The following is a 280,168-nucleotide window of genomic DNA, read 5'->3' as shown; positions in this document are numbered from 1 at the left end:
TCCTGAACTCTATTGCTGTGCAAATTCAGGAGTAAACCAAACCATAAAGACTTGTGTTGAAGAATTACTGATTAACTATGCAAACAGGTAGAAGTAAGTGGAATGGAGACATCCAGGTTGCAATAAGCAAACTTAGAGCCCAGATCTAGGTTTCTAATACTATTCTCAAATAAAAGGAACCAGGACCCCTTGGAGAAATGGCTAATTCTAGGACTGGGTCAGGAAATAAATTCAACACAAGCGTGAAGTAAGGAAGTTCTCAAAAAACCCACAATGATTAGGTATGTCAAAGGGCTAAAGAAGCCAACTGAGAGAGTCCCCAGTAGCCAAAGCAGGAACAATTTGAGCAACAAAGTAAATAAAGTAGTATTGGACTATAACTGAAAAAATAAGATAAATACCCATGAGTCCATACTAATATAAATCAATGATTAAATAAAGGAGAATAGACACATCTTTTGATTAGAAGAATTCCCAACAGTTTATATAAATACTCCACCCTCAAAGAAGGATAACTCCCTACTCCTTAAGTGTGGACTGCACACACTGAGTGTCTGCCTTTGGCTCAGGGCTTGATCTTGGTCTAGGGATTGAGCCTCACATCAGGCTCCCTGCTTCTCCCTCTGCCTATATCTATGCCTCTCTCTGTGTCTCTCATGAATAAATAAATAAAATCTTTTTTTAAAAAATGTAATAAGGTATCCTGGATGGAATCCTGGAGCAGCGAAAGAATATTATGGGAAAACTAAGAAAATCTGAACAAAGTACAGACTTCAGTCATTAATACTATTTCAATATCTGTTTATTAACTGTGACAAATGTACCATATTAATGTAAGATGCTAATAACGGGAAGCTGGGTATGGGGTACATGGGAACTCTGTACTATCTTTGCAATTCTTTATAAATCTAAATTATTCTCAAATTAAAAGCTTTATTTAAAAGAACACGGCAGGGGTAGTGAGAAGTTTGGAGGGGTGAGCAGGCAGAGCGATGGACAAGAAATAGGGAATGAAAATATGGAGCCATCAGGAAGGAGCCCGAATCTAGCTGGAAGTCAGAGGGTTCTCGGCTCTGGAGTAAACTAGGTTCACCTGGGATCCTTCTATTTGTGATTCTTGAACTCCTCCCTGTACCACCCCCACCCTCAGCCTACTAACCTCTCAGTCTTAGTCCTGAAAGGATATGACTCACAAAGAGGCCACCCCCATGGTTTTAAGTAGAGACAGAGCAAGGGGGAATAAGGGGAAAGGGTTAAAAAGAAATTCAGGGGATCCCTGGGTGGCTCAGTGGTTTAGCACCTGCCTTCGGCCCAGGGAGTAATCCTGGAGTCCTGGGATTGAGTCCTGGGATCGAGTCCCATGTCGGGCCCCCTGTATGGGGCCTGCTTCTCCCTCTGCCTGTGTCTCAGCCTCTTTCTCCCTGTGTCTTTCATGAATAAATAAATAAAATCTTAAAAAAAAAAAAAAAAAAGAAATGCACCCTGAAGGCCTTTGCCCCTTCCTTCCCTTCCTTCCCTTCTCCTTCCTTCCTTTCCACATCATGTCTCCTGCCTTATCTCTTCTTGGGAAAGGATACGGCATAATGATTATTCTTAACATTACAGGTATGTGAATTAGAGTCTAATCGGGTCAACAAGCTACTATGAGTATCTGAAACAGAGGAAATTGGGAACACAAGAGATAGAAGAGCTAAAACGCAAACGAGAGAACAGTGAGGCATCCTGAGAGAGGCAGAAGCAGGAGGCCACTGCATCATCACCCCTGACCTAGAAGGCTAAGGGAGGGAGGAGGCGGTTACCTGAGCCTGGGAATGGGGTCACCTCACAGCAGCTAGAACCATGCTGAAGAGAGAAACATGAGGCTTCTTCCTTCCTCTTGCCCTTTAGTCTCCCACTTCTGTTCAGAAGCCAGGGAAATGCAGCCTGCAGACGACTACCCTCCTGTAACACCGGCCAAGCAGGGCAAGGGTGGGGATGAACCTGGGGCAATTGGGTCTACGCAGTAAGCCATCTCTTTAGAACTATTTCTAGTCTGATGCACAATTACATCTGGGTGAAACCAGCGGATTGTTGAGGATTTTTTTACTTGGAGTTTTTAAAACCATTTTATATAAGCACCTTCTGCGATAAACATGAATAATCATTCCCAGTTTCTAACTGGCAGGTTGAAATAGAGAGAGCTGTTTGTATGAGATCTCAAAGAAGGTCGGTCATGGGGCCAGGGGAAAACGGATGGTCTGTTTTGGTTGCAGCACTACTTTCTGTTATTCAACCTTCTCTCCATTTTAATTATGCACAGGGCTCCTGACAGAGTGGGAGCTAAAACTGGGAGCCTCGTGCCTTGTTAAAAAAAAAAAAAAATTATTATTCTGCCAAACTTAGCTTTGGAAAAGAGTGGTTTGCTTTTTTCCTTAAAAGCCAGGATTTGTTCTGAACAAAGCTATAGGTCCACCCATTTTAAGAAAACAAACAAAAATTACAAGCAGAGGAGCCAACATTATGTAGCTCCTGTTAGTGTTCAGACACTGGAGGCAGGCAGCCAAGACTCAAGTGGGAAAATGCCACAAATATATAGGTAGAAAAACAGACACATTTAACAGCTTTTTAGACGATGTCTTGTCTTTCTAAGAGTCTTGTAGCCTCTTGAAGGTATCTTTACCGCAAAGGTCCTCTAGAAGTTCAGCGAACTCCAGGGAACACCACAGCCTCTCATTCTAGGTCTTTCTTGTGTTACTGGGTCACTGGATTCTGGCTGTCTTAGCAACACTCTAAGAATTGGGAAAAGTTTGGAAGCTCCTTCAGTTTGGGTTGAAATAGCAGGTCTTAGATTATTGGTCTTGTCTGCAGCCTCCCTGGAGATTTCATATTGGACCTTTCTCTGCTCAACTTGGGATCTTGGGGAGCTGAACAAAGGTGGATTTGACTGTTCCAAAGACACTGTGTCATGTAAATTCATCATTTAGGCTTGAAGGGCTCTTAGATTCCTGGGGTGTGAAACCAGAGAATGAGAAGTTATGCTGGTGGTTTTACAGTTCCCAATGTCTCTTCCTGAGGTGATAAATACCTATGTCTGAAAGAATTTAAAATGAAATTAACACTGCTGTGGAAAACCCAAACCATGAATGAGTTGATCTAGTATTACCAAAGTTTTACTACCCTAAATTCAGTCTTCTCAATACACTGTACTTAGGACATAAAGTTGGGGAGAGAATGATGATGAAAACTTTTTTTTAAATATTTTATTTATTTATTCATGAGAGACACAGAGAGATAGAGAGGCAGAGACACAGGCAGAGGGAGAAGCAGGCTCCATGCAGGGAGCCCGATGTGGGAGTCGATCCTGGGTCTCCGGGATCATGCCCTGGGCTAAAGGCGGCGCCAAACCGCTGAGCCACCAGGGCTGCTCCTGATGATGAAAATTTAATAAGGAGGTGTGAATGAGCTTTATGCCTCTGAAAATATTTTTCAGTTTATTTTCTTTTAAGGTTTTATTTATTAATGAGAAGCACAGATTGAGAGAGAGAGAGAGAGAGAGAGAGAGGCAGAGACACAGGCAGAGGGAGAAGCAAGCTCTATGCAAGGAGATCACACCCTGAGCCAAAGGCAGACGCTCAACCGCTGAGCCACCAGGCATCCTAATATTTTTCAGTTTAACTTCATAATCACTAAACACCAGTGCAAGTTGTATAGGACCCGAGATCCATAGATACAAACAGCAATCCTGCTGACTACAAGCATTCATTCAAATTACACTGGAGTAGAGCATACAAATTTTCCCTTTTATTATGTACAGATATGTATTAATTTTATTTCATCAAGGCAAGGGAAATTTATTACATTTATCAGTGTTATTATTATTGTTTTTATAAAATTCATGCAACTGCACATCAGCCACTTTAACAAGCAGTTTCTTTTGTAAACTTAAACCAAAAGTAAAGCTGCCTTTGAACTTAAAATAGAAGCTTTATTAATAAAAGACCTTTGAAGTGATATAAAAATCACCAGTACTTCATTATCTTTTTGTCCTGGGAACTTTCTAAAATGAGTAACAGCCTCATTTGCAAACAGGAAACTCTGCAAGCTATACTGAGAGCAAAGCTTAGGTATTAGGTCAGTTGCTTACAAATATTTTAGAACAAGCATGACTTCAGCATTTCAATATTGGCTAAAACAGCTTTAATATGCAAGACAGGATGTAAGATGCTTAGCTGATCCAAATGCCAGTCTATGGATTTGAAAGACTAAAGATCACATCACTAGAAGGTTGACAGAAGTGACACTTTGCAAAGTGCCAATGATTTATGCCAATGTCGTGCTTGATGATCCTGTTATAGACAGCACTGTCATTAAAAAGTCCCTGCTGACTGCCTTCTACATTTATGGTGCACAAATTATAGGTGAGCCCAAAGATCGAAACCTCCCTGCCTTTTAGATTTCAATGACCATGTATTTCTCAGGTTAGTTACTGCATGTACCCTCCTTTCTACCTGCTTCTTTATTTCATCTATAAACACAACAATGAGAGGGCAGGAGATGAAATTTATTCTGCTAAGAAATGTGAAAGTTATAAATGCATTTTCTTCAAGCTCCTACAACCATAAACTGGAAAGGGATATTTTTCAAGTGCCAAAAGTCTTCCACAATCTGCTCTCATTATGGAAAAAGACGCCAAACACAGAGCTTTAGAGTAAGCTGTCAGGATTACTACGGCTTGACCTTTAGCAATGTTTATGATATTCTAGCACTGTATGGTGACTTGGGCATTCCCCAAATAACTCTTAAAACAGCAAGGAGCAGCTGAGATTATCCTCTTAAATATTTCATTTAAAAATTTTTCAAAAAAAAAAAAAAATTTTTCTGCTAAACTTCTGTCTCAAATATATAAATAGTTATTGTGTAAATAGAATTGAGTATTTAGAAATATGCTGAAGGCAATTTTTTATTTTTATCTTTCATTTTTTAAAGTTTTTTTTTTAATTCCAGTTAGTTAACAGACAGTGTAATATTAGTTTCAGGTGTACAATACAGTGATTCAGTACTTCCACACATCACCCAATGCTTATCACCATCTACAAGTCAATGTTTTAATGGCATTGTTCTAAAATCCCATTTATAGACACCAATCATTTTATATTGTACTTGAAAAAATACTCCAGATTTTATTAATTTTTTTAAAAAATATTTTTTTAAAAAAATTTTAATTTATTTATTAGAGACAGAGAAAGAGAGAGAGAGAGGAAGAGAGAGAAGCAGGCTCCATGCAGGGAGCCCAACGTGAGACACGATCCCAGGTCTCCAGGATCACGCCTTGGGTTGAAGGCGGCACTAAACCACTAAGCCACCGGGGCTGCCATTATGGCCTAATCTTAATTTACTAAAGTGAAGTCAAGATGAAAGGAACTGACTTGTTTCTTTTTAACAAAGATTACAACAGACTTACAGTTGTTTATTTTTCTGAAAAATCTCAGACAAACTGGGAAACATTTATATGTGCTTAATGTGCTTTATATGTGTTTGAGTGACCACTTTCAGTTTCTTTGTATTTTTACCTCACAAGAAAATAGATGACTTTGAAAATACAACATGAAAAGAAACCAGCCCAGAAAATTTAATTGCAATTCTAATATTTAGAATTTATAGTGTTGGTAGTGTTCTTTCCTTACTATGCTATTAAATATAAGCTCATACTAAATAGAGTTCATAGACTACTTTATTTTTTTAAAAGGTTTTATTTTTAAGAAATCACTACAAACAACACGGGGCTCAAACTTACAATCCCAAGATCAAGAGTCACCTGTTCCACTGATGAGTCAGCCAGGTGCGCACAGAATAAAGACTAAATTTTTCAAAATGAAAACCATCAAAGAAAAAATTTATGTTGAAAACTAAAAAAATTATAAAACAAGAACTACCTTTTAGTTTAGTTGTTTTTTTGTTTTTTGTTTTTTGTTTTTAATGGAGATGAAATAGAAAGCTCGATCTAAAGTAGCCATATGACATGGGCACCTGGGTGGCTCAGTCGGTTGAGTATGGGACTCTTAATTTCGGCTCAGGTTGTGATCTCAGGGTGGTGAGATGAAGCCCCACTTTGGGCACCAGGCTCAGCGGGCAGCCTGCTAGAGATTTTTTCTCTCCCTCTCCCTAATCCCCTCCCCACCCATCATACGTGCTCTCTTTCTTGCTCTCTCAAATAAATAAATAAACCTTTAAAAAATAAAATAATCTATGACAGTTTTAATCGAGATTTACTTCTCAGAAAACCAACCATGCTAAGAATTAGAATACAGGGCTTCCGGGGTGGCTCAGTGGTTTAACGCCGCCTTCAGCCCAGGGCCTGATCCTGGAGACCTGGGATCGAGTCCCATGTCAGGCTCCCTGCATGGAGCTTGCTTCTCCCTCTGCCTGTGTCTCTGGCTCTCTCTCTCTCTCTCTCTTTCTCTCTCTCTCTGTCTCTCATGAATAAATAAATAAAATCTTCAAAAAAAAAAAAAATGAGAATACATACCACCTTCTGTTAGCTGGAGGCAGCAGAGGCTGACAGCAAGGAGACATGGGAATCAAAGCTTCAGCCAAAGGGACTAGAATTTAGGGACAGCTTCAACTCCAAAGGATACCAGTGCCCAGTGGAAAGTTGAGACACCCCTCCAAGCAGACTGATTGGCTTTACATATCAGAGGCAGGGCAGGTAGATCAGGATGTCATAGGAATGATGAGTGTGGGGGCAAATACTTAAATGGTTGCCCCAAAATAAGTGTCATTAAAACTTTAAAATTTTAGGGGTGCCTCGGTGGGCAGGCAGTTAAGCTTCCAACTCTTGGTTTCAGCTCAGGTCATGATCTCAGGGTCCTGGGCTCGAGCATCTCAACTAGCTCCTCACTCAGTGGGAATATTCTCTCTCTCCCTCTGCCTTTGCCCCTCCCCACACTGGTTCACACTGTCTGTCTGTCTGTCTCTCTCAACAAATAAAAATAAATAATTAAAAAAATATATTTTTTAAAGACTTTAAAATTTTAACTACAAGTAGTACATTATAATATCCTCCTTATTTAAAAAAATTAAACATGGGGTGCCTGGGTGGCTCAGTTGGTTAAGCATCTGCCTCCAACTCCCTGCTGAGTGGGGAGTCTGCTTCTCCCTCTCCCCCTGCTTGTGCTCTCGCTCTCTCTCTTACTTGCTCAGTTTCTCAAATAAATAAATAATCTTTTAAAATAAATTAAAAATTAAACATAACAGATAAAGCTAAAATTTATTTCCACCCACTAGATGCTCCAGACCTATTAAAGTTCATTTACATATTAGAAACGACCTAAATGCTAACCAACATGGGAGGATAGCTAAACAGACTACGATATACACATACCCAGAAGTACTACGCAACTTTGGATTAACAAAATTTTTTATGCATTAACATGGAGAGATCTCTAAGACATACTGCTGAGTCAAAAAACAAATTACCGAATGACATATACCTTTTATAGCATTTATGTAAAATATGTCACTTACATAAATAATATTAACACTCATATTCGGGAATCATTTTGCGGATCCTACCACCTATGTCTGGCCCCATCTTTGACACATAATCATGGATCATCTCATGACTTGTTTTCTAGTGTTTACACTATTAGTTAATTTTTTATTTAAGTAGTTTGAGAACACTCTACAGCACCAAGTGTGCCCAGAATAAGCACTCAGTAATACCATTAGACAAATACTTTTATGCCTCATAAGACTGGTGATAAAAGGTGACAGCTACAATTCTTCTAAGTTTATTTGAATATGCTTAAGGAAGACTCTTACCTATAGAGAACAAACCGAGGGCTTATAGAGGGAGGTGGGCAGGCAAGGGACTAAATGGGTGATGGGGATTAAAGAGTGCACTTGTTGGGATGAGCACTGGGTGTTATATGTAAGTGATAAATCACTAAATTCTACTCTCAAAACCAGTATTACCCTATATGTTAACTAACTAGAATTTAAATTTTAAAAATTGAAACAAAAAAAATGAATTGGCTTAAGGAAAATATGAGGTTCAGTGTAAATGTTTATTTTCTTTTAATAAGAGAAAAGTAATGACATTTTTGTTTTACAACTTTCAGAATTTTCATGAATACAGAAAGGCTACTGGTCTATTTTCCACTTACTGATAATTAGTAACCACTTACCATACTTAGTAAAAACTATTTTATTGTCTTTTACTCATTTTACTGTGTTGCATATTCACTATGCAGCTTGGGAGAAAATAGGACCAGTTTAAGAATTCTCAGACTAGTAATTTGTCCCTCTATATAAGTATTTGTCTGATTAAAAACCAACAACAACAACAAAAAAACCACTTTTACTTTAAGCTAAAGTACAATTCACTGGCTCCATGAATAAATGGCATCTAATCTAATAGAGAACTTGAATTAAGTCATTGAATGAGGTTTTTTTGCCTTAAAAAAGTCTCATTGCCTTTTCAACACCTCCCCCCTCCAGCTTGCTCCCATTACTGTAGTAATCATACTTATAATGACTCTTCTCACCTAAAGGAAAACATGAGAAAGTTATGTTTTATATCTTGGCTCTATAAAGGATACAGTCAATATGTTTCACATTGTAATAACTACAGATAATCTCAAAGCATGCAATGAAATTATCTGTTTTAATCCAGAAGCATCATGCAAAGGTTACATTGTTTAAGTGACCAAATCTTAGTTCTGTGGATCATTCTGTGGATCAGAACTTAATGGATCATCTGCAAACAAATGTTTAAAAATAATCCTCAAGTTTATATTTTCTCTGCTTTTCACATTGTATTATTTCACACAACAAAATCAAATCTTCTTAGTTACAGTCAACACTAAGCTAACTTCCCAGTTGTATCTCCAACTATTCCCCTAAATACACTACATGCTACTGTTGTACAACATTTCTCACTTCCTGGGGCATTTTTCCAAAAAAGGGTTTTTAACACATGTTCTTCCTCCTACCTAGAATCTCTTGCCCAGAATGCCTTACCTATTGTTTTTATAAACTCCCAAGGATCCTTTCAGACCCAGCATCAATGAAACTTCCATATTGCCAACCAGGCAAGGAAAGTTATTGCATGCTTTGCACTTTTCTTCTCAGTTGGATTTCTCTTATAAAACTGGGTTTACCTATTTATAAAATTCTAAGTTTCTTGATGGCAGAGACTGTCTTCCTCATATTTGCATTTTCAGAAACTAATTACAGGATCTACACCAAATAAGTGTTCACTCAATATTTACAGAATTAGTGAATTCCTTTTCATTTCTTTTCTATGTAACTGTCCCAGATGACTTAGCATAAGACATTTGATGGCTACAGATAGAAGAGCCCTGCAAGCCAAAGGGGCCTAAATGGGGCACTGGTGAGAAGCCTGCCTTGGTCAGTGAGCAGGAAGTTCACAAAAATAATTTGTTTCTTCAAAATGCAACATTTCTTCATAACACAAAGGGTCTCAGTTAGTTGACAGCCTTTAAGACAGAAGTTCTTTATTCCCTATGACATAATTGGCATTGAAAGAAAAGTGACCTTAGAATCTTAACCTAGAAAATGTAACTTTTCCTTTGTTTAAAAAGAAAATAATGAAGAAAGCTTAACTGAGGAAGGGAGCCAAGAAAAAGTAGTTATCTGGGAATTAAACAAGCCATTTCAACTTTTCAGACTAAAAGCAAACAAAATGCAACAAAAACAGCAGAAACAGCCTCCCCTTTTCTTTCATACGTAGCATATTCTTTTTTATTAAGATTTTATTTATTTATTCATGAGAGACAGAGAGAGTCAGAGACATAGGCAGAGGGATAAGCAGGCTCCATGCAGGAAGCCCAATGTGGGACTCGATCCCAGGACTCCAGGATCACACCCTCAGTCAAAGGCAGATGCACAACCACTGAGCCACCCAGGCATCCCTCATACGTAGCATATTCTTAATAAGAACATAAATAGTCTTCTATACTGGTTCAGATTGAACCTTTTAGTAGCTTGAGTGCAAACACAAAGCTGAGAATTCACTGCCTGCTTTATTCTTGCATATCACCTTGAGGCTCAGATGCTTTTGTTTACAAGTGTGCTCTAAGATCTTCAGAAACATTTGGGAAATCTCTAATCTATTAGCAGGTGTTTAAAGAGCACTCACCTCATGAATTCATAGAAAGGGAATTAACATTAGGGACACGAACAAATTAATTTATTATAACATTAACGAAGTTTAAGCTTCTAGCAATGTGTTTATACGGTCATAGATTTTGTAAAACTTGCAAAAATAAGATATATTTATATTTAATAAGAGGAGACCACTGTCTCTTTGATTCTGACTTTGCTTCCATCACACTTTCTCATCCAGGCATCTTAAAGAAGCCACAAACATTTTGAGATCCAAGGGGAAGATAAATCGGTATACATTTAGGTTGGGCTTAGTGAGATAGTTATGTGGTCTGCAATTACTTCCATGAATAAGTAAGTTATGACCAGCCATTCCCAACACAAGAATGACTTTCAAGAATACATCTACCACCCACTGTACAAACTAACTCAATGTCAGGATCTGAAACTATAGGGACAGATCTTGTTTTGTCATATATTTGGAAAGTGTGATGGAGGGACTACTCACTGTAGTCCCTATGTCCTCTGTGCCTTTGCTCTCCTTTCTTCTACCCAACCCTGCCTCCCTACTTCCTCCAGTGAAAATCCAACACAAGATCAGATCAAATGCCATTTCCTCAGTGAAGCCTTCCCCAGTATAGAATAAACCTCTCCATTTTCTGTTCTGTTGCTTTTGTGTGTGTCTCTATTTAAAAAACAAATGTGGGATCCCTGGGTGGCGCAGCGGTTTGGCGCCTGCCTTTGGCCCAGGGCGCAATCCTGGAGACCCGGGATCGAATCCCACATCGGGCTCCCGGTGCATGGAGCCTGCTTCTCCCTCTGCCTGTGTCTCTGCGCCTCTCTCTCTCTCTGTGACTATCATAAATAAATAAAAATTAAAAAAAAAATGCTAGTTGTATTTTAATTATTTGTGAACATGACTATTTCTTCCACTAAACTGTAAACTCTTTAAGGACCAGAAAATGTCTTATTTGACTTTGTACTTCCCACCGTGTCAACCATAGTGTCAAACAATGGTGCCTAGAAAATGTTGATGTGAACTTCATTTTCTAAATTGGCCTGTTCTTTTGTTAACATGAAACTGAACATATTTATTTGCCTCATGCACTGTTTCTTCTATTAAAACAGGGCTCCCACACAAAGATATAAAGATTGAGACACAGATATACATATGTATCATTGATATGTAAACAATTAAAAATCTAGTAATCTAAGTCTGAGTGGCTTCATAAAATGAAGTTCTAGGTAGTAAATTAATCTTTGCAAGACTAAGGGCTTAAAAGAAGACAGAAAAGACCATTGAAGGTCACAATTTGCATATTGATCTAACTGTATGCTTATTCTCTTACAAACACATAATTAACTTTGCTTTTATTGAATTTTGGTTCTAAACCAATTTTATTAGTCATAGTTTCACTAGTAATTTCAGTGAAGAATGAGAGACAGATGTTAGTTAAGAAGGTAGCATGTATACTAATGTATCTGGATATTAGATTTAATACATACCAAATGTACTGCTTTGTAGGTATTGGATTTGATCAGTAGCTGTGTTCCATTCTTACAATATTTTTTAGGGCAGAAAATATTTCACAGTAAGGACTAAACTGAGTCTTAAAAGTATAATATAAAGAAGATATACAAGTAAGTCGTAATTAGAAACCCAAATTATCTGGTATGAAAGCAGGAGAATTAATTGCAGTAACATGATCTCTCCCTAAGTAGTGAAGTTTTTTTAAATGTCTTTCCTACGATCAGAGATAGTAGTGAAAGTGCACTGATTTGGAAATCAGAAGGTTGAAGCTGAGTCCTGGCTGTGCCTTTTATTAGTTGTAGGATTCTGAATGAGATGGTTTAACTCAATAGCTCTCAGTTTCCTGAGAAATGGGAATAATTATATTTACTATGACTATTTGTTCTGCATACCTTATAGGTCTGAGAAGTCGATGAAATTCATCTGTTGATTCATCAGCAGGAATTTAGTACCTATGCCAGATAATGGATATTTAAAAGATTTGTAGATTTCAAAGGTCTACAGAAATAAGGGGGATTATTTAATAGAGAAAATATTTTATTTGGGTACTGAAATATTAGGGTAAGAAACATAAATGTGGAACTTTTGAACAGAAAAATGACATTTTAATTGGAGCAAAGCCCTGCCTTCATGGCTTAGGCAAAAGACAAACATTTCAGCATTTTATCCCTAACCTAACACCAATGCTAAACTCATCCTGTATATGTGTATATATATATATATATATGAATTTCTATATATAGAAATTATATATAATTTATATATGTTTGTATAATATATATATTTCTATATATACATGAAATTCTAAATGTGTATATATATACACACACGCATACATACAACACATATATGTGTATACACTCATATACTATATGGAGAGGCTACATGATGAAATAGAAAGTAGAAAATCAGAAAACCAGATTAGGGTGCCTGGGTGGCTTAGTTAGTTAAGCATCAGACTTCGGCTCGGGTCGTGGTCCTGGTGTCCTGGGATCGAGCCCCACATCAGGCTCCCTGCTTGGCAAGGAGTCTGCTTCTCCCTCTCCCTCTTCCTGCCCCCTGTTTGTGCTCTCTCACAAATAAAATAAATAAAATCTTTAAAAAAAAAACCAACCCTGGATTATAGTCCTGACTGCAGTACATACATAAAACACATACTATGTGTCTATATGTGTATATATACATGCATATATATGAATACAAATGCACATATATAATACACAAATATCTGCCATCCTCCAAAGCCTTGGAATTTACACATGGTTGAATTCTAAGGCAGCTGCTGCCATAGATTAAATCTGTACCAGGATGGCTCCAGTGAGACAGCAAAGGTGAGAGTCATATCCAAGATGCCCTGGGAAGTCCAGGATATCAACTAATCAAAAATATTTAGATGGCTCACTCCTTTGTATAGTCAGTGCTAACTGCTCCAGAGAGGAAAAAAACAAAACAAAACATTCTTACAGCAAAGTAAGTCAGGCTGCCTCCCTAAAAAGTATGAGATTATATGCACATTATAAAGTAAAGACACCAGTACCGCAAGTCAACTATACCATTACTTGGAATGATGGAATGTTCTGTCCCTCACATTAGACCAGATGGAATGTTCATTTCTACTTATTTTGAAGTGCTGATCTAGGAAAAAACCTTTACACATTTGAGACCCTAGAGGGTACTCATTTACCTTAAGACTGAACCTCTGAATATGAAACCATATGGAGAAGCTACATGATGAAGTGGAAAGTAGAAAATCAGAAAACCTGGATTATAGTTCTAACTCTGCAGGCTTGCAAGTCACTGAAACTTGGGCCTCAGTATTCTTTCTCTAAAACAAGGGAGTCGGTTAGACCAGATGTTTTCGCGGGTCCTTTTCTTCTTGATAATATATTATATGATTCTATTATAAAATGAGGGACTAGAGGGGCACCTGGCTGGCTCAGTTGGTGGAGCATGCAACTCTTTTTTTTTTTTTTTTTTAAGATTTTATTTATTTATTCATGAAGAGGGAGAAGCAGGGAGCCCGATGTAGGACTCAGGCCAGGACCCCGGGCTCATGACCTGAGCCAAAGGCAGATGCTCAACCACTGAGCCACCCAGGTGCCCGTGGAGCTTGCAACTCTAGATTTCAGGGTTGTGAGTTCAGGCCCCATGTTGGGTATAAAGATCACTTAAATATAAAAGCTTAAAAAAATGAGGGAAATTTCAAGAAGCAATACAAACTCAGAAATAAGTTTTGCATGTAAGTAGGACAGTGCAGTAAACCCACCCATGGGCCTGTCCCAGGAAATGATGGAAGCATATCAAAGGATGAGCACAGGACCCTCTTCAACCTTTACTCTTAAAAGTCACCTTATTGAGTTGAACCTTGCCTGAGTCTCTGCTTCATTGTGTTCTCCTGATTGCCTCTAATCAAACCATACCTGATTTTATTTCAGGGTCATAAGTTCATCATAAAGTAATAAATTATATAGGAATTCTGCATCATTATTATTCCTAGGCTTTATAGAGAACATAATGTGATTGAAGGACCTATAGACCATTTCCCCATTGCTTATATGTGTGTATGTCTTAAATTTAATGCTGTTCCCTTCTCATACATACACACACAAATATCCTCATAAAAATCATAATCTTCTACTACTATTTAAAATAACATATTGATGAATACTTTGTAATCCAAAGTCTATGAAAATGCTTATTATTTAACATTTCATATTTTATATCTCAGGGAAACATATAATACTTTTCCAAACTATTCAACTTTGTCATGGACCAACTACCTTTATTAAAGATTTCATTTACTTATTTATTTGAGACAGAGACGGAGAGAGAGAGTGTGTGTGTACACTAGTGGGGAGATAGGCAGAGAAAGAGAGAATCTCAAGTAGACTCCCTACTGAGTGCAGAGCCCAAAGCCAGGCTCAACCCCATGACCCACACTGAAATCAAGAATTGAATGCCCAACTGACTGAGCCATTCAGGCACTCCTGGACCAACTACCTTTATTAAATAAATATAGGCTAATGATTAAGTACTAAATGTAGGGTTTGGATCTTTTATTTTTTAAAGATTTTATTTTATTTTTAAATATTTTATTTATTTATTCATAAGAGACACACAGAGAGAAAGAGAAGCAGAGACACAGGCAGAGAGAGAAGCAGGCTCCATGCAGGAAGCCTGATGTGGGAAAAAAAAAAAAAAGGAAGACTGATGTGGGACTCGATCCTGGGACTCCAGGATCATGCCCTGGGCCAAAGGCAGGTGCTAAACCACTGAACCACCCAGGGATCCCCAAAAGATTTTATTTTTAAGTAATCTCTACACCAAACGTGAGGCTTGAATTTACAACCCTGAAATTAAGAGTCACATTCTCTACTGAGTCAGCCAGGCACCCCAGGTTTGAATCTTTTAAAGTTACTAATCTATCTCTAGTCAAAATGTTCCAGAAATCCAAATTTCATAGCCTTCATAAAACTTCAGAGTCTAACACACAGTCTAAGTGACAGAAGTATTTATATATGAAGGTCATGATATCTGGGATTTGCTCTAAAATACTTCATTACCACCCCTCCCAAATAGTGGAAAGGACAGGTGAATCCAGATTGGCCAAATAATATGATGTAGTGAAGCTGAATAACAGGTACACAGGGATCCATTATACTATTCTCTCTATTTTTATGTATGTTTGAATTTTTCCATATGAAAGGTTTTTTCTTTAATGTAATGTCTCTACATAGGGCCCAGCACATCAAAAATTCTTGACAAACATATGCTAAATAAAGTATATTAATAAATGCAAATGTTTTTGAATTCCAATGTGAATTACTGTAACCATTGAAAAATTATATTACCTTCCTGGGTCTTTTTAGTGTATGTTTCCTTTGTACATTATCTAATTCTTTAATCCTATTGCCTTGTTTTGTGATCTAGAAATTACATCAAAGGTGAAGGGAGGCTTGTATATCATCAACAATTAACATTTATAGAATGCTCACTATGTAAACACACAGCACTCTGCTGGACTCTTTTTAATATATAAGACAATAGCATAGAGTGTTATTTACTGAGAAACATCTTTATGAAACCACAGGAAGACCACAGATGAAAAACTAAGGTCATTCCCATATACAGAGAATGCATTTCATCACATTTGTGTTAATTACTACATGCTCTAATTCTAATATACTTGCCATCACTTGCTTACTATGTTAATCCAAATGAGCATGCTGCCACTACATGCAAAACCAAACCACACTGACCAACCTCAAGTGCTGGGATGCCTGCCTCAGTCCATGGACCAATCTTGGGGTTGTGAATTTCAGCCCCAAAGTGGGTGTAGAGATTACTTTTAAAAAATTAAATAAACCCATTATGTATCAACTTAAAAAAAAAGATTTTATATATTTATCTGAGAGAAGAAGCAGGGAGAGTGGCAGGAGAGGGAGATACAGACTCCCCACTTAGCAGGCAGCCCAACAGAACTCGATCCCAGGACCCCGAGATAATGACCTGAGCTGAAGGTAGATGCTCTACTGACTTAGCCACCCAGGTGCCCCATGTATCAACTTTAGTACTAAATACCATTTTAAAAATTATCTGTCACTCACAACTATGACTTTTTACCATATTCATGTTTTCATTGCACCAGTGTGGTTATTCAATTTTTCCTGATACTTGAGATTTACTCTTAGCAAAAATTTTTTTTGAAGATTTTTATTTATTTATCCACGAGAGACACAGAGGGAGAGAGAGGCAGAGACACAAGCAGAGGGAGAAGCAGGCTCCATGCAGGGAGCCCGATGTGGGACTCGATCCCAGGACCCCAGGGTCACATCTTGAGCCGAAGGCAGGCGCCCAACCACTGAGCCACCCAGGAGTCCCCATTTTTAGCAAATTTCAAGTATACAGTATGTGATTATTAACTATAGTCATCATGCCATATACATTAGGTCTCCAGATATTATTCATCTTATAACTGATACAGGTGTTGTATACTTGAGAGGTATACATCATGTTGTATACTTTATATAAAATTTTTATTTATCAAATATAGATTTTTAAAAACCTACTGAAAGTCAGACTTTTAAGAGTAACTTCTTTTCACCATGCACAGATTGAAAAAGAAGATAGAAATAGAATAGAAAAATCATTCTCTCCTGAAAGAGTAGTCACAGAACTTTACTCTAACATTTAAACTTGTTAAGAATTTCACCAGCTAGAATCTAAATTGCTTTAGACTTTAGGGGGTAGAATGTGTGTGAACAAAACACTTTAATTATCTATTTCTACCTATAATAGAACCTGACACCAGTACTTCTCTCTTCACTTTTGCCATGCTTCTTGAACATTAAAAGGGAATTCTTTTGACTTAAGAAACAGATGTAATACATTAACCATGAGTGGATCCTAGTTTGAAAAAAACATTATAGGCATTTGGGGGACAAATGGAGTAATTTGAATAAGGATAGGCTATTAGATGATACTTGGGAATTATTGTTAATTTTCTTAGGTTTAATACTAGTATTAGGGATAGGGGAAAATTTCCTTACTTTTAGGAAGTGTTTGCTTAAGTATTTAGGGTTGAACTGTCATGATATCTGAAACTTTATTTTTAAGTAATCTCTACACCCAACATGAGCCTTAAACTTACAACCCTGAGATCAAGAATCGCATGCTCCACTTGACTGAGCCAGCCAGGCGCCCCACTGAAACTTTATTTTAAATGATTCAGACAGATAAGTAGATAAAGGCAATAAGGCAAATTATTAAAATTTTGTGACTCTGGGACGGTATAAATTCCTGTATGCTTTAAATTTTTTCAAAATAGGGAAACCTGGTGGCTCAGTACTGAGTGTCTGTTTTTGGCTCAGGGCCTGATCCCAGGCTCCGGGATCGAGTCCCACGTCAAGCTCCTGCATGGAACCTGCTTCTCCCTCTGCTTGTGTCTTTGTCCCTCCCTGTGTGTGTCTCCCATGAATAAATGAATAAGGGGATCCCTGGGTGGCTCAGAGGTTTAGCACCTGCCTTCAGCCCAGGGCGTGATCCTGAAGTCCCGGGATTGAGTCCCACGTCAGGCTCCTTGCATGGAGCCTGCTTCTCCCTCTGCCTGTGTCTCTGTCTCTCTCTCGCTCTCTCTCTCTCTTTCTCTCTCTCTGTCTTTCAAGAATAAATGGATGAAATCTTTAAAAAAAAAAAATGAATAGGGATCCCTGGGTGGCGCAGCGGTTTAGCACCTGCCTTTGGCCCAGGGCACGATCCTGGAGACCTGGGATTGAATCCCACGTCGGGCTCCCAGTGCATGGAGCCTGCTTCTCCCTCTGCCTATGTCTCTGCCCCTCTCTCTCTCTCTCTCTCTCTCTGACTATCATAAATAAATAAAAATTTTTAAAAATGAATAAAATATTTTTTAAAATAAATAAAAATATAATACTACATTTTTTCAAAATAGAAAAAAATTCAAAATAAAAACATAAAAAGAAGCTCTTTTTTGTACTTTACTACAACATGCTAAAGGGTGACCTAATGAGAACTGATGTACCCTTTTGACCTAGAAGAGTACTTTTAAAACCAGGTTACTTACTGCCCAAGGGTTCCATAGCTGGGGAACACACAATGAGAAATCAAACCCATCACAAAGGTATCAGTGATGGTTATCATCACCTCAGCAAACTGCCATACACTCAGTACACAGTGCCCTCAGCTACCATCTCCAGATCAATATGGCTCTCAATGACAGATGGCCAAAGCATCCCTATCCACTCAGGTCATTCTTAGTTCACATGGTCCGACAGGATTTGGAGTCTTGTGTCATTAGACTGTCTTTAGAAAACAACTTAGCCATTAAAGGCGGAAGCAAAGCAACAGTGTATGTCAGACAGCACACTGTTGACAGTTTAAATATACTCAGAAAGCTTAAAATGTGTTGATTTTCTGTGTGTTACAATTACATTTTTACTGGAGAAGAATGTATCATTAAAACTTAAATGCATGTTGAAAGCAAAGCTATAAAAAGACTTGCTGTCACAAACTATTTCTAGATACACCATTGCTAGGAAGAAAAAGTAGTATTTCCAACATTGATTTGATCAAAATTGTAATTTCTGTGCAAAGGAAGAGGGGCTTTTGGTCCAAATATAATTTTTAATGTGGTTTAAACTTCACAGAATCTGATTTGAGATCCATTTATTTTGGAGATGGCACATAAACAGGTCACCTATCTCAAAAGAACTTTTGTAGCAACATTTCATGAGGACGCCAACCATTTTCTAGTCAACGCAATATTACCATTTCTTTACCACATAACCCAATATTTTCACTATTAATCACTCAGCCTGTCCCTTGAGTTACCTAAGGGAAGGTATCATCACTTCTGTCCCATAACACATAAACACTTAAATGACACAAGGAAATACTGATGAGGCCCTACATTTACAACAAATGACTATATCTTCCCTATTTTAGTACTTAAATAAAGCATACTCTCTAGTAATTAGGATTTATGTAAAAAAATAGTTCTATAAATAGTCACAAAATTAGTTATGGATGCATCAGAAAGTCCATTTTACTAACTCCAAGCAAGACCTTGGAATACATTTAGGCTATGTTTGTGACATACAAATAACAGATTTATTACTATCAGGAGGCAAATTACTTCTTGCACAAGTACTACTACTGATTTCATTATCTGAGGCTTGGACTCGGCCCAAAATGTATTGACTCACAATATTTTCCTTCATGGCAGGATTTCCATGAACAGTTGCTTTAAATTGAAAAACAGACCCAGATTGTTGAGAGAGGCAGAGGAAGAGGACGGTTCAGCATTGGTGAGCGATGTGGTCACTGAATACAATGACCTAGTTCTGGTCACGGAAAAGTCATAAATACTCCTTTTAGAAAGAGAACTCAAAGATTTTTGAGGAAGAAAAAAAATAATTTCTTTAGGGAGAAACTTCCTTCAGGCAAATCTCAAAAATAAATGGTAACATTTATATAGCAGTTGCTATAATGCTTCCTCACTGACAAGAGAGAATTCAAAAAGAAAAGAATCTTGGCCCCTAGAAAAGCAGTGGGAAACCTCTGGCCCTTAGTTTAATTTCTTCTAGCTAGACCATGAAAAGTTTTCTAAAACCAAGTGTCTTTTGAGCCTCCCTCCTCTACCATTAAGAGCAACAAATACAGCTGTGCAAACAGCAGGAATGTGTGTTCCTGTGGCAAGATGCATGCCCTGGCTCTTCCTGGGGGAATTCTCTTTCAGACATGTGCACGATCCTGAGTCAGCAGCCTCAAAGCGGAATGAGATGTCGGCGAAGGTGAATTCCAGCCTAACCCAGTAAGAGAAGAGACAAGACAGATGGGTGGCGATTCTTGGACAGCAAACAGGGAAGATTCTGACAGCTGACACGAAGGAAGGGAAAGATTGAAAGCTCTGCAACTGGAGCTGCAGGGAGCACAAGCGGAGAAGGCGAGAAATACTGCTTTTTCTTTCTTACTCATTTTTAGATCTTTCTTTTTAGTCCTCTTGCTACCTTCTTTGTTTGCTTGGTGAGAACATGGGCTTTGGAGCTGTTTATCAGGGTTTGAATCTCAGCCCATCCTATATCAGCTGTGTGATTCTGGTCATGTCACTAACATCCCTCCATTCCACCTTCCTCATCTGTAAAATGGATAGAAGGACGCTCACCTCATGGAGGTGCTGTTAAGGGGGGAATAAGACTATATAAAATACATAGCAGGTGTTTGGCTCATTGTGGGTGCTTAAAAACATGTTAGCAGCTTTCTTCTTTTATCTTTGAGTCTACATTTCTTTTTTTTTTTTTTTCTCTTTTTTAATCTTTTTCTTTTTTTTAACTTTTTTTCACATCTGCTAGAACTCTGGGCCCTTTGTTTCATTTTTCATTTTCTGTGGATCGGTGATTGTGGATGGAAAGATTTCCCAACCCCTGGAGTAAATGGGATGTTCAGCCGCAAGGGCTGATAAACTTCATGGTTGTCTGAATCCCAAAAGACTGAGTTTCCTGCTGATCCAGACAAAAAGCAATTTTCAATACAGGAAGTTTGGAGGAATCTGGGAATTAGAATGGAAGAATGCCTGGCTCTTCTTAATCAGAGAATGTTATACTTGGATTCCCTGTCAAATATTGATCCAGCAGTCAGGCAGAGACCCCCAGGCACTGAACAGCCTGAGCCCTGGTCCATTCCTGTGTCCCCTCCTATGCAACAGTTGAGACCTGGGCTCTGGGAGACTGCTTTATTAAAAGCAAATTTCAAGAGCAGAATGGTAAACCTGAATTGCATTCATAGAGAAGAATAAATTCTGCTTTTAGTGAGTCATAACTCAAATTCCAGCATTTCTTGGTCCTGAACTAGCAATGCAAATACTATGAATTATTTTGCAGGGTGAGGGGGGAAGGAACCCCAAGTTCATTTCAGGAAGCAACCATGGTTTTTTTTTTTTTTTAAAGGAGGAGTGGGCACCTGGGTATCTTAGTCAGTTAAGGTCTGCCCTCAGCTCAGGTCATGATCCTCTGGTCCTGGGATGGAGCCCTGCGTAAGGCTCCCTGCTCAGCAGGGAACCTACTTCTCCCTCAGACTCTGCCCCTCCCCATTTTCCCTCACTCATTCTCTCTCTCTTTTTCTCATTCTCTCTCTCTCTCTCAAATAAATAAATAAAATCTTTAAAAAAGGGGCGGGGGGTGGGGGGAATGGGATGCCTGGGTGGCTCAGTGGTTGAGCAGCTGCCTTCGGCTCGTGTCATGATCCTGGGGTCCTGGGATTGAGTCCCACATCAGACTCTTTGCAGGGAGCCTGCTTCTCCCTCTGCCTGTGCCTCTGCCTCTCTCTTTCTATATGTCTCTCATTAATAAATAAATAAAATCTTAAAAAAAAAAGAAGGAGTGAAGGGGTAGGAGAGAGCAAATAAGTAAAAGGAAGGAGGAGACAGAAGGAAACACCTCAAAGAGTAGTTGCTCTTTCTTTCTAGCTTCTAAGAGAATGCCTGGGCAGCCTGGAGGAAAGTACTTCTGGGTGATTTGCCTACACTGGGCAGCACTGTGGACTGCTTCCTCCTTCTTGGAGCTCCTCAGCCCCCTAGGTTTTTGGACACATCTCTATTCTATCCCTCATGTGTCCCCCACCCCACCCCAATGCCCTCCCTGATTAGTCCCCAGAGTTCACTCCTTGGAGCTTTCACTCCATAAGTTCTATCTGAACAATTTTATTTATTTCTGTGGCTTTTCCTACCCCTTAAATAATGACAACTGCCAAACACACACCTTTCAACCCATTCTCTCTTCTAAAACCCACAAGCCAAACTGGCCATAGTCAGCAGGCTGGCAATCATGTCTAAAATAAAGTTGTTTACCTCCACGTTTCCTAAACCTCTTGCCACCGTCCACATGGTATCCACCAGTTCTCAAAGTAAAAGCAGCTCTAAAGTCATTCTTGATGTTTCTTCTACTTCAACTCCCAAATTTAATCTATCACCAAGTGCTCTTGATTCTACTTCCTGAATCTCTCCACACTATGCTATTCTTCCAATCCCATAGCCCACCGTCTTAAATAAAACTCCCATCATCTCCCACCTGGACTCCTAACTAACTTCTCTGTTTCTAACTTCTTCTGTATCAAAGTGATCTTTCTAAAACACAAATGTAATGCTCCTTTGATAATCTCAATAATACCTCTGATGGCTCTTTTCTGCTTCCTGAAATAAATAAACAAATCCAAACAAGTTTCTTTATAACCTTGCTTAGTCTTCTTTAACATACTCATGTCTTGCAATTCCCCTCACTGCATCCCACAACTCTTACTTCAAGCCCTACATTTCAGCCACACCAAACTGCTTATCATTCCCCAAGCACATGATCCTTGATGTTTTGCCTTTGCATGTTCTGTTCCCTCTATATGCAATGTTTTTCCTTTCTGGGTGAGCTCCTCCACATTCTTTAAGATTAAGCTCAAATGTCATTACTCTATAAAGTTTCGATCACTGCCTAATAAATTACTCACATCTACCTATGGGATACTTGGTTCTTTATTGGGATACTCTTCTTTCTCTTTTAAATTAAGTTTATTATTTGAGTTATTTTAATTTCAGTGTGATATTAGTTTCAGGTATACAATATAGTGACTCAACAATTCTATACATTACTCAGTGCTAATCATGATGAGTGTCCTCTTTAATCATCATCCCCTATTTTACCCATCCTCCCACCCACCTCCCCTCTGGTAACCATCAGTTGTTCTCTATAGTTAAGAGTCTATTCTTGGGCAGCCCAGGTGGCTCAGCGGTTTAGTGCTGCCTTCAGTCTAGGGCCTGATCCTACAGACCCGGGATCGAGTCTCACATCAGGCTCCTTGCATGGAGCCTGCTTCTCCCTCTGCCTGTGTCTCTGCCTCTCTCTCTCTCTCTCTCTGTCTCTTTCTCTCTCATGAATAAATAAATAAAATCTTTAAAAAAAAAAAGAGTCTATTTCTTGGTTGTCTCTCCCTTTTTTTTTTTTATTTTTTTTTTCATTTATTTATGATAGTCACACAGAGAGAGAGAGAGAGGCAGAGACACAGGCAGAGGGAGAAGCAGGCTCCATGCACCGGGAGCCCGACGTGGGATTCGATCCCGGGTCTCCAGGATCGCGCCCTGAGCCAAAGGCAGGCGCCAAACCGCTGCGCCACCCAGGGATCCCTGTCTCTCCCTTTTTTTCCTTTGCTCATTTGTTTCTTAAATTCCACACAGGAGTGAAATCATATGATATTTGCTTTTCTCTGATTGACTTATTTCGCTTACATAATACTCTCTAGCTCCATCCATGTTGTTGCAAATAGCAAGATTTCATTCTTTTTTATGGCTGAGTAATATTTCATTGCATATATATACAACTTCTTCTTTACCCATTCATCTACTGATGGACACTTAGGCTGCTTCCACACTTTGGCTATTGCAAATAATGATGCTATAAACATAGGGATGCATGTATCCCTCTGAATTACTGTTTTTGTATTTTGGGGGTAAATACCCTGTAGTGCAACTCCTGAATCATAGGATAGCTCATTTTTACCTTTTTGAGGAAACTCCATACTGTTTTCCACAGTGGCTGCACCAGTTTACATTCCCACCAACAGTGTGAGGAGGGTTCCTTTTTCTCCACATCTTCACCAACACTTGCTGTTTCTTGTGTTTTTTATTTTAGCCATTCTGACAGGTATGAGGTGATATCTCATTGTTTTGATTTGCATTTCCCTGATGATGTGTGAGGTTAAGCAACTTGTCATGTGTCTATTGGCCATCTGTCTGCCTTCTTTAGAGAAATATCTATTCATGTCTTCTGCCCATTTTTAAACTGGATTATTTATTTTAGGGGTGTTATTATACAAGTTCTTTATTTTGGATACTAACCCTTTATCAGATATGTCATTTGCAAATATCTTTTCTATCAGGGTACTTTTCAAGATGCACTGCCAAGTACTGGTTTACATATTTATGTCCCTGGACAAGTGAGACCAAGATTGTAAGCTTCTGAAAGACAGACATCAGCTCTTATTTTTTGGTGTTCTCAGTTGTTCACCAAACACTCAATAAATGCTAATGGTTATGAAGACAATCAGCTTTCCACACAAGAAAGGAACCCTAGGGCTCCCCAGGAAGTGCTCCTCTTTCCCAGACAGAGCTCTTCAGGCCCATGGAATCTTACTCTATGTATCAGCCCATAGGAGAATATTTTCCTTCAGCTTAAAGAGGAACAGAGAAGGGGTAGGAAAGATAGAGAAGGAGGAAAAGAGGAATAGATGACCACTCCTTTAATGATTCAGTGTACTTGTCCTATGTAGAGAGAACTTACTCCTTGTTTACAAAGTTGAGGACTCAACAGAACCTTCCCACAGTGCTCTGTATTTAGTAGAAAAAGCACTTGAATAAATTAATCCACAGGCGAATACTATCTAGTTCATGGGAAATTTCCATTAGAAATTAAAAATTCATCTTCTCACTTTAGCTTTTCTTTCTCCAATCTCTCTCTCTCTCTCTCTCTCTCTCTCTCTCTCTCTCTCTCTCCCCCTCTCCCTCTCCCTCTCTTTCTCTGTCTTCCTTACTCTCTTTTACTTTATTTAGCTGAGTTCATTCCTGACAAGCAAAGAAAAGTTAAAGTGCCCACCAGGAAATTTTTCTAGCCTCTATACTCGAATACCCTCTGGAAAAATACACTTGATTTACAACCACAACACATACAACAGGGTATCTTAACTGTAAATCTAATGTAATGATTGTTCCTTTAGATATTTCCTTAATTTTATGAGAGTAATAAATACACCCTTTAATGACTATATGTTCGAATCATTTCCAAATGACTGATTTTCGCTGCATTGCTACCGTATGTTTCCCTTATGTAAATAACTGAATATTTCTAAATTGCTCCATTAACATATAGAAAAACATTTGCTATTTATTTTTAAATGGCTGAGGGGCAGGTTATAAGCATATTGCCAAAAAATGAGTTTTATAACAATTCTCTAAGCATATTATGTTTGAAAATGCAATATTTATACAGTAGAAACTATAATATGAAAACCCAACAAGCTTCTATAAATTTGTCCTTTTAAAATATAAACTATTAAAACATTTTAAGAAATATGAAGAGAAATCTTTTACCACCAATTCCATATCAAAGTTCTCAGGATTTTGCATTTATACAGAGCAGAGTTCATGAACTCCTGCTAACCATGTTAACAATCCACCAGGTTTCTAAAGACTCAGCAGGGGTTAGAATTAGAAGACTCTGCCATCAACATCAATAACAGGAGCACTGACACTCAGAGGAGTTTTCCACTGTGCTCTCTGAGGAGGGGTCAGCATATTCAGGGATCGTAGCCCATAAAGGAAAGAAGTCCATAGTTACTAATTCCAAATAAAATCTAGAGGGACACATTACTTCAGATTTTGTTTTTAAACAGTGAGAGTCTTTTTAAAATTCCATATATACGTCTGTGTGTGTGTGTGTGTTAGTGTGTATATATATATATATATACACACATATATATACACATACACACTGCCACAACAGCGCTATTGCTTATTTTAAGAACCTTACTACTTAAGAGGAATTTTGAGCTCAAATTTTTGTTTTGATTCACAGGGAAAAAGATGTGAACAAAATCACAAAGAATCCTCTGCAAGGCTAGAAAATGGCTTGACCCTAATTTAAGATGGAAGCCTATTGAACAGATGATGACCCAAGCAATTTGGTATATCCTACAGCCACGCAGGTGGCAGATCAATTCAGAAACATGTAAAAACAAAGGAAATATATCTGAGTTTTCAAATATACATTAGAAACCAATTTCAAAGCATTTTTTGAAGTAAATAAAACTCTGTACAATATAAATTCATTACCTATGAATTTTCACTGGCAAGAAAACATATTTCCCTTCACCCTTCTTTAAAATAGTTCTCACCCATTCCCCTTTCTTCAATCCCTTCTCCATAAAAGCCTGATTTTTTTGAATTGGGTGACTGGGGTTTGGTAAAAAAGAAAATAGCTCAGCAAAGGGGCAATATTCAAATTTTAAGGCTGGGTTAACCATTAATCTTTTGGTATTTTCTCTTCTTTTTTGGAAGCCCAAGCAGTATAAACTATCTGTATTTCCTTCTGCTTGCCTGTGGCAGGAAGACGGTGTATCATATTCTATCAATTTGTTTTGAAGCTCAAGGAAACATGACAATGATCTCTAAGGCAGTGTTTATTCTGTGGAGCAGTCAACACAAAGTATATCTCTACAGTAATTTGCATTCCGGTCTTCTAGATCTTTAGTTTTTAGAATGTTCAAACATTATAAATCCATATCTTTATAATGCTTAAATTTGTTTTCCATTCAGCTCATCATTACTGTAGCAGTTAGTGCACACTAAACAGACTTTTGTGAGATTTTATTGGGTTCTTCTTAACTGTCCTCCAATTAAGCTAAGTAATAAACTCAATTGTGGATCCTTTTAGATAAAGCTAATTCAATAAGGCCAAATCTAGTGATTTCATAATAATCTCAACCTTATCTATCCCTAATACCAGGAAGCTTATCCATGGTAGTCATGGCAATTTACACAAGGGAGCTAAATTATCTCTTTTTTGTCTCTTTAAATTACCATATGCACAAATTCTGCCTTTGGGGAAAGTGTTATGTTATTTGCTTCCATGGACAAGCTATTTATATCTGAACACATTTGAACTGACAAAAAAGAAAGACAGACAAAAGAAAGGGATAAGTTAATGGGAATATATAGGAAAAATTTACCAGTCAGTAACTTTTCCCCATTACTTTCTTTCTATATTCATCTCACCATAGCAAATGGTTATAGATGAAACTAAACTGCCATCTGACTCAGTCATTTGACAATTCCATTTCTGATGCAATGTCTTCCTTGAGAAGAAGCAATGTATTTTTCTCTTTTAATTTCCTTTAAATATTGAGTCTTTCCATTTCGTTTATTATTTTTTTAAGTAATTTCTACACCCAACGTAGGGCTCAAACTCACATAACCCCAAGATCAAGAGTCACATGCTCCACTAACTAAGCCAGCCAGGTGCCCCACCCCTTCTTTTATTATCTTAACAAACAAATTTGCTTTACTCATTATGAATATTTGCTCAACATTTCTAAAACAGCACTTTTATTGTGGTAAAAATATTTAACATAGCACCATTTTAAAGATTTCATTTATGTATTTGAGAGAGAGAGCCTGAGCAAGGAGAGGGGCAGAGGAAGAGGGAAAAGCAGACTTCCCACTGGGCATGGAGTCCTGACATGGGGCTAGATCCCAGGATCCTGAGGTCATGACCTGAGCAGAAAGCAGGTAGATGCTCAACCAACTAAGCCACCCAGGTGCCCAAAACTTACCATTTTAACCATTGTTAAGTGCACAGTTCAGTGTCATTAAGTATATTCACATTGCTGTGCAACCTGCACCATCATTCATCTCTAGAACTCTTTTCATCTCCTAAACTAAAATTATCCAGTAAATAGCAACTCTTCAGTCCTTCCTACCCACCCAACCCCTGGAACCACCATTCTAGTTCCTGTCTCTATGAATTAACAACTATATGTACCTCATATAAATGGAATCATATGGTATTTGTCCTTTTGTGATGTGACTGGCTTATGTCCAGTCAGTATAATCTTTTCAAAGTTCATCCATGTTGTGTAGCACGTCAGAAGTCCTTCCTTCCTCTTTAAGGCTGAATAATATTCCATTGTATGTAAACACCACCCTTTGTTTATCCACTCATCTTTCGATGGACACTTGAGTAGCTGCCACCTTTTGGCTATTGTGAAGAACTGCTATGAACATGGGTATACAATAGCTATTTTAATCTCAGCTTTCAGTTCTTTTGGGTAAAAACCCAGAGGTAGAATTGCTGAGTCAAATGGAAATTCTATGTTTAATTTAAATGTTGAAAAGTGTTCCAATTTTTTCATAACCTCATCAAGATTTGTTATTTGGGGTTTTTTTATCTTTTGTTTTTATAATAACCATCTGAATAAGTGTGAAGTAGGATCTCATTGTGATTTTGATTTGCATTTCCCTAATGATTAATGATGTTGAGCATCATCTCTTCATGTGCTTATTGGTCATTTGCATAACTTCTTCAGAGAAACAACCAAGTCCTTGGTCCATTTCTTAATTGTTTTATTGTTGTCAGGTTGTGGGAATTCTTCATATTCTATATGAAGATATATGATTTGCAAATATTTTCTTCCACTCCATGTGTTGCCTTTTCATTCTGTTGATTATGTCCTTAGTGTTCGTTTCAAGCTTTAATAATTATTTAAGCTTTAATAATCTAATGCTATACATTTTTATCATTTAAAAGTTTAATTATTCAAATGTCTAGACTTTAGTTTTATAAATTTTGACATATAAACTTTCAATTTTAATTTTTCTTTCAGTGCCTCCGAAGATGCAAAACAAAGAAAACAAAATTAAAATATTAAAATTCACAAAATTAAATATAAAGTGAAATAAATGTTTACAAGATATTTTTATAAATTTTTAGCATTTATACCTATGAAATTATTAAAGCTTAAAACTTCACTAGGACTTTTTGAACATCCTGTATGAATTATAGAATCCATGTGGTAGATATATGGGTATACTATAAAATTCTCTTGACTCTTATATGTTTGAAATTTTTCACAGAAAAATTGGGGTCAAGAGATATAATTTAATTATGGTAAACTAATAAGTACATATGCAAAAATCTAATCACAGAAGCAAAGTGATTATAAACATTGTTGTATCCAAGAGAAAAATTCTTGGTGCCATCTTTGTCTCCTTCTGGGGAACTTTTTTTCAAGATACATATTTATGGCCATGGAGTGCTTTCCAGAGAGGTTTTCTTCCTTAAAGGACAACTGTAACACTTCCTAAGACTGTCTTTCATGTTAGAAAATAGCACTGAGGTATTTTTTGACTCATTCAGTTGTTCATCAAATATTTATTCAGTATTTCCCACATTCCAGGCACAGTGCTCAGCAGTATGGATACAATCTTAAACAAAACACAATCCTTAACCAATAGAAATATATAGTCTAGTGGAGGAGAGAGAAGAAGCAGGTAACTAGAGCCTTATAACAAAGTTTGAAGAGCCATGACAGTGTATTCAGCATTATAGCATTATAGCACTATGGCATTATAGCAGACTGTGGAACCGTAAAGGAATGGCACCTAATCCTCTTTATACATACAATAAAAGCTTTCCTGTGTAGGACACAACCTTGGCAATGGGGCGGGGGAAAGGTATAAAAATTAAGAGAGGATTGAGGAATGATTCAATCGAGGATAACCCCATATGGAAAGTCGTAGAGGTGACAGGTAACATGGAATTAGTGGGAAGAGCAAGTAGATGTCTGAAATAGGATGTTAGTGCCCTGGTAAGAGAAGGAATTTAAGACATTCATAAAAATAATCCATTCTCAGCTGAAAAATGAAAGAAAGTTAACCTATTTGCCTGAACTTATTTCAGTTCAAAGCAGATGTATTTTGGTTTTATTTTGTTTCACTTTATAAATTCTTTGAAACTAAATTTTAAAGTGTCAGTTATCCAAATACAGTAATTGCTTTAATATGTGATTTTATTCTATGAACTGAAATGGGCCAGTGTGTAGAAAGCAGGAAATGCATGTGTGGATGGCATAAATACCCTGAATCCGATGCACAAAGTAACCTTGCATCAGCAGTCCTCAAACTTCAGTGAGTACAAGCAGGCTACATAAAATGTCTTATCTATTGTCCCACCCCTGAGACTCAGGATATCTTGAGTGGAATCCAGGAATCTGAATTTTAACAAGACCACAAGAGATTCTTGTTTTAACTGTTTGCAATGGAAATTTTAAATCATACAAAATTAGAGAGAATAGTATGATTACCCACATCTCCATCACCCAGCTCCTATCGACAACCAAACCAGTCTCATTTCATCTATATGCCACTACTTCCCTTTTATCTCTAATTTATTTTGAAGGTAACCCCAGATCTTAATATTTTATCCATTAATACTTCAATTTGGGTCTCTAAAATGACTTTATATTTTTAACATGACTACAATACAATAATCATACTTAAAGACCCTAAGTGATCCCAATATAACTGGTTCACACCTTTAGAAAGAGTGAACTGGTAGACTGTAGAAGATGGTAGTAAGTGTCCAAGTGGACTGCTTAGGAAGATATAACTTGATTTATTTCATCATGGCTTCAAACTTTTTTTGTTTCAAGAATAAGCAACTTATGGCCTCTGGCTGGCTCAGTTGGTAGAACATGTGGTTCTTGATCCCAGAGTTGTGAGTTTGAGCCCCACTTTGAGAATAGAGATTACTTAAATAAGCATTTTTTAAAAAGAATAAGCAATAGGATTCATGCTGGAAAATTCATTGATTCTTACTTCTTTTTTAATATGTCCAGTTCTTATCCAGTTAACATGCAAAAACCACTGTCTATCTAGAAGGAAACTTGTTTGGCAGTACTAGTGAATCACTGAATAGCTTAAAGATGAATATCTAAGTTATAAGTTAATCTTGGTGGATTTGAAATAGTTTTTCTGACCCTTCAAAAAATAATTAGATAAGTGCTTATTTCTGGGTGAGAAATACTACTTTATATACAGTTTTGGTTTCCTATTTGCAGATATGATTGAGGTATTATACCTAAAAAAAGTATTTTTATGTTTATAAAATGTAATTGTTAGGTTTACTTAGAATATATTTTATTTAATAAGTTAAAATTCTTTTGGCATACTATTAAATGCAGAAACTCCTTTTTAAAAGAATTAACTCTCTTATATTAAATGTTTAATGTTCCTGGTCACTGCTTTCATGTCTACACAATACGCAGAGTACAGTGTGCTGTCCAAGAGTGCCCTGTGTAAATAGACATTCACATTCCTTTCAGGAGCAGGGACTGATTCCTGATCACAGATGCCTATTATTAGCTAGGCTTCTGGGCTTGCAATCATAATGAATGTATGGAGAATGAAATAAAATGAAAACCTTATTGTTGTATAGTTTTGAAGTTTGCACTTAGAACCAACTACCTCCCAGGCACATGGAGAGCTGTTCAGTGTATAAATCTGTCTTTACCTTAGATTGGTTGGTACAGTATTTTTGCATCTGTGGGACCTACTTTCGTTCAGTAGTTTGAACTATATATAATAAATGGTACAATATGTAAAGTTTTTGTAAAATAAATATTCAGCTATGAAAACTGGTTAAATACAACTAATATTTCTTAACATACACACAAAAAAAGACTAAGCAAGATAATCGGTTATGTTTCTGAAATTGTCACCTTCAAATCTTCAAAAAAGCATTTTAAAAAAGCATAAAGTTATTAAACTGAATTGAACTTAAAATGAATCTTGTCCAAGATTATTCGTCAAATTTTTAAAAGAAAAAAAAGGTGCTTTGGTTATAGTTTTACCTTCTCAATCTTCACAGATGAGAAAACAAGTTACTCAATTTGCTTTTCTTTCCAGAGTTACTTGTATTTCACAGTTATTTAGAGTTTAAAAATGTTTTTCTCAATGAACTTCAGAATAGATCCCCAAAGTAACAAAGAACACAATATGGGTCCTGATAAATTCCTTATAATTTAATTAACCCCAAATGTTAAAGAACCTTGCTATTTCTAATACAGTAATTATATTTGTAGAATGCACATCTTGAAAAAGTTACTATAGAAAATCAAAGTTAGAAAAATCAGATTTTATGACTTGATACTTAAGCTTCTTTTTTGTATCTGCCTTACTATCATCCTCACTTGGGACAAATATTTATAAAAATAAACCAATTATTTATTTGACATTTCTGTCTCCTTTCATCTATGTCTATCATAAATAAATAAATCTTTAAAAAAATAAAAAAATAAAAAATAAAGTTAAAAAAAGAGAATAAACCAAAGGAAGGAAGGGAAGGAAAGGATGGGAGGGAAGAAAGAAGGAAAGAAATGAAAAGAACGAACAAGTGAACAACCTTTAGGTTTACATCCGAACATCAGTAGTAATACTTTCTTCCTTAACTAAGCAAATGATGATATTCTCTGCAACAATAATCAATTAAAAGTATCTTCCATTTCACTATCAATCCATAAAAGAGTGTGTAACACTGATATGAATTATATATTTCCATACTTCAGGTATATTTCATTTTTTAAGTACAGTGATAGATAATCTGTTATTATTGCAATTATTCTTGCAATTATTCTTTACTCATCAACAAAGAGAAAAACATGAATCTATATCAAAACTATGACATAAAATCCCACATATATAATTATTAACCTTAGAAAAGCTTAAGATTAGGGGCACCTGGGTGGCTCAGTCAGTTAAGTACCTGTCTTCAGCTCAGGTCATGATCACAGGGTCCTGGGATCAAGCCCCATGTTGGACTCCCTGCTCAGTGGGTAGTCTGCTTCTGCCTCTGCCCCTCCCCTCCACTTGTGCTCTCTCTCTCAAATAAATAAAATCTTTTATTTATTTTTTTTTAAGATTTTATTTATTTATTCATGACAGACAGAGAGAGAGAGAGGAAAGACACAGGCAAAGGGAGAAGCAGGCTCCATGCAGGGAGCCCGATGTGGGACTTGATCCCTGGTCTCCAGGATCACACCCTGGGCCAAAGGCAGGTGCTAAACTGCTGAGCCACCCGGGCTGCCCCAATAAAATCTTTTAAAAAAAGGAAAGCTTAAGATTAAACTGCTTCTTGATCTTGTCATTCAAATAAGCCTTTAATAAACTGCTAAATATCATATATTTAAGATATGTCATTTGTATTTTAAATACTGTATTCTTTACTGAGGTTTTTATTTGACATGTGTCAAAGATACAAAGATAAATCTTCTCTCTTGTTCTTTGATAACATGTCGGAGCTCACTTAAAAGTTTAAGAATGGAGCTGTTGAACCATTTTTTTTCTACTGCAAGTTATTTTTTTTTTTTTTTTTTTTTATTTATGATAGTCACAGAGAGAGAGAGAGAGGCAGAGACAAAGGCAGAGGGAGAAGCAGGCTCCATGCACCGGGAGCCCGACGTGGGATTCGATCCCGGGTCTCCAGGATCGCGCCCTGGGCCAAAGGCAGGCGCCAAACCGCTGCGCCACCCAGGGATCCCTCTACTGCAAGTTATATATGAGAATTGGTAGCAGCCTGTTGAAAGAACTTTACCTGTGCATAATAGTCCTTATCTCACTTCTATCTATCATAGTATCAATTTCTTTATTACAGGAGTTTACCTTTGGGCAGCTCATACGCCAGCTGTCAATCTGTCCTCACCTTGAGACTTTGCAGCAAACCAAACTCAGGTGTATTGAAGCTGCACAAAAATTGATTGTTTTCCTTCTTTCTCTAAGTAGGACAGGTGTAGTCAAAATGCAAGCCTCTGGCACTCCAGATGTGCTTCATCACAGTGCAAAGCCAGAACTTTTTAAAATTCTGCCTCCCAGGTCACAACTTCTTATCTGGAGATTTTCTAGATTTTCTTGTCCTAGTTTTACCTTTGCCCCTCACATTCCCTCATCAAGGCATTTAAAATGGCAGCTTTGAAAAGACTAAAACAACTCAAAGTCCATCAAATAAAGAAAAAAAAGCCCATCCAATACATTATGATACTCCATAAAATGAATTACTATGTATTGTTTAAAAGAAAGAAAGAAAAAAGAAAAGAAGGAAGGGAGGAAGAGAAGGTGGGAGAGAGGGAGGGAGAAAATGTGGATGTTCTCTAAGTACTAATAACAGAGAGATTTCCAAGATATATTAACTAGAAAAGGAGGCTAAGGTTAGTATTACCTTTTGCATTAAAAAAGTTGAAAAATGTTCAAAATGCTTCTGCATTCATAAGGAAATTCTGAAAAGATAAACTGAAAATTTAACTGGTTACTGGAATTGAAGTGTGTGAGAAGTAGGCATGATAAAGAACAGGAGAGGGGATCTCTGGGTGGCTGAATGGTTTAGCGCCTGCCTTTGGCCCAGGGTGTGATCCTGGAGTCCCGGGATCGAGTCCCACGTCGGGCTCTCTATGTGGAGCCTGCTTTTCCCTCTGCCTGTGTCTCTGCCTCTCACTCCCTCTCTGTGTCTCTCATGAATAAATGAATAGGATTTTTGGGGAAAAATTAAAAAGGAGAGTAGGAAGGACAATTTTCATGCTATAACTTCTTATATGTTTTTATTTATTTTTTAACTATATGATTATATTGCCTATTCAAAAATTTAAATTTTTAAAAAGAAATAGGTTTATTCAGGGCAAGGAAACAAAAGAAGAAAGAAAGAAAGAAAGAAAGAAAGAAAGAAAGAAAGAAAGAAAGAAAGAAAGAAAGAAAGAAAGAAAGAAAGAAAGAAAAGAAAGAAGAAAGAAAGAAAGAAAGAAAGAAAGAAAGAAAGAAAGAAAGAAGGAAAGAAGAAAAGAAAGAAGAAAGAAAGAAAGAAAGAAAGAAAGAAAGAAAGAAAAGAAAGAAGAAAGAAAGAAAGAAGAAGAAAGAAAGAAAGAAAGAAAGAAAGAAAGAAAGAAAGAAAGAAAGAAAGAAAAAGAGGGAAAGTCTCATTGTTATGCTATCAGCACTCTAGTTCAATGGAGAGAAGAATTTAACAGGAAATAGAGAAAATTTAGAAAAGCAAAAAAAAAAATTTAGAAAAGCATCAGTGAAAGAAACTACTATTGATTTGGGTTGAAGAACAGGCTAAAAGACCTCCAAATATTATTTACTAATCCTATGCCTCCTTTACCAATTTGCATCTGTGTTTAAAAGAGAGCAAAAAAGTATTTTTGAAGAGGAAATATGTCACAGCAGGATGGAATGCTCACTCCTTAAGCACTTGCTTCAATCAGCACTTGCCTCAATCTTCAGAAGATATCCCATGTGCTGCCTCCTTCACATCTCTGATTCCAAAGGCAGAGGCGAGGTGTGGAGGCCTGAGCCTCTGTCGTGACTCCTACTAGCGCCAATGCCCGCTCTACCATGCAGTGGCTGCACGGTCTGTGCACATTACCTGAGTCCTTGTTTCATCATCTGGATAGTGGGTCTAAGAGTAGTATCTTCCTCCCAAGGTCACTGTGAGGATTAAGTAATACCCAAGAAGCATGTAGAACAGTACCTGGCTCACACTAAGAAAGATCTGCATTATGTTTCCTCCTTTACCTGCTCTTCAACTGCCTTGCTGTTTATCTTTCTTTAAAAGTGCTGTCTCCCTGGGCTAATACTTACCCTGAGAAGGTTTTTTTTTTTTTTCTCTCCTGTCCTTCTCCCTTTCTTGTTAAAAGAAGTATGCAGTTGGTCATTAAAATACTTCCACAGAGTTTCTGAGACAAGATCATCCCAAAGAAAGATATTAATAAAGGAAACAGAGAGTATGGAGTCCACCAGAGAAATTCAGATTTTAAAAAGTGGCCTTGGGAAGCCTGGGAGGCTCATAGGTTAAGCATTTGCCTTCAGCTCAGGGTGTGATCCTGGAGTCCCAAGATCAAGTTCCACATCAGGCTCCCTGCATGGAGCCTGCTTTCCCTCTGCCTGTGTCTCGGCCTCTCTCTCTGCATGTCTCTCATGAATAAATAAATAAATAAATAAATAAATAAATAAATAAATAAATAAATAAATAAATAAAATTTTTTAAGTGGCCTAAAGTTAATTCCTTACAATTCTATATCACTCTGTAAAGCTCTACGTTCATCTCATTTGATGCTCACAACAACCCTCTGAGACTATCAGGGTAGACAGAGAATAAAAGGACAAAGGAGGTTAAAAGGGTTGCCTGAGGCCAAACTTCATATTGCAAGTCAGTGACAATGTCTGACTAGCTTAGTGCAACAATTTATTGAACACCTGCTAAGGCCTGGGCACTGCGCTGACCTCCACATTCCAAAATGCGCTCTACTACAAAGACTTTCCATGGGATGAAACATCTCTCAGGGTTTCACTCAACTTGATGATTGTGCTACTTAAAAGTTACTCTGGGGGGAAAAAAAGCTACTGTGACATCATATAGTAGAAAGGACCAGGGACTGATTCCCTGGCTAAAGATCTTGGGCTTCGTGATCTCAGACAAACAATTTCATCTCTCTAAGCCTGTTTTCTCATCCCTCAGTGTGTAAATAATAGTAATAATAGTGACAACCAGGTGGTTGTAAAGGTTAAATGAGAGATTGAAAAAAGAAGTTTGGGGATCCCTGGGTGGCGCAGCGGTTTGGCGCCTGCCTTTGGCCCAGGGCGCGATCCTGGAGACCCGGGATCGAATCCCACATCGGGCTCCCGGTGCATGGAGCCTGCTTCTCCCTCTGCCTGTGTCTCTGCCTCTCTCTCTCTCTGTAACTATCATAAATAAATAAAAATTTAAAAAAAAAAAAAAAAAAAGAAAAAAGAAGTTTGTAAACTGTAAAGTTCCATAGTAGATATTAGTTAGTGTTGTTACCTTATTTAGCAGTAGAATCCAAGATCGAACCTAGGTGGGGGAAAAAAAAGAAGAAGGCCTGATAGAAAAACATCCCTAGGTCCCCAGCCCTTAAAAGATCTCCCAGGGAGAGTAGCAAGATTACAAAAACTCACACCGTCTCCCCTGCCGAGGGTACCCACTGAGCCAACAGGGGTAGGCCGCCTGGGTCAGTCCCATTTTAGCAAATGTGTTCCTTTCCATTTGCTCCAATTGGTGGTAGGAGGTGAAGGGGGGCAAACCAGACAGCTGGTGCAACATGAAACAGAAAGATCTATGTTTTACCTTTGAAAAAAAAAAAAAAAAACTGTGGGAAATAGTGGGAAAACACGAGAAACAGGCAAGTGCTTGGGGCATTTCAGCTGGTGAGAGAGAAAGAAGCTGCCCTAGACAGATGCAATCCACACCCTCCATCTGCAGTCAGAGAGAGGCTCACATGTCAGAAAAAAGTTTGTCCTCCCTCAGGGAAATTGTGAAGGATGTCAATGTTCTAGCCATGAGAAAACAAAAAATCCATATAGAACATTCCAACATGTGGAGGCCTGATAGAGCTCAGAGCAATGTTCTATGGGACTCTGCCTCTTGCAGACTTCTCACTTGGATTGGGAATGTCAGCAGGAGGTATGCTTCCCAGAGGAGGGGAATTGGTGTCTAAACCTGCTCTGAGACAGGCTTACTGCTTGTGATCTAGGAAAGCAGTAGAGTGAGGCAGTTAAAAGTAAGCTGATTGTTGGTCAAACTACTTGGGTTCAAATCCCAACTTCTCTGCGTCTGTACTTAACTTCTGTGACTTTGAGTTGCTCATCTTTTGTAATTTGCTTAACTTGGGCAAATCACAAAATTCCCTTCAGTTTCCTGATCTATAAAATGGAGGCTAATAATTAGTACCGTCCGGAGGATACTGCAATGATAAAATAAGATAATGTTTATACAGTGATTAGAAAGTGCCTGGCAGGGATCCCTGGCTGGCTCAGTGGTTTAGCGCCTGCCTTCAGCCCAGGGCATGATCCTGGAGTCCCAGGATCGAGTCCCACTTCTGCATGGAGCCTGCTTCTCTCTCTGCCTCTTTCTCTCTGTGTCTCTCATGAATAAATAAATAAAATCTTTTTTTAAAAAAAGTGCCTGGCACACAGTAAGCAGCCAGTAAATGTTGGCTGTTACAGCATTGTTTCAAAAGGTGAGTTTATTAGCTTACCTCAGTTCCAAAGACTTAGAGAATAGGAAATCAGGGTGAAAGAAAGTGCAAACTTTCCTGTAGCATCAAATGAAACAACAGAACTTGCATACTCACTGGCAATGGAGAAAAAGTTTTAAGTGTCTCTGTTTCATGAGTTGTTGTAGATAACAGGTTGAAAACTGGTATGGAAAGGCAGCAAATGCAATTATGAAATACCTGGAATCAGAGCTAGATTTGGATCCCAGCTCCATCCATCTCTCCCTAGTTCCGTGACCTTACACAGGTCACATAAACTTTATGCCTCTGTTCCACATTTGTAAATGAGGATGATAATAATAGTGTCTACCTCATAATGTTGGAGAGGGGATAAAATGAGACCGCACATGGTAGTACAGCTATTGGTACAATCCCCCACCCATGAGAAGTTCTTAATAATTAATAGCTGTTATTGTTTTCTTCACCACAAAAAAGAGACACAGAGGGTTATTTGCTATTTACATTAAAGTCCATCTCTTGAGTAGAGAAAGCCAAATATAGATATATTTGGATATTTTGGATATATCCATTGTTTTTGTTTTGTTTTTTAAAGATTTTATTTATTATTTGACACAGAGAGAGAGAGAATGTGCACAAGCAGGGGGAGTGGCAAGCAGGCTCCTTGATGAGTAGTGTACCTGATGTGGGGCTCCATCCCGGGACTCTGGAACCATGACCTACGCTGAAGGCAGACCCTTAACCAACTGAGCCACCCAGGCACCTCTTTTTTTTTTTTTTTTTTTAAGTAGGCTCCATGCCCAGCATGGAGCCCAACACAGCACTCAAACTCATAACCTTGAGATTAAGACCTGAGCTAAGATCAAGAGTTGGACACTTAACCAACTGAGCCTTCCAGGTGCCCCAAAATATACTGTCTATTGGAAATCAGTTCTTGCTATCATTAGAAATAACTTTCCCTTGGGTAGCCAGGGTGGCTCAGAGGTTTAGCGCCACCTTCAGCCCAGGGTTTGATCCTGGAGGCCTGGGATCGAGTCCCACTAAGGCTCCCTGCATGGAGCCTGCTTCTCCCTCTGCCTGTGTCTCTGTCTCTCTCTCTGTGTGTGTCTCTCATGAATAAGTAAATAAAATCTTTAAAAAAAAAAAAAAAGAAAGAACTTTCCCTTTTAGGACAATTTATTAGTCTTTCCTAAGAAGTAAATACTTAGGGGCATCTGAACACTTTTAGATTGGTCTACCATATCATCTGGTTCTAATACTGTGGCTTAACTAAACTAAGCAGAAAATTTATCTGAGGAAATTGAAAAATTTGAGTTGTCTCTGAGAGCTATGATAAATATTCTGCCCATATTCATGTGTATTTTATAATTAAGTCATAGTCATAAAAGCAATAAAGTAAATGTCTCAAAAATTCTAGCAAAAATAAGACCAAACACATTAGCTTTTAGGTGTATCAGCCAAAAAACAACTCATTCTGCATATTTTATTTTAAAAGTTTGATAATTCAGTAAAATTCAGTAGTAGCAAAATTTTAAAAAATACATTAAGCTGTTGTGATGAACAGAGTGATATATGGAAGTGTTGAATTACTCTATTGCACACCTGAAACTAATACAACATTGTATGTTAACTGGAATTTTAAAAAATAAATAAATAAATAAAAATTAAAATGTATATTAAGCACATTAAAAAATATAAATACATCCATTCATTTATTAAGTCACTGCCTACTAGATGGAAGACACTGCCTTATGTTTTAAATCAAATATACTATATTCATTCACTCTTACGAAGTTCTTTCATTTATCTTTATCTACTTCCATTCAAATTTTTACCTTATCTGATAATACTGCAACCTGATTAAATCAGTTAAATATTTAAAACTCTGTCACTTTAAGAATTTGTAACATTTTCCATTAACATTCCTCTCTGGTTTTATGTACTTGATCTGTGCTGTGGGATACAGCATAAATTATCTGCCTTCAGCAAAACGAACAGCTGAAATGCACTGCTGCCTGACAGTGCTTATTAGGCTGTGAGTTGCTGTGAGCACACACTGTACTAGTGATTGTCTGCCTTTCAGTCTCCTCAAGGAAAGTCTTTAAGTGCTTCAAAACATATGAGTTGGCCATGTACAAGTCAAAATAGCCCAAAATTTTAGCACCATGCTCAGATGTCAATTAATAAACGTGATGAAAACAATCCAGGGATGTTTATTTTTTTAAAGAAAAGTATCATCTCCCAGAAATAAGCCCACACCTATATGATCAATTTTTCTATGACAATTTTTCTACGACAGAGGCATAAATGTACAATAGAGAAAAGACAGTCTTTTCAATAAACGGTGCTGGGAAAGCTGGACAGCTACATGCAAAAAAAATGAAACAGGAGCACTTTTTTATAACATATATAACAATAAACTCAAAGTAGATTAAAGATCTACATGTGTCTTTAATCCACAAAACCATAAAACTCCTAAAGGAAAATATACGCAACAATCTCTTGGACACTGACCTTAGCAATGTATTTATAGATATGCCTCCTCAGGCAAGGAAAACAAAAGCAAAAATAAACTATAGTGACTACACCAATATAAAAAGCTTTTGCACTGTAAAGGAAACCATCAACAAAATGAAAAGGCAATCTAGTGAATGGAAGAAGGTATTTGCAAATGATATATCCCTATGATCCAATAATTCTACTACTGGGACTTTACCCAAAGAAAATAAAAGCACTAATTTGAAAAGATATTGCACCGCTCTGCTTACTGCAGCACTATTTATAAGAGCCAAGATAGGGGTAAATAGGGGTACCTGGGTGGCTCAGCTGGTTGGGTGTCTAACTCTTAATTTTGGCTTGGGTCATGATCTCAGGGTCATGGGATTGAGTCCCACATCAGGCCCCATGCTGAGCGTGAAGCCTACTTAAGATTCATTCTCTCCCTCTCCCTCTGCCCTTCTGCCAGAGCGCTGGGCACAAGTCAGGGGGAAGGGTCATAGGGAAAGGGAGAAGCAGGCTCCCCAGCAAGCAAGGGAGCCCAACATGGGGCTCAGTCCCAGGATATGAGATCATGACTTGAGCCAAAGGCAGGCACTCTCAACTAACTAAGCCACCCACGTGTCCTATACTACATCTTCTTTATCTGTCAGTGGACATTTGGGCTCTTTCCATAGTCTGGCTATTGTGGACATTGCTGCTATAAACATTGGGGTGCAGGTGCCTCTTTGGATATTACATTTGTATCCTCTCAGCAAATACCTAGTAGTGCAATCGCTGGGTCATAGGGTAGCTCTATTTTAACTTTTTGAGGAACCTCCATACTGTTTTTCAATGTACCAGTTTGCATTCCCCAGCAGTGTAAGATGGTTCCCCTTTCTCTGCATGCTCACCAACATTTGTTTTTTTCCGGCTTATTAATTTTAGCCATTCTGACTGGTATGAAGTGGTATCTCATTGTGGTTTTGATCTGTAGTTCCCTGATGCTGAATGATGTTGAGCACTTTTTCATGTGTCTGTTGGCCATTTGTATGTCTTCTTTGGAGAAATGTTTGCTTATGTCTTCTGCCCATTTCTTGACTGGAATTTTCTTGGGGAGGTGTTGAGTTTGATAAGTTCTTTTAGATCTTGGATACCAGCCCTTTATCTGATAAGAGATTTGCAAATATATTCTCCCATTCTGTAGTCTATCTTTTGGTTAACTGTTTCCTTTGCTGTGCAAAAGCTTTTTATCCCAATAGTTCATTTTTGCTTTTGTTTCCCTTGCCTTTGGAGACATGTCTAGCAAGAAGTTGCTGTGGCTGAGGTCAAAGAGGATGCTTCTTGTGTTCTCCTCTGGGATTTTGATGGATTCTTGTCTCACATCTAGGTCTTTCATCCATTTTGAGTTTATATGATGTATAAAGTTTATATGGTGTTTATATGGTGTAGTGTAAGAAAGTGGTCCGGTTCCATTCTTGTACATGTGGTTGTTCAATTTTTCCCAACACCATTTGTTGAAGAGACTATCTTTTTTTCCATTGGATATTCTTTCCTGCTTTGTCAAAGATGAGTTGATCATAGAGTTGAGGGTCCATTCTGGGTTCTCTATTCTGTTCCATTGATCTATGCATCAGTTTTTGTGCCAATACCATATTGTCTTAATGATTACAGCTTTGTAATAGAGCTTGAAGTCCAGAATTGTGATGCCACCAGCTTTGGTTTTCTTTTTCAACTTTCCTCTGGCTATTCGGGGTCCATACAAATTTTAGGACTATTTGTTCCAATTCTAAAAAACAGTGATGCATTTTGATAGGGATTACACTGAATATACAGATTGCTCTGGGTAGCATAAACATTTTAATGATATTTGGTCTCCCAACCCATGAACATGGAATGTTTTTCCATTTCTTTGTTTTCCTCAATTTATTTAAGGAGTGTTCTATGGTTTTCAAAATACAGATTCTGGGGATCCCTGGGTGGCGCAGCGGTTTGGCGCCTGCCTTTGGCGATCGAGTCCCACATCAGGCTCCCGGTGCATGGAGCCTGCTTCTCCCTCTGCCTATGTCTCTGCCTCTCTCTCTCTCTCTCTCTCTCTGTGTGACTATCATAAAAAAAAAAAAAAAAAAAAAAAAAAAGTACAGATCCTTTACCTCTTTGGTTAGGTCTATTTCTAGGTATCTTAAGGTAATAAATAATTTTTAAAAATAAAGTATCACATATTAATGCTTTGTGCTTTACTAAAGGCAACAACAGGATAAGATGAAACAATATTTTTAGCAAAAATCCTTCTAATAGAGCCTAAGAAGAGAATAAGTATATATTTAAAACACAAAAGTCATTGTTTATTTTGCTAAAAATTATTCTTTAAATATCACCTCTTGCAATCTCTCATCCATTTGCTTTCCCTGTCTGGAATACCATGCCTCACCTTTCCATCTCCCCCTCTATCTCCACACCATGCTTCATGAAAATTCTTTCCAGGCTTGCATAGCCAATTGCAAGGCCATACCCTGGGCACTCATTTATGGCCCTTCTAACCTCTTCCGCACCTGCTCCCAAGTTACTTTGTTTTACAGTTATTGGTGTCTACATCTATCTCTACAACTCAATTTTGAATTTATTTTGTATTTCTCATAGCACCTAGCTGAAACTCAGTTAATAACCAGGTAAATTAGCTTGGGTGAGACATTCACACTTTATGTACCTCAATTTCTTCATCTACCAAATGAGGATAACAATATCTGTCCTGCCTAACTGTAGTTTGCTATGCAATCAAGCTAGATAATAAATATGAAAGGATTTTTTTAAGTTCTACATATTCTTTGGGAAGCAATTTGACAGTATTTATCAAGAGCCTTTTTTTCATTTTTTCCTATTCAATAATTTTACTTCTAGTTATCTACCTCAAGGAAAAACTGTAAACAGAATGATTTTTAAAACACTGTTTAAACATTATTTATAATGGCAAAAAACATGAAATAATTTTAACACCCAACAAAATAATATGGCTGAGTAAATTACTGCAAGCTAACTCAATAAAACATTATATGCCATTGTTAAGTCATGAAAATTATTTTAAGAGATGATGTAATAGCTAACAACATGAGAAATGTTAAAGATGTAGTATTAAAAGAAAAACAGGAAAACTTGGCTGGCTCAGTCAGCAGAGTACATCACTCTTAATCTTAGGATCGCAAGTTTGAGCTCCATGTTAGGCATAGAGGTTACTTTAAAAAAATAAAATAAAATAGAGAGAGCCTGGGTGGCTCAGTTGGTTGCATGTCCAACTCTTGGTTTCAACTCAAGTCATGATCTCAGGGTCCTGAGATCAAGCCCCAAGTGGGGCTCCAGAACATGACAGAGTCTCCTTGGGATTCTCTCCCTCCTTCTTTCTCTGCCCCTCCCCACACTGGTACATGCATGCTCATTCTCTCTAATAAATAAATAAAATCTTTAAAAAATTAAAACATACCAACTATTTTTTAAAATTGACCACCAAGGGCAGTCCCGGTGGCTCAGCAGTTTAGCGCCACCTTCAGCCCGGGTGTGATCCTGGAGACCCAGGATTGGGTTCCCCGTCAGGCTCCCTGCATGGAGCCTGTTTCTCCCTCTGCCTGTGTCTCTGCCTCTCTCTCTCTGTGTGCCTCCCATGAATAAATAAATAAAAATCTTTTAAAATAAATAAATAAAGGGCAGCCCGGGTGACTCAGCGGTTTAGCACCTCCTTCAGCCCAGGGCCCGATCCTGGAGACCCGGGATTGAGTCCCACATCAGGCTCCCTGAGTGGAGCCTGCTTCTCCCTCTACCTGTGTCTCTGCCTCTCTTTCTCTCTCTCTCTCTCTCTCTGTCTGTCATGAATAAATAAATAAATCTTTAAAATAAATAAGTAGATATATAAATAAATAAATAAATAAATAAATAAATATTGACCACCAAAATTATACATCTAATCTGACAAGTATATAAAAAGGAAACATCTACTCACAAGAAAAATGATTAGAAAGAGTATACCAAAATACTAATTATGGTTATTTGAGAGTAAACATTCAATGAGTATTTTTACTTCTTATTTTGTATTTTTCAAATATTGTTTAATCAGTACATATTACTTTGAAAACAAAAAGAAAAATAAATTTTGAACATTAGTTTAAAAACTATATAAATTGCATAAAATAGCCACTTAAAAGATATGAATATTTTGCCTTTAGATATATTACTTCATTATGGCTATATGATTGGTCATTTTTTAAAATAACAATTAAATTATTTATTTATTATTATGCTGTATTTTACACATAGCTTATTACATAACCAAGAAAAAAAATTAACCAGATTTTTTCTGCCTGTACTCGAAATAACCCCAATAATTATAACCAGTAAATATGAAAAGTCACTCCTTCCCCTTTTGTTATTCAGATATGTTGTCAACCACTATGAGGACCTGTCTTCTTGCTCTATAGGTGAGTCATAAATGCTGATGTTCTCTTCAGCCTATTTTAGAATCCAAAGCTATCTTTTACTTTCACTTCTAAAACATCCTTCTTAGGGCAGCCCGGGTGGCTTAGTGGTTTAGCGCCGCCTTCAGCCCAGGGCCTGGTCCTGGAGACCCGGGATTGAGTCCCAAGTCGGGTTCCCTGCATCTGCCTGTGTCTCTGCCTCTCTGTCTCTCATGAATAAATGAATAAAATCTTTAAAAAAAATAAAATAAAACATCCTTCTTAAATAAAATTGTTCTGTTTGAAAGAATCCTCTTTGCCCATGTATTCAGCAAGTTTAAGCATTTTTCTAGGTCACCACCAGAGGCCAAGGCTAACAAATTTTTCAACTGTAGTTCAGGCTACTGAATGTTTCATAGTAGGAGAAAAAAAAATTTTTTAAGGAAAAAAAAAATATCTCCTTTCTATTGGTCAGAAATCTCATTCCATATAGTCACATTTTGAATGTAAGTAATTTATATATTACCTTAAATATAAAATTCAAAATATTTGTTTCTCATTTTCAGGTATTTTTCATGTACTTTCTAAAGCACATCTCTTGAGGCACCTGGGTGGCTCAGTTGGTTAGGCATCTGCCTTCAGCTCAGGTCATGATCCCAGGGTCCTGGGATGGAACCCCACATCCAGTTCCCTGCTCAGCGGGGATCCTGTTTCTCCCTCTCCTTCCTGCTTGAGCTCTCTGCTATCCCTGTCATTACCTCTCTTGCTACCTCTGTCATTGTCTCTGTCTCTCTCTCTCAGATAAGTAAATAAAATCTTTAACATAAACAAAATAAAAATAATACAATGCATCTCTTCAGGAAGGTTGTAATTCCCATTCTCTTTCTAGTAACATGTATACTGATTTAACTTACATAGAGAGTTGTTTTTACAGATGAAAAAAAGAAGTCAAACCCTTGAATTAATTCCAAGTCTAAATCTTCCACTTAGAGTACTTGAATAAGAACTGTGTTATTCACCACTGTCATTGTTCTTTCCCAAGTTAATCTTACTAATATGCTTCTTCATTAAATTTGTCCACTCACATCTAACTAACCCAAATGTCTTATCAAGTACCCAAATCAGGCCAAGGATAAGAGCTGCTAGTGATGCTATTTTAAGAAGAAACAAAAAGTTATGAAGTTAGACCAGCTCTTATTCTGTCAAAACCCACCACTTCTTTGGTACATACATGTTATAGTACACTAACAGGAGAAACAGTGATGAGCTGACAACGTAGCTCATTCCTAGAGAAGAGTCTGGTTATTTTGTCCATGGATATGCACTGAAACTTTTTACACAAAAATATGGTTAATATGGGATGCCTGGGTGGCTCAGCGGTTGAGCATCTGCCTTCAGCTCAGGGCGTGATCCCAGAATCCTGGGATCGAGTCCCACATCAGGCTTTTCGCAGGGAGCCTGCATCTCCCTCTGCCTCTGTCTCTGCCTCTCTCCCTGTCTTCTCATGAATAAATAAAGTCTTTAAAAATATATATATATAGGGCAGCCCCGGTGGCTCAGCGGTTTAGTGCTGCCTTCAGCCCAGGGCCTGATCCTGGAGACCTGGGATCGAGTCCCATGTCAGGCTCCCTGCATGGAGCCTGCTTCTCCCTCTGCCTGTGTCTCTGCCTCTCTCTCTCTCTCTCTCTCTCTCTCTCTGTGTGTGTCTGTCATGAATAAATAAATAAAATCTTAAAATATATATATATATATATATATATATATATATATATATAGTTAATATATGAAGTCTTATGAATGCCTGGGTGGCTCAATGGTTGAGCGCCTGCCTTTGGCTCAGGTCATGATCCTCGGGTTCTGGGATCGAGTTCTGCATCAGGCTTCCTGCAGGGAGCTTGCTTCTCCCTCTGCCTTTGTCTCTTCCTCTCTCTGTGTCTCTCATGAATAAATAAAATCTTAAAAAAAAAAAATATATATATATATAAAGTCTTATATTTTGATTCACAACTAAGGAATTTTGAAATTATTTGCTAGCTATAGATAATCATCTAGTTCTTTCAAGAAGTATGCTTCTTTTACCTCCAATATTCAGTATATAGCACTTTGCTGGCAGATCATAAATGTTTAATAAATGTTTCTTAAACCAGTGACACAGTAACATAATCAGCTTATTGAGAAGCAATTGCCAAGTTGTACCATACTGCAATAAGCACTGCAGCTAATTAGCTCAGTTTACTTGTATAAGGAGCCAAGGGCTCACTTCTCAAAAAAGCTTCTGGGGCCTTGTTCTAGTCACAATTTTGTATCTTATTCCAATAACCCATCTCTCTCCGAAGCAAGGAGAATCAGACAGAGAGAGACAGAGAGAGAGAAAAATAGTTTAGCACAATTCATCACCACTCCAAAACAGACAATTCAGAAAATATTTGGGTTTCTTAAGATTTATTTATTTGAGAGAGAGAGAGAAAGCATGAGCAGAGGGGAGGGGCAGAGGGAAAGGGAGAAGCAGACTCCCCACTGAGCAGGGAACCCAATATGGGACTCCATCACAGGACCCTGGGATCATGACCTGAGCTGAAGGCAGACATTTAACCAACTCAGGCACCTCAGAAATTTTTACAAATCAAACTGATAGTAAATGAGCTTTGCATCATTTTGATATGTAAAGTTCCAATATTTCAGTATGTTAAACTTAGTTAGAAGTAAAACAGGGGTGCCTATAAGCATCTAACTCTTGATCTCAGGGTCATTAATTCAAGCACTGCATTGGGCTCTGCGTGGAGCCTACTTAAAAAAAAAAGAGTAAAAAAATAGTAACATTAACTACTTCTCCTTAAACTAATGAAAACTAATATTTGAGCCCATCTCATTTTATTATAACTAAAATAGTTTTTCACACAGGTCTACTTAAGACAATAATCTTATGATTGCTATGATAGATCATTTGATTCAAAGCATTTGGCCAATAAAAGAGCTTCTATTTTTTGGATAAGGGAATTTCACTATTATGCTTTGCAAAACAAATACATAATATGAACATACACGAGACACACAGCCTAAAAAATATACCTTTTCCAAGAACTCTCAAATAAACTATCACGAATGGATCCAGTTTCAGAAATTTGAATACAGGAGAGTTTTAATTTGTATTAAGATCTCACTAGCTTTAATAGCTCAGGAAAGTCAACTAGCTTCTGTCTGTACATTTTCTCACTGTGAAAGTAAAGAAAATGCTACTTACTGCTTCATCACAGGGGGCACTGTGCAAATCAATTGGTTAATGTTCTTAAAGCACTGCCTAAGTGCTAAATGAAATCATTAGGGTGCATTGTATATCTCTTTGCAATTATCTGCCACCTTAAAATGCTATGGATAGTAAGGGTGTCTCACTCCTGAAATACTTAAAAGAAGGTTAAGGAAAGTTCAAGAGGTTAAAAAAAAAACACATGGGCTAAGTTAGGGTAGAAGAAAGGGAAATTTGGAATTTGGCACGTTTTATTACATGCTTCTTGTTACACCAAGTTACATGCTTCTTAGAATAAACACCACTAAACTTTATATTTTATTTTTTAGGATTTTATTTATTTATTTATTTATTTATTTATTTATTTATTCATGAGAGACACAGAGAGAGAAGCAGAGACATAGGCAGAGGGAGGAGAAGCAGGCTCCATACAGGAGTCCGATGTGGGACTCAATCCCAGAACTCCGGGATCACATTCTGAGCCAAAAGCAGATGCTCAACCGCTGAGCCTCCCAGGCATCCCAGAACTTTACATTTTAAATGGGTGAATTGCTTGTTCTGTGAATTAAATCTCAATAAACCTATTATAAAAATAATAAATCCAGCTCATCATCACACCAGGAAAAAAAACTTATATACTCCTTGAAAATGTGGATCATTATGCTAGGAAAAAGAATTCTAGCCACAAACATTTTGAGTAACATAGCGAGACCTGGGTGGCTCAGTGGTTGAGCATCTGCCTCCGGCTCAGGTTGTGATCCCAGGGTCCTCGGATGGAGTCCTGCATCGGGATTCCTGCGGGGAGCCTGCTTCTCCCTTTGCCTATGTCTCTGCCTCACTCTTTGTGTCTCTTGTGAATAAATAAATAAAATATTTTTTTAAAATGCTACATTGTTTTAAGAAATCAATACTATACAATAGAATTATACAATTAACTGGTGCATTGAGATAAAATTATAACTTACTTTTAATAATTTAATTATTAATTATAATAATTACATATTTAATCTGACAGATTAAAAGTCTATCTTGAAATCAATGATACCAGATACAGTAATGCCTACCTTTGCTTTTGCTGATTTTCATCTTAGAATATTCTTTGGAAGAGAAATTTTCAGATACACAAAATGAAATTTCAACTGAATTCATAATTGTAGTAGTAGTAGTAATATTAATGACATATTTGGGAGTTTTTGTTTTTAGTAGTGACACGTTTATATAGTTATTTATAAAAGTATTAGAGTATCAGACGGCAATAAATGTGAAAGGTTTGAGACTTACCCTATTTGCAAACAAACAAGTCAGCATGCCACAATTTCATGGATGTTAGCAGAAGACACAAGACTCCTGGATCAGAGACAAAGGATAGTTTATTACACGCAGAACAGCAGTAGTGTGACACAACAGAGTGACACAAGAAGGGCCAAGAGACACCTGTTGTGTGAAAGAAGAGGAACTCTAAGATAGAAAACCTCAATCTGGGATGCCTGGCTCAGCAGTTGAGCAACTGCCTTCGGTTCAGGGTATGATCCCTATCCCGGGATCAAGTCCCACATCGGGCTCCCTGCATGGAGCCTGCTTCTCCCTCCACCTGTGTCTCTGCCTCTCTGTATATGTCTATGTCTCTCATGAATAAATAAATTAAATAAAATCTTTAAAAAAAAAAAACTTAATCTTTTCTTTCTGCTCCAGAGAGAGATACCCTCTTCCAAAGCTGTTTGCTAAACCAACATTCTTGAAAAAATAGTCCTGAACAAAAGGCTGGCAATGGCAATGCTCATAAGACATGCAGAATTTCAGAGAAACAAGGAGAATTATGTTCTCACACTAAGGTGACCATACATCTTGATTTGCTTGGAACAGCCCAGGCTATCATCTATTGTCCAAGTTTAATAATCAATAGCACCCCCTTTCACTCTCACAAATATCCCAAACTGGACGTGAAGTTATACATTTAAAATTCTTAAGAAATTCCTCTGCCTGGACAGAGCAGTAATGATCTCAACAGTTAAAGTTTAGGTCAATGGTTCAAGAATAGAGGTCAACATCACAACAAAAATTACCTCCAAATAGATTAAGCACTTGAATATAAGACCAGAAACCATAAAACTCCTAGAAGATAACATGGGTGGAAAGCTCCCTAACACTGATCTTGGCAACGATTTTTTGGGTATGATGCCAAAAGCCAAAGTAACAAAAGAAAAACATGTGAGACTACATCAAACTAAAAAGCTTCTGCACAGCAAAAGAAACCATCAACAAAATGAAAAGGCAACCTAATGAATGGGAAAAGATATTTACAAACCACATATCTGATAAGGGGTTAATAACCAAAATATATAAGGAACTCATAAAACTCAATAGCAGAAAAACAGACAACCCAATTAAAAATGGACAGAGGATCTGAATAGACATTTTTCTAAACAAGACAGACATGGGATGCATGGGTTGCTCAGTGGTTGAGCACCTGCCTTCGGCCCAAGGTGTGATCCTGGAGTCCCAGGGTCGAGTCTTACATCTGGCTGCCTGCATGGAGCCTGCTTCTCCTCCCTCTGCCTGTGTCTCTGCTCTCTCTCGCGCGCTCTCTCTCTCTCTCTGTCTCTCACAAATAAATAAATAAAATCTTAAAAAAAAAAAGAAGACACACTAATGGTCAATAGATACATGAAGAGTTGCTCAGCATCATTAATCATCAGGGAAATGCAAATCAAAACCACAATAAAATATCACCTCACACTTGTGAGAATGGTTAGTTAATAAAGAAGATAAGAAATAAGAGTGGGGTGACTGCGTGGCTCAGTCAGTTAAGCATTTGCCTTCAACTCAGGTCATGATCCCAGGGTCCTGAGATAGAGGTCCTCATTGAGGGGCTGCTTGGTGGGGAGCCTGCTGCTCCCACATGCTCAGTGGGGAGCCTACTTCTCCCTCTCCCTCTGCCTGCCACTCCCCCTGCTTGTGCTCTCTCTCACTCTCTTTGTCAAATAAATAAAATATAGGAAGGAAGGAAGGAAGGAAGTTAGGAAGGAAGTTAGTTAGGAAGTTAGGAAGTTAGTTAGGAAGTTAGTTAGGGAGGAAGGAAGGAAGGAAGGAAGGAAGGAAGGAAGGAAGGAAGGAAGGAAGGAAGGAAGGAAGGAAAGAAAGAAAAAGAAAGAAAGAAAGAAAGAAAGAAAGAAAGAAAGAAAGAAAGAAAGAAAGAAAGAAAGAAAGAGAAAGAAAGAAAGAGAAAAAGAAAGAAAGAAAAAGAAAGAAAGAAAGAAAGAAAGAGAAAGAAGAAAGAAAGAAAGAAAGAAAGAAAGAAAGAAAGAAAGAAAGAAAGAAAGAAGAAAGAAAGAAAGAAAGAAAGAAAGAAGAAAGAAAGAAAGAAAAAGAAAAGAGAGAGAGAGAAAGAAAGAAAGAAAGAAAGAAAGAAAGAAAGAAAGAAAGAAAGAAAGTAAGTTGGTGAGGATGTGGAGAAAAAGGGAACCCTTGTGCACTATTGGTGGGGATTGCAAATTGATGCCGTCAATATAGAAAAAAGTATGAGGCTTCCTCAAAAAATCAAAAACACCCAGTATCACTCATCATCAGGGAAATGCAGACCAAAACTACAACAAGATAGTACTTCATACCTGTCAGAATGGCTAAAAGCAAAAACACAAGAAACAAGTGTTGGCAAGGATATGGAGAAAAAGGAACCCTCGGGCATCAATGGTCCGAATGCAAATTAGTGCAATCACTATCAAAAACAATATGGAGGGCAGCCCCGGTGGCGCAGCCTGTTTAGCGCTGCCTGCGGCCCAGGGTGTGATCCCGGAGACCCTGGATCGAGTCCCACGTCGGGCTCTCTGCGTGGAGCCTGCTTCTGTCTCTGCCTGTGTCTCTGCCTTTCTCTCTCTGTCTCTATGAATAAATAAATAAAATCTTTAAAAAAAAAACAATATGGAGGTTCCTCCAAAAAATTAAAAATAGAACACCCTACAATCTACTAATTGTGCTACTGGATATTTACCAAAAAAAAAAAAATACAAAAAGACAAATTCAAAAGGATACATGCACGCCTATGTTTATAGTAGCATTATTTACAATAGCCAAATTATGGGAACAGCCCAAGTGTCCATTGATAGACATATGGATAAAGATAGACATATGGATGGATAGACATATGGATGATGTAATACAAAAACAAATGAACATAGGGGAAGGGAGGGACAAATAAAATAAGATGAAATCAGAGAGGGAGACAAACCATAAGAGATTTTCAACTATAGGAAACAACTATAGGAAACAAACTGAGGGTTGCTGAAGGGGAGGTTGGTGGGGGGAATGGGATAATTGGGTGATAGGCAATAAGAAGGGTATCTGATGTATGGCACTGGGTGGTATATGCAACTGATGAATCACTAAACTACCTCTGAAACTAATAATGCGCTATACGTTAATTGATTGATTTTAAATAACATAAAAAATGTCAGTTGAAGAAAAGATGTGATATACACATCTGTATATATCCATATATATCTATATAATGGAATATTGGTCACAAAGAAGAAAATTTTGCCATTTGTGACAATATGGATGGACTTTTTTTTTTAAGATTTATTTATTTATGATAGACATAGAGAGAGAGAGAGGCAGAGGGAGGGAAAAGCAGGCTCCATGCCAGGAGCTTGACGTGGAACTCGATCCCGGGGCTCCAGGATCACGCCCTGGGCCAAAGGCAAATGCCAAAACGCTGAGCCACCCAGGGATCCCCCAATATGGATGGACTTTAAGGGCATTATGCTAAACAAGGCAAATAGAGAAAGATAAATACCACATTATCTCACTTATAGGGGAATCTTTAAAAAAAAAAAAAAAAAAAAAAGCTCATAAATACAGAACACAAATTGGTGGTTGCCAGAGGTAGGGGGATAGGAGATGGCGAAATAGGTGAAAGGGATCAAAAGGTACAAACTTCCAGTTATAACATAAGTCCTGGGAATGTAATGTACAGCGTGGTGACTGTAATTAATACTATCTTGTATATTTGAAAGTTGCTGGGATCCCTGGGTGGCGCAGCGGTTTGGCGCCTGCCTTTGGCCCAGGGCGCGATCCTGGAGACCCAGGATCGAATCCCACATCGGGCTCCCGGTGCATGGAGCCTGCTTCTCCCTCTGCCTGTGTCTCTGCCTCTCTCTCTCTCTCTGTGTGACTATCATAAATAAATAAAAATTAAAAAAAAAAACTGAAATCTTAAAAAAAAAAAAAGAAAGTTGCTAAGAGAGTAAATTTTAAAAGTTCTCATCACAACCAAAAAAAAATTAACTATGTGTGGGATGTAAGTTAACTAGATTTATTGTGGTGATCATTTCACAATACATGTAAATATGGAATCATTATGTTGTACACCTAAGACTAATGTGATGTTATACATCAATTATATCTCAGTCAAAAAAAAAAGGAAGAAAAAAAGAAGAAAGTCAAATCATGGGCATCATTTTAATAATCACTGAATAAAAAGGACTTCAGGTACTTATCTAGAAAGAAAGAGATTATCTCAGAAAAAAATTAGAAGCTGTTTTGATCATTAAGACAAGCCATTAAAAGGGGTGGCTGGCTGGCTCAGTCAGAAGAATGGCTCAGACCAACTCTTGGTCTCAAGGTTTGTGAGTTTGAACCACACATTGGGTGCAGAGACAAGCCATTAAAAATGACAACTGCAGCTTTCATATAGCTGGTTATAATAATTATATTACTTGCCTAAATACTTGTGCATCTTTATGGAAAAAATCTCAGGTAATTTTTACTCCAAATGTCTCCAAAACTAAGAAATCATTTTCTGACTTTCCATTTTGAGTTGTAAAAAATATTAAAGACATCCAGGGTGCTTCAGCTACATCTATGCATTCCACCCCTGACAGGTTCCCCATCCACTCTCACCCTTTCAGACAGCTTAACTTGACTTCACCTGCATTCCACTCTCGTCCTCATCCCCTTCCCCTACTCTCCCATCCTTGTGCTCAATGCTGACCCTTGTCTCTACAATCAATCCTAACCTTAGACAATAATGATTTAATGAGTTTTGACTCAATAGTAAAGAACCAAGTTCAACTTACCCCTTCTGACCACCCTACCTGGCCCACTTTAGTCAAGTGCACTTTGGTCTTATTCCCTTGGTCTGCATCTATCCAGATGTCCATTTGTGGTAAGTGAATCCTTGATGGTCTCATTCTCTGGATCTGAGTTGGTATCAGTTCCTGGGGGTTGTAATCTTGCTAGGCTCTTGTCAGGCCCCTCTCAGGGAAGAGGATCTTGCAACAGATCCTAAATCCTGAGGCAAGGATTGTAATACCAAATTAACCATGCTCCTGGATTCTCTGTACCTATGCTACACATGGCTGTTGAAGAACAATATCATGGGATTTTCAAGATACATATAATTTTATTGACGTGTCTTCAACCCCATTTGCAATAGAGTGCCCACTAGCCTGGACTTCCTCTTTATTTTTTTTTTTTTTAAAGTATTTATTTATTTATTTATTTATTTATTTATTTATTTATTTATTCATTTATTTATGATAGTCACACAGAGAGAGAGAGAGAGAGGCAGAGACACAGGCAGAGGGAGAAGCAGGCTCCATGCACCGGGAGCCCGATGTGGGATTCGATCCTGGGTCTCCAGGATCGCGCCCTGGGCCAAAGGCAGGCGCCAAACCGCTGCGCCACCCAGGGATCCCCTGGACTTCCTCTTTAGACCCACCCAGAGTCTCACAATAATGACCTTCTCAAAAACCTCAGTTTGATTTGTCTTATTTCTTCTCATCCTGCCATTTCTGCTGCAGCTGGCTGGTTCATGCCTAACTCTATTCTGAAACATTGAGGGGCACCTGGGTGACTCAGGTAAGTGTCTGATTTAGAACTCAGGTTATGATCTCAGGGGTATGAGATTCAGCCCCACATCAGGCTCCATCCTGGGATAAGCCTGCTTAAGATTCTCTCTCCCTTGTCCTCTACTCCTTCCCCACTATCTACCTCTCCTAAAAAAAAAAAAAAAAAAGATTGAAACATCGAGAATTTCTGTATTGCTGTTCTCCTTTCACAACTCTTACTAAAGAATTAAGTACATGATTCCAGAAGGTTATCAGTATGAAGTAAAAAATGTTTAACAAGAGATGCCTGGGTGGGGGATCCCTGGGTGGCTCAGCGGTTTAGCCCTTGTCTTCTGCCCAGGGTGTAATCCTGGAGTCCCAGGATTTAGTCCCACATCGGGCCTCTCGCGGGGAGACTGCTTCTCCCTCTACCTATGTCTCTGCCTCTCTCTCCCTCTCTGTGTCTCTCATGAATAAATAAATAAAATCTTTTTAAAAATGCCTTACAAAATACTCTGTATTGCAAAATAGTTTCAGTGTGTAACAGATTATTGGCATGCCTAGATTTGTTTGTGAGTTTATGAATTTTCAATTTATATGGGTCCTTAGGAAATTACCTAAACCTCAATGTAAAATAATATTATAAAAATAGTAAAACTTATATATATATATATATATAATTGTGATTATGTTTTAAAAATCATGGATGTGAGCAATCCATCCATGTGGATTGAAAAACAATCCACAAACAGCAATGCACCTCATATACAAGTGAGAGTAATGTCAGAGTAATGTAAATATGGAGTTGTTTTCTTTTTAAAAATATATGTTCTTGCATTTTGATAAGGAAAAGGAAATTGCAGTATTTATTTATAAGATAATACTTTCCAAGTATGCTAATGAAAACTACTATAGTTAAATGTTTCCTTTTTAATGAGCTCTTCCTTAATCAAATCTTGGTTTAGCTGTGTATTGATTTAGAACATGCCCCCTTTCATATGCACATGTGTGTTTTCCAGAGGCCCCAAAAGGTTAACAACTGTTATACATCATTATATACTAACAGTTTGGTCTAATGGATAAGGACTGAGTCAGCAATCTTAATATCTTCCTCTTAGCGCTATGACCCTGGAAAGCCACTTAACATCTATCACTTTGGATTCTCTTTTAAAACAAGTAATAGTAATTGTTGAATTAGGAAAATAACCATAAAACATATTAAGAGACTTTAGTGAAAAATTAGAAATGAATGTAAACTAATATAAAGACCCAGTTCAGCTAGCCTACTTTTCTAATATAATACATGAAATTTTATTTTGATAGAAATGTGTTCTTGGATTATAACTAAGATTATTGGTCATGGAATATAAATTAGACTATTAGGATATTTAAAACATTTTGCTGACTATCAAACAACATTTTGACATATATTTTAAATGAGAAACATAGTGTGGACATGTAAAGGCATGTAATTCTTTCTGTAGCCACAAGTTAGGATTTTTAATTGTAAAGAAAAAATGGTTAATTTGTAAATGTGACTCTGTCCATTTGTAAATGGTTATCTCTAGTTAAAATTTTTAAAGTTCCTTTAAAATGTATAGTAGTAATTCCACAGGTTCACCAATTGTAATGACACTCTAACAAAAATCCTGCTTTTTCACAAGTCATTGAGAAATATTGCAGCAAAGATTAATTATCATTCTACTGTCTAAAAAGTGTACCTTCAAGCTGTGAAATGAGTGAACAGAGATCTATTATGACTTTAACAAGAACGTTACTCTCCATGGGGATTACTGCTATTAACAGTGGGAAATGTATCATTTAAAGACATTAAAATTAAATGGAAATGTTTCACCCATTTAAATAAAACTCTTGTTCTTTACTTCACAATAAAACTCGCTTTTGCGGGCAGCCCCGGTGGCTCAGCGGTTTAGTGCCTGCTTTCAGCCCAGGGTGTGATTGAGTCCCACGTTGGGCTCCCTGCACGGAGCCTGCTTCTCCCTCTGCCTGTGTCTTTGCCCCCACCCCCACCCCGTGTCTATCATGAATAAATAAATAAAATCTTTAAAAAAAAAACAACAACCTTGCTTTTGCTAGCTTCTTTATTGTAGGAGTTTATGCAAAATTTTCCTGGTAGTGCCATTTCAGATTTCTTTTCTATAGAGATAGTAGTAGAAAGGTATTAATATAGTTTAGCAGTATTTGCAATTGAATACATGAGGACTCCATTCTAGCTACAAACATTACTCCTAATATAGCACTATTAGCTATTTACTTCAAATTTCGACAAATTATTTACAAAAATCTTAGATCCTAAATTTGTTAGCTTTCTTCCTATATGTACTAGATTCTATGTAGGGAATTGGATAAAACATAAATTGTGCCTATATAAAAAGAACAAGTGAGGAGAAGAGAGTAACCTCTATATTTTAAAATATTGGAAATGATGAAATACCATCTCCAAAAACAAATAGGTAAGTGCTGTAATTTATTTTTATTCCCAATATTGGCCAGAGTGCAACAAAATGGACATTTATGTTCACTTCATTTTGGGAAATAAATTGGTCCTTTCTGGAAATCAATTTGGTTATATGAATCAAAAGTCTTATAAATCATATCACCCTTTGGCCCAGTATTAATACTACTAGGAATTCATCCTTAGGAAGTAATGTAAAATGTTGATTATACCCATAGATGTGCCAGCATTGTTTATAGTAGCAAAATTCTGTAAACAATCTAAAAGCTCAACAAAAGCAAATTATGGTGGTAGAAAGAATGGGATATTTTGCAGCTATTAAAAATTATGTACATATGGGCAGCCCGGGTGGCTCAGAGGTTTAGGGCCACCTTTGGCCCAAGGCCTGATCCTGGGGACCGGGGATTGAGTCCCACACCAGGCTCCCTGCATGGAGCCTGCTTCTCCCTCTGCTGTGTCTCTGCCTCTCTCTTTCTCTCTTTCTCTCTCTCTCTCTCTCTCTCTCTGTCTCTCATGAATAAATAAAATCTTTTTTAAAAAATTATGTAAATAAATTATTTTTTAATTTTTATTTATTTACTCATGAGAGACACAGAGAGAGAGGTAGAGACACAGGCAGAGGGAGAAGCAGGCTCCCTGCAGGGAGCCCAATGTGGGACTCAATCTCAGGACCCAAGGATCATGCCCTGGGCAGAAGGCAGATGCTCAACCGCTGAGCTACTCACAAATTTTTTTAAAGATTTAATTAATTTATTTAAGAAAGAGAGAACAAACAGGGGAGGGGCAGAGGGAGAGGGAGAGATACAAGCAGACTCCCTGCTGAGTATAGAGCCCAGAGCAGGACTCAATCCCAGGACCTTGAGATCATGACCTGAGCTAAAGTCAGATGCTTAACCAACTGAGCCATCCATGCACCCAGAGAATGTAGTATTTTTATGATTATAACAAATTAATGGGTTAGGAATTAAAAGCAAATAAATTTTACTTTTTTTAAAAGATTTTATTTATTGATTCATGAGAGACAGAGAGAGGCAGAGACCCAGGCAGAGGGAGAAGCAGGCTCCGTGCAGGGAGCCCAATGTGGGACTTAATCCTGGAACTCCAGGATCACGCCCTGAGCCAAAGGCAGATGCTCAACCGCTGAGCCACCCAGGTGTCCCAAATTTTACTTTTTAAAAAAATGGGGACATGGAAGAAAATTCTTCATACATTGTCAAATTTTAAAAAGCACATTACTTAAAAAGTGGATGTAGATTGATTCTTTTTTTTTAAGCTTATGAAGTAGTCAAATTCATAGAAACAGAAAGTAAGATGGTAGTTACTGGAACAAGGGGGCAGGGACAAATGAGTTGGTTTAATGGATATACAGAGCTTCTGTTTTGCAAGATGAAAGGTCTGAGGAGGTGCTGCAAACCATGTGAATACACTGAATACTACTTAACTATACACTTAAAAGTAGTTAAAATGTAAGTTTTATGTTATGTTTTTTACCAAATTTTAAAAAATATATAATTATGTAAAAATCTCTATGTATGTGAGTGTGTAGCAGAATAAGATATCACATTGTTAACAAGAGTTTTCTTAAAAGTAGGGAAAGAGGGGGACACTTGGGTGGCTCAGTGCTTGAGTGTCTGCCTTTGGCTCAGGGCATGATCCTGGAGTCCCAGGATCGAGTCCCACATTGGGGTTCCTGCATGGAGCCTGCTTCTCCCTCTGCCTATGTATCTGATTCTCTCTGTGTGTCTCTCATAAATAAATAAAATATTTTTTTAAAAAAGTAGGGAAAGGGGATGGTCATGGTCAGGAGGAGACTTCTTTAACTGTAAATACTTCTGTATAATTTTAATATTTGTGTGAGCCAATATCACTTTTATATCTTTTTTCTTTTTAATTTTGTGGCGGAACCTAGATCCATTTGTGGTTTCTTGTTCCTAATTGCTATAACTTTCAATGAAAGAGTAATGAGCTAAGTCACATGTATCCAATTCAGCAGTCAATAAAGCCATGCAGGCTGCCGATCAAAACAGGACTGAAAAACATTTAAATACATGTGTCATTTCCCTAAGAAGTTACCTGACCTTTCACATCAACTTTTCAATGTCAATGTGTTAAGTAGTTAAAGAAAAGATCATTGTACTTAGGGATAGAATGGAATAAATAAAAGATATCAAAACCACTTACAAAATTATTGATCAGTTCGCATTGAAGAATAAAAGTTAGGGATGCCCAGGTGGCTCAGTCAGTTGAGCTCCTAACTCTTGGTTTCATTTCAGGTCATGATTTCATGGATCCTAAGATCAAGACCTAGGTCAGACTCCACAATCAGTGGGGGGGTTGCTTAAAGATTCTCTCCCTCTGGCCCAACCCCAATGTCTCTTTAAAATTAATAAATAAATCTTAAAAAAAAAAGAATAAAAACTAAATTAGAAACATGTTAAGTATTTATTAAAATTACCTACATAAAATGAATTAATCAATAGTATAAATACAATCATTTGTAATTAAAATGTATATTTCCATTAAGTATGGTTGTTTTACTTACAGCAACACACCAACAGATGTAGAGAATAATCTATTCATCAGGCTTGGTGATCATTTCTACCTGCTCAAAATGATGAGAATCACTGTCTGAACTCTGGATACACTAACAAAGCAAAAAAGAATATTCATTCATTTACTCACTCCTTCAACAAATCTTTACTGAGGAGCTACTGCTTTGCCAGATATTGTGTGAGTCTAAAACAATCAGAATGGGGCACCTGGCTCATGTAGAGCATAAGACTCTTGATCTTGAGATTGTCAGCTCAAGCCCCACAGTGGATGTAGAGATTACCTAAAAGTAAAATATTTTTTAGAAATTTAAAAATAGGGGACGCCTGAGTGTCTCAGTGGTTGAGCATCTGCCTTTGGCTCAGGGCATGATCCTGGAGACCAGGGATCGAGTTCCACATCGGGCTCCCCGCATGGAGCCTGCTTCTCCTCCCCCTGCCTGTGTCTCTCACTTTCTTTCTGTGTTTCTCGTGACCAAATAAATAAAATCTTTTTAAAAAAAATTTAAAAATAGGGACGCCTGGGTGGCTCAGTGGTTGAACACCTGCCTTCGGCTCAGGGCATGATCCTGGTTACCCAAATCAAGTTCCCCAACAGGTTTCCTGTGGGAATCCTGTTTCTCCTTCAGCCTGTGTCTGTCCCTCTCTGGGTATCTCATGAGTAAGTAAATAAAATCTTTTTTAAAAAATTTAAAAACAAATAAATAAAACAACTAGAATGTTTTAAAATATTTCATGGTGGTACCTGGCTAGCTTACTTGGTGGAGTGTGTGACTCTTGGTGACTCTTGATCTTGGCGTTGTAAGTTTGAGCCCCACAATGGGTATAGAGATTACTTAAAAATCCAATCTTTCAAAAAATAAAATAAAATATTTCCTGGAAAAAATATGTATTTACTGGACACCACTTATGTATTTAGCACTGTGCTAAGTATGGTGGTGATTGTTATAAAGGAATGTAGAGAGGTAATTATCACTTAAACAATCAGCATTTAAAATAGAACTTCAGAATTAAAAAGAATAGGGACACCTGGGTGGCTCATTGGTTGAGCATCTGCCTTTGGCTTAGGTCATGACCCTGGAGTTCCTGGATCAAGTCCCACATCATGTTCCCTTCAAGGACCCTGTCTATGTCTCTGCCTTTCTCTCTCTCTGTCTCTCATGAATAAATAAGTAAATAAATCTTAAAAAAAAAAAAAAATTAGAGGGGATCCCTGGGTGGCTCAGCGGTTTAGCGCCTGCTTTCGGCCCAGAGCATGATCCTAGAGTCCTGGGATCAAATTCTGCATCGGGCTCCCTACATGGAACCTGCTTCTCCCTCTGCCTCTCTCTCTCTGTCTCTCATGAATAAATAAATAAAATCTTTAAAAAAAAAAAGAATTAGAATATTATGGCAGCCATTTCTTACTTTTTTGGAGTTAACATTTTTTTTTATTTTTTATTTATTTATTTTTTATTGGTGTTCAATTTACTAACATACAGAATAACACCCAGTGCCCGTCACCCATTCACTCCCACCCCCCGCCCTCCTCCCCTTCTACCACCCCTAGTTCGTTTCCCAGAGTTAGCAGTCTTTACGTTCTGTCTCCCTTTCTGATATTTCCCACACATTTCTTCTCCCTTCCCTTATTTTCCCTTTCACTATTATTTATATTCCCCAAATGAATGAGAACATATAATGTTTGTCCTTCTCCGACTGACTTACTTCACTCAGCATAATACCCTCCAGTTCCATCCACGTTGAAGCAAATGGTGGGTATTTGTCATTTCTAATAGCTGAGTAATATTCCAGAGTTAACATTTTTTTAATGAACTGGTAATTCTGTTAGGCAGCTTTACTTTCCTTTATGGCCTTATATTGGGAAAACAAAACATTTGCAACCACATTTGAGTTTCCCTCCTTTATTTTAAAATTTTACAAGTATGTGAGATTCAAAAGTCTAGAAATCACTGTCCTAGGAAAAAAAAAAAGTATATGTTTAATTCCATAACCAACTGAACGGTCTCTAAGTAGCAGAATGGTAGGATTGGTTTAATGGTGACAGATTAGAGGCTCATTAATTGTTGACATCTCCTTGATAGATTAATTTAGTAAAATGTAAAAAATTCAAAATATATAAAAAGGAGAAAGTATTACATAGAATAATTTAATACAGAAACTATTAAATATAAATAGAATAAGCAGGATATAAGTTAAAATGGTGCAAACTATTTCCAAACACACACACACACACACACACACACATCCATACAACCAAGGAAAAATGTGTTTGTGCACTAAACTGAGATATCAGGACCAACAAACAACACATTATGCACATCCTGTTCAACTCTATTTTTCACAAAATTTAAGGAAAAGAGTAAGTTCTAAAGTGTTTTTCCAAACCATTATGATGTATTATCATCTATTTGATGTATTTGTAAACGGAGTTAGTATTCTGAATCCTGACACTGACCCGAATGTAAGTGGTCACTACTTTGACTTTCTCAGGGTATACAGTAAGAGAAAAGGTAAAGACTGATAAACTCTGTTGTATATATTTTGTGTGTGTGTGTGTGTACCAAGAGCAGTTCTACAAATCATGGAATGAATCACTGAATTGCAGAAGACAGCATCTGCCAAGCATTTTTAAGAGCCAGCATTTCTATAGCTCCCTTTGTTCCTCCCTTGCTGTAGGGCAGATGTCTCACATGGTTTAGAACATCAAATAGTGGCTAACCATCAGGACTCAGTAATTTGACTGTCAAATTGATAGCTTCATTTTTATTTCTCTTCTAAAATATGTATGTTACCCCTTATTTTTTCTTTGTATCATTTTTCTACTGAAAAGCTGCTATTTTCATTTTTTTTTTTTTTCTATATACAAGACTCATCAAGCTACCTGCTCTGGGCTTTGTGATTATGGCTTAAACACATTTCTTTACAATATGAACTTCTGGACATGATATAAGCTGTTTGATTCCAGCCTTGATCTTCAGGGAAACTTTCCAGTCCTATACTTATGGTTTCTTGAGTGAACCTGCCTGGAAACTACCAACATCTGTCCTTTGTTCTCATCAGTAATTCAGAACCTTGATGACATTGGAATCACCTTCTTTTTTTATTTTTTTAATTTTTTTTTTTTATGATAGTCACACAGAGAGAGAGAGAGAGAGAGAGAGAGAGGCAGAGACACAGGCAGAGGGAGAAGCAGGCTCCATGCAGGAAGCCCGATGTGGGACTCGATCCCAGGTCTCCAGGATCAGGCCCTGGGCCGAAGGCAGGCACTAAACCGCTGAGCCACCCAGGGATCCCCTAGAATCACCTTCTTAATCAGCTTACGGAGGCCCAATCTCAGCCCAGTTCCATTAAAATCAGAAATTTAGGGGATGGCACTCATGCATATGTAGTTCTTAACTTTCTCCACTTTCTCCACTTTGGTTGAGAAACCACTGATAGGACATGGAAGTCAACTACTTCTTGTTGACCTGTCATTATTTCTTGTTTTGTCTGTCTCCTCTACTAGACTGTGAACTCCTCGAAGACAGCACTTGGCAAACTAGGTTTTGATCATTTCATTTAGAATTAAAATCCAAACTCCTTACCATGGCTTCAGTGGCCTGGTATAATCTTTTCCCTGCCTGTCCACCTCACATCTCCTCTTGCTCCTGAGTTTCTTGCAATCATGCCAAATTTATTACAACCTATAGGCCTTTACATTTACTGTGCTCTCCACTAGATACATTCTTCTCCTAGTCCTTTATTCCTATGGCTCTTTCTCATCATATAAATCTATTCTCTGTTCTTAGAAATTCTTTCCTGACAGGCCTATATAAAATAACCACTCCTTCTGCAATTTCTATCACCTCCCATTGTCTTATTTCCTTCATGGAATTTACTTCTATCAAAAGTTAACTTTTGGGAGCCTGGGTGCTCAGTGGTTGATCATCTGCCTTCTGCTCAGGGTGTGATCCCCTAGTGCCAGGATCAAGTTCCACAAGGGGCTCTCCGCAGGGAGCCTGCTTGTCCCTCTGCCTGTGTCTCTTCCTCTCTCTCTCTCTCTCTCTGTGTGTCTCTCATGAATAAATAAATAAAATCTTTTAAAAATAAAAAATAAATAAAACTCATGCTACCAAAAAATATTTAAAAAAAAAAAAAGAAGCAGGAGGGAGACGGACAAGCAGGCTTCATGCTGAGCACAGAGTCCAACCTGTGCCTTGATCCCATCATCTTGACATCAAGACCTGAGCTGAAATCAAGAATCAGAAGCTCAAACAACTGAGCCACCTAAATGCCCCCAAGGTTAACTTTCTTATTTATTATGTACTTACTTACTGTCTGTTTCCACCCAACCATTCCCTATATCTTCACACCAGATTGAAAATTCTAAGGAAGTCAGAACTTTGGCTCCTTTGCCATCACATTGCCAGGGCCTACTTAGCATGCTTCATATTTTTGAATGAACATTGAATAAGCATTTGAATGAATTAATGAATGAATGAACAAATGAATAAAAAGCATCACCCCAGCAGACTGTTTAAGAGTTCAAGACAAAAAAAAAATAAAAAATAAAAAATAAAAATAAATAAAATAAAAGTTCAAGACACCTTAACCTATGCTTTAGTAACATCTTTTTTTTTTTTAAGATTTATTTATTTATTTATGATAGAGAGAGAGAGAGAGGCAGACACACAGGAGGAGGGAGAAGCAGGCTCCATGCTGGGAGCCTGACGTGGGACTCGATCCCAGGACTCCAGGATCACGCCCTGGGCCAAAGGCAGGCGCCAAACCGCTGAGCCACCCAGGGATCCCCTAGTAACATCTTTTTGATGTTACTTTCTTATCATATGATTTCCCTTTAAGTGTCAGTAAATGCACTGGCCCATTTTTTTTTTTTTTAAAGATTTGTTTATTTTTGAGAAAGAAAGTGGTGGGAAGGGACAGAAGGAGAGGGAGAAAGAATCCCAAGTAGACTCCACTCCAAGTGCAGAGCCTGGTGTGGGGCTCAATCTCATGACCTCGAGATCACAATCTGAGCTGAAACCAAGAGTAAGACACTCAACTAACTGGTCCACCTATGTGCCCATCCACTGTTCCATTTTTAAAGTCATTGTTGATTTTAAATCATTGCCCTGGGGATCCCTGGGGGGCTCAGCAGTTTAGCACCTGCCTTTGGCCCAGGGCGTGATCCTGGGGTCCTGGGATTGAGTCCCACGTCAGGCTTCCCGCATAGAGCCTGCTTCTCCCTCTGCCTGCATCTTTGCTTCTCTCTTTCCATGTCTCTCATGAATAAATAAATAAAATGTTTAAAAAAAAATCATTGCCCTGGCTTTTTTTCTGTAACTTACTCCTTCTTTTGTCCAGATCAACTTGTGTTTCCAAATGTCAGCAATTTTTAAAGGTACCAAGAAACAGAATATGAAAATCACACACCACCTTGCTGTAGGTTATTGAGATTTGGAAACTGATGCATTGCATTATATTCAATCAAGTCATTGGCATCTTTCTAAAATGACCTTTATTTCATTGTCTTAAGATTAGTAAAATGACCTTTATTTCATTGTCCTAAGACTAGTAACCACCTGGTTAGCTCAGTGGTTGAGTGTCTGCCTTTGGCTCAGGTCATGATTCCAGGATCCTGGGATTGAGTTCTGCATCAGGCTCCCCACAGGGAGCCTGCTTCTGCCTCTGCCTATGTCTCTGCCTCTCTCTGTCTCTCATGAATTTAAAAAAAAAAAAAAAAGACTAGTAAAAAGCCTAACTGCTGTAAATTTGTGTATTAAATATATATTGTATATAAGCTATATATTTATAATTATATAACTTATGTGTAACATATATAACATAATTATATAATGTATATTAAATACACATAAATTGCTGAGTGAAGTAAGTCAATCGGAGAAGGACAAACATTATATGTTCTCACTCATTTGGAGAATATAAATAATAGTGAAAGGGAATATAAGGGAAGGGAGAAGAAATGTGTGGGAAATATCAGAAAGGGAGACAGAACGTAAAGACTGCTACCTCTGGGAAACGAACTAGGGGTGGCAGAAGGGGAGGAGGGCGGGGGGTGGAAGTGAATGGGTGACGGGCACTGGGGGTTATTCTGTATGTTGGTAAATTGAACACCAATAAAAAATAAATTTAAAAAATATAAAAAATAAATACACATAAATTTATATATTAAAGATTGACTTAATTTCCTTTAAACATAAGATGTTTGAAAGTTTAATTGCTTTTAAAGGATTTCATTTATTCATTTATGAGAGACATACAGAGAGAGGCAGAGACATAGGCAGAAGGAGAAGCAGGCTCCCCATGGGGAGCCCAATGTGGAACTTGATCCCAGGACTCTGGGATCACTACCTGAGCCAAAGTCAGACACTCAACCACTGAGCCACTGAGGCATCCCAAAAATTTAAATTTTTTTAAATTTTAAGATCAAGAGACATTATGGAAGGATCAAGTTCTAATTCTGTAAAGGAATTTAGTGTGGAAATTTCTTAAAATTTCTTAAAATTCAGAAATTAATTTCATAGAATAAAGAATCTATTCCATAAAGTAAGGTTCAGCTAAATGGCTCATGTAAGAAATAGGATAAGAAAAATACCAAACAAGGGGATCCCTGGGTGGCTCAGCGGTTTGGTGCCTGCCTGCAGTGCAGGGTGTGATCCTGGAGTCCCTGGATTGAATCCCACATCGGGCTCCTTGCATGGAGCCTGCTTCTCCCTCTGCCTGTGTCCCTGCCTCTCTCTCTCTTTCTCTCTCTCTCTCTCTCTGTGTGTATCTCATGAATAAAATCTTTAAAAAAAATACCAAACAAGATATAGTCAAGAGTAAATGTATTATCATGTTATACCAATTATTGTTTTACCCTATAACATAACATTCAACTATATTTATCAATTGCTTACATTGTACTTCAATACTCTTGGATCAAACACCTCAATCCTGATCAAATGATTGTGGAAGACCTTGCTTGATAAACTGGAATTCAAATTTTATACTAGAAGCAATGCAGTGTCATTGAAGGATTCCTAAGCAAGAAGAAATATTGGAGCTGTGGAAATTTCACTCTGCAGGATAGACTGGAATGGAAGAGAACGGAGCTAAAGGCAGGGAATACTAAGTGAGAACTACCAACCTGGAATTGGATGGTGAACATGTGGAAAGACAGACTAAAGAAAGACTTAAGGAGGTAAAACAGAACACAATTATTGCTATTTATTATATTTTATCTCCTTTTATTTATACCTTTGTGCATTTTACATATGGGGGTAGGTTGGAAAGTTTATGAATTAAAGTTATTTCACATTAAAGACTGATGGAAGCAACAGCTTGCTCCCTATTCATCCCCAAATCCTAGAGGGGTTACAGAAGCAAAGCTACAAGAGATTCACAGAACACTGATAAGGTATAGCATTAGAATATTTGACAAGTAAATCTTTAAAAAAAAAGGGGGGGGGGGCAGCCTCAGTGGCGCAGCAGTTTAGTGCCGCCTGCAGCCCAGGTTGTGATCCTGGAGACCCAGGATCAAGTCCCACATCAGGCTCCTTGCATGGAGCCTGCTTCCTGCTTCTCCCTCTGCCTGTGTCTCTGCCTCTCTCTCTCTCTCTCTCTCTCTCATGAATAAATAAATAAAATATTTTTAAAAAATAGAATATTTGACAAGTAATTTCTTTTGTCCCTTTCATAATTAGTAATATATAACTTATACACAATACATAAGTAACACATAAGACATGTACTGAAAAACAGCAATATCACTTGTCTGCACACCTGAGGGCAGCAGCTTCTGAGGCTCTTCTGTAAAAAATACAGTGTTTTGGAACAGTCTGAGGAAACTTTCTTTTCTTTCCTGACCATGTCCAAATTCGAAATATACTCTCCAGCTCATTTCATCTACCATCTCTCCATGCAGCTGTCTCAGATCCCAGAATCTAAAAGGAACAAATTTTTTCCTCTTTAGAATTCCCATATTTATTCTATACTTCATGTTCTACTTTGTTGTTTTTTTTTTTCATGTTCTACTTTGTGTAAAGGTCTTACCTTCAGTAGACTATAAGCATCTTGTAACCAAGGTCCTTGTCATTTCTTCTTTAATTTACCCACAGTACTTAGCACAGTGCCCAGCACATAACAGAAACTCCATGAATATATATCAAATAAATAAATCAATAGCTATTTCCAGCTGCTCTTTCTACCCCTGCCTTGTTTCACCTAGATCAACAGCAATGGCAATGCTGCCAGAGATCAAGGGCTCAGGAGACCTTCTGAATTGTGGGTTCAGAGAACAAGGTTCACTGGAAACTTTGTAGAAACTACACCAGATATTTTATTTAAAGAGAAACTGCAGGATCCCTGGGTGGCGCAGCAGTTTAGCGCCTGCCTTTGGCTCAGGGTGTGATCCTGGAGACCTGGGATCGAGTCCCACGTCGGGCTCCCGGTGCATGGAGCCTGCTTCTCCCTCTGCCTGTGTCTCTGCCTCTCTCTCTGTGTGTGTGACTATCATAAATAAATAAATAAAAAATTAAAGAGAAACTGCTAAACCACATATCTAAACTTTGATTTATAATCTCTCTGACAACAATCCCAATTGAATTTTTTAATGTGAAAATTCTAACCACAAGTTTCTTTTAGAATACAGTTATCCCTGCATATCAAACTGTATGTAAGAAAATATCTCAAGCTAACCAGATTGGGGTGCTTATATTGAAGCCCAAGATAGTATTAGTAACATTAAAATAAACTTTGAGCTTCACACTCATTTTATAAGTAGTTTTCCAGAGATATCAATTTCAATCATGTTGAAATCTCAAAGAAGGGACGCCTGGGTGGCTCAGTGGTTAAGCGTCTGCCTTCAGCCCAGGGCGTGATCCTGGAGATCCAGGATCAAGTCCCACATTGGGCTCCCTGCATGGAGCCTGCTTCTCCCTCTGCCTCTGCCTGTGTCTCTGCCTCTCTCTGTGTCTCTCTCATGAATAAATAAATAAAAATCTAAAAAAGAAAAAAAAGAAATCTCAAAGAAGAAAATCTTAAGTCCTTAATAAAAGGACCACTGTTAAAGATGATCAGATCCACCCACCTGGCAGCTATGGTACCTTTCAAATGTCTGAACTGCTTCAATAGGAAATGAGCCAAATTTCTGTCCATGTAGGCATAGAACACACCTATCTTTTTAATTCCTTTCATATTGCCTGGAATGCTGCAATCTTTTTAGTATTGTGAATACTCAGTAGGCTTCGTACTGAGTCAGAGGTGTATTTGGCATCTATGGTTTTAGGAGAAAGGATTTTAAGCTCCTGATGCCCCAGAATATTTTGATTTTTAGCTGAATCATTCCCAGTTGTAGTAAATAAAGGCTATTTTTTTTTAATTTCATACTGAGAAATGTAGGGATAAAATGGCATGATATCTGAGATATGCTTTAGAATATTTCAGCAAAGGAGGAAAAAGATGATTGATGAAGAAAATGACAAAATCTATATAGCAATTTAATTTGGGTGGTGAATAGATGGGGGTTCATTATACCATCTGTCTACATTTCTGTGTGCTTGAGGGTTTTTTTTCTTTTTAAGTGTTACATTATTGCAAAAACAATTTCAAATTAAAAACAGAAATACAGACAAATAGTATACCCAGAGTCTTGAATCATTCTTGAGAACTGCAGAATGTATTCCATCATAGTTCTCTCCATCTCAGTTCTATTCTAGACCGGGGCGAGGGTGGGGGGGCGGGCAGGGGAGGGGATGCTTACAGATTATCAAATGGATCTGTGGCCTGGAAAACTGAAAACCAGGCAGAAATTTCAGGATGGCTTGCTTAATGTCTGAGCCACCCAGGCGCCCCTAAAAAAAACATATTTCCTTACCTTCCCTTGCAGCAAGAGTTCTGGAATCAGGACCCACCAAGTAGATATAATCACATGAGATCTGGAAGGTGGAAAGGAGATAGAAGCAATCATTGTGCTGTTCTTTCTCCTGGGGCTGGCAAGTAGGGCTAAGGAGGGGAGATACTGGACTTTTCTGCAGTCAAGTTCCAGCACCCAGTCACTAGTCTTGTGAGGTTATTGTGGTGAGCTTTTGAATTCCACAGTTCCATAGCAGCATCCTGATTCTTTAACTTCCTAATCAAACAGCAGTTAAAATTTCAGGCTAGGGACTTCTGGGTAGCTCAGTCAGTTAAGTGCTTGCCTTTGGCTCAGGTCATGATCTCAGGGTCCTGGGATCAAGCCCTGTGTCAGGCTCCCTGCTCAGTGGGGAGCTGGCTTCTCCCTCTTCTCCCTGTTTCATGCTCTCTCTTGCTATCTCCTTCACTATTTCTGTGTCTCTCTCTAAAAAATAAAATAAAATAAAATAAAATAAAAATAAAATAAAAATAAAATAAAATAAAATAAAATAAAATAAAATAAAATAAAATAAAATTTCAGGCTAGTTCAGCGGTACAGCTCTGTGAGTCATTTCTGTAGGCCCAACATTGAGCTCAAAACTTCGACTGTATAAGGACAAAATTCTCCATATTTAAATCTCTTCTTAAAAGAGCTAGAATGGTCTCTGTTTCCTGAAACTGAACCATGAAACATTCTACTTCCTAAAACATTACAGATGTGTGATGATAAACAAGTCAAACGAAAGATGAATCCTATGTAGAGAGAGGTGTCATCTGGGCACAAAAGATAGTATTACAAAATAAAAAGCACTGGGGTATATGCAAATGAGCAGAGTGGCTGAAACATATAAATTTCTGCAGCAGCCAACAGCAAGATTGTATCTTACTATCTCTGTCCTCAGGTAGAAGGGTTTCCATGGGGCAAACTCCCATAATGCAAAGCCATCCATTCAGCGGTATTAGCCAAGTTAATGAGGTCACCAGTACTTACTTGTTGTCATTTTCCCATTGTAGGCACTTAGGCCCAATGTGTAACATTAATAAATTGAATAGGTCACCAAATACAGTGCTCTGGTCAAGATGGAGCTGTTTGTAAAAGGTTATGAATCAGATTAAAATCCTCATTTGTCACAGAACCAGGGAAGTAATACTCTTCCCTGAGCCATAGATCCCTCCACACTTTTCACAAAACTAATACAGAAACCCAGACTACAATATTATTAGAAAGCATTAGCAATTAGAGTATGCATATCACTACCTGTTTCTTTCATTAAAAGCACAGCAAGGAATAATAACAACCATGAAATGCCATCCTGGGAAAAGCATGGGCTTGGGAGTAAATGTAGCAGTTGAATTTGGCATTTTGTGATGATCCTGGAGGGGAGGTGATTCAACTAAAATTTGGTATTGTGAAGACTTGATTCAAAATCTCTACTATTTTTCAGCATTGCAATTAGGGGGCATAGGGCTTCCCTTCCCACCCTACCCTCATGCAGTGGAGTCAGGGTGGGAGCTCCAGCTCTATGCAGTGTTTGGCACTGCCTCGGGGTCATAGAACCCACAAAGACCTGACAGTGCAGCTCCTGTGGTGCTGCCTGTGGAACTTCCAAAGTGACTCTGGGAAATTCCAAAGCTACAGTGGTCTTTGAAAAACTGAAAATCAGGGATCCCTGGGTGGCGCAGCGGTTTGGCGCCTGCCTTTGGCCCAGGGCATGATCCTGGAGACCCGGGATCTAGTCCCACGTTGGGCTCCCGGTGCATGGAGCCTGCTTCTCCCTCTGCCTGTGTCTCTGCCTCTCTCTCTCTCTCTCTGTGACTATCATAAAAAAAAAAAAAAAAAACCTGAAAATCAGCGAAAGTTCAGAGGAATAGCAGATTATTATGATTATTTATTATTTGTGAATAATTTTTAAAATACATTTTACAGTTGGAAGAAATTGTATAGATATCATCCCAGCTGCATTTTCCCTGATGGATAGGTAAACATTTTAGTCATTATGCATACGCTACTAACTTAGCTCCTTAGCTCCTCCAAATGTCTATCCCCTCATTAACAACTCTGCTTTAGGGGGATCCCTGGGTGGCTCAGCGGTTTGGCGCCTGCCTTTGGCCCAGAGCTGGATCCTGGATCCTGGAGTCCCGGGATCGAGTCCCGGGATCGAGTCCCGCGTCGGGCTCCCTGCATGGAGCCTGCTTCTCCCTCTGCCTGTGTTTCTGCCTCTCTCTCTCTATCATGAATAAATAAATAAATAAATCTTTAAAAAAAAAAAAAGCTCTGCTTTATTACCATAGCTCTTCCAAGTAGCATTCCTGTAACAAGGTAGCATGGCATTTGAGCCTAAATCCATACTCTGCAGCTCAGTATGTGTTTCCCCAAACCTATCATTACTGACCAAGTTCTAAAGATGTAAGTGAGAAATTTAAGATGTAAGACTTAGGGATAAAGAGCTACCAAAAACAAAACAAACCGTACATTTTATCATAAAATGCCATGGGTTATTTTAAGCACTGTAGAATATATTGTTCCATTGATATAAAATTAATTCTGGATGAGTGTATGCATAAAATGTGTATACACACAGTACCAATATTTGCAGACACAAATTTGTGGTCAAATTAGAATATTCTAAATAATATAAAAACTTGATAATTGTTCTTTTATGAATCTTAAGTCTACAAAGCAGGAGCAACTGTAGTAAACATTAAATATGCATAATTCTATTTCGGAGAAAGAGCCTAAAGTTGGCATCACTGCTGTCACATATCTGTATATCAGACCTTGCAAGTGATTCTGCAGTTGCCACACAGTGGGGGCCTATAGGCCTGTTAGATATCTGATTCCTGTGCTCTGCAACGTATCTAACTCCTGCACCCAGCGGAGCTCAGGGTCATTCTTAGGTCATGGTGGTTAAAGATGGCTGTCAATTCACTGCTTGGGCTAGGTTTCAGAACTCCTTTATCTCTGTTATATTGATGATTCCTAGTGATAGGCTAGGAAATTAACCACACCATCCATATGCATCTTAATGGTGTGTTTTGCAGCACCAAAGTGACTGTATTAAAAAGCTCAGTATGCTGTATTTGAAACAGTCTGTCACTATTTGAAAGCTAAGAACTGGAACAAATATACTTTTACCTGAATAAACAGTTATGACTCTATGCTGCTTTACAAATTTTAAAAAGGGAGACTGTAATAAAACAAGGTGAAACTAGCTGATCCTGCCTTTTCTCAGTGCAAAAGTAATTATTATTCAGTCAAAAAATATGCAGTGAAAAAGAGTAATTGCATAAGAAGATATTATAATCCTGAGACTATCCACCTGGTGTTTTTATTTTGAGGAATACCCATTTGGATTCCTATGCCTGTGCAACTTAATGTTTGTCACAATTCTCTATGGCTAAGGAGAAAGACAGGCCTTAATTGTAAATTTGCACATGCTTTATTGCCAATGCAATGGCATGAACACATTTAACAGGACTGCCATTCCATTTAATTACTCTGATTTTGACATGGACCTACCACAGATGAAATTGATGGCATGAATTACAAGCTCCATAAAAAATCACTGCTTTCTCTTCAAAGGGTGAGTGTTAAGGTACTCTTCCATATTCTCTATAGCTATCTGCATTAGGTGAAGAAAAAATAAAGCATGGAAATAGGATAGCCATCCTCAAATTGCTTCCTTCCAAGCTGAGTTATGCTTGTGACAGGACAATGATGCATGGTCTTTTTTTTTTTTTTCTTAGCTTACCTGGGTAAGATCTATGACATCGAAAGAAAATTAAACAAATAAATAAGTAGGCAAGTAGACAAAAATAGAGAAAAGCCTTCTGTCAAATGAATCCTGTTTCATCTCTATTGAATTTGCTATTTCTTAGCCTTTTCTCAGTGATATTTGATGGTATTCATTACACTTTTGCTTGAGACAAGTGGGGAAGAAAGCTCAGGAGCAGGACACTAAGCTCAAGATCTGTGCAGATGGACAGGGCTAGGGCAGGGCTATGTAATCCTCATTGCCAGAAATCTAAAACTGGCAGTAAGAGGAAGTCGGCAGTTAGTTCTATTCAAGTGGCCGGGCAAGTGGTGGTGTGGCACCTGGCATCCTGGCATATACAGCCAAGTGGAAAGGTGCCAGTCTTTGGCTGGAGGAGCATAAAGTGCTGGCTTTCTTTTCCACAAGTTGAGGAAAGAACTTTAGCAGTACAACATCAATGTTTTATGTAGTCTCATTAAACTGTCTGCTACTTGAGTTCATTTTCTACGTTCTTGTTTATGACTCACTAAAAAAAGAAGCTAGTATTCTCCTTAAAATGTTTCCAGAAGCCTCTCTCTCTCCTGCCCATGGAAAAAAATCTAAATTTCTAAATATATCTATAAATTGATTACCCACATAGATGATGAATCAAAGCGTCTCTTTTTTTTTTTTTTTTTTTTGTCTTTTTTTGTCTTTTCAACTTGAAACTGTCACTGAAAAGTAAGTTCATATTTATTTGGCTATTTATTGATCAAGTAGAAATCTTCAATAAAAACATTCTGCCATGTGGTCTCATCCAAGCTTCCTTTGTCTTTCAATTAAGAAATGGTTTTATGCTATAAAATTGGGTGAGATATTCAGAGGATTAAATCAATAGACTATAAATTACGAGTAAAAGAAAACATCAGGTCCCTGCCCTGACACAACAGATTTATTATTAAAGTAGGTAAGTCCAAGGCAATTCACTACATTAGTTTTTATAAAGTAAGAGACAGGGAGAGATCAATGATAACTTTGGCTCACTGTTGCTTTTAATGGTTCATTTATAATAGCTACTTATCTCCTATTATTTTAGCTTGCTATAATAATGTCAAGCCAAGAAAAAAAGATAATTACCATTATGGGAATATATATTTAATACAAGTCTGACTGACTATTCTTTAATCTGATTCATGTATTTGTAGAGCGGCCAGAAATACTCTAAAATGCATACTGATTCTTAGGTACACATAAAACTCCATTATACAGTCTACATTAGGTATAGAGTACAAAAAACCCTGACAGTTTGAGCTGTACTTTCACAGGCATGTTATCAGATGAACAACCACATTGCAAGGCCCACCCATAGCCCACCAACTCAAACCTGCCTGGTGCTATCAACATCAAGAATAACAGTGGAATCCTAAACGAACCTCTTGGCCTCACTGTGTTTCCTGGAAACTGCTATCTTTGAAGATATGAAGTATATTTTTGCTCCAGACACGCATACAGACCCACACACCATTCATGGATTTTCTGCAACTACCCTGCTGTTCTTGAACATTTATCACCCTGATTTCAGTGGAGGTTTGATAGTGACTTCCAAAGGCCATCTCAAATGAAGAGGAAAAAACTCATCTATTTCTTTTGATAAGGTCAAAGTACAGGGGTCCTCACCAACCAACACCCTAGATATTACCTTACAGGGGAAACTGGAATTAAATAAATATTAAAGGGGAGGTGGGGTGATTGAATCAGGAAGGAAAGGTTCCCCATCACCACCACCACTATTTCTTAGTGATACAGATACAATAAATTTTTTTTAACTTGAGTCTTTTTGCTAACAAAAGGTGTCTCTGGGATCCCTGGGTGGCTCAACGGTTTAGCACCTGCCTTCAGCCCAGGGCGTGTTCCCGGGATCGAGTCCAACATCAGGGTCCCTGCATGGAGCCTGCTTCTTCTCTGTCTCTGCCCCCCTCTCTCTCATGAATAAATAAATAAAATCTTTAAAAAAAAAAAAAAAAAAAGGTGTCTCTACCACTGCTTAACCCTGTTTGTTGTCTTACTCATTACTCATTACTCATTACTCCACACCTCTGAATTGTACTATTGGGGTTGCACGTGCAATTTCACTCTATTTAAAAGTATTATTTACTAATATCCAGAACAGAGAACTCCTAACATTCAACAAAAAAAAAACAAATACCCCAATTTAAAAATGGACAAAGGACTTGAATAGATATTTCTCCAAAAAAGATTTCAAATGGCCAATAAACACATGAAAAGATGCTCAATATTACTAATCATCAGGGAAATGCAAATCAAAACTACTATGGGATACCATTTTATACCCATTAGGATAGCTACTATTAAAAAAAAAACAGAAAATAACAAATGTTGGCAGGATATGGAGAAATTGGAACCTTTGTGTGCTACTGGTAGGAATATAAAATGGTACAGCCCTCGTGGAAAACGGTATGGTAGTTCCTCAAAAAATTTAAAATACAATGATCTATTATGGTAATAAGAGTGGATCCAGCAAATCCATTTCTGAGCATATATCCAAAAGAGGTGAAAGTAGGGTCTCAAAAAGATAGTTATAAACCCATGTTCATACCAACACTATTCATAATAACTAAAACATGGAAGGAACCCAAGTGTCTGCTATTGAATGAGTGGATAAGCAGGATATAAATATTAATTAGCCTTAAACAATATATAGTGAATATTATTAAGCCTTAAAAAGGAAGGAATTTCTGCAACCATGCTATAGCATGGATGAATCTAAGGACATTATGCCAAGTGAAATAAGCCAGCCACAAAAAGACAGATAATGTATGATTCCACTTATAAGAAGTACTTAGCAGAGCCAACTTCATAGAGACAGAAAGTAGAATGATGGTTGCCAGGGGCTGGAAGAAAGAAGGGAAAAGGGATTTATTGTTGAATGGGTATAGAGTTTCAGTTTTTAGAATGTTTCAAGATGAAACATTCTAGAGATGGATGGTGGTGATGATTGCACAACATTATGAATGTATTAATATGACTGAACTGTACACTGAAAATGGTTATGAAAATAAATTTTATGTATGTGTATTTTACCACAATTAAAAAAATGGGGAAAAATAGTGGTAACTCTACAACTGTCCAGAAAGGTAAAATATGACTGGCAATACCAAGTATTGACAAAGCTGTGGGGTAACTGGAACTCTCATATACTAATGGTGACAGGATAAATTGGTACAACCACTTCAAAAAAACCATTCGACAGCATGTACCTTGCCTATGATCTAGCAATTCCACTCTTAGGAATGTAACCAAGACATATGAATGCATATTCTCAAACAAATATTGTCAGAGAACATCAACAAAAAATGTTCATAACAGAGGCACCTGGGTAGCTCAGTTGGTTAAGTATCTGACTTCAGCTTAGGTTGTGACCTCAGGGTCCTGGGATTGAGCCCTGCATCAGGCTACCTGCTCATCAGGGAGTCTGCTTGTCCCTCTCCCTTTGCCCCTCTCCCTGTTTGAGCTTTCTCTCTCTAAAATAAATAAAATATTTTTAAAAAAGAATATTCATAATAGCTTTACTCAAAATAGCCAAATATTAGAAACAACCCAAATTCTATCAGTAGAATGGATAAATGAAATGTGATATATTCATATAGTGGAATGCCACACAGTGATTTTTTAAAAGAACATACTACCAGCTATTACATGAAGGAATCTTACAGATATTACATTAAGGGGGGGGAGCCATATAGTACCTACTGTATGATTCTATTTTTCTGAGACACAAAATAGATAAGACTAATACAATGGTAGAAATCAGAGGAGTGGGAGAAGGTTATTGACTAAAAAAGGATGTGCAAGAACATTTTGGGTCCCAGAAAAGTACTATATCTTGATCTACATCGCAATTATATGGGTATGTGATGAATCTTAAAAAGATTATGGGAAAAAAGTCAGATGTAAAAGTCTATATACAGTATGATTTCATTTACATGACACTTTGGAAAGTGCAAAATTATAGGGATAGAAAACAGATCAGTGGTTGCCAAGAAGCTTGGGGTAGGAGGGGATTGACTGCAAAGGGCCACAACAGAATTTTTTGGGATGATGGAAATCATCTATATCTTGATTTGGGTGGTGTTACATGATGGAATACAGTTATCAAAACACATCAAACTATACATTTAAAAAGGCTGAATCTTGTTATAACTAAATTATAACTTAATACCTACTTTAAAAATACTCAGCAATAAATAAATAAATACTCAGCAATCTGTACCCTTAAGATTAGTGTACTTTATGCATTTACCATGTGCATGCTATCTTTCAATTTAAAAAGTAAAACAAAACAAAAGTAGAGGTTAAATAGGTTATAAGAAATGTGTTCCAGTCCAAATTCTGCTACAAGTTTGCTATGTCAAACACTCTACTTATTGTAATGGAATATTAACACAGAATGTCTTAGGTCTAAAATGAACCCTGAGGTTCATAGAATCTCACCTCCAGGGCAGCCTGGGTGGCTCAGCGGTTTAGTGCTACCTTCAGCCCAAGGTGTGATTCTGAAGACCAAGGATCGAGTCCCATGTCGGGCTCCCTGCATGGAGCCTGCTTCTCCCTCTGCCTCTCTCTCTAGCTGTATGTGTGTGTGTCTCTCATGAATGAATAAATAAATTTTTAAAAATCTTAAAAAAAAAAAAAAAAAAGAATCTCACCTCCATCCTGAGAGAAGTGATCTATGAGATCTGTGACATGTCACAAAGCTATTCAGGGTGGAGCCAGAAACAAACCTAGGACATCTGACTCTCAAACTAATACTCTAGCACTCTAGCTCAATTCCATTTCATGGAAGCTTTTAAAAAAAATAAAAATAATAAAAAAAAGGTCAAACTGATCATTTGGCATTGCACAAGCAGCAAATTTTAAACCAATTGTGTAGCACTGGACCTCTGTTTGCACATATTTGCTCTCCACTTCCAAACATACTGAGAGAACTAACTGGAAGCTTACAAAGTGCCTGGAGCTATTTAATTAAGCAGCTCTATCTGTAAAATCTGAGGTTTCTGAGATCCTCTGGTAACATGAAACAGATTATGGCAATCCCCGTTCCAGGGACTCCAACTCAAAATCAAATCTTGGCATAACTTCTACCCATTCCTGTCCAGGCCCATCCCCAATATCACCTAGTCAATCATGCAATGTATCTAAACTGTTCTACTACCAGCAGAGGTATTTTTGAGTATTATCTAGGTTATATAACCCTTAATTAACTCTTCTGAAAAACTCTTCTGCAACAAAGTCAACTTTTTTTTAAGTGCACACATGCATAAACACCCAAATCATAACAAATCCTATAAAGCAGTGTGTGTGTGCCTATAGTTCCCAACACCATTCTCACAAAATTGCAAACATGAGCACCCTGTGTCATACTTCTCCCTAAAATGGAGACATTACGGAAGAACTAAATGAGTGGCCCCTAGTTTCCCTTTCTAGCCTCTGTTTCTACCTGGGTGACCCTTTGACCTCCCATCCTCTTCCACCCCCACTAAGGCCGAAGCACCAACTTTTCTCTGACCTCCACCCCTCTGTCAAAACAAAAAAGACTCTAAGTATCAGTTATTTACACTTTTTGATTGACTGCTTGGTTACACTTTAGTTTCATTGAGCTTCAGTCAGTATGATAATTCAAACAACATTTACATTTAAACCATTTTACACCTCATTCCATAACAAAAGGTTAATTCTCTATTAAAGAATTTTGAACTTCCATTTAACATCAGTAAGCAAGTAATATTGAAATTAAAATAAAAACCCACAACATTTTGGAAGAACTTGGAATCATACTTGGTGTTGCTAAACCTTGGGAATTGCAAGCATATTAGTATAGCTAAGAAGCTGCAGAAAGAACCCAAAGAATTATTCCATCCCTCACTCATGCATTCAACAAAAATTTATCAACTGCCTACCATGTCCCAAGTATTGTACAAGGCAGAGAGAATCAATAATTGATAAGATGATGTCTATCCTGGAGAAGTTTACAAAGAGGCACAAAGAAGAATTTCAATTCCAAAAGTGCTAACTGCTCTAAAAAGTAGAAAATTCAAAGGGAGCAGAGCAGGGATTCACTCTCTGTGAAGCAGGTTTCACAGAGGACAGACCCATGAACTCAGCTCAAGGAGTTTGACAAGGCAAAAGGCAGAGAGAGGGGCAAAACGATTTTTTTTTTTTTTAGAATTTATTTATTTATTCATGAGAGACACAGAGAAGAGAGAGGCGAAGACATAGGCAGAGGGAGAAGCAGGCTCCATGCAAGAAGCCCGATGCGGGACTCGATCCCAGGACTCGGGGATCACCCTCTAAGCCAAAGGCAGACACTCAACCGCTGAGCCACCCAGACAGCCCCAAAACAGGTTTTCTAATCTTTTGTCAAAAGGGCAAATGGGAATGGTTAGCTTTTTTTGTGCTGAGGAAATTTAAGGAAAAAGAGGCTAACACTGAGCCCAGTGTCTCCTGCAGCCACAGACATGACGACAGCTCTGGCTGTGGCAGCAGCTGGGCCACTTCCTCTCCTCAGCACTGATGTGGTCAGGCCAGTAGATGATAAGCCTTCCGAGATGCCCTTTGCCCTTCAGAGAGGAGGGCAGGTACAAGCATTGTCATAGGACTCCATACTCAGCCTTCACTCATTAAAATGTTATTTTCGTATCAGGATATATCAGTGGAAAATAAATTTTATCCACATCTTTTGAAATAGTTATTATTTGGTTTGGCTCTGGTTTGGGCCTTAAGCTTCCAAAGCCATTGATAGTGTCAAATTTAGGATGATAAAGAGACAAGGTCAGTAGTCAAGTAATGTCTTTGCCTCAAAACAGCTTCCTCTTGACCGGGGAGCTAGCTAAAGGCTTGTTTCTGGAAGCCTGCTGAAGGGAGAGATTTTATACCCAAATTCTAACAAAACTAGGTGTGTAATCACAAGACCCAGAGCTGCCCTGCACCTGCTTTGCTCAATTTCTTGATCCTTAACTCTCCCTTGCCCCAAATTTGCAGGTGAGCGGTTGTATCGCTGAATATATTTGATGCTATCCTAGTGTCTAATATTCTTTTTATCACATCCTTGTTTTCTGAAGTTCTAAAACATAGCCCCCAAGCTCCTATATTATTCCAACCTCTGATAATATAAGAATGAATATTCATTCTTTCAACAAGCATTTACCCAACAATAGGGCAAATGGTTAGTTAATCCCCAATTCTCATTATCTCCTTCTTCTACTTTTTTTTTAAGATTTTATTTATTTATTTATTTATTTATTTATTTATTTATTTATTTATTCTTGAGAGGCAGAGACATAGACGAGAGAGAGAAGCAGGCTCTCTGCAGGGAGCCTGATGCGGACTCCATCCCTGGACCCCGGGATCACACCTTGAGCCAAAGGCAGACTCAACCACTTGAGCTACCCAGTCATTCCCTTCTTCTATTTTAGATAGCTCGTGGCTACCCACCCAGAGACCACATTTCTTAGTTTTCTCTACTGGTAAGTGTGTCCTTATGACTAAGTTTATCACAACAAAACATGAATGAAAGTGAGGTGTGCTTTCAAGTCATTTGCTTTATAGGAAATTGCTTGCCTTCCACTTTCATTCTATCCCTCTTCCTACGAACAGACAGAATGGGAATGTGGAGGTGGCCAAGATTTAACCATGCAGCCAAGACCTAAGGAATACTGGAGGAGCACAGTAGAAGAAACTCAGATTGTGAATGACCTCATGGTGCTAAGGCACTCCACCGCCTGGGCTCTTACCTTCCTCTGAAATTTTACATGCAAGAGAGTTAAACTTCAGCCATATTTAAGCCATTATTGGTGTTTTGTTTTGTTTCGTTTTGTTTTGTTTTGTTTTGTTTTGTTTTACAGAGAGAGTGAGCAGAAGTGGGGGAGAGGGAGAGAGAGAATATTTTTTTAAGATTTTATTTATTTATTAATGAGAGACACGGGGGGTGGGGGGAGGGCAGAGACACAGGCAGAGGGAGAAGCAGGCTCCATGCAGGGAGCCCGATGTGGGACTCGATCTCGGGTGCCCAGGATCAGGCCTTGGGCTGAAGGCGGTGCTAAACCGCTGAGCCACCTGGGCTGCCCGAGAGAGAGAATCTTAAGCAGGTTCCGTGCCCAGCATGGAGCCCCAGGGTGGGTCTCACTACCCTGAGATCATGACCTGAGCTGAAATCAAGAGTTGAATGCTTAAGTGACTGAACCACCCAGGTGCCCCTAAACCACTATATTTTTAGATTTCTTTGTTACAGCAGCCTAGCCAGACCCTCATTAATATAAACATTCATTCAATGTCTGTTAAGCACTTACTAACAGGAACTCTATGTGGGAGTTGGTGGGTGGACAAAAAGTGTTGAATAGATAGAAAAGTTCTCAGGATATAGGTTGAGAAGGAGAGACAAAAAATATAAAACTACATTTGCAAACTGTGGTAAGCGTGTAAAGGAAACAAACGGGGTACTAAGTTAAGGCCTCTCCGAGGAAACATCATTTAGCTAAGGCTTCAAGGTCTTAGGAAAAAATAGAGACAGGGGACTCATCCCAGGTCACAAATTCCCTGGGGATATAAAAAGGATGGCTCTTTGGAGGGAATTTAAGAAGGCAGGTGAACAATGTGAACAGTGTGGCATCAGGAGGAAAGGTTCTTCCTAAAGCGACCTATGCATATACATATATAATTGCACAGACACATTAAAATTAGGGGTAAGTTATCTTTGCTTTGACAGTAGTTCCTGTTTTCCTTTTTAAAACAAAACCAGAGTCGGGTTTTTTGTTTGTTTTTTAACTTCTTCACCTCTCACATATTCCAGCCCTGGATCTAGAAAGACTGATCACCTTGAAACCATAAGAATTCTGTCTAACTTGGTAGCATCTTTGGACTCCATCTACAGAATTTGCCCAAAATTAGATTCCCATTGTTCTAAACACACAATCTCCCCAGGGTCATTTCTATCTATCTTATCCTCCTCTTTTTCAGCCTTTCTGACTCACAAGTACTTGAAAAGCCCCCACATTTCTATAATTCTTACTCTCTTCTCTTCCATTCCCTTGTCTTTCACAGTCAAACTAGGGGTATGTAGTTTATGTTAACATTTACCAGACACCTTGTCTTCTCCAGCAAATGTCATCATAAAACCTTAGCATTCAACCCAAATCACATGTTGATCACTGCCCCCAACCAGAACTAAAGACTTAATCTCAAGTTACACATTTTGAAGAGAAAAGAATGTCACCTCCAATTGTTCTATGGGACTTTTTAAAAAATTTTTATTTATTTATCATGAGAGAGAGAGAGTATAGGACTTTTTTTTAGTTTTATTTATTTATTTAAAGTGATCTCTACACCCAATGTGGGGCTCAAATTCATGACCCTAAGATCAAGAGTCACACGCTCTTCCAATGGAGCCAGCCAGGTGCCCCCATTCAACAGAACTTTTATAATAAAATAAAAAAGCTTTTAAAAAAATCTAAAACCTTAAATGCCTAACTAAATTCTAATAAAAATATTAATACATAATATAGCATAAATTAGGTAACAGATTATATGCTTCATAATGTTTTATAAACTCCTTGAAAATGAGTGGTATCTTCTCTCTGTAAAATTTTACATCATCCCTTAATAAATGCCTTAATTAACAAAGAAGCAAAGTCATGAGACAGGATTCAAATATAAAGCAGCAAGAAAAACTGGAATAAGGAGATGAGAACAAGAATTCCACGTGAGGGGTGGAGGGGAAAGGGACAGTGGAGGTCAGGAAAAGGTGAAGCTAGAAGGAATTCGTGAGGCCAAAAGAGCAAACCTATAGGTGCTTCTCAAAGGCACCTGCAGCTGATAGATATGGAACCAGTCACCTCACACAGTTACAGATGCTCAATTAGGGACTGGACTGGATGCTTTCAAGTCATTCTCAATTAAGAAAGAAAAAACTAGGGAGAGAGAGAGAATGAGAAAGAGGAAAGGTCAGAAAAAGAAAAGATGGGTCAGTCAAACCACTTCAGGAGAAGGGTATATACAATATCTGGAAGAATGAGTGTTCGAAGTCAGACTGTTAGGTTTAAGAGTGAGCTTTGCTATTTTCTACCCGAGTGGGCTCTCCCCTTAGTTTCCTCTTCTTTAAAATAGAGGTTATAAAAATACCGACCTACACCTCATAGTGCAGAGGATAGAAATGAGCATGTAAAGTGCTTAGCATAGCTCCTAGCACAATGTGAGTTATCAACAAGTGTCAGCCACTATTGTACATAAAGGGCCAGCTTCAGAAGAATAACTACTCAAGATAAGATAGGAAAGCTGTAAAATAAAATAGAATGTAAGCTGTGTTCTACAAGTCAATTAGATAATTTTGCATTTTCTTGGGTATAGGACCATTTTTGGCTTTTTAAATATATTCAGTTTTTTTAAAGATTTATTCTTTTAAAAGATTTTATTTATTTGAGAGAGAGAGAACACAAGTGGGGTAAGAGGCAGAGGGGGAAGCAGACTTCCCAAGAGCAGAGAGCTCAACGTGGGGCTCAATCCTAGGACTTCTGGATCACAACCTGAGCCAAAGGCAGACGCTTAGCCAAGTGAGCCACCTAGGTATCCTTTTTTTAAGGGGGGGAGGGGCAGAAAGAGAATCTCAGGCATCTGCCTGTGGATGCCCTTGTGGAGCACTGAGTCTGGAGCCAGACATGGGGCTCAATCTCATGACCCTGAGATCAGGACCCGAGCCAAAATCAAGAGTTGGGCACTTAACCAACTGAGCCACCCAGACACCCCAATATATTTGCATAAGTTTAACAAAACAAAATGAATGTGCATTAAAAAGAGCCCAGGGGTGGGCAGCCCAGGTGGCTCAGTGGTTTAGCACAGCCTTCAGCCCAGGGCCTGATCCTGGAGTCCTGGGATCAAGTTCCACATTGGGCTCCCTGCATGGAGCCTGCTTCTCCCTCTGCCTGTGTCTCTGCCTCTCTCTGTCTCTGTGTCTCTCATAAATAAATAAAATCTTAAAAAAAAAAAAAAAAAAAAGCCCAGGGTGCCTGACTGGCTTAGTCAGAGGAGTATGCAACTTCTGATCTTGGGGTTGGAATTCAAGCCCCCCCCTTGGGTGTAGAGGTTACTTAAATAAAACTTTAAAAAAAAAAAAAAAAGAGCCCAAAGTTGGGGAAAAAGAGAAAATAGAATTTGAAGAAGCTGTCATCTGGCCCATCCCATTTATATAGATACTTTCCACATTACGAGTCCAACTTCCCTCCCACAGTTCCCAGCCACAGTCCACTGGGCTTAAAAAATTTCAAAGCACCTTGGTGCACCTGGCTACCTCAGTCGGTAGAGTATGTGACTCTTGATCTCAGGGCTGTAAGTTCGAACCCCACACTGGATGTGGAGATTACTTAAAAAACAAAGTCTTTTAATAAAAGAAATTTCAAAACACCATCATTTGGTATATCACATGGTACATGAATCACGATTCTTAGTTGTAAACAACAGAAAGTGACTATTGGTGGTTTTTTTTTTTTAGATTTTATTTATTTATTCATGAGAGGCACACACACACACAGAGAGAGAGAGAGAGAGAGAGAGAGAGAGAGGCAGAGACACAGGCAGAGGGAGAAGCAGGCTCCATGCAGGGAGCCCAACGTGGGACTCGATCCCGAGTCCCCAGGATCAGACCCTGGGCTGAAGGCGGCGCTAAACCACTGAGCCACCTGGGCTGCCCCACTATTGGTAGTTTAATTGGAAAAGGAACATGCAGGTAGCTCAGAAAAATGCTAGGAAGAATGAAAATCAAGCTAGATAAATGGAAAGCTTAGCATCCAGAGCCAGAGCTGAATATTACCAGGGAGCTAGTCTGGTGAGACAACTGCCTCTGCCCTGAACCCTATGCTGCCACCGACCCTGCCAAAGCTCTAGACCTGGTACTGCCATCTCTAGCACCTTCACTATGGCTGTACTAAAACAGATGGGGCTACCAAGAAAGCAATGATAATGGCCTTTTCTGACTCACAGTGGGAAATTCCCTAACACCTAACATAAAGACACTTTCAACTTGAAGTTACATTTAAAGTTAATCTTAATTACATTATTCCCACATTCTTTTATTTCTTTTAGCTTGAGATGGAAAGTATATTTTATCTCTCATTCTTAAAATATGAGGCTCCAACATATGAGGACTAACTGTAGCAGGTTACAAATTTAACTTTACTAACCACTCATTAGGTAATGGTGAGAAACTTATAGAACTTCCCTAAGCCTCAGTTTCTCCCATCCGTAAGTGGGGAAAATAAAACTCACATCATAAGGCGACAGTGAAGAACAACTGAGAAAATGTATAGAAGACTCTTAGGTCAACATCTGACACAAAGAAAGTTTTCAATAAATGTTAACATAAAAAATAAGTTGTCATGGGGATGCCTGGGTGGCTCGGTGGTTGCGCATCTCCCTTTGGCTCAGGGCATGATCCCGGGGTCCCACATCAGGCTCCCCACAGGGAGTCTGCTTTTCCCTCTGCCTATGTCTCTGCCTCTCTCTCTGTGTCTCTCATGGATAAATAAATAAAAGCTTTAAATAAATAAATATAGGGGCGCCTGGGTGGCTCAGTTGGTTGAGCATCTGCCTTTGGCTCGGGTCATGGTCCCGGGGTCCTGGGATCGAGTCCCACATTGGGCTCCCTGCTCAGCGGGGAATCTCCTTCTCCCTCTGCCCCTCTCCTGCTTGTTCTCTCTCTCTCTCTCAAATAAATAAATAAAATCTTTAAAAAAATAAAATAAAATAAATAAATAAAGTTGTCACAACTTGCCAAAGTCTGGATCTCTCTAGTAGAGGTATTATGTTTTATATACATAATGAACTGCAGATTAAGTCTTTATGCCATAGGAAATACATCAGTGTTGTCAGAATGCCCTCAAGTTCCAGGGCGCCTGAACCAAGCTGCAGCTAGCTAACATGCTATCTGAGTGGCTTGGGCAGCACGATTAAGCTTGATTTTCTTCTTGATTTTGTCTCTGTCTCATCTATCAAACCATACAAAGAATTTCCAAAATGGAAGAAATAAAGTGGATTATCCAGTTTCTCTTTACCCATGGGATAAGAGGAATCTGAGCAGCCACCCTGTCTGTAGGATTCATGGAAGTAAGTAGGAAGGAAGAAACCCTCTGGCCATATATCTAGTTATTCAAATCTGCTTATTCTTAATAACATTTAGATCTTCAGTATTTAATTATTAGTATAATTACTGTAATTACTATACTGAATATAATAATTAATTATTGATGTTGTTAATGTATCTATCCTGAGATTAATTTTGCCTGCCATTTTTAATATCCACTTAAGTATATATTAAAGATATAAGCAAATATTTTTTCTTACCACTACTGCTGCTAGCACCTTTCTGGGCCTCAGTTTCTTCACCTATAAAATAGAAAGAACAGATTAGATGATCTGTGATTCTATAACTAAAAAATATCAGTAATATTATAATGTTTGTAATAATGTCAAGTCCCTATCCACTTATGAAAGTTAGGAAAGTAGGAAGAAATAGAGTTTGTTCTTCTACATACAACTCTTCATCTGACTTCCTGCAAACTGAGTACTGGAAAAAATTGGCTTTTAAAAACTGACTCTCTTTGGGGCTTATAATAAAGGAGTACCTTCAAGTTCTCGTTGAACCTGGTTCCTCTTCTCAATCAAGAAGTGATAAGCTGTCGGGTTGTTTTTTTGTTTTGTTTTTTGTTTTAGTTTTATTTATTTAAGTAATCTCTACACCCAATGTGGGGCTTGAACTCACCACCCTAAGATCAAGAGTCATATGCTCCTTCGGATTGAGCCAGCCAAGGCCCCAAGAGGTGCTAAGTTGTAAACTAGGGCTTTTGAGTGAAGATAAATTATTTTTTTCCTTCAAATGGGAATTGTGACTGGATTTGCAGTATATAAAATGACCAAATGAGGGGTCCCTGGGTGGCTCAGTGGTTTAGCGCCTGCCTTCTGCCCAGGGCATGATCCTGGAGTCCTGGGATCAAGTCCCACATTGGGCTCCCTGCATGGAGCCTGCTTCTCCCTCTGTCTGTGTCTCTGCCTCTCTCTCTCCATGTGTCTCTCATGATTAAATAAATAAAATCTTTTTTAAAAAATAAATAAAATGACTAAATGAAAACTGAGAGATGGAATATCGCACATTCAAATGTTTCCAATCCTATGGATGCTAGCTTTCAAAGACAAAAAACACCTGTATTTCATATTGAATATTTCCATCTCTGTCCATGTTAGGCATGTCACAGACATAAATTGTGACTATAAAGGGTATCTTTCTTCTCCCTGCAAATTATTCTCTTAATCAATTAGTGTCAGATATGGAAAAAAAGTCTTATATTGTTAAATTAGTCCTCTCGGGATCCCTGGGTGGCGCAGCGGTTTGGCGCCTGCCTTTGGCCCAGGGCGCGATCCTGGAGACCCAGGATCGAATCCCACATCAGGCTCCCGGTGCATGGAGCCTGCTTCTCCCTCTGCCTGTGTCTCTGCCTCTCTCTCTCTCTCTCTCTGTGACTATCATAAATAAATAAAAATTAAAAAAAAAAAAAAATTAAAAAAAAAAAATTAGTCCTCTCATTGACTTTATTGTTAAATTTGATCTCTCTTTGGCTTTGTTTTCATTCAAGTATCTGTCATTTGCTTATTTTCCCAAGAATGTGTAGCTACAGTTTGCATACATGTCTGATTTTAAAATCAGTTTCTCCAGCTCTCTAATTCTTTGCCAATGAGCAATTACTCCACTATAGTGCCTGTGTCAAACAGAGATAGGCTGGTAACAATTTGTATAGGATTTAAGTGGTTGGCCCTGTAGAGAAGTACTAGAGTTCAGTGGATAAGAGTCTGGGCTCTGGATTCAATGGACAAGTTACTTAAACATCTTGGAGCTTTCCATTCCCTTAGTTTTAAAATCAAAATAATAAAAATATCTCCTTTTGGGGGCTGAGGATTAAATGAGTTAATGTATGTATAGTATTTGACATTGGGTTTCGTGCAGAGTAATCCTAAATATCAGATTTTCAAGAATACTGAAAAACCATATAAATTTTAGAGAATTACTTAAAAGCCAACAAGAACAATCACCTTATTTTATAATTCAAGAATCTGAAAGTATAGAAAGGTTGAGTTCTGCTCAAGCTCATATTGTGAATGAGAAAAGACTGAACACAGATATCCTGAATTCCTGTCCAGAATTCCTTCTAAAGGGACTGTCAATAAATAAATAAATAAATAAATAGGCTGTCTCAGGGAATGTCTGGGCGGCTCAGTGGTTGAGCATCTACCTGCCTTTGCTTAGGTTGTGATCCTAGGGTCCTGGGATCGAGTTCTGCATCTGGCTCCCGGTAAGGAGCCTGCTTCTCCCTCTGCCTGTGTCTCTGCCTCTCTCCCTGTGTCTCTCATGAATATTTATTTATTAATCAAATCTTTAAAACTAAATAAATAAAGGCACTGTCTCTCCTCAGGTCCTTAGAAGTCGAGGGCCCTGGCTGCCCTCAAGAAGCTTGAGATCCATCTGGGGAGCAAAGACTAACACAAATGGATAGTTGAGTTCACCGTCCCAGGTAGGAGCTGTATAACAAAGCTTCATGTGTAAAAGATGGGAGTTGGGGGGGGGGGGGCTCCCCTCAAAGAGTGGGAAGCAGTACAGGAAAATTTGTGAAAAGAAGGGAGACTTGAGGCAAGGCCCCAGCCGGCCGTTTGACTCTGCAACTGAAACGCGGAGAGGACATTGGAGAGGCAAGGAGCTCCCTTGACCAGAGAAGCGCTAGTCTCTCTAGAACATCCAACGTCTAGAAACTTCTCCTCACCCCCACAACCCCGACCTCGACCCTTCAAAACCTCTACGTGGAACTTTCTAGAACCAGTACGTTACTCTATTAAACAGACTCTGGAAATAGCTGGGAGGAGGAAGCAAGCAGGGAGTAAATCCTCCCTCCCCCTTTCACATCTTAAGAGATGAACTAGGGGGCTGGGTGTCTCCTGGGTCGCTCATCCGGAGTTGGGGGGGAAGGAAGGCCCGAGCCCCCCACCCCCACCCCCACCCCACTCCACTCCACCCACCCAGAGGAGTCGGGCGCCCGAGGCGTTGGGGGCCGCACCTCTGGGCTCCAGCCACGTCCCGGAGCACCTGGCAGGAAGGGGAGGCGACGGCGGCGGGGCAAGAATGAGGAAACGGGAGGCCCGCGGTGCCCCGAGCCAGCCCCCGGGGCGGCGCCCCGCCCCCACCCGCCGGGCCGGCCGCGCACCCGCGATGGGCCCGGACGCTGCTTCCGGCCGCTCCGCGTGGGGCCCGCGCGGCCGGAGGGAGGCGGCGGCGTCTGCCGGGGAGTTGGGAGGGCGAGGGCGGGGGCGAGGCCGGGGACGCTCGGGCAGAAGGGAAGCCTCTGAACCCGGTGGCGGGGCTCCCCTCGCCCGCTGCGGGGCGCCGAGGGCCCGGCGGCCTCTCCCCGCGGCGGCGGGCGGGACGCGGAGCCCGCGGAGCCCGAGCTGGCGCTGCAGCCTTGGTCCCCGGGCCTGCGGCAGCTCCCGGCGTCCTCGGTGGGAAGCTTCGCGGAGCCGAATGGCCGATATTTGGCGGCGGGGGGAGGGGGGAGGGGAGGGGTTCCTACTCGTTTAAATCGCGGCTTTCTGCATTCTCGCTCTGGTTCCGTGGCGATTCTCCCTTTTTCCAAGGAAGCACGCTAAAGTGTCCGGTGCAGCTAAGAAATATCCCAGTTTAAAAAGGGGAAAAAAAGAGGGGAAAAAAAGTGCATAATTTTTGGCTTTCTTTTCGGTTGCAAGCCGTCGCGTATTTTCCCCCTGCACGCCCAAGCCTAAAATGAAAACGCAAAAACAGCCTGATTTTATATAGATCAATTTTGTGACTGGGACGTTTTTTCCACCACCTTTTTTTAATAGGAAAAAAAATGTAATTGGGCTTTTTTGTTTTTGTTTTTTGTTTTTTAAAAAGGAGACGCGTGTTTAGTTGTGCCTGGAAATGTTGAGAGAAAAAAAAAACCGTCGGGTCTTTTCATTTGTTTCCAATAAACCCCAAAAGCAGCCCTTCCAGAATATGTTGCATGCAGGACGAGATTGGGGTTTGAGAGTGGGTGGAGGGAGGTTCATAGGCGAGGCTCTCCCAGCAGGATTGCTTGATTGATATTTGCTTTGCCGGCCTGCAATCGAAGTTTAGCTATATTTGATGGCTGGTGTTAGTAAAAATAAGCGTCCAAAACGCTAGGGATTCCACTGGCAGTCATAGGTGACCCTCTGGGCAGCAGGTTCTGCTGAGATCGGTAGGACCCCACCAAGGAAGGAAAATGTGAAAAGTTGTGTTGCAAGGAAATTTTATCCTAATGTATATGTATTTGGCACATGAGTGAATCGTGAAGGAAATTAAGAAACACAGACCAGAACAGTTCCGGAAGCTATGCTATGTCATAAACCAAACAGAAACAAACACGGAGAAAGATTCAAGATTAAGACAACCCCTGGAATGTTCCTTACATCTCTAAGCCCTTCCTAGCTGATACCTCCTGACAATTTAATGGAGGTTGAACTTGGGCACAGGCAACTCCTCTTTCATTTATTCTTCCCCAGTCTAGGTTCAAAAACAACAACAACAACAACAAAAATGTGTTGAATTTTACCTGTTCTATTTTTCTATTTTAAGAACGTTTGCCTTCAACAGCAAGTAGCCCAATATTTTATTCTTCCAACAAGATGGCAGATACATTCAACTGGAAGGTTGTTTCAAAGATTCAAGTAATCTTGGTGGCTTCCAAGTCAAGGACTTAGTGGATGGCTAATAAACCAGAAGGGGGAAAATGTGAACAATATCCAGCCTGAAACAAATCACATAGAATAAATGGGAAGGTGCAAAATCAAATCAGGAATTTAGAATCAAGAAGTGCACTGGCCTCAGATTCTAAACTACTCTGGTTTTTATTTAGGAAATAAGGGTGATGATACTATGTCAAATCAATCACCTCTGGGTGCCTTATCTTTCTGATTCCTAAAATGAGAGATTGGGTAAATGGGTCCTTTTCAGTTTTGATCATCTAGGCACTTGAAGTCCTAAGGCAGAACTTGTGTGTGTGCTCTCAGAAATGTAGGCAATAGTAGGTTTATCTACAGTAGAAAGTCACCAAAGTTAGCCATCTAGAGTAGTTTGATAAGGACGAGCTAGCTTGTGTTCTTGTGTGTATTGAAAAAAATCATAACGTTTCTAAGAACGAGTTATTTTACAGTCCCATCCAAAATAAAGAAAGATGTCCGTGCATTGATTTCAAATTTTTAAAACAGAAGGGTATCCTGTCATTCAAGACAGTAAATTAAAGACTCAGGCTACTAGAGCTTCTACTGATAGAATGATTATTCTTCGAGAAGAAGCACAAACAGCAGTGACCGTTTTTTTTTCACAGACGTGCTCAGCCATCAGAAAAGCTTAATAAATCCCTATTTAGTATGCATTTATGCAGTGATTACATGAACTTTGACCTCTGAAGGGCTGTAGCAATTAGCTTCAGTGGCCAGCATCTTCTCCCACCATTCCCAACTGGCTTCCTTGGGTCTTTCCTTTCTTGTCTCAATAGCCTGCACTAGGCGAGCATAAAATTTTAAAGCTGACTTTCTACCTGAGGTACTTGCTTTTTGCACAAGTGGATTACCCCTTCCTCTTCTCACCTCCTGTCTAAAAAGTCATCTCAGATGGATATTGGGGCTCTGTCGATATTACTCAAACGCAAATGGATTTCAATTCAATCTTGCCCTGTACTCTCGCAAAGAAGATAAGCTCTAACGGCCCAAAGAGCCTCATTTCATAGCTCCTGGCATCTAAAATAAATCTGATGTCTTCTGTCAGGCTAATTTAACATTTTAAAAATCTTCAATGTAATTTATTTTAAGTCAAATGAAACCTAGTGGATTAGCAGAAAGCTAGAAGAGGAGAGAGGCAGAGGGCAGCTGGAAGATCCTCTCCCCACCTACAAGAAAAAAAAAAAGCCAGGAAGAGAGAGGAAAGTGTTTTAAGTTTCTAGTAAACACTGTTTAGCAAAAGAATAATAGGAAAGTTGCCCCTTTCCCAAAGAGGGATGGAACTATAATTGTTGCCTTTAGCTGAGAGCTCAGATAAACCGCTGGGACTCATTCTAAAGTGACCCATCACTGCATTCATCTCTTCTTGAACTTTCAGTGAACCTGAGATTAAACAGGGGTGAGCAGCTAAGCAGTTTGTTGTTAGCAGCCTTTTCAACAACCCTTTCAGACTGAGTAAATATTGATCGGTTTGAATCTGATTGCCCCAGAGGAAAACACCACCGCATCTGAATAGCCTCCAAAAGTAAACTTTCAAAGGTGAAGCCAAGAGCAAGATCTCAACTCAGCCCAGGTTGGGGACACCCTGAATTTCGGGAGTACTTTGAACGAGTGTGAAGGAAGTGAGGAGAAAGCGATTGAAAACTGGAATTTTGTCTTACAATTACCCCCAGTCCCTTACTGAGACTCTTGGCCTTTTTTAATATATATCACTAAAGTGCTATTTTTGTGTTTTCTATCTTTTGTTGTTTCAGTCACCATTGCTGTCATTTTTCAGGGAGCTAACCAACCATGCTCCTGAGAGACCAAAACAAAAAAGAGACCTAGAAATAGGATGTGGTAAGCGCCTCTGATTTAATCGATTGGGACAACTAAAAAGATACAAATGTTTTCCTGTTGAAGGGTATATTAATGTTTCCTAAATGCATTGCTTGTTAACTGATTTATTCCACGACCTAGAGAAGGCTTTGGATGCTTAGCCATAATTTATTGTTCTCCCCTTTCTCGGCTGCATTAAAACCAGCACCTCGAAGACTGGAATCTCCAGGATTCCAGCGGGTCCGGCCCTGCTTTTAGATATTGAAATTACGGCAGTGGCATGCAAATGACACTTTAACACATTAAAGAATTTGGAAACCAGCCATCTGTTTTGCTGTGTGGCCTTACACTAATAAACAAAAGATACTGTATAAGGCCAGGGTGGGAAATGAAAGAAAGAGTTGGCCGACTTTGAAGTTCTCCATCCACTTGAGTCTTTTAGAGGCAACCGCAGAGCCCAGGATCCAAGAGCCAAGGGGAGGGCAGCGGGTGCCCTTGATATGGCCGCACAACTGCGCCTGCAAAGTCCAGGCTTGCCCCCTTTGACAGGGAAGTACAGGAAGTCTCATGGGTGCTCGAGGAGACCTGCAAATTCCAAGTTTTTGTAGGATTTCTCCTCCCACTGCCAGCCCATCCTTTGTGAAACACCCTTTGTAGAGGAAGAAGGTCATATGCCTGTATTTGTGATGCTGTATCTCTGCTCTACCCTTGGAGCTCAATTAAAGCCTCTGAAAATGTGCGAAGGCGAAGGAAAAGTGGTAAGAGATCTGGGAGGAGAGCCATTTTGAACACTTTGATTTGCTGGCTTCCTCTGTTTGAGAGCAGACACTTGCCTCGGTTGGAAACAACTTGAATATTGAAGGACTTCCAGGCATCTCTTCTTTATGAGCTCCTGGACTCTCCTTTCTCTCTATCCTACTTTAAGGGCCAAAGTAGGGGAGAACTGTTAATATACAGATAGGTAAAAGATAGGCCTCCCTCTGACATGTTTCTGCTGGCAAAGGAGACTATATTCCAACTGCTGGAAGCATCTGTCGAGCCCAGAGAAGAAAATAGAAACTTTTTTTCTGGGTTAGGGGATTAGAACTGGGTTATGGATTAGAGCAGACCCATTACAGCCGAGGAGGCTATGAAATCAAAGCTGAATCTGATGGGAATGAGATATGTAACCCAGAGGAGCTGGGCAGGAGGGCCTGTAGAGAGTGGCAGGAAGGGAAGGGTACTGACAGGAGGGACAGGAGGAGAGAGGCAAGGGTTTCCTGAAAACAGACCATACTCGATTTAGAGGATGGAATATACTGGAACACTGCCTGACAAGCAGAAAAAGAAGAGGGTTAAAGTGGAGGCCTTGCCCTCAAACAGCTTTATACTGGAGCTCATTAAATGTGAATCCCTTAGCTCTTGGTTCACTGATGTGAGGAAAGACGGACTGAAGAGTTTGGGCTTTTGAAGGGCGTTCTGTTTATACATACGTCAACATTCAGTTGGAGGTGAAAAGGTTAGCACTTGACCCAGGAAGTATCCATGTTTCTTTCAAAAATAGATCTGCCTTATAAATTTCTTCACCATCCATTTTTTTCCATTATGAACTTGGATTATAATAAAGGAACTATTGTTATTTTAAACAAAGTCAACCTATTAAATAGGCATTCGCTAGGTGCCATGACACTCACAGGGGAAGTTTCAGCTACATAATGGAAAGCCATTTACTTTTTTTTCAAGGAAAGGCCCACCTCTGAAAGTGCACACCACCCTTCCCCAGCAACCATGTGAAATGAGCCAATCTTGTTGGAACCAACAAATTGCAGCCAAGCCAAATACAGGGATGCTTAAGCATATGTGAAACTTGAATATATTTATTACAGACATCTTAAGACCCGTAAACTCTGCTCTGGATCACATTACTCCAGGATCACAGAGCTGTTCATGATTGTACAGGAAAGGGGGAATATCATAGACTCACAAAGAATAACTGATATAACTCAGTGTGGTACTTCAGGGACATGAAAACATTGTGCGACATGCAAAAGACTATTCACGAATCACACAAAATATACATTCATTGTGCCATCCATCACATTAACAAGTGAGCTGAAAATACATCATATCCAGCAAAGATAACTGTGGAAGGAAGAAGCTGGCTTGAATAATACCTTTAGGTTCTGAATAACCCAGCACAAATTTTAAATAGAGTGTGGCCAGAGAAACAATAAATGGGGTGGGGATGGGGAGAGACTTAGCACAGGAAGCAAGGTTTTCGAACCTTGTGTTTTTTAGGTCTTCCTAACTCACCAAAAGAACAAATGCAGGCTACCCTCTGAGGCATCTGACTGAGTTTAAGTAAGCAATTTTATTCTTTAACCTATAATCACATATAAAATTGTACCAGCTTTGAGTTACCCACCCTGTTTTAATCACTTAATCTAAACATTTCTAGAAAATCTGTATAAAGATAAATCTCTCAGGACAAAGTATTTACAACCAGCAAACACACACATGAAATTGAATTAAATTAAGGGATGAATTAATTGTGTAAACACGCTCATAGTGCATCTCTTCTTTATGAGCTCCTGGACTCTCCTTTCTCTCTATCCTACTTTAAGGGCAAAGTAGGGGAGAACTGTTAATATACAGATAGGTAAAAGATAGGCCTCCCTCTGACATGTTTCTGCTGGCAAAGGAGACTATATTCCAAAGGACATCTAAAAGGAACAGATTCTGTGGAAATCTTCCAAAAGTAGGGAGGGGTGTTGGGAGCCGTCAAAAAATTGATTATGGCACCTAATCTGCATCAAGGAGTTAGCACACACACACACCTCAATCAAGCCTCTAATCTAGAATTCTCTGGAAACACACTGTTCTGGCCAGGAGCTCCCCAGATAGGATCAGAAAGGAAGAGAGAGACTGTAAATGGAAGGGAAGATAAGCTAAGAATGTGCTTTGGGTAAGAAGTCCCCAGCCCTCAGAGTAGCCTGGGTTGCGGAGTCTGGGGCTGGGTGGGCCTCAGTGGGAGGTAGTCAGAGTGTCTGAGGTAGAAGACCCCGGAGACGGAATGCAGGGCGAGGAGCTGGATTTCTCTGAAGATTCCTCCGCCTTCTCCTCACTTCCTGGCGGGGTGGCAGGGGAGATGGGCAAAAGGCCCTCTTTCTCTCGTTTCTTCTGCTTCATCCGGCGGTTCTGGAACCAGATCTTCACCTGGGTCTCGTTGAGCTGCAGGGATGCTGCGATCTCCACCCTGCGGGCGCGGGTCAGATACTTATTGAAGTGGAACTCCTTTTCCAGCTCGGTGAGCTGCTTGGTGGTGAAGTTGGTACGCACTGCATTCGGTTGACCCACGTAGCCGTACTCTCCAACTTTCCCTGGGGACATGGTGGGGAGCGATGAGAGAGAAAGATAAAAATTTTTACCGTCCATATGAGATCCCCTATATGCTTCAGAGCAACATTCAGGTAAAGGGGAGATCAAGAATTTCTCAACAGAAACTGGGCTGGGAAAGGAGACTGATGAGGTGTAAAGTGTTAATCTGAAGTCAACCATTTGCATGGTCAGACTGGTGATTAATGGAGCCTGGAGATATTAACAGAACCACCCCCCAACCACCACACAAACACACACCCCTACCCACTTCCTACTCCAGAACCTCTAAAACTCAGCCTCTTGGGAAACACAACACTCCCAGATGCTCCTTTGCCCCGATACACCTGGGCACTCTCTCCACACCCTACAACACCGGTGGGAAGAAGCAAGAACTTTTCTTAAGTATTAATTTTCCTTGGCAACTAAGCAAACTAGCTCCTTCCAGAACCATCAAGGAACATCCAAAGAATGGCAAGACTGACCTGTTTTGGGAGGGTTTCTTTTGACTTTCATCCAGTCAAAGGTCTGTGCTGGAGAAGAGGTCTCTGATGTAGGGGAGCGACAGGCTTCTTGGTGGCTGGCGTGGAGAGGGGACAAGGAGTTATTATACGTGGCCAGGGCCAGGCTCTGGTGCTCTTGTCCATATGAGTGGTGAATGTACTGAGGCGAGCCCACCGCGCCCCCGGCATAACCCTGGTGGTGGTGGTGATGCTGGACCATGGGAGATGAGAGATTTCCAGAGTAAGCTGCGGGAGCGCACGAGGGGTACCCACCACTTACTTCTGCTTCCTGATTTAATGCGTAAGGGCTGTAAGGCGCGCCGAAGTTCTGCGCGCCATAGCTTGGACCACAACTCGAATGGGAGTAGGACACCCCCAGGTTCCCGGGAGTCTGGTAGGTGGCCGCTTGGGGGTGGTGATGGTGGTGGTGGTGGTGGGGCGGGCTGATCTGCACCCCCCTGCCCACTAGGAAGCGGTCGTCGCCGCCACAGCTGTTAGCACTGACCGCGCACGACTGGAAAGTTGTAATTCCATGGTCGGAAGGGTAGGCTCGCGCTGAGCAGGTCCCTGAGTCGCCACCGCTGAGGATGGGGTATTCCAGGAAGGAGCTCATTCTTGCATTGTCCATCTGTCACTGAGGGACCGGGTCCTGCGAAGCCCTGGGTGACCGTGCCAACTTTCTCACTTCCTCCATGGGGCCGGAGAAGAAAAATGATATGAATGTACAGTGCGCAAGAGGGGGGGCGCGAGGGCGGAGGGCGCAGGGGGAGGGGCACGTGACTCCGCCAGCCAATGGCGGAGCCTCCTGCGAAAGTTTGCTGGCTCCCGCGGTGATGGATCACCGTTTCAGTGGCATTTAAATCCCCGGCGCTGCTCAGTCTAGGTGACGCGCAGTCGCCCCCCCAGGCAGCCCAGGCGGCGGCGGCAGCTGCGGCGGCTGCAGGGGCAGATTCGGAGCGCTGGGCCGAAGGGGAGCAGCCGCCACCCTCTGCGCGCGCCGACTGCGCTCTCCCCCCCTCCGGGAGGTGGGGGCTGGGAGGCATCCCCGTCTCCGCCCCCTCCCCACCGAGCACAGAAAGATGAACTGGCGAGAGGTGAGAAGGGAAGAGGGCTCCGTCTCTCCGGGGTCGGGAACCAGCGGGCCAGAGCTCGCCGCCCTGCCACCAGCTCGGGGCCCGAGCTCGCCGTGCGCGGAGCAGGAACGGCAGCTCCCCGGGCGCTTTTCAGTCCACAGTCCCTGCTGCGGTGCCGGGGCAGCGAGAAGCCCAGGGGACAGTGGCGTAGGACGAGGCTGGGCCACCAGCTCTTCAAGCTCGGAAGGGAGAGGGAAGTGGGCAGAGGATTGGCCTGCAGGACCCCAGGTGGGCGTGGAGGGGACAAGAGCAAGGGAGAAAAAAAACAAAAAAACAAAAAAAACCCTCCCTTCTCCAAGGAGGGTCTCCGAACCCTACTCCCTCCACCCTAACATTATTAGCAAGGCAATGAGAAGCTTCTGTAATTCGACGCCCGGGAGCGGGTGATTGGTAGTATTTCAGCTGGCCGGAAAAGGCCGGGGGTGGCCGGGCTCTTCGCCCTCCCTCTCTCCTCGCTCTCCGCCCCTTTCTCCTCCCCACTCGGCTTTGCTCCGGGAGCCCTACGGGATCCGGAGCAGCTCGGCCGCGGGATTTTGAAGGGTTGGAGGCGGGGGAGAAAGATGACGCTAGCGGACGTGGCCAGCGTGGGGGCCGGGCGGTGCGCTGCAGGCCATCTGCCGGCTCCCCCGGACCCAGGAGTCTGCGCGCTCCGGCAGGGGCCTCAAAGGGCGAGCCCGCAGCTCCAACAAAATACGCTGAGCTCCCCCCGCAACGGTGCTCGTTTTCTGCAGGGGGGATGTTGGGAGTGTAGGGCCTCCTTTATCCACTGACCGCCCCCTCCCCTTTCTACTGCACGTCTGAGGTGGGGGGTAGGGGCTGGCAGGTGGGAGGGGCGGGGGACAGATGGCTGATGGTGGACGGGATATTTTCTTCTTCCCCAACACCTCCTCCCCTTTGTAACTGCCTGTGTAGTTCCTTGTGTGAACCTTCAAGTCTTTCCCTAGAGAGACACGTGCAAATCTGAGCGTCATCCCAGGCCAGGGGTCCTGTTTTCCATCACCCTCATCCTACCCTGATGCTGACGGGGTCGTTAATTGCTGTTTACTATTAGGTTTCGTGTCAACCCTTGGCTTGTAGAGAGAAAATGCCAAACTGAGACCGAGGATTGATGCATTCTTAGGTAAAAGAAATCCAGAGATCATCCAAGAAGCTTTGCAGCCAATGCAGCATAGATTTGTCTCTGACCCTGTGTACCACATCGGAATCGAACAGATAAAAGTAATTTGAGGATGGGGTTCCCACTCCCCTCTAGCTTTCCTTCCCCAGTTAGAAGAAGAAAGTTTTGCTCGAGGCAGGCACATTTCAAGTGTGTTAGTCAACCTTTCAGGGTTCTCCATCCTGTTCTCCACTTATAGAAGGCTTCCCCCCTCCCAAGTCGCCCCTTCCCCCAGGGGAAACTCTTGCAGAAGTCAGACTACGGATTCCCTCAGTAGCAAAGAAACATTTCCCCCCCAACATTTCCTTTTGAAATGGTATTTTTCAATGACCTTTGACCTATCCCCAACCCCGGTTAAGAGAGAGCATGGACAGGAAAGGTCACTCCTGCCCCAATTTCAGCACCTGGGGACGTTCATCTTCGAGAAGGGAAAAGGAAAGGCGGCCCTTCTGGAGGCGGCTTCTTTGGGAGCTCCAGGCTTCCAGCGACGGGGAGAGGAGGGGCTCCTGTCGGGAAGGAGGTGGAACGTGAGAGGGTCCGTGCTGGCATTGCGGACGATCTGCCTTCCGAACCAAAGGACGTCCTTTCCCCTGGCCTCACTCCTTTGTTGGCTTCTTCAGCCCGGGTTTGCGCAACCCCCTTGGCCGCAGGGCTCGCTCCACAAAGCGCCCCGGGCCGCAATCGCTTCCCTTCCTCTGCTAGTTCTCGGCCTCTGCGCTCCACTCCTTCCACTTCTCTTCCTCCCTCCGGGCCTCATTCCAGAGCCAGCACGGGTGGGGGTGTTTTTCTTGGGACCACATGCATGCGCTTGCACACGGGCCCGCAAGCGCTCGGGGCCGCGACCGACCCACCTCCGCGCACTGCTCCCGGCTCCCGGCTCCCGGCTCCCGGCTCCCGGCCCGCCGGACTCTCGCAGCCCAGCCGGCTCCGCCCCGGTTGGCCGCCCGGAGCGCTGCTCTCCGGTGTGGCTTACAAAGGCAGGCTCCCCTGGCCTCGGGCCCGTAAGGCTTCCGTAGCTCGGTTCTTTCCCCACCCCCACGAAATCCTGGGGCTCACTCCGCCTTGCAGAAGACCCTGGGCCTCGGGGCGTGTAGGCCAGCGCCCCACGACTCGAGCTGAAGTCCCTTTAAATGCCCCGGGAGAGAGAGTGGGCGAGAGGAGAGCTCGATCGCTATTTAAACGAGGACCTGCGAGCGGCTTGCTGGGCTCAAAGCGCCTCTTCCAGGGCTCTGCTCTTAGCAAGGGAAGGAGCAAGGAGGAGACAAAACGCTGCCGAGGCCCGGAGCTGTTCATGGCATCCGCGGCTCAGCCAAGCTGTTGTTTTAAAAGAGCAATAAAAATGAATTATGACTAAACGCCTTCTAACTTAATGCTTTCGGACGGGGATCCCCGGCAAATACGTAAGAGGATTTTTATTTGTGCATGTGTTCCTGCAATTGATCTCTTTGATGACATTCTCATTCATAGAAAGCGTTTGATTTATGAGCGTAGGACGAATCGCAAACAGCAGCGGCTCAGCCGGGGCTGCGGCCGGGCCGCCCTGCTCAGTTCCGCGCCTGGAGCTGGAGACCCGCCCGGGTCCTCACACGCCTCGGCCGCTGCCAGGATTTAGGGGGCAAAAGGGTGGAGGAAGGTAGGGTGCAAACCCATGGAGAGAGATCGCGATTTCTTTGTAACTTCCGAGCCTTAGCTATTAAGAGCCGGGCTCCTAAATCAACCCGCCCCCCACACATGTTGCTTACACGCTGCGTTTTCTCACGGTAAGTGGCCATCGCGGCAGAGCTCAGTAAGGGAAAGATCAGCATGGGGAGATGTAAGAAGGGGGAAAGAACCAGAACAACCCAGTAACGTGCCCTAGATCACATTTTATTGATATTTTATTTAAAGTGCTTGTTCTCTTTCTTTCTAGAAACTGGGTTAATTTATAACCTAGGGCGCAGAAACTCTCCATTTAAAATCTCAACTTGGTAACCTGACTTCACAGCTTTAATGATCCATTATTTGCCATGTAAACAGATTTAAGAATGAAATATTGATTTTTCTGACCCTGAAAAAAAGAATCCTAGAATGACTGAACCAAAGGATTGGAAAGAACCCTTTCTGAAGTGCATTTTCCAGCTAGTAACCATTGTTTTGTTTTGTTTTTGTTTTTCTCTACCTTTTAGGTCTGTTTGCCTGGACCCATCAACAGCTGGGAGACTAATCAACCACACTGAAAATGTTTCCGGGATTGTGGGGGAGGGGTTGGAATGTAGATGTTTGAAACAAATGTGTATAAATAAATGAATTTTGATAACTTAGTTATTGACCTGAAGACTGGTAGCTTGTTAAAGAAACTCCATGTTCCTCCTTCCTGGAGTTGGGGGTTTCTGTAGGCACTTTATTTCGCCACTTTCAAAAGCTTGGGCTTGGCTCAGCTCTGGGGCTGCCCAATTCTGTTTCTATCACCAATTTAAATCTATGGCTTGAACCTCTACACTGAAAAACCAAATCCATTCCCTTTAAAAAGAAAGAAAGAAAAAAAGGAAAGAAAAAAAAAAACACTTCTCAGAAGTCCTAACCATTTTCTGGTTTTCTTTTTTGTTGTTGTCTGTTGAAGACTTTGAACATGCCCCCTTAATAAATATATTAAAATGGAAAAAGAAGATGGATTGTGACCAGAATTTTATTTACCAAGTTAGACTAAAAGAAGAAAAAGAAACCGTTATGAGCCTTGAGAAAGAGGGGGGAGAAAAAAATAAGAAGCTACTTATAGCAAAGGAGAATTTATTCTACCAAAAATACTCATGACAATGCATCCTAATGTAATACAAAAATAAAAAGAAAGTGAAGATACAATTATATGATCACTTTCTTGCAGGCCTCATATATTGCTTTCAGGAAATCACATAGAGGGTCGTTGGATTAGATTTAGAACAACTAAAACTCCAAAATAATCTGTAAAGATGGCTCTGAGACTGGATCAGGAGAATCACTAAACAGAAAATCTTCCACATTTAGAGGAGAGACAGGGTAGGTCTAGGAGAAAATAAAATAAAAATCAACTCTCTCAGAATAAAAGAAGGCCAAACCACCTGGTCAAAGGGGGTTTTGTTTTGTGATGCTTTGTTTTGCTTTAATGTTTTTAGTAATTCAGATGCTGCAAGTCGATTGTGGTGAGTGTGTCTGTAAAAAAGTCAAAGCTGTCAGCTGAAATATCTACGGGACTGTCGAGGGAACCTGGCAAACTGGGCGAGACTGCATCTGAAAGCTGCAGGCAGGAATCTGTGGAAAAAACGTTAAAGTCCTGCAAAGAGGGGACCTCCAGGGTCTCGGGACTGTCATTGTTTAGACCAGAGCCACAGTTCTGGCCCATTGTTGACAAGCAGTTAGAAACAGTGGGTGACTGGTGCTGAAAATGTTTCAGATTTTTCTCATTGCTGGTTAAAGGCGAAACTGGGAAACTTTGGGAGTCGCCATTGTGTCCATTGGGAGCCTGCTGCTGAGAGAGGGCATTTTGCTGAAAAGTGTAACCTTCTCTCTCCAGAAGGGCCCCGGAGACGCTGAGGGCTTGCTCAAAGAGAGACTTCTCTTCCTCGTCCTCCTCCACTTTCTCAGAGTCTTCGAGGCTTTTAAATTTCCCTTCGCTGTTCTGGTTCTCCTTGCACTGGGTCTGCCTCTTGTGCTTCATCCTCCGGTTCTGAAACCACACTTTCACTTGTCTCTCAGTCAAATCCAGCAGCGCTGCAATTTCCACCCTTCGGGGTCTGCAAAGGTACTTGTTGAAATGAAATTCTTTCTCCAGCTCCAAAAGCTGCGTGTTGGTGTAAGCAGTTCTCAGGCGCCGGGAGCCCCCGCCGCTGCCATCGGCGATTTCCAGGGATTCTGCGGAAAAGGAAACCAACAAGAGACACACGCACAGTTGGAGGTGGAGGGGTCCGAGCGGGGTTATTCCACTGGAGAATAAATATAGCAGAAAAGATCAACTGCAACAAAATGGCCGCCCCTGGATGCAGGAGAGCTATTGTGCTGCCTTTCCTGGGAGCCCAGCCCGGGGAGACCCCATCTCTTCCACCTCCATCAAATTCCTGCCTGTGGCTCCCCCCAACCTCTCCATCCGGGAGCAAACTTTATATTAGCCACACCACAATTTATAATTAATGCATCAGCTGCTTAGCTGAGCAAGAGCGATCTATCACTCTTCATTACTGTCAAAAAGCCAAACTCTAGGACAACTAGACAAGAGGAGGTCAGTTCCAACTCAAATAAATCATCCCACATTACACAAGTTAGGGAAAGTTTTCGCCCCCCTCTTCTTAAAAATATATGTGTGTCTCATTGTGCAGCGCAGGATCCCTTTTCTCTCCATCAAACCCACTCCTGAGCCCACAGGGGAAGGGAAGGCAGCCAAGCATCTCTCCTCTCTCCCCCTGCTCTCCCAGCCCACGCTCCCCTCCCCCAGAGCGGCTCCCCGGGCAGCCCGGGCGGGGAGAAGGGGTCCCGGGACCTGGGGCCAAGTCTTTGGACTGACCTTTGTGGCCGAGGCAGGCAGGGCCGGTGGCGGCGGCGGCGGCGGCGGCGGCGGGCGGCAGCGCGGTTTTCTTGGCCGCCTTCTTCTCCTTCATCCAGGGGTACTCGGGCGGCTGCAGGGCGCCGGCGGGCACCGGACTGCCGCGGCTGCCCGCGGGGCTCGGCTTGGGGCGGCCGCCAGCGCCGTGGCGAGGGTGACTGCCCGGGTTCAGGCTGGGAATGGTCTGCTCAAAAGGAGGAGGAATCAGTGTCGAGTGTGAAAGCGTCGAGGTCTTGATTGATGAACTTTGAAATGTATCAGCGACAGGGGGAAAAGATGTCAGGCACTCAGCGAGCGACGGCTGGCTATTGATAAAACCAATCTCTCGCTCAAATTCGTAATTCATGGCCTTCTCCTTGGAGCCCCCTCGGAGAAAAAGTTCCCTCTTCTGGAGGGGCTTTGGGGGGGCAAGGCCCAAGAAAAAGACGAGAGCAGAGGAAAAAAAAAATCTATCATAGAAGATCGCTGCTGGGGTGTTTTTTTTCTAATTCACTGATTACAGCCGTATGGGGACCGCGCTACTATTAAACTATTGAATTCATGGAGACAAGGTTGAAATTGGACCGAATTGGCTGTCACATGATTGCTTCTGCCCAATGACAATTTGGGCTTTAATCAAAAGAAGCCACTGTCTGTTTGATTGATCCAAAAAAGTCGGGAAGGAACGCCTCATTGGGGGCCAGCGAGGCTTTATTTACACTTTTTTCAGGGCAAAAATACATATAGGTGGGTGTGGGTGGGGATGCCCGGGAGTGCGTGGGGGCCAGGGTGCCTGCCTGCCTCCTGATCTGCACAGATCTGGTGTGCGCGCCTGGGAGTGTGTGGAGTGTGAGTGTGTGCGAGTGTGAGCCCTGCTGCCGGCCCGCCGGCGGCTGCCCTCTGCCTCCCCCGCACACTCCGCGCATTGTTTGGGACTGTCGGGAAGACGCCTCGCACCTCACAAATCATTTAAGCACCTCAGTCTGACGCCTGCAGTCATTAACAAAGTAATCCATTAATCTTCAAAGTTTTGACACCCGAGAGCCCCGCATCCCAGCCACATAAGTTCTGTTAAGGCAGGAGGAAGGAGCAGAGGGAGAGGAGAGATGAGACAGGGAGAAGAAAGAGAGAGGGTGAGGGAGGGAGAGGGGGGGGGGAGAGAGAGAGAGAGAGAGAAGGAGAGAGAAGGAGAGGAAGAGAGGAGACACAGAAGAGAGGATTCATTTTGGGGTCTCCCCTCTTTTATTCCCCTTTTCCTCCTCCGCCTTTTCTAACCAGTTCCTGGATCTCACAAGTGATCCTTGTTTTCCTTCCTCTCTGTCTTTACCTCTTTTCATCTTTTTTTCCCTCTTCTCCCCTCTCCCCTTCCCTCTCACTTCTGTCCACCTCTCCTTCCCCCAAACCCCTCCCGCATGCCCTCGCCCCCCTCCCAAAGCCCAGCTCCGAGTCCTCGCCCCCGGACCCGGACCCGGCCCATTGTTAGCCGGCTTTTCCAGGGCAGCTAGGCATCTGGCTCCAGAGGGAAGCGGAAGACGGGAGGCGGCTCTCAAAGCTTCCCAACCTTCCTGTGCCATCAACTTTTCAGGAGTGGCTCGAGAAAGATAGATGCATGTGCCAAGCAAGACAACAACCCCAGGTCCATGTGTCCAAATCCCTGTAGCCAGGGCGGCGGCCAACCAAAGCAATGCCACCCGGAGCAGGCTCCTGCGGCTCCTGGCATTCTGGGTTTCATACCCGTAGGGCTCGGGTGCGGTGAGTATTTCTGATTTCCAGGAAGTCTGTTGGAAGTTAGCAGCAGGGAGGGAGAAGGCGCTTGTTCCTCTTCTTCCTTCCTTCCTTTCTTTCTTTCTCTTTTTCTTTTTCTTTTCCTCTCCTTCTCCTGGTCCTTTTCGCTCTGATTGGGGGCTTGTGCGTTCAGATGCAATGTGTGTTCCCTGGCAGCCCAAATCGTCTCCCGCACCTTTCTGCTCCTTGGCCACCAGCGATGTTTGCACTCAGGTTCTGCTGTGGGAAACAGCACCGCAGGTGAGAGAGGGCAACCTCAGGAGGAATTATAAAGGTTCTCTTTTCTCTGTTCACTCGCTCTCTTTTCCAATTCGGAGACTTGAGACTGAGGGCATCTTGGACTGTGCTGGAGGGTTCAAAAGATAACACCTTTAGGAATCAAACAGTAACTTTTTACAAATCCACCAAGCCAGAAGGAGGGGAGGAGGCTGAGAGAGAAATCTGAAGGTATCTCTTTTCCCTCAAACCCTGAGGATGATGATTCGCTTTTGCTTCCTTTGAAATGGACCAAGTGATCAGACTCCCCCAGGCCGGCAGGCATCCGTGGCAGGAAAATAAATCATTCTGATGGCCAGGGAGAGAGAGGTTGGTGGGGGAGAAAAATCTACGTAGAAAACAAGAAAGGCCGACCGCAGCACAAGGCTAGGACTCCATTTCTGAGGCCAGCATCAAAGGAGGCTTGGGTTGGAAATTAGATATAAAGCGGCCTCCATCATTGACTAGCCCAGAGCATCGCCTTACAGATAGAGATGCTATTTTGGAAAATGTGAGGTTTTTCAGTTTTCTTGCTTTTATTCCAAACAAAGCTCTGAAGGAAGTCTGGGCGCGATCAATCTTGCTCACCAAAAGCCTTGACAGCTTCTGGCCCTTAAGAACACATTTCAGCTTCGAGCTCTTTCCAAGATCAAATGTGGCCGAGCAAAGAGGAGAGCAGGAAACGCAAGTAAACAAGGAAAACTAGTCTTTTTAAAGATATCTTTTTGGCAGCAGGAAGAGTTATAAGGCTGCTTTTAGGAAAGGTGCTTTGCACATTCTGGGATAGTGGCTTTTGGCATTTGCTTTTACCAGAAATAATATTGAGGGGCTAAGGGGAGGGGGAGCTATGGAGAGGGAGCAGCGCTGCCCCCATATCGCTGAGGCTTTGTCAGGGGCTGCGTGGGTGAGAGCTTTCTGCTCGCCTCAGCGGCCTTAATTCAAATACCATCTGGAAGCAAACCCTTTTCTTTGCCCATTCAACATTGAAATCTTCCCCAAATCTGTTACTTTAACTCAGGAATATTTTAATAAGGACTTATTTTTAATATCTTTGAAGCTGGAGGTGAGATCAATATTTTTTTTCTCTTTGAAACCCAAAATGAATGTTTTGACTGCCAAGATATGGGAAATGATATTGGAATCTCATTTAAAAATCTGTGCCCTGAGGGAAGGAGGATGCCTCCAAACCAGTCCCCTCTCAAATAAACAGCAGATTTTAGAAATGGGTTCAAATAGTGGTATCTATGCAAGATTTTGCTCTGTGAATGGATAGCACTCGCTCACTGGCTCTCTCCCTTTCTCGATCTCTCGCTCTGTCTCGTGTGCTCTCTCCACTGTTCCTTATATTACTAGGTAATTTTATACAGTTCTGTAAAATTTTTACTCATAAGAGGATTCTGTGGTTGCTTAGCCTGCTCAGTTCATATCTGAACAAGCAAAAGACTGGAAGCTCCGGTCCTCACAAAGGTTGGTTTTCCAGCCTCTGCATTTCTGAGGTGCGCCATATTTCGGCAGGGAGGTTGGGGTGGGGTGAGGAGCAAATCTACTCAAACTCTTTTTTTTTTTTTTTTAATGTGTATCAGGAGCCCAAGAACAGATGTGGGAGAAGCATCTCTGGCTGTGAGAGAAACACCCAGATCTCTACAGCTGCCTGGCTTTGCATCTTCTGAGCCTTTCTCTTTTTCTTAAAATGTGAGAAGGTTTCCTAAAAGCAGCTCCTGTGGACCCAAGAGATACCCCCAAAATGGCTCCAGTGCCTATTTCTAAAGATCACCTGAGGGAGCTTCTCAGGGGAAAGATAGAGGCCATGATGATGGATATTTTGGATTGCAAACAAAATGGCGACATTTTTCACCTCCGTCTCTGAAAGATACAATCCAGGGAGAAGGAGGATTTATTTCTCACATCAGATGCTTCTGATCCTGAGACGCAGGTGGTTCCTCATTTCCAATTTAGAAAGGAGATGTTGATGGGGATACAGTTCTGAGGTTTTCACTTTCTGAATTTGGTTCCTTCTCCAAGCAATTCTTTACTCTGAAGGTAAAAATATTTCCCTTTCCTGTGCCTGCTTTTGCCCCTGCCAGCCAGTCAGTAGGCAGCCCTATCCTAAATCCAGGAGTAGAAATGTAATGTTTAGCTCTTGCAGCATCAAATGAAAGAAGTACTTATAAAATTGCATTTTTATTAGAAAGATACCAATCTCCTTTCTCTCTCCTCCTCCCCCTGGGGCCATAAAAGGAGAGCCAGGAGGGATGAAGGAGAGGAAATAAATCCAGAGGATGCCAAATCCTAAATTCCGGGAGGAAGCCGACGCTGGGAGTCTAGCAGTCCAGGGCAGGGCTGGGGAGGCTCCTGGGAGGTCAGCCTTTCTTTTGCTGGAGACCTGGGCGAGGTTCTGTCTCCTTCAGGCCGCCTAGCTCCCAGGGGCGATATTAGGACTGATTCTTTCCTCCTGGAGCGATGAGGGACGGAAAAAGCATCCACAGAGAGTCCGGTTGCTCCAGAAAATGCTCGGCATCCTCCGCGAGGCTGGTGATGCCCAGGGTTGGGGCACTGGCTGGTCCGCTTTGACCTGGAGGAAGATCTTGGAGAAGACCGCCCAGCGTCACTCCCCGGCGGGGCCTCTCGGGCACCTGTGCGGCCCCGCCGCGCTTCGGGCCGGCTGCCTTTTGTTTCCCCCGCACTCGGCGCTCCGCAGCCCCTGCGCCCGCGCAGGCCCCTCGGCGGCAGCTGGGAACCAGGCAGCCCAGCGGGCTGGCGCTCGGCGCGTCCAGAGCCGCCCGCCTCCAGGAGCTCCTGCAGCCTTCCCAGGAATTGCCGTGCTCCCAGGCGCGCCGCCTGGCCAGGCCCCACTCCGGGCTGGAAGGCTTGCCGCGGCCTGCTCAGCCACTTCGCCTCTGCCTGGATTTCACGCAGACCCCCTTCTTCGGCCAAAGAACCCCTTCTGAACACGGATATTATTCAGAATAAAAACTTTATTTATTTATTCTTTTTGTTTACTTTCTCAGAATGTGAGCAGCAAGGAATGTAGAACTCTCAAAACAAATCTAGCATTTTTTTTTCACGTTTACAGATTTTTTTTTTCAGTTTCGCCGGATGTTACAAACCTAAATCACTGTTTTCAAAAGCTGGATCCTCTCTGGTATTATTGCATCATTATCGTTTTTATAAAGGAATTATATTTCCCTTTCAAATAAAAAATTTTTTCTATGTACGCCAATACACTATTGAACAAAAGGCCCAAGAAACCTTCTGAACAATCAGGGTACAGAATTTCTTTAATATAAATACGAACGGATGGGGATAAATAATACTTAAAACTTAGATTATTCAATGCTTGCAAAAAAAATATAAATAAATCTGACTGTTCACCAGCATACACACACGGAAAGACGTACACTTAGTCATCCTTGCACAGGGAGCCCCTGTTTCAAAGCGCCTTTGATTTTTTCTCGCTCTTTACAAGAAGTGCAATTAAAAAAAAACTAAAAATTAAGAAAAAAAAGTAATTGCTTCCCCTCGGGAACCATAATGTACGAACAAATTCACATTGAAGAACTCGGCTAGAAAATTTGTTCATATACCCTGTTTCTGATCAAAGAGTAGAGAAGGTAAAGGATGCAGGGCCAGCGGCCGAGCGAGGGGTGGGAGGAGATAAACATCGCTACTGATACTGACAGCCATTCCAGCAACCAAGATTGCTACGTCACATAAACTATAAAAACGCGTTACCAAAGAAAACAAAACGGGGTGGGGGGAAGGTAGTGGGGGCGGAGGAGAGAGAAAGGAGGACCGGAGGAACCTTAAAACAAAACCAAAAAAAAAAAAAAAAAAAGTAAACGTAGAAGAAAGGTGGGGGCAGGGGGACTCTCCTGGCGCGCAGCCCCGAGCCCACCATCACAGGTGGGTGAGCTTGGGGGCTTCCTGAATTCTTCCCTGAGAAGGATGGTGGGCGGTAAGGTCCGTGTAGGTGGGGTGCGGCTCCCCTGGCCCGGGCCCGTGATGGTGGCCGCTGCCCAGTGGCCCAGCACCCCCGTAGTCCATGGCGGCCTGGGCGGCGTGGGGGAGGTGAGTTAGGCCAAAGAGGGCAGGCCCAGAGTTGCTCATGGGCTCCACATAGCTGCCCCCCACGAAGACGGGGCTTCCCTGTAAGTGTGGGGTCCCATAGCTGCCGTTGCCCTGCAGGCCATGCGCGTGTGGGTCGTAGTCGGGTGTACCCCCCGCCCCCGCCGCGGTGTAGCGCTTCTGTGGGGGCGGTGGGGGAGCGCAGCTTGGCAGGGGGGCGGGGTAGGAGGCGGGGGGCAGCCCATAGGCGCCCTGGGGAGGCTTGGAGAAAGGCGGGGGCGACTGGGGCTCATATGGGACGCTGTTGACCAGCGAATGCATAGAGTTCAGATAGCCGCCCGCGCCAGGGGGCACCGGGCTGCGACTTGGGGACTGGCCCCCTGATGACGTCAGCATGCCCTTGCCCTTCTGATCCTTCTTGTACTTCATGCGGCGATTCTGGAACCAGATCTTGATCTGGCGCTCGGTGAGGTTCAGCAGGTTGGCCATCTCCACCCGGCGTGGCCGGCACAGGTAGCGGTTGAAGTGGAATTCTTTCTCCAGCTCCACCAGCTGCGCGCTCGTGTAGGCGGTGCGCGCCCGTTTGGACGACGCCTGCCCAGGCGGGCTCTTGTCGCCAGCGCAGCTCTCCCCTGTGAGGACAGAGAAGAGTGCCGTCAGGGGCGGCCCCAGGCCCCGCCTAGCCCCTGACCCAGCCAGGCCCCTCCTTGCTCCAGGCCCCAAGATCCCTCCATCTGTCAGGGCCCAAAAAGGAGGAGGAGGAACTAGGTGCTGCCCTCTGTCCTGGTGGGGAAACAGTGCCAGTAGCTGGGTAGCTAGTCCTTCCTTCAGTCAAGTTGCAAGTCAGAAGCTTCCCTAAGGGGGGAGAGGTAAGGACAGAAAAGCAGAACCCCCAGTTTGCTTCTCTGGTCTGTATTTCCCTCTTGGAGCTCATCACTTTCTGAATCATTTGCTGATCCCTTCAGGCCTATCAAGAACTACAAGCTCCCTGTGGGCAGGTCTCCTATCACTCCCTTCACAGCACCTGGAATGTGGAGCACCTAATACACACTCAATAAACCTTTCCCCTCTCACTGTCTGACTGAAGGACTGGACATTTGCCTCAACTGGCCACTCATTTTGTCTACCCAGTGGAGATGCTTTGGAGTGGAAGCCCCAATCTGGAAGGCCTTCTGTGCCCAAAGGAAGAGATCCCATTGAAAGTATCAATTTCTAGTGGGGTGACCCAGGCCTCTGATGCCTATTTATTAGGATTCTTCATGTCATCAAGCAGCCTCCCATTTTTGTACACGAATCCTGTGTCCTATCCCCACCCCACCCCTAAATCTTGACTCTGGAGGGTTCCAGATGCTCAGGTTCAGGACAGAGTACTGGCAACTGGAGAAAGCAGGGGCAACAGTGACCAAGATGCTGGGAAGCCCCAGACCCAAGGCCTGTCCTCCAGTTTAGTTCCAGGAGGCCCATGTGGTTCCTATTAGCATGACAAGGCCAAATCCCCTCCCCCAGGAGATCCCTGGCTGCCTTCATTGTACTAAGTCTGAGTAGGGCCTTCCCAGAGGAAGGGCAGCCACTCCATCTACTGGAGCAAAAAATTAAAAATAGGCTCTGTTTATAAGCAAAGTGTTGATTCTCCCTTGGATGGTTGACTAGGCCTGCTTTTATTCTTCCACATTTCAGTGTGGAGTGGATGTCACTGTTTCATTAGAAATGAGGAGTTGTGCTAAAGAGAGAGAGTGGAGCTCAGGTTTGTTGTGTCCAAAGGTCCTAACTCCAAGAGTGGAGCAAGAAGGGATTCCAAACTCACTAGGCCCCACTTGCTCTTGAAGCACTCAAGAGAGGCTCCCATCAGGTCTCTCTCTGGGGGTTCCTGGGCACGCAGAGTCCTGTCACCCCCCCAACCCCCTAGTTTGAGGGAGAAGGAGCAGTTAATTCTTGAAAATGTTCCAGGGCTCCCAGACTGTCCTGGCCGCAGCTGGAAGTGGCCTGGCCAGGCCAGAGGACCCTCCTCCAGAAGGCACCGCTTTACCTGAGCTGGAGCCGCTGGTTTTCTGCTTTGTGTTTTGCCGAGACTCTTTCATCCAGGGGAAGATTTGTTTGGCCACGGTAGGTGAGTTGAGTAGGGGGCTCTTGGCTGCGCTGGCGGGGGTGGGGTTGCTGCTGGCATTCTGAGGTGGGGAGACCGAAGAGGGGGGAGGGGGCGCGGCCGGAGCAGGTGCTGGGGGCTGCGGCGGTGGGGGTTGAGGCTGCTGTGGAGCAGGGGGCGCGGCCTGGGGCGGTGGCGGGGCCAAGGGTGGCTCGCCCAGGCCTGGGGGCTGGCTGGGCGGGCCACTCAGGGTGCGCAGACACGCCTCGCTCAACTCGTGAGCCTTGGGATGGCCCCCGGCGCTGGCGGGCGACTGCAGTGAGCAGGCAGGCCGGTGGTACTCGCCATCGGCGCCCAGGGCCGCGGACGCCGGGTACGGCTGCTGACTGGCATTATAAGCGAACCCGTTGGCTGCCTGGTAGGGGTAGCCACCGTAGATCGCGGAGCTGTCGTAGTAGGTCGCTTTTTGCATCGCGTTGTTTCACGATCTTGATCGCACACACTGACAGGGGCTTGACACCCGTGAGGGCGCACATTGGCACGCCCCCGCGGTCACGTGACGCTCCGCCGCCAATTGCCGCCCCGCGCAGACCTGGGGGGGCGAGAATCGCAGCGCGGTGAGGGCTCCGCGCAAATCCATCTTACTCTCAATAGCTAAGTGACATGAAAGCCATAAAAGAAAAAGTGGTCAGCAATATTTAGCAGCACGACTTGGCCCCGGGCGCAGAGAGCCGCGCTATAAAAAGCCGCTGGAATTTACTGGCAGCTACAAATATTTGCTTAACTTGCGTCTGGAGTTGGGGGGTTTTCCGGGGAGAGAGGAGGAGAGTCAGCGAGGGCTGGAAGTCGGGTCTCCAGACCTGGAGTCCAGAAGAAGAAAGGCTGATGAGCTAGAAAGAAACTGGGCTGGGATTCTTCTTTTCCAGGGAAGGAGAAACTTGGGGGTGTCCCTTCATCACCGCTCTTTAGCCTTGTCCAGTGAGCCCCGCGACTCCTTCCCTCTCAGGATCTTGGAGGAAGGGGCAAGGGGGCACAGGGGAGGTTAGGCTGACAATCTGTTCTCCAATCCTTGCTTACGACTGATATTTGGCAAAAGAGCCCTGACGCGAGGTGACTTCCCATCCAGCCCCTGCCTGGATCTTCCAGCACCCAACAGAGGTATGCATAAAAAATTTTCAGGCAATTGCCCTACTCTACCCCGCTGGGTTTCAGAAGCTGAGCTTGTTAGGCAGTTAATCTATCCCTGTGCAGGGATATGACCTACCTCCTCCAAATGAGCCCCTTGTGGCCAAGAAGGGGAGAGAGAAAACTTTGGATGGAACATCCTGTGTGGGAAGGGACCAACAACAACACTCGCTCTAGCAAGTCAAACTCAAATCCTGGACAGTTCTTTACTCCTTTCCTCTCCCTATTTCTCAGGCAGGACCCAGCAAGCCACTCCCACCTCTTTTCCCCTGTTGCAGAAGGTTCCCAGACTCTCCTGCCTTGGACTTTCTGAGGTGCTGTTATTCAGGGCAACTATCAAATTCTACCTGTTAAAACATGATGGATTAGAGAAAAAAACAACCCACCAGGAACCTGAAAAACCAGCGTTCATCTCCATGACCACGGCTTGAACTCTCCTTCCAACTTAACGATAATAGGTTCTGTCTTAGAAACTGCTATGTAATTTGATGTATGGGGGTCATTTGGCTCCGGACGAGGGATGGAAGCACAAGCCATAAAATCCTGCCAGAGTTCCCTGATCTTTGTGTGCTGTTGTTGTTGATGTTTGTTACTTGGCCTATTTACCTGCTTCAGAGACACCAAGTAAAGGTCAACCCTGGAAATGTTAAAAGCAACTAAAAAGCCTTCTCAACTCTTTTTAAAAATTTATTATTTAGAAAGCAGTTTGCAAAAGTGAAATCTATGTTTTATTTTGTTTTCAACCTTTTCATGGTCAATCTCTGGTTCTCAGCTGAGAAAAGTTCCATGTGAGTTCATGCACACACATACACACACACAGAATGATAATTTCTCTAAGAAAAAAAATGCAATGACAAATTCATGAAGAAAATGGTTTAGTTCATGCCCCAACTATGTATATGTATATTTGAGTCCTGGAGTCATTCAAGTTCTCTAGGACTAGCCGACACTTTGTTAACTAGAAAACACCATCCACCAGCGTATGATTATAATTTTGTTTTTAATAACGGGTTCCTTTGGATTTCATTATTAAAGCAACAATCTGACCAACATCTGGAAAACAAGCACAATTAATTTTCCAGAACCTCAATTAAAAAATCACAGCTTCCCTTATCCGAAGTTACTGTGTGTAATCTTGAGCCCTGGAGTATTGTTTCTATGTTGGAAATAGATAGGAACCAACAGATACCATGATCGAAAATAAATAAAACTTAAAACTGAATAGCAGTTGTGAATATCTCAGTTTCCTGTTCTTTCACTGAAAACAGCTCCTATTACATTTGGCAGTGTTCATGTCTGCCATTATAAAATTTTAAGATAGTAGGCTTGTGCAAAATAAAATGTCAGGTTAAGAAAATTACTCCAGACACTTGAACAGCAAGATATTAGATAAAACAAAATTAAGGTGATTTTGAACGTGCAGCATTTCAAGTGACTTACTAATCCATTATCACAAGCTATATTGGCCGGCTGCTTACTTAAGTCTTTTCATCAAGTTGTGCATTGTCTTGTAAATAATAAAAATGCCGTGAGAAACCAAAGAACATACAACAGCCCCCATAAACTCAAAATATGAATTCTCCTCGGTGATCCCACCAAGGTCCTTCCTATTGTTTGAGGTTAGCAGACAACCACCGTGGGGCCCACACATTTCCCCCCTCCCGCCCCACCTCAGCCCCCAAAGTTTGCAACCTAGTAAAGAAGTTGGAGATCCGCTGGAAACTTGCTTTGCACCCCCACCCCACCCCCCACCCCCAGCAAGGCCTGGGGATGGGAGGAGATTCCTCCAAAAAGATCTGTTTCTGGACAATAACCCCCAGGTGCAAGAGCTGAAAGAGAGTTGAGGCTAAATTGAGTGCAGAAAGCAAGCCCTATTGTCTTTCTGGAAGATCTGCCCAAATTCAACCTCCTTCCTTCAGACACCGCTCCCCGTTTCCACTCCCGCCCCTTCCTCAGCCTGCCCTCACCCCGAGTTTAAGTGGGAATATCGGGTGAGAGCCCCCGCGTCCCCTTGCCCACCCCTCCCTCCCACCCCAACCCAGAAAAGTTGGGGCTGGGCTAGGGGAGAGGGACGAGGTGGGGGCGGGGATGAGAAAGCCGCCTGAACTCGAAGTGTAAGGGTATCAGTCACTGCCGGGAAGGAAGCTCCGGCTTGTGAACTCTTCTTGAACCGAGATTTAAGTCTGCAGCCATAAATCACCGAGACGTAAACTCCGCCATTCAGCGCCGAGAGCCGCCGGTTGTGGCCCTGCTTACCTTAACTTCTGACGAGCGCCGCGGGCGCAGGCTCGGGCTCGGGCTCGGGCTCGGGCTCGGGCTCGGGCTCCGGCCCCCGGCCCCCGGCCCGGCTCGGCGGCCCGGCCGGTCCCCTAGGCGCGGGCTGGGCACCGACCCTCAGCATCAGCCGAGACCGCGGGCGGGAGGGAGACCCCAAGGCCCGGACGCCGCGGCGCAGAGCGTGGCCGCCTCGCTGCTCCGGCGCGGCTCGCCCAGGGCGGACTGGGGCGGCTTGGACCCCCCCTCCCACCCACCCCACCCACCCACCCCTCCCCCACACCCCCGCCCCCTGCCCTTCCCGAGGGCAGCAGCCGCGGCCCGGAGATAAGCGCTAGCGCGGCGCAGGGCTCTCTGCCTGGGCTAGTGGCACCGACTTGGGTATGTTTCTTATGAATATTACACGCGGAGCAGCGTCTGGTCGGGGGGTGCGGTGGGGGGTGCTGGGGGCGGGCGGGAGGGGAGGCCGAGGCGGCTGGGGAAGCGCGGGGCGGCGTGGGGGATGGGGCTGAGGCGAGGGGAGGGACAGGAGCGAGAGGGGGAACTCGGCGGCGGCGGGAGGAGGGCAGCCTCCCCCCAACCCCCAACGCCCTCCCTCTCCTCGCTTCTAGGCGTCACTAAAGTCCAGGAAAATTATGCTAATGAGGACAAACGGCTCTCACAAAGGGGCTCTCTTGCCGGGCTCTATTTCTTAGGAATCCATTTGAGAAACCACATAACCCTCTGCCCTGGACACTTCCAGTTGGGGTGCAAGGGGAAAGAGAACCAGAAGCAGAGTTCCCCAGACTTTGGGCACTTTACTACATCGGCCACCCCCAATCTGAGAACCTCAAAGCCAATCTTTGGGGGACAGGGGTAGGGCCTCCTTTCTCAAGAGACCTCCCCAAGAGCCAACTGGGCTATCTTTGGTTATATTTTTAGGCAGAAACCCTTAAAATCCTGCAGCCGGGAGGGAGGTAGCCTGGGGGAAATGCACTTAAGTCTAGGCAGTGAAATGGGATGCTCTGGGCTCAGGTACACATGAGAGTGCCTTAGAAACCTGGGTCTCTAGCTCTTCTGTGCCCATTGCCCAGTACAGATAGGCAGCTCACTCACAGGGAAAGAGATAAAACTCTGACCCCAACACCCACCAAATCTATGAGGTTCCCCCCCCTAATTAGTGATATACAGAGACGCTAAGCAGAGGAAAGGCCAGAGTGCGCCGGTAATATTGCCACAACTTTAAGGAGGATGGTCTCCCTCCCTTCTAATGCCTCCCTCACTCTTCCAGATTCAGAAGCGAACTCTGCAAGGGTATGTGTGTGGCAAAAAGAGAAATGGAGCTTTCGTGCAATTCCAAGGTGTCAACGGCCAGTCCTTCTCAAAGGAAGGTGTTAAAAATATAAGTAGTATGTTTAAACTGTCAGGGAGCCAAAGTGTCACCTTAGAGCAAAAACAAAGCCAAGGGAAAAGGGAGAAATCAAAAAGCACTCCTGGCCAGGGTGGCCTCATGCATACCAATGGTTTTTGTCATTTATGGCTGGGCAAGATTTATGACTCGGCGCCCCAAAGCTGTAAACAGAGCACAAAACAGCAAACACTTGCTCCTTATGGCATATTGCGGCAGCGCAACTTGAAAGAGGGAGCCGGGCAGCGTAGGAGGTGAGAGAAGCCGCAAAAATCCGCTCGGCTGCATTTTCTCTTCAAACTGGCCGGGTCGGATGTGGCATTTGAAGAAAGAAGGCGTGGGTCAATAATCAACCCGCACTTTCTCCTCCAAACTGCTGACACGACTCTTACCGCCTTCTCAGCTAAGCCAGCTGCAAGGAAGGCCAGCTTTCCGTGAGAACCTGCCAGGGGAGGGGACCTCCTGGGCCAAGAGGGCCGAGGGCGCCGAGGTGAGGGCTGGGGCATCTGGGGCGCATACCTTTTCACCAGCTCCAGACTGTGCCGGGCAAAATGCTAGGACTGGAGCCGCGGGAGTTGAGGGAAAGCTTGGGGTGGGAGCTCGGGACTGGGTCTTTGCTGGTCCCAAGACTAGGTGGCTTCTGGGTGGCGGGCTACAGCAGGCAGAAATGGAGCTCTGACCTCAAGTCTAGAGTCCTGACACCCTGGCATGTAGACCTCCGGGGTTTGGGCCTCCCTTCTGAAATCCACAGGAATGGCTTTTGGAACATGGCAGGCGAGGTGATTAAAAATAATAATTTATGACTGCTGAAGGTTTTAAATTTGTTATTGTTTTTTAAGAGTAAAATATTGCCTGTCAATTTCCACTACCGGGAATTACCCACCACTGCTGCTGCGGTGCCCCTTCTAGGCAGATCCTGCAGCCATTCACCCTGCTCGGCCAAAACCACTGAGGTTTTCTTTGTGGAGAAGACCCTTTGGTTCCCCCAAACCACCGCCTCCAGCCCCTGTGCTCCCATATGTCTTACCCATTGGGGACTTAGAAGAAAACATTTTCTCAGCACTATAAAAATATCTGGAATAGCGAAGGTGCATTTGTGCCTCTCTACCCTTTACAGGGGCCTCCTTGAGAACATGCCGGGGAGGGCCTGGGGTCGATCCGAGGCTCTCTGTGCAGCCAGGGAGAAAGGTGAGATAAAAAAGAAGAATGGAAATCCAGGAATGGGGAGGAAAATTAATGAGGAAATGCACTTGCCTGTGAGGGTGAGTTTTTGGCATTTTGAGGGTAAAAGGGGACTAGCTTTTATATATATATATATATAGCTATAGCTTAGCTATCTATAATAGAGTACCTTTAGCTCTTTCCATGAAGGAAAAACCAACTGGTGCTCTATAAACTGGACTATTGGTTTCTTCTCACCGTGCATACTTTTATACAGAACCAGTTTGAGAGTCCATCCCTAGATATTTATTCCGCTTGCTGGCACTGAAGTGACAATAAAAAGATGCTTTTAACAAACCTCTATTCCCTCTCTCATTCTTTCTAGCGAAACTATATTATTTATGAGTCTTTAACTGGGTCAAAAATGCGCCAGAACTGGGTCATAAATCATATGAAATGCTGACAAGTAATTGAACAGCAATTAAAGCTTACATTTTATTTCCAAGGGGTGTTTTAGAGCACTTGAAACGGCCTCAGTTAAGCACGGTTAGCGTGGAGGCCGGCAGCGGGGGAGGGTAGAAGCAGCCCTTCCGTTCTGGGGATGTAAATCCCACTCAAGTAGGGGAAGCTTGATTTGATTTTTTTTTTCAAGTACAGAACGAAATAAGATTTTTTTTTTTAAGTCATGGGCAAATCTGATTCCCGACTCCTTGTAGACACCCTTTTCCTGCACTCCAAGATCTCCAAGAGCAGAGGAAAGCGAAGTTTCCTTCACCTTTTCAGGGAGTTTTCATCCTTCCCAGGAGTGCTGGGTTCCCAAAGCGCAATTACTGCGAGCTTTCCCGGTAATTTGGAAGCACAGTTTAACTCTCATCTGCCTCTATCCTGGCTGCAGCACTGTTTCTGGGGTCGGAAGCCCGAGAGACATGTCTGCCTCTGCTTCTTGCAGACTCTGCCTCTGGAATTCTCTCCAGCCCAGGGCGCACTAGCCAGTCCTTAAAACTCTGCAAGCTGGCTGGGTGCATTACAATAGAGTGTCCAGGTCGTGCACAATATGAAGCTCAAACCGAGGTCTGGCTCCCTCCTTCTCTGTCTCCCAAAATTTAGAATAACTGAGCTTCTGGGCATCAGGCAGGCTTACTCCCACCCTAAGCGTCTCCTAGGTCTGAGCTGTCCTTCTTCACCCCTGCCCGGGTAGAGAGGGTGCTAGGGAAACAATGGCGCGTCCTCTGGGTCTGGCACCTTTGGTCCTGCATGTGGGGAAGCGTGTCCCACAACCCAGCACTGAACAAAGTGGCCCGAAGCATCATCAATAAAATGGCAGCGCATCTGCACACTCATTGATTTCTCTCCCCCAGCTGCTCCGGCTGCCCAGGTCAGCCCTACCTCTCTAACCGCAGCCGCCGGCAAACGCCACCAACCCGGGAGCGATCTCCCCTTCCCACCCACCCAGCCTCCACCCCCTCCGGGCAGTCTTGCCGAGCGAGCGCAGCGCGGGCCACCTCGGCCTGAGCCGGCGCTTCGGGACCCTCCCTCCGCCTGGGGCTCAGCTCCTGGGACTCCAGCCCGCTGCAATGGACAAAGCCGCCAGAGCACTGGAGGCCGCTGGGCTTACCTAGCAGCCCCCAAGTGCCTTTTCCTTTATACCCCCCAACACTTTCCAGGGAATTAAACTCAGTCTGAGGCGATACTGGGGATCTTTCAAACGGTTTCGGTTCTACGAGAGAAACAAAGGAAGAGAGGGGCTGAGGGTCCTGTCGGTGAACCAGGGTCTCCTCGCCTGACCTTTGTCTCTCACAGCCATAACTCACTCTAGATATGAACAATCAGCGGAAATACCTTAAAATAAATTCCATCCTCCTGGTGTGGCCTCGAGTCCCATCGGCTAGCTCGCCCAGAACCGCTCCATGAGCGCTGAAAACTGCAACCCGCTAGGAGAGCGCTCTCCGGAGAAGGGGAAGGAGAAGGAGGAGGTGGGTGCGTGGGGGTGGGGGAAAAAAAGCTCTCGCTCTGTAGAGAATCTAGAAAACGTAATCACAGGCGAAGCCCGCCCGGGTCTCCGCTCCAAATGCCACAATAATGCGCTGTATTATGTGCTCACGTGGTCATACGTCAACTTAAATCCTTTTATTTGAAATAGGGAATCACTGAAGGGACTAGGTTTCCAAGCAGAACATTCAGCTTTGGGGGAGGGGAACTGGGGAGCCTTGGCCAGCAGCGGGGAAGAGTTAGGTCTGGGGCAGTAGAACAATGGGGGCAGCCCCCCTCAACATGTGCCATACTAGGCCACTTATCTCCACTTATATTTCTTTACAAATTATCCAAACAGAAGGGAACTGTAATGCTGTCCCCATGCTTAGGGTCCATGTAACTTTCTGCAGTCTTCCACTCACAGACAAGCTGAAGCCTGCACACCCAAGCACTCTAGTTTCCTCTGGCCCACTAGCCAATACATCAAAAGGCAAAGACCAGGACTTTTTCCAGAAGAAAACCCAGCAATAACTGGCTTATTAGTTGGTGGACTCCCTCATGGCCTACCATTGTATGGAGTTTGCTAACACCCACGCCATACACCACGCCACTGGAGAAACCCAAAAGGCCCCAAATTACCTGACAAAGGCTAAAGCACCTCCTCCAAGTCCAGTTGATTTTGTTCAGTGGGAATCCTCTAGAAAAGAGGTACTTAGCTCTAGAGTGATGGGTCAGTGTTTTGCAAAATATGGAGGGACTCAGTGCCCTGGCTAAACCTACATTTATTCATTTCCTCAGTGCATAGCAGGAGTGATACATGAAATTATAGGCTTCTAACAATGGAAAATGTAAGGGGGAATGATCTAATTGACTCTGCAAGAGAAAACTCTCTCTCTCTACATATATATATGTGTATATATATATATATATACACATATATATATACAGTGCATTATATATATTTAATATAAATATAACCAGCTTTTACTGGCATCCCTTGAATTAACCTACGAAATAATCTGGGACTCTCTTTGCACATGGGTTTGTTCACCCTCTCCTAAGAAAAGTCTGCCTGCCAGCAGAAAATGAACTGGACCAACTCTGTTCTGGACAAACCTGGCTGAAACAAATAAGCCACCCCCAACCCCACCCCCATTCTACTACTGACTTCTGCTTGGTGACACTGTCCACTGATTTTAACACTTCACCCTCTCACGAGTTGCCAAAAGAGTTCCTCTTTTCAGGTCTTAGTTTCCAGACTTTGGGAGTGCTCAGAAGTGGTGAAATCCTCATGCCTTATTCTTTTCCTTCTGAGAGTGGATCTTGAGCTGGCTAGGCCTCTCTAAGTGTGAGACTCACTTATAGCAGCTGCAGGAGGCTGTGCATGATTCTGCTCCTCCCCTCCTCCCCTGCAGGGGCCTGGTGAGAATGTAAGGCCCTCAGTAAGGGGGCCTGGTCATGGGGGTGTCCACATCAGAAGGGCAATAAAAGAGGAGGAGACCTAATCCCTTGGAAGTGAGCCCTGGCTTGTGCTGGTGGCAAGATTCCAACAAAGTTCTGTCTGTGGTAGAGCTGGGAGAGAACCTCTCTGTGAACTGTCCCAACTCTGACCTAAGCCACAGGCTGGAAAGTGACAACCCAAAGTGAAAACCTGCTTCTCTTAGGGAGTTTTCATCCTTAGGTATGGGGAGGGGGGCGGCGATGGGACCAAAGGCTGGTTCTCAAAAAGCATTCTCCAGGTCCCCAAGGATTCAGATCACTAATATATTGTCCTCTGCTCCCCATATGCACCCCCCACCCTGAGTGCCAAATATTCCACACTGAACTCTCCTGATAGCCTAGAAAGGACCTGGAAGTATTGTCAAATTGCTAGCAAACTACCCTCTCCCTCAACCAAAGTTTCTGCAGAAACTTCAGCTCAAAAATTAGATGAGGCCCCCTTCAGAACTCTCAGAACAGTCTGGAGCAAATAAAAACTCCAAAGCCATAAATCAATGGGAGAAGTATTCGGTACTGCTTCAGAGAAATGCCTTAACGCCAGCAAGGCCCAACAGCGGCGGCGGCATCTCAGCTCTAGCCAGGAGCCTCCTTGCCGCTATTAACAGCCCAGTTAATGCTCCAACTGCTGTTTAACAATTAACATTAACGACTTGGGTTGGAATGGAGTGATTTGGTGGGACGTGAAGGGAAAAATCTGAGGAAGTCAAAGGAAATTTAGCTTTTGAGGTGAAAACGGCTTCCTTAAGAGAGACCCTGGTCTGGGCAGGCCACCAGGGAACCAGCAGCTGAGAGTCCTCCCTCACCACTCTGAAATCCGCTCTCCTTGGATAAGGCTCTGGGCCTTTTAAAGTTCAGTTCCAGAGAACAAGAATAGAGATGCTCAAGTATGTAGGCCCAGGCTGGGAAACCTAGCTGCCAGTCCCCTTCCATTTATTCCTTCAGACCCCAACCTGGCCAGTGCTGGGGACACATGCCCTGGATCCATTTCAGCAGAGCCAAAATAGGTGGAAAGTTGTTTTGGAAGGAGCAGGTGAGCTTTAGTCAATATTTGCAAGGCTGTTGGCAGATTAGATATATCTGTATTCAAACACTGCAATCTGATTTCTCTGTCAAAAATACACTTAACATTTTACTCCCTTCAGTTAACTGTAGTGGTTTTTCTACTTAACATCAGGTAAGGCTCACTTAGCCTCCTCTCCTTTTTTTTGGTGGAGGTTATAGATCATTATTTAACATGAGATATTTCCTGTGGGTGCAACTGCAATACAAATGGGCTCCATGTTCTCTGGATACAAATGGATGTGTATATCATTTTATACACATGGTCTAAAACTCCTGCAACTATGTATACATCCAATGGTTCTCTTGTGTACAGAGATGCAAATCATATGTACATACTGAGTTGCAAATTCCTGAAATACTCCACCTATACCTGATATAAATGGACATACAGTAGCTGAGAAAGTAACCCAGCTTTACTATTACCCTATTTACTTTCCATCTGATAAAATAATAATCGTATCCAGAATACCATATAAGCCTTAGAGTATTGCTGAATAGCATGCTGCAATTAATTAACAACATGATATCTATTTGGGGAGCAAATTTTAAGGAAGACAAAGGCCTAGGGAATAGAAAACAAAAACTCAGAAAACTTTTTAAAATAAATAACTCCTGAAAGAACAAAGCAAACCCATTCCTTCATACCAAGCTTCTAAAAGCTATTCCAGCAGCCCCTCCCCCAAATAGGCACGAAATTTATGGATCTTTTACAAGGTAATAAACCACAGTAATTACCTCCCTGCATTCCCAAACTAAGAGAACAAATTAAGCCAGAACTTGAAAAGAATTTTAAAGAGTTTTCTCTTGTTTCCAATAGGAAAAGAAAACGCAGAGACCTGGAACACCGGTGCTTTTCCTGTTGAAGATCAGAAGATCAGCCTGGCTAAAGCAATGGAGAAGACCCGCCGCCTGCGACGGTCTACACATTTGAAAGGCAGTAACTTCCCTCTTGCCAAGGAAAGGCGGCCGAAGGATAGGAGAAACTACAGGGGGCGAGACAAGTTTCCTCAACGCAGATCTGTGACTGACGACCATTCCTGAGCTCAGAGTCTCCGCACGCGCCGCAAACAGTCGACAGGGAGAGCGGCCCACGCGGCAGCCGCCGCGCCCATGGCCTCTACTTGCTTTTGCCCTGCTGCTCGGTGCAGCGGTTTGTTTGGAGCTTCCCGAAGAAAGAAACACACCCCGTTGACACCCCCCACCCCCACGCACACTCATCTTTGGTCTCAGCAACCGCCCCTCCTGCACAAGGCCGGCCGGCTTTCAGCTTTCGGGGAAGATTCTTTGTCTTCCCGAAGCCCCGCATCCGCAAGGAGTGCAGCTGAAGGGAACCCAGCTCCAAAATGCCTCCGAAGTTAAATATTGACCAGAACCTCTTTCAGAGGGCTGCAGCTCCCTGGAAGAGTAAACTCCTTCCAAAGGCCCTAGCAAAGCCCAGCGGAGTGAAGAGTTAGCACAGCGCTTACCTCCAAAGATGTTTAAGACTGATCCAGTGATTGTCTCCAACTCCTGGCACTCAGGGAGTCGCCTTTTCCGGTGTCCTGGCGCTCTGCGGACAAATAAACAGCAAAGGGTAAATGGTGGCTGCGAAGGAAGCGAGTTGGAGAACCGGAGTTGGAAGTGCGGCCCGCGCGGGCGCCAGGGTGGCCCCCCGGCTGACGCGGACACGGAGGAGTCGCCAGGGCACTGGTCCATGAGGCGCACTCGTTGCTCGAAAGGGTCCAGTCTAAGGATGGCTCGAAGATGGTGATTTATTTTTGTAAAATAAATACATACTCCCATCTCCGCACCCACATTCTCCACTTTCTTTCTTTTTACAGGGGGTGGGATGAGGAAAGGGGGTGGGGGAAGAAAACAGACGGGCAGAGGAAGATAGGAAGGTGGAAGAAGCTTTGCCGTTGGTGCCCGCTCTGCTCCGAGAGCTCCGCACGCACCTCAACTTGGGGAACGTGAATGCACGCTTTATTTTCTTCCGCTAACAAAGGGAAGCCCTGTCTGAGAGCATTCAATCACGGACTCTCTTGAAACCTCACTAATAGTGTTCATTTCTGTTTGGCGCGAAATTAGACCCTGGCTCAGTTCTTGGGCTGGGGGGCAGTCTTGAGAGGTTTTGTCTTCTGGTTCATTCAAGCCCTGGGTGCGTCACTTCTCAGTCCCAGTGGGCTGGTGGGACTACTGCAGCGCCCAGTCCCTCAGAGCAGGCCAGCTATGGCTGTTGGAAGTAGGGGGAAACTGGGAAGGACACAGACATCTCGCAATACCCGGTCTGGGGGTCCTATCCAGCCTGGCCTTAGGCACGAGTGACAAGCCGCTGCGTGCCCTATTTCTGCTGCCAACTCATCCCTCGGGATATTTGCAACCCTCTCTTGCTCTCTAATTAGCAAATAAATGGTCAGTCAACTTTCTCGGGATGGAGAGTAGATGCTGATGAAGGGAGTAAAAGAATCATCCTCCGTCCGAACCCAGGCTGGGAGAAGTTCTCCACTAGCTGGGACTCACGTTGCTTCCACAACCCTATCCCCCCCTTCACCCAGGCTGGGGTAGCCTCGCACATGCCAGCCGGCCCAAAACCAGCCCTCGATGCCAGTCTCCAGCCCATGCAATCCTGCTGAGAGCCTGAGAGGCTACCAAATAACCATCAAGCCCCTTGACCCTCAGGCTTCAGGACTCCCTAACACATTGAACAAGAGGCCACAAACCAGCAACTAGTTGCCCTCTGCCACCACCTCGACCTGCAGCCCCCACCTTCCATCAGGCACTTGGGACTCAGAATCCATGCTGGGCCCCTTTCTCTGTTTCAAACTCTCCTCTGTATCCCCAAAGGGAGTGACCCTGGCCTTGGGGCTCCTGGAGCGAGTCTGAGCAAGGTGGGGCTTAGCTGCCCTTCTTGTTGCCATTCAACTTTGCTCCAGAAAGATCTGCTTTGCCACCATCCACCACCCCTTCCCTCCAACGACGCTTAGGAGTATTGTAATTATTATGGTTATTATTGTTGTTGCTATTTCCTTATCCCCAAGTCAAATATTCATGGCTGCTGTTCCCCATAAATCGTTCAGACTAATGAGTCACAAAGAGATGTTGCCCAGGTCTCTCCCTCTGCAATGGCCACCGCCTCCGCCGCCACCGCCGCCGCGTGGCCTTTCTCTCGGCGTTTTTGGGCTCGCTTGCTCCCTCGCTCGCCCGGCGCGGGTGATTTATGAACACCGGGAAAATTGAACAAAGCCGCGCGCCGGTCCTGTGGTATCTCCGCAGCCTTCCCCAGTGTGAATCAGAACATTACCAACTGTCTGCGCATCCGTCCCACTTCATCACTAAAGCTAGGATGTGACCGCAGAAAACCCAGCCCCAAACTCACGTTTCCCCGGACACGGCGGGCTCCCCGGACTTGCAGAAACCCTGAAGAAAAAGCCCCAAGACCCAGCGTGGGCCCGCCAGCTCTGGTCCTCCCCGCCGAAGGGCTCTCTTCAGCCCTCCTGAAGGAATTAAATGCCTTTGGAGATAAATCTGAGGGTGTGTGTTTTTAAAAATCAAATAGGAAGTTGGGGTCTCACTTCTGAGAGATTCATTCCTAGTGAGGCCCTGACGACTCCGATCCATTCCTGACGATCCGCATTAATTATTTAATGAGTCACGTGACCTCAAAAGATTACAATTTCAATATCTCCCTCGAACTGGCGCTACACCTTTATCTGCTGCAACCACCGTCCTCGTCCTCCTTTGCTCTTTTAGTTCTCAGGCCTCTGGAAGCAGACACCCTTGCTCCTTGCTGGACTCTGAGGCAAACGACTGTCATGAAAATCCCAGGGCCAGCATAGTAGAATTAGTCATTCTGGAGCTATGAGCATTGTGGACAGTGGGGTGCCCACTACTCTCCCAGACACCCTGGCATCTGTTCCCTCCTGAGCCCAGAGGAGAGTCCACTTGTCCCAGAGCCTTGGCTAAGGCGCTTTGGTTACATGATCTCCCGGGGCTGCTTTGATGGCACATTGGGCAAAAACCCAGCCTTCTCCCCTGGCTCAGTACCTGTGGCCATCCATGTCAAGTGTAAGCCCAGATGCACGATGCACACATCCATTCCAAGCTGAATAGGCTTCCGCGGAGGAAGATAGCTGTGCACTCACCCCTCTCCACGGTGAGACCAAAGGCTCTATCCAACCTACACATTCATTAATATGAACCTGGGGGGACATTCAGCTGCCTTAGTTTCCTCCTGGGTACACTGAGAAGACTGAGCCAAAATGGCTTCCAAATCTCTTTCACCTCTGACATTCTTTCAAACAGGGATCTTTTTAACCCCAGAAATCAGGTTCAGAGATAAGGGAACTGACCTGAGGGGTTGGGGGGAGTTACTCCATGAGTTTGGGGCCTTGAGAAGAAGAGACACCAGAATTCCAAGACAGAAGTTTCAGACTGGAAGGTTTCATAACAGCCCCAAGCAGCCTCCCTGATGCTGTCAAGAAGTTAGAACTCACATCCTTTCCTCCTCCTGTGTTTCCCAGCTCATAGCCTTTTGAGAGAGGAAGCAGAGTTATTCTTGGGCCCATGGTGTACAATATAGAGACAGGGCAACAGGAACAGCCCTTGGGAAGGCTGAGCCTATGTTCTTCAATACAGGACACAGGCTAGGGATGCAGACCAAGGGAATGCAAAGAACAGCACCACAGCCTGCCCAGAACCCACCAATCCAGATGGGAAACTCCAGGTTTCTGTTTGCCATATTGGTTCTTTGGGGTCTTTCTTTCCCTTCATTCTTAAGAGTCCTTGATCAGTTTTTCTGTTGAAACTGCTGGAGGGAAAAAGTGGTGAGAAGAGCAGCACAGTTTGGAAGCTTAGAAGAGCAGGGAGACAGTAGAAATGGTGGTCCCCACCCCTTGGAGAGGAAGCTGAGAGGTAGGGGGGAACATGGGCACCCAGGGATAGCTGGGTATAGAATCAGAGATGCTGTGCAGAGGGCCTACTCCCCATATATCTAGGTAATCTTCCCATGAGCTCCATCCTGGGTATTAAGTACTCTACTATGCCTGTCACAGTTGAATTCCCGCTGTAATAAAACACCGGGTATATCGTAGATTTCAGCAAAACTAGGAAAGAGAGCCTGCAAAGTGCCATTTTTCTTCAGGGGGGAGAGTGTTAAGTACTTAATTCAAACTGTGACCATTAAAGTGTCTCCTATCCGATTTAGGTTGATTTCAGATGTTGACAAAACTTTTATCTCCAGAGTCATGCACAGCTTGGCTCTGTGACTAAAGCAAAGGAGTATGTATTATAGGGAAAGAGGGAGAAAGAGAAAAGGAGAGCATGCATAAGGGTCATTTTGGTAGGAGAATTATAGAGCTTACACAAAATACTGTCTTTAAAGGTCAAGGGTTTGAGGGGCCACTAGGGTTCGCTTTAAAAAAAAAACAATTAATGAGATAGAAAATTTGTCCTCTGGGTGAACTCTTATGGTTGCCCTAGCAAAGGGAAGACAATGCATGATTTTAAAGCCCAAAGTGGGATTTTCTAAGCTGTTATAACAAGGTCCCTTAAAGTCCAAATCGAAAACAGGCAAAACATTATAAAGAAATGACTATTGTTTGGGTCATTTTGGATAATTTCAGCTTTGCAAAAACTTAACAATACCTTAATAATCAAGACAGTTTGGACCAAAATGCCATTTTGTTCTGGTATATTACAAAAACAATTTTTCCATCCTTTCTCTTCCTTTCCTGGATAGATTATAAGAGTATGTGAAATAAAGTTATCCGTTTCATCCCCATACAACTGCCTCTGGGATGAAGCTAACGAATGCCCCTATACCCCTGCTTCCCTACAAAGGAGAAATATAAGAATTTACCTTAAATGATGATAATCTGCCATTTGAGGTTTTGCAGCTCGACACTCAATTTCCACCAAGAGTCTAGGCATTTTTTGAGCAGACAGCCAAGATGCTGCGTCTTTGCCCGAGACCATATTATTTGCAAGAAGATCCCTCGCTTCTCCACAGACTTTTCCCAGAGAATGCCTTTCAGAATTGCTGTTGAATTACAAAGAAGTATTTATTGTATGAGGTGATTAATGATTCCTGGGAAAATTGCTATTTTCAGCGTGATTTAATTTCGTTTTACAAGTGCGTGTTGTAGGGGGAGGGTTAATAAGTTTCAGCAGCAGTTGCAGTGCCTCCAGAAATCCCTGGCACCCGTTCATACCGTTTAAAATGCACTTTATGCCAGTTTTGGCCTGACTTGGGAAGGCGTGTATTTGTTTGCCCCTGAATTTTCTTGGGGAGAAGTGGAGGCCCCTCTGAGACTGGTGTCCACCACTCTCCTCTCAGATATGGTTTGTTCATAGGTAGGGAACTGCTCAGCCTTGCCTGTATCACACACAAGGCGACAGCGATAAAAGGAACAGCACTGACCACTGGCTAAGGGTTTGCCACTGATGGGAAAATGTGTTTAAAATTCCTCTGGTATAGCAAAGGTAGGTGAGCGCCCCCTCCCATCTCTACTAAAATTATAACATGAATTAAACGCTGCACACATTCACGGCCAGGTGACAGTTATATTCTGGGGCTGGTGTGTGTTGGTTTTCTGCATCTTGTTGCAGAATCCACCGTTCAAGTGACACCCAAGTCTAAATTCTCTTTACTGATACCAGGAAATACATACAAGAGTTACAGAGATTGCAATGTGGGTTTTGATTTTCAACCTTTGACTCTAGATCTTTAGGTTGGATAGAAAGATCCAGGAGCACTGGAGAAAAGTGACCCTCGCTCAGAGATTGGCTTTTTTCCAGCACTGAATACTCCCAGGTCTACCTTGCTTAGGATACATTTTGAGAGTGTCATTATGCTTTTTCTTTCCTCAGAGAAACCTTGGAGGATTTACTGGGAAATTTTACTGTTTATTTTGAAAGCTCCTGCTTCTGAGAGAGAGAGAGAGAGAGAGAGAGAGAGAGAGAAAGAAAAACAAAAATCCCCAAGCTGTAGGTAGTGAAGAAAACCTTAAAAATAACCAAGAAACCAAAAGCAATCTCAACTCTGCACAAACTATTTTTTATCTCCAGGGAAACAGGCAGATTAAGTGTGAAGGTGCAATAAATACCAAAGGGACCACTTCTTTCCAAGTGTGCTCAGAGTTCAGCGTGTAGAACAGCTGCAGAAACCCCTGGGCCCTCAGCATTGCGCGGTTTCACCTTTCATTGCAGGGAAGGACACGTTTCTATGCCTTACAGAGACTTGAAGCCTGAAAGCCTGGCCAAGTTTGGGAAGAAGAGGAGCCCTCTCAGAGCTCAAGAGCCTTCCTGCTCTTTGGAACTTTTCCCACAGTGGGTCAAACTTGACAAGAGTTCAGCTCAAGTTGAACACACTCACACAAATGATGTGAGCAGTCAAAATCCAAGTGAACATAACTCCAGCCATCTACAAAATTTTACATGCAAGGTCAGACATCTCAATCCAGAGAACTTTCGGGTTGTGGGTTTGTTTTTGGTTTTTTTTTTTTTTAATTAAAAGTAGGAAACACACAAATGTGTCTTAGAACTTTAATGGTTTTTTAAAACAGAGTTTATTCTTAGCACATGGCTTTTTATATAGCCACACCACAATTTGTACAGTTGCACATAGGTCTAAATGCACTCCCCTCTCCCCAGAGATTGTGCCTCAGAATAAGACAACAATAACCCTACAACAATATTTTAAATAAATGCAAGGAAAGGAAACTAACATGTGTCACATCTACCATCAAGGTCTATACATTTTGAGAATTAAATAATCTGGTGAGGTCCACAATGTCTACTCATTTATTCAGTTCAATACAAGCTTGTATGAGCTGCCTTAATGTGGAAGGGGGAGGTAGGGAAGGTGGGAAAGGGGTCTGTTTTCTTCTGCTTGCAACAAATATACATGTGTATGTCCCCAGTCACCATGGGCTGTCCAGCTGACATTAGCCACCTCTAAAGTATTCGTTGCCAAGAGGTCAGTCTCAGGTACCCAAACCTGGCAGCCTTATTCAGGCAAGCAGGTTGTTCTATCACCCAGCATCCTGGCTATTATCCTCTCCTGGGTGGCAACCAGCACACACTCTTACCGGGATAATGTCTTCTTTTTTTATAATCCTTTTCACCAAGTTGGGTTTTGTTTTGGGGTCTGTTATGGTCCAGACAGGTAGGAGTATGGGGCAAAGGGCGGAAGGGGGGTAAGCAGGTGGGGGAATGAAACTGGTCTAGATCTCTAGAAGATTATATGGAGGAGGGAATGGGTGTGGAGGCACCCTGGTGGGGGTGGGGATGCAGGTGCGGGCTCTGAGTCTGTGCTTTCCCTGGCGGGCCTGCTGAGGCCGAGGCCGAGTTGGAGGATCGCATCTTAGTGTTGGGCAATTTGTGATCTTTCTTCCACTTCATCCTCCGGTTCTGAAACCAGATCTTGACCTGGCGCTCGGACAAGCAGAGCGTGTGGGCGATCTCGATGCGGCGCCGCCGGGTCAGGTAGCGGTTAAAGTGGAACTCCTTCTCCAGCTCCAAGACCTGCTGTCGGGTGTATGCGGTTCGAGAGCGCTTGGGCTCCCCTCCGTTATAACTGGGGTTGACTGAACGCCCACAACCCCGAAGGAGAAGGCCAAGGAGGAGGGAGTGGAAGAGAGGGAAAGGAGGAGGAGAGAGAAGGTGGGGTGGGGAAGAGCAATTGGACATCATCATTATATAATAACCTGACACCAAGTTCACGCAAGATACATAAAACGGCAAAGAAAATGTTTCACAGGCTATTGACAACGGGAAACACCCGAGAGCCATAAAGAATGGTGCTGGGCATTGGGGCTGAAGAAAAGCTTCAAAGACACATGGCCTGAAGCCTCTGCCAGGGCAATTAAATTTATGGGGGCTATAATTACTGCCCTAACAGTTTGGCGTCTCGTAAATCTCTCGATAAAGGGACCCCGGGTACAAAAGGGTTCTCACGTTAGGATCAGGCGGCTGGCTGGCGCGCACACACCCACATCCCACTGTAGCTCGGGCCAGATGGGGGCTCCCCTCCAGAGGCCCCCCTGCCCCTCAGCCTCTTCGGCTGACCCTCGCCCCGACCCCCGAACCCTGCCCGGCCCCAGCCCACCCTCCCGCGCCTCCCCAGCGGCGCCACGTACCGGCGCTGACATGGATCTTCTTCATCCAGGGGTACACCACAGGCTCTTTGCCCTTCAGGCCCGGCGGGCTCTTGTCGGCCAGAAGCAGCGGGCACGCGGGGGCGCTGCCCCCTGCCGGGGCGCCCGGGGTGGCGGGAGCCGCCTCGCAGCGCCGCGGGGGCGCGGGGGGCGCCGCGCGGTGCTGCGGGGGCGGCGGCGGCAGGCCGTGGCTCGCGTGCAGGCCGTGCGCGGGACCCTTGGCTCGCGCCGGGGGCTGCTCGGGCTGCGGCTGCCGCCCCGGGCTGGCGCCACCGCGGTAGCCATAGGGGTAGGCGGCGTCGGCGGCGGCGGGCGCGGGGTAGAGCGCGGCCGCGGGGTAGGAGGGCTCGCGGGCAGCCCGCGGCGCGTAGTAGGAGGCGGGGGGCTCGCGGCTGCTGCCCGCGTGGGGGAGCTGGGGCTGCTGCGCCGGCAGGTGCTGGGCCGCGGGCGCTGGGGGCTGCTGGTAGCTGGGGCCCCCGCCTGGGCCGCCGTCTCCGCCGCCCGGGCCGCTGTGCTGCGCGTACTCCTCAAAGGGAGGGAACTTGGGCTCGATGTAGTTGGAGTTTATCAAAAACGAGCTCATGGTCATTAATTTGTGAAGTGCAAAAATACTAATTTTTCTCGCGTTGTCGTTTTTCTGGGCTCGCCGAGGCCCCTCCCCCTCCTGCCTCGCTTCCCATCCCCCCCTTTCCTCCGCTCCCTTCCCCTCCCCCGCTGTCAAGCGCCCACCCCTCCCCCTCCCCCTCCCCCTCCCGCCGCCGCCGCCGCCGCCGCCGCCGCCGCCGCCGCCAACGCCACCAAAGTTCGCGCCGCTCCTCCCTCCTCCCCCGCCCGCGCGCGCGCGCGTGCGCGCTCTCGTCTCGGCCCCGCGCGCGCCCCCGCCCGGGACCCACCACGTGACCAGCCCCCGCCAATGGGCACGGCGCGCGCGCGGACCCGGATCAGGAAGCGCGCGGGCGGGTGATGAATGCCGCTGTCCGGCCTCCGGCGGAGGGAGGGAGCTGGAGCTCTCGGTCCCCCCCAACCCCCCAAGTTTGAGTCCTGCTGGGAATTCGGGGCCCGCCTGGGTTTCTGGTCCTCTCGGACGCCCGGGCCGGGCCCTTTCCGTGCCGTGCTCCTGGCGTAGGCCTCGGGGCAGCCGGTTGACCGCGGCCCAGCGCTGACCTCGGGCCCAGGCTAGCCAGGCCTGGCGTCTTCCAGGGTTCGAGACCGGCGGGGGGAGGGAATGGCGTCGAGACCTTGGAGGTACCCTGATTTTTTGTTTTTTGTTGTTTTTCTAAATCGTGGCCCCGGAATAAAACGAATAAAGCCCATTTTTTTCACCAGCTGATCCCCTTCCCCCGCAGCGTGCTCGCCGAGTCCGCCAGGCATCCCCTGCTTCGAGCGGCCCCCGCGGGAGCCGCAGAGGGTGGGTGGGGGGAATAGCTGAAACCGGCCGGAGCCTGCAGAGCAAGGCCGGTCCAGTATCACCGGATGGGTGCTTTTATTTTTATTTTTTCTTTCTTTTCGCGACAGAATCTCCTTGGGTTTTTTCCCTAAGAAAAATCAGAACCTTTCTAATAGCATCTCATCTGATGGAGGCGTCGATGTGAGAGTTCAACGTGCTTGCATTTACTAGGTGCAACTGTGAGAGAGAAGGTAGCCCAAGGGTGGGAATAGGTAGCAGCGACGCCTCCACAAGATCGAGCTTTGGAACCAACAACTTCCCATTTCAGAACAATCCTCAAACAAAAACAAGCTAAGGACGGAATAGGCACTGTGCCCAGCCTGATCGCTGACGGGTCCTCGCCCCCCCACCCCCAATAGGAATTCTGTATTTTGTCTTTTTTGGATGCTGCTTTCTCCGTTTGTATTTGAGGCTAACGTTATATTTACTGGATAGTCTGTAATTTCTGAATTGCTGAAAAATTAGCATATTAACGATATCAGTAGCTCTGGAAAGGGGGGAGAGAGGACTGTTGCCTGCCATTTGGTAATTGAAATTTGATGGGTAAACTAATTACGCCATTATTAACAAATAAATTACATATTAATTCCACCTAATGTTGATCTTTGAAGTAAATACTGATGCCTTGCTTGTAGTGTGTACTTTCCCTTTCCTTTTTCCGAGTAACAGGCACACCTGGATCCTCTACTTTGCAGCCTGGATTAAAGCAGTGCAAACTAGCATAGTCACCAGGCTAAAAAGACTTTCATATTGGCATGCAAAGCAAGGATTTTTCAGCTGGTGCACCTTAGTTGATTTTTCAAAGAGCAGTATAAACAGCTTTCTCACAACTGAGTCTGGATTGCAGACAAGGAAACTTATAGCCTAAGCCTGGAGACACTTCAAAAGGAATGGCAATTCTATCTTCATTTACATCGGCTACTCATATGAGTTACTAAATGCTGGAATATATCCATTTGATGGATAGTCATTTAATGCTTAGCCACATAAAGCCTATTATATGGGACTAATCTTTAAACTAATTTAGGAAAAGAGGTTAAAAAAGGGATCATGTTAGCTTTCCAACTGGAATCACCCTGAAGTGGTACAAAGAGGTTTTCCACATTGTATGTGTGTCTCTGAAGAGTGCTGTCCATCGACATGGGCACCCTGAAATTTTTCTAAATGAAATCTGAGCCACAGACAGAAATCAACGCAGAGTATAATCTTTAGACATCCTCTCTGGAATTGGGTTGGGGCGGGGGCGGCGGTGGTGGTGGGGGGAAACCTAGCCTGTGATACAGTTACCTAAACCAGTATTTCTCGACAGCGAGAAAAAAATAATATATACATATATACTATTTTATATGAACAATATATACATACAAAATGTAATTTACAAAACGTGGCTTTCTAAGCTTCAAGGGGAGAAAAAAAACATGACAAGGAAATTTCACCCTCATGTCATCAGCCCTTGAGTACTAGGGTCTTACCTACATCTGTTTAATATTATTTACAGACACTAAAACACAAAATTCATGTTGTTTAGCCTCAGAACCTTCTACGGAGTTTCTATTGTAAAGTATTAACGAGGCACAGGCACTGTTTTGTATATGGTTAACCTAAACGAGTTAACTGTGGCTGTGTTTCATGTGGCTCTATTACTTTAGGAAGATGGGCTTATACAGAATTCCCCAAGGCCTGTAACTTGTCTTTGTGGTTCCTATCATAAACACAAACGGAGCCAGGACCACCAAGTGTTATCTCACACACCGACATTTTGACATTTTACTGCAAGATTTATGGCTGTAATAAACAATCTCAGTACCTTTTCTGATCCTTCCACAATCTCTCTTTGCAAGCCATAGCATCTTTCCATTGAATCAAATCATCTTTTGAAAAACGTTAAAAAACCCCCCAAAGCCTCTTGCCTTTACCTAAGATCCAACACACGAAAGTAAAGCCAGGAAGAGACAAACTCAATTAATAAATAAACCGATGTTTACCAGCAGCATCTCGCCCGAGAAAAGATGGGATGCCCTGAAACCGAGCAGAGAGAGAGCGTGCTAATCTTCGCACACCAACTGGCTCCAGTCCCTAGCAGGGTGAAAGCGTTATCCTTTTCTTGGGAAACTGGTGAGCGCATTTGCTCATTTCCACGTGCAGAGATAACATATATTCCCAACAAAAGCTTTCTTAAAATCCCATTAAGTGAAATAACTTTTCATCATGTCCTCGAATCCCAGATGGAAAAGGAGAGCGAAGAGAGTCTAAGGGAGAGGGAGGGCAAGAGGGAGGCAGTGTTTGCAGCCTAGTTTGAATCTGATTTGAATCATTTTGAATATATTTGGAACAGCCTTCCCTCTTGAATGCAACCCTGTCCCAAGTTTCAAAGTGACCGAACAGTGACACCGTGTGCATTTTGTTTCTTATTAATCTTACACATTGACAGTCTTTGTTAAATCACAAGGCGCGCTCTTCACTAGCCGACATTTTCATATTTGTTAGACGCGCTGACCTGAAGTTCACCTCGGCCTTGGACTTTGCGCTTCTAAAAGGTCTATACAGTGTCTTTTAGAGAGCAGGGTGCTTTCCCCAGGTCATTCCTTCTCAGGGAAAACCAAGGGGGAAAAGCAAAGGAAATGTAAACGTTATGGAATGTATTGACTGTATTTGTCCTTTGTTCTTTAGAGCGAGAGTTCTCCAGACTGTTCTCTGTCTGAGGCAAGTCTCTGGAGCGCACACGGGAATAGCTGAATTTCAAAATGCCTGATGGTGGCATTTGAGGGCTTCCCGGACACCTACGCTAGGCATATGATTTTAGAGAAGCAGTACTTTATCAGCCATGCCACCAATTAATTGTTTAGGGGCAGTTTTCTTATTGTAGTGTATAATAGTGAACACAACCCACACATAAGGATTGATGTTTGTATCCGGATTTAACATGAATTTCATGTGTGGATTGTGTGAGGGACCTAAAGATAAAAATCCTCCAAATAAAAAAAAGTAGGTATCCTCAATGCAGTAACTTCTGCAGGTACTTTTTTTTTTTTAACTTTAAATACTGGCTAAGGGGTGTCTATGTTTATTGAAGTTGACATGTTTCTAAGGAGTGGCACGCTTTTAACCAATAATGCAGTAACAAGGTTTTCTTGAAAAGACACATAATTGTCTTGGTGAGTAATAGAGGGGGTTTCAGTTTTCTTCATTTCGCTAGCCCAGATGTGGTAAAGTGTTCACTGCTATAACAGCAATCACCACGGTTGTTTCCTTCTATTTTCATCTGGCACACCCCCATTTGGCTTCAAGCTCTTGGCCAGAGTAAAAACTTTACACATTGCACAGTGGAAGCAATCTGATTACTTCCATGAAGGCAGTGCTTAGGAAATATTTACTTTACCACTAAACGTACCTGGCACCAACAAATCCAATCAACCAGAATGTATTGGGATGATCTTAAATATCCCTGCAAGAATCCACATTCTGAGTGGCTGAATTGACTCATTTCTAAAGTTAAAAACACAGAACAAAATTTCATCTTTCTCTTCTGTTTTCCTACTCTGATTACTCAAAGATCAATACATAGGCAAGGACAACATGTCCCCCCCTCCCCCAGAAAACAGATTCTAATGGCACCAACTTGTACAGCTAATATAGGAGCATGAAAAATAAAATATTGTTTAGTTCTCCAGTTGCAACTCACACATGAGGCATGGTTCCAGTTGGCTTCCTTAACACACTATTCCCTTTCTTTTCTACTCTCCCACCCTTCCTTCTTTCCCCTTAGCTTTATTCCAAATGTATTTTTAAAGCGTCTTTTCTAGAGAATAGAATCCCTCATGGTGGTCTTAGCGAAGTGGTTTGGCTTTTGTGGATTCCCATTTTCCTGTTCAAATGGCATGCTTTTTTCAGCTTAGTTATCCGCTACTTCCAGACGGTAGCATTTGTCTTACGCTGGAGTTAGGGTTACCAACAAACAGAAGCAAAAATTTCCAACAACAGGAAAATTTTCATGGTACCAATAAGAGTTTTCTCGCTGCTGGAAGAATCCTGCCCTTTCTGGAGCATTCCCACTTCCTTCCCTCCCTTCCCAGCTCTGGGAACTCTTTGCATTTAGTGGGTGGAGGTTTCAGAAAGACCATTCTGCTTTTGAAAATGGCAAAGAACACATTTTGGGAGAAGTGCCTGTGCTTGCCTCTTGTTCTCACACACTTTGGGGGATGTATGAGAAAGAAAAAGAAACCGTCCAATCAAAAGAACAATTTTCAAATAAAGGTTCTCTTGCCGCTGAAGATATGATGAAACCTCAAGAACTATATATTGTTTCTTAAATGTCTACCGATGAGTTTAGAGCTTTTTAATTTTGTGACAAACCCACAGACTCCTGGTTCTCCAACATCTAAGGTGTTGGTGTTTTAGTAATCTGTGCCTATTTACCTGCTGCTATTCCCTCCGAATGGGAGCGATAATTCAAGATGAAATACAGCATGTATTACTCTTGAAAAGAGGAATTTTCTCTCCTTTCCTCCGTAATTGAGGTCATTCAACCACCAGGGTTCACCTGGAGTCCATACCATGATACACGCGTCACTCCGAGCCATTTTATCTTTTGTGCTGATAGTCAAGATCGCAGCTCTAACATTGACATCAAACTCCGTCTGGGCAGATGACTAAGAGTGCTGCACAACATAAACTTTTGACCCTCAACTTTCTGACCTGCAGTTGCAACGCACTAACCACAAAGATACACAAAGCTATGCCTCTTCTTTCAGGGGGAAGGGGCCCCCAAGGAATCTCAGGGACACCCTGCTTCTGGCACTGCCTTTTGGATTAAGAGGGTGGATTGGATAGTTTTGGGTGTTTGTGACTCTATTTCCTGTCAAATCAGCCTCCTTCCTACCTCTTTTTGTCAGCACTTAAAGAAGAGTGAGATTATTTTTTAAAATCACTCATCATCGCATTTAACAGGGAAAATTTGGATAAGGACAGTGGAACCTCAAAAAAAAGTGAAGGAAAAAAAGAAGACAGGGAGAAAGCAGGCAGCGGGGGTTGGAGACATTTTCCCCCCTTTATTTAAAAATAAAGACGCAGTCCTAATTGTTGGGAGAGCTGGCCCAGGCAAGCGAGTTGACTGTGAACTTGTACTAAAGCGTGCTCTGCTGGCGATTCCTAGGGTGTGCAGATTTATCTTCTCTGCATTTACTTAACCCGGCAGTGAACTGCACGGGCGTCATTTGTTAGGCGATGACAGACTTCACCTCCAGCAAGGGCTGCTTCACAAAATCGCAATAATTACCCAATAACCTTCATAACAAATATTATTATTGAAAATACCGGTTTGTGGGGAGGGGACCTAGTGGAAGAAGGACAGCTTTCTTTGTGAAAAACACCGAACAAAACAGACCTAGGCAGATCCAGTTCTGGGGTTCAGAATGGCCAGGACTGTGGTTCCCCTCTCCTAGGTGGGTGGGACCCTAGACCGACCCCCTCAACCTTGTATGGAAGCCCCGTTACAGTTTTGTCATTGACTAGAAAGAAATTTTGCCTTAGAAGCCAAAAAGGGATGGAGCCCACAACATTCTGCACTCTCCATGGTGGGCAAACCTCAGACAGACTCCCAAGCTAAGGCAGAGGAAGACGCTTCGAAGGGCATCTTTTAAGCTAAAGGGATTGTCTTCCTCTTTAATAGCCCATCTTTCAGGATGTAATTTGCTCTCCCCTCACTAATTGTTTGGATATAATACTCTTCACATCTCAACAAATGAACATGACTCTGTTTCTGATAGAAAATTCTGTCTTGCTCTCCCAGAGCCGCCAACAATGAAGCAGGGGAATGAGCTGGAGAAAAGGAATCTCGGCATAATGTTGTGAAATTAGACCATGGAAACCCTAACAAACCCCTAAGTAAGTGTGACCAGAAGCTTCCTATTATATTTATAGTTCAGGAAATATTGTCTCTTCAGCTTGTAGAAACAAACGAGGCCCTGCACATACTGGACACCTTCTCCTTTTACAAGATGAGGAGCACAGACACTTCTGCCACCGGCTGAGGCTGGATGTCTTCATAAAGCCCTTAATGACAGAGATTTTTTTTTCCTCCTAAGTAAGTTCCTCTGCAAAAACAACACCAAAGAATGCACAAGAAGAAATAACTTATCTACAAAATGAGCAGATAACCAGCCATCCTTTTTACTATGCTTCCTATGAAAATAGGAAGAAAAGAAATTCTCCAATCATGCTCACACAGGTCTGACTGGATGCTGTATTTTTTAAAAAGTCATTTAACTCCTTGTGAGTGAACCTGCTCTCCTAAGAACTCTGAAGTTTTATGAAGATTACAAGAGACAGAAATAAGCAAGCTGACAATATTTATAGCCTGTATTTTTTTTAATACATGGGAAAGATTCTCTGTATTGGGTAATGCTGGATATGGGTCCAACAGCCTTTCTGCCCATTCCCACACCCCGGGTGGGATGTGGCCACGGAGGTGGTGTGGACACTTCCTCCGGGCAAGTTACTCAAATGAACCTGCCAGAAGCCCTATCACTCTTTTTTTTCTGCTACTAATTTTAGTCACCAAGAAATCACTCAAGCAAGATCACCAAATGAGTAACTAAAATAAAACCTTAACCCAATATTTTCCAGTAAAGAACTCAAAAGTCAGAGCAGCAAAACAAAGACTCTAGAATTCTCACAGACACACAAAATGACAAAAGAGAACCCAAATAGAGTTTATATTCTGGTTCCCAGTAAGATGCCAACACACCTTCCTGAGTGCTGAAATATTAGTACTTTAATAGGTCATACAAGATGACTTCAGAGATTTGCCTCGCCACTACTTCAGAGAAGTGGGACTTGTGGGAGGGTTTTGATTTTTCATAAAACTTCCCAGGTCTGTTTTTTGAACCTCTGACTTTGGGGACAACTGTTGGACTTCTTCTGTTGGGTATAAGTGGCCTCTGCACAATAAAGTTTGTTGAAACTCCAAAACTATACCCTTTTTTTTTTTTTCATTTTAAGCACTTAGTAAAAATATCTTTACCAATTAGCACTTGCAGGAAAACTATCCAACTCCTAAGGAGAAAATCATCTGGAGACAGATCTTTTTTTTTTTTTCTTTTTTCTTTTTGGTTCATTTCTGAGTTGGAGAATTTGGCTTAATTCTTCAGAGGGAGTAGGGGAAATCTGCTAGGTCCCTTGTGGGTACCCATCCAGAGAAAGACCCTTGGAGAGGCCACAGCATCCCCAGTCACTTTGCCTCTGAAGATCTTATATGAGGATTTGGGGACAAAGAGGGTGGTGGCTGAGGCCAAGTTAGAATTGTACCCAGGAAAAATTTATTTCACCTTACTTCACTGTTGGTGCAATATTGGGAACTGTTTTGGAAATCATAGATTATGTAAATTTCCTGGGATCAAACAGAATGAGCAGCTAACAAAAGAAAGGCGGAAATCTCCTACTGACAAGCGACCAATTTCTTCCCTAAACTATCCTTTATGACGTGTCAGGAAAAACAACCTAATGGCTCTGGGGACTTTTAAGTTGGGCATTGAAGACACCTCCACTTCCCCCCCAAACTTTAGGGCACAGTTTGGAAGGCAGAATTTTTCTGTGTGTTGAGGGGGAGTAAATTTCTCTAATCTTTAGTGTTACCTAGGGGGAAATCCCTAAGTTGCCTTTTGAGTGTCCTGTGCGTGTGTGCACGTTCTAATTCTACAAAGGAGGAGAGGAAAAGGAAAGAAGAGAGGGAGAAGAAAGGGAAGGCGGAAGAAAAGAAAGCGCTTTAACTCCTTTCATTTAGCCTGGGGATTCAAAGACTAAAGTTAAATCCGGCCATAAAGTTTATTGCTTCAGACTCACAGGCGGGTGAGAACAGTCCCACCGAAATAAAAAGACCGTGCAGGGAAACAAGGTTCAGGGCCTGGTCCCGGGTGCAGGGGAGGGGGCGGTGAGCCCTCCGCCCCCCCACCCCCCACTCCTCGCCCCAGGTGGGGGACCCGCAGTCCCCAGAGCCCTGGGCTCGGCCTGGCGACCCAGGGGCCCAGCCTGGAGGTGCGGCCGGCGCCTCGCCGGGCCTCTGTCACCCTCCGGCTCTCTCCCGAGCCAGCCTGAAACTCGGCCCGGAAGGCAGCCGCCTCAATTCAGGGCTGCCAGATGACCCCGGCCCGCGAAGACATATTGCCACAGCCCCATAAGGAATCCCGCCAGGGTCGGCCTCGGCCCTGCCCGGGCCTTTCTTTCCAACTCCAAGCACTCCTCGGCGCAGCGCGGCCCTCGGCGCCCGCGGCCCGGCGCCCCGCTGTCTCCCAGCCCCCACCCTAGGGCTCCGCGACCCCCCGACGAGCCAGCCCCGCCAGCCCCGCCAGCCCCGCCAGCCCCGGAATGGGGGGGCGGCGGCCTGGCCGAGTCTGCACACACAGGGCCCGTTCGCACACAAAAATCATCTTTTGCGCGCCGGCGAGAGCAGCGGAAGTCATTAACATTCGCGGTCGTGCAGCAAGCAATTAAAGTTAGGCCTGGGGACGCGGCGGCCACAGGCGCTTTTCACCGGGGTGCCTCGCAGAGCTGGCTCCTGGCGCTGCTACTGTGGGCAGGGGAAAAGTTGGCTCTGCCCTTTTGAATTCAGAGGCAACCTCAGAGCCATTGAACCAGAGAGAGAGAGAGAGAGAGAGAAAGAGAGAGAGATGGAGGAAGAAAGTTTTCAGAGTACAAATAAACTTGAAAGCGCTTAGGAGGCGAGCTTACCTTAACTCGGAGGGAGCCATTTTTCAGAGAGTTTTGAGAACTTGTGGTTTGGACACTTCTTGACCTAAAATTGACAATTTGAATGACCAGGCGGCACACGTAGCCTGCAAAAGAGTCAAATGGAGTCCAGCGTCAGTGAGATTATATGTTATGTGGTATATAATGTTGGATGTCAACTCCCCAAAACCATAAAACTTACTTTAATGGCCCCACGTGACGTTTTATAGCCAGTGAGCCGATCTGTCTGTGCTATGGATGATTTTACGATCTAATTCATAGACAAAACCCTATTCATTTGGCACCCAAATGTCATATAGCCGGAACTGGGGCTTATAAAGTTTACTGTTTTATAACTTTTAAAAGGAAAGACGGCATCAGTGTAAGCAGTCGGTAAATGTGCAAATCTCTAGTTGCGCTTTAGCTGCTCTGAGGAGTTTCCCAATCGAGCTAGGATGGGGTAAGTACCTTCCATTTGTAGCAAATTAATTGTAGCAAAAGAAGCCAACTGGGCTCAGGGTAAGGAATGGGAAGGGGTGCCTGGGTGGGTTAAGGGGCAGAGGGTTTCGAAGCCATGATGGGGCGCAGCAGCCTCTTCAGCAAGTGAAGGCCTAGGATGACCTTAGCAAAGAGGCAGCATCTGTGTGGGCCCTGAGGGCTGCTAACAAAGCCCAGTGCTTTTGCTCCTTCTTTCTCTCTTTTCCTTTTTTTTTTTTTTTGGTACCCAGTAAGTTCACTTGGTTTCCTCAGAGATGGGCAGGTTGGACTCAGGCTTTGGAACCACCTACATACAGCTTTTCCACCTTCTGCCCTGCACTCTGATGGGTCAGAGTTAGGGAGGTGGCGGGTCAGGGTGTTAGTTAGTCTGAGGTCTCCTAGCACAGGCAGGCTGCTCAGGTAGCCTCAGACTCACTGCCTCCCAGCACTGGACAGACAGAAGAGCAGAAAGAGCCGCTTGCTATTTTGGCACAAACCAGACCAAGAGAACTTACAATAGAAAGTTTATTTTTTTGTTTCCAGTCAGTATTTTTTTCCTTAAAAACAAATACAAAAAAAAAAAAAAAAAAGCTGATCACAGTTTGCTTAAACAGCCAGACTCGGACAATATTTGTAACTTTGTTCACAAAAACATACATCACTGAAGCTGCGCTTAGGAGAGCCACTTCCAGAGTTCGTGCAAAGGGTCCTACAAAGGCACGCAGGGACACACCGCTCGGAGTCACAGTTTTCGTCACAGAGTCACTAGTCACTACACGTCAAACAAGTTAAGTTGTGTCTCATCAAGTCACCTCTACAACAGCATTAATTACACAAGGAATATAGGTAGTTTGAATAAAAATATCTTTAACAGCTTGGAGCTATTGAGACAGGAATACTTCCACTCACATGCACAGTTAAACAACTGGAGTGCAACACACAACATTGGCACTAAACGAGGTTGAAGGGGGACTTTTTTGTGTGTTTTTTTCTCTTTTTTGTTATAGTTACTTCAAGTAACACAGCTTGCTTCATATAAATAAGTTAAAACATCTATTTTTTTTTTTTCAAGACAAAGCCATTCAGGACAAAGAGATGAACAGAAAGCAGATCTACTTATACAGGCGCTATAATGGCAATAAACAGGCTCATGATTAAAAGATGAATTAGGGCAACGAGAACAGGGCTTCTTCACAGAAGGAACACAAGGGAGTTTCAGAAAGTCACCTTAGTACTGACACTACGCGGGATCCGCTAATACTGCTCAGTACTTTAAACGCTCAAATACTCAGGGGCGGAAGGCCCCTCCCGCCGCCGCCATGCTCATGCTTTTCAGCTTATTATCCTTTTTCCATTTCATTCTCCGGTTTTGGAACCAGATTTTAATTTGTCTCTCGGAGAGGCAAAGAGCATGTGCTATTTCAATCCTTCTTCGGCGGGTCAGGTAGCGGTTGAAGTGGAACTCCTTCTCCAGCTCCAGAGTCTGGTAGCGCGTGTAGGCCGTCCGGGCTCTCTTGCCTTCCGGGCCGCCTATGTTGTCTGCAACAGAAAAGTCAGCGATTTAGCCACCAACTCCGCAGCCCCCGGGTGCCCAAGTCGAGCTGGGGTCCTGAGCAGGGAGCGGGGGAGAAACGCTCAACAAGTCCTCCCTGCTCGCCGGCCCACCCCTCCCGAATTTCCTTCCCTCTTCCTTTCTAGAGAGAACACAATACAGTTTGGACTCTGGGAACAATCGGCCCATCTGAGGCTGGAGCCGCGTCCCGGAGGATCGCCCGGCTTTCCTTCACCCCTCTCCTGCCCTCTGGCCCTGCCCCTGGCGTCCCGAGGCGGGGCACTGCCCTCCCAGGCAGCCCACCTCTCAGAAACCCACGGAAGCAAGGCCCTTTCCTGAGCGCCCAAGTGGCCTCCAGGTCACCCTCCCCTAAAGTTCCAGCCCCGCGAGCCGCCTTCTGTTCCAGCCTGCACGCTTGGGGCGCCTGCTTTCTTTTTCTTCCCCTTTCTGCTGTCCCTTCTGCTCCCAAACTTCAGAATCCCGCCGGCTCTCGCCTCGATTATTCCCCCCCCCAAGCCCCTTTTCGGGGACTCTAATTAGTAACGCTGTTTCCCCAGCGTAGCCCTCCTCATAAATTATCCGCCCTGACAAGCCCAATTCACGGCCCCTACTGCCATCCTCTACCTCTCTGCGCCCTGCTCGGCTGGCCTGACCCGGGAGCGCGTTCCGAGGCGCTGGGGTTCGATATGGGATTTTTCCTCCCCACCCCCCCGTTTCAACATCTAAACTTGCCTGGCCAGCGGCCCTTCTCCCCCACCCCCATCCCTCCCCATCTGCGAGCTTTGGGCGCTGCAGAGAAGAGAAGGTGAAAGGAGGAAGGCAGGGGAAGGGAACGGCGGGGAGAGACTCCACAGGGCTGGGAGAGGCGAGACCAGGAGACAGACGGGAAGAGAGGGCGGTAAAGAAGAGAGGGGGGACCGAGAGCCGCGCCCCCGCGGCCGCGTGGATTTAGAAAAAGGCTGGCTTTACCATGACTTATGTGCAGCTTGCGCATCCAGGGGTAGATCTGGGGTTGGGCGGGCGGCGCCGGGCTCGGCTCGCTCTGCGCGCTCGCCTGCTCGCTGCTGGCGGGGGCGTCCTCCTCGGCTCCGGACGCCGTGCCAACCCCCTCTCTGCTGCTGATGTGGGTGCTGCCGGCGTTGGCCGAGGCGCCGCTGGAGTTGCCCAGGGAGTTTTTCCCGCCGTGGTGGCTGTCGCTGCCGGGCGAGGGGGCCACGGCGGAGCAGGGCAGCGGGTCGGGCGGAGGCGAGTGCGTGGACGTGGCCGGCTGGCTGTACCTGGGCTCGGCGGGCGCCGCGCTGGCGCCGGCCGCGTAGCTGCGGGCGCGCTCCCCGGAGCCAAAGTGGCCGGAGCCTGAGCGGCCGACGCTGAGATCCATGCCATTGTAGCCGTAGCCGTACCTGCCGGAGTGCATGCTCGCCGAGTCCCTGAATTGCTCGCTCACGGAACTATGATCTCCATAATTATGCAACTGGTAGTCCGGGCCATTTGGATAGCGACCGCAAAATGAGTTTACAAAATAAGAGCTCATTTGTTTTTTGATATGTGTGCTTGATTTGTGGCTCGCGGTCGTTTGTGCGTCTATAGCACCCTTGCACAATTTATGATGAATTATGGAAATGACTGGGACATGTACTTGGTTCCCTCCTACGTAGGCACCCAAATATGGGGTACGACTTCGAATCACGTGCTTTTGTTGTCCAGTCGTAAATCCTGCCTGATGACCTCTAGAGGTAAACTCGTGCACTAATGGGGGAGTTGGGTGGAGGCGAGAGGGGTGGCGCGCGCGCCGCAGGCGCGTGCCCGCCACCCGCCGCCGCCGTTCAGTCGGACTCGAGCGCCACCCGCTGGAGGCAGGGCGCATCGCTCCGCTTCCGACCCAGGGCTGCAAGGGCCGGGGTCGAATTGAGGTTACAGCCCATTATGGCAAAATTATTGCATTTCCCTCGCAGTTCCATTAGGATGTACCAATTGTGAGGCCGTCAGCTGCCGATCGCGCGCCCGGCGAGGATGCAGAGGATTGGGGGGAGATGGTGACTTGGATTTTATTTACAACAACTTTATTTCCCCGCTGTGCAGCCCCTCTTATTTTTGTGTCGAGGTTGGGGTCGGTTCTGCCCGTCGTGCCGGCAGCTCTGAAATTTGAAAATACAGATATCACCTTCGGGGAAGGGGGGAGGCCATTTAGCCAATTGGAGAAATAAATCCTGCCCGCAGCAGCAGCTACAATTACGGCTCTGTTTTTCTGTGAGTGCATGAGGGACAGTGTCCCTGCCGCTCTTAAATGACAGGCGTCTATTAAAGATAGCTTTTGTGTAGTGTTTCTCCGAGGCGAGGTCAAATTCCATACACTTTTATAACCGGAGTCGATTTTTCTTTCGTGTAAATATGGTTTTCGTGTCATTAGTTCGCTATTTGATTTGCTTTAAGTATCCAATCCGGAGAATCTTCACCACCAGGTCCCTTTCCTGGAGGCAGCCGGGCCCCAAGTCGGAGGGTTCTCTGTGAACCCAGCCAGTGGGCCCAGCCTCCCCGCAGCCACAGAAGCTGCTTGGAGGCTGGGGATCCTTGGGCCGAGGTATGAGCGTCTTGCTTAGACCTCCAGGAGTAAAATGAGGGTGCTAATGGAAGCATTTCGTGCCAGTGCCTAGTAGCTTCGTATTTTCCTGGGTCCTGAAAGACGAAAGTAGATCACGAATATAGCCGAAAGGCATGGGGGGGTGGGGACTTCCCGCTGGAGGCTGAGCGTCGCAGGCACCCCTGGCACATTTGGAAACCAGGACTCTTGCCCCATGGCCCCGAGCCCCTTCCTTTGGTCCTGAAAGCTACCCTGGTAGCAGCGCAGGCACCATCGGAGGCGGGGTCCGGGATCCGGAGCTGGAGCCTTCGGGAGCCCAGGCTCTCCGGGGGCTGTAAAGTTCCACCCGCGCCCAGGTTGCGGCGGCTCGGCTGAGGCTGCTGCTCTTCCACGGACGGTTGCGCGCGCGGGGCCGAGAGACTAGGCTGTCTCAGGGCCCCCTTTGTTCCTTACGCTTCTTCCTGTCTAGGAGCGGCCTGGAATGCCACTGCAGTGCTGGGGCCCCGGCCTTTAGGCCCCCTCTTTCCAGTGGCCCGAGTCGATTTGGTGGTACCCTCCGGGACTTGGTGGCGAGGGACCGAGGCGGAAACGCCCAGACACCCACCGAAAGGGGCTCGGCCCCGGGTTCTTTCCTCTCCAGCAATCCCGCGTCCCCGAGCTCAGGAGCACGCAAAGGCGCAATATAGCACAAGAGCCAGGGACGAATTCGGGGCGCGCCCCGGGATCCGGAGCCGGCTAGGGCAGCCTTGGAGAGCGGGACTGTGTGTGCAGTGCGCCCTGCTCCACCGCTGGGATTGGCTGTGTGTAGTATTATTATTATTATTATTTTTTTTTTTTTGGTAAGAAATAAATGCTCAGGCGTTTGCAAAGCTCCCAACTCCCCTGAAGCTGCGGAAGCCCCCCGGAGGAGCAGGCGGGGGAGAAAAGTTGGGGAGCAGGCGAAGGCAAGGGGGCAAAGCCGAGGGAGGTTGCGGCGCTGGCCTGGTCCCTGCCCAGGCGTCTACTCGCCAGCCTTTGCCTCCGCGTCCTCCCCGCTGGGCTGTGTGGAATTGATGAGTTTATTTTCCTTTTTCCACTTCATGCGGCGGTTCTGGAACCAGATCTTGATCTGGCGCTCGGTGAGGCAGAGCGCGTTGGCGATCTCGATGCGGCGGCGCCGCGTCAGGTAGCGGTTGAAGTGGAACTCCTTCTCCAGCTCCAGCGTCTGGTAGCGCGTGTAGGTCTGGCGGCCTCGGCGCCCGTGACTCCCATACACAGCACCTGCGGGCAGAAATGGCCGGGCGCCCGGTGAGCCAGGATCCCGGCAGCCGAACCAGTCAGACCCGCGCCCCGCGCCCCTGGCCTCTAAACTGGAAGCCCACTCGCCTCCGCTCCAGCCTCTTTCGCTATGTCTAAGGCCAAAAGCCGGCCGGATGGGAGAAGATTATTTCCTACCAAGCGAGATGTTTTCCACCTAAAACAATTTGGAGTGAGAAGTTATTGTTTTTTGGAAAATCTGCTCAGTCAGAAAACCATTACAAGCAAAATAAGAGAATGAGCTGCTTAATTCAGGGTACCTGAGTTGTGCTTTTGTGGGAGTGTAGTCTGTGTGTGTCTGGAAGGGATGGGTGCGGAACCCTGGAAGTAGGTTGGACCCTAGGAATTCACACACGGATTTCTGTGAAGGTGTTACTGTGGCCACACATGTCAGGACTCAACATGGGGGTTTTTTGGAAGATGAAAAATGGTTAGCCCTCTCAAATCTCTGCAAACTCCCCCAGACTGTATGGCCCTTCTGAGAAATACAGCACTCTCTTGGAAAAAAAAAAAAGTGGATCTTAAAGCAAAACACTATCAGTCTAAAAATCTGCACTAGGCTCTGCCCTGCTCCAAGGATTCTCTGTCGAGTTTTCGGAAACCAGAGGCAAAGGGATGGAGCGATGGGCCATCTGGGGTTTCTGGAAATGTAGGACTGTGATGGGCTATCTGTTCTGGTGCCAAAGGAGCCCATGGGTGGGGGGCTCCCCCCCCCCCCAAGCTGGGTGTGTGAGACTCAGGCAGGGCCTCAAAAGGAGGCACAAGTTGGCTAAGAGTGAGCAGTTGAGTGGAAGGGGGAGGAGGGGAGGGAGGGGAAAGAGAAAAAATCCTGAGGCTGGGGATGTGGCCCTCCAAGGCTTTAGGGAGACACTAGTGAGAGCCTTTAATCTATATGGATTTCTGAAAGGCAGAAAGGAGAGGGGTTGGGGAGTGAAAGGGAGTTATCAATGGTGGGTGCAGAAGGCCATCTCTGCTTGGGGATCTGAGCAGGGTGTTATTACCAGGGTGAAGTGTGGGCAGGCACTCCCTCCCACCCAGCCTAGCTCTCTGTTCAGGTTGCCCCTGTCACTGAGTCTCACATAGAGTGGCAGTGACCCCTCTCGATTCCCTAAGGTGTCACCTTACAAGGATACTAGTGCCGAGCCTTCACACGGCCACAGCTTGATTGCCTCACTGGGCATGGGTTGGGGTTGTTTGTTTTTGTTTTTGTTTTTAATCTCTTAAAAAAGCCAAAGAAACTTTGTTCAGTCTTTCCTCCTCTCTTTCTATTTCCTCCTTCTACTTTCTCTGTCTCCGCCTTCCTTCCTCCTTTCCCCGTCTCCCTCCACTCTCCTGGGGGGGCTGCAGGGAAATGCCTTACCCGCGCAGGAGTTCATCCGCTGCATCCAGGGGTAAACGGGGCTCGTGTACTTCCGGTCGGTGCCTTCGTCATGGAGGGCTTTGCCCGGCACGCTGCTGCTGTCGGGTTTGTACTGCTGCTCGGGAGAAAAGTGCAGGTAGTCCCCGGGGCCCCTCTGCTTGCCACTGCCCGAGGGCGAGGCGCCACTGAGGTCCTTATCAGAATAGAAACACGAGGCCCCGTACTCGTAGGACGCCCGGTTGCAGGCCAGGACCGAGTTGGACTGTTGGTAGAAACAAGGTGAGGTGTACGTCTTGTCCGGGAGGCTCGACGCCCCGTACGAGGCCGGGAAGGGCCTCAGCGCGTCATAGCCGGCCGGGTAGAGGGGCAGCTGGCCCAAGAAGGAGTCCTGGCCGCTGGGCAGGCTCCCGGGGAAAGTGGGATTCACAAAATAGGAACTCATTTGCGCGCCCCTCTGCAGGACTGTGATTTGTTGTGTATTAGTACATCTGGCTATAACTATTAGTAGTCATCGAACTGGTTTGTTTCTGGATGGCCGAACGCCAAAAGCGACAGCAGCAAATCGCACCAGCTGACGCGGCGGCGGCCAATGGGAGCGAGCGCTGGAGCCCGCTCCCCGGGGACCGCGGCGACCGAGGCAGCAAAGTTACAAACAGCCCCCAGCCCGCCCGCCCGCCCGCCGCCGGCCCGGCAGATTGATGGGCGCGCACAGCCAGCCGGCCCGGCTCTCCTCCCGAACGCCGGCGGCGGGCACGGCCCGGGTAGGGGCGTGCGGATCGGGCCGGGCTAGGGGCACTGGAGTCCGGGCCGCCGCAGAGGCCCCGCCAGGCCCGCTCCTTCCTCCTCCCCTTCTTGCCTGGTCGGATTTTGCTGGTTTTTCTTTCCAAACAGGAAACCTGGCAGCCCCGCGCCCGGAGGGGCGGTGACAACGCTGGCTTTGCTCCCCACCGGCCTGCCCTCCCGGCAGGGCCCTGAGTTTGCCCCTCCCTCTGCGCTCCCCTACCCGTGGGTGCGGGTTCCAGAGCTCGAGAAGGGGGTGTGAGAAACCAGGCCTTCACGCCCTGCTCCTCACTCCTGCACCTTAGCAATCGGTGCATCCCTTTCTCCTCTCCTTCCCCACACCCACCGAGGGCCTGGGCCTCGCTGCCGCCACAGCCGCCGCCGGGTGCGGAAGGCTCACCTCCAGCTGACCAGGATGCGGCCAAACCTCTTCCCCGACCGGCCCCATCCTCCCACATACAACACGCCTCCTTTGAGTCCTGACGGGCTCCCCTCCAATGGCCAGCGACTGGGTGGCCTCAAAGCACCCCACAAGCTGGGCATCCCCCGTCCTACCTCTGCACCCAGGAGCTGAGAGGCCAGAAACCACTGTTTTCAACAAGAAAGGGACCTACAGAGGAGTGGTCTTGAGACTGAGCTCGGAAGCCGGCTGTGGGACCTGCTCCCCTCGCCCAGCACTTGGGACTCGCCAACCCGACACCCTGACAGCTCAGAGCTGAGACAGATCCAGATGTGGAATCTCTGTCCTCATTCTGGAGGCACAGCCACCCAAGGTCTCTGCCCAGCCAGGCATAGAAGGAAGCTGGGATGTTCCAAGGCCGTGAGATCATTGGTGTGCTTGGTTTGCAGGGTGTCCCACAGCCCGCCCTTTCCTGGGGTGTACCCCTTCCTTGCCTTTCCTGGGGCTGTTGGGGGTCTGCTGCCTGCAGTTGCTCCTATACCAGGAAGAGCTGCCTCAACCGCTCCAGGAATCCTCTGCATTGCTTTTTACCGTGGTCCCAGGCCTGGCCTTCCCCAGACAGGACGTGAAAAGCATGTCCTGGTTTACTTTCCCTTGCTTGAGAGGTGTGCCTTCCAGATAGTTGACTTTTACAGCACATGGATCAATCTCATTTTGTAAAATGTGATATCTTTCCAGTGGCATTTTTACAACTGTATTTGTTGGGCTAGTAAAACCCTTGAATTAGCTTTAAAATCCTCAATTCTGTGGAGGCTGAAGAAAAACTATTTATACAATTTGGTTGTATTTCCAGAGGATACTTGTAAGATCTGTAAGATTCTGGTGAATGCAGGCCGATGGGGCTCAGGACTTGGGGGGGGGGGATACCAATGCCTCCTAGGGATCTGCCAACGACTTTCTTAATCTCTTCCTTGCTTTTTGAATTTTTCCCCTGCCCTCACTTCCCTCAAAAGGAGAAAATTGGGAAAGGACGGGACTACAGGACTACGGGTGGCCCCCACAGAACCTCGTGAGCACCCCTGAAAGTGGCTGCTGCCCACCCGATGGGGGCTGTACCCAGAAGCCTTCTGCCTGTGTCCCAAACCAATCCAAGCTGGGAAAGTTTCCCCTGTGTATATATAAAGAAGGGCCCCACAGGAGAAGATAGAATATAACATTTCCCTCGAATTCCTTCAGGGAATAGACACGATAGGCGCAAATGAAAGCTCAAGGTTAAAATTCTAAAGGAAACCATATTTTTAAAGCTAGATCCAAAGAAAATCATGTTTGAGTTATTGTTTCTTAAACAAGACCATCAGATGACAGTGATTTCAAACAAATTATTATTATATAAGACGAAAATAACTGTTGAGAGATGTTGATAAATGTTTACATTTATAATTTCTGTTTCATATCTCCAGGTCTCACACAGTATTGGGACTGATGGCAGTTTACTACCTATGCTACTATTGTTACTATTTGTCATGGTTTGACTTGGATTCTTGATCTAATAATTACCCCAGACAATGACAGAATTTGATTTCTCAGCTAAGAGCCAAAAAATACTGTATTTCCAGCTTCTGTAGGCACTGAGATAGAAAAAATAAATTAAATCTCTACGTGTTAGCCAAGGCTGGTACATATTATGTTGGCAACGGCCCAATTTATTTCTCCAACCAGCATTAGGTGCCTATATATATGGAGAGAGAGAGAGAGAGAGAAACAGAGCGAGAGACACACACACCGCTCAGGCAAGAATAGGAGCCCCAGACGCTGGAGGGAGCCTCTCCTGGGATAGTGAGAACGGCTACCAGGACTCTCTCTTCTAGGTCAAAGCCACGGAGAAAGTCCACTTACCTTTCAGCTGCTCTTCAAAGGGGACTGGATGGTGTGCAGGGCCCCACAGTCCGCCCTTTCCCTGGGCTGCCCACTCGACCTCCGCCAGCCTGGAGAGCGGCCCGCCGGTGTGTTGGGGGGGACCTTGAGGGCCACCCAGGCCGCCTGGATCTGTAGCCCAGGCCAGAGCCCATAGCATACAGGTGCGGCCTCCGCCTGTCACAGGCCCTCGCCTGACGCCAAAGCCCGCCTTTCTTGCCATAGTCAATCCTCCTCAGGGCCAGCCAGGCCTGCAGGCCTCGGGACCAGGAGTGGTCTCTCCGATCTCAAAATCCCAAAGCGGGCGTCTTCCCCGCACCAGCGTGCGCCCCGGGGGCGCCTTGGGACGCGCAGTTTGGACAGAAGCAGCCATGACGTGCCAGGCCGCCTGTGCAACCAGTCTCCATGGCGCTGGGGGTGGGAGGAGGACCCGAGCAGAGCCGGGCGTCCAGCTCTGGTCAGGGGTGGCCAAGGCGGGGGAGGTTCCCGACAGGCCCTGGGAGGCCGCCCATCGGGTCCTCCCTTGCCCCCCACTCCTCGGCCTGCTTGGGAATCTCTGAGGGGCCCGCGCAGCAGTCGCGCCAGGCTGCAGGACGCGGGGCTGCGGCTGGCGTCGGTCCCGGCGACGGCCACAGCGTGGCAGCAGCGAGCGCCCGGCGCGGCCGCAATAAATAATCTGCCCGCGGCAGCCGCAGTCAGGCAGCCCGCGGCCCTGCGACGCAAACGCGCCGCTTTATCCGCCCCGAGCGCACCCGGGGCGCCGGTGGCCGTCCCAAACGGCCGCGGCCGCGTCTCGACGTTCTAATGCATACCAAGGCATTGTCTTAGGGTGGGAAAACAACATCAACCGAGGCCACAAAACAAACAAAAAGAACTCGAGCCCAGAACCTCAGGATCCTTTCTGGTCGCAGTCCCAGGAAGCGTCTGGGGCAAATCTGGCCGAGACGCACCCGGGCCACGCCACCGCCGGTGCCACCGCGCCCCATAAAGCCAACGCCCACGGCACCCTCCGTGCCTCTCCTCCCCGGGCGGCTCCACGGTCCCCTCCGCGCTCGCGGAAAGTGGGGCGTGCGGTCGCCAGCCGGCTGCGCCGAGGTGGGGGGGTGGGGGGTCCCCCTATCGCCCAGACTCGGTTTGCGTCCCCCCTTCAACCTTCGCTGCGGCCCCTGCCACTCTCCATAACACCACTACATTTCTCAGCACCGAAACTTCCCGCCAAGCAACACCCAGCCAATTAACCCCATCCTCTCCTCCAACGCAGAGTTCCACCCACGCACCCAGTCCCTCTCCCCGCGCTTCAGACACCTCTGTCATCGGAACACCGAGTGAAGGGAAGCAGGCAATCAGCAGAGGAACCTGGCTGAATTAGTAAGTTTCTGTTGTGTTTTTTTCCCCTCATTCTACCTTCCTCTCCACAAACCTAGTCCCTCCGAATAGAAGGTGCTATGTTGATACTAATAAAACGCATGTCAATTAATTCCCTCTGCCCCCCCCCCCCCCTCACCTCTTCCCACCTCCCCAGGTCCAGAATGGTCTCCGGTGGTTGGGGATTTCAATCGAGCCAATTGGGTCATGAATGAAAAAAAAAAAAAAAAAACCCTTCAAACCCGAGAGTCTGGTTAGGGAACGCAGAATGCAGGGCCACTTCTTTTGGGGGCTCGGCAAGGTCGCTGGGGAAGAGGAGAGAGAAGCCCTCAGTGCTCCTGCCCCGTGCCAGGGCGCTGTGCCACGGAAGGAAGGCTGGCATTACCGCCCTGGTGAGCCAGGGGCAGGCGAGAGAAAGGGAGTGTGTGTGCGCGTGTGTGCGCGCGCTCGTGTGTATGTGTGTGTGCGAGCGCGCGTGATGGGGGGCAAGTGTGAGCGCTGAGTGTGGGCGAGGGTGAGTGTGCCCCTCTTCCAAGCCGCCCTGGGTGCCCTCTCCCCCCACCGCCGCCGGCGCGGCTGCCATCTCACCACCTTTGCTCCTGTCTCCCCACATGTCTCACCTTCAGATGGCGGCTCCCAGAAGCTCCTGCCCCTCTGACAGCTGTCGCTTGGGCAGCCGGGGAGACGAATTGTCCTCCTTCCTGGTGCCAGAGGACGCAGGAAATTAGCCAGGTTGCGAGTTGCAAAGCGGCCGCCGAGGCGCCGGGAACTGGACGCGCCCCACCTCCAGCGGGAGCGGCCGGGCCGGGCCGGGCCAGGGCCTCGCCTGGCTCGCCATCGCCGGACAAAGCGCAGCCAAGCCCGGCTGGAAGGCAGAGCTCCGAAGCAGGCAGGACCGAGCGGAGCAAAAGAATGCGGCTCTATTCTCGCAAGGGAAATTATAAAAAAGTTCATGTTCACGGTTCCCATCCACATGACCGACAGCGGCCAATGGAAGGGCCGAACAACTCATAAAGTTGTATTGCAAAGTTGTAAATTTTCATAAACAACAACGGATTTATGACCCTTTCCCCATCACTAAGAGGAGGCAGCTCTTGCACCGGCGCCATCTTACCACCGAGGCCGCCCCGACTGGGGGCCGCAGGTTTTACAAACCCAGTTGGGCCGGGTTTTATTAAAAGAGCAATAAGAAGCGGGCCCGACCTAGGCAGGAGGCCGCAGTCGAGGTCTCCGCCTGCCTGCCCAGCTCAGGCTATCCTGCGCTGTCCCCGTCGGCCCTCGCCCCTACCCAGACCCTCCACCTTCCCCGCGCCCACCGCACGCCCCCGCCAAGGCTCGGCAGCAGCCCAGGCTCGGCAGCAGCCCGGGGCTGCGGTCCCTGCCCCTTCCCACACCCCTCAGCTGCAGCGCTGTGCCCGGCGCCCTGGCTTTGCCTGAATGCAGGGTGGGCGGGGGGCTGCGTCAGAGGCCCTGAATCCCACCTCCTAGCTTGGGGCCCTGTTCAGGACTCGTGGAAAATTCGGGATCATTGGCAGGGTAATACCCCTAACCCAGCCCACCCCGCAGCCTTAGAGGAAAAGGTGGATTTTGTATTCGCTCATGGAATTTGTGGAGGTTTTTTTTAGGGAGGTTCATAGACTATAACATATCCATTGAAGATTCCGTTTTCAAGAGATCTGGAAGATGTCTGTGCACACACACACACAAAATGAAGATGAAAATCTTTGGAGAAATTCATATACAATTATGACACACAGAAAAGCACACACTCAATTATTGACACGGAAATACACGCAACTATTTACACACAGAAACACATGCACTCAGTTATGGACATAGAATCACATAAAATTATTGACTCATGTAGCAATACACACATACATAAAATACACATACAAAAGAGGTACACACATACCTATGCAAATCCACACCAAAAGGGACTTGACACACATATACACCAATACATAGACACTCAACACTTGGACCCCAATTGTCCTTCCACTTTTGCTTCTCCAAAGCCCCTTTGGACATACAGACTTAGCCAGGCTTTGCTCTCCAGTCATGCTTACCTTTCTTTCCCAGGCCCCCCTGTATAAAGCAGTCCACATTTCTTTGTCACCAAGCATCTTTATTTTTGTTACATAAAACACGGTTAGCTGGGCAAGACAGGAAGCGTGCCTTCCCATTCCTGGAACCCCAAGCTAGAGCCTACAGGGACAAGGGGGACGCAGGACAACACAAGAGATGAAGGGCATTGGGAAGGGCAATGGCTCTCCCCACCAGCTATAAAGTTAGCTCAAGACAACACACCATGCTACAAAGTCACCCCATTAACACATCCTTCCCGAGTCAAGACATTGCCTTACAAATGAGCTCCAAGACTATATAAATGACAAAAAAAATCTTGTTCAAATATACAATATTTGCTATTGTAGGAAAAGTCAGGGTGTATATATTCAACATGGCTGGACAGTAGGATATGGGGGCCAGGGGAGGTGCAGGGAGGCTGGGAGCAACTCTGCAGTCCTACTAAGCAGAAGCTAACCCAGAGATCTGCAGCTAGCTTGGGAATGCTCCCCTCCAGAAGTGGGGGTAGTGGGCCTGAACTTGGGATGCCCAGGCCAGAGAAGGAGGGATTCTAGGTTGCAGCACTTAGAATGCTTTGGAATAAATATATTATTTTTCAATTTAAATAGAAGCCAATACCCTGGTCCCCGGACCCCAGTGCCTTCTCCATGCAGCCTCAGGGACCCCTCAAGGCTGCCAGGCAGAAGCAGGAGGGGCCTGGCCGGGGAAGGGGCCGGCACTAGGTAGCAGGCGAGCCAGTGAGCACAAAATAGGTAGTTTGGGACTAGTAGGTAGTACTGAGAAGATCAGGTCCTTGTCGGTATGGGGGAGGTGCTGGGTGTTTGCCAGTGTGGGGACAGGTCGGGGCTTCCTGGGAGTGGAGGCCTACTGGGGCTGGGCCCATAGGTAGTTTGGGGTGCCTCTCGCTGAGGCCTGTGCTAGGTAGTATTTTAGCCGTGCCAGCACAGAGCTGGTCCGACTGGGGTTAGGGAGGGTGTCTGCTGGGGGTACTTGGGGGCAGAGAGATCCCCAAGGGGACCCAGGCTAGGCGGCTGCTCGGTCCAGAAAAGATGGGAGCTGGAATGGGTAATGGGGCAGATGGGTACAGGTTGGGGACTGTTTTGTTTTTGTTTTTGTTTTTGTTTTTACGTTTTCTTTTTATTTTTTCCACTTTTGTAAATAAAATCAGTGAGTCTCTAAAGACGCTTTTCCCGACTGTCTGGTGCAGCCAGGGCCCCGACTTGGCCCCTCATTCCTCCTCCTCTTCGTCGTCGTCGTCGTCATCTTCGTCCTCCTCGTCGGCCTTGTCGGTGGCGGCGGCGGCGGTGGCGGCGGCGGCGGCGGCGGCGGCGGTGGGCACGGCGCCCTCGGGGGCGGCGGCGGCCGGACCCTCATCCTTATGCTCTTTCTTCCACTTCATGCGGCGGTTCTGGAACCAGATCTTGATCTGGCGCTCGGTGAGGCAGAGCGCGTGGGCGATCTCGATGCGGCGGCGCCGCGTCAGGTAGCGGTTGAAGTGGAACTCCTTCTCCAGCTCCAGCGTCTGGTAGCGCGTGTAGGTCTGGCGGCCCCGCTTCCTGTCGGGCCCTGGGAGCAGACATGCGGACACACGGATGCATGGACACACGGACAGATAAACCAACAGAGGCACAGACAGGACAGTGCATTAGCCAGGCCGCCGTCCCAGAGCCTGCACCTTTCTCCCAGCGCTGACCCGGGCGCGCGTCCCCCCTCCGCCCGCGCCCCCGAACGGAGCTGGGGGAGGAGCGGGAGCGTTAGCGGAAGACCCCAACTGCGGTGCCAGACGCGCAGGCAGCTCTGTGAGGAGGAAAGGCGCAGAATCCCAACTTTACAACCGCCCTTTCCAGCCGGCTAGGCTTCCACAATGTCCTGCTTCCCCCTGACAAAGGGAAATTGTAAATATAGAGTGTGGGCAAGTGGGAGACGCTGCGCTTTTGCCATTCAAAGGCGAGCTGGGCCGCTTCCCCCCCCCCTCCGCCCCTTGCTAGGCAAGTGGGTGACCCTCGGGCAGTCCGCACTCCAGGGGCGCCTTTCCTCCCTGGAAGACCGCGCCCCCATCCCCGGACCTTCCTGGGGCACTCCGACCCCCCCCCCGTCCCCGCTCTCTCTCGTTCCCCACCCCTCCTTTAAATGGCCCCTGGCACAGGGGCGTCAGAGGGGCCCTGGCCTGAAGGAGGGTTTGGCTCTTCCTGCTTTTGAAAAAGGAGAGCCTGGCCGAAAGGAAAAGGAGGAGGGAGGGAGAGAAGAAAGGGAGAGAGAAAGAGAGAGAAAGAGAATAGCGAACAAAATGTTAAAATTCCAAGGCAAATGGAGTTAAATAAATTTACGAGGATCGAACCCATTAATTGGGTCATAAAAAGTTTTATGAGCCTCATTTACATACAATGCTACGGGCTCTCCACGCTATGGCGCCTTGACTCTAATTAAAACCAGAAAGGCTGCGCCGCCAGGAGTCACGGGGCCGCCGGCTCGCAGTCGCCTCGCTCCGCGCTCCGCGCTCCGCAGCCCCGCGCTCCGCGCTGCCGCCCCGCCCGCCCGCCCGGCTGCTTCGCCTACCTGAAGACCGCATCCAGGGGTAGATGCGGAAATTGGCCTCGGCCGGGCCGTGCAGCGCGCCTTCGTCCGCCTTGTCGCAAGCGCCTTTGGCGAGGTCACTGCAGAGCCCGGGGATGTTTTGGTCGTAGGAGGCGCAGGGCAGGTTGCCGTAGGCGTCGGCGCCCAGGCCGTAGCCCGACGCGAAGGGGCTCTGATACAGGGGGCTGTTGACATTGTACAAGCCCGGTACGGTCGAAGCGAAGGCGCCGGCGCCCGCCCCGTAGCCGCTTCTCTGCGAGTTGGGCGCAAAGGAGCAAGAAGTCGGCTCGGCATTTTGGAACAGAGAAGCCCCCGCCGTATATTTGCTAAAAAGCGCATTCACATAATACGAAGAACTCATAATTTTGACCTGTGATTTGTTGTCCGGCAGCTTTCAGTGTCGGTTTTACGAGGTAGCGTGATATATGATAACATTACACCCCCAGATTTACACCAAACCCCATTTTCTTTTGGACGGAGCTCGCCGCAGCACGTGACCGCCCACATGACCGCCTCCGCCAATCTCAGCAGCCCTCACAGGTGGTCTTGCTCCGCGGGGCCCGCGGCAGCCTAGAATGGAAGGGGAAGAGGCTCAAATATGTGGCCAACGAATCTGCCCGCGCCCCGCGGGTCCGGCGCGTCCCGCGGGGAAGGGACCCCGAGGCTCCGCGCGAGCGCTCAGCCCAGCGCCACCTGGACGCCTGGCCCGCGGAGGCTGCGCGGGCTCGGCCGGGGACAGCCTCCTTTTGCCTGTTACCGAACTCTGGACCGAGCCTGCGGGCCCTCCCGCCCCCGTCCTGTCTCCGGACCCAGCCTAGCGAGGGTCTCTACCCTCTGCGCACCCGCCCGCCCCAAGGCAGCCCGTGGGCAAATCTCAGCTCTGGGCAAATCGGTTCTTTGCCCTCATCTTCCTCCACCCTCCACCCCCCATCCTCCCCACGGCCCCCACCCCCGTCCAGGTCCACTGGGCAATAGGCCCATTTAGACTGTGATCCAGATGGGGCCGGCGCAGCGTCGCTTCCAGCTGCAGCGAGAACGCACCACAAACTGGAACCATGTGGTTCGAATAAAGTCAACGTCTCCCAGCTTCCTTTCCTTAATCGGCGGCACACTGTTTATCCGCCTTAAAGGAAGCAGTGAAATATTTATCTATTAATGAGCCTCATTTGCCAACAGATTTATTAACGTGGGGTTCTCCTCCCTCCTCCTGGACACCGCTGTCCTGGCAGGCTCTGTGCATTCGCTGCTGGGCACCTGGCTGGCCTCTGGCAGCCTAAGAACTGGCTAGTTCCTCTTTTGTCCTCCCTGCAACCTCTGGTTCCCCCTGGCTCCAGGGGAACCAAATCTCCTTCCCTAAGGCTGGAGGAACCTCAGGTCCCACACCTTTCCAGGTACCCCTAGAGCTGGGACTTCTCTGGAAAGCTTCTTCAGGGCCAATCATGGGCCTCTGCCAGCTCCTCTTGGTCTTGAGTGCCTGGGAGCAAGCAATACACACTTTAGAGCCAGTTTGGAGAGGAGAAAGAGGGGCCCAGGTGCCTGGGTACCTCAGCCCATTATGGATCTCTATTTCTTTTAGAGACCCCCCCAAAACAAAATAGGGGGACACTTCTCGAAAGACCACCCAGCTCTGGAGGCTTCACATTTCCAAGACTGGCTCACAGAGAAGGGAACACATAATAGTCTCCCTCCTTCCCATCCAGGCCCCCAACGCATGGAGCTTACCTTTCCAAGCCTCCAACCCTGTGCAGGGTTGGACCAGCCGAAGCCCCTGCCGCCCACCGCTCCGTGGAGTGTGGTGGGGCGAACCCTTCCCCTAAACGCCTCATAAACTGCTCAGGCCGCGCTGGAAGCCCAGCCGCCAGGTCAGTATGCCTTTTACTGCTCAGCTCGATTGCACACCATAAACCCGACCTCACAATGGAATTGCTCCGGAAATTCTCCTCTAAATTATAGAGTTTGGTTCCTTGTGTACAAAGCACTTCCCATCACTTTCAGAGAGTCCAGGCCGCCCCTGTTCACTGCACCCTCTCAGGGGGTCCCAGGAGCACAAAAGGCAGCAAGAGGGTTCAGACCCGGATGCAACGGAGCCCTAGTTCCTGCCTAGCGGACTGCCCAGGGGCGTGGGTGGAGAGGTGGGGGCTGTCCGGGCAGGTGGGCGCCTGCTGGTTTCCCCTCGGGGCACTGGGGCTGGTGGGGAGGCAATATCCGGGGATGCCCTTTATGGAGGACCGGGATGATAGCTTGTCTCAGTTGGGGAATGGAGGCTGTAACATGGGAAGAGAAGAAAAACTAAATATTCTAAATAGCATCATTTTCTGGCAGGAAATAAAAACCTAAAAAAGTTTAAGGAAGATGAAGCAAGCAAGGAAGCTAGGAGATCAAAGAGACGGAATTAGACAGCTTTAGACCAATAAATTGTTCCCTGGGTGACACAGAGCAAGATGCAAAGAGAAAGACCCGGCCCCGCCGCCGCCGCCGCCGTCTGTCTAGACTCGGGCGGCTGGAGCAGCCGACAGCGATGGTGTTTAAAGCAAAACCTTGCCCTGAAGTGAAACGACCCAGACCCGGTGGGGATACATTTCGGGGAGCGCGAGAAGGAACGCAATCCCAGCCAAGAGGGCTCGGAGCCCACGCCACAGGCTCATCCCTGCCTGGGTTTTTCCGGCGCAGGTCCAAACGGTCCTGGCAGGACGCACTGCCCCTCCGCTTGGGCCAAGGAAAATCCAGATACTGCCGTCAGGGCCTCAGCCTCTCCGGGCCCAAGTCAGCCAACTGGGCCGAGCCCCGCGGGTGCCGAATCCTTTCTTTCGTTTCTGGGCTTCTCTCTTTCCTCCCGCCTCCTGTGGCAGGGTTTTAAAACGAAAAGGCCAGACAGAGTCAGGCTTTCAGTAAGGCCTCCTTAATCTCGTGTTCTCGATCCATTGCTTTCCTACTTATTTGTCTGAAAAGACACAAATGCACTGGGTTATATGTGATCATATTCACAGAAATACTCGTTGACGATCAGCCTGGATGGAGCAGGCACGTGCAGGCGGGTTTCTCATCAGCCGAGCTGTCTTTACATAAAGACTTTTTTTTTTTCCTCACCGCTCTCCTGGAGAGCTGGGTTCCTACCTATCACACGGAGTGTGTTTCCCTTGCTTCTTGTTACCAAACTGCTCAATATTGCAGCCCAGCTAAGAATGCAAGCCCAGCTCTGGGTGGGGGGAGCGCAGGGACCCTGCCTGGAGTCTGGCGGCTGGCGATTTGCTTCTCTTAACGTTTCCACTCGCGCCCCTGCCCCTCGCGCGGGCTGCGCTCGGTTCCTCCGCCACTGAGCAGTCCCCGGTCCCGGCGCGGGGACAAATCCATGCCCGACGAGTGCAAAGGAGCGAAGGCTGGCAGCTAACCAGGGAAGCGCTTCCCAGGCAGCCGGGCCAGGAGAGCCGCCTCCCAGCCAACCAGCCGGCCAAGGGCAAGGGAGGCCCCGCGCGTGGCAGTCCGTGAGGCCTCTGGGATCCCAACCCGCCGGCACCTACCTGAAGCCTCCGTCATTGGTGGAGAGAAGCGGTCGCCACCGATCTGCTCCTTCACCATTTATTTGTAGTTACATAAATTGAGCTTTCTACCTGCAGCTTGGATACATGACCACGGGCGGCTCTCGGGGAAGCTATATAAAACCCTTCTTACAATCAGATGCTGTCAAATAGTGTGTGTTATGTAGGAAATATAATGAGGACGTGTGCTGCAATACCAACGTGTGTCTATAAACGGAGAAGAAGGGAGGAGAGGGAAGAAGAGGGAGGGAGGGAAGGAAGAAGAGAGAGAGAGAGAGAGAGAGAAACACTCAGGAGATGTCAGCCAAAATCCAGTCCCCAGTTTTACAGCGTGTACAGCGCGGAGACGCAGGTTGTAAACATTTTGTGGGCTTGGCAGAGACTATTACAACCCAAATAAACACACCGCGTGGCGTGTTCACAGGGCTCCGGGGTGCTCCGAGGGGTTCTCTGTTTGCTTTGCGTTTTCCCTCTGAAACTGTTGAGCACCACGGGCTGATCCTCGCACCCGCACTCGCGGCCGCCTCCTGCAAGGTTCTGGGGCGTGTTCCCCGCCCACGGTCCAGGATAGGCTGGGCCTAGCTTGGGGTCCTCTCCCTCCTCCTCGCATCCTGAGCCGCTCCACTGCCAAGGAAGTTCCGTGGCGAGAGAAGCACCGGCAGCTTTCACGAAGTGAACTCCTAGCCCGGAGCGAGGATGTTATCATCATTATTTTAAGCATCGCATTTATTTTTAGAACAATCAAAGCAGCCCCTGCTGTGCTCCCAGGGATTCTCCGTCTCGGGCAATTCAGCCGCCAAACGCACACTAGAAAGTCAGCAAGAATGCCTCCCCCCCGCACCCCCCATTTTCAGCCGCCTGATTTTACTGTCACTTATTCGAGGCGGCCGGGTCCTGCGGTCCTGGGGGCCTGGCTCTCCAGGGTGCTGGCTCCCCGGGGCCGGGTACCCGGGCGCAGCGTGAGGGAGCCTCCCCCGCCGCCGCCGCAGAACCCTTGGCCAAGGTAGGCGCCCTCTGCACACCCTCCGGGAGGTCACCGAGTCCCGGGGCTGGAGGCCTCAGTCCTGCGGTGTGTCCGCCGCTCAGTCGAGTTCTCCGAGCGTCGCGCTGGCCCAAGGCCTGTCCCGGACTGGGGACGGTGACCTTAGAGCCGCCCCCGCGCCCGGGGCTGCAGCCCCGCAGCCGCCGGACAGCTGCAGCCACGCAGCGCTTAGGCCTCCGGAATCGGGGAGAGGAAAGGGGGGCCGGAGCGGTGCGGGTCTGGAGAGCCCCACCGCTTGCCTGTTTCCCAACGAGGTTTGCGGCCCGGCCTGAGCAGCACAGAAAATATACGAGCGCAGTGCATTCAAATCTGGGGCTCCCATTCGAGAAAGGCTAGCGTCAAGTCGACATCTTAGGAACTTCCCAGGGTTGCGGCGGCGGGAGATGGCGGCGCGGGCGCCTCTTGCGTGGAGCCACACTGCCATCTGCTGGCCGCATCTCTGCACTGCAGCCCCGGCAGCCCGGCCTGAACTTCGTCGGCCGCCGAGGCGGGCCGGGCGCCCCACTCCCAAAGGTGGGCGAGGGCCGGGTCCCTGGGGCGGAGGGGGGGTGTGTGTGCGTGGAGCCCGGAATCTACGCTGCCGAGAGCGCGGTGCCCATAAAAGAGCTGTTTCCGCAGCCGCTTTATCGGTGCAGACAGAGCAAACAAATGAAAGGGCTTTGGTGGAAAATCTTAATTGGGGCTGGACAGTTGTAAACTCATTAAGGGCCGAATTCCAGACAGTTCGCAGACCCGGCCTTTATGGCACACCCTTACTGCCCATTCTTTGAAGTTCCTTCTGTCTGCAACAACAGAGGGCGTCCCAACCTGGCGGCGGGGTGGGGGTGGGGGTGTAAGGGGAAGACCCATCCCTCGGGCGTCCTGGTTCCCCCTTAAAGCGTCGGAACTCAGACAACTTTCCAGAAGTCTCGGGGTGGTGGGGGGAGGGCGAGGAGAGCGAGAGAAGAAAAGGGGGGTGAGAGATGAGGTGAACCCTCTGGCCACATCTATAAGGCGCTCGGGCCTCCGAAGTTGCAGCCATTCCCCCCGCAGCCCTTTACACCCCATAAACGGCAACAGCCCTCATTTGCTTTTATGGCGTTTCAGGCTCCCCGGCTGCCTAGGCCCTGCCTCTGCCAGGACTTGTGCTCAGGAGGGGAGTGTGGTACAGAACACAGAGCCCCCCAGGTAGGCCAGCCTGACTAAAGGCCCTTAAGTGCGGGGTGCAAGCCTTTAGCCCCCTGGGAGCCCCCAAACATCTGTCCTGGCGGCCGAGTCGGGGCAGTCGGGCTCCTGTTTCCCTCCGTGGAAACTCCTCAGGAGGCAGGCCCTTCAGGGCTCAGCCCTGCCCTTCCACTCGCCCCCCATTCCACCCCAAGCCAGAGGAAGGCCCCGGAGACTCAGTGGACCCGGCTTGTGGAAATTTCTGGGGGCGCCAAGATGAAAGGGTGGCCTTTTACTACTCTTGGCCAAGGATACCCGAGATCTCAGCCCAGCTCCTCAGAGGCCTCTGGGCCTCCCCGCAAATGGGACAGGTCAACCCCGGGAGCTAGGCCTGGCTGCCCCTCGTTTCCCAGCCTTCCTTCATCGCTCCTTGCTGCGGGCCCAGGCAGCCGGCGGCGGGAGTGGGAGCGCAGCTGGCTGCCGCAGGTCCCCGCTGCAAAAGCCCGCAGGAGGTAAAATTCAGATTCTGTCCTCCTCCAACCCAGCCCGGCCTGGCCCCCATTCAGAGACTCTACCCACGCTCCCCTGATCCCAGAGGAAAAGGTGCAAAGAGCTGACCCGAAATAAATAGAAAAGAATCAATATATTTTATTTGGCAAAAAGTTAAATATCATCTCAACACAACAATTTGGTCAGTAGGCCTTGAGGTAAATATTGCAAAATATACAGTGTATGTTCAGCCCGATGGAAACCCCGGATTCATCAAGGATACAAATCTACAGTAGCCCAATGGCGGTTTCATAGTGTATAATTTATTATCAATAAAATTAACTCCATTACAATAAGCATTCATTCCCCCCCCAATTAAAATTAAATGTAAACCATAGGTAGTAACCTTCTGCACATATGTATAGCTCCGAATTTCCTCAATGTTCATCCGGTGCAAAAACAATATTCAAGCTTGTCTGATTACTTTTTCTTTAATATGTGGATTATATATACAATGGACAAGACAGGTCTATAGAGCATGTAGAGACTAAAATGCCCACATTTCAAAAGAAGAGAAAAACCATGAATCTATGCATCCTGGAGAACACTTTCTTTCTTTTAAAATTTTATTTCACTGAGAAATCCTTACAGCTAGTTTACAGTCAAAGGTGAACAGCCTAGTCATACAGAAGACATATTCCACTACAGAGCTATACTCTATGCAACTGTTTTTCTCCCTCATCAACAACCTGAGTTGAAATTGAATTCTAAGCTTTCACAATCACAACGGGTGCATCACCCAGCACAGAAGTTTGAGTCACAAAACATAATTACCACAATAAAACACAGTGTTCAAGTATCTGGGCAGATCGCTCTGCCACACAAAGAGTAAATTAAATTAACTACACAGACTAAAAACTATACAGCCCGCCAGTCAACAGTTGTGCATTATAAAAAGGTAGTTTTTTTGTTTGTTTGTTTGTTTGAAGTCAGGAACAGGTAGATTGTTTAAAAAATATATACAAGCCAGCACACACAGCCATCAGCGCTAATGTCCCCCCACCTTTTTTCATCTTATAGAAAATGGAAAGCTTACAATACCTCCTCCATCAAAGCGGCAGGCGGAGGAGCCGGCCAGAGCAGGGTTTGCCAGGGGGAGAGGAGGCCAGGAGTTTAGAGCCGCTTTGTGCTGGGTGGTGGAGGCCTGGGGTGGAATGGGGGGGGGGGGGGAGAAGGGATCGGGCAGTTCTTTCTCGTTCTCTCTAGCTCGCTCGCTCTCTCTTTTCTAAATGAACTCCGTTCGAATCACTCGTCTTTTGCCCGGTCCTTGTTGATTTTCTTCATTTTCATCCTGCGGTTCTGAAACCAGATCTTCACCTGCCTCTCGGTGAGGTTGAGCAGTCGGGCCACCTCGTACCTGCGGTCCCTGGTAAGGTACATGTTGAACAGAAACTCTTTCTCCAGTTCCAGCGTCTGGTGTTTGGTGTAGGGGCAGCGCTTCTTTCTCGTGGAGCGCGCATGGAGCCAATTGGCAGCAGGGTTGCCTGCGAGGGAGACAGACAAGGGGGTTCAGAACGAGGAGAAGCACCCACCTCCCCCCTCCACTGGGGGCCAGGGAACCTCCTGGAGTCGTCGGCCAAAGCGCAGGATGCTGCGGAATTGGTTAGGGAAGGGCAGCGGAACCCGTACACAATGGAACTGTGGCCGACAGACAGAGGACCGGTCACTTACAATCGCACGCAGTAAAACCTCGGCCTCCCCCTCCCTCACGAGACCCTCCTTTCTCCTCCTCTGTCCCCTGGTCCGTTTCCTCTCCTTCTTTCCACCCTCTGCACACTGTGCAAGGAGTGAAATTTGGAAATAGATCCTCTTCTGGCCAGGCACAGGGACAGCACGCTGCCCTGTGTTCCTGTAACACTCATATTCTCTTCTCCCTCTCACTATCTCACACACACGCATACACACTGTCTCTGTGTGTAGCCTCCCTTCCCCTCCTTTCCTTCTCTCCCCAATCCTTCTTTGACCTCCCCGAAAGGCCGTGGGAGCCTCCGGCAGCCCTCACCGCGCGCCCCAAGGGCGCGGATCACTTCTCCAGTGTATTTGAATAATCTGGCAAGGGGACCACCGTGGCCCGGTCGCCTACAGCCTCATCCTGGGCAGGATTTACGCCGCCACTGGCTGAAGGCAAGAAGTGGAGGGAATCGGCCGCCTTCTCCAGGGTCTAGGCTGCAGTTGCTGCCGCCGCTCCAGGACAATCTAGCCGCACAAAAGATTCTCTGCCGAGCTGCTTTCGAAGAACGGCCCAAAGTATTGCTGTCTCGGTACCGGGCAGCCAGGGAGAGGGGCGGCTGGTCTTGGCTTGGCCGGCAGCGCCCGCCCCGCCCTCTCTCTCTCTCTCTCTCTCTCTCTCTCTCTCATCCCGCAGCAGCCGCCTCCCCTCCCCCCTCAACCCGGTAGCCGGCTTGTCACTGCTCTCTGGAATTGGGGCCCCATCCGAGGCATCCTAAACAGCAACTTCTGGTTCCCGGCCCCTGCTCAAGAGGCTCCCGGCGGCGCAGGCGAAGGCAGGCTCAAGAGAAAGCCGAAGGGCTGGCAGATCCTGGTGGCCGGCGTGGAGGCGGCGGCCGGTCTGAAGGGAGGAGACACTTACTGGGATCGATGGGGGGCTTGTCTCCGCCGCTCTCATTCTCAGCATTGTTTTCGGAGAAGGCGCCTTCGCTGGGCTGTTTTTCTCTATCAACTGGAGGAGAACCACAAGCATAGTCAGTCAGGGACAAAGTGTGAGTGTCAAGCGTGGGACAGTCACCCCTTCTGGCGGACAGTGGTTCAGGTTTAATGCCGTAAGGCCGGCTGGAGGGCAAGCCCGCGAAGGAGAGCGCGCCGGGCGTGGGCTCCAGCCAGGAGCGCATGTACCTGCCGTCCGGCGCCGCCGCCGCCACGGGCGCCTGGGGGTGCACGTAGGGGTGGTGGTGATGGTGGTGGTACACGGCAGCGGGCACCGCGTTGGCGCCCGCCGCGTGCACCGGGTTCCACGAGGCGCCGAACACCGCCGCCTTGGACTGGAAGCTGCACGGGCTGAAGTCGGGGTGTTCCGCCAGCGCGGTGGCCTGCCGGGGAGGCTGACCCAGGGCCCCCGGCGCGTAGCGGCCCGCGCCCAGCTCGTCCGCAGCGTCGGCGCCCAGCAGGAACGAGTCCACGTAGTAGTTGCCCAGGGCCCCGGTGGTGGCCATCGCTGTGCCCCGCGCCTGGCCGGTCGGCCCGACCCGCGGAAATTATGAAACTGCAGATTTCATGTAACAACTTGGTGGCACCAGGGGGGGGGGAAGTACAGTCACCTAATAAGTTGCCGGCGCCCGCGCCCCCATTGGCCGCGCGCGTCACGTGCCCGCCCGGCAGAACAATAACGCGTAAATCACTCCGCACGCTATTAATGGCCTGGTGTTTTGCAGTCATAATTTTTATAGCAAAAGCCATATGTTTTTATGCAAAGGGATCGCGGCGCTCCACGATCGGGTTTGTTTTAATTGTGGCCAACGAAGATTAAAAGATCAAATCTGGCCTTGCCTCTGTACTCCCTCCCCTCCCACCGCCACCACCAGACACACACTTCTTAAGCGGACTATTTTATATCACAATTAATCACGCCATCAGCAAGGCGCGGGTCCCGCGTGCGAGTGCGGCCAGTGGAGCCCCTCACATAAAATTAGACAATAATTGAAGCCATAAAAAAGCAGCCAAATCGCATTCTCGCTCTACTGTATTTAAATCTATATTTATGATATTTCATAAGGAGTTATTGTTTCAGAAGCCACACAGGCCGGTGGAAAAGTTGGGAACGACCCACAGATTCGTTTGCTTCGCCGTGGCTCCCAGCTGTAAAAATTTACGAGGACTTGGAAAGGTTAAATTAGAGTGTTGTGTTTGGTCGGCGAGCTCCCTGTAAATAATCCCTGCAGTCCCGGGAGATGCGAGTTTACCCCGGACGGGCCGCGAAAAGTCAAATTCAACGCAGTATCCGTCCCAAACTGAGTCACCACCGCCCCTGCCCGAGTGCGCTGGGCAGCGACAGGCCCTGGAGAGGGCACTGCCTATTGTGGGGCCCTGAAATCTGCCCCCATGGGATCCCAGGACACCCGGGCAGCTAGCTCCTAGCTTCGCCCGCTGCGCCTCCAGCGAGCGCTCCACCGAGGAGCGGCCAGCCGTCCCAGCAGCCAAGGGTTGGAGGGCCTGGTTGTGCCGCGGGTTCGGTCCCGGCCCCGCGCCCCCGCGCGCCCCCGCGCCCGACGAGTCCTCTGCGGGGAATCAGGAGGAGACCCAGGCGAACGCAGCGGGAGACCCAAAACTGTGCCTCGACCCCAAAGGCCCTCACGCTGAGCTCGGCAAGTTTGTCGCGTTCCCCCAACCCGAGCCTGCAGGGAAAAAAAAAAAAAAACCCACGAGGCAGCCTCCGTGGAGGGCGAGATCGGCTTGCGAGAAGGCAGCCCCGCCGCACAGACCGCGGGGCTCCGGGAACTGCGAGGCCCGCACGGGAGCGGTCGGCCTCGCCGCCCAGGATGGGTTCTTCAGGGCTCCCTCCTTCCTTCCTTTCTGGCCACTGCCCCGGGCCCCGCCTCGGTTTTCACCAGGCCGGACAGCCCGAAGCTGGGCGACCGCAGCTCAAGTCCAGGGCTAGATATTAAAGCGGGGAGGGGCACGGGGCATTGACTTTAATCCCATTCCTTAGCTTGGCCACATTGAGGAGGGCATTTCTCACCCCTGAGTCTTGCAGGGTTAAATTAAAAGGCCTCTGGTAGTTGGAAGAAAAAAAAACCCACCCCAAATCCGAACGGAAAGCCTCGACTCCAAAAAACGGGGTAATTAAATTCACGTGTGAACACTGTGCCTGCAAGAGTGTGTTTCTCATTAGCCCACTTCCCTTGCGGCGAGGGCGGGCGGCGAGGGCGCTTCCATCTCCTTTTCTGCCTTCATGCTCCCCAGCAGTTCCAGTAATCCTCCCCCAAAGCCTGATACATCCCTACCCGGGACAGGGACCCTCGAACGCCAGGCTCTCCCCCAGACCGAGGCTGCGAAGCCTGGCGGAGACCAACCGGGTGCCCCTTTATCCGCTCTCGCCGGAAGAGGGAAGTGGCCGACACAGTGAACTCCGACGTGGCTGGTCCTGGTCGCCTCAGCCTCCTCCCCCCTAATATTTTCCTTTCCCTGTAAATTCCTCCGCCTGATCCCCACCCCCACCGCATCCCGGAGTATCCCAAATATTGGGCAGTTCGCGGGTGCCTCTGAGATTTTCATTAAGGAACATTAACCCTGGAGGAAACCTCGCTCCTAATTGCAATTGTCTGCAAGCAGGCTGGATTCCCCTCATTGCTTTTTGACTTTTTGTGCCCAGAGAAGACTCGAATTATTAGTAGTATTTTTTTTAAATATATAGAAAGGCTATTTAAAGAGCCTTAGTCCCCAGAATAGGACAGTTACCAAGTAATTAGCAGGCGCTGAGTGTTAAGCAGTCCTTACTGGTGCCTAAAAGGGAAGAAATCTCACACACACACACACACAAAAACTAATATTACCTCTTCGTCAGTCCAGAGACTTGGGGAGAAAATATTCAGGCTTTGGAGTCAGCTTTTATTTTGGAAATGCAAGGGACTGAGTGTGTATATAAAAAAATAATAAATGGATGTAATTACAAACCGCCTCTTTTCGCCTGAGAGTTCTAAAACCTTGGCCTCTAAACAAATCCAATACTCTGGTCCGGAAAATGGCACAGAGGAGTTGAGGGGAAAGCGGTGTGCTGGCCTTTCAGATAAGAGAACCGCAGGCAGAGCAATGGAAACAGTTCCAGGGCCGGCAGCCAGAGCTGGGAAGGGAAGCACACACAGCTCAGTGGGCATGAGTCTCAAGGCCCCACGAGTGTGCATTTGGGGAGCAGGCAGGGATGAAAGTTATTTTCTGTTCCAGACCAAGAATGGTTCGACTGCCTTCCAACTGTGGACTACAACTTGGAACAAGGACTCAAGTTTGTAATCCAATGGTTGTAGCATTTAGGACACCTTTCCCCTATTATTTGAAGCCGACTGGAGCTGGAAGGGTCCCTTTCTCCAGCACCCATTCCGAACCAAGGATGCCATTTCTAACAGAGTCTGAACCTGGGAGAAGCTACTGGCAAACAAGCAACCAGTTTTTGCCCTAGCGGGGCTCCCCTACCGCGGTTAAAGCCAGGGCTGGGACCCGCAGGCAGGCCTGGGAAAGCGGAGGAAGCTTCCAGGCGGAGTTCCCCGCATAGTCAGGCTCCACGGAGCCTGGCATGACCTCAGCCCAGGTCCCAGCCTCAGGTGCCCAGTGAGGCTGGCGAAGGCCTCCTTGCCCTCCGTGTGGACACACAAAAACGCTGCGAATGCCCCCCTCATCCGGATCTCTTAGGCTGTGTTGCCGACCTGCCGAGTAAGAACGCAAGGCCGCCGCCATCCGGTCGTGATCGTAACCGAGGCCTTGTCTGTGCAGCGACACACCAGGCCCAGATCCACAGCCCTCGACAGCTGTCCCACGCGAGCCTTTCCTTGGCAGATGATTACAACCCCAACTTGAGCACGCAGAAAAAAATAAGACCACGGCCCCAGGCTCTCCCCAAGCCAGGTCTGGGTCCCACCAGAAGGAAGATATGGGCAGACAGGAAGTGGAGATAGAAAACTGGGTGCACAGAGACCGAACATGAAAGACAAATGAAGGGAAAGAAAGAAGGAAGGAAGAAGTAAAGGAAAGGATAAAGAAAAAGAAAAAAGAGGAAGAAAGGAGGAAATAAAAGACGGAAGAAACGAGTCAAAGGCGACTCCTGGGAGCAGAGGGCAGCTTACACAGAGAAGGGTAAGTGACAAGGCCAGGATCCCAGCCCCTTTCTGCTCTGTCCCTCCTAGTTTGGCCTGAGTCTCTCTCAAAGGGATCTTTCCTGATCTCCTGCCCTGGATTGGAGCTGGTTGGATCCCAGCCTTGCAGGAGAATGACCTGGATGGGGAGGGGGGGGAGGCCCAGGATGGAAGCCGGCGCCCCTGACCTTGAATGGCGCGGGGCCCAGAATCCCTACCACGCCCCTGGCGTCCGCCTAGGAGCAGCTAACCTGACCGTACCTGCTCTGGGCCAGGTGGGGATGGGGAATGCGGCCAACAGCCTGGCAAAACGCTGAGAAGCAGGCAGGGACGAGGCTCCTGCGCGGGAAAAGCCGAGGTTGCCACCGCAGGCCTGGCACGACCAGGGCCCGGATGCCCCTCCCGGCCCGGCCCCCGCGCGCACAGGTACCTGGAGACGATTTCAACTGAAGTAATGAAGGCAGTGTCGTGCTGTCGAGAGAAAGGTGGATCCCAACAACAGGAAACTACCTAAATCACCGACCAGTTCTGGTGCTGCCCGCGCGGGGCTGCCTCGCCCGCCGCCGCCGCCGCCACCGCCACCGCCGCCGCCGCCAAGGGAGAACCCTGCGATCGCGCCCGGCCCGGCCCCTTGCCAACCTGCGCCCGCGCTGCCACTGCGTGTCCCGCGCTGCCGCTAAGGCGTCGCGGAGGGAGAAGCCACCGGCCCCGGTACGGTAAATCTGGGAGGGGGGCGGGGAGGGAAGGAAGGTAAAGGAGAGAGAGGAAAATGGAAGGAGAGGGGAAAAGCGAGAAGAAAGGAGAGCGAGCGGTGTGCGTGCTGGTTCCCCAAATCTTGCTCCTCGGCGAGCCGGCGCCAGGCGGCCGCAGCCCCGGGCGACTCGAAAGCGCCTGGGACGGCACCGAGCCCGGCTCCCGGTCTGGTCGCGGCCTCCGGCGCTCGCTCCCCGCGCGGCTCGCTCTCCCCCTCTCTCCCTCCCAGCCAGCCAGCCAGCCGGGGCGCGCGCTCCCGCGCCCCCTCCCCCTGCCGTCGCGCCCCCCCCACCTCCCGCGAGCAGGAAACGCGTGGCCCCGCGGAGGGCGACCAGGTGGGGGAGGCCGTGCTGGGGGAGGGGGCTTGCAGCCGGCAGCAGTCCACCTAACTGCTGCCGCGGACGCTAGTGACGCGCCCTGGGCCCAGCCTGCTCCCCTGATTTCTAGGCTGGGGGTCATCTAAGACCAGGGGACCCACAAAACAACCGGCGTCTGCGAGCCTCCCTGGGGCTCCCGAAAGAAATCCTGTTTGGCCTCCTCTGTCTATGCAGCTCCCCTCTCAACTGAAACCACTGGTCCAAGACAGCCACAATCCAGATATACTAGCAAGTCATAAAACTGAACAAAAGCCGACAAACCTTACGGCACCAGGGCTATAGGGCCCAGACAAATTACGACCGTCTAGGTAATATTTAAATAGATGCCTAAAGTAATTGCAGGGGGCGCGGGCTAGTCCTCCTGTTGTAAAAGTGGTGGACGGGATAAAGTGGAAGGTGAAGATAAGAAGTCAAAAAAAGAGGTAAAATTAAAAAGCTTCATTCCACAGCTTTTATTCTTCTATAAGAACATAAACATCGTCTTTTTTTCCACGCACAGCAGCATTACAATATTAATTTATTCTGATTTAAGTTTAAAAGTAAATAGAGCTAGAACTAACATTTATAATAACGATAGAATGCATTTGCATAAAACAAGATTGGCAATTTTTCATAATAATAGACATTTATACAGATTTGTATTTATAATTTTTCTTTTTCTGCACCTACAGGTTTGACCCTTTTATGCATGTAACTTCACAGTATAAAGGAAACCCAAACAATGTCTCCCTTCTCTAGTCTATTCCGCTTGCCCCAGCCCTCCTCGGATTCTGTGAATTTCGGAAAGGAAAAAATAAAAGAGGAAGAAGAAAAAAAGAAAATGAGAAAGAAAAATCTCCACAAGATAGGGAGAATTGTGGTGTGCTTGTCGCGTTACCAATGGTAACAATTATTTAATAAAAAAAACCCCCACTAAATCCGCACGCATAAACAAATCTACATTAGATTATTTATCTACAGCCAGAAGGGTATGGAAATTCAGAGGTAAGTGAAATAATTTAGTCCCACAATGCAAGACCTTACACAAACTGGAAGAGAAGTTTCCTTCTCCTGATCGTTCTTTTTTTTTTCTTTTTTCTTTTTTTCTTTTAAAGCTGGGATATCTTACAGAGGAAGGAAAGATTAATCTTTCTGACTCTCAATTTTCTAATCAGCCAAAGCCAAGCCCTTTTGCCAGCCTGCATGTCCATGCCTGTAAGCCCTTCTCTTTGCCAAGAAAGAAAGAAAGAAAGAAAGAAAGAAAGAAAGAAAGAAAGAAAGAAAGAAGAAAGCCAGGGGCCTGTGTCCCCTGATTAAACACAGCCCAGCACTCCAGGCAGGCGAGTCCGGTGGCGGCTCCTTGCACCATTGACCTCAGGCCAGACACCTCAGCGCCTACAATGGGACCTCGGCCTTCCGGGCTAGGTTTGCCCGCCCCCGCAGGAAACCAGCTCCACCGGGAGGACAGGAGCCATTTCCAGCAGAGGAACCCCAAGATAGCAAAGCAGCCCAGTCACCACTCAACACTTTAGGATAATATTTATCTCTATAGAAATTTAGCACGATATGGCTTTTTCCCCCAGAACACAAGTAAACCAGCACCAAGCAAACAGACAAAGAAACAAAAAGTCAGAACAAACCAGCCCTGCACAGATGTAACGGCCAGCGAGATGGCGAGTGTGGGAGGGAGGGATGGGGCTCCAGCACAGGTGCGAGTTCCCGGCAGAGGCCGAAGACAGAGGGAGGAGACCGGCTCTCTGGCAGCGAAAACAAAAAAACAAAAAAATGGCATTGCCTGGAGCTTCATCAGGAAAAATTAAAATTGGCTGTGAGCTCCCGGATCCGATTTTCTCGGTTCATTTTCTTCAGTTTCATCCTGCGGTTCTGAAACCAGATTTTAACTTGTCTGTCCGTGAGGTGGACGCTGCGGCTGATCTCTAGGCGCCGCTCTCGAGTAAGGTACATGTTGAACAGAAACTCCTTCTCCAGCTCCAGCGTCTGGTGCTTGGTGTAAGGGCAGCGCTTCTTCCTGCCGCTCTTTGCAGTGAGCCAGTTGGCTGCGTTTTCGCCTTTGGAATTGCCTAGCATTTAAGAGAATAAGGAAGGGAAGGTTAAATAGGGGCCACCCTAGGCTGTGCGTAGGGGTGAACCTGGGACTTCTCTGCCATAAGAGGGATGCCCTAAGTCACACAGAGAGAGTTTTGCACAACCACCACCCTCCTTTGGCTTGCTCAGAAAGAGCAATTCCTCCAAAGGGCTTGTGCAAAGATGGAGAGGGCCTCCAATCTACACCAACTCGCCCAATTTACATTTTCCTCCACTTTTTTCCAAACACCTGCTTTAGCACAAAGCTGTCTGGAGCTAGCCTACGGAAAGAACGGCCTGGGAGGGCAGGCTGTATATCTTGAACTTAACACCTTTCTTTGCTTCTCGCCCCAAGGCAGACAAGCATTTCCTGCAGCCCCCAGTCTGGGGGCATGGGTGCTTACTTGGAAGGGAGGTGAGGAGCGGGGCTTGGGTCCCATTCCTGTACCCTGATTGCCTAAGGCCCAATGAGGAGAGGAGCTAGGACGTAGTTGGGACACGCGGAAGGCACGAAAAACGGATTCGGGGTCAAGGGCCGTCCCTCACGTCTTTCCAGGAGCCAGAGACATGCAGTCTGGGCGACTCCGAGTTCCAGGGGAAGCGAAATGGCCCCTCTCTGCCTCTCAGCTCAGGGGCCCGGCGTCCGGGCCGGATTTGCCTTTTCTTCTCCCCGCAAGGAGGATTCCCGCCCCTCCAGCAACTTTGAAAAAAGCATGGGGGATCGTAAACTCGAACTTCGCCGGTTAATGGGCTTATTTATTGGTGCTGGCGGCTGCTTATTTTGGATGCCTTACAAACATCCGCGCTATCTGCGGGCGAGCCACTTTCCTCCCTCCCCCTCCCCCCGCGTGGGCCGCGCCTCGAGGCTGGGCCCAGACCACGGTTTGGGGTACCCGGGGCCACGGAGAAGGGCATGCACGAGAGGGGGGCTGCTCGTCCGTGCCCTCGACCCCAACTGGGGTGAGCTGAGGCCAGCGCGGAGGACGTCTCGGTGTGCGGCGCTAAGCAGGACATGAATTTTTACTGCGTCCCCACGCCCAAATATTAAAAAGCAAGTTCACAAGGTCAGCCTGCCTGCAGCTTGGGCCAAGGCCCGCCGGCGGCTGCGCGGACTCCTGGCTCTCCGCTCCTTCCCTTCTCTGGGTCTGCCTGTCTGCCCGCCTGCCTGCGGCCCTTCAGCGCGCCCTGCTTACCCAGGGAGTCCTTCTCGGGCGAGGCTTTGCTGCTCTCGGAAGGGGCTGGGGAGAGCTCCTCTGCGGCCGAGGACGACGCGTGCGCCTCCTCGTCGCCCTGGGAGCCCCCGCCGCCGCCGCCGCCACCGCAAGTCAGCGTGGGGGGCGGCGGTGAATCGAGGGCTCGCTCTTTCCGGGCTGCATCCGCTGAGCCGGAGGCGAGTGCGGGTGGCGGGTCGAAGCCGCGCCCGGGGGGCTGAGCGGGGAACGGGCCGGCCCCGAGCTGTTGCGCGCCGCCACCGCTGCCGTAACCCTTGGCCGTGCCATAGGCCTGGGAGAGGCGGAAGTAGCCGGGCACTGGCACCCCGCTGGAGGTGCTCAGGGCGCAGCCGTCGGGCGGCGGGCCCCGCGGGAAGGGGGCCAGCTCGGCCGTGGCGGTGGAGCCTTTGGGGCATTTGTCCGCCGAGTCGTAGAGACAGTAGGAGCTCTCCTCTTTGATGTTCTGCGCGAAAGAGCACGAGGTGGCCTGCGGCGGGGGTTGGGGTGGTTGCGGCGGGGGCGGTGGCTGCTGCTGGGGCGGCGGCGGCGGCGGCCCCTCGGGCGGCTCCATCCGGCACGACCGGGGCGCGTCCAGCCACAGGTCTATAGGCGCGGGCGCGTAGCCGTGCGCCCCGGGACCCAGGCCCCCGCTGCCGCCGCCGCCGCCGCCGCCCGGCGACGCCGCCTCATTGCGCTTGCCTCCCAGAGCCGGGAAGAGCCCGCAGCTCTGCAGCCCGTAGGGCAGGTCGGCGGCCGGCGGCAGGTAGACCCCGCCGTGGGCGTAGTAGCCGCCGCCGCCACCGCCCCCCGCGCCGCTGCCACCGCCGCCGGCCTCGCCTCTGCCCGAGCTGATGAGCGAGTCGACCAAAAAAGAGTTCGCGGCGGGGCTCTCCGAGCATGACATTGTTGTGGGATAATTTGGCGAAGGGAGCAGATAGCCCTTTCTGGCTGACATTTCTTGTGCAAAACATGCTGAATACGATTAGCAATCCCCCCGCACCGCGGCGGGTGCCCGCAGCCAATCCTGAGCCAGAGTTTCCGCGCGACCACTCCCAGTTTGGTTTCGTAGGCGCGGGGCCGCTCTCCGAGGGCGCCCTCTGAGCCCACGATTGATATAAATATGTAATCTGTATTGATGGGCCGGGAGACGCACACCCAATACCTCAGCCCAAAGGCCAGGAGCTGTGGGGGCTGCCCCAACGTGCTAGTGGGGGGCCTGGCCCCTGGGCTAGCCCCGCCCACGCTCAGACGCGAGCTCTCCTGCGGGGTCTCTTTGAAGGGCCCTTGGGCCCCCGCGCAGTTAACAAGTGGGGTGTTTATGGTGCGCACCCTGGCCCGCCTTGGGTGCTCCCCATTCTTGTTTCGGAATCAGCCACTAGCCCTCCAGGCACTCTAACCATTAAGGGGGCCTGTCGGGGCCTCAGGCTCTTCCCATTCAGCTCGGGACCTGGAGCTGTCTCCCAAAAGTGGAGGACCTGGCCCTAAGGCCACCAAGACCCTTAGAGTGTCCGAGGTCCAGCGCGCACTGGAAGCTGGCTATTGCCACGTTTTCCTTGCACCCCGCACAGAATTTCCCCCAAAAATGTAATGCCCTGGCTTCTCAGCCCCTCTACACTCTCCTCTGCCAGTCGTTGATCCCGTTAGGATCTTTGCTTCTGGTGTGCTCACCTGGCTTGCTTTCTCTGCAGCTCCTGTCGGTGGACCCTGGTGAGCTGAACCGAGCTGGGGGTGGTGGTGGGGGTGGTGGTGGAGGTGGTGAAAGCAACTGGTAACCTTGGCTGAAAGACTCTCCTACCCCTATTCGGAGGTCAGAGCCAGATCCAGGCACCCCACAGCCCCATCATCCGGGTAGCTTTCAAGCTTATACCCCGTTTCAGAGAAGTGAAAGAAACATTGCTCTTCAGGGTCTTCAGTTGGGCCGGAGGCGAAGACCTGGAGGGGGACACTCGGAGGAGGGGGCGGCAGATGGACATCTCTGCCTCAAGCTCTCCCTTTAGCCTTGGCATTCGCACGCTCTCGGAGGTTATGACAAGAACCAGTGTCACCACACTCCTGCCTCTCCGTCCCCTCCCCTCTCCCCCCTCCCCTCCAAACCCGCGGCTGGGGCAGCCCTCTCTCCCGCGGTGTGCGCATTTTAACGAGGCCCGCGGTGAGGAAATCCGTTCCGGCAAGGCCGGGCTGGGCTCCTGGCCCAGTTATAGCAGCGTTCGGAGGCCAGGCCCTTTGCTCAGCAGACACCAGGGCCTCCTTCTTCCCTGGCCATAGGGATGTGCTCTTAGTCAACTGGAAACCGCTGGCCCACGGCGCTAGCCCCCGTGTGGGCCTCAGCCGTATCTCAGGAAATGCGACCTTTTCCGGCCCGGATCCAGTGGAGCCCAGGAGGTCGCTGACTTACCCCAGGCCTGCGGCCCACAGCTCTCCGGGATGCCCCAGGCCTGCCCGCCGCACCAGCTCCAGCCCCTGCAGAGGCCTGGACGGGCCGCTGAACGCCGGGATCCCAGGAAGCAGTCCGCTCAGGCCTCTGCCTACAACGGGGAAAGACCTTTGCATCCCGGGTGCTTTGCCAGGCACTTGGCCTTGTTCCTCCCATTGTGAACCTAGTCCGAGAAGGAAGCCGAGCCTGAGAAGACTCAGAGAGTACACGGGGAGAGCTGGCGGAAGGACCCTGACGGTGGCTTCTGAGATGCTAGCAGTTGCGGTCTCTGCCTGCTGTGGCTGCTCGGCGCGCAGCCCGGGCGGCCGCACCACTGCTTGCACTGCGCTCCAGCCACTTCCACCCAACCGGCCTGTGCCTCACGGTGACTGGCTCCGCGGACTGGCCTCTGGGGTAGAGAGGAGGGGGATAGAGAAAGACAGAGAGAAACAGAAGGAGAGAGGGAGAGAAAAGAAAGGGGAGAGAGTCTGAGAACCAGTTCTCTCCAACAAGATCTTGAGGCTGCACTAGCAGCCGGAGCCGAATCAAGTCTGTGTGGAGAGATCAGGGACTGTCCTTCACTCCCCACCTCCTTCCCACGAACAAGACCAAGGCAAATTCTAACCTGGTGAAGCCCAGAGGCCAAGAAAGTTGAATAGGGAAAAGCTTCAGAACAGAGACACCTAGGATCCCTCTCCAGATGGGCTTGGTCCATATCCAGCTCTCCAGGAAGATGGAACGTATTGGGACTGTTGCACTTAGCAGTGCTACTGGGAAATGCCACAAAGCTGAGGACTGCCTGAGAAGGGGGTTTTCCCCCATAGCACTGTCCATGCCAATCAAGAAAGCTCTGCAGAGAGTGATGAAGCAGGTCCCAAGAAGGAGAGAGGGGTTCCTTGAGAAGAATGAGTCCTGGCTGGCCTGTTGGGCCAGGGTCTGGTTCCTCTCCACACTAAAGGCAGAAAGCAACTTCCCAAGGCTGTAGGTTGGGAAGGGAAGGGCCAGTGGCCATAGGAGAGAATGCTTGGGATGGTAGAAGCTAAGAAAATAAAGTGAAAGTCAATGATCAAAACCCATCTTTCTTTTTGAAAGTTAAGGACCCTTTGGAAAAGCTAAGGCCAAGCTCTGATTCTTATCCTGTGAAAAATAGACATCTGGCATTGCCACAATTTGACCCATCATTTTCAAAGAGTCCCCAGACCCTTCACAGCCTTCTCCTTGGGCCCTCCAGAATGTTCCAGGACTCTCCGGAATTCAGCAGCCCTGCCAGTTTGACTGGTAAGACAAGCCGGGTGCCCGGCTGTAAGCAGCTCAGGCTCCGTCTGGTCAGGGCCCTGTAGAGTGACCAAATGGTCTCCTAGGCTGGATGGGATCCAGGAGCAGGCAGGTGCCAACCAAGGTTACATTGTAAGGCAGTTTGGTACTGCATCTGTTTTAAGAACTTAAAGGACTTAGGGGAGGTGGAAGGCCCGCTGCAGCCTCGCAGACCATGGCATTGGCACTTGGGTCTTCACTGACCTTTGGGAAAGTGGAATGTTTTTTTCCAGCCTCTTTTCTCCCCTTGTAATAAACCAAATGGGATGTTGAGTTTATGCTGTTTCTTGCTTTTTTGTTTTTTTTGTTTTGTTTTTTTTTTAAATGACGATGATGAGTGTGTAAGGCCGTGTGAGAGTTCCTCTCTGGCCGTGGACCGCCGCCCCACCCCCAGCGGGGCTTGCCGAGCAGCAAGCACCGGACAGCCTGCCTACGCGCCCGGGACGCGGACTGGCCTGCTGCCGCCGGTTCGGTGGAGAAGATATCTACGCAGCGCAAGCTCAAGTTAGATGCTGCTGCCCTTTCAACTGGTCTCGGAGCTCCCAGCATCCGCGACCGCCCCCAACGCTCCGCACTCCCCAGACTGTAACGCCGAGGTGTTAACTTCCTCAATAGAATATTCCGTTTATCGATCGCCAGCGCTTTGCCGAGGTTCCCCATCCCGAGAGATTAAGAACAGCGATCCAGTTGCAGCACGGGGTCGGCCCCAGGATACTGTCTTTCCTTTAGCCCATTTGCCCTCTTTCCCTCTCTTCCTTTCGGTCTCCCTCCCAGCTGCTGAATTTCTCTCTCACCCTCAGGGTGCCTTTGACCTAAAAATCTCCGTGTCTGCTTCCTTCATCCAGGCCTGTGTAGCGGTTCTGTGGCAGCCCCCAAGGCCCATGTTTTATTTAGGAGTAAACACCGTCCATTTCTACCTGGGTAATAACACTCCTCCTCCCCGTGGCTCTGGAGCCGAAGGAAAGGCCAGGCCAGCGGAGTAAGCTCTTTGGCTAGGGTCACGATGCATTTCACCGGAGAGTGGATGCCTCCTTCTGAGTAGGCCCTCGCAAAGGACGAGAAATAACAAACTGTTACTACCCCAAACCCCCACCTCTTTTTTTCAAAATACTAGGTACTGAGATTGAGATAGCCAAGAAACAATTTGTATCTAAAAGTCTTTCTCAGTGCTTTCCAGGCTCAGAACTATCTGGCCGGTTGTGGAGTTGGGCTGCAGCCCCAGAGAGGAAAAATAAAAGCTACTTTCACACATCCACTTTAACAAAAATTCTGGACTTCTCTGATTCTCTCATTTACTGCATGGTTAGACATTTTTCTTTTTTGTAATCCATGATATTCTTTTCTTGTTCATCTTTAAAAATGTCATCATTTCCAGGGAAATGTGATGTGTCTGTTTTGAATTAATCAGGTGCAATCTATCCCTAAACAACCCACTTTAAATTTTTCTCTAAATCCAACCACTAAACTGGCCCTTCTCTCCTGATGGGGGAGTGTTGGGGCCTTTTCACACACTCCCTAAATTACAATATCCTTAATTTTGTCCATAATAAAAGGCCTCTGGCCCTGAAAGCAGAGGTGGTTCTGGGATTTTAGGGACAGCTTGGGCTGCAGAGAGCACAGTGTGGGTGCCCACTTGGTGTGGTTCCTGTGGTTGCCTTATGTTGGCAGAATTTGGGAGCCCATGCTCAACAAAGACTAGTGACTTTTGATAGACAAGATTTATGCACACATGCAGCACCTATTTTCTCTGAGATGCCCCCCACTCACCCATGCACTATATATTTGTGAAATTAGCGATTTCAAGAAACTAATAAAAACATATCAGAATAAAAACTTAAATATAAGAAAAGAGGAAAATTGAATCTAACCTCTGAAATGTAAAGTGAAATGAATACTTAAAACTTGTTTTGTGACAATCCTGTCGGTGAGATTGTGGTCAGAGTTTATCCTCAATGCCAGCTTTTGAAAATGTATAGGTTGACACCACTATAGTTTTTGCATATTTGCAAAATATTCAAAAGACCTCATATTTACATCTAAGAAATCACTGCAAAACCCCAGCCAGGTTTCTAGCAGTACATTCCAAATAAGCAAATACAGACTTCTCTGGAAGCCTCAAAAATCATTTGCGACTTTTTTGAATTGGCCTCTTTCAGAACAAAGGTTTTCCCCAGGCCGCTGGGCAGACATAGAGACCCCACCTAGTAGGAAACCAGAGACCTCCCGGATATCTGCCCCAGGGAATAAGCAGGCCCCAGCGGCCACGGTTGCTGACCACCTCATTGTTTAGAGTAGAAACTTTGTTTTCCCCAGTCCCGCCATCTCTCTCACTCTCTTTCTCTCTTTCTCTCTCACCCCCCCCTCTCTTTTTGTTGCCAACACAACCCCCATTCCAGTACAGCCAGAACCCTTTCTGCTTGGATGCCCCCCCCCATCCCTAGCTCATCCCATTCTGAAAATTTCTACAAAATTGAAAGATCACCTTGGGTGAATTGCTGGCGCAAGGAGCTAACATCATCAACTTTTCCACTTAGGCCTCCCCCTGCTTTCCAACCTTAGGGAGCGATGGAAGGAAGGGGGGTGGCTTGAGCGCCTATAGCGTCACCCGGAGGGGACGGACACAGCCACTTTTCCCAGTCCTGCTCTGACATCGGCCACCTCCCCACTCCCGCCTCAGTCGGATTGGAATTGCTAAACCTGTGGCCTCTTACCTTGACACATTTCCGAAATCACTGCCAAGGGACAGCAGGCTTCTCCCGGGCGCGACGCCTGCGAGGCCTAGAGAAGGCGCGTTGCTTAAAATTACAACACCAATTACTTCTTGAAGGTGAGGCCCCCCCCTTATTTTGATACTAAGGGGAGCGGGACAAGTGAAATAATGTAACGTGCTGCTCTTAGGATCAGAAGCGAACAAAGGCCAAGAATCGCGCTGGGGTTCCCGGCTCCCCGGCGGCTTTGACATTGATCGAACGTGCGCCATCTCGTGGCGGCTGAGCGACTAGGCCCGGCCCGAACTTCAGCCCGAAGCCGGGAGAGGGGAGCAGGCTCTAGGCATAGACAGAGGGAAAGAATGTGCCCAGCCCGCTGCTAAAGAGATCTCATTTTTACATCTAAGAAATTGCTGCAAAACCCCAGCCGGGTTTACAGCGGCGCATTCCAAATATGCAAATTGGCCAGCCCCGGACGGGTTTACGACCACATTGTCACAGCCATCGGAGGATGGGCTTTTATAGGGCTCAGAAATCAAACCCGCGCCCGCTCGCCGCCCGCCGGCGAACAGTCCTCCTGGCTAGACTCTCTCTAGCAACTTGCAAGACTTTGGTTAATCTTTAACCGTCCCAAAGGAAGTCTTTCCTTAAACCCTGGGCTTCCCTGCCCACCACTCCCTGCTCCCCAGGAGAGTCGTTGTTCACCTCTGTGTGTCTGTTCATCAGCCTAGACATTCATCTAGGGGGTCTGTCCCATTCCCCCTTTGAGCTAGATTTCCCCAGTCTCGCCAGTTAGACAAACACACAAACAAATAAACAAAGCAGGGTCTGGGGTCTGGGGCCTCTCTCCAAATTCAATCTTCTCTGCAGCTCTGGCCCTGCCTGGGTGGCTAGGGAGAGGGTGGGGGTAGAGGTGGGGGGTGGGCAACAAAAGGCTCTGGCCTCTCCGCCCTGCCCCTCAAGGTTATGGGTGATGTCCAAATTTAAGGCAGAAGTTCAAAGGCAGGAAACAAAGAGTAAACCAGCATCTTTCTTTCCCCAAAGGGAAAAGACAGCCTCAGCTGGGAGCTTGGGACAAAGTGTCCCTAGAGGCTCCTGGGAGTCTGTTCTTTGTACCCAGACGGGTCTCTGTCTTTCTAAGGGGATTCCTAGGGCACCCTAGAGTGGTTCCTCTTCAGGCCTCCTAATCCTGAGGAGAGTAAGCCCAGCCTGGGATCAAGCTCAATGACTACCTCAAGCCCTAGGGCTTTCTCCCAACCCTCTCTCCAGTCTGAAAGGATGAAACCCCCAATTCCAGGTCCTGAGATACCCCATTCATGGGACCCCCACTTCCCCTCCAAAGGACCTGGCTAGTCACCGTGGCTTCCCAAGCTCGGCTTCTAGTGGAGTTAAATCCCAAGTTACCTCCCCACCCCCTCAGGGGCCTGGTAACTTGCCCCTTGGGGGGTGGTGGTGGTGGGGGGGGGGCAGACATTTGGCAGTAAAAGGCAAACAGGAAGAGGAATGTCACACCAGAACCCAATACTCAAGTTTCCAGTCTTTATTTTCCTTGTGCCTGTCGCCTGTATACATGCTGCGACATATGTGGTGGGTGAGAACGGAGGACAGGCCAACACTCCCGCTACAAACAGCCACCAGACACTTCTTAAAACAGGGAGGCAGAGGAGATGCGATGGGAAGGTGCCTGGCTTTCTCAGCTGAGGTCCCCAGACCCTGGAGGGCCAAACTACTTCAGAGCATCCCCCTAAAGCTTTCCAAACATTGCAAGAAATTAAAAAGATCATTCCTAACACCCTTCCCACCCTTCCAACACCCCAAGGAAGCCAACTAATGGCAAAATTTTAAAAAGTATTCAAACAAAATAGGTTATGGTTCTTTTATTTACAAGTCTTTTGAACACCATCCCTGTATGAAGCGTACATTCAAATATTTTAGCAGTGAGTGAGTTTAACCGTGGAACACTGTAAACAGATAGAGCCTTTAAATATTCTCTTCATCATCTCTTCCCCCTCTACGTTGCATCTCTTAAAATTCGCTTTGGTTCCTGCAGGGAAATATATATAATATAATATAATATTTATTTTTTAAAATAATTCCAAACGCTCTTGAGCTCTTGGAAGGTTGCCGGAAGCTTCCAAGCTCAGTTCTGGGGCACGAAGGGCAGAGTGCGGCGCCAGAGTGGTGTTTTGGGGACTCAAGCCCCTCATAGCTAGTGACCGCTGGCCAGGCCCACTGCTCCGCTGAGCAAATCCAAGCTTCGGTTAAGTGTGGTGGAGACTTTGCCAGGCTGCCGTACTCCACAGGCATTTCCTGCAGAGATCTTGGGGCCAGCTCGGGATGTCTTCCACCTCGGGGAAGGTCTGCTCTGTGACCAGGCTTTAGGCCTGAGTGGCAGTCCAGGAAGAAGACCCTCATCGGTCGGAAAAACTAGGTGGGCTGCAGGAGGCAACTGCTAGAAGCTCAGGCCTCGGACAGTGCGGTGAGTGGCTAAGAGGGGTGGAGAGCCGCTAATACCACCTGGACTAGATTTTTTTTCCCCTCAAGGATCAGCAGCCCTCTCCCACCTCATAGCCACTTCTTAGTCCAGCCGTCTTTCACATTGGCTTTGGAAAGCAGCCCCACTCCAGACATCTAGGAATCCTCCCTCTTTCCTCCTGCTCCTGTCCCCAAGCTGAACTGGGTTTAAAGATTGAATAGCTTCTTGACGCAGGGGTCCTGGGGATGAGCAGGCTCCACGTGGAGGGTCCTGGGCCCAGGTCGATCTCCAGGGCGCTTGGCAGGGGGCCCAGTCTTGATGGAGACCACACCCAGCCCAAAGCTCCACAGTCTCCAAGAATGAACCACCAGGGGTCCCAAACCATTCATTCTAGTTGATGCACAACTCTCCAAATCCAATTTTTGTTAGGAATCTTAACCACAGATGCCCAAGAGAATCCCGGGCCGCCTTCTCAGAGGCTGTCTCCGTGTAGCCTCCCCTCCTTTGCACACCTCTTTTCTTCAAAAGTCACCACGTGCCTTGACCTTGTCAAGGGCAAAATCTGCATATAATCTCACGTGTATGAAGCCCCCCACCCAATTCCAGCTGGCTGGAGCCTTAGAGGAGCGGGTTGGCTGAGTAGTACTGTAAACGGTCTCTGTTAATTTTTTTTTCCTTCATTCTCCTGTTCTGAAACCAGATTTTGACTTGACGGTCGGTGAGGTTGAGCATGCGAGACAGCTGCAGGCGCTTCTCTTTGTTGATGTACACACTGAAGAAGAACTCCCGCTCCAGCTCCCGGATCTGGTACTTGGTGTAGGGGCAACGCTTTTTTCTGGTGCGTTGGCCACCTGTGGAGGGAGAAAGAAGCAGGGAATGAGCCAGGTGTGGGGGCTGCAATCCATCCCAGAGCCCCGAGTGGAGGTAAAGGGCTGGCCCATGGGACTGGAGGCCCTGTCCAAGCCCCATCAAGGTCTCCTCAGTCCCCTGCCTTCAGGCTCCTACTGCCAGCTGGGGACAAGCTGCAGGCGGAGACTCAGCCCCAGATAAAAGCCAGCTCCCCAGATAGGCCCCCAGGGAAGCTGCTCACGCTGCCCCCAGAGCAGAAAAGAGGGCTCCTTACAGCAACAGGCGAGTTTGTGCCGCAGAAGCGGCTTTCAAAGCCGCAGAGAGGGGGTCGACCGCTGCCTGCGGGCCCCTCCAGACTAAACAAACAGTGGTGTGCGGACATTTCACCTTCCAGCACCTGGGCGGGGGGTTCCTGAGGCAGTAAAGTCGACCCCAACCCCAGTCCTGCCCAAGCTGCTGCCGTGACTCGGCCCTCGGGAGCATCTGAGGCAGCTGCCCGGCCTTTGTCAGCCTGAGTCCTGGCCACCAGCTCCTGCCTCCTGGACCAGCCTCCCGGCTTCCTCGAGGTGAGGAGGTGGCAGCGGAAGCCCCCAGCCACGGACCTTGCCTGAGCACCACCAGGGCCAGGGGGCCATCCTGGTCCCCAGCAGGGCAGGGGTGCTGTTTTAGACGGCGTGGAGGGAAGGGGGGCCTCCTAAAGCGGCCCGCAGGCTCGACCTGCTCCCCTTTTCAATAAAACCTCACAGGAGGGAGAGAGAGAGAGAGAAAAAAAGCACCCGCTTTTGACAGATTGAATAACAATTGTGAGTAACTTGTAGTCGGACAGAGGCGGCACGTAATTGCCCCCGCGCCCGAGGAACAGGGCTTCCTTTGGATAAAAAGGCCAACTTTGGCTTAATTTGTTTCTTTTAATATATTGCTCTAGCTAAGCGGGCTATTTTATCTGTTAAACACGCTCCTAGCGCCATCGTTAAACAGCGATGCCTTTGAATCCCGGCCGGGACTGGAGTCCCGGCGCAACACATGGCTTTTATAAAAATCTCCGGATTACCTCGCTATCAAAGGCTCCCGGAGCCCTTGCAGGGGGAATTTACAGGCGCCCACCTCCGGCTCCCCAGCCCGAGCTGGCCCCGAGCGGGGTCGAGCTGCTGGGCTTGGGACTGAGAAGGGGGGGAAAAAGGGTAAAAGGGAGTTGTGTGTGTGGTTTTTTTTTTTTTTTTTTTGGGTTTTTTTTTTGGGTTTTTTTTTTTTTTTTGGTTTTTTTTTTTTTTTTTTTTTGCAGGCATGCCTTGGCCGGTGGGTATTTCACGGCCAATTTCAGCACTCGCCACGTGATCCCGCCTTTTATAACAAAGTTTTGTTGGGGGAAACCTAAAGGCCCTTCATAAACCTTATATGCTTATAAAACAGCATATAAAAATTTAACAGCGGTGCTGCGCTACATTTCCAACTCCCCTTTCATAAAGCGCAGGGCGCGCTGCCTTTATACGTACTGGAGCCGCCGGCCTTGTCCTCAGTGTGGCCGGAAGACGACTCGGGGCTGCTGCTGCTCTCGGGGCGCCGTCGCCGCTCCTTCTCCTCCGCCGCCGCCGCCGCCGCCGCCTCCCGGCAGCCGCCGCCGCCGCCGTCCGAACTTGAAGTTGCCGGCGTGCCCGTGCCCGTGGCCGCTGCCGCTGCCGCCGCCGCCGCCGCCGCCGCCGCCGCCGCCGCCGCGGAGGTCGCTGCGGCCGCCGGGGGCCCCTTGTCCGCGCTCTTGTCCCCGGGGTAGTCGGAGGAGGCGAGGTTTTCCGGGGCGCCGTAGGCCGTCTCGAAAAACTGGTCGAAAGCCTGCGGCAGGACGCCGTTCCTGCCCACGGTGCTATAGAAATTGGACGAGACGGCGGGGGTGGGGTGGTGGTAGACGTTGGCCGAGCTCTTGGCCAGCACGTCGCCAGGCACGCCGGCCGCGCTGGGCGCCTGCAGGCAGTCTCTGTGCACGAGCTCCTCCGCGGAGTAGCAGTGAGCCAGATTGCCGCGGGGGTGCCATTTAGTGGCGGGCTCAATGGCGTACTCCCTGAAGGTCACTTCGCGTACGGGTTGGACCTGGGGCAGGTTGGAAGAGTAGGAGTATGTCATTGGGCGCGAAGACGGGGTCTGGGGCAGAAAAGAAGGGAGGCTGGAGAAATCTGGACCCGAGACGTAGTAAGTACAACTTGGCAAATACATGTTAGAAGAGCAGGGACCACGCTCATCAAAATCCATCATTGGGCTACCTTGGGCTCTCCGCAGTAGCCGAGCTTAACATGATTCTCCACTGCAGCTGCCTCTTTGAAGCGGATCCGTGAAGTAGAAATTTGGAGACGTAAGCTGACGTGGAAATCTATCCCCATCCTTAGCAGGGAGGTGCTGGTCATGTGACCTGATGTTGAAATTGACAAGCTGCGAGCTGGTCCCGGCCTTTTTTTTTTTTTTATTCCCTTCCCCTTTCCTCCCCCCCCCCTTCCCTCCCTCCCTCCCTCCTTCCCTCCTTCCCTCCCTCCCTCCCTCCCTCCCTCCCTCCCTCCCCGGCTTCCTTTCTTTGTAGCCACCTCAGGGGAAGCAACAGATCGTCACTCGGTGTTCTCACCGAAAGCACGTAATCGCCGGTGTAACTCATGTTGGCTGGGGGGCCTCCCGGCGCGCGGCGAGGCTGGGGTGCGCCCCATGCCGCTCGCCTGTGCTCAGCTGCACGGTCCTGGCCCTCAAGTGCGCCGAGGGCGGTGAGAGAGCTCAACTCCTGCCACCCATCACTCCCCGGGTGAGGGATGCCCCAGGCTGAGGGTGGCCGGGTGGGAGCTCGTCGCTGCGTGGCCGGTGCGCGGTCCTGGAATCTGTTCTCCTGGAGGCTCGCGTTCGCACCTCCTTCTCTACCCGCCCCCCCCCAAGCTTGCTCTGGGAACCACCTCTGTCTCCGACTCCGGCCGGCCAGACCCCCTTCGGGGCCAGGGTTCACAGCCGTGGATGTGCCTGCCTCGTGGCTTGCCTGATTTGCACGGTGACTTGATTACACGCTCGCATTCATGGTCACTTCCGAAGCGCTTTAGTGCCTTCCGTCCCTAAACCGCCAACAACCACGGCGGCTTCCCCCGCGGTTTTGTCAGGCATCTGCAGGTCCCGGAAGGGGCTTCGTCTTACCCGGGATCCACCTCCACTTCATCCTCCCTGCCGGCCTCCTCACTCCACCCCCGTGCCCTTGAAGAAACCCCTTCCTCCTCGCTGCCTGCCGGGGTTCGGAGTCACTCCGCCTCGCAGCCAGAGGCGTGGGGGCTGCGCCGCTGTGCACGAGTCCGCCCGCCCGCCGGGTCTTCTGGAGCTGAGGACTCGGGAAACCATGCAGTTGAAGCGAGCCTTGGGCTGCTTAGAGGCGCTGACATCCGAGGAGCCTTTTCCTGGGTATGCTGCACCTTTCCCGGGCCCACCAGGCTGCCAGCGGAGCTGCAGAACTGCAGGAGAGGGGAGGCAGTGAGGAGGAGGTGGCTAGGGCCGGAGAGCTGTGGCTAAGGGGCAACACGGCTCCTCTTCTTCCTTGCAAAGCGTTGAGAGCCAGGGATGTGCAGGGAGAAACTCAGAAGGCTCAGCGCCTTTTCTGCTACTCATCCCACGGAAGGGACACCAGGCTAAAGAAAAGAGCCGTGCTTCCCAAACTCCCCGCTCGGTGGGTGACAAGAACGCCTTGAAAAGGCTAGGTTTGAGCCAAAGATAGAGACAGGGGCCATAGCTGCTTAACTAGGAGTCTAGCTTTCTTGGGAAAAGGAAAGAAAAAAAATTAGGTGGGTGAAAAACGCTAGCCATCCTGCAGTATTGAATGATCAACGTTTGGGAGAAGTGAAAGAAGAGGGCACAGAGCAGCCAGGCAGGACTGGGGGGGGGGGGGGTTGGGAGGGGCCCAGAGGCCTCCCGCACCTATCTTCTTGGAAGAAGCTGGATGTCGCTGAAGGAAAGTCGAAAAATGAAAAAGGATAACCTTTTCCCTTTCCCCATCCAGGAAATAGCCGAAGGTATTTATATATTGTGGGGAGATTTAGAGTATAAACTCTAAGATCTTTGGTATTTAAGTGTCAACATCGATTTATTTATTTATTGCTGAGCTGACTGTAACTGACTCAATAACAAATCTAATCATGTATTGCACTGGAAAAGAACTATTCTCATTATGTATTTTCTGCAAATGATGGCCCACCATTGCATTTGAATACCCGTTGTAAATATCAATAATATCAAGTAATTACAGTGCAGTGGAGTAAACTAATTTATTAGCAGTAATGTTTATGTGGCTCCTACCCCCTTCCTTTACAAGCATTGCTTATCACAAATCAAACTGCTCGGACACATTGGTTTAATGAACTCTTTATTCAGGATTTGCTGCAAGAACTTTCATACCCCTTGAATCCCTGAGAGTTGAACTTGAAATTATTTGTGCATCTTCAGCTTGACATATTTGTCCACTGTGGCTTCTGCAGAGGGCAGCAGCGGTGTGAGTAAGAAGGTCTGGTGGGAAGGAAGGTTATTTGGGGAAGGGCAGCCTGAGACCTCCTAAAGCTGGGAATCACAGTTACGGGATTGCCCTGCAGCGAAAAAACTTCGATTTCCAGCAGTGACAAACCAGGCAAAATATTTTTTTTCTCCACAGCATATCTTTCTTGGAGACAGAATATAAAAGGGAGGAGGAGAGAGGTTTGTGAACAGTAGTATCTGAGCTGTCCCCCAGCTTGATTTTGGCTCTCCCAAACTATCTTCCAGCAGCCCACCCGGTCCCCGCCACCCCGACCCTCAAACAAAAGGAATGCTTGAGGGGTTTCAGTGACTTTGCCATAACAAAGGCGCCACCATTTCGGGGCTTGCCCCGCCCCTGGGTGAAGGCAAACAAATTCTTGCACTTGTATTAGGGCTTTTAAGACTATAATTGAACCCGGGGGCGTCTAGAAGAACCGAAAACAGTTCTAGACAGACCTGGGGTTTTATAGCAGTTTTGGCAGTCAACTTCAGCTTGTGCCTGAGCAGACCGGCTGCGGTGGCCCACCAGCGGGGGACGCCAGGCCGCCTCCCCCAGCGGCCGCAGCCCCTCTCCTAATTAGATCGCTTTTCCCCTAGGTGCCAGGGAGAGGGGGTCCCCGCTGAAAGGTCAGTATGGGATATATGCTGTTCTGCATGATCGATGCCTCCCATGTCCTTGAGAGCCAAGCCGGGAGGGTGCCAGCAGGTCTGGATCCCATGGGTGTCTGCAGGAGACAAAGGCAAATTTCCGAGGAGAGGCTGGGGTGGAGGAAGGCTCCCCCAAAGCAGTCGGCAGGGCAGTTCAGAAGGCTGTACCAGTGCGAGGTGCCAAGAGGGACATGTAGGCTGGAAGAGGGTATGTGTGGGGGTGCTGTAGTGAAGATGGATGAAGGGAAAGGCTTTTGATGCCAGGAGAACAGAAAACGCCTGGTGTGGTGAATGCTTTTACTTCCCCAGCAGAGACAGGAGGGGGTGCTCAGGTCCCCAAGGCTAAGTACCGTTCCCAGCTTTGCCCACTCCTGCCCCTCTTGCTTGGAATGTACTGGCAGAGTGAATGTTCTGGGTGGCGGTGGCGGTGGCGGCGGTGGCGGCGGGGGTGGGGGGTGGGGGGTGGGTAGTTGGGGATGGTCTCAGATCTAAGGATCAGACCAAATCTGGGAAGGTGGAGAGGCAGAGCTGCAGCGCCTCGGTTTTGACTTTGCTCTAAGCCCAACGGACTCCTCCGCTTTGCAGGAGGCCCAACCGCCGAACTGAGCTCACCCGGCTCAGGGGAAGACCTGACCGGTGCTAAGGCCACCCTGCAAAGCCAAGTCCGGGTCTCATTTCTTGAAGAGATCAAGCCGGCAAGGCTCTGACATTGGCCCTGGCGACTGGTTGCCCATGAACTGTTCTTTCTCAGGAGCTTCGCAGCGAGGGGGCCATCTCCAGAAAACAGTCTTCAGCATGTATTTCCCTTTATCCTCCACCTAGAGCCCCACGGCAGCTAATGCAAAAGGCCAAAAATGTTTTGAAGGAAGAAAAACAAAGGCAGGAAGTGGCGGCGGCCTGACGGTGCGTGTGTGTCTGCGGAGAAGGGAGGGAGCCTTTTCAATCTCTTCTTGTTGTTTTTCCAAACTTCAAGGTCTAAGCAGCCCTTGCAGGGCCGGGCCCTGTCGCTCCCCAAGCAGCGTTTGGAGATGGCCACCCGGAGAGGAGAAGGCTGGCGCCCGCGCCTGCCTTGTCAAGCGGAAACGGCTAACGAGGCGATTTGCTCAGCAAAGCAGACCAAGCCTTTGCAAAGCTCCATTTGATTTGGCCCTAAATTGGGGGGGGGGGGGAATGAGGGGTTCGGCAGCACCTCCCGGATCCTCCTTGCTCGGGCTGAGTGCGCTCTGGTGGGGATGACTCCTGCATCCTGCTCTCCACCCACCTTCCTGGGCAAGATACTGGAATAAATTGTGTCCAGGTGCCTTTGCCCAGCACTGCCGCCTCCACTTCTTTTTGTAGCAGAAGGGTGCCTGCTGGCAGTGCCCAGGCAGGGTAGCCTTGGTGCAGTGTGGACCAGGGCAATTCCAGGCTCTTTCACCGGGGGTTGTCATCCTGGGGGCGTTTCCAGCGCAATCATTTGAGGGGCTTGAGCTGAAAGGACTGTCACTTGATAGGCAGCTTAACACCTGCTCACTCCAAGGGAGAACAGAGCAGTGGGCAGGGAGCAACTCCAGACTCTGGGGTTCCCAACCCCAAGTGGCACTGCTGCTGGGCTGCCCTCTTTAAGTCTTTGGTGCTTGCCCAGGCACTGGGACTGGCTTATTGACCTCCAAATCTTAGAATCCCCAATGCCAGCACTTGCAGCTTCTTCACTCCTCAGCATGTTGTCAATACTGTGAGTGCCAATACCAGGCTGCCCTCTCACCACATTCCCTCCTTAGCTGAGCCTGTCTCCCTGCAGCTCCTGCTCGCCTGTTTCCCCATCATCCTTTTTTTGCCAGTGGAGTCTCCCCTTCTGCAGCCTTCTGCCTTTTCTGATGCCCCTCCTACGCTGAGCAAGACCTGAGGTGCCACTGGAAGGGCACCAACACTCAAGCGCAGAGAAAGAGGGCTGTTAGGTTACTGACCCCCCCCCCCAACACACACACACCAGTTTTAGGCCTCCACCAGGGACCTGAACTAGATGCTCTTACCTCATTCTTCTGAACACTCTTTCCAAGGCTCTACCGTGTCCTTTCTCTCTCTCTTTCTCTCTCTCACCAATACTCCCTCCTTCTCTTCTTGGACCTGGTTCCTGGACGGCAGCCAGCCTGGGAGGGGTTAGGCCCACCGGACAAACCAAAACTCACTCACGAAGATCTACAGTCATTTATCTAGGGATGGCTTAGGGCACCAACTTTTTTTGCCTTTTCTTGTTGGATTGAGCCTCTAGCTACTTCTGTCCCTAAATGTCACACCTATTTCTGGAAAGCTCCACAGAAGACTACTTCAACCCCAGTGACCATATGCACACAGGTGCAAAGGGCAACTGGTGGCCCAGGGTAGAAACAGCCACGGAGTCTTCCCTGGAGTTGCAGGTCAGGCTTTTATTTAGGGGCTGTCTCCCTCCACGTGGGAGGTGTCTGGAGGTGCATCTGTCTTCCATGGTGATTCTGGGTAATGGGTTGTCTGGGAGAGGCCAAAGCACCTCCTAGTATTTGTTTTCAAGAAACAGCCTATCGGCAGATCATGGCCAATCTATCACATTTCCAGGCGCTGTCCAGAGGCAGGACTGAGGCTCAATGAAATATCAGGAGACCCTCTCTTCACTACAAGGTGGAGACAGCGGCTAACTTATCCCCTTGGCTTGGCCAGGCACCCTCCTGTCCACAAACTCCTCTACCTTCCCCTAAAGCACAGGAACAGGTAATGTCTTGAACTTGATCTTATGGTTGGTTCTCATCTGACTCACAGATTCAATCTTCCAAGGTCCCTAAACATCTGAAGAAGTCCACATCCTTCCCTTGGCCATAGAAGAGTGGGGCATAGGGCTTAACTGAGAGTCTCAGACACCCTAGCGATCTAGTTATATTTAGTTTAGTGGGTCCCAAACTGATGGGAGAGAGTTACTTCCTTTGAGAAAAACTATTTTTATTTTTATGTTGCGGTGGGTTCATTAAAAAAAAAAATCCTCCCCCCCCCATCAAATGGGAACATGGAGTAGGGGAAACTTTGAAGGACAAAGCCCTGGTTCACAGCGTCTGCTTTCCATTCTCCCAGAAACTTCGGCCCAAACGGGTTTCTGCAGCCAAGGGTATCTGCAATAAAGAGGACAAAAGAGGGCGGCCCAACCAGAAGGCCAGCCCTAGCCCTCAGCTGTGGCTCACGGGAAGCCTCCATGCCCCAAGCTCCAGCTGCCTCCTAGGGCAGTTCCCCAGGCTCCTCCATTTCTACTCGGTGGCAATCCATAGCTCACATTTCAGACTTGAAAAAAGAGAGCCCATGCCCAGTGCAACCCTGCCTTAGGAGTCTCCCCTACATGCCCTTCCAGGCAGTTCTGTGATGGTACCTATCCATGGAGAATTCCTCCAGCTAGTGTCTCCTCAAGCCCTGCTCCACCCATGCAGTTCTAGGGATAAAGCTCAGCTTTTCTGTCTTCCGTGCAAAAAAAAAAAAAAAAAAAAAAGATAATTCCTTTGCAGGGCCTTTTTGAATCACCTGGAGCAATGCGTTCAGGGCAGACCCCGCTTAAGCTATTTGTTTACCACTGGGCCTGATATGTGACCTGCTACAGGCAGGCTACAGGCAGAGGGCAGGGGCTCCCACCCATCCAGGGCACAGTGAGTGGGTTTGTCCCCCCCCCCCTCCAGCGGCCCCCCACCCGGGAGTCAGGGACTTTTACCTTTGGCAGAGTGCACCTCATTTCTTGGCCCAGATTTTAGGCAGGAGAAGAAGAGCATCCAAGTGCACAAAGCATCAGCGTGCACTTGAAGGAGATGTGAACCCAAGTACCTTAAGAGAGGTTCCCAGCAGGATCCTTGCTCCCCTATCCTATTCTGGCCCTGCCGGTCCCTTGCTTCTGCCGGAGCCCAGAACTCCGATCCAGCCACATCGTCTCTCCTGAGCTTGCGGGCGCTGCCTCTCGCCCGGGCTAGGCCTCCGCGGCTCCGAAGTCTCCTGGACCCGCTCTTCTAGGATTCGACGGGGACTTAGCCTGGGCCAACCCTGGCTGCGGGAACTCCTTTTCAGTAGGGCTGGGAGCGACGGAGTAGGAAGCCAGGCAGGAGCCCCTGCCTCCGGTCCGAGAGCCCGGGCAATCGGAACCTGTTTGCAGGCGGCCAAGTGCGGGTCCTGCGGCGCCTTCCCGCGTCCGCCGCGGCCCTGACCGTGGAGCGGCCTTGGTGCCGAGGACTTGACCTTTGCGGCGCGAGGGGAGGGCGCTCTCCGAGCTGCCGGGAGGGGGATTCCGCTGTCTGCGGCTTCTCCCACCCAATAGCAGCCCGGACAACCCACGCATGCTGCGCCGCTCACCCCCGTGCCCCCCTCCATTCTGTGCAGTGTCTGCAGCCCCGCAGCCGAAACAAAGCCCCCAGCAGCGCCCTCGCCACCTCTTCTGCCAGCCCAGGTCCCCAACTCCCCTTGGCTAAAAGGCTCAGAGCCAAAGCCAAGCGGCGCAGGGCCCTCCCCAGCGCCCTCTTCTCTCGCTCGACCCCACGCGCCCTTGGCCAATGCCAGGGTGCTCCTGCGGGCGCCCACCCGGCCCCTGCCCGTGCCAGCTTCCCGGGCGAGCGGGGTCCGGGCTCGGGGCTGCGGACAGCGCCGGGGCTACGGCCGAGCCGAGCGGCAGAGGCGCTGGACGCGGCGAGGCCCGAGGCCGCTTCCCGGCCCAGGCCCAGGCCCAGGCCCAGGCCCAGGCCCCGGCGGAGCCCGGCGCTGCCCGGAGCGTCCGCAGCGCGGTCCACGGCGCGGTCCTGCGTGCCCGGCTCGCTCTCTCTCCCTCGGATGTCACCCCACCCCTCGGCCCGGGGGGCCCAGAAAGCGGAAGTATTTGGTGGAGAAAAACACGGTTTCTTTTCAGCCCGTCTCAGAACCCCTCTTAGAGAAAATGCTCCTGTCAAGTTTTATTTCCCGTGCAAACCACCTTCCACGCTGCCAAGAATTAAGACCGGGAGAGATTAAATACCCGATTATTCTCTCGGGGAGGGCAGGGCGGGGCGGGGCGGAGAAGCGGGCGCCCGCACAAAACCTTCGTTTGAATCGGCCTGTGCTCATCAAATAACGCCTGGAGAGGCCGGCCCGGGCCGCTCCGGGGCGACCGTGACGTCAGCCTGCAGCTGCGGGGCGACTCCCCGGCGCGGGGGGCCGGTGGCCCTCCCGGGTCCGCCCCGCGCGGGCCTCGACCCCGGCCGGGCCTTCCGCGCCGCTGCTCCTCGCGCACACAGGCCTCGCGGGCCAGGCCGGCTCTGCGAGGGGTCGAGCCTCCATTTTGTGCGGACGGTTCGCTTGGAAGCAGGGATGATTTTCGAGCCTCGCCTCTGCCCGGGGGCGCGACCTCAGGCGGCGCCCCTCCCGCAGCCGCGCGGCCCGGGCTCGGCCGCCCCCGCGCCCCCGCGCCCCCGCGCCCCCGCGCCCCGCTCGGGCCCCGCGCCGCCGCCCACCACGGCCCGAGCATCTCCGAGAGGCCGCTGTGAGGCTCTCTGCCGGGTGGACCCAGCCCCCAGCGGCGCGACGGAGCCGGGAGAAATGAAATCAACTGTGACAAGGCCTTAGCTGCTTTCACGGAGGGATTTCTTGTTTCTTTTTTTTTCCCCCCGTGCCAGCGTCTTTTCTTCTTCCCTTTAAAATCGGATTAAAAATAGCAAACACCTCTCAGGCGTTCGGCGGCGCGAGGCAGACGTGCGAGGGTGGTTGCAGCGGCCGATCGGAAAGTGGGTGTTTTCCTAAAGAACGAGGCCGGCTGTTATTTACCCGGCGGCCTAGCAGATGAAAACTTAATTATTGTGCGCGGGTCCGAAAATCGAGGCATAAATCTCCCCAGACCGCTTGGATAACGCTACATCATTGCTTATGAAAAATGGGATGTGAGCTACTTGCTGCACATTTCTCTGATTCTCCAGGTCTGGGGCTGCTGACACGCATTCGATCAACTTTAAAGGAATGCGCATAAATCAGGAAGCCCCCAGCGTCTCTCCCGTAGAGGTCCGCAAATCCGGAAGGGCGCCTCTGAACCCACCGGGTCTGGGGCTTAGCAGTCCCGGACAGCCTTCGTCTCCGCTCCGAAACTCCGGAATTCGTAGAGGGGAAGCGAGACGCCGCATCTTCACCGAACCCTCCAAACACACGCAGCGGGGTGTAATCTGCACACATATTATACGGTGAAATCTGCGTCATTAGCGACCCGCACGCATATGTATCACCCTCAGCTGAATTTCCCTGCCTCGTGATTTTTTAAGAAAACACTTCAATTAGGTTGAGTTTTTTTTTTTAAATAATTTCCCCCCTTTCTTTAAAAATTATTGCTTCTGTTTTTTTTTTTAAACAATGTAAACGGATGGCTTCAGTTCTGCATCAGGCATAAATAGTAGTTAAATGCAAAGTGACATTTTACAATCATCCACTTCAAATACCTTAATAAATTTGACAGAATTAAGAGCATATGGAAAAAGTGGTGTGTGTGTTTTTTTTTAAAGTCCCACATTTACAATTTTTTAAATGGTAGGCCATTACAGGATTAAAAATCTTTGCAAATTTAATAAAGGAAAATGATGTCTAGCTGTTTCCATATTTAGAGTTTCTTGTTCAGAAAAAGGTTTCCCTTTTAGGAAAAAAAAAAATCTGAATCAGCTATTCAGCAACACTGTCCTGGTGTCCAGTGTTATTCCTATATGGTGGCCGGAATCCTCTTGGATGTCTTTTTTTCTACAGGTTTAGATTAATTGCTATTTGGGCATTAGGGAGCCATCATAATCCATTGCTTGCTTCAGGTTATCTGGTAGATCCATGGGAATTTTTAAAAGGTGGGGGAGTTAGGTAAGATCGACATCATCAACAGCCATTTTAGAGCAGAGGGGGTAAAAAAACCCTTGCAATATCTTCTGTCATTAGCTTCAAAAACCAAAGAGGAAAAAAAAGAAAACTACTACTTTACCCAGAGTTCCTGCGATGGGTTGTGGAAGGGGCGGTATCCCGGCTGCAGAGCTGCTGTTGGCCTCCTTCCTAGGCCTGAGGCTCAGAATATTTCTTACATCTAAAGAAAAATATCCCCCGTCAACAGAAGAGTCCCCTTTGGAGCTGTTCCGTAAACACACAGTATGATCCAGCTTTGAGGGGATTTTCCACCACTTTAAACATTTAGGGAGAAAGTTGTTACTTTGGCTTGATGGCAGCTCATTTAGAAAGGGAGTGCTGTGGCACACGATGTAGGGAGCTTGATCTGAAGCATCATTTTCATTTGTTTCCACAAGTGGAGTGAAAATCCACTTTCAGGACAGCGAAACTGGATTGCACTTCACAAGACCATTCCATGGGTATGTTTTCAAGGCCATGCTGTTCCTGAGATAGCTTTAGAGATTCTATAATTCACCATCTATAAAGAAGCTCTAAGTCTTCGGGTTGGGGAGGTTTCCGTCAGCCAGGTTTCTAACCAATATTTTTTTCCCCACAAAATGATGAATATGGTTTTTTGATTCACAATTACTTTTCTCTACCATAAAGATAAAATTAACCTCATTTCAAAGTTCTGCATCCTAAGGCTCCTGGTTCCACCAACATATATATATATATATATATATATATATATATATATATATATCACACACACACTATATATATGTGTGTGTATAGCATGGGTTTGACAAAAACACATTACCTTATGTGTATATTAAATATAAAGCGTACACATGTATTATTTATGACTCTAAACACAGCACCTGATGTGTTGCTGGGGGGTCAATAAGTAGTAGATATAATATTTATTATAGTTTTGATGGTGATTGTTAATATTAAATGTATCTATTTCTTCCACAAATCAAATGGCAGCTTCACAAGCCCCGGTATAAGATTGCACACCACCCAAGAGCAGCACTCGGCTCTGAGTTATCCAGGATAACTCTCCTTCTGCATCCATATTATGGTCATTTTGTAGATATGAGATCTTTAAGCTCTCCATACTGACCTCTTAAGAGGTGAGTTTCTTCGAATTTCTGAAATGTAACTCTAGAACTCTAGAGTTAGCAAGGCATCTGAAACTTTTTATTTGCCGTATAGACTCTCCTATAGCTCTAATTAGGATGGTAGACCACCTTGGAGGGTGAGGGCCAGGAAAGTGGTTATTTAAGAACACCTTTTAGACTGTAACAAAAGTGTACAGCTTTAAAGCAGATCTGCAGAAATCTGAGGCAGAGCAAGCACTGTGAAGACAAATCAAACTTGGCCATTAAAGAAAAGGAGCAAAACTTCATCATGTAAAGTACATTTTGTACCTCAACTCTAGAAATCACCTTAAATTACAACATCCCGGGTCATCAGTAATTAGTGACACTATATCTGTACAGATTCTACAAGTATATATACAAGCACACACGAGCACCGATATGCAAATGTATACATGTATACACATATATAATATATATTCACATATATACAGGCACATGTATAACTTACATATATTCAAATTTGTTCCATCTGGAGCCAAAGAAATGAGTACTAAATCTCTAAAACAAGGAGTCAAGGAGGTAAGACCTTTGGATTCCCTTGAAGCTGAAGAATTACAAGGAAGCTTGTCAACGCGAGGTGGCGCCCTTGATCTACTAATCCAGCCGAGGCCAATTCATGAGCTGTCAAAAGTCAAGGTCACAAATTGTCTTTTTTCGTCAAGGTCAAGGTTTAAGGCCTTTCCTAGTCCTGTCATTTCAACAAATATCAAAACCTGCCTTTTCAGACACATGCAGACCCAACAGCAGATTTTAAAATACTACAGCCTGGGCATCACTGATACTAAACAACTGGTTTTCATTTTCCGCAGTGAGCCTGGGAATTTATACTATCTCTTCCTCCTTTCTTCTTTCTCCTTTTCAGGATGCCTAACACTTTAACTCTCTTGAAGCACTTATCTAAATTTTTTAGCATTTTAGTTATGAGGGATTTCTCCTTTCGCTTAAAAAAAATTGTAGTGAAAAAAAGGTTGAATAACAGAAAAAAATGATCCTCAGTTTGTATAGGACAAACCTGCTCCCTTTCTTTCTGTACAGTGCACACTTAGCATAGGAAAATAAAGAGTATTTCCTTCAGATTTCAATGGCAGTGACTATTTTATTATCATAATTAATACTTCTATATCACTATCTACAGATCTAAGGTTCTTTTTAATTATTATTTTTAGTAGAAATGTTTGAAAAGCAGGTGCACAAATACATTTTCACAGTGTGCTGAATGTCTTTATTTACAAGATAGCATTTTATAGTGAATGTGAACAAATGAATGTGCTGGTTGAAATAATTGCTTGATTAAAATGTGCTGTAAAGATGAATCCCTAAACTTCCTAATGTAATCTTATAACACAATAAACAAGGAAAAAAATACTAATCCTTTAATAGATCAAAATATAGAATGTAAACATCTAAATGTTTCGGGGAATGGATTTCTGTTCTGAGTCTTCTAAGAAATCAGAAAGCAAAATTACTCTTCAGCAAAATGCTTGGTAAATATTTGGTAATACCAATTTAAATGAAACATGAATTTTTTTCAAACCAAAGTTCACCATGTCGGGGTGGACCTCTCAGGAGATCTGATAAAGTGAATTCTATGAAACAGCTGATGCTTTAACTATTTTTTAAAAGTCATTAAATTCTTCGGAAAGTAAATGATATTGAGCAGGAAATATAATCCAAATGCCACAAAATATGCTCGTTATAAGCAATTTAAAATTATTGTCAGAAGGACATTCCCAACCTGGGGTTCCCTTGTAGCCTTAAAGGCTCAGCTGGTTGTATTTACTACCAAGACCAATGATCCTCAGAAAAGCTTTCTCTCCCTTTCTTCCTTCACTGTAAATAGCCCAAGATCATTATTTCAGTACCTTCTTCTCTCTCCCCCCTCTAAATCTATACATAGGACGTTTTGCAGAATATACAACAATGGTAGGAATTTCACTAAGATTTACCTGAGCAGTCACTTAACATGCAAAGGGGATGGCAATGGCGACCCAAGGACAAACAGATGTTTACAACAGCTTCTTGCTTTTGTAACCCAACTTTTGGATTATTACCATATAACACAGTATCCTGAAATAGTATGGTCACATAAATACTTACAAGATTTCAGTAAATGCGTAACTTATCTGAAATTGCGTATTTGGGGGTTGACGTTTGACTCTAGAGTTTGTCATTTAACGGTCTGGTGGGGTTGGCGGGAGAACTGGAAGTCTTTACCTTTTCTTAGAATAAAGTTTTAAAAGAGTTGTAGATTCCACCAAGGAGAAAGAGGTCCCCCTTAGGAAAGCAAAATGCCAGTGTCTTTCTCTTTCTCTTTCCCATTCTTCAATTATTATTATTAAGCATTGTGTTCATTATCTGGGCAAAGCAACGAGTTCTGAAACATTTCTTCAAGTTGCCCCCGTGTTCCACTTTTAATCCATTAACTAGTGGTCTTCAGTTTGTTGATGACTTTTTTCTCTTTGACCCTCCTGTTCTGGAACCAGATTGTAACCTGCCGCTCAGAGAGATTCGTCGTGGCTGATATCCGCCTCCGTTTGTCCTTGGTAATGAATTTGTTTGTAGCATATTCCCGTTCGAGTTCTTTTAATTGCACCTTGGTGTAAGGGACGCGCTTCTTTCTCCCTCGCCTGTAGGAGCTGGCGTCTGAGGGATGAGAGACCACGTCTGGAAGACAGGGAAGAAGGCAAGTTACACAAGGACCAGGACACCCAGGCCAGGACACAGGCGACAGCTCGAGCTGAGCCACCCGCCTTGCAGCGCTCAACTGCCCCTTGCCATGCATTGCACAGTCCAGCCTTCCGCTGGAGCCTGGAGGGTCGGTGGGGAGGGTGGGTAGTCCTGCACTGAAATGAAATCGCCTGGGGCTCCAATGACCACCCCGACCGGGCCAGCCTGTCCGCACAGCACACTGGGTTCTCTGGACCGCCTGGCCCAGCGGCCCGCGCCTTAGCGCCAGACTCAGGGGACAGCACTTTTATGCCAGACTCCTCTCTGTACACCCCGAGCCCCAACACTTGATGCTTCTACACTGAAGCCAGTTTTTGAGAGAACGAATGCGGGCAATTTGGGAAACCGCTTCCAGGTCAATTTTCCATCCTGAAGTCGATGTCAAGGGCTGGGGAGGGCGGGGCGCAGAGGGAGAAGGGAGCCAGCCAGGGTCCCCCCAAGCGTCTTCCCAGCCATCCCTCACCCAGGGAGAGCCACAGGAGCCAGCCCAACTCGGGGGCAGCGCGGGGCCGCGCCCGCCAGCCGGGGTCGGGCGCACCGGGCAGCAGCACTCCCAGGACAGGCCGGGGAGAGGGCAGAGGGGGCGGGAGGGTGACCCGGGAGCGAGCGGCAGAGAAGCTGGAGCAGAGCCGGGGGGCCGGGGTGAGAAGGGGGCGCCATTTACCGGGCAGAGTGGACTTCCAGAGGTGGGGAGGCTGCGCCTGCTCTTTGGGGCAGTACATTTGGCCGTTCCAGCCGTTGGGCAGCGCCCAGGGCTGGTAGCTTTCCATGGGAAGACCCAGGGGCTCGTGGCGCGACTCGCCGGGGCCCCCGAGGCCGGGCACCACCGGCATATCCAGGTAGCCAGGCACGGGCTGATGGTGGTGGTAAGGCCCGGGCGCGTAGCCCTGGTGGTAGAAGGCGAACTCCTTGGCGCGGGAGCTGAACTCCTCGGCCGCGGGGCCGGCGGTATCCATGTACTTGTCCGCGAAGGCGGCGGCGGCCGCGGCGGCCGAGGCGGGCTGCGCGCACGACTTGATGGCGTTGGGGTGCGGGCCCATGCGGGCGCACGGGTAGTAGCCGCTGCCGAAATAGCCGTAGGGCAGCGCCGCGGGCCCCGACGAGCTCTGCGCCGCCGCCGAGCAGGGGCTGCACTGCTTGGCGGCCTCGGCGCCCGCCGGGCCCGCCGGGCCGGGCCCTCCCGAGGACGACGCGGCCGCGGCCGCTGCAGCGGCGGCGGCGGCGGCGGCGGCGGCGGCGGCGGCCGACGGGGGCGCCTCCCCGGGCGCGCTGTTGTAGGCGGCCGCGGCGCCGGGCGCCAGGGGCGCCGGATGCGCCATCAGGTTGCGGCACTGGTTGGCTGCGGCCGCCGCCGCCGCCGCGGCCGCCGCCGCCACCGAGAAGTTGCCCCCCGCGGCCGCGGCCGCCGGGTGGGGGAAGCCCCCGCCCCCGGCCCCGGCCGCCGCCGCCGCTGCCGCCGCCGCCGCCGCCGCCGCCGCCCCTTCCATGTTCTTGTTGAGTTCGTCGGCCACCAAGCCACCGCCGTTGTCGTAGAGAAACATGACGGTGGGCTCGATCCAGCGGGGGTGGAGGAGCACGGAGGCTGTCATAGCCCGAGCCGCATGGAGAAGACCCCAGTGGCGCTGTTTTAAAAAGCCCCCAAGAAGTGAAGAGCGCGCGGCGCGGGGCCGGGGCCCGAGCGAGGGGGGCGGATCGCGCCCCGCGGGGTCGCGCCAGGCGGCCGCCCATTGGCCCGCCCCCCCCCGCTCCGCCCACGGCGTATGCAAAGCGGGCGGCTCCAGCCCGGGCTCCGCGCCGTGCACCCGCGGTCCCCGCCGCCGCCCGCGCCGTCCCCAGAGCCAGCGCCAGCGCCCGCCGCGCCGCCGCTCACCGTTCACCCCGGGGAGAGGCGGGGGACCCGGGCGAGGGGGGTGGGGTGGGGTGGGGTGGGGAGGGGGACCCGGCGGGTGGGCAGGGGGGAAAGGGCGGCTTCCTCGCAGCTCCCCTTCCCTTCCTCCATCCCGGCGGGGCCCAGAGCGGAGTTAGGCGGGGAGGGGACGGAGGCGCGCGGTGGCGTCGAGACCTGAAGCAGTGGGAGTAGGTCAGGTAACTGCGGGCGGGCGGGCGGGCGGGGACGGGGTAGTAGCGAAAACAGGGCGTAGTCCAGGCTGAGTCTTTTCCTGGGGCCTCCGAGGCTGTTTTCTTTCCAGATATCCGCGAGTCTTTCTGCAGTGAGACCCTAGCGTGGACACTAGCGCCTTTGGAGTCGACAGCGTCACGATTTGGCTCTTTCCAGGGGGACCGTGGCGGGGCATTTACGGATGCGCCTGGCTCTAGGGTCCCAGGACATTCCGCTGGAAAGCCTGGAGTGTATTTAGGGGCTCTCACGACGTTCCGGTCTACGGTGTTGGCGGGCAGTTTCATACACTGGCACTTAGGCCCACAGGGTCAGAACGACCCCCACACACCCACACTGACACACAAACACACACATTCAAGCGTACTCTGATCACCTACTCACACTCGGGTATAGAGACGGTTGCACACTCTGCCCCAGTAACAGCTCTTCCTCCTCCAGAGACCGGGGCAGTCTGTGTGCGCTGTTCCCCGGTGCTCCTACATCTCCAGCCCTGCCCGCCTGTCCTGGGAGTTTAAAAGGAACTGCCCGGTGCTGGTTGGGACTTGAGCCCCCTCTCTGGGGCCTAATGAGGCGTCATAGATCTTGGCCAGGAGCTCATTCTTCAGGTTCCCCGGGCACTCCTCATTTCACTCCATCTTGGGACACGAGAAAGGGGCTCTGTGGGACCACTTCATGCCTTCCCCTCCAAGTAGGAATGGGAAGAGCATGTCTCCAACCTGCAGAGGGTGCCCAGTCCTCCTCTGTCCAAGAACCAGCTGGAGAAGCCTTTCCTCTGTATCTGGGAAATGCAGACCCTTTCCTGAGAACGCGGTGGGGTGTGTTGGTGCTGGAAGAGCCAAGCAGCCACTATGTTTCGGTGAGGGATTCTGGGGGTCCCGCTGCTTTGGAGTAATACAGTTCCATTTCCCATCTATCTTGGAGGCTGTGGGCTGGTCAGATGCCCTTAGAAGGGGAAACATACATTTCAAAGTGAAAGTGGGTATGTTCTGTAGGAACATCAAGTTTGAGGAGAGCGCTAGACTCCCTTTCATCCCAGGTGAATTGATGAGCATCCAAGCTTGGACCTGCCCTACCGTCCCTAGCTTGCAGAGTCAGCCAGAAGCTCAGGGCATTGCAAATATCCCCAGCCCTGCTCTGGTCTGCTCTCTAAGGCTCCTGGTCTTCCTGCAGAGTCCAGACCAATGAGGCTGGGCTCCGGCTTTTATCTGCATTGATCCCTGGGTTTGCTGGGACCAAAGTAAGTGTTGCCCAATAAAACCGTCTATGACACTCCCCTCCCAACATACACATACCCAAGTGTGCCCTTTCCCTCCTGCCTTTTTAGTCGCTCGGGGTAAATATTGATCTGCCTCCAGGTTACCTCCTCCCTGAATGGCCATTTGCAGACATTTGCCCCAGCCTCTGTAGGGACTTGATTTTTGTGTTACTTTCCGGCCCCATCACCCCCCTTCCTTCCTCCAAGTGGCATTGTAAAACTCACGGTGACAAAGAGACAGGGTAGGGTTCGAGGCCCCAGTTCCTGAGGACTTGAGGGCTATTTTACATACGGGTCAGACACCGCTAGAGGCCAAGGTCAAGTTGAAAGTTGCAGTCTAGCCAGTGTGAGAACTGCCATGCAAGCCTGGAGAGGAGAGTCAGGCAGCTGCCGCAAGGCCCACTGCCCATCTCCCTTCTCTCACTCTTGACTCCTTTTTCCTTTGGAATTACTCTTTCTTGCTCTGTTTGGTTACCCAGCATTTCCCCCCCCTGCCTTCGTGGAGATTTTGGGGCGGTGTTTACAGACTCTTCTTCTCTGCCTCCACCCTGCTCTCTTGGCCCGGGCTTCGAGCCTCTTCTGTTTTCCAGCCAGACCCAGAAAAACGAAAACACAGCTCGGGGAGCCCCCACCAGCCGGCGCCTGTGCCAGCTCACCTCTGGCCATGGCGCAGCTGCTGGTGCACACAGCGGCCAAGGCCAGCTCCACATTCCTCCCTCCCTCTCCCCCACTTCACCGGAGACGGAGCCCTGCATGCAGAGGAAGGGCCCCAGCTCCACGGACTGCCAAAGTCGACTGGGTCCCTCCTCACCAAAAATGGTGAGACAAGATTTCATCTTGTCTGCAGAGAAGCCACAAGCAGGTTTGTCTGGGAGGGAGGCGCTGGGGGAAGACTTTGGGTTGCATCTCGAATTAGGTTTTGCTCTGGAAACTTGGCGGCTCCTGAATTATTTATTGAGCTTTGTGGTGGATCTCTAGTGATCAAGCAATTTGGATATTTTCTTAGTTCCCCATATCTTTCTATCAACTTATAAACACTGTCAAGAAATGGATACTTAGAGGGAGGCAGCTTACTTGTTCCTTTTTTTTTTTTTTTTTTTGTCTTGGATCTCAATATATATTCGAAAGGACTTTTTTTTTTTTTTTTTTTTTTTTTTTTTTTGACCAGGCAAGTCATTGGCGTCCTGGTGTGTCTTCACTGGTTTTAAATCTGCAGGTCTTGTTAGATATTGAGTTGTAGCCAATATTTATTCAGTGGGGATAGTTTCTAGAATTTGAATGGGCTCTGTGAATAATTTTGGGTCTCAGTTTCTAGAATTTCTACTCACTTTGAGCAAGAAAATCTCTCCCCCTTCTTGTCCTTTGCCCAGGGACACAAGAGATTCTTTAGTGGTTCTTAATACTATTTCTTAGCCTCTTAGCCTTTCAGGCTAAACCAAACTGGTTTTCTGTGGGAAAAGAAAGGTTGGAGGGCTGAAGAACTGGCGTGTGCCCTAGGAAGCAAGCACAGACTCTCCCAGTGCTCTTCCTCTTTTTCTAAAGGCAAGATCAAGACTCATTTGCCACCCAGCTAGTTGAGTCTGACCCTCTGAGCCATCTCTCTGCTTTTTTGTCTGTCATACTCAGGGATTCCTATAGGATTGCAGGGAGGTGCCATCCACCTGAATCCTGGACATGGCAGTTTTATCCTGAGACCCTTTGTGGGCTAGGCTGGGGAAGTCAAGGTACCCACTGGGATCCGCGGGCAGCGGTGGCTCTTGAGCAAGAGGGCGGCAGGGATAGAGATGGGGGCTGTCTGTCTGGGGGCTTCCTGGTTTCCTTGTAGGAGCCCTGAGTGGGCAGCATGGGCAAAATCAGAGGCGGCAGCCTAGTGGCTTGGCCTTTGTTCTAGAAGCTGCCAGACCCTTTCTCTTGCCAGATCCTTGGCAGGCATGGCTTCTTACCTCCTAGTACAGGCCAGGGTGCCCTGCAGGGCTTTGGCTGCCCTGGAACCTCCTGCTGAAGAAAGAGACGTTGGCTGATTTGTGTGGGTTTTGGGGGTGGGTGGGTGGGTATTTGCTTCCAGCCTGGGTCATGGGGCCCTGGGCTTTCAGGATTGGAAGAGAAAAGGACAAAAAGAAACCAGGCTTTAATCGAGTTTGATTTTCACTAGCAAATGAAATTTACCTGCTCTCACTTTACCTTGAAGGAGGCTGTCAGCACTACTCCCTGGCACTGTTTCTCTGCATCCATCCAGCATTAGGATAAACATTCCTCCCTGGGTTTTAAAGACACTTTGTATTTCAGGATATTCATGTGTTTCTAATGTATCCCAGCAGCTTTACGAGCTGCATTTGCAGAACATCTTAACCCTCTCTCTCCCACCGCAGGAGGGGTGGGGGGCACAGAGATAATGGCAAAGGAAGAAAGATCCAAAGGGGGGGAAAGTGGCTGAGGAGCTGAGGCTAGCTAAGAGAGAAAGAGAAAGAGGATAAAGCAAAACCACCCAACCAGATTGCATCTTAGAATCTGTTTAGGAAAGAGACAAGTGGGGCTTCTCTGTTCATGGTGGGCTTTGAGGCTCCCTCACCCTCATCCCCTCCAGAGCAGAAGCTTAAGGAGGAAAAAGTAGGTTCTGAAGAAACGTAGCTGGTCAGTAGGCAGAGAAATGGCTCATCCTGAGTCACTGGCTCAGGCTTTCACTCTAGATTTTTGTGCATTTGAAGCATTAATGAGACAGCAAAAGACCCAAGGCTGTAAGGATAGTTTTGGACTGTGGGAAGTCACCTGGCACGGTGATGACCAAATGCTAATGCCGTAAAAACTGAAGGAAGTGCAAGATCCAGAAAAACCCACGCAGTCCCTCCCCTGCCTTCAAGCGCTCCCCACCCTATGAACTCTGAGGAGGGCAGGTTTTTGGAGGAGCGCGCCGGTTGCCTGGTGTGTTCCTTCCAGTCCCAGGCCTGCAAAAGGCCACCAGTGTAGTGTCTGGCAAAAGCGGAAGCCCAGGGAAGACCCCAGTTCTGGCGCTGGCCCACAATGTTTCCCCCCAGAAAGTCCCTGAGCGGGGAAAGCCTCCCTCCGCAATGAGAACAACCAGCCCCAGGTCCCAGCCTCCCTGGAGGAGCAAATCCCTCTGCAGGGTGCCAGTCACCGGAGCCGGGACTCCCCGGGGTTGGGGCGAACTCGCAGCGGAGGGCGCGCGTCTCCGCCGCACGCGGGGGCTCAGCGAGGCCTGAGTGATGCCGCCGGTGGCGGTGGCGGTGGCGGTGATGAGGCTGGCGGAGCCGCCGCCTGCCCCGACGGCGCCCATGCTCTGCTCCGGGCTGAACCTGGAAACTCAGCATTCGCCTAAAAGAGGTAGCACGTTAGAAGCCGAGAGAACTCAGAGAATCTCTCAGGCAGAAGGAGGAACCGCCTTCTCGCCGTCCTCAGCTGGCGGCCGGGGTGCCGGGCTCGCTGGGCCGCGGGGCGCATGCCGCCATCCAGGGGGTGAGCTCCCCGTCACTGGGCCGCGGCGCTGGGAGAGCGCGGGACGGCCGGAGGCCTCCCGGGAGGCGCCGGTGTGAAAAGGGCAGGGGTCTCTGGCCCCGCGGCGGTCTGTCCCCCCCCCTCCGCCCCCGCCGCCGCCCGACAGGAGTGCCACTCGCAGGCCTCCACCCCCATCCCCATCCTCGCTGGAGGCTCACGCCCGCAACCAAACAGGAAACCAGCGCCGGGCCGCGGAGTCACTGGGTCAACAAAGGCACCGAAGACGTGCGAGCGTTGGAAGGGGATGGGGTTTGGGGGCGGCAGCCTGGCCCGGCGGAGATCGCGGCGCAGGCGGTCCGGCGGCCACGCGGCCTGGGCCCGCGGGAGTCGCTCGGGGCTCAGAACCCTCCGGACTCCTGCGTCCCCGACCGGCGACGCGAATGCTCAACGCCGCGAGCCGGCGAGGGAAGGACGCCCACCAGCGCAGCCGGGCACTTGGGGCGCAGAGCGGAGGAGGCCGAGGTGTGGTCACACTGTTACGGCACGTTCTGCGCTCCGATCCTCCCCACGAGGTGGGCGCCCGGGTGGGCACACAGATTCGCACACGGAACGCGCGCACGCACAGAGAACGCGGACATCCCACGTCCTGTGGGCGAAACACAGGCATCCCGAGTCGTGACGGAAACGGTTTTATCCTGCTGGACCAGCTGGGCGACAGACTTTGGGGTTCCCGGCGACTCCCTACCCGTTCTGATTTTTCCGACCACCCTCTCTCCATTCCCTCCCTTCTCCATCACCCCCTCACCCCCGTGGTTTTGTAAATACACCTGTCCCCCGTGGAAGGCGAGGCCCTGACTGGCATTTACCTGGTTCGGGTGTTCTCCCCCAGAAACTCAGGCTGGCTCTGGGGACCCGCGCAGAGCCCATCGGGGGCGCCGCCGCTGCTCGTGGCGCAGCCGCCGCTCCTTTGTCCCTCTGCTCCAGCCACACTCAGCCCAACGCTCAGGGAAACGAAGCAGCTCAATAAAAACTTTTGATATTAGTTTTTATGGGTATTTACACTCTAGTCAGGGGAGCTGAGCACGGAAGCTCCATTAATCAGCCCCCAACCTCGAGTTTGGATGCTCAGTTTATGGGTTGGGAAAGGGAACTTGCCGGAAAGAAAGCCTGAGGATGGCCGGCTGATGCCGGAGAAATGAAAAGGCAGTAAGGTCGCTTTCCGTTCTTGGAAAAAGAAGATTAAATGCGTAACTCCAGGTGCTACCCAACGGACCGGGTTTTTATTCAAAATTCCAGCCAGGGTTAATTTTTTTTTTTCAGCTCTGCCTAACACAACATTTAAAAAAAATCTTTTTATTATGAAAATTTCCAAACACACACAAAAGCAAAATGAACCCCTATATACCCAATTCCTAGTTTCATCCACAATTATCATTTTGTCTTTCATGTTTCATCATCCACTTCCACTCTTTTTTTTTTTCTTTTTCCTTTTCCTGGGGAATTTTAAAGTAAGTCCTAGATATCGAATCAATCCGCTCCCATCAGGATTTTGAGGATAGATTTCAAGGTTGAGCGATGTTGCTCAATAAAAAGGAACTCTTGCTATGTCTAAGGGAAAGGGGTCAGTGTGTTTGAACTTGAATTGTTCTGATTGCAATCTAGAAAGAACTTGAGGGCCCACCCCAGAGAAATGTGGGCAAAAAGGGGGTTTGGAGTGTGGTGTGAGTCCATTTTGCTTGAAATTTTATATGTCTCTTCTTTATCAAAAATATATATGCATGAAAGAGACTTATGTTACCTTTTTCCATGAGTGTCTTATCCTTTAACGGAAGATTTGTACTTCTGCGTAGGATTTGGGTGAGAGATGATAACCATGCCTCAGTCCTTTCTGGGTTCCAAGTTAGCCTAGATCCCTTCTTATTGGAAAAATGACCATTTCCCATTTCCCATTTCAACACACTTCCGGGTAGAAATCTGAAAAGGGATTTCTAATGGGTAGAGCTCTGAAAGGGATTTCTAATGATTGAGCTCGGAAGGAAATGTTTGTACTGGATTGATAGCTCATCCCAGCAACCACAGTTTTCAGGAAGAAATTCAATTCTTTGTATTTTCTAAAATCTCAGCAGTAAAAGATTTTTAAGAATTCGTAAAGGTATTGTGGTTTGTTTTGCTTTGTTTTAATTGACAATGAGCATGATCCTCCCCAGCAAATTATGAAGGGTGATCTCACTAAAAGCCTTGGTGACTTTAGAAAGCAAAGATTCAAACATAGAAAATAGTAAATGGTTGAATTTGACAAGTACTATACCAGACAGCTACTTACATCCTAACCCCATTCTTCTGAGTGAATATTGGTCATCCTTTCTGTGGCAGAGTGTTGGGTTATTTTGCATCTAGGTTGTTTATGTTTCCTTAGTTATCTCCACCCCCCCCCCCAGGAGTTCTTAAATATCCAGGACACTTTTACTCTGGTATGCTTTTGCACTAATAATACACGCTAAAATAACCACTCGTTGTATTAGAAAAGAGCTATTTGTCTAAACTTATAAGGGATGTGTAATTTAAACAAGAAGGGAAGTTATGTGCACAGACTTGATATAAGTCTCTGATAGCTCCAACTGCACTCAGCAGAAGGCCCTGGAGACCTTGGTCATGAGTCCCTTCCCTGCCGGCTGTGGGGCATTAGCAAGATCGAATCCTACTGGTACTTTGGGCACAGCAGCTCATTTAAGTGTCCCTGGTCTTCTGACTCTAAGATGGAATTCACCAGGCTTTCTGGGTTAGGGTCAGGGTGGGGACTGTAGAAGTGAGGAGGTTCAAAGGAAGAGGGAGAAGGAAGAGAAATACCCCAGAAAAGCTGAGAGACAAAGAGGATGGGAGAGACAGGAGAGCAAAAAACAAGAAGCAAGGAAACCATAATTCCCAGCAAAAAGTCAAGCTACAGCAGCCCAAAGTAGGCCCGTATTTTTAAAGCTCTGCAGAAACCCATTCTTTCAGGAAGTCAATTCTCTGAAGCCTGGCTGTCCCCACCCCCTCCCACCCCCAGCTGCTGGTGAGGAGGGGGTGCTTAGGCTGCAAGCTTCCCTGTGATTTAACTGCACAGAAATAATCTGGGTTTTGAGAAACCGAATATAGACCAGAATTAAATGTGGGCGTGAACTTATCCCCACCAGAGAGCCCAAGCAAGGAATACTGGCTGATTATCAGCTGCCCCAGCACAGGTCGTGAGCCAGACTTGGAACAACCCCTCAAGCCTGCTAGCAATTACATGCTCTCAACCACTTTTAAAAAGGCCATATTTCTTTACATTTCTAGGACCTAATGTGGGGTTATGTCAGGTCATGGGACCCTTGGCTAGTGCAAAGTAATTTGATGTCACTGAGAGCAAGCACACTCGTTTGTCACCCTGAGGAATAGATGTCCCCATGGGCCTGAGCTGGGAGCAGAGCAGGGTTGGCTGGGACGATGGGATCCAGCCATGGGTCTGGTGTTGGCTTAGCCAGGTGGACTAGGAAAGTGCTTTCAGACTCATGTGTGTCAGTGCCGGGGAGTGAGGGGTCAGCTCTGTTCCAAGCACACATATCAGACCATTGAACTCATGCTCCAGGCCCTTGAATCCTGGGCTCATTTGCTATAGGATCGAAGTCTCAGGTTTTCAATTCTCTGAAAGTAGAACTGGTTAATCCAGCTGCAGTCCTTCCTCCCACCTTCCATTCACTGCTGCTCTAATGGTCTGTATTAGATTCAATACAACCTAAGGGAGTCTCCCTATTTGAGGAACAAGATTCATCCACCTGAGAGGTGATGAAGAGGGGAGGGCAGAGGGGGCTGTAGCCCTTCTAGTCCTTTGGAGATGTACTTCAGTGTGTGATGGGGCTGGCTGACATCTTGGTGAAGGGTTATAAAACATCGGCTTAGAATAATCTCATTTACCATTTCCAGTTACTTTCAGGTTTTGGGGAGGATAACATAAAGCCAAAGAAAAACGGGGTTCTCTGAGAGCCTTCTTTTGAGAATCAGGGAGGATCTAAGCCCTGAGTAGGAGTAGGTGTGGGGAAGGCAACTTGATGGGCAAGAGGAGGAGACAAGAGGCCACTTTGGACAACTGTGGACTGAGCATAATATGGGGTCCTCCCACAGAAGGCAACTCTTGGCAGTCATCACTGTTCCCTGTGGTCCCCACCTCTGGGTCTGGAAACCTCAGTGGAGCCACAGGCCCCCTGCTGTGGGCCCCTGATTGTAGCTCCACAAAGTCCTGGCATTCGAACACTGAAATGAGGTGTGTATATATCCCTTGATGATACAGAAGGCATCCTGGTTATGCTCTTCCTCCCTGACAATTGTAAGATGATGTGATGCTACAATAAATGGAACAAGAGGGGAGAACTTAGATCCAGCCCAAATGGTCAGCCAGGAGGCCCCGAGGAGAGAGACCCTGCTTTAAAAACAGGTGAAGTCAGCCAACAGCGAAGTGCAGTTGGCATCTGGGAGGCAGATGGCACAGAGTCCATCCAGCTTTCTGCCTGCCCTCAGGTGAAACAGGCATTGGTGAGGTGGGGAGAGCTGAGGTAAGCGATGGCATTCCATACGTGGGGCTCATCCTTGCAGGGTTGTGAGAGAACCCAGGTCCTCCTCGGGAACTAGACAGTCTGAGTGAGAGGAAGCAGACAGGCAAAGTCCCATGGCCCCGGGAAAGAGATGGGGTGAAAATACAGCCTGTATACCCAGGGCAGCTGGGCTCCTATAGCTCTGCAGTGTGTCTCGCCATCAGCAGGTGGTTAGGGGCAAAGGCAATTGTTGGGCGAGATGGCCTCCAGCCTCACTTGGGTTTTGTGGTGATCTGTTGGTTCCCAGTCACTCAGGACCCTCAAAGAGAATCCATATGTAGTCACTCCAGGACTCCACTCTCTCTCTGGGTTCAGAAGCCTCAGGAAGAGCTGGACGGAAATCTGGGGATCCTGGGCCTGTGAGCCCTTAATGGGCTAACCAGGACCCCAACCTAGAGAGAGGATAGGCAAAGAGAGCTGGACCTGTCCTGGCCGAGTTGGATTTACTACCTCGGGCGCTGAGCAGGGATCTTCGAGACCCTCCAATCTTGGAAGGGGCAACCAGGGAGGGGGGGGTCTCCTCTTTCCTGCCCTTCCACCCCCACCTAATCCGGAGGCGGTCGAGTAGCTGGAGGCGAGGCGGAGGATGCTCGCCAGGCGCGTTGCAGTTGCGACCTCTTCCCACTAGATGTCTTCCCAGTTAATCGGAATTGAAAGGCGCTGTCTGCCCGCGGTGCCCCAGACTCGGTTTCCCCCGCCGCTTTTTGAAGTCGCGATCCGTCGGGAATGCAGAGCTTTTTCTTTCTTTCCTAAGGCGCCCTCCCCTCTCTGCGCTCCAAATCCTGGCTCTGGAAATCTACCAGAATTAAACGCTGGCTCCCCGCGGGCTCGCGTCGGGACCTGCTCACGCCTTTGGAATCTTTATGACCTTTGATGTGTTTAAATAACATGGCTAGGCTGAGTACACACTTCGGATTAAACTTTAATCGGCTGCAGTCAAGGTCGCCCAGGTGGTAAACGCGTTTCCTCCGAGGTCTCCTGGCTTCCACCGCGGGGTCCAAGGTCTGGGGCTGAGGGCCCCACTGTGCCCTCCCTCCTCTGTCCAGGCCTGGATGCGAGTCAGGATGAAGGCCATCCCACCGGGTCCAAAGAAGACTGAGGAAATAGGATCGGAGGCAGACACCCAGGGTGGGCTAATGACCCCAGGACTATTTTTATAGCTACTAGACAGAGGAGTTAAAAATTCCAAGAGGCACTTCCAATTTCCCCTGACTGCAGAGAATTGTAGGTCCAAAGTCATAGCCAGGACCTTGATTATTTCCCCCAGCATGGTTCTGGTTACTCAAGAAAGGGTGGCGGCTTGCTGGTACTGATGCAGCTAAGTCAGCTGATCATTCTGAAGGTTGCCAAGCCAGGTACAGGTAGGTTAGGATCTAGAACCCAGGCTATAGTGGCCCTTCCCCTTGCCAGGCCACACAAAGTTAGCTTGACTTTCAGCAAAGCTGGGTCACCGGGTCTGAACATAACTTCCTGAACCAATACACTCATCATGAAGACTTGTCTTGAGAAGTTATTTAGGAAGAAAATTCAAGGCTAGGGAAACAGGTACAGTGAAGGTTACTGGTATGCTTGATTTAAAATTTTTTTAGTAATCTCTATCCCCAGCAAGGGGCTAGAACTCACGACCTGACCCTGAGATCAAGAGTCTCATGTCTCATGCTAAACTGACTGAGCCAGCCAGGTTACCCCCCATATTTTTTAGTAATAACCAGTGCGCTTTAAAAAAGGAGGAATACATGTAAGGCAGGATAGGAAAGTCATCGATAACCTTGGCTTCCTCTGGGGAGAGAACTGGTGTCAGAGGCTCTGGTGGAGAATTTACTTCTTGCTGTAAATTTGTTTACATTATTTGTTATGTATACCAATTTCATGTGTTAGCCCTTGGGCTAACACTCTTCAGAAAATAGGGTCCCGAGTTTATCTCGGGACCAAACACTCCTCTGGGGGAATTCCCTCCACACATCAATCCAGGCTTGGATTTGAGGAGACACTGAAATAAGTCACCATAGAGCTTAGACCTTAGCCGAGTAGACATCCACTCAGATTTCTGTCCTCTGGGAGGGGATCTCAGGCCTTTCTGTGCTGGGTTCACCCTAACCTGGAAACGAATATGCCAACTCCAGCATATAAAGCCCAGTCATTCATAGCAAGAGAACCCCATTGTCTCAAAACGAATTAAAGGCTGATGATATTTTTTTCCTCAACCCCTGAGTGCTGAGTACAAGGGCTCAACATGCTTCTTCAGGCTAGAGATTCATTCCAACAGCTTCTAGTCATGGTGTGAATAGTAAATATATTTTATGTGTATATTTGGTTTGTCAATTCCTGTCCGCAAGTATCCACATACTTGCCTGAGGTGTTGACTTCTTGAGTTAGGGACAGTAATATTATCACTAACTAAAGTTAGTTTTAAAAGTACTTCTTCATGGAGCCTTTTGGGGGCTAGTAATGCTCTATATCTTGATCTGGGTAGTAGTTACACAAGTGTATACACATATAAAAATTCACCAAGCTGGGTGCTTAAGATTTTTATGCTTTGCTATATGTAAGTTATATGGCAATAAAAAAATTCTTTAAAAGTGCTTCCTCATAACGACCTGTGAAGTAGGTCCCGAGGTTATTATAATCATCTCTATTTTACAGACAAGGCAACTAAGGCTCAAGGGAAGTTAGAGTGTCCCAGGCCTCTGTGGGAAAACATAACCACTCCCAGCTTCCTCCTCCCAAACTTGCTGCTTCTGAGGAAAGCCTATTCTTTTCCAGCACATATCTCAGGTGTCAAACTAGAGATGCTCTTTCTCAGGGTTGTGAGGAGGGAATTTGACAATCTGCACCTTCTTGAAATTCTTTAAAAGAGGGTGCCCAGAGGCTGTGAGGCCTAGATGACCCCAGCTGGCGGCCCTCGGATGAGGAGGAAGGCAGCCTCAGGGGCTCTGAACATATTTTCTTCCCCTCTTTCCAGGCGGAACCTGCAGCCCAGCCCGAGGCCTGGGAGACCTTTCCAGGTGGTCGCATCCTCCCGACTTGTTCCTCTTCACTCCCCAAAACACTCAAAAGCCCAGGCAGGGGTGGAGCAGGGGTGGAGCAGGGGTGGAGCAGGGGTGTTCCGAAATAACGGTGACTGTAGTTAGATAGAGAGCGATTATTTATTCCAGGCACGGTTGCAAAAGGCTTCCAAAAATATCGAGCGGAGATATTTTATTGTCCCGCCTGTCTGCAGCCTGTAATTATGCGTTCAAGATGTTTAATGTGTGCAAATGCATTAGCCGCTTTCGCTGGTGAAAACTGTGGCTGGGAGCAGGGAGGGGAGGCAAATCTGGAGATAATTATGTCGCACAGTCACAAACATTATTCTGCTCTTACTGTAAACGGCCCGGCCACCTTTACGGGCCACCTTTACGAGAAGCCAGGAAAACTTTGAGAATGATTCTTTAGAGTTTTCGCGGACAAACTGGTTTCTCTCTCTCTCTCCTTCCCTCTCTTTTTCCCCCTCCCGTATTGTTCGAAGTGTCACTGGGCGGCTTCTGTGCCAGGTTCCGGGGCGCGCCAGAGCGAAGGCGCCGGAGAGGAGCGCACGGAGCTGCCCGCTTGGGGCCGCAGAGCCGGTGGCCCTCGGGAGGCGCCTGGGGCTGGGGGCCTGGAGCCCCCCGCGGCTGCCGCACCCCCACCCAGGCAGAGGGGAGCACTCCCGCTCTTTGCGGCTGCTCAGGTGTCTTCGGTCCCCTCCCCACCTCCCCATCGGGGCGACGACGAGCGGCGCACCCCGCGGTCCCCCACTCCGAGTTTGCTTTGGGTTGAAATGCGGCCGCTAGGCCGAGGCCCTGAGCCCGGGAGCGGTTCTCAAAAGGCGCAGGCCGAGCCTTTACTGGGGTGGGGGGCAGGCTCGGCTCTTACAGGGCTGACCCGGGGTGAACCTGCTATTTTGGGGCCCGTGTGCCGCGGGGCCAAGAGGACAGCTGGGACGGGGGACCCCCGCCCCCGCCCCCGGGCAGGCACGTCCGCGCCCAGGGGCAGGTCCAGCGCCACCTCCCCGCCACCACCCGGCTAGGGCCCGCGGCAGGGGCGCTCTGGAAACCTTGTAAGGTCTCGTTCTGGCGCCTCCCACCTCGGTTCCCGTATTGGGGCAGCGGCTCCGCCCGCCGAGCCAGAGTGACCAGTGGGGGACACCCGGACCGTGGCCTGCCCCTGAGGGACCAAGGCGCACGCTTGCCCAACAGCGGATCTCCTCTTCCCAAATTTCCATTTCAGCTCGGGCGTTTAGGACAGCAGCAGGGACACGGTACGGGGGCAGCGCTCAGCCCCAGAACCCGGCGGGGTGTGCCTCTGGCTGGGGATCCCCTGACGCGAAACACCCCCTCCCGGGCCGGGCTCCTTTACCGGAGGCCCGCGGACTCCCCACGGCAATCAGCGGGGCTGGGCTCCGGTGAGCGCAATACTCCGCGGTGGGCCCGGGTCCTGTGCGTTCCCCTTCGGAAACGCCCAGAGCTTGAAACCCATTGTAGGCCCCCGACAAACAACACAACAAATTTGGCGGTCATTTCGTGTGTAGGCGCGCGTAAGAATATCTGTGTGGGATCCAGGGTGCATTTTCTGAAGTCTGGCAGTGCTGTTGGCCACCCCAGGGTATGGAGAGTAGGCGGGTATGGAAGGATCTGGGTGGGAGGATGACGTAGCCCCAGCGAGGGAAATACTCCGAGAAGAAAAACAAAACCTACCACACGGGATTTGTTCCTGCTCCAAATGCAACATCCAAGGAGAATCCCTCTGGGTTACAGTTACCTACCAATGTGCTGTCAACCTCCCCCTTGAGGGTACAGGCTCTGGCTGCAGGAGATGAAAGGGAAAACCTAGTGGGGGTCTTGGGTGGCTGCAGCCCCAAAGTAAACTCCATGCCTTGGATGACTCCAAATAATGAAGCTGCCAAGGCTCCCAGATCTGGATGAGGGAGTTGGTTAGTTATGCGGCCGCTAGAAATTTGGGGCAGCAAGACCCAGGCAGGAGGTCTGAAGCTTTCAGACTCTCCCCTGGAGGGCCAGGGGGGCTCAGGCAGTTAAGCTTAAGAGTCTACCTTGGCTCAGGTCGGGATCCAAGCATCCCAGGATCCTGCCGGCTTTGGGCTCCCTGCTGGGGGGTGGATGGCTCTGCTTCTCCCTTACCCTCTGCCCTTCCTCCCTCCTGTTCTCAAATAAATAAATTAAATCTTTAAAAGAAATAAAGCTTTCAGACTCCCTCCTCCAGTTCTTCCTCCCTCCCCTCCTATCTTCCTTACCCCTCTTATCCTTTCCCCACTTGAGGGGGTCAGGCTTCTAGCTGCACGTGGCTGTGCTCCCTCCTGGCCCTGCTTGGATGGGACAGAGAGACTGGGAAGTTTGAGGAAGGGTCTCACTAATGGTTCAGATTTCAGAGACCCTGGAAGTGACTATCACCCAAAGCCCCCAAAGGAAATTTTAGCCATATTCAGTGTCCCACACGCTTGTGGTCTGGAGGACCTGAAGAAGGCCATTTTTCTGACCTGGAAGCTCCTAGTTGCCTGAAAAGCTTAGCAGAATTTTGTAAGCTGAATGGGATATGGGGGGAAGGCCACTGTTGCTGCAGATATCCTGGCTCTGTTAAAAATCAGCGCTCAAAAAAAAAAAAAAAATCAGCGCTCACAAAAGGAGGGCATGTGCCCTGTTACTGCTCTCTTGAATGTAATATTTCAGCCTCTCTCTCATGTAGAATTGAGGGTTCTAAATGGCTTCCCAGCAATCCTCCCTATTTGATCCTCCCTATGGGAAGTGAATCTGATCAGGGCCTTCCTGAATTCTCCTCCTCTTCTGTCTTCCAGGCTCCTCAAAAGAACTCACAGAAACACAGAAAGGCCCATGGGGAGTCTTTTGCTGCTGGAAACAACTCTGCCTGGGACCCAGAATCCAGAAATGGTGAGTGGTTTTTCTTCAACCACTGCCCAGGTCCTGTGGCTGGGGAAAGGCTGTGCTGGGTTGCCAGGGGACCCCCTTGCGGCTGCTCCAAGCTAGGGAAAGGGGTGGGCTCTCAGGAAGATGGGTGAATAGGGCCACCTGGAAAATTTAGATTTCTCCACTCTGCAGATCCCCTGGAGGAGGAATTCTCTGGTTGGGAGTGATTGTTACCAATTCCAGTTTCCAGATTTGGTTTTCCAGCCCGGGAAAATTAGGCCCTGGTTTACTTCTTTTCCTAGAAGTCATATGCTTATTCTTCGACTTTCTGTTTTCTATTAGCCAAACAGAGACTTCACGTAAGATAATCTCAGTTTCTCCCTCCAACCTCTGAAACTTGTAATTTGGGGGAGATACTGTCTTTAAAATGCCAATCCCAGTAATGAGCCCAGCTTAGCAGTGTGAGCTCCTACCCTCCCCTTAATGAACAGAGCTGTCGAGAAATAATTTCACTTTGATCTAGTTTGTGACCTGATTTTTTGGCTTAAAGAAGACTGGGCGGCTAATTGGATTCCTCAGTTGCCTTTAATCTCCACCTCAACACTTGGAACCTGACCAAGCTGAATTAAAACAAGTCTGATAAACAAGATGTAGCTGGTTCCCAGGTTAACAGCAACGAGAAAATCCCCCCCACCACTGTAGGGTTTAATGATCACAGTGTGGTTGGCACCTCACAAAAAAACATGAGGCTGTAGGCTCCCAGAACCTGCAGTACGGAAGTCTTGGGATCCTTTACCCTGCCCTCCCAACACCCTGGATGTGGTTTAATTAGAAGGAGAAGGGCTAGTAGAGGGAGGTGGGGAGAACAACTTACAGTTGGTGAGAGAGGCAGGGTTGGGGGGTTCATCTCAAAGGGAGGCAGGATGTGGAGGAGATTTTTGTCCCTGGGAGAGGAAGCAGGCCGAGCCTTTGAGGGCCGGACAGTAAAGATTGCAATTTGAATTTCCAACTGTGCTCCAAGAGTGAGGGGGTGCAGGAGGGAAATAGGATATGAGGGGCTGGGTTATGCAGCTGGGGGCTGGGAATCATGGGTTTTATTTAATCTTTTCAAATGCCAGGGTTTTGTGTTCTGGAGGCAAAGCAGAAGGAGGAAGGAGTCTGCTGGGACCTCCCCATTCTTAGTGTGGGGCCTGAGAAAGGGTTCTCTGGGGCTCTTCTCCTGATACTCTAGTTTGCTCTGTGCTTAAGAAGCTGGAGGAATTCTGAGATGTTATTTCCTCTGAGGCAGTGGGAGTTTGGCTTATGGCAGGATCTCTACTATTGACACTATTGACATTTTGGTCTGGATAATTTTTTTACTGTGGAGGCTGTCCTGTGCATTGTAGGATGTTTATCAGCATCTCTGGCCTCTATCCATTAGATGCCAGTAGTACCTACCCATTGAGACCATCAAAAATGTCTCCAGACATTGTCAAAGTCCCCTGGGGGGCACAACTGCCCCCAGGCAAGAACCATCAGTTTAGGTCTCCATGAGGCAGGCATTTCTGAGGAAAAAGTGGAGTGCTTTGCTTGAAATGATCTGTGTGGAGTTTCAGAGAGCCAAAGGATGGTGGACTTCTTTTCCTTTGGCCCCTCTGGCCAGTTGGATCATGAATACCTCCTCAAGGGCTATCTTAAACTTCCATTGCAATACCTGCATGGAGCATTTGGACAAGCATGTAGTTTCCAGGGCGTATAATCCATACCTTTAGACACACCGAATTTAGGGTGCCTATGTGTGTGTGTGCAGGTGTGTTTAGGATAGATGCTGGGGGAGGGAGATCCAGGACTCCCTTTTTTCTGCAGCCTTGAATAGAAGAAAGCTCCTTAGCATACATGGTCTTGAAGTGGGAAATGGCTGAGTTTTCTTCAACCTGTGCTGTTGAGATTTTCAGGGACTAGAGAGCCCATTGCAAGTATTGAGGTGAGAAGTGGCCTCTAGGATACTGTTAGGCAGATTCTGATCCAGTAAGTGGCCTAATAGCTCTGCAGTCATCTCTTTCCTCTAGCTCTTAAGCTCAGCCAGTCTGACTCTGAGCAAGCTCTTCTCACCTAGATTTTCTGGAAAGTGTAAGGTTTCTTCTCACCTAGATTTTCTGGAAAGTGTAAGGTCCAGGAAAGTATGAGTTTGGTGTAATTTATTGAACTGATTATTATTATTATAACACTGATGGAAAATAATAACAAAGAATCTTACTACAATCCAGCCATTTCAACCAAATCCTCCCTCTTTCTTTGTCTTTCTTTTCTGTTTCCTTCCTCCCTTCCTTCCTTCCTTCCTCCCTCCCTCCCTCCCTCCCTCCCTCCCTCCCTCCCTCCCTCCCTCCCTTCCTTCCTTCCTTCCTTCCTTCCTTCCTTCCTTCCTTCCTTCTTTCCTATTTCACTGAATTTTCCTTCCAGAATGTGTCCACATACATACAACAGAAATGAAGAAAAGTAAAGAATGAGAGAAATTGTTTAATTCTAAGGACAATTTTATCAGGCTTGAAAATTGATAATACACCCAGGGTTAAATTGGGGGATCCTTAGTATCTCCTTTAAAACAGGTTATAATCACTTAGGAGTAGCTAGACATCTTTAGGAGTCAGGGTCTTAGATGTATTAAGTTTAGGTATTTGACAAAAATCATGGAAGGAGTGCTTACAGAGTTCTAATCCCTTCACAGTGACTCATTTAATCTGTGTAACAACTCTAGGAACTATTATTGTCATCACTTCCATCTCACAGATGGGGAAACAGAGGCACAGTCAGTTTGGTAACTTGCCCAAGATCATCCAGCTAGTAAAGGGCCAGGAATGGACTAGCATTGAACCCAGGATTGGACTAGGATTGGATCCAGGGATATTATTTCCAACCATTAATCTCTGCTACCTCTTGTTAATGCATTGGGTAGAGACGGTGGCCCAGAAGACAAAAATTGGGGAGGTGATCATCTCTGTGCTCAGCAGATAGATATTGCTCTTGAAGCCTCACTCTGAACTTCAGAGGCAGATTCCCTGTCAACAGTGGGTCTTTTTTAAAAAAAGCTTTTTCTGATCATTGAAAGTAAGTTATGGGGAGTGTAATACATATCCCCAGTATTTACTACCTCGAGAACACAGGAGACATAATGAAGGAGGGAAGGTTGTAATTGGAGAAAAACATCAATTCTAGTAACAGAAGTCAGTGGCAGCCAGAGACGTTCTCCCCAGGTTTCCGGCCCTGCTGGTGGCCCCTCCACCAGACTCCATGCAGGCAGGAACCCCCCAGAGGAGGAAAGGGGCCTGTTATAGGAGTCATCAACCTGTCACCACGGCTGGGGTGAATACGGCTTCTGAGTTGGGGGGAGGGGGCGGAGGCTTAGTCTTTAGCACCACCAGCTGCAGGAATGGGGGGAGGGGTAGTAGGGGTGGTTGGGAGGAAGAGGCTAGAGGTGGAACAGACCTTTCCTACCTACTGCGGAGGACAGACATTTATTGAGTCAGGAAGGCTCCGTGCTAGGCAGCACTTGGCATTTAATATGTGCAAGGTGGTACTTACCTTCAGCAGCATTAACAGTCTAAAAGTGTGGGGGAGCGTGTGTGGGGGTTCATGTATGAGAAAAAGTTGGGGAGACACAACTACGTAGATGGAAGCACTGAAGGCTGAGGTAAGAACCCAGGGGTGCAGCAGGATGAGCAGTGCGCTGGTATGGGGGTCTGGTTCTGGCTAGGAGCTGAGGTGCTTGTCCCGATCCTATAGGGTGTCCCTGACCCAGGCAGGCAGAGAGAGGGATTTTCACCAGTGCAAATGCAAGAGGAATGTTGGGAACACAGCTTGGCTAAAGGTAAGGGAAAGGTAAGGAAAGTATTGTCCAGCACCTGCTATGTTCTGGATGCTGTACTTTGCAGAGAGATAGTCTCATGTAACCCTCACAACACCCCTAGGAGTTGAGCATTGTTGTTATTTCCATTTTGCAGATGAGGAAACTGAGGCATGGGATCAGTGTCTTGTGCAAGGTACCACAGCTGGGTGGCAGAGGCTAGGCTCTTTGGGACTCCGGGTCCACAGGTGAACCTGTGCATTCTAGTCCAGGTAAAGGGGAGCCCAGGTGGGAGGCTTTCGTCATGGTTCATAGAAGAAAAAGCTGTGCTCTTGGTACATTTCTGTACTTCCGGCCACCATCACGTGCTAGGAAGATACCCAACAGTGATGGTAAATTGGGGGCTTCTTTCCGGGACGGGTCGGAGGGCACCATCGTTCAGGGGACCGGGGACTGAAGGTGGGTCGGAGGCAATGAAGACACCGGTGGACAGACGTGCGGACGCTGCCGCGGGAGACAGGCGGGGCGGGGCGAGCACGGTGAGCTCCCCAAACCCCAGAAACTGCGGGATCCGGGGTCCGGCCGAGGCCCGGGCGTGGCGAGGAGGCCTCCCCGGGGCGGGCACGGCGGCCGCGGCCTCCTGCGTCCCTCGCCCCAGGGCCGCGGCGGGGTCGGCCAGATGGAAAGGGGGGCAGTGATCCGCCTCCCCCCGGCTGGGTTCCGGCTCGGCTCTGCGACTCACCCAGCGGCGTCCCGGGCAGAGTCGTGAGCTCCTGTCCGCCCTGGAAGGTTCCTGGGGCCACGGTAACCTTACCCCACAGGATAGGATCGAATGAGATCCTTTTTACTCCGTGAACGCATCTGTGATATCCACCTACTCCATGACGTGCACTGCACTAGGCTCTTTTAAAAATATTTCTCTTTTTATTCGCGTCTTTTGGGGGCAAATTTTATTGAAATATTATGTACAAAGAAGTGCATAAGAATCAACAAAATATCACAAAGTGAACACACCCGTGTCATCAGCAGCAGATCGAGAAACAGAACATAGCCAGCATCTCACAACCCCCCAAGGGGAGCTGGGGATCCTGACATTTAACACCAACAAATAGTTCTTTTCATTCAACAAGTAATTGTTGCCTAATTGATGCCGGAAGGGCATGGTACACCACCAATGAAGTGCTATTAATAAGAGGCTCCATTATCTAAGTTAGTTGCTACTGAGCCAGAATGGGATTTGTCTGAGTACTTGCTTTTTCTGGATCTTTCCAAGGGACTGAAGGCTTGGGTTCTCACCCCCACCCCTTCACAGAACAGCTAGGCACCTCCTGTGATCGCTGGGGTTCCTCTGTGAAATGAAGATCTTTCACTCTGAGGACCCTTCCTTCTGTGACTAGTGAGAATGGTTAAATATTATTCAAAAAATCCTAGGACAGATTGGAAGCATGGTCTGTTACAGTATTTCTTATTTCTAAAGCCAATATTATTAATAAATTTATAATAATGACAACACATGTTTGAAGGTGAATGTCTTTAGTCTGAGGCTTCTCATAAATGCGGGGCCTGAGGCTTATCATAAAACCTCAAAGGGGTTCTATGACTAAATAACAACTGGAGATTTCTTTAGAAATCCTCAGAGAAGAGTGTTTCTAGCCCGTGGCACTAGAATCTTCCTAGTGAACAATCCCTCAAGTACCACGGGGTGGGAGATTAGAATGGCCCACCTTCATTGTTACCATGTAATGCCATGAGTTCCACCCTAAAAATTGTTAACAATGGGAAGCATGGATTCTAAGTTTTTCTCCTACATGTTCATTTCCTGTTAGACAGGGTGATGGGTAAAGGTCCATCCTGTTTTCCTGGGCTGCCTGGTCTGGGGATGCATCAAGACAGTGCCTAGGAAAATCGGTTCAAACATCAGAAATCTTTATCCCGTAGAACTGAGTCCTTCATGACACCAGCTCCTTCCCAGAGGAGTTAGATGTCCTCAGCACAGAAGCAGCATCAGGTATGGAGAAAATGATGGACTGACAATTCCTTACACACAAGTGGAGATTGACAAGGCATGGACCATTTCTTCATCTGTTTGGTGGACTTACCATGAACGCTTTCCTGGGTTTTGTTTTTGTGATCATGGAAGGGTATGAAATACAAAGGTCCTTTGTTGATTTTGAAGGTGACTCTGGCTTTAGCTCTAGAGTCACACAAACTTACATTTGAGCCCCGCCCCTCTGCCACTTACTTGCTTTGTGACCTTGGGCAAGTCTGTTCGTATTTCTAAACTTCAGTGTTCTCAAAAAATGTATATAAATAGTATTACCTGAGTAGCCCATGGGAAGTTTAAGTTCTATGATGCAAATAAAGCACTTAGCCAGTGCTTAGAGCACTGTAGGTGAAATAATAGTTAGCTTTAACTCTATATTATCAATATTGTTCTGTGATATAATTCTTTTTTTAAAAGATTTTTAAAAATTTATTTATTCAGGAGAGACACAGAGAGAGGCAGAGACATAGGCAGAGGGAGAAGCAGGCTTCATGCAGGGAGCTTGACTCAGGACTCGATTCCGGGACCCCAGGATCATGCCTTGGGCCAAAGGCAGATGTTCAACCACTGAACCACCCAGGGGCCCCATGTTCTGTGATATAATTATAGACATGACAGAAATCATTCTGCTTTGACAGGTGATAAAACGGAGAGTATTGAACTACTAACATATGCTATATCATGGATAAATCTCAAAAATTATGCCAAGTGAAAGAAGTTAGACAGAAGAGACCACCTATTGTATGATTCTATGTATCTAAAATGACCAGAAAAGGTGAATTTATAACAACAGAAAGTAGATTAGTGGTTGCCAGAAGCTGGAGGTGAGAAAGATGAGCTGTAAAAGGGCAAAAGGGGTCCAATGGTAGGGAGGGGGGGATGAAAATGATCTTAGACTGATTTATTTTGTGCTTGCTTCAGCAGCACATATATTGAAATTGGAATGATATGGAGAAGGTTAGCATTGGCTCCTGCTGAAGGATGACATGCAAATTCATAAAGTGTTCCATATTTTTTAAAAAAATGATTTATTTTCATGATCACACCACTTTGTAAATAACTGAAAATCGTTGGGTTGTATACCCCAAATAAGTGAGTTTTATGATATATAAAATATATGTGAATATGGTTGTTTTAAAAACTCAGAAACTATCACAGAAGAAGAACAGACTCCAGGTTTTCCATTAGGTATTCTTGAGACTATGGTACAGTCATTTGCAACCCATTAGATGGGAGAGAGAAGGCAAACAGCAGGGGAGGAGCTACTGTTAGAATCTTCAGGAAAGGGACTCCTGGATGGCTCAGCGGTTGAGCATCTGCCTTCGGTTCAGGACGTGATCCTGGAGTTCTGGGATCGAGTCCCGCATCAGGCACCTTCATGGAGCCTGCTTCTCCTCTCTCCGCTTGTGTCGCTGCCTCTCTCTGTGTGTCTCTCATGAATAAATAAATAAAATCTAAAAAAAAAAAAAAAAAAAAAAGAATCTCCAGGAAACAAGGGATAGAACTGAGACAATTGGAGAATGCAGAAATGACAGTATCTTGAGGGAGAATGGGGCAAGAATAAAGTTTTTGGGGGGTTGTAAGAGAGTAAGTGGTAATGGTGACTGTTATTGAACTTTCAATATTCTAAAAAGCTTTATATTCTTGGGGCCCCTGGCTGGCTCAGTCAGGAGAATATGCAGCTCTTGATCTCAGGGTCCTGAGTTCAAGCTCCATGTTGGGCATGGAGCCTACTTAAAATAAAAATAAATAAATAGGAGCACCTGGGTGGCTCAGTTGGTTGAGAGTTGGACTCTGGTTTTGGCTCCTAGGTTTTGATCTCAGAGTTCTGAGATCCAGTGGAGCGGGGCTTCCTGCTCAGTGGGGAGTCTGCTTGAGATTCTCCTTCTCCCTCTGCCCCTCCCCTGCTCATACACACACTCTCTCAAATAAATAAATCTGGGACACCTGGGTGGCTCAGTGGTTGAGTGTCTGCCTTCGGCTCAGGTCGTGATCCCAGTTCAGGGATCGAGTGCCACATCGAGCTCCCTGCAAGGAGCCTGCTTCTCCCTCTGCCTGTGTCTCTGCCTCTCTCATGAATAAATAAATAAAATTTAAAAAATAAATTGCATAACATCTTATAAAATACGTAGTGTTATCTCCATTTCAGAGGTCATAAACTGAAGCACAGAAGAGTTTAAATAACTTGACCAAAATCATAAGCTAATACATGGCAATCAGGATCGGAACCCAGGTATTTTGTTCCAGAACACTTGCATTTTACAGTGATGCTACTAATGCATATGAAAAGGAGGAGAGTGACATCAAGGGTCTGAGCAAAAACTGAGTTATATGTATGATCCTGGAATATTCTGAGGCTTTGCCTGAGGAAATATGATTTTTTAAAAAAGATTTTATTTATTTATGAGAGACACAGAGACAGAGAAAGAGGCAGAGACACAGGCAGAGGGAAAAGCAGGTTCCACACAGGGAACCTCATGTGGGACTCAATCCCGAGTCTCCAGGATCACACCCTGGGCTGAAGGCAATACTAAACTGCTTGAGCCACTGGGGCTGCCCACGATGTAGTTTTATGTGTAATAAAGAACCCTATCAAAAAAAAAAAAAACCCTATCGGACACTTAGGTGAGAGTGAACCCAACTCAGTTTATTGCTGCTGGGTGCCATTTTTCTATATAAATATTTTAAAATGCCAGACGAGCCCTTCATTTCTGCATGTTTGAAGTGTGGCCATGCTTATTTCCCATAGTATGAATTGAGCTCATGTTTCTGAGACGACGTTCAGGCTAGCTTAAACAATCCCAGAATCCCAGCCCATAGTGCAGGTCACATTCCCCTTCCTAGCCTCTTTCACAGTGACCCTCCTTCAGCCAAGAGTGCCTTTCCCACTCCAGTTCCCGTCCCTGAAAATCCTGTTCAACTTTTCAGTGGTATTTCCTTCAGAGTGTAATGCCTTTCTGCCTTCCTGGATTAAAAAGAAACAAAAACCGTGTTTTAAAGATCTCTCCTGGTTGGCTGCATTGAGAGAGAATATGTGCCACATCCACACAAAACTTGAGAAGTAATGAATTAAAAATTGCAATGCTTTCAAGTCCCCCTCCCCCCCAAGACTGCACCTAATCTTTCTGTTTGAATAGTGTGAATAGATAAAGTGGAAGGAATATTCTCACTTCTTTCATTCTTTGGGTTTAAAGGATCTAAAAAAACTATTTGCACACATTAAATAGGCAATTTGTAAGTGGATACTGTACAGGGATGAGAAGAATTTGAAGGGAAAGTTAACATAGTAATGGAAAGATCAGAGAAGAGTGGACAAGTGATAACCATCTGGTGGTCTTGGGATGGAAAGGGGTATGATTTTTTAAAAAATCTTTATTGTTTTTGGTGTGTGGGAAATACAAAATTAATGCATGCTTATTTTAAAAGAAATCAAACTTTGAAGAAATATATAGTGTAGGAAGTTAATGCTCCACATTCCCTCCTCTCAGGATCACCCCAAAGATAAACAATGTAACAGTTAGGTAGACAGTTCTCCAGATGTATGTACATGTAAAATATACATATATTTCCTGTATAATCATCCATGAAATAAGTCACTAATCCTATCCGAGTGAGTTGTAGACATTTACTCACAATTTGTTTCTGCATTTTAACGAATATGGAGTCCTACCATATCTACTGTCTTTTATAATCCACTTTCTTTTTCATTTAATGTAAGCTTAGATCTGTTTGCCTGTGAGCTTGTCTTTTACATACAGTATTTCTTGATATGTGTACTCATTATATATTCAGCCAATTTATTTCTCTATTGATGAATAGTCAGGTTCCACTTTTTCATTATCACTAAAATGGCATTGTAAATCTTTTTGAAAGCATTGTGTAGGAAAATCTTCAAAAAGTGAGATTGTGGGGACAAACGAAATAATAACTAAATTCATAAATGTCAAAATTGTTCCAAAGAGGTTTTATCTGGTTGGTTGTTGTTGTTTACGTTTCACCAATAGAGTGAGGCTAACAGTGTCCTTGAATGTTGTCATCCGTCTTCAAAGTTCTTCTGGACAAACTGAATTATATAGAAAATAGGTTTCTTGGGCAGCCCGGGTGGCTTAGCGGTTTAGCGCCGCCTTCAGCCCAGGGCATGATCCTGGAGACCCGGGATCGAGTCCCACGTCGGGCTCCCTGCGTGGAGCCTGCTTCTCCCTCTGCCTGGGTCTCTGCAACCCCCTCTGTGTCTCTCATAAATAAATAAAATCTTAAAAAAAGAAAATAGGTTTCTTTATTTGTGTGTTTTTAATATTTTACTTATTTATTCATGAGAGACACACAGAGAGAGGAGCAGAGACCCAGGCAGAGGGAGAAGCAGGCTCTGTGCAGGGATCCCGACGTGGGACTCGATCCCGGGTCCCCAGGATCACACTCTGGGCTGAAGGCGGCGCTAAACCGCCAAGCCACCCGGGGATTCCAGGTTTCTTTATTTGAACTTGACAGAGCATCATCTCCCCTTTGGGCTTGGCTGAAAATAGATGAGCGGCCTTCGAAGGGCACACGAGCGTCAGGGAGCGCCAGTGTGTGTCCGAGCAAGGGGCAGGTGAGCACTCCGCGGGTCGGGGTGCCTGCAGGGCTCCCCACGACTCCCAGGGGCCAGGATGCAGCCGCTCGGAGCCCGAGGCTTTCGCAGCAGATGGAGAATCCATTTTTAAGCTCAGGCAGCAAAGGGCCCGAGGATCGAATTTCCTCCCCACAAGTCCGTCGGGTTGGTTTCGGGGCCCTCCCCGGCCTCGGCGCAGGCTCCGGGCCCCGCCGCCGCCCCCCCGCGACTGAGAGCCCCGCCCGCCGCCCCGCAGCCGCGGCCGCGCGCCCGGGGGTTGGTCCGTGAGCGCTGCCGGGGCGCCCGGAGCCGCCGGGTTCGCTGGCCCCGCGCCGCCGCGCACCTGCCCGCAGCCGGGGTTCCGACGCGCATCCCCGCGCCTCTCGGGTTTGGGGCACCCAGGGAGCAGGGGACCCACAGCCGAAGCCTGAGCGCCGCGGGCTCGGTCCCTGCCGGCAACGCACTCCTTTCCTGCCTGCCCACCTTTCAGTGGAGAGTAAGTCCCACCGGTGGCAAAAGGAAACTAGACCCAGGCTGACCTCTGCCGTTTAGGGTGGGCTGGGGTAGGAGCGGTAGAGCTTTGGGGCTCAGACCAGCCAGCCCACCGTTGGCCAGAGTTATCTGTGTTCTTCACGTATGGGATATTCCCCCCTCCCAGGTCCCCACCTAGTCAAACTCTTCCTTGGGTCAGTGGACTGCAGAAGACTCGGCAATTGGCCTAATAGACCATTTCTGGCCTAGAGCTGTTGGCCAATCCCGAATTTTAAAACAATTCAAATCAGCTGCCAACATGCAAAACAAAAACAAAACAAAACAAAACAAAACCAACCAACCAACCAACCAAACAAACAAAAACCAAAACAAAACTAGAGGCTTTAGTTTGTGTCCCAGCTGGAGTCACAGAATGCCATAATGGGGGCATGCCAGAAAACAAATCCTTTTGGCTTCCTCTGATACCCAAAGCTGTGAATTGGCTAAGGTCTCCCACTGGGTAGCAGACTTGGGATCCGTAATCTATTCACAGAAGAGTCAAGTGACTAGTGCAAGGTCACCCAGACAGGCAATGGCAGGGGCAGGTTTTGTTTGTTTGTTTGTTTTGTTTTTTTAAATTTTATTTATTCATTCATGAGAGAAAGAGAGAGAGAGACTGGCAGAGACACAGGCAGAGGGAAGCAGGCTCCATGCAGGGAGCCCGACATGGGACTGGATCCTAGGTCTCCAGGATCACGCCCTGGGCTGAGGGCTGCGCCAAACCGCTGAGCCACCCGGGCTGCCCCCAGGGGCAGGTTTAGAGCCGGCTTTCCTGACCACTTTTCTTGGCTGCCTGGGGCCTCAAGACAGCACAGCCATTGGCCAAAGATGTTGCACATGACTCTGACCTAGACTAGAGCTTTTGACCTAGTAGTCATTGGTCAGACCAGCCAAACTTCCCTTGCCTCCAACTACACTTATAGAATGGAGAGAATCCATAAGGCCTGGCATGTGTCTTAGTTTCAGCTCTCAGGTACTAGGTTCTTATATAAGAGACTTTAGAGACCCATGGGCAGCTGTTCTTCATCCTTATGCACAGCCTGAAAATAGACCTGGCCAGTACTATGGCAATTATATTTGAACATGCTCATGTGACCCCACGGGAAATTGGTGTACCTAGTCATCAGGGAATTTCCCCAAACCTTCAAACCTACCACCTGCAGGGTAGATGGAAACCAGAAAAGTAATGGCCATATCATATGGCCAGCCTTGTCATAATTCTGAGTTTTGTCCTCCATTTTTCAGCAGGGAGCCAGAAAGAACTGGCTAGACTTGCAGAGGGTTCACAGTGCTGGAGACTCCCTATCGTAAAACCAGTACAAGGAAACACAGTGGATGGAAAATGAGTTGTTAGAGATAATAAGTGGTGTGGGAAAGGAGAAATACTTCTGAAATGGCTTCTTATTTTACTTAGGGGCATTTCCCACCCAAGGCTAAAGCATGTAAAATAGGCCAGAGATCCTGATGTTTCTCCATCAAGGAAATAAAAGTTTGAAGCATTTATGTTAAGTTAGCATATGGAATATCTATCCATAACTGCATTAGCTCTTCAGGCATATCCTCTTACCCCCCTAGCAGTAAATGAACAGCTTACCAAAGCAACATTTTGTGTGTGTGTGTGTGTGTGTGTGTGTGTGAGAGAGAGAGAGAGAGAGAGAGAGAGAGACTCAGTTTGGATTTAAAAACAAGAAGGCTTAACAATACCTACTCTATATGAAATTACCACCCCATTTTAATAAGGTCCAAGTTGTTTAATGGCTCATTTAAAGTCTCACAGCAAATTGAGAACAGAATAAAAACAGAAAGAGTTGGCTGTTTTTCTGAATTGGTCTTCAGAGAAAGGCTTGCTCATTTTCATTCTATCTCTAGAGAAACTTCTCATTTGCCTTCTTCATAACCTTTCAACAATATCTCACTTAGATATTATTACTGTGCAGGTAAAATAATTTTTAAAAAATATTTTTTATTTATTTCTTTGAGAGAGAGAGCAAGGACAAGCAGGTGGGAGGGGCAGGAGGAAAGGGAGAAGCAGGTTCCCAGTGGAGCAGGGAGCCTGATGGAGGGCTCCATCCCAGGACCTTAAGATCATGACCTCAGCCGAAGGCAGATGCTTAAGGAATTGAGCCACCCAGGTGCCCCCCAAAATTTTAAGTGGCATAATGTATACATAAAACATAATTAGTTCGTTGGTTATGCTTTAGCAACTTTTTCCTTGGTTCACTGCCTGCCCAGAAAAAACGTTTAATATTGACTGAGGTTCTACAAAGATGTTATATAACTTGTCAGTGGAAAATACCACACACACACACACACACACACACACACACCACTGTATCACCACCTAGAACAACTTGGGAAATCTACTTTTTTTTTATAGGCCTTTCTCTTTTTTTCCCTCTCCATCTTTTTAAAGATTATTTATTTATGTACTTGAGAGAGAGAGAGAGAGAGAGCCAGAGAGAGTGCATGAGCAGGGAGGTTGGGGAGAGGGAGAAACAGGTTCCTTGTGGAGCAGGGAGCCCCCATGTGGGGCTCAATCCAGGACCCTGAAATCAGGACCTGAGCTGAAGGCCAATGCTTAACCAACCCAGGCACCCCTCTTTATTGATCTTTTTTTTTTTTTTTTTTTTTTTTTTAATTTTTTTATTTATTTATGATAGTCACAGAGAGAGAGAGAGAGAGAGGCAGAGACATAGGCAGAGGGAGAAGCAGGCTCCAGGCACCAGGAGCCCGACGTGGGATTCGATCCCGGGTCTCCAGGATCGCGCCCTGGGCCAAAGGCAGGCGCCAAACTGCTGCGCCACCCAGGGATCCCTTTATTGATCTTTTTAATTCAGAAAACGTGACTCCTATGATTCCCGTTCTCTTGTAGGCCTTTGGTCTTTTTTGTGTGGTGCTCCATGATGTCAGAGAGCCAGGCTTCTTCCACTTTGTTGTGTGCCATACCTAGGTCTAGGATGTCAGGACACAAGCCGCGGGCAGCCGGACAGAGGAACGATAAAGGAGACTGTGCAAAGGGCTTACATATTTCTGTTTCATAAGGAAGGTGCCTGGAAGCGGCTATATGACATTTCTGCTGATATTTGGTCTGCTGAATTTAGTCCTAAGCCTACTCCTAGTTGCAGGAGAGGCAGACTTTAGACTTGAAAGCCATGTGGACAACTGAAGTTTGGATGCTCTTTCGTCATGAAAGAAGGGGAGGCAGCTGTTTCTGTTGCAGTAACTCTGTTACCAAGTGACTAGCACAGTGTAGGGCACATAGTAGGATGGCAGTAAATATTATTTCAATTCAGTCAAACCAAAATGTTCTTTGGGGGTTTCTGGGACCTTCGCCAGGAAGATTAATAACCTCAGAATCTTCTGCTGGGCACAGAGACAAGAAGCAGGGAGTAGAAGCTAGTGAGGATTCAGGTAATTTTGCTTTCCAAATTTGCTATACCTTTAAGTCAGCCTTCTGGAGAAAGGAGAAATCCTTGTAATGTATTCTTTCCATCTCCCAAAGTTCCGTGAAAAACTGCCCAACATGGTGTCTTCCTCTCATTGCTTATACTATTCACAACCCATAGATACTGAAGAAAGTCCCACATCACCAAAACATTCTCTCTTTCCTCAAAATATAAAAGAGACGGGCGGGAATCATTCTCATTTGGCAATTTACAATATTTGTGGCATTAAGCCAGTGACATTACTGTAAGGCACTGGGCAGGATGCTCCTCGGTTAAGCCTGTGAAGGAAATGAGAAATCGTGGAAGTCTTCTCATCTCCTGCTCTCCTCATTTCCTCAATCCTGTCTCCAGCCTCCCTCTCACCATTTCCTACGATACTGGTAAAGTGCTGATGTGTCACTAAGGACTGAGCAGGTGTTGGCTTACCAAGTGGCTCCTCCCAGAGGGTGTACTACTTAATGAGCAGAAGAAAACCTTTATGTGTTCAAAGGTTAAAAGCTAAAATAACAATAGGGCTCCATTTGGGGCCATAACTATGTGAAGAAGGTGAGGCAGCTTACTCACATTCATTTTACACGGGAGTAAACAGGAGTTCCTGAAGGTTGAGTAGCTCGTCCAAGCCCACTAGCGGTGGAGCCAGTACTGAAACCCTAAATACAGGTTGCAACCTACTGGTTGCAGAGGATTCTTGCTTCACTTATCTTCCCTTCATTCCACAAACTCAGAGAACTCTCTGAGGCTCACATTCAGGGAAGTAACACACCACAGTAATAATAGTTAACATTTATTGAGCTTAGTATATGCTAGGTACTCTTTTAAGTGCTTTATATGTACTAACTCATTTTGTTGTCCTATGGCCCCATTTTACAGATGAGGCAACAGAGGCTCTCTCTCAGAAGTTGACTAACTTGTCCAACATCACACAGCATAGTGAGTGGCAGAGTTGGAATTAGAACTCAAACAATCTAACTTGAGTCTGTACATTTAACTCTTATACTAAACTGCCCCTACATTTGTTATGATTTATGGATCATCTGGCTATACCTTTAAACTACCATAAAGGGGCAGCCCGGGTGGCTCAGTGGTTTAGCACTGCCTTCAGCCCAGGGCGTGATCCTGGAGACCCAGGATCGGGTCCCACGTCAGGTACCCTGCATGGAGCCTGCTTCTCCTTCTGCTTCTGTTTCTGCCTCTCTCTCTCTCTCCCTCTCTGCCTCTCTCTGTCTCTCATGAATAAATAAATTTTTTAAAAATTAAAAAAAAAACTACCATAAAGGAAAAATTCTATTAGCACATGAGGCATGTTTTGATTTTCTTCTCATTACCTTAGATCTCTGTGGATGGGTTACAGAAAGGATGCAGGATCCTGGATGCCATCTATGATGGTGCTACAAATATGCCAGCCAGATAATTCTTTACCTCATTATGCACCTACCATCTGCATATTTGTTGAACTCCAACAAATGCATGGATGCACTGTGGTTATTTATTCCTGGGAAATGTAACTGGTAAAATGTTGATGAGAGTGTAGGGAGAGGGGCACAAACGTATTATTGGTTCTCTGGGCACCATTCCCCTGCATGTTACATTCACTGCTGATTCTCACTGACCAAGGGTACACTATTGAGAAAGGAAAATCACAGACATAGTAGGTGAGGTAGAGGCACTGCCACAGTGGGACAAGAGGGAATTTGCATTCACTGAGTACTCATCATAGGCCAGGAACTGTTCTAGGCTTTTCCTTTTTTTTTTTTTTTTTTTTAAGATTAAGATTTTATTTATTTACTTGACAGAAAGAGAGAAAGAGAGAGAGGGAGAAGCAGATTCCCTGCTGAGCATGGAGCCCAATGTGGGGCTCCATCCTAGGACCCTGAGATCATGACCTGAGCCAAAGGCAGACACTTAACCAGCTGAGCCACCCAAGTGCTCCATGTGCTAGGCCTTTTCCATTTCACATCTCATCAAATCTTCAGAACAGCGCTGAGAGGCAGGCAGCTGTATCTTAGATCGGATATCTTGCAGCTTTGGTCTGCTCAAGGTCACTGGCTAGTAAGTACCAGAGTGGGGGTCCAAGCTCATGTCTGTCTGGCTTCCAAGTGCATGCTCTTACCTTGTCACCATTTGTCTTTGAAGTATAAGAAATCTTGGCTGGGCAAATTTGAGAGCACTCTTCCACCACCAATTCTGTTCTCATAGCAGCTGCAGATTGTCCTCTATCTTCCCAAAAATCCCTGGGATCTGTTTCTCTCCATCCTGGACTCAAAATCCAGGCCTCACTGCACAGCAGACCAGCTCCTTGCTGCTCCTTTCTGCTGGATCAGAAGATATCAGAATTTGCATCCATAGGGAAAAGTGGATTCATAGCTATTGGAAGGTAAGCTGTATATTTACAAGCCTGGGTTTTCCTTTGGCTCTCATTCACTTACCTGTGTAACCTCAGATCAGTTGCTTAACCTCCTTATGCCTCAGTTTCTTCACCTATGAAGTGGGGAGCCCTATGCTCCCCTCTGAGGATTGTTGTGAGACATAAGAAAGAAAGTGTACCTATCATGCTCTTACCTTAGAGCATGAGCACATGAACTTCTCCATTTTCCACTGTGTATATTGGGGAGAAAAATGGGAGTTGTGATGGAAGAAAGGAATAGAAAGAAAACTGGTCCATTTTTGGAGGTAATCTGACTCTTCAGGTGCTGACAGGCCATATTTAAGATGAAAATCATGGCCTGACTATTGACACTTGTGAAAGTACAGACCCCTTCCTCAGGGCCGAAGACCAGGGCAGAGTTACATCCTGGATCTGGGTTCCTTTGGCCCTTTCCATGCCTATTTTTATTTATTTATTTATTTATTTATTTATTTATTTATTTATTTTCATGCCTATTTTTAAAACAGTGACCTTTCTTTCCTCTTCTAATTCTTTCCAAGAACAGAAAGGCTGACTCTAGAATAATTATGAAAACATTCCAAAGTTGACATATTGCCAATAATAGAAGTTATGAAACAACTGTAAGTCCATTATAATAAGAAGTTGCATTAATAGCACAGTATGTTTTGAATACTTATAAATTATTTCCTTTGTCGGTACTGCCAGGCTTTAAGGATGGGCCAGGGAGTAAGAATGATTCATTCATTCATTCTGCAGGATTCTCTCAAAGTCCACTCTTGCCTGTGAGAAGTCTGAGGCTTTGATCCTTACTGTGGCTCTGTGACCTTGGTCAAGTCCTCTGAACTCTCCAAATCCTGGCTTCCTCCACTAGAAACTGGAAAGAACAACTCTGACCTCTGCCACCTCCTTAGGGATGGTAGGAGGAGCAAACCAAATGCTGGATGGAGAAGTCCTTTGGAGCATCCTAAGCTAATGGAGACATGTCAAGGATTAATATGATGATACATGAATATGTGTCTAAAGTGAGATGAAAGAAAAATGAGAAACAAAGACAAAGATGTCAAAAGGAGTAACAGTGCTCCTTGCTTTGCAATTCATTAGCTGGGTGATCTGGGCAGAGGCACTTAACCCCTCTGGGTCCTGGTTTCCTATCCATAAAATGGGGATTATATTAATAGTTATTCTTCCTATTACACGGAACTATTTTATCAAATGGAAGCAGTGACTGAAAATGTTACCTGTGGGAAAAGACCAACTGTTAATTATTTTTAATACTACTGGTAGTAATGCCTGGTGAAATTCTTATTAAGTAGAATAGGAGCCTGGCCTATGGCTTCACACTACTGGGATTCAAATATTACCTCTGCCACTAGCAGGCTATGTGATCTTGAGTAGCATTTAACCCATTTTTGACTTAGTTTCTCCATCTTACTTTACAGAGCTGTAGGGATTAAGTGATATAATGCATGTAAAACATTTAAATAGCACTCTATACACAGAAGATCTTGATAGCTACCTTTATTGGGTATTTTTGGTAGCACCGTGGCCTCGCACTGCCTACTTTATTTTTTTTTTTAATTTTTATTTATTTATGATAGTCACACAGAGAGAGAGAGAGAGGCAGAGACACAGGCAGAGGGAGATGCAGGCTCCATGTACCAGGAGCCCGACATGGGATTCGATCCCGGGTCTCCAGGATCACGCCCTGGGCCAAAGGCAGGTGCTAAACCACTGTGCCACCCAGGGATCCCCTTACTTTATAATATTAGCTATACATTTAGCCTATTAAATAGCATCCCAGAATATGTCTGATACTAGGAAAGTCTGACTGAATGAAAACACATCTATATCAATAGCTACAAGGCTCAGGCTTTTTTGGCTCCTACTAAAGCAGCTTGCTTTTAACCAGCCACCAACAAATGGCTCAATCACCATCTTGAGATATCCACAATAAAGATACTTGTGTATCTCGAGCTGGTGCTGGGTCCTTTGGGTCCCTGCCCATAGTCTTTGAGGGACACCCCAAGAAAGTCTATTTCTGTGCCTCAATTTCCTTGTCCCCAGTTACTCCCAAGGCCCTTCTTTCCATTCCATTTGTTCTCTATCAGGATGCATACCCAAACATGGAAGGGTTGCTTTTTTCCCCTCTGTAGCCAGTGAACCAATCACAACTTGGCCTCTGACTCCCTTTTGTGAGAGAAATCTCTGAGTAGGGCAGGTTTTCCACTCTGTTCCAACTCCTGCAGTTACAAAGCAGTTTCTGATCTGCAACCAGGGGAGCCATGGACTTAGGCAGTGGATAAATGAAAATATGAGTGAGGAGCTAAATTAGATAATGACATCATTAGGTGATAATGACATCATTAGGTAATGAGTTAATGCACAAAGAGATACATGGAGGCAGTAAGATGGAAAGAACAAGAGTGAATAAACAGAGGCATAAAGTTCTATACTGAGGCAAACAAATATTCCAGGCACAGTGGAAAATCATGGGAACTTAGAAACTAGGCTGATGGAATCCAAAAGGCAGCAGTTCTTAAACTGGAGTGTACACCAAAAATCACTCGGAGGGCTTGTGAAAACAGACTGCTGGTTCCCTCTCCAGAGTTGCTAATTCATTAATACTGCAGTGGGACCTGCAAATTTACATTTCTTACAAGTTCCCAGACGGTACAGGGACTACACTTCAACAAACCCTGCCAAAGGGAATGGGGAACGTTGCTATGTTGTTCATAAAGTGGGCCTCAAAACTAAGTGAGGCTCAAAGTAAAAGCGTTTGAGGACTGTGGAGACAAGGTTGTCTAAGAGGCTCCCCAATGCCTGGGCTTCGTGCCCACGACGAATAGGGTCCACGCATGTGTTGGGGGCGTGATTGATCATCCTGGCTGATCGCGGGCATCCCTAACCCCCCCCCCCACACACACACACAAGACTCGTCTTCTATAAGCCTTAAGAGGTTGGGGTCGGGGTTTCAAGCCCCCTCTCAAAGGAGGAAGGTAGCGTATTAGGAGAGCCCCTAGCTCCCTCCAGCCCCTCACCCCCGCATGGTTGGTGACCGGCCCCTAGAAGCCTAGGCCTCGGCCGCGAACCGCCACCCCCCTTCCCGGGGTCCAGCTCGGAAGGGGGGCTTGAGGGCGGGGTCGGGCTCCCTCCCTACGCAGGTAGGCTGCCCTGGGGGAGGGGAACGGAGGCTTCGGGCGGGGCCGCGGGATCCGAGCCAGCGCGGATGCTGGACGCACCGCAGCTTCCGCCTCTGGCGGTCGGCAGTGGGGGGCGCACCGAGACAGCAATTCGGGAGCTACGCTTTGTCCCCGTCGCAGCAAGGGGAGGGAGGGGAGGAGGGCGCAGGAAGGGCCGCGGGGACTGGACTGGAAGGCCGACCGGCTTCAAGGCCGGAAAGGGCCTCTCTGGCGGCTCCAGGCCGCACCTGGCAGGGCCCTGCGGGGGACGGAAGGGACGGAGACTCGTCCGGAGCCAGCCTGGGAGCGCGCCCCAGTCCCGGGCGGGGGACACCGTGTCCTCTGAGCCCACATCCCTCCTGCTCTCCCTTCACTACAGCGGGCTCCTCCTAGCTGGTACCCCACCGTGCGAAGCTCACTGGGGCGGGCGAGCCTCCCTCCCTCCCTCCAGGCCAGGCCTCCGAGCCGGGAACGCAGTCCCTCCACGTCGCGGCGCCCTCCGGCCCTTCCAGTTCTCAGCCACCTTTCCCCGTGCCCCGCTCCTCTGAGACTTACGGTAACAGCCCCGCGCCGCTCCCGCCGACCCTCGGCCGCAGCAGGGGCAGCGCCCGCCAAACCTGGGAAGGGTGGCCCCTGGCCGCGGGTTCCAGTCACACCCAAGGCACCCCGGTTGTCGGCGCTGTTAGGGGACGCCGTCTCGGCCCTGGGCGCGCAGCGCTAACGTCAGAGAGCACCGGGCTTTTGCAGGCTGGACGACTCGGGTTCAAATCCTAGCCGGGCCACTCCCGGCGGGACCCTAGGCACGTTCCGCAACCTTTCTAAGAGTCGGTTTCCCGCTGCACGACGCGAGGAACTGTACCCCCTCGGGGCTCTCTGCGAAGCTCAGTAGGAGGAATGGAACTAGTCCGGGTCAGGAGAGGGCTCTATAAAAATCAGGCCCCAGAACTCCTCACCACGAGGGTTTTTCCATTTCGCGGGAGGGCGAGGCTTAGCCCGCCCAACCGGTTGGACTTCCTCGCCTTGGGGCGGTTCTCCTGCCCCCACCGCGGGACACCGACTCCGTTTGCAGGCCGGCGCCACCGCGTCTCCTGGCCCGGCTTCGCCGAGTGGAGAGAGAGGAAGGAGGTGGGTCTGCTCCTTGGCCAGGGAACCAAGAGAGACAGACGTAGGGTCAGTGAGCTCGCAGAAAGACTCCCAGAAGAAAACCCGCACCCGGGAAGAAGCATTTAGGGCCATTTAGGGTTAGTGGAGTCGTAGAAGAGCGATCCCATGGGGTAAAATGATTCCACCCAGATAAGGGTCTGCGCATCCCCCGGTTGGACCACCCTGACCAGGCCACAGTAGGCCACTTCCCTCTTCCTGAACAAGGATGAGAGTGGAGAGGGCACTGCTGGGGAAAGGGCAGGGCTCTCAGGCTCATCTGGCCTTTGGCCAGTCCAGGGCTTGGAAAGGGTTTGTGTCTGAACAAAATCTATTTACAAACACAAAAAAGTGAAAACTGTCTTCCTCCCTGTCCCTCTCCATGAGTAAAGGAACCAACCCATGGTGTACAGGACTCCCTGATAATAACTGGCCACTTCCCTGCATTGCATTTCCCCCTTACCCTTAGGCCAAACCAAGTTGTGTCTTTTACAGAAGCCCCAGCCTGGCCATTCTCTCTCCCAACATACACCTCCAGGGCCTCCATGCACCATGGAGGCAAGTGCAGAGCCTGAAGAATATGCTCAGGTCAAGATGCAGGGTGGGGAGTCCTGGCCATACCCTCAGGTTTTGTTCCTTGGGTCAATCAATCCTGGAGGACAGTTTGAGAGAGGCAGCTGCCTTGTCAGAGAAAACACCTTGGTAAAGCAATACCCCCTATCAAAAGGATCTGGCAATTGTGTCTGGGCTTTGTTGGTTGGCATGGGGCTATTGTGGGGAGAGGAATCTCAGAAGTGGACAGCTAACTTCAATGCCTCTATGTACTTTTCCGGGGCAGAGATTTGCCAGATATGTGAAGGGGTCATGACTCCCAAGAGGTTCAAGTGGGCAAGTATAACTCTAGTGAGTTTTGCCCCCTTTCCAGATGGATGCTCAGGGCCTCAGTGGATTTTTATGATCACAGAGGGACTGGACTTTGTCTCTTAGGGTCTCCAGAATCACTTGCTGAAGTTATCTTCCTGGTATTTTGGAACTCACACCTGAAAACTCTTCCCCTGTGCTCAGGGCAGGACACTTAGGCTCTCCTACCCCAACTGTCCTAAGGATGGCTGCAGCCTCCCTGTGAGTGCATACACAGTCCCCACGCAGCCTCTGATCCCTGTCTTAAAAAGAGGGCAAGACCTGGAGGCCTTCCCCAGGATACATTTCCAAATGAACTTTTTTTATCTTTACTCTTCTTCATGCTCAGAATGAATGGCCAGATGTTAGTTGGGCCCCCTACCCCCACTTCTTCCAATCCCAATGAATTCTTAGGGAGTGAGGAGGAGGAGAAAAGGCCTTGGCAAAAACCACAAGTGGAGTTCTTGGAAAGAAAGACTCAGAATGCAATGCTTGGCATTTTCTAGTAGCTCCAGTTGTTGTGAGTGTGGACTTGAGGCCAGAGGGATAGGAGTTCAGTCTTGACTGTCAGTTATATGTGGGCCTTCTCTCTGCATTTCAGATCACTCAGCTGCAAAAGAGGGATGATTTATATTATATTCTTCAGGCTTGTTGTGAGGGTGGAAAAAGCTAATGTAGCTGAAATGCTTAGAACAGTGATTACTCTGATCATGTGGGGTCCCCAGATTTCCAGATAGGGTTTCTCTTTGCCCTCTTGGGAAATCATGGATGAGGCAGAGTGAGAGCAGTCCAGAAATTTGGGCTCTGAGCCTTTCGGTTCTGAAGACAAGTGGGCAACCTCTCTGAGGGGCCCCTGGTCCTACCTAGATCCCAGAAGGGGCAGGAGGCTTGTGAAGGATTGCTTTATAGAGAGTTAAGGCACTGTTGGGTGTTGAGGCATCCCTGAAGGCCAGGGAGGGACTGGCCGGTCTAGTGTTTTGCACTCAGCCAGGCCCATTTGAGTCAAGACCACTGGTTACCTTATCACTGTGGGAGAAAAGGCACTAAGGCACATCGAGGACTTATAAAGGAATGTTGGGTAGATTAAACGAGAAATGGGCTTGTAATGAAAGGAAATTTCAGGATAGTAATGGTGAAGGAAAAACTCATACTATCTCTGCCAGGGTGAGAGGAGAGGTATACCTGGGCTTTGGTTGCTGGATGTTGGGGAATTGGTCCTCCACGAGAAAAGGAAACCTTCCAGTTGGTGGCTTGAGGCAGAAGCAAGCCTTGAGCTTGTGGAGGTCCTCAGGCCTCCCATACTGACTGCCCTGGGTCCTCCAGCCCTGGGATGGGTAAGTCGTGAGTGTAGAATGTGGGCTGCTCAGGCAGTTGTCTGAAGCTCAGGGTGGGAAAGCCACCTAAGACCTATAGGAACCTGGGGCTAACAGGAGTAGATGCAAGAGCCGCTGCAGGGCTGGCTGGGTCCAAGGACCTAAGGAGCAGTGGGCAGAAAGCATTCAGTTTTCTGTCCCAGACTCCTGGCCCTTCTCTCTGGGAGGTGCAGAGAGAAGGGGCACTTGTCCAAACCAGAGTTCCAGAAGCTGCAGGTTCTCCCTGCAGGAGAAACTGTTCTGTCGTCCCCCATGCAAGCTAGTGCACCAGGGACCCCCTCTATGGGGTGGGCGAGGGGTTGGGGGAAGTGGACTAGGTGTGATCCTCTGGCATCCGGACCTCTGGGCGTCTGAGATCGAGAGGGGACCTCGCTGCTGGAGGGGCGCGCTCCGCGGTGCTTCTGCGCTTTGGGTTTCCACGTGGGCGTTGGCAGCTGCAAGGGACAAGACAGGGACCAACCCCAGAAGTCCCCTCATCCCCATGATTCCGGCGTCGGAGACCCAGCCACGCGGGAACTCCGATGTCCAAGCCGGAGACACGGCCTGGATGATGAACAAGGGCCCAAGATCAACATCCACGACTGTTGGGCAACGCTTATTGTTTAAAAGCAAGCTCCCTTTGTTCTTGGGTTTTACCGAAGTGAGAAGCAAAAATAATTTTTCCTGATCAAAATTTCGCTGGCACCGAAGCAGCCAAACCAGCTTTCGGAAGCCTTCGCCCCTTCCTTTCGGGCGGGACGCGCGCCCGCCGCCGGGAGGCCCCGCATCTGTCTGATGCAGATAACTCGGGCGGCAGACCACCGCACCCAAGCGGGGTCCGAAGGCCACCGAGGCATTCCCCACCCCCTGCCGTTGCTCTCGGGAGCCAGGGGGTTTTTGGGGGGAAGCGTAGCGGCTCCAGCGGATCAACGCGTCTGGTGACCCAAGCCCGGCTTCCGATTCCATTTAACACAAGCCGCGCATCTTATCTCCGCGTCTCTTCCCCGGGGGTTCCCACCCACCCACCCCCCGCCCCGGCCCAGCCCGGGCGGAAGCGGAGCCTCGAGCTTTTGAAGTCCAGAGAATTTCAATCGGAGACGAGCCGGCTGGACCTAAACCCGTTTTCCCAGCGGGGGGAGGGGACAGCAGGCCCTGGGCGGTGGAGGAAGAGGGTCTTCCCTGCGAGGGGAGGTGAGAAGCAGTGGGAGCCCATGCCGGACCCCACTTAGGCTGCTATCACCCCCTCTCCGCTTTCGTGGTGTTTCCCAGGCCTCCGCGGGCCCGCGGACTTCACTCCCTTTGCGAATTTACCTTTCTTCTCAGTGTCGTCGGTAATAACCTTCATGATACAGTGATAACGATGCTATTAAAATAGTCCTTCCCCCCCATACAAAAAGGCTAAACAAATTGTTCTTATTCAGCACCCCCTCACCTTCTTCCTCTTGTTAAAAATTCGACTTCTCTTCATCTGATGTTGACGACAGGATGCTTTTGGAAGAAGTGACATTTGGTTAAACATTTTTGTTTTTTCTCCCTATGCCAGAGGGTGCAATAGGCCTCCAGAGACTTGGGGAGGAGGGCGGGGGTGGTGGTGGTGGGATTGAGGCTGCTTTGAAAGGGCAGAGGTAGAAGCACAGAGAGCGATGGGGCGGAGGGGGCGTCCCTGAAGCTTCAGATCCGCAGCCCAGGGGAGGCAGCCCCCCACCCGAAGAGGCTGAGGCCCCCACTGCAGCCGCCTTCCTCCCCGGGACAGCCGGGGAAGCCCCGCTTGGGTGGGCCGGACCCAGGAAGGAGACTCAAGTGGTACCTCTTGATCTCTCAATCCTACTCCGCTTTCATCTGGCAGGGAAAACCCAGAGGAAAAGAGGATCAAACGCGGAGCACTCCCATTGAATGCAAAGCTGGGGGCGGGGCGGGGCGGGGAGCAGGGAGTCCCAGCGCGGACCCGGCCCGGAGGAGGTGAGCGCAGCGGGGGCGGCGGTGAGAAGGCGGCAGGCTCAGGGGGGCGGGGGGCGGAGGCGGGGGCGGGGGTGGGGAAGCAGAGGGTGGGCGAGGCTCAGGCTCGGTGCAGGAAGGGCCCAACCGAGGCAGCTCCAACGCGGGCTCTGCGGGCTCGACTTTGACAGGAAGGAAAGAGTAAGCCAGGTGCTCCCTCTGGCTCTGGCTACTGGCTGGGAAGGGCAGGGCGTGACAGAAACCCAGGACAACTCTGCGATGCAGCAAAAGGTTCTAGGGTTTGATCCCCTCCAGTCCCAGTCGCTCCTGTCACCTTTAGAATAGTCCCTAGGAGTTTTGAACTAGCAGTGCTCAGCAGATGGTGGCTTTGGGAGTCCCCGGGAGTGGAGATGTTTATGCCCACGTTACCTTCGGGATCCCCCTGCCCGCCCCCCACCTCCACCCCAGGCGAGGTTAATGAGCATCTTCTGATTGAAGAGGGGAAGTAGAAAGCAGGAGTGAGAAGAGAACTTTTGTCTTGCCTGAACCCCTTGCTTCCTCCACGACCTCCACAAGCCCACCGATGGCTTAGACTGAGGTAGGGGAAAGGGAGAGAAGAGTAGAGAAAGAGAAAGGAGGAGGAGAACAAAGTAGGAGATAGAACAAAACAAAAAAGATAGTGACAGACTTTTCTTTAGAATCTCAGAAATTGGGGCTTTTGCCTTGGGACTTGGAGAAGGGCGGGGTGCAGGGGGCAGCCCAGATGGCTGAGAGCTAGGAGCTCTGGGGAGAGACAGAGAAAAGAGAGTTTTAGGGATAGCAGAGGGGAGAAGGGGCCTACCTTCTGCCCACAGCAAAGTGGGGAGAGACCTGGCCGCCCATGGCGGTCTGGCCCCAGCCCACTGCTCAGAGCTGGCAAGGAGGGGTCAGTTTCCTAATGGGTTGTCAGACCTTCCCTGGAAGGAGACCTGAGAAGGTCTCCCAAAGACATCAAGCACTCCAAACTCCCCCCAGCCCTGCCCTAGAGGTTCCCTTTCTGTCCTCAAATATTTAGGAGTGCCCCTAGTCACTTGCTATTTCAGGGCATTTTTGGTGACGGCTCTCTTCTACCCTCAGTGCCACTGAAGCCCGTGGGCAGGACCTGGGGGAGAACCCTGTGTGCCAAAGCTCGGTGAACCCCCATGCCGTGTGCTGGGGCACTCTCAACCCCTGCCCCCAGTTACTGGGTGAGAACGGCACGGTTTCCCAGCGAGCAGCCTCTGGCACTGCGGTCATAGGGGCCGCATTTCTCAGTTCCTCTTCACTCGCAAAACCTGTTTCCAGAGGAATTCGTTGACTCTGAACGAATACTTTAAAATATGGACAAGAAAAGAAAAAAGGCCACTGGTAGAACCTCTCCCCACCCTACATACCTGAAGTGCAGGCGAGGCCCAAGCAAATGGGAAAACGATTTCTTCTACGAATAGCCACCTGGAGGTCAAGCCGAGCTGTGGAGAGCTTAAGGCCACCTAGATGGGGGAAGGGGAATAAAAAAGAATCAGCAAACATTTGGAGTCAGCAGCTAAGACAAGCCCTTAAAGAAAAAATATTAAGGCATTTATTTCCTGCTCCTTCGGGAAGAAAAACAGCAAAGTTCTCTTGGTTTCCAGGAGGAAGGAGACATCTGGGGGTAGAGGGTGGGAGGAGGAAGAGAGGATACCCCAGGCTCAAGCTCTCCAGACAACTGAGCGGTGGGAGGAGGGAATATGTTTTTCAGTAGCTTGTAAAAAGACTTTGGAGCCCCTAGGAGGTTAGCTCGCCAGGACAGCCAGTTGTAATAATGACGAGAGAAGCGAGGCTTGTGAGTCGGCCTTCACACTTTTAAAATGCAGTTATGGATTCTCTCATCAGTGTTAGATCAAGGCACCAAGTTAAGAAAACAAAAGCCAAAACAACAATCAGGAAAAAAAAGAAAATCAGAAGCTTATTCAATTACCGAGTCCCGCAGCTCCTGCGGAACTCGCCGCGCGCCTTAAGCTCTCTTTTTCTTTCTGCGGAATTCCATTTGCATGCCCTCTGCCTGGGTGTCTCCCTGTCTCAGTGTGTGTGTCTCTCTGTCTGTTTTCACACTCTCCTCCCCATTCGAGCGAGGCCCACACCTGGCGCATCACTGCCGAGCCATTAGCTGCGGGTCTCCTTTCATCTTCGCTGTGGCAGACGTTTCTATTTATCCACTTGCGCTCGCCGAGTGGCGTCACCAGCGGTACTGTAATGACGATTGCAGCAGGAGGATGACAGCTTAGAAAGAAGAGGGCAATGGGGCTTCCTCCCAGAGGCGGTGCGGCACAGAGGAGCGCTCGCATCACAAGGTGACCCCAGCTCCCCACCGCCACCACCGCCGTCACCGTCGACATCGCACTCCGGCCGCTCCGCGCCCGCCCAGTCGCCTGGCCTCTCTCTCTCCCTCCCGCAGCCAAGATCTGTCCGACCGCGGGGGACCGGGGAGCCGGGGGCTAGGAGTCACTTGGGGCTTACTCCCTCCCCCCTCCGGCGAGCCCCGGGATGGAGAGCCGAAAGGACATGGTTATGTTTCTGGATGCGGGTCAGCTTGGTACTCTGGTTGGCAAGAGGGTCTCCAATTTGTCCGAAGCCGTGGGCAGCCCGCTGCCGGAGCCGCCCGAGAAGACGGTGCCCCGTGGTTGCCTGAGCCCGCGGGCCGGTCCTCCGGCCGCCCGGGAGCGCGGCGGGGGAGGCCTGGAGGAGGAGCCGGTGGACGGACTAGCAGGCAGCGCTGCGGGGCCGGGCGCTGAGCCGCGGGCAGCCGGAGCTGCGGTGCTTGGCCCCGGACCTCCAGTGTCCTCCGCCGACAGCCTCTCGGCTCAGGGGCAACCTAGCAGCTCGGACACCGAGTCGGATTTCTATGAAGAAATCGAGGTGAGCTGCACCCCGGACTGCGCCACGGGGAACGCCGAGTACCAGCACAGCAAAGGTAGCCACCGCGCCCCTTCTCCCCCCCGGGCCTCCCACCGCGCCCACCTTGCACTTCAGCTCTGGAGGGGAGGAAGGCACTCCTTTCCCCCAGGGCAGGGTGGCTGGGGGGACCCACCTGAGCAACTCTCCCCTGATATCTGCGCCCTGGCGGGGGTCTCCTTCTGTGCTCTGGCATTAGCGGGACCGAGGGTGACAGCTGTGCTTTGCGGGAGGAGGGAGACGCAAGCCCTGGGCTTGAGGGGGATTCAAAGTGCACCCCAACCCCCTAGAGTTTTGTGGCACTGCTTCAACTGCTCCGGGCAAGACACCTTCCCCGGCGTGGGCGAGATCAAACGCGGGTCGGGGCAGTTTGTGGCTGGCGGGGTGTAAGGCGCATCCAGGCGCGGAAGCCCGGAGTCCATAAAGGACCGTAAAACCGCGGCTGACTCGGGCTGCCTGGGTGCTGCGGCCCTCCGACCAGTTTGCACGTCGGTCAGAGGTCCAAATTACCTTGTCACTTCCCGGGCTCGGTGGCGCCAGGTCGGAAATGGTCCCAATGATCTAATTGCCTTTGGTCTCCGGTTGCATTTGAAAAGGCAGAGCTCTGGCCCTCCCCCATTCCCCTTTCCTTCCCAGTCCCACTTCTCCACCCAAAGGAAAAGGAGCTGCAGGGGGCAGGAGCCCCACCCTTCCTTGGGTTAGATCCAAAAGGGATGCTGTCACACTGCTTTCACTTGGAGAACCCCTCCCTGATCAGGGGCTAGTTTGTGGGGGAGGTGGCCAGGCAGGGAGTCCCCCGGAGAGGGGTGGAAAGCTAGTAGGAGGGAGAGCCCACCAGCAGACACTCTTCCACAAAGCTATGGGGGTAGATGGGAAGACCCTAGTATGGAAGAAATACCACCTCTTGCCCGGGCAGCCAACACCTGGTTGAGCACCCACATTACCATCTTGTCCATTCAACCCAGATTTCCTAACCATAGCACGCCCTCAGAAACCATACGCCACTCAAATATACCAAGGTAATAATGATATTCATACACACACTCCTATGCCATCCCTGCAACGAGTGCAACCTAGTACACATTCCCACACCTACACTGGCAGCCTGGCCCACACAAAAGCAAGGACCCAGCCTGTGTGCAGTATCCTACAATGCACTAAGACCCAGAGCTCACTACACTTCAGCACAAAGGTGCATTTCAACTCGTCTGTCACTTATGCACATCCTTGTCCAGTCCTGCCAACGGTGGGCAGAAAGCTCAGAGAGTCTGCATCTCATCTGTGTCTCAGGGCAGGTGGCCAAGGTGGCTGAGGTTCCTGTACCCAGCAGGCCTTAAGAGAGGTCTCCCAAACAGCAGTCCAGCCAGGCCTGAGGGCTGCTTTGTGCTCATCTGAATGGTGAGACCCCATCCCTCTTTTCCCGTGTTCTCAAAGTCTCCTGTGCCCCAACGGAGGCAGAAACTGAGGCTACTGAGAGGAGGGGGGTGCCTTTCTACCCCACCATCCACATGCACACTGGGCCTACAGCCCCACATCAGCAGTGTTTTGTGTGTCTGTTGTGTGTTCTGTGTGTGCATGTGCTCTGGGCTCCCCACACAGGGCCCAGCTCAGAGGCATTGGCCAGCAGTCCAAACAGCAGCAGTGAAGCCCCCAAGAGCAACAGCAGCAGCAGCTCCCAGGGCACCCTGGCCTGCAGCGCCAGTGACCAGATGCGCCGCTACCGCACAGCCTTCACCCGGGAGCAGATTGCCCGGCTGGAAAAAGAGTTCTACAGGGAGAACTATGTGTCCAGGCCTCGGAGATGCGAGCTGGCCGCCGCCCTAAACCTTCCGGAAACCACCATCAAGGTATGAGCTCTGGCGACAGGCCACAGGGGAGAAGGGGTGTGCCCACTCAGCAGGAAGTAAATACCGACTGTCCACTCCTTAAATCCTGAGCCAAGAATCAGGGCCTGGGGTCTCCCTGCCCACGTGGTGGCTAGGCTGGGGGTGTCCAGGTCTGTTGAAGGCACCAGGTGTGTGCAGATTTACCTTTCCCACAGTCCCTAAGCAGGAACTGCTGGCGTTCGGTTGCCTCTGTCCGTTTTCTAGCCAAATACACAGTGGCAATGGGGTGCCTCTGCCCCGAGAGCGCGCGGCTGAAGGGGAGGTGTTTCTGGGGAACCGCCGCCTGCGGCCTCAGACGGGCTGAGATCTTAGTCTATCTCACTCCTTTGCGCACCACAACGGGTTCTGGCACCCCAGGGGTCCCGGCCGCTTGGCCGAGGGAAGGAGGGACGCAGACTGAAGCCACTCCCCGAACCTCTCCGTACGGGATTCCAGCTCCAGGTGGTGGTGGTGGTGCTGGTGGGATGCGCCCCCCGCCCCCGCCTCCCCTCACCCCCCCCACCCCCCCGGGCTCTGCCGCGGCTCTTCCCTGCGCTGCCCGCATCCTACCCTGCAGCGGGGCAGGACTTCTGGGCTCTGCGCTTCGGGCCGTGCCGCCGCCGAACCTGCTCCTCCCCGCCCCCCAGGTGTGGTTCCAGAACCGGCGCATGAAGGACAAACGGCAGCGGCTGGCCATGACGTGGCCGCACCCGGCCGACCCCGCCTTCTACACGTACATGATGAGCCACGCGGCGGCCGCGGGCGGCCTGCCCTACCCCTTCCCGTCGCACCTGCCGCTACCCTACTACTCGCCCGTGGGCCTGGGCGCCGCGTCCGCCGCGTCCGCCGCCGCCTCGCCCTTCAGCGGCCCGCTGCGCCCGCTCGACACCTTCCGCGTGCTCTCGCAGCCCTACCCGCGGCCCGAACTGCTGTGCGCCTTCCGCCACCCGCCGCTCTACCCGGGCCCGGCTCACGGACTGGGCGCGGCGGCCGGCGGCCCCTGCTCCTGCCTCGCCTGCCACAGCGGCCCGGCCAACGGGCTGGCGCCCCGCGCCGCCGCCGCCGCCGCCTCGGACTTCACCTGTGCCTCCACCTCCCGCTCGGACTCCTTCCTCACCTTCGCGCCCTCCGTGCTCAGCAAGGCCTCCTCCGTGGCGCTGGACCAGAGGGAGGAGGTGCCCCTCACCAGATAAGGGGCCGCCCGCGGGCTGCCGGCTCCAGGACGCCCGTGGGTTGGGGGGCTCCCCCCGCCCCCCGCGGGGACTCAGCCTGCGCCCCCTCCCCGCCCCCAGGGCATCGAGGGGGAAAAGAAGGCCGAAAAGGACCAGAGAGGGACTCGGCCTCCAGGATCGGGACGCCCGGGAAAGCGGCCTGGCGGGCGCGTTTGGGGATCAGGAGTGGGGATGGGGACGCGGAGACCGAGAGACCTTCCTCTGGGGCGGCCCCTCCGTTTTTCACCGGACCCGTTGCCCCTGAGCGGGGCTGAGGCCGTGGCTCCAAAGTCAAATTTAGTAGCAACAGCAACCGATATGCAGCCGGTCAATCCCTCCTCCCACCCCCACCCCCCTGCCTCACCCGGGACCCCGCACCCCCACCCCAAGGCCAAGCCCAAGCACTGGAAAGGAAATTGCTGTCTTTCTGAACAAAATGCTGTGTATGCAGAGCAGATAGAGATTAATCTTTGCCAGCTTTCCCAAGGCAGGGCAAGGGGCTTGTGGATGGCAGTGGCACCAGCCATCCAGCGGAGAGAGTGAGGGGGGATTTACTGTCATGGAGGATCCTGATCCTCCAGGGAATCCAGGGGCTCTCTTGCCTTCCTGGAGCCTCGGTTACACATTTTCTGGTTCTGGCATCTACCAGCACCTGATCTCTTTCCACTCTCCTAGCTTCCTGATATCTCTCAACTTGCAACTCCGTCTCTACTCCTGCTTCCATCCCACCCCCACTTTTTGTTTAGCATTGGCAGAGAGGCTGCAGAAGCCTCAGGGCCTCTTGGCAGCTTTCTACCAAGTCTCTCATCTCCCTGGGCCCAATACACACCCTGATTAGCAAGTCATGTGTGCGAGGAGGGGTTTTGAATGTTGAATGTATAATAATGATCACCATGCGGTGGGCCATCGAGCCCAGGGTTGAGCTGTTAACAAGGCGCCCAGGGAAGAGCTTAGGGAGCAGGGACCCGGTCTCCCTCCTTCAGTATCTACCAGCAAATTAGAGGCTATTTCAAGCCTTTGCTTGTTCATCTTCCCTTTACCAAAAGCTTTCTGGCTCTTCCCTTTGCAGTTGGCATTTATATCCTTCTTCCTCTCATTTTTCTCCCAAGCTGCCACTGGGGCTTGGCTTTCAGATACTAGCAGGAGCCTTCGGCCCCTTCTGGGGACCTTGTCTTTCCCCATCACCAGGGTTTGTTTGGGAGCCACTCCCAAACTCTCACTCTCACACTCATTCTTGCAGCCGGTTTTTGAGGGATAGGAGAACGTGTACTCCTCCATAACAAGCTTCACTCTGACTGAGAGGGAGTGGTTCTTCCTGTAGGGAATGAATTTGGTTTGGTTTTCCTTTGAAGCCTAAAGAATTTGCTGTTACAATTTGTTAACCATACTGCAATAAAAGCTGGACATAATTCTCACTTTAACATTTTAATGTTTTGGGAAGCAGGCAGTGCATTGATTCTTTGATTGCTAGTTCAGCCACCATCCTAAACTTGGTTAGAGAAGGAACCAAACGATGGACCCACAGACAGTCTCCCAAACTTCCCGTTGGACGTTAGCAGGCTCCAAACGGATATTGCACAGAAACGGGGAAGGCAGGCTGGTCCAAGGGGCCCTGAGGTGCATGTTTTCTTAATTCTGTGCACATTTGGGGCCTTCCATGGCAAACTGGCCCGCCTGGGGCTCACCCCTTCAATGTTTTCTTCTCCAGTTGCTCCAACCCTTGGAGGAAAGGGAACCCTGGACTGTGGTCTCTGGGGATCCTGATTCACCCCAACCCCAAGTGGAGGCTAATGAGGGGGGGGAGTGGGGGGGAGGGGGGGTGGAGCTTGAGAACTGCAGGGAGCTAGGTTTGCTGGTCAAGCAGTACCTTAGGGTTTAGGGAGAGGAGCAAGGGGGATTCCTGGCTTGGGAATGGGAGTGTCCTCAAACTGAAAGTCCTCTCCAAGAGTGGAATTCTGGTCTGGTCAGGGCAAGGGGACAGATGGTGCTCCAGCAGCCACCTCACCACCATCTTCAGTTCCAAAGGAGAGCCACCCTGGCTGGCTGCCTCTGAGTCCTGCACATGCAGGGGAGAGATAGGTGTCATGAGGAGGCTGGGAGCTCAGAATTGCATGGACTCCAAGGGTCCTCTGCCAATGTGTATCAGTGGGCAGATGGGGGATCCTTAATGGGCCTCCATCTCTCTTTGGGTTCCAGAGAAACTCTCCTACCACGCAAAGCCCTGAGCTGAGGTTCCCAGCACCTTTCCCTCCACTCCTCCACCACTACCTCCCTCCCCCAGCCTTCCGTAGCTACCTTTGCAGCCTGGAGGCTCGCAGTGCCAAACCCAGGCAAATTTCGCGGTTACTTCGCGGCAGGCTAAGATTGCTTGCGACAGGTAAATGGGCTGCGGGTTGCCGTAATGCCAGGCGTATTTTCAGTTAATAGGGAGGGAAAATGAGGTGTCTGCAGCGATATTGGAAAGTACAAGATCGATGATCCGGCCTCGTGTCCAATCAGCAGCCTTTAATTGACTGTATTTTCTGGGTAATTGAGCCTCTCTTCCTCCAAATTGAAGTGGAAGATATAACAATACATCTTGCCAGGAGGAATTACTCATTACTTCATAATGAAATTTCCCTTTTGCCAAGGTTTGCGGTTTGGCGCTAGGCACCACTTCTTGCTCTCCCTTCTCCACCCCTGCACCTAAAAACAAGTTTTGCCCGCCTGTACCCAGCAACCACACCTGGCCTAATACCTACATTTTTGGGGAAGTGGGGGAGGATGAGAGATGACGGTGAAGAAGGCATTGGCCACTCCACAGCCTCAGTCTCCTTATCTGTAAAAGAAGGCTAAGACAAGCTACAGGGCTGGCAGGAGATTTTTATTTCAACATTCTAAAAGCCTTTACCTAGCTTTGCCCCATCTTGGCCCCATTTTGCAGGTGGAAAAATGGAGGCTCTGGATCTCACACAACTATTAGAGTCCCATGCAGCTATGAGTTTCAAGTTTGGGCTTCCCCTCCAGTCCCCTAGGCCCCTTTGGGGCCCGGAGTCCACCATCACCCCTTGTGAAGTCTGACACTTCACTCTTGAAGTGGGCTTCACACTTTTCCCGGGGCTCCTCAACCCCATTATGACCCGGCGGGGCCTGGGAGAGCAGAGTCGCGCTCAGCCGCTGTCCTCCTGGCCGGGCAAGACCAGCCGCCCCGCAGCCGGAGTGCACGCTCAGCGCTGGCCGTCGCCGGCTTGTTAGCGTGTGATTGATTGCCTTATTAAAGCGTGTTCTTGTAAGTGTGACCAAACTGATTGCATTGCATATGTTTGGGATAATGCTCATTTTAAACAACAGGATAAAGAGGATGAGCTCGGCAGAGCCTCCGAAGACAAAATGATTCCGGCCAGCAGCTCCCTAACTCTGGCATTAAATTGCCCAGTTACATAGCAAATCACTTGGTTCCTCCACCCTTGTCCCCGTTTTATTTTTTTTTCCCCCTGGCCTGCAATATGATCGCATCTCCCAGTGTGGTCTGCCCCACGAATGGCTTGTCTAGTGACAATATTAGTTCTGCTTTTTCAGCCGCTAACTGTGCATCCTCACACCTCAGGCGTCGAGTCCTCCGGCGCCCTCTCAGGCAGAGGGAGAAGTGATTCAGAATGCACCCTCTCACCTTAGGCTTCCCAAAGGGACAGGGTCCTGATGGATCCCCACAAATGGGAGCTTAGGTCTCCTGCAGCAAGTCACATGTCTCCCCACCCCCACCCCACCCAACCTTTTGGCCAAAGTTTAAAAGATTCTTTTGTCCCCCAGGCTTCTCCCGCTCGGTTGCCTCCATTATTTCCCAATTGAGGAAACACCCGCCACCATATGTCGGTGGAAGAGCGTGGGTGTCGTGGCGGTGGGTGGTTGAGGATGGCATTCTCAAAGTGAGAAGAGCTTTTCCTTCTTAGCATCTTCTTCATGCACCATCACCCCAGAATGTGAGAGGGAGTAGGAGTCAGTGAGTCGGGGGAGGAAAAGAAGGTTGGGCAAAAAAAAGGGGGGGATTTCTTCTAAATACTACACCCCCAACCAATCTTTGTAGCCAGGTTCTCTTTCTTTGCCTATTCCCTAAACAAAGAAATCCTCAGCCTTTCTCCACCCATTCCAGTCGACTTGCGCGGGAGCCAAACTGCTGGCAGATTGAACTTCCTAAGGGACACCTTTGGGATATGCTGGTATTCTGATTTGTTCCAGATGATGATAGTCATCAGAACAAGTCAGAAAGGATGCCACTCTTTGGGGTGTCATTCCTAAGTGCAATCACTGGGATTCGTTTGCTAGATCCTGCTAAATGCGTCTGGATATGTGACTTGGTCCAAAGGGCAAATTTCTCCCATCACTTAGCCTCTCCCTGGCTCTGCCAGGGCAGGCACATCAGACTGCATTAGGGGGAGAACCAAGATTCAGTGTACCATGTGTGCCAACTTGTGGAACCCCGAAATGCTGACCCTGAGTGAGAAAAAAAAAAAAAAGCCAACCACGAAAAGCATGCTACCTTCTACAAAGCAAACAGAAACATAAAGTCCTTTCAAAAATCGCCTTCTCAGCAAATAAGTATGTGATATTCTGAGCAGGAGCAGAAGGAGAAAGATTGCCACTTAAAAATAACATGAAAGCATTAAGTAATTATTTAAAACAAGGCTGTTTAGAAAAATATTTGTATTTATTGCAGCTGCTCAATTGGCCTCGTTAAAGTCGGCAAGCATTTAAATTGTGTTACAATCTCATTTAAATCCCGCTCCGTTCCAGCAGGCTGAAGAGCTTGGATAGACCAATCACTTCATAATGATGATGAATGAGAAATTAATTCAGATACAAGCAAGACAATTTAGGCCTTCATCTGTTTAAATAGCCTTCCAATATTATTCGCGATCGCGGGTCACAGATTGAATCAATTGTCCAATCTTGTGAAAGTCATATCCTTGCATCTTCATCGAGATTATTTATAGCGCAGTGAGGGCTGCTGAAAGGTATACGCTGTTAACAGGGACAATTACTTAAAGAGAAGCGTTTATAAAATGGAAAACAAATGCCGGGGTTAGTAACAAATGGGATCAAAAGCAGTCATTCCAATCCGGCTCCTCGAGGGAAGGGAGCGGGCGCGGCCCCCGCAGCACGCGGGGCGCCCGGGGCTCGGCGGCCGGCCTCCCCGCGGTCCAGGTGAGGCCAGGTCCGGCCGCTCCAGCCTGCGCCTTGGCTGCGCGCCCCCGGGCCGGCCCAGCCTCGCCCGCTCAGGTGGGGCGGGAAGCCCAGCAGGGCCCTCGGAGCCCCCGGCCCAGGGTGAGGTCCCGCCGCCCCCCCCCCCCCCCCCCGGCCGCGGCGGCTGCCCAGGGGGCCCGAGGTCGGGTACCCCGGGTCGCTGCAGCCCCGCGGACGCAGACCCCAGGGTGCTCCGCTCTGTGCTGGGCGCTCGGCCTCGCCGGGGAGGGACGGGGTCTTGCTCGGCCGCGGAGCTCCGCGGGCCTTGCGGGGGTGCCTGGGGGCTTCTGGACCCTGGAAGCTGGGCCTCCCGAGCCGACCGCGGGGAAGGGGCCCCATTTCCGCAAGGCCCCTCGTCCTTGGGGTCCCTAGACGGAAAGTCCCCAGTGCCCTGGGGGTCACTTCAGGTCCTCGGGGGCCTGCGCCCCTCCCTCCCCGAGCCGGCTTCCCTGGGTGCCCTCGGGGCCCGTGAGCAGCGTCCAGGTTCTGCAAAGAAGAGCCCTTTCCTTCCCCGTCCGGGTATCCGGATGTCACCCCTCCCGGGGAGGCGAGTCCCCCTCCGTCGACCCCTCCCGCAGGCGTCCCCGCAGCTTCGTGAGAACCCGGGGCAGCCGAGGCGGCCGTCACGAACTTCGAGGCGACGCGTGCCTCCCCGAGGTGTCTACCTCCCCTTCCTCAGCCCAGTTAGGTAAAGACCCAGAACAAGGTGCGCGGGGAGGTGAGTTGGTGTTTCCGGACTCGGTACAGGCGCGCTTAGGTGTAACCGTGTGCAGCGTCTACACCGGCCCTGTGTGCGCGCGGGTCCAGGGAAGAGAGAACCTTTTCTAGGCGGCGCTCTTTAGGGATGTAAAGTGAGGTGGGTCGGAACAGAGAAGCAGGAAAGATCATTCGATGGACCGAGCCTGGAGTAAGAGAGGAGAGAGAGGAGAGAGAGAGAGAGAGAGAGAGAGAGGGAGAGAGAGAGGCTCCCAGCGAACACAGAGCGGAGTCCATGCGGTACAGCACACGCGCCACTCCCATCCGCGTCGAGGTGGTTTTTTTCTTCCTCTGTATTTCTGTGTTTTGAAACAAAAGCCCAACTAATGGATTCCTGGCGCTCTGAGGACCCACTCCCGGGAGCGACTTTGATGTATTGCTGTCCAATTAGTGCCTTTAATTGGTGTCCTCGGGGACAGGCCGGCCCGGAGCTGGGACACAGCCTCTTCTCGCCTCTCCTGCACACTGGAAAGGTAAAATTTATAACGCACTGTAGCAATCCCTTGGGACAGCGAGCGAGCGAGCGAGCGAGGGAGGCAGGGAAAGAAGGGAGAGGTACAGCTCCGCCTCGCAGACCCCGGATCCTGAAGGCGCGGGGGTCACGGTTAAGGGTCCAGATCGCACGCTTTCTACGATTTCCTGACTCCCTCTCGGGCCTCGCAGGAGGGCTCGGGCGGCTGAGTCGCTGAGGATTATGAATTTGCTTGCAGAAAGGCCAAGGGAGCGCGCATTGTCTGTAGAAGCCCACCCCATGTGGTCTCTCATCTCGTTAATAATGGCTGTTTGTTAACAAGGATGCGGAGGTTAAATAATCCGGGTGGAAGATTAAACACGCCTCATCAAGGCGCTGGGAGCCGTTGCAGGGACCTGCACCAGAGCCGGCTCAGCTTGCTGGAGCCAGAGGAAAGGTGGCAATACTAACCTGCAAGTAGCCCTGGGGTAGAGGAGAGGGAAGGTCTAGGCCCCCTTTCAGGATGTTTCTACCTAAAGTCAGCACAGCCCACACCCTTGCTGTGCTGGATAGAAAGCCCTAATGAAATGTGGATGTTAAACCCTGCCAGTAGTCTGCTGGAGGTCAGAAATGGAGGCCTGGGTCTGAATCCAGGGTCCCCCTTTGAGACTATCTGCTGCTTCCCAGGCCTGACAAAACCACACCCCTGAGAAGTTAGGGGCATTTGTACCCACAAGTGAATAGCACTGGATGGGAAGACAGACCACGGGGTTTCTAGCTTGGGCTCCGTTTCTAAATAGCTGTTGTGATGTGTATTACATTATTTTCCTAGCTTCATATTCCTACCCTATAGGATAGGGAGGAAATAGGGCTTGATAGAGATGATGTATGATATTTCTTCTTCTTTCCTCTAGCTCTCACTAGAGTTAGGGAACTGAGCACCTACCTGGTCAGATACTGTCTCCATCCAGCCTGGGAGGATTCACTCCAGAAGGATTTTATTCAGCGAATATTTGAGGGCCTACTGAGTGCCTCTGCGCTGTGTACATTTTTAAACTATGAGAGCAGAATATCAATTTGTATATTCTTGTGTATGTCATCCCCAGATAGACTATTTCATAAAGGAAGATATGGAAGAAAGAACTTGGCAGCGAGAGTAGAATAGAATGTGTGTGTATGTATAGGGCAGAGAAACTGTAGAGCAAAGGGAAAAGGACTCAGTAAAAGAAGTATAGATCTTGCTGAGATGGCAAGAAGGTCAGTGAGGATAAATATGGAAGTAGTTCCTTGATAGAGAGAAGGTCGTCTCCTGGACTCCTTTAGTGATTTGACAGTGAGCAAAAGGTGATGGATCCCTGAATTTGAGTAGATCTATGACTTATGCATCTATTATTCCCAATTTTCTACTTATATCTTGTTTCAGTAGAGTTCTGCTCTTTAGCTCATTCCCAAAACTTGTCACTTTTTGAATCCACCAAACAGGGAACTCAGCTGCTGGGCTGGAACTCTTCATGCTTCTGGCTGATGGGTGTCTGGGCTCAAGCAAAGCAGGGGGTAATCCACTGAGATTTTTCTTTAGATTAGCAGTTATTGTGACTCCTCCCTTTCTCGGCCTTTTCTTGTAAAGTCCAGAGACCAGATTTGTGGTGCTAGGCAGTAAGGTTGGAGAGCTAACATTTGTGGAATATTTGTCACATGCCATTCACTGTTCAATGCTCTCCACGTGTTATTATCCATGCATTAGATAAGGGTGGCTAGTGTAGGAGGCAGGATGGACTTGTGTGTCTGTTTTAAAGACTGCGACTCCACTCTGCCTTTCAAAAAGCCAATCTCCAATTTCTCTGATGGACATTCAGTGAGCAGTTTAGCCCAATGAATGAACCAATATATATTTATTAAGCACCTGGTATATGGCCAATACCAGACTTAGGTTTATACAATATCTTTGTTGTCCTTCAACTCGGTGTTGATGTGGCTTTGATTGTGTTTGTAATGTATTACAACTAGTTTGTACTTTCCTCAAGAACTCATTAGTGATGCCAACTGTGGCTCGGGTGATTTTATGGTAGGAAATACATTTGCTTCGATAGGAACCGTGGCAAAAGAGAACTCATCTCTTACTTGATTTAGAGCCTGTACATCTTTAGCATCAACAGCTTTACATTATGTAAAATATAAAAAATATAAGCATTTGACATCTATTTATTAAAATGTAAATCACTCAAGCAACTCAAAAAGCATGGATTCTGGAAACAGAGCTCCTGGGTTTAAATTCCCAATCTGCCACTTACAAGCTTATACCATTAAAAGTTTCTTAATCTCTCTGAGACATAGTTCTTTTATCTGCAAAATAGAGATGACAACAATAAGCCTGTAGTAGTTACCTCTTGCTGTTACCCCAGAGATCAGTAGCTTAAATCAATAAACATCTCAATTTCTGTGGGTGGGAATATTTTTACAGTTTTAGCTGGGTGTCTCTGGCTCAAACTCAGTCCACTGAGGCTGTGGTCTCATTTAAAGCTCAAGTGGGGTGGGTGGGTGGGGGATTGGCTTCCAACTTCATTCATGTGATTGTTGGCAGGATTCAATTTCTTGCTCATGGGTCTTTGACTGAAGGCCTCAGTACTTCACTGACTGTTGGTTGAGGGCTTATTTCAGTTTCTTGCAGTGTGGACCTCTCCATAGAGTAGCTCACAACATGAGCAGGCTTTTCAGAGGATGAATAAACAGGCAGTACATGCATACTGGAAAGAGTTGAGAGAGAAAGAGAGAGAAAGCAAGCCCAAGATAGGCCAGTCTTTTTGTTACCTAATCTTTATAAGTGACATTCCGTCACTTTTGCTGTATTATATTGGTTAGAAGCAAGTCACTAATCCAGCCCACACTCAAAGGGAGGGGAATATATGAGGCATCAAAGCCAGGAGTCAGGGATCACTGGGAGCTATCTACATGGCTACTTCCCACAGACCCTGTCTCATAGGGTTGTTGTGAAGATTATACAACTTTATATATATGAAGACCTTAGGACAGCACCTGGGTTTTTGAGTTTGTTTTGTTGTTGTTTTGTTTTTTTTTAAGTAATCTCTACACCCAGCATTGGGCTTGAACTCAACCCTGAGATCAAGAGTCTACATTCTCTACCAGCTGAGCTAACCAGGTGCAGAACAGAATTGTGTCATTCTTCTGATACAATTAGCACTTATTTCTTCATCTAGACTTTCTATTTCAATGTCACTCATTTTTTCTTGCAAAGCTGTGTGAAAGAGTGTAGGAAGGGCAAGCAGAGTAACTGCCATGAGGAAAAGAGGAAAAGAGGAAAAGGAAGCAGAATGGAAAGAAAATAGACTGGAAGATTTGGAAAAAGTCCAGGGGAGGGTACCTAGAGATACGAGGTAAACTAGGAGATTCTTTTTTTATTTATTCATGAGAGACACAGAGAGATAGAGGCAGGGACACAGGCAGAGGGAGAAGCAGGCTCCATGCAAGAAGCCTGACGTGAGACTCGATCCTGGGACTTCAGCATCACACCCTGGGCCAAAGGCAGGCGCCAAACTGCTGAGCTACCCAGGGATCCCCCTAGGAGATTCTTTTTAGCTAATTTGTTCCTTACTCTTTTTTGTAAAAAAAAAAAATTATTTATTTGAGAGGTAGAGCACCATCAAGGGGGAGGGGTGGAGAGAGGAGCAGACTCCCCACTGAGCAGGGAGCTGGAAGTGGGCCTTGATTCCAGGACCCAGAGATCATGACCTGAGCCAAAGGCAGATGCTTAACCAACTGGGCACCCTTGTTCCTTACTTTTATTTTATTTATTTATTTATTTTTGAAATTTAATGCTTCAAATTTTTTAAAAATTTGTATTTATTTATGATAGTCACACAGAGAGAGAGAGAGAGAGGCAGAGACACAGGCAGAGGGAGAAGCAGGTTCCATGCACCAGGAACCCGACGTGGGATTCGATCCCGGGTCTCCAGGATTGTGCTCTGGGCCAAAGGCAGGCGCCAAACTGCTGCGCCACCCAGGGATCCCTGTTCCTTACTTTTAAAAGATATTCTTTTCTGCATCAAGTGAATACTATTTGTAATCTTCTATTTGTAATCATACTGACATTTGTAGAGTGGGCTCATACTTTTTAATTAAAAATTTCCACATATGCTGTCATTCTTAAATTTTATCAAACCTATGTGAGACAAAAATTATTATTATCACCATTTTAGAAATGCAAGAAAAATATGTGATGGTTAATTTTATATGTCACCTTGACTGGGTCGCAAGGTGTCCAGATATTTGGTTAAACATTATTCTGGGTGTATCTGCAAATAGCCCTTCCCAATGCGAGAGGGCTTCATCCAATCTGTTGAAGGCCTGATAGAAGAAAAGACTGATAAAGAAGAATTCTTTCTCTCTGCCCATCTTCAAGTTGAGACATCAGTCTTCTCCTGCTTTCAGATTTGAACTGGGACGGGAACTTAAAGCTTTGACTTTCCTGGGTCTCTGCTCCTCAGCCCCCAGAATTATGTGAAAAAAAATTATATCTAATTGGTTCTGTTTCTCTGGAGAATCCTGACTGATATACCCAGAAAAGTCACACAGCAAGTAAATGGGGGAGGATTCCAGGACTCTAATTCAGATGGTCTTGCCCCAGGCCTTGGTTCTTTGTGCTATACTCTGCTGTCTCAGCTGCCTAAGTTTGTTTTATCATGAAGTTATGGATTCAGCTGGAGCCATGGAAGAGGATATGGCACGAATGTAGTGCTGGAGGTGGGGAGGCAATATGTCCAATACTAGACACCAGCCCTGCCTGACCTAGTAAGAGAAATCAATTTGGCTAAAAGCTGACCTAAGAAATAAGCAAGAAAGATGTCAAGTTGCAGCATCCAAAGGGGCTCAGTCCTGATTCTATAAACTGTCAGTCCTGGGCTAGTCAGTTAGGAAGGTGGACCCCAGGAGCAACAGGACAGCAGTTGAAGATGTATTAGTCCTCGGTAGCCTGAGGTAAGAGACAAAAGCTGTGGGACTGGACAGAGAAATTGGTGCATGTGGTATGGAGCCTAGAAGGTAGATTGTAGGATAGGGAGTATAGCATGGGGAGAACATAGGTTTTGAGGGGAGAGTCTGATTTAAGTTCTCATTTTGTTGCTTATGGGCTGAATGATGTAGCAGGTTGTTTAACTGCTTCAAACTGCAGTCTCCTCATCCTGGGATGGTGGTTTTCATTAAATGAGATAATAAGCATAAAGCACTCTAATAATTCCTTTTCCTTTTCTTTGTTCTTTTTCTAATCTTTTACCCCTAATTCTAACTTCCATTTACCCCCTGGACAGGGAATATGATCTAATCTCAAGTACTACCTTCTCTGGGGTGAAGGAAGGTACAGGCCACTTATGTAAGTCTGGCCTGTTGGGATTTGCCACATAACTAGGGCAGACTGGTTGTAGCTTTAACCATGGAAGGTTTCAACGTTGGCTGCCTGTTATAATCACTGGCAGACTTTTCTGAATCTGATTCTTGGAAGGAAACAAACAGGTAGTCTGGACAGTTACCAAAGCTCCCCTGGATGATCCTAATCCACAGTGAAAATTGGGACCACTGGGGAAGAGAAAGCATAGGCATGCCCTAGCACCTATTAGGTACTCAGTAAATGCTATTAATTGTAATTGAACTGAGATGGGGATTAGTAGGAAAAGATCTAGGTCTCTTTCTTATCTTTAAATATAGATGACCCACTCAGATTATTTACTGACCAACCCAACTTTTAGTAGTATGGATATACCAACTATGTGACTGGAGGTACCCTGCCATTTAGAAACCTGAATGACCCTCCAGATCATTTGCCCAACTGCTTCACTTTATGGGTCTTTGAGTTTTCTCTAGGCAAAATGGATCTTCAATGGCTACTGTGGATTTAGAGCAGACACAGGATGTTGCACAGGAAATATGCCACCTCTGTTCTCATTTTGTTTTGTTGCCAAGGAGGGTGTGATTGTACATTCCTTTGGTGTTTCACTTGGGCAATGCTAACATGTCCAGATCCAAAGGTCAAAGCTGCATTTCTTTCTTTTTTTAAAAAAGATTTTATTTATTTATTCATGAGAATCACATAGAGAGAGGCAGAGACAGACAAAAGGAGAAGCAGACTCTCACAGGGAGCCCTATGTGGGACTCGATCCCCAGACCTGGGATCATGCCACTCAGGCATCCCCAAAGCGGCCTTTCTTAATGATGCTCTAAAAACTTCATTGAAAGTTGACATTCCAGTTGTTCATCTCTGGGGTCAATGATTGAAATTAGTGAAAGGCAGACTGCTGAGAAAAACAGGTCAATGGGGCACAATCTCACCAAGATGTCACCCCACTAAACTACCAGGAAAAAAATGCAAAGGAGGAGTTACAAGCTCTGCTTGCAGGATCCAGAAAGTAAGCTTGCATGTCAACTTCAGTGTGCCTTGGGGTAGGGGAGAAGCTTTGGAGAGCTCTGCTAGTTTCTGTTATCTAGATGACCAGAACTGGCCAGGTGGCTTTGGGAATCATGGTTGTTTAAGATCAGAGATAAGGTTTGGGGGTACCAATGATTCTGGACAAAATATGCATAAAAACAGTCCTCTACCTCCAAAGAGAATTTCTAGAATTCCAGGAAACTGCTCTTAGCACTGCCTGAACAGAGTCTGCTTCTAAACTACCATGATCTCCCTGTAAAGGAGTCAATAATTCTACTTTCTGCGGGGGAAAGGTTATTATTTTTTTTTTAAAGAAATAGATTTAGTACACTATATACATAGTAGCTCTTGACGTGCCGGAGACATCTTGGTAAGGATATCTTTTCTCTGTTGCCATAGCCAGAGGCTTGCATTTGCTAGGGTGTCTGGATCAAATCAGAGGAGATAGAAAAGAAAGGCAGGGTTGAGTAAAATGGCAACTCTCAGCACACCACTCAGATCATAAAGCAGGCGGGTGGAAACAGGCAGTGCCACTTGGGTCTGGAGACCCACACTTGATTTGAGCTCATGGTGTAAAGTGTGCACGTTCTTGCTCTTGATGGTACCTAGAGGAAAGCCACTGATCACACTTTTAGGATATATTGACCATTCTACTAAGCTAGAGCTATCATTTGGGCCTGGTGAAAATCTCACTCTTATTTTATCCACAACAGGATTTTAGTAAGATGTGACAAAAGGTCCTTTGCTGGTTTCAATGTATTTCCCGATCTGTGGAGGAATCTGGCTTGTGGACAACATAGTAGGAGTAGGAGTGCCATGGACACTTAGATGACTTCACGTGACTATTGAGGGTGGACATTTAATGGACTATTCTGTTTATATGTCACAAGATTGCCTCTTGTTTCAAAGAATGGAGTGAGAGGTTTACGTAGACTCAGAAGAAGCAGAGGGGAGTTCTAAGTTTTATTTGCTGTGTGTGCTGGTTTCCTGGACTATTTGTGGAGAGGTCTGAGTCAAACTCTTAATTTTTTGAACACTGCATTTCTTTTTTTTGAGGTAGAACTGATATTTAACCCCATGTAAGTTTCAAATGTACAAATTTTGCATTTCTTAATGACCTTCCTACAGTGAACTGAAGTTCAGATCCACTTCCTATGACCCCTCTATCCACAGTACTACTCAGGAATACTCTTCAAATTGGAGTATTCAGGGGATCCCTGGGTGGCTCAGCGGTTTAGCGCCTGCCTTTGGCCCGGGTCATGATCCTGGAGTCCCAGGATCAAGTCCCGCGTGGGGCTCCCGGCATGGAGCCTGCTTCTCCCTCTGCCTGTGTCTCTGCCTCTCTCTCTCTCTCTATGTCTATCATGAATAAATAAATAAAATATTAAAAAAAAAACCAAATTGGAGTCTTCACCTTCTTAGGATGGGATCCACAAGTTTTTTTTTGAATTTATATTCAGTTAGCCAACATATAGTACATTGTTATTTTCAGATGTAGTTTAGTAATACACAAAACTTTTTAAAGGTTACTAGAAATCTTTAAAGAGGTAGTTTCTGCTGAAAGATAGTTGTGAATTTAACTGGATGCCATTCTAGCATAGTATATACATTTCTGGATGTGTGCTATGCTTAGGTTTGCCTACTGGTGGGATGGTACTTTGCATCAGCAATGACTTTGATATGGACTCCTATTTTTTAGCGATCAACTGCAGACCCCTTAATTTTTCTCCTTATCTGTGAAGTTAAGCTCCAGTGACATAATGATTCAGTTTGGTCCTTTTGTTACAATGTAATTTTTAGACATTTTGCCTAAGAGGTTTCCTTGGCTTAGTAAGTGTTCAAATTCTTTATTGATGGACAATCTTGTTGGTTAAAGAAGGTTGCCTCAGCTATTGGCTAATACATACGGTTTAGAACAAATTCTGTGCCTTATTCCTTCCTCCTTTCAAAGTCAATTATTTCAATTTCAGGACAAAACAATACTTTGTTGGGAGAAGGAGTATGTGAAATAGCCTCATTTTGGGCTTGCTGTAGGCACTCTGTCTTTATGTTTTTATTTTTAAAAAGAATAATTAAAAAAAAAGAATAATTTATTTATTATTTGAGAAAGAGAGAGAACATGGGGAGGGGGTACAGGAGAGGGGCAGAGAAAGGGAGAGAGAATCCCAGGCTGAGTGTGGAGCTGGATGCAGTGCAGTAGATCTGATGACTCAGATCATGGCTTGACCAGAAACCAGGAGTCTGATGCTTAACCTCCTGAGCCATCCAGGCCCCCAGGCACTCTCCCTTTAATCCTATTCTTCAGTCAGTGTCTCCTTTCCCATCACACTGAGTCATGAAATGCACAGTGAATGGCATAAGGACCTAACAATGTGGTGTGGATGGGGTGAGGAGAATTGACTTCCAAAATTTTGCTTATCAGTTACTTGGTACAGTAAAGTAGGTCAGTGTATATGCTGATTTTGTGAAAGGTGAAAAATTAAACTTCTTCAATTGGCTTATCTTAGAGGAAAATGTTTTATCTCAGGAGCTAAAAATGAGCCAAATTAAAATGAATATTCATGTAAGATTGTTAAATGACTTTCAAAGGGTTAAATCTTTTTTTTTTTTTTTAAGATTTATTTTTCCTTAAGTCATCTCTACACTGAATGTGGGGCTCAAACTCACAGCCCCAAGATCCAGAGTTTCACATTCCACCAACTGAGTCAAGCAGGCACCCCTCAAAAAGTTAAATCTTTAAAAAGTAACTTCTAATTTCAAGGATTTTATAAGCTCTAGTTGTAAATATATGAAGGATTGATATAAATTGACTTACTTTTATGTACTTGGTTGGGACATGCAAAAGTTTTATGTATTTATTTTTAAAACATTTTATTTATTTATTTGATAGAAGAAGAGCACAAGCAGGGGGAAGGGGGTATAAGAGAGGGAGGCTCCCCACTGAGCAGGGAGCCCTGAATCTGTGTAGCTACATCCCAGGACCCTGAGATCATGACCAGAGCCAAGGCAGACACTTAACTGACTGAGCCACCCTGGTGCCCTGAAAAAGCTTTATTAAAAGGAAGTGTTTTTTTTTTTTTTTTTTTTAATGTAAGCTCTACGCCCAAGGTGAGGCTTGAACTCATGACCCTGAGGTCAGGAGTCGCAGGCCATACCAACTGAGCCAGACAAGTGCTCCAGGAATTGTGTATTTTCAGTTATGCTTTATTAATGATTTGCATTATAAATTGGGGAATATGTTTTTATGTGAATAATTTTGACCTGAAAAATCCAGCTTCACACTTCCAGTATTCATGTCAGGGAGTATTCTCTATCCTTGCTCTCTGTGCCTTTAATTTTCCTACTGTCTCTATTTAAAGAAGCCAATCAAGCAAACGGTCAACCTGTGTGAATTTCAGTTCCCATTGAACACAACACTCAATGATCTCTGCTTGTTATAAATTCTGTAGAACCTGTAACATTGGTTTTGCTATTGCTTGGGAGTAATTTCAACTCTTCAACTGGAAGTGCAGTATGAATACTTTCTACAATAGCTCAAATGGAAGTAGATCCAGATTCATAAGACACATGGTTCCTTACTCAGCACCAAGAAGGGTAACCTGATGTATTGGGAAAGGTGTAGACTTTGAAATCAGGGAAGTTTGAGTTCAAATCTCCCTTTACCACTTACCAGCTGTGTGTGAAAATTAACCTTCTAAACCTCAGGGTCCTCTTTGAGGAAGGATACCTACCCAGCTCCTGTGTAATAAAGAATGTAAAACTGATAGCAATGGCACTACCTTCCTGCCCCCCACCCCCTAAAGACTGAGTAATTAGTAACACACACCCTTCTGACAATTCCTGTACCTAAAGATAAGGTAGGAAGCTTTGAAGTGCAGATGGTATCAACAGGGATAATCTTCCCTGGAGGAGATGTATACTAAGAATGGAGTGAGAATTGCAAATTGTAGCACTACATAGATAAGTTTAAAATCCCTTTTGGACCATTTTGAATTTTGGAAATATCAAGGTGATGTGAGGCACAGTAGCTGGTGCAAAGGCTTTAGAAGCCCTGGTTGGTTTTGCACCGTGAGTTGTTTGGTGAAAAATACACAGAAAAACCAAGCCACTGGCAAAGGCCAGTGCCCAGGGAACTCAACGAACAGGCCAAGGCCACTTTCTGGATATGGGAGGCCTTCTCTTTTTCCTTTTTCTCAAAGATCCTGAGATAATTTTCAGAGGATCGGTTTGGGAGTTTGGGCCATGGGATGAATTTCAATCTCATTCTGTCCCCAATCCTCTCCCAGGCCTATGCCTGTCCTGGACGGATGCTTCTCCTTATCCCCCTTCCTCTACACACAACTAGAGCTGTGTTTTCCAAACTGTTGAGTGTCTCTCACAATAAAGAAAGGCATATCATGACCCGATACACACACACACCCTGAAACAAAATTTGCTAAACTATATTTACTCATACACTCTGATGGTTTCTTTTCCATTCCATGTAAATCCATTCCATTCCAAAACATGCAGTTAACCCACTAAATTTCATGACTCATTAAAAAATCTTGACCCACAGTTTGAAAAGCACTAGCTTTAGATGACTTCTCAGTGATACTGGCATGTTAGAGTTTTGTACACTAGAGAGCAGTCATAGGTTCACCTTCCCTACCTGCACTGCCTCCAGCTTTATACCCAAATCATGTCCAGGCTGTCACAGGACCAGAGATTGGCCTGAACTGATTAGGCATTTGGGGGCCATTCGTATACTTTCCATAGTTTTGAGAGCCCCAGAAGGTTCCAGGCTAGATTTCTCCATTCTTAGCCTAAAGCTGATTTGGATCAGAAAGCTATGGACACATGGCCAGAGGGACTTTCTTAAGGTCTGAATTTTTTACAGAGGAGGAAACTGAGGCCAGGAAGTGTAAGTTAATGAAGAAAAAGGAGAGGGGTGCCTAGGTAGCTCATTCAGTAGAATATGTGACTCTTGATCTCAGGGTTGTGATTTCAAAACCCATGTTGGGCATGGAGCCTACTTAATTTAAAAGAATAGGAGAAAAAGCACTAATCATGTTTGAATTAAAGTTAAATGCTGGTCCTCATATGCCTTTTTAAAAAAAAATATTTTATTTATTTATTCATGAGAGACACAGACAGAGAAAGAGGCAGAGACACAGGCAGAGGGAGAAGCAGGCTCCATGCAGGGAGCCTGACATGGGTCTCCATCCTGGGTCTCCAGGATCAGGTCCTGGGCTGAAAGCGGTGCTAAACCACTGAGCCACCTGGGCTACCCATCATATCCCTGTCTTTTTAAAAAATATATTTTATTTATTTATTTATGAGAGACACATACACACACAGAGGCAGAGACACAGGCAGAGGGAGAAGCAGGCTCCATGCAGGAAGCCTCATGTGGGACTCGATCCCGGGTCTCCAGGATCACGACCTCGGCCAAAGGCAGATGCTCAACCACTGAGCCACTCAGAGATCCCTCATATCCCTGTCTTAATCCTTTATAGCAAGTCCTAAAATTTACCTTGGTGGGCTATCTCAGATCCTTTAGGCTGCTGAATAATTGGCCTGACTAGATCTGAAAGTCTAGGCCTTAAGGGAGTATGTTTTCCATTTTTTGATATTTGCAATATAGTGCTTCAAAGCTTTCATTTCATTTTTGTTTCTTATTTTTCAACTTTAGTATTTTGCTTCCTATGCCTGATGCTAGATATTAAATACCCAACATATAGATTTTTTCCCCTTAAATATGTATTATAGAACACGGCCTAGGGGTACCTGGCTGACTGAGTCAGTAGAGCATGTGACTCTTGATGTTGGGGTTGTGAGTTCAAGCCCCACATTCAATGTAGAGATTACTGAAAAATAAAAATAATCTTGAAAAAAACCCCAGTGCCTAGAACATGAATGTCCTTAATATTTGATGAATGAATGGCTAAACAAACATCATACTTGTAAAAATATTTAAAACAGGGATGCCTGGGTGGCTCAGCAGTTGAGCATCTGCCTTTGATTCAGGGTGTGATCCCAGGGTCCAGGACCAAGTCCTGCATCGGGCTCCCTGTGAGAGTCTGTGTCTCTGCCTCTCTTCTTTGTATCTCTCATGAATAAATAAATAAAATCTTAAAAAAAAAGAGATATAAAAAAACTTGACAGTTGGAGAGGGGATAATTGGTAAATGGCCACATTTAAATTTTATAAATATGCATCCTGAATTACTTTCACTAGCAGAAAGAGGGTGAGGTTTGGAGTCAGTGATTAGAAGGTAGTGCTTCATTTTCACATTTTGTGGTTCAATTTTGGCCAAGCCAAAGATTTTCTTTTTCTTTCTTTTTAAAAGATTTTATAGTGTTAACTATATCCACATTGTTGTGCCCCAATTCCCTTTATCTTTTGAGAAAAATTGGACTAAATATAGGTGCTATGTCTGGACATCAGTCACAATGTTTCATTTATACACATGGTGTATTTTATTTATTTATATTTAAATTCAATTAATTACATATAGTATATTATAGTATCAGAGATAGAGTTCAGTGATTCGTCTTTTTTTTTAAAGATTTATTTATTCATGAGACATAGAGCGAGAGAGACATACAGAGAGAGAGAGAGGCAGAGACAGAAGCAGGCAGAGGGAGAAACAGGCTTCTCACAGGGAACCCAATGTAGGACTCGATCCTGCATCCCGGGATCACAACCTGAGCTGAAGGCAGGCACCCAACCGCTGAGCCACCCAGGCATCCCTCATCAGTCATTTTTTTTTTTTAAGATTTTTTATTTATTCATGATAGACATAGAGAGAGAGAGAGAGAGAGAGAGGCATAGACACAGGCAGAGGGAGAAACAGGATCCATGCAGGGAGCCTGATGCAGGACTCCATCCCCGGGCTCCAGGATCGCACCCAGGGCCAAAGGCAGGCGCTAAACCGCTGAGCCACCCAGAGATCCCCCCTCATCAGTCTTATATAACACTTAGGACTCTCTACATCACACGCGGTCCTTAATGTCCATCACTCAGTTACCCCACCCCCAATCTCCTCCCCACATATGGTGTCATTTAGGCACATAAACTCAGAGTTATTTTTGGACTGTCTGTCCTCTTCCACTCAAGACTTCACATTCTTTATTCCACCCCAACTTAAAATTTTTTTGACAAGCCTGTGATTAAAATAATTCATCTAATTCAGGCAGATATCAAAGTGACTTAAGAGGAAATCAGATATAAATCTTCAAGGAGATAATAGCTATCAGGGGACAAGTCTTCATGGAGTTTCTGTACATCTATATCAGCGTTTGTCTCTTGAAGCCTGCTTGTTTGGTAAACAGCCTGAGATGATAGAGATAATATCTTATTCCTTGGCAGAGGGCAGGCTAATACAATTAATATCTCTCTCCAGGGTAGGTTTGCTAGCAGTCTTCTTGTGAGATTCAGGGTTTCCTAAGCTCAGAGGACCTCAGCTGTGACACAGACCCACTGTGTGTACAGTATCCTCCTGAACCACTCCATATTGCCTCCATGGGACTTGGACAACCTGGGAACCTGATACTGCCTGCTATCCCTTGAGTAATGAAGTCCTTGGTCTCTGACCAGGGAGTCTCAAGTTTTTTGCTAGTATGTATGAAATAGTAGCAGGTTAACTGGTTAGTTTGTGAGCAGTTTGAAAGTCTCAGATCCTTGCTCGTTCTTGACTATAGCCTGGTTAGAGGCCATAAGGCAGTATAGAGAACCATGATAGCAGGGAAGAAACTGACAAGTGCTGTACAGGAGATCCAGACAGAATAATTTGGCTATTTGCCAGAAAAAGGAAAGTTAACTTCAGTTAATGCAGGTTAGCAAATCATCAAGAACAAAGTAGTTTTAAAATTGGGGATTAGGGATGCCTGGGTGGCTTGGTAGTTGAGTGTCTGCTTTTGGCTCGGGGTGTGATCCTGGGGTCCTGGATCAAGTTCCACATTGGACTCCCTGCGGGGAGCCTGCTTCTCCCTCTGCCTATGTCTCTGCCTCTCTCTCTCTTTCTGTGTCTCTCATGAATAAATAAATAAAATCTTAAAAAAAAAAGGGATTAAAGGATGTAGAATTTGAACTGGCTGAAATATCAGAATGGAGGGAAAAATGTCTTCAGGAAAAGGGAACGTCTTGAACTCCAAACTGATGTAGGAATGGGGCAGGGTGGTAATGGACTGATTAGGGAAAAGAAATTTCAGTGACAAGTAATTAGGGTTTATAAAAGACAAAGTTTCAGTACCCTTTATAGCAGGACTCAAGTCCAGGACTTTGGATCTCATTTTTGAGTCATTTCTATACTTTTCTTTTTTTAAATAATTGCCTTAAAAATTTTAATATGTTAATTAAATCAGTAAAATTTATTTTTTTTGCAGATAGTTTTATGAATATTCACACATGTATAGACTCATGTAATCACCACCAGTCAGAAAACTCATCACTTCCTGAAACTCCCTTAGCTATCCTTTTGTAGCCACACTAACTCCCGCTGGCAACCACTGATCTGTTCTCCCTGTTTCTCCTATCAATTCAGTCAGTTTTTGCTTCATGTATTTTGAAGCTTTGTTAAGTGTATATACACTTAGAGTTATGTTTTCTAGTGAATTGACTCTTTTATCATTATATAATGCCTTTGTTTATGCCTGGTAATTTTGTTTGTTCTGAGGTCTACTTTTTCTGATATTAATATTACCAGTCCAGCTTTTTCTTGATTAGTGTTTTTGTTTTTTACTTTTGATTTACCTAGATCATTTATTTATTTATTTAATTTATTTAAAAAATTAAAAAAAAGATTTTATTTATTTATTCATGAAAGATACACACACACACACAGAGAGAGAGAGAGAGAGAGAGGCAGAGACACAGGCAGAGGGAGAAGCAGGCTCCATGCAGGGATCCCGATGTGGGACTCGATCCCAGGTCTCCAGGATCATGCCCTGGGCCAAAGGTGGGCACTAAACTGCGAAGGCACCCAGGGATCCCCCCTATATCATTATATTTAAAGTGAGTTTCTGATATATTGTGCAGAGTTTGGTAATGTTTTCTTTTAAAAATCTATTTTGATAATCTCTGTCTTTTAATGGCATGGTTAGGAATTTAAATTTAATGTAATCATTGATATGCTTGGACTTATGTTTGCCATATTTTATGTATTTTCTGTTTTTTTCCCTCTTCACTCTTTTATTGCTCCTTTTCTACTTTCTTTGGGTTATTGGAAAATTTTTTTCATATTGCATTTTAATTTATCTAGTTTGTTTTTTGCTACATCACATACCTCTTTGTATATTTATTTTAGTGATTTCTCTAGTGATTACAATATACACAATCTTCACAACTTTTATACTTTATCAATATTTTATCACTTTGCTATTTTATCACTTTAAGCAGATGTAGAAATTTTACCAGTTTCTCTCCTTTATGTTTTGTTTTATGTATTACACCTGTAAATGGAAAAACTCATCATAAATACTTATATGATATTTATAATTTATATTTATGTTTAAATACAAATTATATTTGTAATTTATAATTTTTGCTTTTGGTCATCAAACATATTGTAAAGAACTCAAGAGAAGAATAATCTTCTACTGTTACCTGGATAATTAAAATTGCCATTTGTTTTTTTTTTTTCATTTGTGATGTTTGAATTTCTTTTTAATGTCATTTCCCCTATGTGTGAATGATTTACTTTAGCAAGTCTAGCTGGTCTGCCAGTAACAAATTCTCTTAATTTTTTCTTTATCTTATAATGTATTTATCTTCCTTCCTGTAGGATATATGTATATTTTTTGAAGGATATTTTTGCTGGATATAGAATTAACTCTTGATTGATGATTATTTTTTTCATATCCCTTAAAATAATGTTCCACTTGTGCCTTGCCTTCATAATTTCTGATGAGAAATCTGCAGTCATTTGAATTATTATTCCCTGTAGGTAGTGTGCTATTTTTCTCTGGCTATTTTCAAGATATTTAGTTTTCTGGAGCTTGGTTATGTTGGATATGAGTGTAGATTTCTTTGATTTTGTTCTCTTTGGGGTTTATATCTTTCACTAAATTTGGGACATTTTCAGCCATTATCTCTTCAAATATTTTTTCTTCACTGTACTCTTTTCTCTCCTTCTGGGACTCTGATGATATGAATTTTAGACCTTTCAATAATGTTCCACAACTTTCTAAAGCTCTGCTAGGTTTTTTTTTTCCAATCTTTTTTCTTTCTGTTGTTATATTGGATATTTCTTGATCTATTTTCCAGTTCACTGACTTTATTCTACTATCAAGTTCTTGTGAGTTTTTAATTTTGACTATTGTATTTTTAAGTTCTAAAATTTCCAGTTGATTCATCTTTATATTTTCTATGTTCTTGCTGAGATTTTCTATCTTACCTTTTGGCTCAAAGTGTTTACACTTATTTCTTTAAGCATCTGTATCAGAGTTACTTTAAAGTATTTTTCATCTGTCTATTCTTGGGGTTGGTATTGCCTTTTCTTATGTGAGTTGAGATTTTCCTAGTTTTTTCAGATTTTAAGCAATTTTGGATTGTATCCTAAACATTTTTTCTTTTTTTTAAATTTTAGTTTTATTTATTCAGAGACAGAGAGAGAGAGAGAGAGAAAGGCAGAGACACAGGCAGAGGGAGAAGCAGGCATCATACAGAGAGCCTGACGTGGGACTTGATCCAGGGTCTCCAGGATCACGCCCTGGGCTGCAGGCAGTGCTAAACCGCTGCACCACAGGGGCTGCCCCAACATTTTTTCTTTTATCAATCAATCAATCCAGTTGTACTTAGGTCCCAAGTTCTGACTACTCTTATGCAGGTTATGGTTTCAATGTCAGTACCATTCTTAGAGTCTTTGTAAGGTTTTTTAGATCTGTCTCACATGTGTGCCACCCAGTGGCCAGTCTGGCACCTGGGCAGTGGTCTGTTGACTTAGTTCAGTTTTCAAAGTTTCTTATAAGCTGTTTAGGAACAGAGCCAAACAGACATAGGATAGAGGTAAGCCCAGGAATTCTAAAAAGCTTTTCAGTATCACCTTCCCAAGCTCCACTCTTTCTGCAATCTGTCTGGAACTTTCTGTTTCCCTGAAGCTCACCTTTTTAGTCCTATATATATTATCATTGTGCTAGTGTCTGGAGCCGAGCAGCAAGAACAGAGAGAGAAATAAAGTATTGGGAGTTCACATCACCCCCCTTTATTTTTTTTCACCACCCTTTAGACCACAGTTTCTTGGATAAGAGAAAGTCTTCTTCAGATTTTTGAATGCCTATAGCCTTCTGCTGTTGCCATAGTGGCTGACATAGCTGCCACTACTATGGATACACTTGAGGTGGCTGGGGCATGAGAAAATGGAGAAAAGAGAAAAAAAATTCAGTAATTTCTTCATTTTTTCCTGAAAGTTATGAGTACCCTTTTATGTTTCTCAAGCCATACTAGAGTGCTTATCCTGGAGCTATCTTTGTCAGTGCCCTGGTACCCACTCTGGGTTTTGGCTGTCTTGAATTTAGGCTGAGGAATACCAGAGGAAAAAGAAAAGACTTGCCACTTGTTCAGTGGTACTTTGAATTACATTCTTTTTCTCCATTTTGCCTACTATTATTTACTTTTCAAAGTCCTGCATTCTGACCAGATTTTATAACTGCATTCAGTAGGGAAAAACAGAGTAGACCCTTACTTATCCTGAATTGGGTCCTCTCTTATACTACTCTAGAAACATGGGAGGATTTTACTTCTACTACTGGTGATAAAAGCAGGGAAATAGCCGAAATGAATTTCAAGTTCTCATCCAGCTCTGATGAGAACCAATTCCATCTCTTTGCATTAATGCCCATTATATCATGGATTTCTGTTCATCTCAAGGAGGTTGTTCATGAGGAAGACCTGATAAACAGGGAATTGCTATCTGGGACCAAATATTAAGCATGTCCTAGCTAGCTCAATAAATATTTCTGCAATTGGTAAGTGAAGGAAAGTCTTTGGCACAGACCTGCCATTTCCTTAAAAGTAGAAAATCTATGGTGTTTTGTTCTTTTCTGTTCTTATTGTACATGATCCAATTTCTCTTTCCATTCTAGCCTTGGCTAATGTCATGTACCTCTGAGGACCATGTTGTCCTTTAGTGTTTCTAGAACTTCCTTGTGACAATGGGGGCCCTAACTGGAAATAAACACTCCTATTGTGTTTATGCCATATAGAAGCTGATCTAGAATAGTGGAATTAAAATGGAAATATTATATTTTAAAGTCTAGCAGGGTATGTTTGCTAAACAGGCTACTTTAACCCAGTATTTTTCCTACTAGGAAAATATCAGGCATAGACTCTCTTTCCTAATACCCTTGTGGATGCCATTTAAAAATATCTTTGCAGCAGGATCTACTCACTAAGGCAGATTTTCCTGGTCCAAAGCAGCAGAATTATTCCACATACTTGCTTTCTTTCTCAGAGAAATATGATGGCATATTGCCTTCCCATACTATTTTAGTATTTTAGAGAGCCCTGGTCCATTAAAAAGTTTGTAAAAATCATCCTATTTAGAACAAATAATGGTGACCTGAACTTTTTCCATGTCATCTGTAAACTACTTTGTTGTTAGGGTCTATTCTTTTGACAAACATTTTGACTTTTTTTTTTAATATTTTTTTAATTTTTATTTATTTATGATAGTCACAGAGAGAGAGAGAGAGAGGCAGAGACACAGGCAGAGGGAGAAGCAGGCTCCATGCACCGGGAGCCTGATGTGGGATTCGATCCCGGGTCTCCAGGATCACGCCCTGGGCCAAAGGCAGGCGCCAAACCGCTGCGCCACCCAGGGATCCCCATTTTGACATTTTGACATTGTCAACATGAGCCAGTAGACACAAGGGTATATGAAGGGATATGGAGGATAAGGAGGAGGAGGAGAAGGGGGAGAAAGAAGAAAGGAAAAAAGACAGAGACACTATTTTCCAGATTCTTCAAGAGAATAGTCTAGTATAAATACTTCTATTTTAGTGTGATAAATGTCAAGACATGAGATGAGTAAGGGTTAGGGATATCGAGAAGAGGAATTTCAACAAATAGCTACTAAATCTTTGTATATGCCAGACCCTATGCTAGGTGGTGGGAATACAATGATCTGGCCTAGAGTGGAGGACCTAAGAAGGCTTCTCAGAAACAGTCATGTTTGAGTTGAGTTCTGAAGGATAAGTAAGCTTTAACCAGTAAAGGAGAGGGAGGTGCATATTCAAATACTTTACTATATGAGTGAGATTGATGTGTTTGAGGAACTGGAAGACCAGTGTAATTGGATCAAGGAGAATTAGTGGGAAAGAGACATAGAATATATCTGTGGAAGTGGGTTTTGTGTAGATCTATGTAGGAATTTGGGGTTTAGTAATGGGGAGCCATTTAAGCAGGGGAGAGAGCCTGATGAAAGATGGATTTGCATTTTTTAAAAGATTTATTTATTTATGATAGACAGAGAGAGAGAGAGAGAGGCAGAGACAGAGACACAGGCAGAGGGAGAAGCAGGCTCCATGCCCGGAGCCCGACTTGGGACTCCATCCCGAGACTCCAGGACCGCGCCCTGGGCCAAAGGCAGGCGCCAAACCGCTGAGCCACCCAGGGATCCCCTTGGTTTGTTTGTTTGTTTGTTTGTTTGTTTGTTTTTGATTTGCATTTGAAGAGAATACTATGGCTACAACAGGGAGAACAGATTGGAATAGGTTAAAAGTAAATTTGGTGAGGGATGCCTGAGTTGCTCAGTAGGTTGAGCGTCTGATTTTGGCTCAGGTTGTGGTTTATGGGTCCTGGGATTTCACCTGGTGTCCACCCCATTTCCAGCTCCATGTCTGGCCTGGTGCTCAGTGGTGAGTCTGTTTCTCCCTCTCCCTATGCCCCTTCCCCCACTCATGCGTGCATACTCTCTCTCTCTCTCAATTGAAAAAATAAAATCTTAAAAAAGAGAAAGAAGTAAATATGGTGAGACTAGACAGGAGATGATTTTGGTGAGAAAAGTGTTTAAGGGGTGGGAAAACTCAGAGTTGGCATTTTGTCTGTGTTTGAAGGATAAGTAGGCATTTCCCAGTTACCTAGAGAAGAAGAGGATTCTAGGTATTAGGAGAAATATTGAAAAGGTCTGTGAGGTGCTCGCTTCGGCAGCACATATACTGAAAAGGTCTGTGAGGCTGGGTTCTTAGGGGTGTGTGTGTGTGTGGAGAAGTTGAGAAGTTGGAAATGTACATTGGGTCTAGATTGTGAGGAAACTGCCCTTTTGTAGAAGATAATGAGATTTTCTATGCTTTTAATCTTTTGTTTTCTTAAGATTTTATTTATGTAGTGAAAGGGAATAGAAGGGAAGGGAGAAGAAATGGGTAGGAAATATCAGAAAGGGAGACAGAACATAAAGACTCCTAACTCTGGGAAACGAACTAGGGGTGGTGGAAGGGGAGGAGGGCGGGGGGTGGGGGTGAATGGGTGATGGGCACTGAGTGGGGCACTTGACGGGATGAGCACTGGGTGTTATTCTGTATGTTGGCAAATTGAACACCAATAAAAAATACATTTATTATTAAAAAAAAGATTTTATTTATGTACTTGAGAGAAAGAGAGAGAGCACAAGTGGGTGGAGGGGGAGAAGCAGATTCCCCACTGAGCTGGGAGCTCGAGGTGGAGCTCGATCCCAGGATCCTGGGATCATGACCTGAGCTGAATGCAGATGCTTCACTGATAGAACCACCCAGGCACCACTATGTTTTTAATCTTATAGTGAGATCATCAGATTGTAGTTTAGCACATTCACTGTCAGCAAGGTAGAGAATAGACAGAAATCAGTAGGGAATTATTATAGTTGTCTAAGAGATGAGAAAGTAGCAAAGAGGCAGAGGGAATAGATTCCAGATATATTTAGGAGATAGAATGTTCAGAATTTCTTAACAGTGTGTGTGTGGTAGGTGAGAAAAGGGAGGAGTTCGGGATGACTTTGTGTTTTTTTGTTTGTTTTTGTTTTTAGGGATTTTATTGTATATATATGTAATATATAAAAAATAGATTTATATATTATATATGTATTTTATATTATTATAGAATTAATATTTTTATTTTTAAGTAATCTCTACATTCAACATGGAGCTTGAACTCACAACCCAGAGTTCAAGAATCTCATGTTCCATTGACTGAGCCAGCCAAACATCCCCAGGGTAACTTTGAGGCTCTACTTGGGTAGATGGTTAAGCCATTAACCACAACTGAGACTATACAGAAAGGGGAATTATTATTCTTGGAGGTTAGAGGAAGGGGAAGGGGGAAGGAAAAGAATGATAAATTTGGTTTGGGAAATGTTCAATTTAAGGTGCTTAAGACATGTACAGGTAAAGATGTCCACTTGACCAAGGATAACCAAGACTATCATTTAATGAAGTCCTACCGTGGGTCAGACACTGGATGGAGGAATTTCAATGGATTTCCTCATTTGGCCATAGCAACAGCCCTAGGAGGTCAGTGTTATTGGTTCCAATTTATATATAAGGAAATTGAGGTGCTGAGAGTTTTAGAACTCTCCTGTACTTGGCTGACAACTTCATTATGTTGTCCTTTAAAAGCCTTCAACAAATCCCCCGTTGACCATTCCACTTTTGGACTATACACGTTCTACCAAGAAGTCCTTTACTTTCTCCATCCATCTGCCTTCTCATGTGCCACATGTAAGCATAGAAAGAATGCTGGCAATTTGGAATGGATTGCATGTTCAATCTTAGCCCTTCCACTAAATAGCTGCATGGCTGTCATTTGTAAAATGGAGAAAATTTAATGCCAAATCTTTACTTCTCAAATAAGCAGAAATGTTCAAACATCCATTTTGTTAAAAAATATAATGTAATATATTCTAAAATATAATGTAATATATTAATATAATATATTAATAAATAGAATGTAATATATTAACAAGTATAATGTAATATATAAAAATGTAATAATTTTGAATGAACAAACATATGCTGCTGGCTAGAATGTGAAATATGTGTGATTTTAAGAGCAATCTCTAAGAACGCAAGAACTGCAAGGAAATTTCATGGCTCTGGTGGGCTGTTTTGAACTGCTTCCTAAGATCTTCATGATAAAGTTCAGCCTCCACAGGCAGGGACACCTAATAGAGAAGGCTGAACTGCCATGCTTTCTATTAATATCTGGAAGGATAGTAATGAGGACCAAGTGATCAATGATATACTTTAATTGAGGAAAGTACTTTGTTATGAAAGTCTGGATAAACAGGACCTACCTTCATTTCAGTTTTTGCTTTACTCACATTTTTTATGCCTGTCCTTCACCCCAGCAACTGATTTACAGACTGATCTTTACCGAGGCCAGTCCTTGCCGACACTGGCGTTGTCATGGGTGGTGAATACTGTGGGTAAATGCATGTTCTGATTTGCTCTGCTTTTAAAGGCCAACCTGATCTCCTTGTCTTTCTGACTGGCTATGACTCACAATCCACCTGAACCTTGGGCCCTTGGGACTCCCATGAAGGGTAGAGTACTATGTTCTTTCCCTACCCATTCACACTTTCCCAATATGACTGGTTCAGAAATGGGGTTGAAAATGGGAAGACCAGGCTTCATTGCTATGGTTACCATCTCCATGGATGCTGACTCAGGAATCCTTCCACATGGACTCAGATCCCACCTCTTCCAGAAATTATTCCCTACTGAATAAAAATGAGTGTTGGGGCACCTCTCTGGATCAGTTGGTAGAGCATGTGACTTTTGATCTTGGAGTAGTAAGTTTGAGCCCCATGTTGGGCGCAGAGATTACTTAAAGATAAAATCTTAAAAAAAGAAATGTGTTGAACTCTTCACTCACTTCCTTAAAGTTTCTCTTGAATTTTACCTTACCTGTATCAACAAACTCACCTACATATTTCTAAACATTGAGTAAGAATTTTTACCTTTAGAGGAGCCTGGGTGGCTCAGTTGGTTAAGCTTCTGTCTTTGGCTCAGGTTGTGATCCTAGGATCCTAGGATGGAGCCCTCCCTGCTCAGAAGAAAGCCTGTTTCTCCTTCTCCCTCTGCTACTCCCCCTGCTTGTGCTTTCTTGCTTTCTCTGTCAAATAAATAAAATCTTAAAAAAAAAAAAAAGAATTTTTACCTTTGAATCCAGTTCAAATTTAGGTTACAAACTGAATCTGTTGTGTGTTGTACAGTGTAATATTAACAAACTTAAAAAGTCATAAAAGTAGCGTAAGCTCCTCAAAGGAAACAATGAAATATGTTGGTGTGCTCCTTTCAGTTTTAAAAATTTTTCATTTCTATTGCTCTTTTAAAAGTATAACTTTTGGTACTTTAAAAATGTATCTTTTGGCACATGCATGAATATATTTTTAGCTGAGGTTAATTATGGTAGACTT

At 46.8% G+C, this 280,168-nt stretch overlaps 12 protein-coding genes, 9 long non-coding RNA genes and 1 other non-coding gene across 41 annotated transcripts in view; 8 read left to right on the top strand and 14 right to left on the bottom strand.

Annotated features, from left to right (window-relative positions):
• LOC140608813 (uncharacterized) overlaps positions 1 to 89,665 on the bottom strand; it is a 151,118-nt gene extending 61,453 nt beyond the window's left edge. For 4 of the 6 annotated variants that reach the window (XR_012010795.1, XR_012010796.1, XR_012010792.1 and 1 more), the window contains exons 1-5: positions 89,531 to 89,665; positions 86,775 to 86,816; positions 69,623 to 69,683; positions 67,531 to 67,691; positions 49,196 to 49,261 (exon numbers count right to left, since the gene is read on the bottom strand). This is a non-coding gene — a long non-coding RNA (uncharacterized lncRNA). Of the gene's footprint in view, positions 1 to 12,030; positions 12,091 to 46,479; positions 46,626 to 49,195; positions 49,262 to 67,530; positions 67,692 to 69,622; positions 69,684 to 86,774; positions 86,817 to 89,530 lie in introns of those variants that run through there. The other 2 variants (XR_012010793.1, XR_012010797.1) reach the window with 2 other exon arrangements.
• Positions 89,666 to 94,884: 5,219 nt separating this feature from the next.
• HOXA1 (homeobox A1) lies at positions 94,885 to 100,503 on the bottom strand. 4 transcript variants are annotated; one of them, XM_072783678.1, is made up of 4 exons: positions 100,042 to 100,502; positions 99,595 to 99,696; positions 96,884 to 97,589; positions 94,885 to 96,403 (listed from the first exon to the last, which is right to left on the bottom strand). In XM_072783678.1, the coding sequence occupies exons 3-4, from the start codon at positions 97,527 to 97,529 to the stop codon at positions 96,048 to 96,050; spliced, it is 1,002 nt and encodes a 333-aa protein (XP_072639779.1). In that variant the 5' UTR covers positions 97,530 to 97,589; positions 99,595 to 99,696; positions 100,042 to 100,502; the 3' UTR covers positions 94,885 to 96,047. The 4 variants fall into 4 exon arrangements, with proteins under 4 accessions (XP_072639779.1, XP_072639780.1, XP_072639781.1 ...); XM_072783679.1 differs by having other exon boundaries at positions 96,884 to 97,585; XM_072783681.1 differs by having other exon boundaries at positions 96,267 to 96,403; positions 96,884 to 96,978; positions 97,182 to 99,696; positions 100,042 to 100,503.
• On the top strand, positions 97,683 to 101,490 carry LOC140608812 (uncharacterized). The gene is made up of 2 exons (XR_012010791.1): positions 97,683 to 97,995; positions 101,356 to 101,490. It is a non-coding gene; the product is annotated as an uncharacterized lncRNA (long non-coding RNA).
• Positions 101,491 to 101,939: 449 nt separating this feature from the next.
• HOXA2 (homeobox A2) lies at positions 101,940 to 105,099 on the bottom strand. The gene is made up of 2 exons (XM_072783672.1): positions 103,701 to 105,099; positions 101,940 to 103,054 (listed from the first exon to the last, which is right to left on the bottom strand). The coding sequence occupies exons 1-2, from the start codon at positions 104,083 to 104,085 to the stop codon at positions 102,315 to 102,317; spliced, it is 1,125 nt and encodes a 374-aa protein (XP_072639773.1). The 5' UTR covers positions 104,086 to 105,099; the 3' UTR covers positions 101,940 to 102,314.
• Positions 104,472 to 108,744, top strand: LOC140608815 (uncharacterized). The gene is made up of 2 exons (XR_012010798.1): positions 104,472 to 105,470; positions 107,342 to 108,744. It is a non-coding gene; the product is annotated as an uncharacterized lncRNA (long non-coding RNA).
• On the bottom strand, positions 108,716 to 154,230 carry HOXA3 (homeobox A3). 6 transcript variants are annotated; one of them, XM_072783667.1, is made up of 6 exons: positions 154,091 to 154,230; positions 141,752 to 141,855; positions 128,283 to 128,462; positions 123,659 to 123,995; positions 111,850 to 112,498; positions 108,716 to 110,455 (listed from the first exon to the last, which is right to left on the bottom strand). In XM_072783667.1, exons 5-6 carry the CDS (start codon positions 112,376 to 112,378, stop codon positions 109,656 to 109,658), a joined length of 1,329 nt encoding a protein of 442 aa, XP_072639768.1. In that variant the 5' UTR covers positions 112,379 to 112,498; positions 123,659 to 123,995; positions 128,283 to 128,462; positions 141,752 to 141,855; positions 154,091 to 154,230; the 3' UTR covers positions 108,716 to 109,655. The 6 variants fall into 6 exon arrangements, with proteins under 6 accessions (XP_072639768.1, XP_072639765.1, XP_072639769.1 ...); XM_072783664.1 differs by having other exon boundaries at positions 123,913 to 123,995; XM_072783668.1 differs by lacking the exon at positions 128,283 to 128,462 and having other exon boundaries at positions 123,913 to 123,995.
• LOC140608817 (uncharacterized) lies at positions 115,638 to 124,235 on the top strand. Its single transcript, XR_012010801.1, has 2 exons — positions 115,638 to 115,746; positions 123,264 to 124,235. It is a non-coding gene; the product is annotated as an uncharacterized lncRNA (long non-coding RNA).
• HOXA4 (homeobox A4) lies at positions 129,954 to 132,246 on the bottom strand. Its single transcript, XM_072783683.1, has 2 exons — positions 131,563 to 132,246; positions 129,954 to 131,010 (listed from the first exon to the last, which is right to left on the bottom strand). Exons 1-2 carry the CDS (start codon positions 132,167 to 132,169, stop codon positions 130,664 to 130,666), a joined length of 954 nt encoding a protein of 317 aa, XP_072639784.1. The 5' UTR covers positions 132,170 to 132,246; the 3' UTR covers positions 129,954 to 130,663.
• On the bottom strand, positions 142,737 to 147,010 carry HOXA5 (homeobox A5). Its single transcript, XM_072783671.1, has 3 exons — positions 146,607 to 147,010; positions 144,747 to 146,450; positions 142,737 to 143,764 (listed from the first exon to the last, which is right to left on the bottom strand). Exons 2-3 carry the CDS (start codon positions 145,639 to 145,641, stop codon positions 143,514 to 143,516), a joined length of 1,146 nt encoding a protein of 381 aa, XP_072639772.1. The 5' UTR covers positions 145,642 to 146,450; positions 146,607 to 147,010; the 3' UTR covers positions 142,737 to 143,513.
• On the bottom strand, positions 147,155 to 149,670 carry HOXA6 (homeobox A6). Its single transcript, XM_072783690.1, has 2 exons — positions 149,012 to 149,670; positions 147,155 to 147,615 (listed from the first exon to the last, which is right to left on the bottom strand). The coding sequence occupies exons 1-2, from the start codon at positions 149,451 to 149,453 to the stop codon at positions 147,356 to 147,358; spliced, it is 702 nt and encodes a 233-aa protein (XP_072639791.1). The 5' UTR covers positions 149,454 to 149,670; the 3' UTR covers positions 147,155 to 147,355.
• Positions 152,817 to 161,891, top strand: LOC140608816 (uncharacterized). The gene is made up of 3 exons (XR_012010799.1): positions 152,817 to 153,473; positions 154,097 to 159,994; positions 160,455 to 161,891. It is a non-coding gene; the product is annotated as an uncharacterized lncRNA (long non-coding RNA).
• Positions 155,578 to 162,318, bottom strand: HOXA7 (homeobox A7). 4 transcript variants are annotated; one of them, XM_072783688.1, is made up of 3 exons: positions 161,651 to 162,318; positions 158,115 to 158,702; positions 155,578 to 157,124 (listed from the first exon to the last, which is right to left on the bottom strand). In XM_072783688.1, exons 2-3 carry the CDS (start codon positions 158,491 to 158,493, stop codon positions 156,787 to 156,789), a joined length of 717 nt encoding a protein of 238 aa, XP_072639789.1. In that variant the 5' UTR covers positions 158,494 to 158,702; positions 161,651 to 162,318; the 3' UTR covers positions 155,578 to 156,786. The 4 variants fall into 4 exon arrangements, with proteins under 4 accessions (XP_072639789.1, XP_072639788.1, XP_072639790.1 ...); XM_072783687.1 differs by lacking the exon at positions 161,651 to 162,318 and adding an exon at positions 159,855 to 160,507; XM_072783689.1 differs by lacking the exon at positions 161,651 to 162,318 and adding an exon at positions 159,516 to 159,592.
• A 2,159-nt stretch (positions 162,319 to 164,477) lies between these two features.
• On the bottom strand, positions 164,478 to 167,732 carry HOXA9 (homeobox A9). 2 transcript variants are annotated; one of them, XM_072783685.1, is made up of 3 exons: positions 167,260 to 167,730; positions 166,993 to 167,082; positions 164,478 to 165,886 (listed from the first exon to the last, which is right to left on the bottom strand). In XM_072783685.1, exons 1-3 carry the CDS (start codon positions 167,570 to 167,572, stop codon positions 165,648 to 165,650), a joined length of 642 nt encoding a protein of 213 aa, XP_072639786.1. In that variant the 5' UTR covers positions 167,573 to 167,730; the 3' UTR covers positions 164,478 to 165,647. The 2 variants fall into 2 exon arrangements, with proteins under 2 accessions (XP_072639786.1, XP_072639785.1); XM_072783684.1 differs by having other exon boundaries at positions 166,993 to 167,732.
• A 4,546-nt stretch (positions 167,733 to 172,278) lies between these two features.
• Positions 172,279 to 179,604, top strand: LOC140608811 (uncharacterized). Its single transcript, XR_012010790.1, has 3 exons — positions 172,279 to 172,637; positions 173,001 to 173,313; positions 173,424 to 179,604. It is a non-coding gene; the product is annotated as an uncharacterized lncRNA (long non-coding RNA).
• Positions 172,758 to 177,175, bottom strand: HOXA10 (homeobox A10). Its single transcript, XM_072783670.1, has 2 exons — positions 175,587 to 177,175; positions 172,758 to 174,389 (listed from the first exon to the last, which is right to left on the bottom strand). Exons 1-2 carry the CDS (start codon positions 176,557 to 176,559, stop codon positions 174,115 to 174,117), a joined length of 1,248 nt encoding a protein of 415 aa, XP_072639771.1. The 5' UTR covers positions 176,560 to 177,175; the 3' UTR covers positions 172,758 to 174,114.
• Positions 179,605 to 183,564: 3,960 nt separating the features above from the next.
• HOXA11 (homeobox A11) lies at positions 183,565 to 187,756 on the bottom strand. Its single transcript, XM_072783682.1, has 2 exons — positions 186,858 to 187,756; positions 183,565 to 185,366 (listed from the first exon to the last, which is right to left on the bottom strand). Exons 1-2 carry the CDS (start codon positions 187,606 to 187,608, stop codon positions 185,134 to 185,136), a joined length of 984 nt encoding a protein of 327 aa, XP_072639783.1. The 5' UTR covers positions 187,609 to 187,756; the 3' UTR covers positions 183,565 to 185,133.
• An 8,337-nt stretch (positions 187,757 to 196,093) lies between these two features.
• Positions 196,094 to 202,971, bottom strand: HOXA13 (homeobox A13). 2 transcript variants are annotated; one of them, XR_012010786.1, is made up of 4 exons: positions 201,928 to 202,971; positions 198,985 to 201,200; positions 197,471 to 197,569; positions 196,094 to 196,679 (listed from the first exon to the last, which is right to left on the bottom strand). XR_012010786.1 is itself a non-coding variant. In XM_072783663.1 (2 exons), the coding sequence occupies exons 1-2, from the start codon at positions 202,850 to 202,852 to the stop codon at positions 200,956 to 200,958; spliced, it is 1,170 nt and encodes a 389-aa protein (XP_072639764.1). In that variant the 5' UTR covers positions 202,853 to 202,971; the 3' UTR covers positions 198,552 to 200,955. The 2 variants fall into 2 exon arrangements, 1 of the variants encoding a protein (XP_072639764.1); XM_072783663.1 differs by lacking the exons at positions 196,094 to 196,679; positions 197,471 to 197,569 and having other exon boundaries at positions 198,552 to 201,200.
• A 1,926-nt stretch (positions 202,972 to 204,897) lies between these two features.
• On the top strand, positions 204,898 to 222,441 carry LOC140608796 (uncharacterized). The gene is made up of 3 exons (XR_012010787.1): positions 204,898 to 205,499; positions 218,522 to 218,615; positions 222,351 to 222,441. It is a non-coding gene; the product is annotated as an uncharacterized lncRNA (long non-coding RNA).
• Positions 222,442 to 223,315: 874 nt separating this feature from the next.
• On the bottom strand, positions 223,316 to 239,674 carry LOC140608794 (uncharacterized). 2 transcript variants are annotated; one of them, XR_012010784.1, is made up of 3 exons: positions 239,141 to 239,671; positions 235,131 to 235,329; positions 223,316 to 225,909 (listed from the first exon to the last, which is right to left on the bottom strand). It is a non-coding gene; the product is annotated as an uncharacterized lncRNA (long non-coding RNA). The 2 variants fall into 2 exon arrangements; XR_012010785.1 differs by lacking the exon at positions 223,316 to 225,909 and adding an exon at positions 232,395 to 233,298 and having other exon boundaries at positions 239,141 to 239,674.
• Positions 225,364 to 225,471, top strand: LOC140609646 (U6 spliceosomal RNA). The gene has a single exon (XR_012011399.1). It is a non-coding gene; the product is annotated as a U6 spliceosomal RNA (small nuclear RNA).
• A 1,443-nt stretch (positions 239,675 to 241,117) lies between the features above and the next one.
• Positions 241,118 to 242,960, bottom strand: LOC140609467 (uncharacterized). Its single transcript, XR_012011293.1, has 2 exons — positions 241,808 to 242,960; positions 241,118 to 241,235 (listed from the first exon to the last, which is right to left on the bottom strand). It is a non-coding gene; the product is annotated as an uncharacterized lncRNA (long non-coding RNA).
• Positions 242,961 to 244,037: 1,077 nt separating this feature from the next.
• EVX1 (even-skipped homeobox 1) lies at positions 244,038 to 250,246 on the top strand. The gene is made up of 3 exons (XM_072784753.1): positions 244,038 to 246,880; positions 248,461 to 248,708; positions 249,374 to 250,246. Exons 1-3 carry the CDS (start codon positions 246,454 to 246,456, stop codon positions 249,917 to 249,919), a joined length of 1,221 nt encoding a protein of 406 aa, XP_072640854.1. The 5' UTR covers positions 244,038 to 246,453; the 3' UTR covers positions 249,920 to 250,246.
• Positions 250,247 to 280,168: the final 29,922 nt, after the last annotated feature.

This window comes from Canis lupus, chromosome 18 (assembly GCF_048164855.1).
Source record: "Canis lupus baileyi chromosome 18, mCanLup2.hap1, whole genome shotgun sequence".
In the NCBI taxonomy this organism is placed as follows: domain Eukaryota; kingdom Metazoa; phylum Chordata; class Mammalia; order Carnivora; family Canidae; genus Canis; species Canis lupus.
This window is presented reverse-complemented; position numbering and strand designations above follow the sequence as displayed.

What these genes read in the sequence shown, in the direction of transcription:
- HOXA9 (XM_072783684.1), bottom strand. Translation starts at nt 167,572, where the DNA reads ATGGCCACCACCGGGGCCCTGGGCAACTACTACGTGGACTCGTTCCTG. An exon ending in CAAGCCCCCCATCGATCCCA is followed by an intron (nt 165,887 to 166,992) that starts GTAAGTGTCTCC and finishes TCTCCCTCGCAG; the next exon opens with GCAACCCTGCTGCCAATTGG.
- HOXA4 (XM_072783683.1), bottom strand. Translation starts at nt 132,169, where the DNA reads ATGACCATGAGCTCGTTTTTGATAAACTCCAACTACATCGAGCCCAAG. An exon ending in GAAGATCCATGTCAGCGCCG is followed by an intron (nt 131,011 to 131,562) that starts GTACGTGGCGCC and finishes GTGGGCGTTCAG; the next exon opens with TCAACCCCAGTTATAACGGA.
- HOXA11 (XM_072783682.1), bottom strand. Translation starts at nt 187,608, where the DNA reads ATGATGGATTTTGATGAGCGTGGTCCCTGCTCTTCTAACATGTATTTG. An exon ending in GGACAAGGCCGGCGGCTCCA is followed by an intron (nt 185,367 to 186,857) that starts GTACGTATAAAG and finishes CTCCCTCCACAG; the next exon opens with GTGGCCAACGCACCAGAAAA.
- HOXA10 (XM_072783670.1), bottom strand. Translation starts at nt 176,559, where the DNA reads ATGTCAGCCAGAAAGGGCTATCTGCTCCCTTCGCCAAATTATCCCACA. An exon ending in GCCCGAGAAGGACTCCCTGG is followed by an intron (nt 174,390 to 175,586) that starts GTAAGCAGGGCG and finishes CTTAAATGCTAG; the next exon opens with GCAATTCCAAAGGCGAAAAC.
- HOXA3 (XM_072783667.1), bottom strand. Translation starts at nt 112,378, where the DNA reads ATGCAAAAAGCGACCTACTACGACAGCTCCGCGATCTACGGTGGCTAC. An exon ending in AACCAGCGGCTCCAGCTCAG is followed by an intron (nt 110,456 to 111,849) that starts GTAAAGCGGTGC and finishes CTGTCCTCACAG; the next exon opens with GGGAGAGCTGCGCTGGCGAC.
- HOXA1 (XM_072783680.1), bottom strand. Translation starts at nt 97,529, where the DNA reads ATGGACAATGCAAGAATGAGCTCCTTCCTGGAATACCCCATCCTCAGC. An exon ending in AAGAAACCCTCCCAAAACAG is followed by an intron (nt 96,404 to 96,883) that starts GTCAGTCTTGCC and finishes CCATGTCCCCAG; the next exon opens with GGAAAGTTGGAGAGTACGGC.
- HOXA6 (XM_072783690.1), bottom strand. Translation starts at nt 149,453, where the DNA reads ATGAGTTCCTATTTTGTGAATCCCACTTTCCCCGGGAGCCTGCCCAGC. An exon ending in GCGGATGAACTCCTGCGCGG is followed by an intron (nt 147,616 to 149,011) that starts GTAAGGCATTTC and finishes TTCTGCCCGCAG; the next exon opens with GTGCTGTGTATGGGAGTCAC.
- HOXA13 (XM_072783663.1), bottom strand. Translation starts at nt 202,852, where the DNA reads ATGACAGCCTCCGTGCTCCTCCACCCCCGCTGGATCGAGCCCACCGTC. An exon ending in CTGGAAGTCCACTCTGCCCG is followed by an intron (nt 201,201 to 201,927) that starts GTAAATGGCGCC and finishes CCTGTCTTCCAG; the next exon opens with ACGTGGTCTCTCATCCCTCA.
- HOXA7 (XM_072783688.1), bottom strand. Translation starts at nt 158,493, where the DNA reads ATGAGTTCTTCGTATTATGTGAATGCGCTTTTTAGCAAATATACGGCG. An exon ending in CCCCTGGATGCGGTCTTCAG is followed by an intron (nt 157,125 to 158,114) that starts GTAGGCGAAGCA and finishes GTCTGCTCCCAG; the next exon opens with GGCCCGACAGGAAGCGGGGC.
- HOXA5 (XM_072783671.1), bottom strand. Translation starts at nt 145,641, where the DNA reads ATGCGCCCTGCCTCCAGCGGGTGGCGCTCGAGTCCGACTGAACGGCGG. An exon ending in CAAGCTGCACATAAGTCATG is followed by an intron (nt 143,765 to 144,746) that starts GTAAAGCCAGCC and finishes TTTCTGTTGCAG; the next exon opens with ACAACATAGGCGGCCCGGAA.
- HOXA2 (XM_072783672.1), bottom strand. Translation starts at nt 104,085, where the DNA reads ATGAATTACGAATTTGAGCGAGAGATTGGTTTTATCAATAGCCAGCCG. An exon ending in TGCCTGCCTCGGCCACAAAG is followed by an intron (nt 103,055 to 103,700) that starts GTCAGTCCAAAG and finishes CCTTTTCCGCAG; the next exon opens with AATCCCTGGAAATCGCCGAT.
- EVX1 (XM_072784753.1), top strand. Translation starts at nt 246,454, where the DNA reads ATGGAGAGCCGAAAGGACATGGTTATGTTTCTGGATGCGGGTCAGCTT. An exon ending in CGAGTACCAGCACAGCAAAG is followed by an intron (nt 246,881 to 248,460) that starts GTAGCCACCGCG and finishes CTCCCCACACAG; the next exon opens with GGCCCAGCTCAGAGGCATTG. An exon ending in TTCCGGAAACCACCATCAAG is followed by an intron (nt 248,709 to 249,373) that starts GTATGAGCTCTG and finishes CCCGCCCCCCAG; the next exon opens with GTGTGGTTCCAGAACCGGCG.